Source organism: Grus americana, chromosome 2 (genome assembly GCF_028858705.1).
Source record: "Grus americana isolate bGruAme1 chromosome 2, bGruAme1.mat, whole genome shotgun sequence".
Taxonomy (NCBI): Eukaryota; Metazoa; Chordata; class Aves; order Gruiformes; family Gruidae; genus Grus; species Grus americana.
The window spans coordinates 76015633-76303990 of record NC_072853.1 but is presented as its reverse complement, the minus strand read 5'-3'; the positions used below and the strand labels follow the sequence as shown (position 1 = coordinate 76303990).

Below are 288358 nucleotides of genomic sequence, written 5' to 3'. Positions count from 1 at the left end.
AACAGAACTGGCTGGGACAACTTGGGTAATCAGGCCACTAAACCTCTAATTGCAGGTAGTCAAGGCAGGCAGAAACTCTGAATACTTGAGGACCCCTATCATCTAATTCAGTCTTAAGAAATTCTCCGACTTAGCGTACAATCCCTTTCATGAGTTTATCAAGCTGAATGATAATGCAATTTAAGTTACTTCTCTCCCCTCAATTCTTCCCAATTAGAAAACTGTATCAGAATTGCACTCCTCAGGTAGTCTGCAGCCATCTTCTAATTTCCAGCCAAAATATATTCACAACCAACCTTATTTCCTTCCTGCCACCATTTGTCTGTCTGGTCTATTTGCGACTCAGTCCTTATTTATGACTCACCAGTGTGAAAGATAAGATTTGTGGCTTAGCGAGTGGCCTAATTGCCCAAGCGATGATTATATTAGAAATGCTCAAAAGGAAACATGTGAGCACCCTTCTTGAAGTCCAATTAAGGAAATATGTTTACATCTAAACAACTCTAAATAAAAATTTTAAAATCAATTTGACCTGGAGTTTCCTCAATAAATATTTATGCTATGTTTGAAAATTACTGCAGCAATTTTCTCCCCGATCCTCTTGTTCAACATGTGTACGAGGAAGAAGGCAAGGCAGTGTCTATTACACCATTACGCTACCTTTCTCTGTTTCATTAGCCTCCAGTTGTGGGAGTGACCAGCTTTCATGATGTCCATGCTAGACTGTGGTTCAGATGAGCTTGGTGGAGCCGAGGGTATGTGGGCGACTTGGCAGAACAACTGGAACAAATGGCAGAAGTTATCTTTGCTTGCCCGTCCGAGGGAGTATGTTCTGGCTTTGGTTTGTCGGCTCTGCCCCATAAAGGTCTGGCTGGAATTTCAGCTGCTTCTGGATGTTGGAGTAACAGCAGTGGACAACAGCATTTTTTTCAAAATGTTCTTAGATCTCAGTCCTGCAACGCACTAATCATTCTGGGATTGAAGGCTTTGCAAGAGCAAAATGAAAAGGTCATGGCCTATCTGGAGAAGGACATTTTAGTAGCAGTTATGAATTTTATTATTCTTGCGGGACGAGCTAGAGGCTTTAGCGGCAGATGAGTTGTCTGTTGTCTTCAGCACCATAAAAAGTCAGAACAAATGGCCGGTTCTTGTCCCAGAGACGCTTACATTTGGTGGAGAAATAGATAACATTTTCTTGGAAGATGCTGTCTTGTTTTGTGGCAGTCTATCAAATCCCAGTTTCGGCTTTGCTATCCACCATGTAGTTGATAAATGTTATTTCGGGCTTGATCCTCAGCTGGCACTAATCAAACATCATGCTACATAAGTCAGGTGAGCTGTGCTGATTTACGCTTGCTGCATCACTTCAGTGAAGACAATGAAGTTACGCCAACTGACACCAGCACGGGATCTGGCCCTCAGACGCTGTCAATGCCATTTAGTGCCACTCTTCTGTTTCTGCTTCTTCCTTGGTGCAGAGAGATTATTCTGGCTGACTGCAACCAGGAGCCAAGCGCGACTCGGCTCTCCCTCCTGCATCCAGCCTCCTCCCCAGCTCATTAACTCCCGGAGGAGCGGGGGGTGTGGGAGGGGAGAAGATCTGGCCCTTTAGAGGTGGTTCCATTTATAAATATTGACTTTAATGTTAATTTCATGTAGTTGCTTGTAAAAGTCTTTTAGGCTGAAGCAGAAGGCACACTGCAGATGGCAAGGATATTTTTCACAGTTTTTATGGTGGATAACAATATACTTGACATTTTGCTCATTAAATGTGAGCCCTGGTATGTGAGTAAACATGCTAGGCATCTGCGCTCTAAAATTACCAGTGTGAAAAGCAACAACTCAAATGTTTCAGTCAATAAATGTACAGCACAGAAGCAACATTCAGCAACTTTCTGAATGCTGTGTGCAAGGCGCGGACTGAGTTTGCAGTATTACATGGAACACTCTAGAACCAACAAGGAAGAAATAACATATTGCTTTACAGTCCGTACTTTGCAGGGAGAGGATTACATCCAAAAATCTCTAAAGTCAACGTAAACACATGGGTAGACCATACCCATCAATTTGCGTTTCTAGAGAAAATAACATGTGCATAGTCAAGCTGCAAAACTACATGGGAAAGAAAGGAAGGTCTCCAGGATGAGCTGAAAAGGTGGAAGAGATGGTCTATGGAGGGAAAGGCAGTTTGCCATCGGGAAGAACAGTAGACCAGGACAAGAAGGGGCAGAAGGACAGGTATGTGGTGCAGTGTGAGCGGTTGTGATGATGAGCGAGCAACCAGCAGGAGATCAGAATGGATGGCACAGCGCTGGTTCTTTTCCTTTCTACCACAGGAAGTTTTCTGCTCCCCATCTTCAGGTTTTGACACATTCGCAAAGAAATTAAAAAGAGAAAAGGTGAAAACTCAGATGGAAAGAAAAGCTGGAAGGGTAAGATAGGATCTTAAGCTAGTATATGCTTTTTACTTCTCTTTTAAACAATCTGGAGAGATTACCTTGAGATTGCTGCAATTCTGAGCAGTAGTGAAATAAAACATAACTAGAAGGAAAAAAAAAAAAAAAGTTTAGCTTTGAATATCTTGTGATGTTCACAAATCCAAGCTCTTCCAGAAACCAATATCATGCAGGCAAAGACAGCAAGTTCAGATTTAAAAAAATAACGGATATCTAGATTGAAGTAAAAGGAAGACTTGTGTCTCATAGTTTTATTCATGGATTTACTATGTGTTTTGGCACATTTCTTCCTAAGAAGACAACCAATTTGTTATTTATTTCTGTATGATGGGAATGGGTGTGAAGAAAGTGAGACTCACCATATGAAACAGTGATTTATTTAAAAAACACCAAGAGAATTAAGATAATGCTAACTTCTTTCTTATCCTCCATCTCTCACAGCAGTATTGGCCTATACAACATCGTTTTTTATTTCCCAATACGCATAGATGTCCTCTCCTTTTTCTCACTCCTTCATTTTCCCTCATGTCTCCCAATTAAGCCTACCTTCATCCCAGTGTAAAATTCCCATTTTCTTTGACAGTTACTGTTCAAGTCATATACTTTTTCTCCCTCTCCCTCAAAATAAAACTCCTCAAAATATTTTATTACCTGCAGGGAATCTGCTCTTTCATATACCACATCATGATTTTAGAGGCACTTATAAAATGAAAAGATTGGAAAATCAAGCTGAAATTTGCACTTGACTATACTACTCTTGACCATAGTAGAGGGTTCTGCCAACTGACGTGGTGGATAAACTCCTGTTAATATAAATGGAAATGAGATCAGATCCATAATTAACCAAACTAAAAGAGATTGGAGAGATTTTACTCAAAAGAAGGTAAATATTCAAAATCTTTGCACCTTTAGAGCCATCTAGTCATTCAGTCTAAGGATCCTCATGCTCAAACCACATTCATGCTTTTTTCCCCCCTAAACTTACAGAGTGAGGAGAGCTTGAATGAAAACAAAACCAACCAACCAAATCCTGGATTTGTTACAGAGTAGTTTAAACAAGTGGCAGTCTCACACATCACAGTTGGCAAGATCCAAAGAATTACTGAAACCCCAGAATGGGGCAAGTTAATTTGCATAGTAAACTGCACATCAGGACATCTTCCTGATCTTTGAGAGTTTGTCCCTAAAACATCTTAATCTCTCTCTTCTTAATTACTTCTCTCTCAGAGGTAGGCCCCAACGCTTTTATAGACACTATCAAAGCTGACAGGGATAACTAGCACACTGTAGTTATGAAGTGTCCAGAAATTACTGTGACAGCTAAGTATATAACTTATACTGAAGAAATCAAATGTGTAGCCATATCAGTCTAACCAGATTATTTAATATCAGTTCTGATGGAGCAATGGTCACCATACCAGGTTAACCAGCTGTATATATGTCTACGTTGAGGTGTACAAAGTCCTAGAACCTGACATCACCTTAAACGGGGTGTGTGACAATCAGCTAGTAATAAACAGAAAAAAGGATGAAGGAAGCAAACATGTAGTTAAATTAAACAGACCTCAACACTGAACTGACACCAACTAAATAGATACATTAATTTAGTCACACGTTTTTCCTATGAATCTGTTGTTTCTATGTGCAGTGTTGTGAATTTGCGAGGCTGTACCTTGATAATGTCTGAAGATCCCATTGAAATCAATCATATAAAATCCATTGAAAGAAAACAGTTTTCCTTCCTTGTCCCCATTAGCTTCAGGAACCATCAGATAGGTCCCCCAAAAACTTGGAGCAACATCTCGTATGTCAGGTATCACACAACCTTTGCAACTTCAAACACGCTGAGTTGGCATTAATATGGCTCCTGGTTTGCATTATGTACCCAGAACCAGGGAGCCGGAGCAAGAGAATTTGAGGAGTGGAAGAAATACATCATTGGTCCCCTGTTTGTAAATATGCTACTTCTGCTGAGCAATCCCTGCACCTGGAGTAGCTCTGGAAGGCACGAGGTGTTACGGCCACTCGCTGAGGGAGTGTTTGATGTGAGGAAGGGTGGCAGGATCTAGAGTTTGCGTATGCTGTCCCATTTTCCTACAAATGCTCATAATCAGTTTGTTGTGATGAATGATCTGTTCCACTGTGAAAGGCTATCAGGCCATAAATCCTCATTCAGCAGGGAATTAATAAGTTCACATGTTCAATATTAATATATTCCTTAGCTGACACCAGGGCATTCAGAGCATGAGACGTTTATTCCAGACAGATAGCAGTGAGATATTTCCAATTATTCCTAACAAGTAGACTTGACATTATGACATAGATTCTATAATTTAGAACAAAGTGTGAGTAGTAAGCTGTGGCGTATGCTCTGCATTTGTTAAAAAGAAATCCTAGATACTTGTAAGGCAGAACTGCAGAGGTTTTGCTAACTATCAGAAAAACCAGACTCATTACTAGCGTGGCCTTTAAATGGTAAATATTACTCACATGCCTAAGATCCTGAGAAACCTGAACGGCACCATTTCAATATCGTGGTGCGGTGTGCTGTGACATAACAGCTAACCCAAATACAGCAACTCCTTTGCTGATAAAGCATTTCTAACCGAGAGCCCAGACTCTTGCTCAAGTTGCCACATTTAACATATCGCCAACTATCAGTCGATACGGGATTACCATTTACCAGCCTGCAACAAACCCGAGGTACTGCAGCAGCTTGAAATGCCTCCACAAGACAATGGGCACATGTTCTGGGTTGGGATTTCTGGGGTCTGTTGTAATAATGTTGGAAGAGAGATAATGTGCAATCAGAAGTAAACAGTGCGATCATTCAGGGATCAGCATCCATTCCTGAACATGGTGAGCGTGTGTCCTTCGTCCATACCAACACCACCCTTCTCAATTGCTAATGGGAAAATGTTGTCTTTGGAGTTTTGCCCCACAAAACACGTTAAGTGCTGGGGTTCAAAATGCCTTCTTTTTCTCACCTGTGATGCTTTTCCATGGCTGCAGTCAGGTGAGGAGTATCAGCACACCATGAGCCCAGAGGAAGTAAACAAGGAATGATTGACGTATCTCTCTAGGACTAGCGGCATATCCATCTTACCATTGAATTGTGTATGTATAAGGACTCTCTTGTACTATATATGCATCAATTAGATGCATTTTCATAGAGACGTACAGTCAGTATTTATCATGGACATTCATTTTCCTCTACCTGGAAGGAAAATGCTCTCAGAGTTTCTGGACAGAGTATTTGGAATTGCCAATTCCACGGCAGCATTTGATCTTGTTAGGAAGCTGGTCTATCCTGCTGTTTTCAGAGTCCCTGAAGAGAACAGTGCTGCAGGTCTGGTGGCACATAGCACCTGACCGACTGGGCCTTTGAACATAGCAGTGGTGGTACTGGATGAGACCAAGGCCCACCAGCCCTGTGTCCTACCTGTGAGGGTGGCCAGTACATAGATGCGTATGGGAGAGCATAGCAGCAGGGCAAACACAAAGCGGTATTTCCTTCAGTAGTTCCCTGTTCTCCAGGTTTTGTGCCTCAGGCATTCCCTGCATCAGAGTTATTTCCTTTCCATTTAATGTATTTGCCATCACTTTTTGAACCCATGCAATTTTTTTGGTGAAATGCTGTGATTATTCTGTTGCATAACGTAGTATCTCTGTCTATTTTAAACCTGTTGCCTGCTATTCTTTTTTGATATCCTTGGGTTATTATATCAGAAAAAGAATCGGGCACCATTCCCTTTTCACCTGTCCTCTGTCCCGTTAGTCATCTCTTTGAAAGAAAGTGGCCTTTGTGGGGTGAGTTCTGAGATGTTAGCTCTGCTGCATCCCTCTCGTTCAGGTCTTCCTGCACAGCTTGAAACATTTTGCACCGGGCTGCCCGTGGTGAGAGAAGTCTCTTATCTACCTCCACTTTTTCCTTACAGCTACTTCTTAATTTCACATGCTGGGAGAAGATAATCTTTCTAACCAGATGGAGCCAGAGCAGGTATCATGGGAAAAGAGAAGAGGACAGGAGGGAAGAAGAGAGCAAATTTCAGAAAGCATGCCAGAAATGGGAAAATCTTAGCACAGACTCCCTCTTAGCGACTTTCTGTATGGCGAAGGGAGGATGAAGGAAATGCAGCAGCTCCTTTACCCTAACCCAGACCCACAGCTGTGGAAGGAGGCACTGCAAATGCATCAGAGTTTATCAGCTCCTCACGCGGACTTTCTCTGCTGATGGGTAGGTACATAAAGAAGGAGTCTGGAATAGGAATCCAGGGAAAATGCCGTGAGATCTGTGCCCTGCAGGGAAACACAGGACATCCAGGGATGAAAACAGGGACAAGCGTATCCACATGGATTTTCCGTGAGGTCTGCGCTGTGCAAGGACCTATGAATTAAAGAAGGATGTGGGTCTGAATGAATTTGCTCTCTTTATGGAAGTTACCATCACGCAGAGCAGAAAGGAGCCTTTCACTGCAGGACCTGCTAGGTCTACACTAACCTGCTTCCATGCCAAAGCAAACATTATTCCCCCAGGCCCCTCCGCTGTACGTGAGGAGTACAGTTTCAAACCTCCCCTGCTCCAACCACTTTGGGCACCAAATGCGAGGCTGCAGGCCAGCTTCTCAGCTGGTTCAGGCTGGCTCCGCTCCTCCAAAAATCCGTGGAGCTCCACTGCCGCAATGTAATTGGGGTTTTGGCCCAATATCCAGCCTTCAGCTCTTTAAGAAGGCAAGTTGTGGATCTGTTTACCCGTTACAGACGTCCCTTTTTTTCCCCCTTCCGTTCTCCCCCCTTTCTCTCTCCCCGCTGCAGCCACGTCCCCCTTGTCCCCTCAGCTACCAGAGCTCACATAGAGACCGTTATTAGTTACACTTTACAGGGGGTGGAAAGCACTAAATCATGGGTTAGGAAAATAAAGCTCTCACCCTGCAGCAATCAGCGGCAAGCAATACTTCAACACCGACACACAGCATGTGCAACAGTGCATTTTAACTGGATTCCAGGGCACAGAAATATTTGCAGCTCTCGATCCTAAATTATACTCACATACAATATCTCGGATTTTCATATTATTCAAACATAAAACTGTCGCTATGTACATTTGGGGCTTAAATTATGTAGAGATGATATTGCATAGAATTTGTTTCGCATCTCTGTGGAAACCTGGCAGCCAACCCACTGCCGAAGTCCAAAGGGGCAGTGACAATTCAGGGAAAAGCTGAGAAACAATCCAAGAAAACAAGCTACATACGCTTCGTTATCTAATTGCTTTTTTAATATTGGAGGGAAAAAAATCATGGAAGGAAGCATGATTAAATAAAAACTGACCTTGAGTAATTTGAACGATAGACCAAGCAGCAGCATAGGATATTTTCACAGGAATTGACCTTCACCCTGATTAGGTTCCTGTTTGGGCTGGAGCTAACTCACGTACAGGATTGCATAAGCTACCTGTAAGTGGTAGTACTTCAGCCTGGGGGAAAACAACTGGTCGTCGCTCCTGTGCAGCTAGGGAGCAGGCAAAGTCAGGCAGGTGTGGTGGCCTGGGCTTTTGGTGAGCAGGGAAAGGGCTGCAGAAGCTTAGGACTGGACCGTGCCTTCTCCTCCCGTGCTAGCTGCAGAGGTGTGTGTGCACCTGGATGTGCAGTCGCAATGTCTCCTTAGCCCACTTGGGTTGGAAGGAGAGGTGCTGGGGTAGAAAGTAGGCGAGAGGTGATGGGGGCAGGCAGCCAGAAGAAAACATGAGCTCAAACACCTCTCCCTTGGCATAAAGGACAGCTAGGGAATGAATTGTGACCCCCAAATGTGACCCCACCTCACCTCCACGAGCAGAACAGCTACTCTCCCGCACATGGCAGAACCCGATCGGTGAAGATGTTCTCAAGCCATCCAGGGGACAAGCTTGCTGTCTGTGCCTGGGAGCTGTGTGCCACACCACGTGGCTTTCACTTCTGTATTTTATATCTGAGCTGGCATATCATGCCCAGTGTGAAATTTGGTGGGAAATGACTCTGCATGAAGGGTCTTGTGTTTTGCTTGTTGGGGTATGCGTGTGTCTTAAACTCCGGGAAGGGGAAAGAATTAAATCGTTCCTTAAAATTAAAAAAGAAACAGGAATTTCATTACGACTGGACTTTGATAAAGTAAGAAAAAAACAGATGAGACAAATAGTGTATAAACACCTCTCAACAACATTTCCTCCAGAGCAACAGAAAATTTTGTTAGCTGATGTTAATTTTCATGCTTCTGTGGGAGAAGTGAAAAAGGCATGCTGAAAGTGATATTTTTGAGACGCCACTAATAAAAACGCAGCATAAAAGTAGCACCTTAATTCTGTGTTCCTGCTGGAGAACACACTTTTTCAGCTCAGGTTTTTCCTGTCTCTGCACTTTGTGCACACAGCTAACACCAAATCCCCGCTCTGACTTTCTGAGGCTAGCATGGCTAGCCTTATCAAGACCATTTCCCAAACTACGCTTCATACAACCAAGTTGCGCTAGCAGAGATCCAGCTTCTTTTTCTTGCCCTCACTTTTGATTTTGTCTGGACCCTACCTCAGATAAGCAACTGTCTTGTTGGCATCCTCGTGAGTCATGAAGGGACAGGACACCCAACAAGCCAGATGCTGCAACCTGCCTGGAAGCTCTGTACCTGCAGGTTTGGGGCATCCTCTGACTGGGGTGCCCATTAACCTTTACTGGAAGAGGTTGTGTGAAATGGAAGCCCATCTTGGGCAACTCTTTTCCTATACCTCCTCCTATGCATTTGGGAAAAGCCATTTAAACAGAGGACTGCCTGCCAGCAATTGTCCATGTCTTATGTGGTGCTTATCTCAGTCAGTTCCTATTTTTGCACGTGTTGTGTCTGGAAAAGCATAGGCAGGAAAGCATGCCCTGGGCAGCTAGAGTAAAGCACAAGGAAGGTAGCTCGTGCTAATGGATGCCTCCAAAATGCAGGCAGAGTATTTTGAGCATGCCCCTACTGAGCCTGCTTCGTACGCTCTGTATAACTAGCTCTCTCCGAGGGCGACTGCAGGCGTTTCTCCTATTATCGGCCGCCCGTACTTCTGCGTTCAGCCGTAGCCTCCTCAGATGCCACCTTTCTGAAGAACTTCTCTTCCTCTTCCCACTGACTTCCCACCCTCCCAAGCATTCCTGCTTCACGCGTCCTTGCTCCCTACAATTTCTATTTTGAGGGTGGAAGGCTCCCTGCTCACCACCCCCCTCTCCCAACTTGAAGCTGGGGCTTTGAGGGGACAGGAGGGTACCTGAGCTTCCCTCCGTCTCTGCTGCACCCTTGCAGAACCAGCGCTGGGCACGGCAGACCCGCCTGCCCCCTGGAACTAACCCGCACCTTCTCCCTGGTGTAAAACCCTATTCTGATTGCAGAACAAGAGCGTTTCCACGTCTGCTGCTCTGCGCTTCCCTTGCTTCTCCCCAGAGCGAGTGTAGCTGTGGGGGAGGGAGGCTTAGAAAAAGCACTCCCTTCCGCACGGAGGATTTGCAGGCACTTCGTGCTTTTGTTATATAAAATTTTAAGAGTGGATTTGCAAATATTCGGCACTGATGTCACATCTACGAAGGTGGAAAGGCTCTGAAAGAAGAGCCCAGGGCCAAACATATATCAGGGTAAGAGAGGAAGGGGCAAGGAAAATGTGTAAATCTATTAAGCATCCTGTATTATCTTCCATTGATATTTGTATGTAGAGCACATATATTTGTGAAGTGTAAAGCCCCAGTAAAGGAATGGCCTCAGAAAGATGTCTCCAGATGCATATTTATTTTTTTTTAAAGACAGTACATAGCTATAAAACTCTCCAGCCAATTTTTTATTATTATTTTGTTAGCCTGCCTGTGCATTTCTTTGCAAAACGAGCTAATAAAGCTAAGAAAACTGATGACACTGGTGCTTGGATAGCTATCAGAGGAAAAGAATAAAGTATTAGTGTAGGGAGAGAACTGAAACATTTCCAGAACTCCATTAACAGAATGAGAAGTGGTTTCAGAGAAGATGAGCTTCTATATTAGGAAAGCTTTACTTATTTCCTCTGAGATTCTGCCAGTCCCATGGGAGAAAGAAAAGGCAGTGGTGGGGGTAGGAGAAGAAGAGCAGCAAAGAGGCAGGGACTGAGAGGATGATGTGGAGAAAAATACTTTGCCACTGTTTATGCAGGATAAAAAGGGGATCCTGTCTGAGCATGAGAAGAGCTTTCTTTAAGTAGCACCTGCCACACAGTTCTCCTGCGGCCTCCCAGGATTGGGACCAGATGGGAGACAATGTTTTTCGTCCCTCGAGTCAGCAGTGCAGCCTGAGCGCGGAGGGATTACACCACCCACCTACGCACACCCACACCGCGGTGCAAGCACGGCAGCGGGGATGTGAAGCTGCAAAGAAAGCACTCACGCACGCACACACCTCTCTGCAAGGGGGGGAGGAGGGGGGGCAGGATAGCAAAGCAGTAAGAAGTTAATGGAGAAGTGTCCTCTTAATGACTGAGCCGTAGCAGCAAGAACTGCTAGAAGCTAAAGTGACAGCAGCAATTAAAGACAAGAACAGCCAACATCTGTTGATAAGATGTGCTGTTGCAAGTGAGATGTGTTTACAATAGCTGGAAGAGATTAGAAGAAAATTTCTACTCCTCCCCACTTACTCACTACGTTTGACAGCTCTCTTGATATTTTAAGTTTCTGTGTCTTTACTCTTTAGTTAGTCAGTTCTCCTTGTTTGTGCAAGTCTTGTTCACGACAGTGTGTAAAAGAAAACAAAATTTAGAAAGACAGGCAAATATGATTGTAACCCCTTTCCCCAAAAAATTGGATGGGTTTGCAGGTGGTCATATTTCTAGTTCACTCTTGGAAGAAAAAAGGGAATTTAATTTCTAGTTGATGTCTTTTATGTGAGAAAGAGGACTTATGGCAAAGAAAAGCATCATACAAAAATGCTAGAACCATGGGGGGAGAGGTGGAAACTGTTTACTATAGTAACAGAGAGATCATAATTTGCTGTACAATCACAGCGTGACACCACAATTAAGACCTGTGCGACATTGGCCCCTGTGAGCTCTCTCCAGTCTCATTCACTGCTTTCCTCTGTCCTGGTTACCCATGCTGATCAATGTGTTCATCAGACATGGATTAATTTATGGCAGCCTGGTTTGCTGGGATTTTGTGCCTCATTTACACGGATGTAAGCCATCAGGCAAGCTACAATGGTAGCTTTGCAATCAAGACATCAGAGGCACAGGGCAGGGGCAGGAAAGAAGGGAGATGCAATCAAAATATGGTATGAAGTGTAGCAGCTCAGCATACAAAAAGACTCTCCTTATGCTGCAAAACAACACAGCTTCCTGCAAACCCAGAACAGAGAATCCCTCGGTGGTCACCACGAGGAGGGACTGGACATCCAGTGGGGAGCTCCTGCAGCAGTTGGAACAGCAGGACCCAAGGGCGAAACTGCTGTTGCCCGAGGTCCCAGGTTTCCAATTAAGCATTTTCCACCCAGTCCCTACAATACCTCAGCTGAATACTTGTGATGGTCCTGGGTTTGAGCTACCTGTTTCCACCTCCCAACAATAAGAGTATTAATTAATTAGCCCTCCCACCTGCCTAGGAGCAAGAACAAAGACAAACGAGGGACAGTGCTGTGGAGGAATGCAAATACAATAATAAAAGAATCAGCAGGAAGGCGGCATTTAATATGTGGATTTAAGTCTGTCCTTGTTAAAGACAATGAGAAGCGTACTGCTATAGATGTGTAGAGGAACCCATCAGAGTAAAGGCAGACCTACACATCAGACAGAGCTGTACAAGGGAAATTCTGACTGAGTTTTTGCTCAAATGGCTGCTTGAACACAGTGCACATTTTTCAGTCCTGCTTTGGTACAGATGGATTTGACATCTTCTGGAAAGAATCCATGTATCTTCCTCAATTATGCAACTCCTGGGTCACATGAAGCTCTGGTCTGATACGGTCTCCGTGTTGCTCATCACTATATATCTTCATAATTTCTGAAATTCTTTACAGATGTCAACAACTCTAATGTCTTCCAGCCGTCAGTGAGTTGCCCCAGAATGAGAGGCTTCATTCTCCACCCAAATCTGGAGCTGGACAGCATGGCTTTATACATGTGAGATGGAAGAGTCCCAGCTTTCCCAGGCTAGCTCACAGTTCAGTGGCAGACTACCCAAAAAAGCCAGGCAGAGGAAACGGAAAACAGTTTCTTCCTTGTGTGATGATTAGTTCTTAGACTCTGCATCCCGTACTACAGACTTTACATATTTGTATTGTGTTGTGGTTAAGTCCTCAAACAACCTTGGTAGTTAGTCATCTAGATTCTGTAGCAATTTTTAGGAACTTCCCACTAAAGGTCTTTAGGTGGAAGGGCATTCCCTCAAAAGCCTCTTCCATTTGTATGTATCTGCTGGAAAACTCTCCCTAACCTCCCTTATTAAATTTTATGTAAAAGAACAGGCTTTGTTCCTTCTTATCTTTATAGGAGTTAGAAGGGCAAGCAAACTGCAGCTCTTTTCGCACATTGGATAGGAGAGAGCAGGTCCACGATATTCTGGTTCCAAACAGACATAATCATAGAGGCTTTCTTTCAACAGCTATTTATTTTTATCCCCAACTCACAGTTAACTAAGAGGACTCCCTGTACAAAAAAGGTGGTCCAGCAGAGACAATAGCCATAGCTAGGAAGATGTCCTCCCTTATGTTACTAAAAGGCAGTTCAAAGCTATCCCAGCGGAAGAGAAAATCTCCAGAAAGGAGATTCAAGATCATACTAAAACTCTGAACATAAAACCTTACCAGTCCCCCTAGACAGCTAAAGGAAAGTCCTTTTTCTTTATTCCTCACAGCATACATTTATATCAGATAATATCTCTCCACTGGATCATATGATTTTGGCAGTAGGATAACCAACGGTAAATGCAAAGCACTAGAAGGAAAATTCAGGCAAAACCAAACAGGTGAGTTTCTCAGTTTTTCATTTACCATTACACAGCTGAACACCACATACGCTTAAAAGAAACTTCAGTATTCAGCTCAAATAGCAAGTCCCTGTGCTTCTTGTATCTTTGTGCTTTTTAAAGTTGCTCACCCTACTTTAATGAAAGTGCATAAGGAATTTTCCTCCACTTTCAGTGGAAGCAAGGCCAAACTCCCTGTAATTTACAGAAATGAATCTAGGCTCCCTCACGCTCAAGTACAATTTCTGAGCAGATAGCTGACCTCATTTCCCTAGGCAGTTTTCTGACAGATAGGGAGCAACGTACCCACACGTTCCTCAAGCTTCTTTTCATTAGCGTGCCTAGCAGTTTAATATTACATGGTGCAGCGAGTTCATTGGGAACCAAAGTGCAACCAACATGCTCTGTCCTATCACGTAAACCAGGTTATAATGAATCACACATTTACAACCTAGTAAACCCCTCACACTGTCTGTTTTATTTTAAAGCTTGGTTTTGAGGCATATATGCTTCGCATTGTCCTTTAGGAGGAGTAAAAATTGATTGCTATTTTTATTAGCCTTGCAGAGCTGCTCTGACACCAGGTACCTGGACAGGCATGGGCTGAGCAGCACTCAGCATGGCTGGGAGGCAGTGATACAAAAATAACTTCAAAGTCTATTTTCCTTCCAGCTTGGGGCCGTTCCACACAGGTCTTTGCAGTAATGCTGTGGTGACCTACACTGGCAATTATCAGCTCCAATGGATGGTGGATTTCAGGTTTGAGGATATTGTCAGGACACAGGCAAAATGTGGGGTGCCCCAAATATATGGTGCATGTAAAGTGAGCTAAAACATCACCATGCATAGTTACCTCTTTGCTGTCCAGCCTTCTTGTAAGAAATCAGTCAGGCCTACATTTTGATCAAGATGCAATACGTGCGTCTGTTGTGACGCGTGCAAAAGTGCATGTGAAGTTGCCTGAAAGAACTAACAAGACAAAATATCCCACTGATTTGCAATGGAAGTATTTTTACACTGCTTTCCACACAGATTGAATACATATGTGGGGGAGAAGAGGTGGAATGATGGAAAGACAAGCCAAAAGAAAAGTAGATCAGCTTGTGACCTGTGATCTGAAAGACTGAAACATTTTTATTTCAGGAACATAAAATGGTCACAAGTAGACTTCTTTGGTTACTCAAACCACAAGGCACTGTATTAAATATACTTAGAGCTTCTTCAGTATCATTTCTTAGCTGTTTTTCTTGAAGGTCGTTTTGAATTTCAGGAGACAAACCATTTTTCAAAATAGGGATGGTAAAATACTCAGGGAAAATGAGCGGTTTTGAAATAATTCACTTAAGAAGGAGCATTTAAATACGTTTTTCTTTCTGAATACGTTGCTTACAACAGGCATACAGCTCATGGAGGTGAGGTGATTTTGAGTACCAAATCATCTCCATTGAATTCAACTGAATTAGACATCCCGCTGGCTGGATTCCTGTGCTTAGACATTTACTGGGTTGGGCTGTTGCCTAGGGAATTGGCCTCATTAGCAAACTATATGATATATAACTGTGACTATGAAGTAATTTATACAAACCATGACTGGCTATTCTTCTACATCGCAGAACAAAAGAAATCCCACTTGTGCCAATTCTTATTTAACTTTGGTGTTAGAATATTGGATGGGCAACAAGGAAAGGATGTGTCACATCAGTTACAACCATACCAATGATAAGGAATTGTTAAATATTCCATATTTCACAGAGGAAAGCACTTCAGTCTGAAATAGGAGGATTATATGAGAGAATGTCTCAGATAGCACATACTTCATTTTATTCAGTGAAAGTGCCTCTAAGCAGATCAGGACATCTAAATAAAAACATTAGTTATGCCAACAGAAGTAAGATATGTGTGTGTATATATATGTGTGTGTATATATATATATGGTTTTATATACACACACACATATATATCAATCATATTTTTTTTAATTTAGCATTAATTTAAAATGCCTAGAGACATTCATTTTCATTTCTTTTGAAAAAACCAAAACAAAGCACAAACCTTCATCTGAGTCCAAGACTGGAAACTGTACAACAATCCAATTTCTATCCAAGTCAGAACCTGGATGGTGGTGTTTTTTGCAGAGCTTTTATACTTGCATATATGCAATGTTTTATATAAACACATATTTTTCAAAAGAATCTATTTAAACTAGGTTGAACTAAATCACTCATAAACCAAATGACATTTTTTAAAATCAATGTAAGAACAACTTTGTTGTGTAGGCAAGCCCTTAAGAAGTGTCAAATGTGGGAAGCAGAGCTTGTAGATGTATTTATCTGATAGTGTTAGCAGAGAGGTCTTCAACACTGCTAATAGTTTAGAGCAGTAATTTGTCAGCACATCTAACTTTTGGAAGGGGTAAGTCTCTACTCGAAGTTAGTGATCCTCTGACTTGCCACCTGTCGTGGTTTAACCCCAGCCAGCAACAAAAGCCCCACACAGCTGCTCACTCACTCACTCCCCCCCCAGCAGGATGGGGGGAAGAGAATTGGAAGGGTAAAAGTGAGAAAAATCGTGGGTTGAGATAAGAACAGTTTAATAATTGAAATAAAATAAAATTTAAAAAAATAATAAAATGTAATGAAAAGGAAAGTAACAAAGAGAGAGAAAGACAAGCGATGCAAATGAAACAATTGCTCACCTCCAACCGACTGATGCCCAGCCAGTGCCTGAGCCGCGGCACCCCCTGGCCAACTCCCCCCAGCTTTATATGCTGAGAATGACGTCATGGTATGGGATACCCCTTTGGTCAGGTGGGGTCAGCTGTCCCGGCTGTGTCCCCTCCCAACTCCTTGTGCACCCCCAGCCTCCTCGCTGGTGGGGTGGTGTGAGAAGCAGCAAAGGCCTGGGCTCTGTGTAAGCACCGCTCAACAACAACGAAACCATCCCTGTGTTATCAACACTGTTTTCAGCACAAATCCAAAAACCAGCCCCATCCCAGCTACTGTGAAGAAAATGAACTCTATGCTAGCCAAAACCAGCGCACCACCAGACAGAAAAATCAGGCTTTATCCATTTTTAAACTTAAGATTCCCTTAGCTTAATATGTAGGCATAGATAAATAAGCATAACTATCACATACTTACCTTACTACCTGGCCTTTATATCCACCAAAAATGTTTGTACCTGCTGCCTCAAAGAGCACAAGAGTGTCATATAAAACTACAATTACTGAGTGCCAGACCCATTGCCAGCTGCCATATAAGAAAGCTGGTTAATGAAAACAGTACTAATACATAAATATTATGTAAATGCATCTATAACACAAACATCACAATACTGACAGCAGGCCTGCAAATGAACATGGAGACATTTCTGTGTCAACATTATAAAATAAGATCCCTGAATGAAAGACCGCCACATATATATGCTTCATTTTGCCGGCTGTGCTACAGCATGTGCTTCTGGGGTCATACAGCTCAGGTACAATATTCTGGGACTTTTGGGAAGTGGCTCACGTGTAGCCTGGTATATGCACACTGCGTGGGCAGACATAACCGTTAGGGAAAGGTACACATGTATACAATCATGATTCTTCCCGTGGTCATTCAGTGCCAAGCTGTCAGAGGAGTTTTTGATGCAGCAGGTGCAGAGATAAAGGACTTTCTCTTGTCGGACGTCTGCTCAATGGGATTGCCAGTGGGTGGATTTCTCTCCTCCATGCACAATCATGTTGTGGCCAACCGAGGGATGGACTTCTCCCAGCATGTACTCTCTGCTGTGTCCAAAATCCTTCAGCTTTACTCTTTTTGATATTTAGCAAGACCTGCCTTCCTCTGGATGCCCACCATATGTGGCAGAAGTGCTTTTCTCCTCCCGGGATAGGAACTTACTGATTAGACTTTTCTTTCCCATATTGTTTCATCAGTCGTCTTCTGCTGGAGGAAAGCCAGGCACAATACCAAGGCCTTTGCTTTGGGGCGAAGAAATCTTCAGGGAGCAGCACTTGGAAAGCCTGCAGCAGGAGCAAACTGCAATGTGGATTTTGTGCCCGATTCATAATTCCGCCCATAAGATCCTGAGATAAACTAATCTTCCTAGAGAAAGATAGGCTGTCAGTGAGAATATTTGAATTCCATGTATTAAAAAAGGAGAAAGTCCATGACACGTGGACTAAACAGATTAAAGGTGTGGGAAGCTTTGCAGGGGAGATAAGCTGATGAGCAGTAGCTTTATAAAGTAAGAAGGAAGCTAGAAGCAGGAAAAGATCTAAATGGAGTGGCACTAATATAAATAAAGATTTGTTTTAAGGGTTGAATGGGCTGTGGAATCCTGACCTTAAAAATCACCTTATTTTGGGACTTAGGCTTTTGATTTTTATAATTCACATCATTAACATATATTGAACTAAAAAGCCTAAATTATACAGCTGTTTATAATTATAGGATTATACAAGTGAATTTGCATTATGATGTGAATAAAACTAATGTCGCTAATAACAATGTTAGCACTTCCATTATCTCATTTCATCTTGTTTAACATGAAGCAAGAAGGCTCTGAGCCTCCGGTTAGTTCCTCGTGCACTTTCTAACCACCTTCTAGATGCATCTTCTGCATATGGGAATTGATTGCCCTGCACTTCTCTGCTTCTTTCCATGTAACTGTCACCTGTAACAGGCCCGCTTGGAAGAAAAAGAACTAAAAAAACCCGAAACCCAGAAGCACAGTACTTGGACTGCCCTCTTGCTTTTTTTCCACCCTTCCAGTCAGGCATGATTTTAACAGGTTCTATCTTGAGAAGTACTAAATCCAGAAACCAGTATTTTATGCCATCTGGAAGCTTGATATCCTTGTTTTTCAAATGGCTTACAAAAATACATCTAATTCTAAATACTCACAAATTATGGGCTGCTAAAATCCAATTTGGAGCAGAATAAAAACTAATTGAACAAGGTAAATAGAAAAGCTAATCTATTGCAATGCACCGCGTGACTGGGGGAATCAACACAAAAGGGATGTCTGAGATCTGCTGATGGACTGGAAGAGAGAAGATGTTTTCCAGACAGAAACACAACATGAAAATGTAGAAATGCTTGTGTAGCACCTGGAAAGAGTAAGAAGAGCTGGGCAGGGTGTGAGACTCGGGGTGTTTTGCAGCAGCACTCGGGAGCAGGCACTAGTGTCGAGCAGAGTGGGGGAGCCAGCAAAGATGCTCAAGTGGGGAGATGGTGGCATTTTTATTGCAAAATGCTGGACAGATTTAAATAGGAGAAGAGGTGAGAGCCATGGAGACTGAAAAGAGAGGCTCGGTAATAGTATCAGAGGAAGAAAAGCAGACAGATGAAGCAGGCTTTTGGCCAACCTCCTCTCCACCCCACCCAGGAGAGCAGCAAGTGCAGGGGCTGCAAGGATGCCCTGCTGCTGCTCTGCAGCCAAAGGCAGGGACTCCTTTGCCTTGGCTGCTAGGAAAGACCCCGTACAAAAAACAGCTTGTCAGGCTTGGCACTGGGTTTAAACCTTCAGTGAATACTTATCTTTAGAGTGTGTGTATGTAAACGTGTGGATATATACACACACACACGCCTTTTATTCTCTTTCTTTTCAGAGTTGCAGTAAAAATAATCAACGGCATTGCCAGCTATCTCTGAGCTTACTGCCTTCTCAAAGATATGCACCGGTGGTTCCATGGCACATCCACAACAAGTACGGAGGGTGAAAGAAAAGAAAAAAAATATGCACAGTAGAAATAAATACAAATAAAATTCAAATAAAGGAAAGACCCATCTTCTCTACCCTGTAATTCTTGGGTATAATATAAATTCAAACTTCTGTTCCTGCATAAAAATATTTGCAATTCAACTTTTGAAAAAGAAATGAGAATGAGGACTAGTAATGGTTACATAATGAACAACAACAACAACGAAAAAATTCTGGCTGCAATTGTGAGGAGTCTTCAAAAACTTGGTGAGAGAAGGGAATTTCCCCCTGTCTTAGGGAGTCACTCTGGAAGCGTAGGAGATTTAGGTTGAGAACATCTCTTGGTATTGGAACCAATTACAACTTTCAGCTAACGTAATCCAAAGTGAAATGTATGCAGCCCTTTTGCAAAGTTTGAATCTGCTATACTAATTATTTCCAAAGAATGACATTAGACACATGCAGATTGAGGGAAAAGACCCTGACTTCTGTGAATGGGCTAATCCTGCTCCCTGCAAAGGAAAGGGATTTTTCCCGCTGTTTCATCTGGAAGGAGAAATATCCACCTTTACAGTTGCAGGAGACTTTCCAAACCTGACCAAATATTATTTTAAAAAATGAGTCATTGATCCGTAAATGCATCCCCAGATGTTCATATTGAATTTGCAGTATTCAGCATGCTGAGCTTAATTGTCCATTCAAATCACCCTAACTGAGGAGTGCTCTGCTTAAGGGAGTCACCATATGCCAATATAAAACCTGCGTTAAGTGACTGGAGAATCAAGCCTACGCTGTTTTACTTTACATCGCTGTGCATTGCTCTAATCTGAGGGAGAAATAATTGCAAACGTTTTAACTGTGAAAGAATAAGGAGTCATAAAACCTTCAATCATATTTTAATATGCAGTCACACTCTACTTTCATAAATAGGAATTGGAATAATTATAAAGACATCATTTTTAATTGTCACTCATCATTCAGTTGACTCCTTAAGTAGAACACACATTTAATTAATGCCTTTGATTTTAGCGTCAATTACCACATTAGATGTTCTCCCATATTCATTCCATCTGCTGCAAGTAAATACATTACCACTGCACAGTTATACACCCAGAGAGGAACCAGATCACAAATTTTCCTGCCTCCTCATGACCTATTGTACAGCAAGTGGAAAAATTTGCAAAACATAGGCACAAAAAATAAGTTTTGGCTTGAAATTAGAGATATTTTCTTATAAGCATAAGGAATTTGCTCAACTCACAGGTATTGGGTTAGCTAAGAATGATATGTTGTGCTTAACGAAGATGCAGAGCATGTTTAGGCTCCAAGATGCCAGTCTAAACATCTCTGGATTACCCAGCACACAGGGTATAGGACATCGTTTTGTTATTTCATCATTTCAAGTCCTTTTTCAGCTCTCTCATATTTTTGACAGACAGCTTGATTTGAAGACATCAGGTGATTTAGATTTGACCATTTTCTTCAGTGAATTGCACCAACGATGAATTACACTCACTCTTAAATAGTTAGACAGATCAGTATCCCTATGTCATTTGCTATAAGGCAAAGTCTTCCCAGTGATTCTCATTGCCCTTTTCTGACCTTTCCTAACTTTTCGGTGCCCTTTTCTAGTGTAAATCCTCAGACTTTCGGCCACAGTCTCTGTATTGCCTCGGGCAGCCACAGGAATGTCTCTTCCCTGCTCCAGCTCCGTGTCCCCCCCAGCTCGCTCATCCACCTAAAGGACTCTGTTAACAGCACTAGAGACGCGGTGGGGTTAGCCGTGTGCCACTACTCCCACTCTTTGTTCGGGTCACTGCGCTCCTGAATACTGCCTCCATGCGTCCTTTATTCTTGAGATATACGGGAGCAATGCCTTGGCAGCGGGAGCAGGCACTACCAGCCATCCTGCCTTAGCCGGTGAGGAGCCTGACGCAGGGTCAAGGCTAAGGCAGCCCCCAGTCTGTTACCCAGCACACATGCGCCGCGCATCAACACCACAGGCGATGGTCATTACGCTGCTACAGGGAAATGCTTACGGTAGCTCAAATGGGGAGAAAAAAATAAGGCAAAGGGAAGGAGAATACACAGGTGACTCCAATTTGGTCTGGTCCAAGAGAGAGGCAAAGGGAAGAGAGAAATATTCCAGGAGGAGGAGGATGGTCTGAACATGCTGATATGACTCAACAAAACTTGCTCTGCAAGGAGCGTTTCAACACGGGACACTGACCATTGACTCCTTGCACTGGGTCCCTGTTTCATGAAAAAAGATCAGTTTTACCAACTGGTGTCTCTGTGGCAGAGCTTGGAGGACTTTCACTTCCAATTCCTACTTTCTCACACCCCACCGAGAGCACCGCACTGGCCTCCCAGTATCACCAGCACAGACCAGGGAGTACCCAAGGTGTTCAGCTCCCAGAATCTGCTTGAAGCTAGCCTGCTGGACTGCTCGTAAGGGAGACTACAGCATTTTCTGGGCCATTTACTGGTGTCCTGAAGTTTTTCAAGTATCCATAGGCTTTAGGTGCAACAGTTGGTACATCCTGGGAACACTTCTGCAAGGAGCGGGTAATGATGGGCTTTACCCCAGTGATTACAGGGTGTAAGGAGGGAAAGGAATGTGAGCCCCAACGGCTCCCCCAAGGTGCCAGAGGCACACTGGCAATTACCTCCCTGAACACAACACCACATACTTGTAGTTAACTTCTCCTCTCAGATGCAGTTATTTCCTCTATCAAAGAGTTTGGAGGAGTGAAAATCCCACATGTACCCATGGTCATCTGCTCAAGTGGCATCCCCAAACTGATAATCTCTATTATGACTTCCCCAGCATCTGCCCATTGGGTGGAATGACCTGAAAATCAGGAAGAACAATGTGCCCCAGGATCCCAATCAGCGCTGGTGCTCCTAATTGCTGCCCTGCACAATGGGCTGCTGTGTTACCCCTGCTAGGGACTACCCTGGGAACACTGTTGTCTTCTGAGTTGTCATCTCGGTCTTTTAAAGACATCTTAAATAACTAAATAGTATGACTTAAGCATTTGCTCAATCACCTGGCAATTTCCTACATCAAGACAGACTATACATGTTGCAGATATAATGTCTAGCTCTTTAAAACAGGGCTGTAACTTACTTCATCAGCCATATAATTTTAAAATAATAGGACAGATCTGGACACTAATTTTAAAAATGGATGGCCAAAATGTTAAAAATAAATACCTATCAAGGTGATATTTTACAATAATGATGCACTTAGAAGTTTTTTATAGGGTTAAAAGAATATTACAGGCTTGGCATGATGGTCCTATAAATGAATGTGCTGTGTAGAATAAGTACTTTATGAGAGAATGTTGAAGATGGTCATGAACCATGGGTATAAGCAACAGACTTGACAAACTTCGTAATAATTGATTAAGTATTAATTGAACTAATGTAATAAACCGTTATAAATAAAAAGTTCAGCTTTATTTGAAAACACAATTTACTTTAGAAGAGTTTTATGAGCAACTGAATACCATGGACCACAATTTAAGATGAACAGGTGTGAAAATGAATGTCTCTTAAAGAATTCTGAAAGACCAGTCCTCCTGAATATTTAGTTTCACTATTTTATGTTGACTTGTTCAAGTACCAAAACCCACTCACCGAGGTTCAAGACACTGTCTCCCAAACTGCTGTATAGGCACAAATCTCAGATTTTGGAAGCAATCTGATAACATTTCACACCCAATCCAAGCAAGGCTTTTGACCTAACCCACCGTCGCTGTGTTTAGCGTTTTCTATTCAGTAACAGTGAAAAATATCCATTTCTTTCAGACTTTCCATATCGTTCATCAAAAATCTAAGCAACACCCCCAACCCTGAAACACAAAAATTTACAATAGAGCTCAACTGCAGAGGTGCCAGTTCTGGTCATCTGTCACTTAGCAGCTGAAATGATGTTTTGCTGTTCCTATGGAATCAGTTCTTTCGGTTACTGCAAGAACCAGGGTCTTATGTTCTTAGTGCATGTAAATGACAAACCGTTGTGGTTTAACCCAGCAGGCAGCTAAAACAACAACACAGCAACTCACTCATCCCCCCCACCCCCAGTGGCATGCCCCCAGCCAACTCTCCCCAGTTTATATACTGAGCATGACGTCATATGGTATGGAATATCCCTTTGGCCAGTTTGGGTCAGCTGTCCTGGCCGTGTCCCCTCCCAGCTTCTCGTGCACCCCCAGCCTCCTCATTTGCAGGGCAGTGTGAGAAGCTGAAAAGTCCCTGACTTGGTGTAAACATTGCCTAGCAACAACCAAAATATCATTGTCTTATCAAAATTATTCTCATACTAAAACCACAGCACTATACCTGCTACTGGGAAGAAAAATAACTGTATCCCAGCTGAAAGCAGGACACAAACATAAAGCTCTTGTGGGAGATGATAGGGGACAGAAGAGCATTAAGTAGGAAGCATCCACTGAGTATTATGCCAAGCTACTACCTGCTCTTGGAGAGATGAGAGAAGGAGCTGCTGCAGGAGGAGGAAAGCTGATCCTTAGGGCTAATGCTCCGTCTTAGTACTCAGTCACTGGCTGCACCCACCAGAAGTTCACTATTGGGACAGACTGGCATCTAATGTGTCTTCATTTAATTATTTCTAACTTGCTAAAAAGAGAGCAGGACCCCTAAACAGACGGTCTGAACTACAGGTACAGACAAAGGTGATGTTTCCCTGATGCACTCATGTGAGTTTGAGAGAGGACTTGTTCTGATGTTTGCTTTTTCTTTTCCCACATCCATCATTGCCTTTTCCTCCCAAACTGTGCCTGCATTGTGATCAAGCTCTGTGTTCTCATCTAACTCCTTCTTCTAGCAATTCCTGCAACGGGCAAGGCAGAAATAGCACAGGGACAAAAGACAGAGTCAGGAAGCAGGAGATGCTAACCAAAAGCCAGGAGTTGGGCATTTCTCCGCTGTTTCTGAGACTCATTATTCTTTCTGTCCACTACATTTATTGCCATGGTGTTCAGGAATTTCAGCCCTGGGTTCCAATAATGAGCTGTTTCTGTGAAGTGCTGTGTTAAGGCAGAACAAAGAGATGGTCCTTCCTTTAAGATCTTACCGTGGATGACAGCAGATGGTGATGAGCAGACAGAGGGGGAGTACAGGAAAACAACAAGACAACTGTGAAACTAATTAGGATTGTAAAACTCTGGACAAGTCTGGTCACAATAGAAATATTAGTGGGTTTGGAGGGTACATTATTTCAGCTTCAGAATCGATGAAGCAGCAATCCGAATAAATCTACAGGCAATGTTTTATATGACCTTGTTTTTGAAAAGGGAAAACCTAGTAGAAAATGCCTCAGATCAGTATGGATGCAAACAAAATAGGAAACCTCTGTATAAAATCAAAACTTGTCTTTCCCTTTTTTTGTTAGCCTTGCATTATTGCAAATGGGTCAAAATGCAACTCTTTTATTTTGTACTTAAGGACAGTTAACTATGCTTTTCATGTGTTCTACTGTCCTTCAAGGGCCGAATGAATGCTCTGATTTTTCTTTTTTTCTTTTGTGGTAACGTGGGTTTTTTTTTTTTTGTAGGGGCACTGCTCATATATGATACCAATTTTTGCCACTCCCAGGAGAATACATGCTTCTGAAAATCAGCAGTGTCCCTCTGTTAATGATGCTTAATTTTAAAAAAGAACTAGACACTGCTGTCTTTCAGTTTAGAAATTACAAACTCTGCTTCTTCTCCCTGCACTGTTTTCTTTCTCCCTGAGACATCCACATGCTGTTATCGTCTCCACATTAGTCACATCTCAGAGATGGCAGAATCAGCTGAGAATTTACAAATTGCCTTTATAACTTTGGCTGTTTGGGCTTCGGATTCCTCCCTGGTTCTCCTACGTTCCGTCTTCTGCTTGTGCCATCCATCACTCGTGCTCCTTGCTGTTATCTTTGACAGAGCGCTGTTCATTAGAAAAATATCCCTTCCTACGGCTTTCTCTGCATTCCTAACTTGCTTCCAGTTATTAGTCTATATAAAGTAATGTGGTGCTTCTCTCTGATTTATCTCAGTAGGCCTTGGAACCATGCTAATCGCCAAGTTATGACTGTCTGTGTATCAGGCGGAGGAATGTGTGGGTAGCATTCGTCTCTGTGAGGAGGGAGACCAAGAGCCAGCCATAAGGATATTATTAATGTTGTGTCTTAGGTTAAAATATTAGCATGTCTCTTTAGTGCACTGAAAAACGTGCCTGAAGATTTTACCTAATATTCTAGGCTTAAACAACAAAAAACACCCCACAACCCAAGCTCCAGCTTCATTCTACAGTCCTCGAGGCAGCCACTGACATGCCAAAACAGCCGTGAAATAAAAGTGTGTTTCTACTGTAAAATATTCACAGAGCATGCCATGACAAGTGTGTTTCCTTGCAGATGCTCCTTCCATTCAAAATGGTGTCCCAGCCATGGTGAGCAGAAGTCTGGGTAATACAGATATGAAAGCACAAGTGAAAACCTGCCCAGGGAAAGCCACCTTCTCCGCACCGGAGAGAGGGAAGGGGAACAAGAGGGAGGCAGGAACCTTCCTGCCTGTCTACCTGATGGCTTTCATCTTTGCAGCCCTTTGCAAAGCCAGTCAGCACTAGTTAACTAGTTTAGTTTAGTTTAGTTTGGTTTTTCTTTTAGTTCTGAGTACCAGGTAACTTTCTGTAGATGAAAAGAGCAATCGGGGAAAAAAAAAGTGGAACACCATTAAATGTGTGTTACAAGTTTTGCCAGTTATATCCATATATGCAGTAGTATACTACACGGAAAACAGCTTGTTATATGGATTTCAGTAAATGCTGAAAAATATCTACAACATCTATAAAGCATAAATATAAAAATATATATAACATATAGAACACACGTATACACATGTATGCATATGCAAACGTTTTTATTCATGTGTGTCTTTGTGTTTATGTGTATAAAATATTACAAACTGGATGGAGGGGATTTATCTCACCCAACTTTGGCCACCCAAAGGTTAGATGCCTAATGCAAAATGATTGTCTAAGTTGCCTCTGTAGTCAACAAGGACCTTAGGATGGTATGACCGGCCCTACAGCCCAGACAAGACTAGATTCCTTACCTTTAGGCAGCTCGGTTCATGTGAAATTAGTACGGTCTTATACATAAACCCAAAATGTATAAAATGGACTGTTACAGAGGAATTCATACATTAATATACCTTCTCATGTGGAGCCCAGAAATTTTTACAGAGGATCAGATCTTCTCAGATCAGCTGCACTGATCAATATTGCACTGGGCGCATCCTCGCCAAAATTAGTGAAGCTGTAAATGGAGTGAGATGCTGCCTGGCACTTGCAACGTTCACGCAGAGCAAGGCTCCATACTGAAGTTTTGTGTACATGCTGTAACCTACACGACATATATTGTGACCCCACCACCCTCCAGTTCTGTCAAATACCTTTGTGCACGAGCAGGTTACTAGCCAGCATGAGAAGGTCTGGCAGAATAGTCTTCAGATGTCACTGGTTTACAGCAAAGACAGAAGCAGCTTGCTGACATGAAGGCACACCTGAGAAGCCGTTTGTGTTATGGTCTGTCATTGCTGTAGACAGAGAAGATGCTCAGGGTAGTGAGCCAACGGCCTTCCATTGGACCTGAATATCATCTCTTTGGTGGGGTGAATCAGTCAGGTGCTCATGAATCCTCAAGTATACCACCTTCAGGTTCTTCAGAAGCCACCCTGCATTTCTTTCAAAACGGACTGAAGACAAATTAGACAGTGAAACTCTGCATGAGTGCCGTTCCTCAGGGGTCGGTACTGGGATCGGCACTGTTTAACATCTTTGTCGGCGACATGGACAGTGGGATCGAGTGCGCCCTCAGCAAGTTTGCTGACGACATCAAGCTGTGTGGTGTGGTCGACATGCTGGAGGGAAGGGATGCCATCCAGAGGGACCTTGACAGGCTGGAGAGGTGGGCCCATGCGAACCGCATGAAGTTCAACAAGGTCAAGTGCAAGGTCCTGCATGTGGGTCAGGGCTATCCCAAGCACAACTACAGGCTGGAAGAGGAATGGATTGAAAGCAGCCCTGAGGAGAAGGACTTGGGGGTATTGATTGATGAGAAGCTCAACATGAGCCGGCAGTGTGCGCTTGCAGCCCAGAAAGCCAACCGTGTCCTGGGCTGCATCAAAAGAGGCATGACCAGCAGGTCGAGGGAGGTGATCCTGCCCCTCTACTCTGCTCTTGTGAGACCCCACCTGGAGTACTGCGTCCAGCTCTGGGGGCCCCAGTACAGGAGAGACATGGAGCTGTTGGAGTGAGTCCAGAGGAGGGCCACGAAGCTGATGAGAGGGCTGGAGCACCTCTCCTATGAGGACAGGCTGAGAGAGTTGGGGTTGTTCAGCCTGGAGAAGAGAAGGCTCCAGGGAGATCTAATTGCAGCTTTCCAGTACCTGAAGGGGCCTACAGGAAAGCTGGAGAGGGACTGTTTATCAGGGAGTGTAGTGACAGGACAAGGGGTAATGGGTTTAAGCTGAGGGAGGGTCGATTTAGATTAGATGTTAGAAAGAAATTCTTTCCTGTGAGGGTGGTGAGACACTGGCACAGGTTGCCCAGAGAGGTTGTGGCTGCCCCCTCCCTGGAAGTGTTCAAGGCCAGGTTGGATGGGGCTTTGGGCAACGTGGTCTAGTGGAGGGTGTCCCTGCCCACAGCAGGGTGGTTTGAACTAGATGATCTTTGAGGTCCTTTCCAACCCAAACCATTCTGTGATTCTATGATTCTATGATACTGTTTGTCCTGCCATTTTCTCCAGTGCTCTCAGTTTTCTGATGAACAACTCAGTGTGAGCTAGCATTGCGTTGACCTGTTCAATATTTCTGAAAGTGTGCCTCCTGCTCTTGCCTTGGTTGGCTTCAGCAGGAGCAAAGTAGACATTTGATCATGAATGAGCACATATCAACAGCTTTTGTCCCATCTGCCTGTAGAAATGTATTATTTTGCAGGCAAAGAAGAGCTGCACAAATGTTCTTCACAACAGAACTTACAGGAAATTAATGGGAACATCAACTTGCATTATCTTTTAAATTACCTTTGGGCACACCAAGAAGGGTAGTAAATACAGCACCATGTGCAATTGCTTTCCTTTTACATGGATATTTTTCACATATATTTACAACAATCAGTTGCATATTTTCAGTAAATAGTATTGAGTATTGCTGTGGAACACTTCCCCAATATTTTTGGTAAATGATTTTCTGGCCTTGAAGGACCCAAACAGGGAATGTTTTTGAGCGATGACTAAAAGGAAGTACTGCGCTCCTAATTTTTTCTCCAAGGGAGGTGGATTTTCCCCTCCCTTTTTACAAGATGCTGTTTTTATGGGCAATTACTCGCCTTAGTGCTGCATATAACACTATTGTGTACAAAGCATTACTGTCTGACCTCCTCGTTAATTATGCTAAGCAGTACAGCTGCTTTCCACTAACCGATGAAATAAAACATAATAGCTTGCTTGCCCAAGGACATTGCCTCTCTGAGTCAAAAAAAGGCAGAAGCAACGTTTGACCTTTAATCTAGTCTAAAGTTTAGATACATGCCAGGGGTTGCTGGAGATAGGACTCGCACATGTGCTCCGACGCTGCTGACTCCAGTGTTGGCGTGGCTCGCCGCACAGCAGTAACTGGGGCTGGAGATCCAACCCTTCTCTCTCCTTCACCGAACCGTAAAGTAAGTGCATGTGATGTAAGGAAGCAAAAATATGGTTCGAGGGTTAATGACAGCTCCCGTTAGGGTTGATAAGCTGCGCCGTGCCTAACGCTGCTTCCCAGGCACTTGAGGAATGCACAGGGGGAGCATACATTTATAGGTGATACCCAAAGGAAGAGAGTTTCACCATAGCCGGAAAAAAGCATTTTTTGGAGAATGGCTATGTAAAGCTAAAAAAGGGACCTCCGTTGATGCCATCTGTGCTGCCCATTAATCAGACAACTATTCTCTTTTAATTAGGGACTAGCCCTGGTACTCCTCGTTATATCAGTAGCACCACAGACACGGATACAGAGAACTCTTTATGTTCTTAATTACTACTTCGGCCTCTACTACCCAATGATTTTAGAGGGAGTTAGTTTTCCACAGGGGTGTTAAGTGATTTCAAACCTTTGTGGCCCTTCTCCCTACTCTTCAGGTAGACTTCAGTAAAATAAAATACTTCTCCGTAGCAGTAAGCTCAGAACTGGACATTACAGCTACAAGGACACATTACGAATCAGTGCGAGGATCTGCTTTCTGTGTTTACATGTGAGGAACCGGTGACATGGAAGAACTGTGTTACCCTAATTCATAGCGACCGGAAACTGAGTGCCACAAGTTCTGCTTTTTGGTCTCTGAAAATATGCGGCTGAAGAACATGCCTACCTCTGGTGGGAAATGGGGATAAGTCTTTCTTTCCCTCATAATGAAAAAAAAAAAAAAAAACAAAAAAAAAAACACCAAAAAAAATAAAAAAAAAACAAAAAAAGAAAAAAAAACAAAAAAAAGAAAAAACAAAAAAAAGAAAAAAAAAAAAAAAAAAAAAAAAGAAAATAAATCCTTGTGGTCATCATGATTACCTGGGAGTATCCCATCACCTAGAAACCACTACTCTGTTATTTTGGGGCTTTACTTTGTCATTGTGTTGTCAGAGGTCTCCCAGCGGAGCGGGGGAAAGACCCTTCCTGGGTCCATTTTCCAGATGCCTCTCAGACGAAGAGGACGATGTTCCTTCTTGGCCCCCTGCCACTCCGTTAGCTGGGCTGCAGCAAGCCGTGTTTATAGTTCACATGACTGAAGATAATCCCAACAATACATGCAGTATGAGGAGAGTACAGCTGGACTGCTGGGAAAGTAAAACATCGGAGGATGAAAAAGCAGAGAAGGTGGGGGTTTGGGATCTCTGAGCTTTTTCCCCTTCAGCCAGGGTAATCAACACAGTCATAAATTAAAAATTTATTCCAAGACAACACGTAAATTGCTCAGAAGTCATCATCATCACAGGGCTCTTGTTCACAGAGTCCGCACATAGTTGGAGGGGAAAAAGCGAGTTTGCGAAGGGAATTGTTATTTTTATCAGTAGGTAGTCATTATTTGTGGTCTTTCCAGATAAGAAGGCAGAACATATTACAGTACTTATCACCGACATTATCTGCCATTAGACACAACTGAACTGGATTATTCTTTCTATTTTTTTATTTGTTTACATTTTTCAGGCACAGAGCAGTTACACAGAACTCAGCTCCATATTCTCTCTTTTTTTTCTTCGTAACTATGTATAAATAACTTACGAAGCAACAACTTTTTCAGAAATTAAAGAAGTTTGTTTCTGATGTGTGTGAGGCCTTCGTGGCATTAAATGTGACACTGATCTTGTGCGGAAAGAAAATCCTTTTATATTTGTCTATTCAAGTATAATACAACATTGATACATGCTCTTCATTAATCCAGAACTGAACTTTATGATCTGAAACACTGTAGTATCCATTAATACCGGGTTTTAATGACAGAATATAAATTCTGTAAGGTACGGAATGTACTTGATGGATTCTTGTTCTTTAAGGCCAAGTTCAATAAATAGTGTATGAATAACATATATTGGAAGAAAAGTTACTAAGATCATTGAAGCCAGCATTGCACAAATTTCTGTGACATTCTTTTTCTCTGGACTGCACACCAGTCATGAAATCTTCCCTACTTTTGCCTGTAAATGTCATTTGTTGCAAAAATTTTCTAGCTAGTTCGGGTGAGTAACATGTCTGCCCATAGTTTCTTTGCAAGTTCTTTGCTCTGATTATTTACTGGCTTTATCATGCTGGGTTATACTGCATAATTGTAGCACCTGGACTAGATGACTGGAAAAGTTTACTAGGATAACGTTCAAGAGCAATTAGCAAAAAAAAAAAAAAAAAAAAAAGGCAAAACCCCTCCAGCAAACCAATCACCTCTTACAATTTTAGATCAGATAAATTCAGATAAATATTTTAAAGGAACAAATACTATGACCATACAAGCAGCTCAGGTAGCAAAAGCTGCTACCCTACAAGCAGCTGCAAGGTTATTTATTCACAGATACATTTATAAATCTTCTCCTCATCATTCAGCCAGCTCCTGGGATAGTCCTAAACAGTGTTTCTCAGGCACCTATAATTGTAAAAATCTCTTGAACGTCTGTGCTGGAAATGACTGTGACAAGCCCCTGACCAGCTTCAAACACCAAGCATTGTTAACTTCCCCCCTCCCCAAACCTCTTCAAAACATGTCCTTCCTTAACAGTGGAACTCCCTCTTTCCCTTCAATTCCCACTCAATGTTTAGTCTGGGACTATACCCAGGCATAAACTCTAGCAAGGCAAGAAATAGAGACTAGACAGTTACATCGTTCTTCTCATATTCCTTCCCTTTAAGGACTGTTATGACGTATGGAAAACCTACTGCAGGCAGCTTTTGTCTTTTCAGAATTTGCTCACCACAATTTTTCTTTCCCCCCTCAAGGTCTGTATGGTAGATGCATAGTGACAGGAGCCTGACTTTATTACAGACTAATTCACCTGAAAAGTAGAGTTAATATTAAATAAAGACTTCTCTGAATTATTTCTAAAAGCAGTTCTTTTTTGTTGTTGTTCCTTTTTTTTGGTCTCTTTTTTTTCTTTTTCTAGGAAATAGCATATAGAAAGTATGTGAAGGTACTGTATAGGTAAGATGTTATTGCCAATTATTTGGGATAATTTGTCATTTATTACCTGGCTTACGAACTTACACATTTCAATTAAAGGGACCATTTCCCAGCTCAATTTTTCCCATATTCCAGGTGATTTGTACACCAGTGGAGTGAGCAGAGCACACGAAGGGCAACTTAACCTGGCCCAGGATATTTCTCCCTACTCCAGTCTGAAAGCTTTGCTTTCTGGAATTGTCTGAGAAACATGAAGAATCCCCAAAACTGAGTCTTCAGTGGTTTTCTGTCTTTTGTGTCTATGGCTTTAATTACTGATTTGGGTCCACAAAATTAGCATAAACCATTCATTTCCTTGGGTGTTTTAAATAAATTACTGTATAAAGGACTAAAACTGGGTGAAAAGGCAATGCCTGGCTTTTGAGCATAAAGCGGCTGTGCCTAGGCAAGAGCCCATGAGCTAGAAATGCACAGTTGTGACGGGGACCGAATTTGACCTTTTTTTCGTTCCAGGAAAATCTTATTCATCTGCAATACCAAAAATATTGCCCGTGCCTCTTTTGTTTCGGCAAGGCTGGGAAACAGAATTAAAGTAGCGGTAAGACAAAAACTATTCTTGCAGATTTCCCAGCTCAGCTAAACCTGGGACCGACTGGAAAGCCCCCAAGAAAGCCTGGAGCCTCCCAGCCCAATTTGGAGACTTCTGGAGCCTTATCCACAAGGAACAGGGATGTTGAGGGTCAGGCTCGGAAAGCGGCAGGAATAGCCTTTGGCGCGGTATTTCTGTACTGCCGCTTCCTGCCCGGGCTGAAGCGAGGAAGCGTAAAGCACGTGGCTTTTTTAAGCACGGTTCTCAGAGCCCCACTTTGGTGTACTCTGCCGCTAAAGGTCAGGAGCCAGGCAGCAGAGCTAATGAGATTTGCGTGGGATATAAGTCGCCAGTAGACGTGGCGTGCTGTCCCTTATACAGCATGCAGCGTTAAGTGGATAAAAGAGGGTGCCGGGGAGCGGGCGTCAGGGTGCCGGACCTATTTCTGCACCGCTTTTCTTGCGGCTGATGCAACAGGCTCCAGGGACCGTCTGTACCTTGGTTTCCTCTGCTACAGAAGCATGCTGCAAAAGCCTTTTGCAGTCCTAGGCAAATTCTTTGATATCTACTGCTAAAGAAGATACTTCAGAAGCAATAAGCATTATCATTTCTACAGCGCAGCACTGAAAGATGAAGGAGCACTCAATACTGTTACCTGTGCCAAAAGGATGCAGTGGAATCTAAATCACATCAGTCTGCAATTTTTGTATAAAATTCATGTTTTCATACTTTCTTTCTGTTTATTGACATCCATACTACACTGTAATAAGATTTACCCAGAGCATTACGATAATAAAACTATTAGAGTTCATTTCTATGGTGCTGCTGTTAATATTTAATGGACAACGAGACAGGTGTCCCATTTTGCGAGGCCATAATACGTTTCTTGACTGAATAAACTATGAATGCTAAAGGGCTGAATAGTTTTGCCCTTACATGGGAACGTGATTATTGCTAAGGGAAATAGGATGTCTATTGTATTCTCCAGTGTTGTCCCAGTTTAGGAAAGAATAAAATCTCCCAAGCCGCCTGCCAATCCAGCTTGCTGTGTTCAGCTCCCAGCTTCTGCGTCTCAGAAAGTATCCCATGAGACTTCAGCTGCTTAGCAGAGAAGGAAAGAGCGGCTACCAGATGTAGAGCAAGAATGAAATGGTGCTATTTACTCTTGTCCGCTTCAAAATTTATCTATCTTTCCTAAAACTACAGCAGGGAGAACAAAAGTCCCATGCTTTAGTTTTGTTCAGTTCGAAGGAGACTGCTGGACTGCAGGGTCAGAGCATCAGCTGCATCTGACACAAGTCAGTAGAGCTCCAGTGCTGGGACGTGACGGGTAAGAGTTTGCCTAATTGCATGGTAGACTCAGAGCCTCCTGAAATGAAGCCAAGATGAGCATCTGTGCTAGAAATTCAACCCCATGATCAGGGTCTTCTTTGTTCTGCCTCTTGCAGAGTGTGAGCTTTTATTTTAGGTTTCAACTAAAAGGCTTCTGCGCTTGTTCTAGGATGTCGCAGACGGTCTAAGAGGAAATGTATAATCTTTGGACATTTTGGAGTTGAACATCTATGACCTACAAATGCAAAGAAACTCAATGACCCGTGTTGTCCTGTGTACTCATATCTATATCTGTCAGAACTATAGAAAAGAAAGCCATAATAATTTGTGGTGAAATAATCCTATGTCACGTGTGAACACAAGACTCACAGTACGTCCTCCTGCTTTGTGCAATCTTATGTTTCAGCCTGGACACTATGTCATGCACGGGCAATGTTACCCTCTTGTTTCTGTGTCTCTGTTATCCTCAGGTGCTAAGGAGTTTCAGCGAATAAGTCCCTCATGGAGGAACCTCCTTACAAGCCCTGTTTGTGAAGTCAGTGGGAGCCTCAAGAAGCTGTGCATCCTCCAAGCAAACTCAGAGGTGCAAGAGGCCAGCCTTTTTTTTTTTTTTGTGGTCAGCCTTTCTCTCACCAAATTGGTTCCTATCTGCCCGTTACAATACTGGTCATGATGAGTCTCACCTGGTCCCATCTAAAACTGGGCCTGAAGAAAGAGACGAACTAGGTCTGATGGGGTCTGGAGAGGCAATGTGGCTGAGCACCAAACGGTCCTTTTATTAGGGGATAGTAAAACAGTAGCAGCTCTGCCACAATTTTCCTTCTCGGTGTAATTATCTTATTATTTTGAAGGATCTTTGTGGGTGGTCTCAGGAGGAAAGGAGGCAGCCAGGTCTCAGCACCTCCGTGGGTGGCTGTTGTGCACGCAAAGGGGTTGTCCGAATCTGGACGGCCAGAGCCCGTCTGGGGCTGCAGGGGAGAGGTGTCATGTACTGGCGGGGGTATGGCAAGGGTGGGAGACTGGCAGATAAGACAGAAAGTGAATTGAGTAAATGAAAACAGGGATGAAATCAGATCCTCTGCAGAGTGCCAGCATGGCTGGACCCTGGGGCTTTTGCTTTATGCCTTTCCCTGAATATTATTAAGAATCACAGTTCTACCATTCGCTTGAATGTATGCAGTGACTGTGTATAATTATTTCAGGTTTTCTAGTAGGCAAATTGAGGTGCAGAAAGGGTGAACTCAAAGTTATTGACAATACCAAACACAGGACAAGGTGCCATAGTCTTTGAGCAGCATTGAACTGAACAGTTCCTTTACAGCACACAGCGCTGACATAGTCAGGTAAACAGGCAGATGCTGCTGTTAATTTGAATCGCTCCATTTTTCCTCATCTACACTTGATTTCCAAATGTATAAATAACTCTGCACATCACATTTCAAGTGACACAGTCCTTTGGTACCTATAATACTAGGATGTGGGGCTTCCCACTTAAAAATATTTTAAAGTTTACTTTTACATTTGAAAGTCATGTTTTAAACAGACTATGGATTTAAGCATATGCAGTGAAATTGAATTCTTCTCTCAGGATCCTTGGTTATGCTTAATGGTTCTTACGCCATTTGGAAATGGAGATTGCGTTTACTTTTTCAGGAAGTTTTTACTGGCTGCCAGTTGTACAGTCTAGGTGTGCGTGTGTGGGAAAGAAGCAGCACTTTATGTGGTTAGACAACGGGAGAAGTCAGACACCAGGGCAGGTGTGGAAGGGGGCACATCATTGAACACGGCCTTTAGATTTCAGGCAGTTCATAAACTGACTAGTCATCCCGTCGATGATCTTGATCCAGCACACTTCGACCATGTCTTTTTTTCTGAGCAGCAAGTTACTGCCTGTGTCAGCAATTCACAACCTGCCCTGTCGTTTTCTTTACTTTATAGAGAGACAGAGTTTCCCGTGGTCTTGTCTGTGTAACTCATCCCCAGCTCTGAAAGGTGAACACTGAGCATAGAGGAACTATTACTTAATTTATTTCACGACTGGGAGGAGGGAAGCTGCTGTGTGATGTCTTCTCTTAAATTCCCTGACCTCATTTCTTTTCTGTTTCCTTTCCGAATAGAGTTATCTTCCACCCAAAATGAAAATTACAAAGACTAACCACAAACCTTCAGCTCCAAGAATCACAGTAGTAAAGATAGGAGAATGTACTCTGAGCAGCTTCAGTTTATAATTAAACCATTTGTCTTTTACAAAAGGTGTCTAGGCTATTCTTGTAGGATATATTATTTTCTTATAAGCTGTATTTTATGCAGATTTCCTTTCTGTTGGAGAACCAGGTATTCAAACACAGTCAATCCCAGCAAATCATCTTCTTTTACTATCATTTTTATCTGATGCATTTGGGACTATGGCAGACTGCAGTGTTCTTTCAGCTAGTGCTTAAGATCATCACTACATGCAAATGTTCCTCATAAGTAGCCGCAGGATCTGCCTCTGTGAGGTGCTGAGCAGCTTCAGCCCTTACCAGTATAAAATGGGAGTCTGGCAATCATCCCACCTCCTGGGATCCAACGACAGAAAGGACTGAATACTAGGCTGTGGGCATGAATTCTTTTTCCTGCAATTGCAATGTTCTTCAAGACACAAGGCAGTTCGTACGACATTCCTAGTTTGAAGTGTCCATTTGAAATCACTATTCACCACTTTTTCATTTTTCCTAAGTTCCAATGGCTCGGCAATCAAACTCACTAGACTGTCCACCACGTTAGAGGTGATGGGACACTCCAGCGGGCATTTTACATTACCTGGCACTTTGCCTTGCTGCAGCAGGGTGCCACTCTCACACTCTTCTCTCAGCTCTCATAAGGATTAAGACATTATCACACAAACCTTCTCAGCCAACCTGACCTCATGGGTCAGAGCCTCCAGGTGGTGTAATTCAGCGCGGCCCCATTGAAGCCACCCGGAGAAGACACAGGCAATGGTTTGGAGATAGCTCAGTGCATCAGTGCTTTCTGCTCTCCAAAACCATTTTATTCTGTCCACCTCAACTCTTGCTCTGTCTTAACTTGTATCTATTGTCTCCCTGGCTTCTCAACTCACAAGTTATGAAAAACATTTTGCCGTGTTCTCTTCCCTTCTATAGCCAGCATTTCCTAATCGTCCAAGTGCCTCGCATTCTCCACAGCTGGCCTCTAAGACAGTTGCAGCTCCGGGTGCAGGGCTGGGTATATCGGCTGTGGTCACGATTTATTTTTGGGATGCAGGAGTATGCCCACATCTCAGCAGCTGTGAATGCTGGCATGTGCTGGGGACAGGAAAGGTTTACATTGCCTGGATTCCAGGGGACTGATTTAGAGCGACTCGTTTTGAGGCAGTTGGCCAGATAAAACCCATGCCGACTCCCTCTGGAAAGCTACCATCTAAAACCAATATGGTCTCATCTTCAGCTTTCGGGCAGTGCCCTCAAGAAAACTAGCCTTTTCTTTGTGTCCTCTTTCTGTTGCACCCCCAGTCCCTGGTGGGCAGAGGACCAGGGGCACACCAGGGGTTGTGTGTTTATTGGTCTTTTCAAGGTGGAGGACTCCCCTAGTGATGCCATTGGTGTCAGGCCCCCTTCTCCTACCAGCACCGTGGGGAATCAGAGCCGTACAGCTCGGCAGCCTCGTGTGTTGATGGAGAGGTGATTTGTAGTTTGTTTTCCTTAGGGTCAGCATCTCCAGACCACAGTGAGACAGCAGATGATTAATTTCTGACACTTTTTGGAACAATGAACAGCCCGTAAAGCATTTTGCCCTAACCCAAACAAGATATGATGCAATGATTAGGGGAACAATTAAAACTCTGACGATTTTAGTTAATGACAGTAGTAATGACAGCAACAGCAGGAGAGTTTGCCCACTCTGAGCATGCATTTCTTAGTGACATAATACTTTACAAGCTTTAAAGCGCCCTTGTGGTTGTGATAAATGAAACAATTCAATAAATTAAACATTGTTCGGACAGAGACAGAGCTGGTGAGTGCCAGCTGATACTTGGTTCATGTAAGAATAAAGCAGCAGCGATCCCAAAGCTTTGCTTCATGCAAAGCTCTGCTTGTGATAAGCCTTGCTCACGGTGTAGCGTGAGGTACTGTAACCTGTTTAAGCTGCCTTGCAGGAATTCTCTCCGTCTCATCTGCCTCTGATTCGCCGCATGACAAATGCTATCTCCCCTGCACAGCTGGTAATAGAGACATGTCCCGAGATCACAGCTCATGAAAAATCTGGGTGGGACAGAATATATTTTAGAAATGCCTGATGCAAGTAAATTGCTGAAGCAACTCCTTTTTGCATAATGGTTTAATTAACGACCATCATGTTACTGTGTTTTATATGATTCACCATGCTTATTGGAAGATTCCTTCTCTGAGGCAGGGACCGTCCCTTCCCCTCACGGTTTACACAGGTTTTTCCTCACTGGTGTAAGGACCAGAGAAGATCCCTTGCCTCGCTCCTGAGCAGGCAAACTCCTGCACTCCAGCGTGCAAGAACCAGCCACGAGGTGAATTACAACCAAAATCACCTTTGTCCAGTTCTGGAGCCCATCAGCAAGAGACTGAGGGTGCCCGAAGACGTCAGATAGACAGAGTGGAAGGTAACCCCCATGTAGCACTGCTGTCCACCAGGGACATTTTGGGCAAAAGGCACACGGTCAGCTTGCTAGTATTGAGTGAAATTTCTGGAAACCAGTGGGATCCTTAACATTTTTAAAAGCTGTTTGCGTCTTGCGCTTTCAAGCTGTGAGGGACTTGGACCATGCCTCTATCTAGACTGTAAATAATTTGTGGTGAGAGCTGTTTTTATCACTGTGCTTCAACCAACACTCAGCATAGTGCTGGAACCAATTATATAAATAAATTATATAATATATCTTTGGGTAACTTAAATACCATGCTGAGCAGTTAGTAGTTGAAAGCTGAAAGATGCCAAAGCCAAATTTGAAAATAGAAGGAAATAAAACATTAGATAATTCAGTCATATTTATTATAGTTTTCATTTTCTGTAGCAGGCTGGTAATATAGAAAGATATTTGTATTAAAATATCATTGGTCTACGGAACAGATGTTTTTATATTACTCTATTGTGTTTAATAACATATTATATGACATGCTGTAGTCATAACACATTGTTTAAAAACTTCTGCAGATACAACATTTACTTTTGATTAAACAAGTGTGCTGGGAGTTCAGTGTATCCCAGTGTAATTAAATATTATTATTCTGCTATTTTGGAGCAGTTAATTGAATTGCACAACGGGCTACTTGAAGAAAATATGAAGAATATCTTCCCTTTTTTCTAAAACTTCAGGTAAATAAATTCACTCTTAAACAGTTTAGTGCTGAATATCCCATACTGCTGAAGTTCAAAACAAATCATATTTCCCTATTTAAGCATAGCTTCTTGATGGTAGCAAAGCGCTAGTTCTCAATATACAGATTACAAAGCGAGGACCGACATGAGCAAAGTCTCTGAACATGTGGCAGATATGTTGTGCTGGAGACCCCACTAGTATAAACAGATGTAAATCCATGGAGTTAGAGAAATGCAAGGTCAGTCTCTTGAATCCTTTTTTATTCAAGGATTCTCTCTTGAGCATAAAAGAGAGGTAAGGTGCTCTGTAATATAAGGCTGCATGTACAAAAAAAAAAAAAAAAAGAAAAAAGAAAAGAGGGTAACAGCGAGATCAGCTGGTTTCAAAGGAAATTATGCCAATAGGAGAGAGTGGGAGAAAAGCAAACATGAAATTATCATGGGTAAAGAAGGGAGGGCAATAGCTCCACAAAAGGTCATCAGTGGCTGGGAAAGGCATCGCTTCTGTCTTACCATCGATTTTCAAACACATTGATGAAGATGCCTCTGTACAGAAGAGATCACAGAAGTCAGGCTCTGCTACATTTTGGCAGGATAATGATTTTTGACGCACATTCTGTATACTTTGAATCTTGACATCCAGAAGGCGTTTGACTAAGTGGAATGGCAGGTAATCGCCAAGATTGTGCCTGGGGGAGATGAAGGAGAAATCGTGACCTCTGGGCAGAGCTCTGCTTTAAGGTTATTAGGAATTGGCACGTGAGCACAGCCCTCTGCATCGTGCCCGTGGTAAAAGGGAAGCTGCCTCTATTGAGGTTACCAGGTCAAGGTGTCATTGACGTGGATAACTTGATCATCAGCTTCTTAGCACAAAGTCTGAACTTTAATATGTATTACTTAGCTGCATATCATATAACCTCAGCGTATCTGTGTGGCACAGTGTCTTTATCTAAATGATTAACATTAGATCATGAGTGGTTGCTAAAAAAAGGTGCAGGAAAGATCAAAACAGTGCCCTAATTAAGCAGCATCCCCTCAAACAGATTTACAACTTCAAGGTGACTCCTCAGTCTGTGCTCCTCAGCCCAGCAGTGGGCTGGTTTGCCAAAGCTTAGAGGAGAGCAGTTGCAAGACAGTGATCTGCTACGGGCCCGATTCCTGGAAGAGGTTAAGGGAGGAAATTGTCACTTGCAAAAGCTGGCATGCAGAGAGCCTGACCCCAAAGTGTAACCGGGCTCTCCAGAGAAGGGGCTGCTTGAGTTATGCCTACCCAAAGCGTGAGTGGAATTCCAGGCGAAGGTCCCACAGCATATAAAGGGCAAGCGTCATGCTCAGCTGGCATGAAGGTATAGCCTGGAGACGGAAGTAAGGAGATCATCAGATCGTAATCGAGAAAGAAGTGAAGGGACCTGCCTACTTCTTGGAAAGGGTGCCCTTAGGGAGCTGGGAGACGTCTCAGGAGAGGCGAGATGGGTGACAGATGGGGTCAGGGAAATGTGAACTGCATCTGCAGCTCATTCGAGGAACATAAGGTCACGTTTATAGTATTTGCTGATGAATGGTGAGGTTTTACTGCACATCCCGGGCAGTCTACCTTGTGCTGTTAGAAATTGTAAAGCAATTCAATACGCGATAAGGGTGTAACCTGATACTCATCAGGTCTGAAATCTCCGTTTCTGCAAAGAGTCACACCCTTCTGCTGAGACAAACTGTTGAATAATAAAAGCCTTTGGACTTGGCATTCCACGAAACGTTACATCAAGGTTAAATGTCAGTTCTTCAGTCCAAACAGTTGGGGCTGGTTGAGGTGAGACAGTTGGTCACTGCAAGGGGGTAGGGCATGCCTCACAGAGCCAACTGTTTCTTCCCTATTTGTTGAACCAACTTCAAGGATTTTCAGGCAGACTGAAAGCTAAAAACTCCTACTTGGGTAGGAACTTCTTCTCTCCCCTGTTTTATTTACCTCACTCAAAAACCTTGAATTGCACTTTAAAATAGTTGACAACGTGTAACCTTAGGAAACCACATTCATAGTGTTCGAACATATTTTGGGGCTTTGCTAATATGATATTAAAGTGTATGAGACACACTGGCTACCATTTGGTCTGAAGGAAACAACAGATGCCAGGTAAAATAAGAATCCAGTGCTGCCAGTTGCAGGGCCTGGAGGAAATACCAGAGATGTCGATGGAGTAGAGGACGGTGATAATTCTAGGCTATGTCTACACAGCTTGTCAAGCACAAATGGGGAAAGTCTGGTGCACCCCCTGACCCCACGCTCTGCATTTGTGCCACCGACTCTACAATATTTCTCAGTCAGCCTGTTGGGATGAACATTGCATAAGAAACTCTGAGCTATAAATTGTGTTTGCTTCTAGGTGAAGCAACATCAGGAGCCACGTAAGGAGGATTGCTTAGGCATGATTTGCGGCCACCAGGACAAATGGGATAGATGGTAGTTGCCAAGGCAGTAAAACTTCATCTGTCCTGTCTGCATGATAGTCACAAAACATCTTCCTCATACCTTCCTTCACGCACCTGCCTGCACGTCCCTCCGTTCTCCCTTAGAGCCTTGTCTGAGCACAAATGTCAGAGGGTTGTTGGTGAATGTGGACTGCAGCGTGCACCTGGACCACTCTAGACAGACAGTATTAGACCCTTGGTATTCAGCGAACATCTCCAGAGGATTCTTTCTAGTGAGGCTTCGCACGGAGAAATTGAACGTCAGGTCAGATTTGTCCCCTGGTCCTGGTAGGAAGCAAGTTCCAGTGATGTCCTCCACCAGCAGGAGAGCACACACAAGCAAGCTATACATGTTTTCCCCCATTTCTAGGATTTCCTAGTGGATGGCACCTTATAGATAGTTGTCTGACTGCTGAGCTTTTACACCTCTGCTGCATTTTAGTTTTTGGCCTTTCCTCTTTACTTTTCCACTACTTATTTCTTGCAGAGAAGGGCTTTTACTCCTCCTTCCCCAGGGTTTTCTCACTGTCCCTTCTGTGAATTCTTAATTTCAAAGGTGTTCTTTGAACACCTTTTGTCCCCTCCTGTACCTAAGTGGAGTTTAAATGTCCTCAGATGAAGGTCCTTACTATTTCTCAAGAGGACAAGGAAAGACAAACTCCTGAAGTCTTAAATGCGAGATACATGCGAATACAAAAATTATGGGTGAACCATTTCAGATGCTGGAACAGGAAGGCTGTTCACAACTTCTGCTTTACGGAAAAAATAGCCAGAACCGGGGTAGCTATAGCAACCTGTGTATCACCACGTTTGAGGGAAGTCTAGTCCTCATAATGGATAATCTGATCAAGCAAACAAAGCAGATACCTAAGGAAATCTAATAAAGTTATTAAAATTAATTTAAGATTAATATAATGAAATAAAAATCCTTTGCACAGCATGCGACAATTTTAACTCTTCAGCCTCAGCAAACAGTCAGGCTTATCACATCACCAAACTGCGTCAGAAACAAACTGTTTCTTAGAAACCAACTTCAATTGTCAGTCTGATGCTTTATACATTCACGTACACACACGCACCCACATTCCATCGGCATATCATATCTGCTACCTACATGCGTGGTGCTCGTGCATGCGTACGTATTCTATAAGACCTTTTAAGTCACACGCCTCCTTACTCTCCATCATAATATCGGTGGTGAATAATATCCTCGCAGGCCATGCTGGTGCAGAATTCGTGTCCTTCCTCTGAAGAAGCAAAGAACCTTGGAGCCTTTGCTTGGCCTGCCAGCAGCACGGGGCTTCGGGTGCAGCCTGAATCCAGGGATGAAGAGGCAGTGCATGCTCAGGTTGGAGCTCCCTCTTTACAGTATCCATTGTTCTCCCATCAAACTCACAACGTCCCCTGCTCCCAGAGCCGGGGACATGCTTCCCAGCAAGCGGAGGATAAGTGGTTCCTTTTGTCTGAAAAGTAGTGAATGACTCCTAAAAGCACAAATTTACATTTTATGATTTTGGCCCTTTTTCTGCACTGTTTCTCATTCTTGGAACTCCTTCCCTCTTTTATGATCCAAGCAGACGCCCATTTTCATTTAAATCATTCCTTGAAACACACTTTCTCTGCGAAGCCTCCGGCTACAGATGACTGGATATGGCAGAAACAGTGTTTGAATTCAGAACAAGGGTTTTGTTTGAGCAAATTGTTTGGGGAATAGCCACTTTTTATACCACACCTGATATGCAACAGAGTATTAGCATGCAAACAAGGATTTATTATTCACTAGTCATTATTTCATTATTCTTCTGTTTAAAAGAGAGCCAGTCATCTAATCACAGCACCAGGGGAACAGAAACATATCACGTCATTTAGCGTATCAATTACAGGCCTTAAATGAGGATGAGCAAATAGTCATTGTGAGAGGTTTGCCAGTTTACCCATTCTCTACGGGGGAACGAGGTTCTTTCTGCAAACAAACAAACAAGCATTTTTGGGTAATCTGTTTGCAATTAATAGTTTTTTTCCAACAAAACTGTGTCATGGAGAAAAACTCATTTAAAAACAGTTAGGAAAAAAAGTATTTAATTGTATCATTTTAAACCATTCCTTTTATTTGATTTGTGGATGATGTTTTGTCTCTGTATGTTTTCTAAGTTAGTTTGCAACTCCATATGGAAAGGATTTCTTTTCACAGCAATTGTTGATGCTACAATATTCCTAATAACTTTCAGCCAATGGTGAAAAGTCAGATTTTCTTGAGCTGTGGTGAAAAGCAGTGGCAGAGGAGGGAAGAGGCTCCAGGAAGCATTTGAGACAGAACTTCCTCACCCTCTATGCACACCTTCTCCCGTGTGCCCATGCACATCCGCGCAGGCATGCACACATGCATGTGTAGGCACGCGTGCACATGTAGGCACGTGTGCACACCACTTGTCTGCATGCTTCACCAACACCACCAAAAGCTGAGGATCTCCGAAGAGGACGAGTGGGCCAGGGAAACGACTGGCACAAGCCTTTTTGGTCCTGCGTGGGTTTCCTTGTACAGAAAAGCAGCAGTGGATTTATGTGCTACACACAGCAGGCCAGATAATATTGACGTGGGAGGAATGCCCAGTTGTCTGTGTGGGCGCAGAGTCTCATCCCCGAGTACCATAAATTCCTCCTGTGATCCGCCGAAATTGTGTCAATTCAATCCAAGACATCATTAACCTCCATAATCGTCTTGTCCCTTTGGTCTCAAGGCTCTATTATTTTTCATCTACTTTCTCACTATCTGGAGGCCCAGAAAAAAGACTGGATCATGCTGACTTAACTGCTCTGTCAAGGACTCGGTGGATGGGAACAGCGTCCTTCCCTGAGAAGAGCCCAGCTGAATAAAGTCAGCAGAACCGTTTGACACCGAATAATCAGGTAAACACTGATAAATGCCCTGTGGTGAGACAGAAACATTATGTAAAACAAACCAAAGCCTCTTGCTAAACATTTGTGTTCACAGGTAAATACCACGTGGCCACATGGTGTCCATTCATGAGGTGGCACCGGGAGGTCGCCGTGCTAAGCGCGGCCACTCCCCTTTGCGTCCCCTTCCCACCGAGACCTCAGGAGCCAGCTGCTGACTTTGGCCAGGGCTGCGCTAGGAGAGTGCTGTACTGCATTAGCCTGAATTGCAAAAAGTCATTAAAAGATCGTGACTATCCCACCTTTCCACACAGTAAATACGCATCTGTGTGTGTGTGTTTGTGTATGAAAAATAGGGCAGGTATGAAAAATGCTATGCAAAAAACCTGAAAATCATGTCCTCAGTACAGAGTTAAGATGCAGGCTGCCTTTAGTGTAAGTACATCTTTTCTAGTTTCTTTGCTGTCTGAATCTAAACCCGCCAGGTTGTTCACTTTTTTGCCTCTGAGGAGATGAACGTGGCCACCAGTTTTGCTTGCGCAGCACAAGCGATGTATGTGCTCTATTGAGCATTCCCTTATTAGCACATCCTGCAAAATGATAACCAGTGGTGTAAAGTCCTTGCCTAACATTTATAAACACTTCCTCAGAAGAAACGCCAGGCACTCCAATGCATTTAATTTTAGGAAAGCAGCTGGTCCAAAACAGTGGAGACTGTATTATTAGTCTCTCGCTCTCTCTGGGGCAGGACTGATCATGCTTTCCCATGGAGAGAAGGGGCAGATGCAGTTTAGGAGCAGCTTTGGTGTCACGCAGAGGTCTGATTTTCACTGTACCAGCAATTTGGCTGCCCAGTGAAGGGGAGATGACCAAGTTTGGCTTCAGCCGGCTGTGGTTGCTCTGGCGGCAAGCTGAGCTTGAGGAAAGGCTTAGAGATCCTCAGGCGAGTAAGTGATGTGTTTCAGGGGCTGCTGGGGGAAAGACAGAAAAGTAATGCAATTGCCACTCCAACAGAACCTTTTCTTCAAAATAAGATGAAGGCAGTAATGAATTATTATAGAAAAATCCTGTTAATATGAAGGACTGCAGTCTATGTGTGCTGAAAGGCTAAAATACCCATAGAGATGCCCTGCCGAGCTGAGTGGCACCAGAATATTCACTGGTCCAGTCTGACCCATTATACAGACAGACCCAAGCTAGTGAAGCTCTGACCCAAGCACACATTCCTCATCCCAAGGGCAGCTGGGTGGTGCCACCTGAGCCCCCCCTTAATTACAGAGTATGGAGAGCATATGGAAAACCTCGGGATGGGGATACAGCACAAAACGTCTTTGTAGAGCGCCTGTGCCAGTAACATTGCCCTGCATCCTGCTAGGAAGCAAGCCAGGGAGCAATGCTTCAGCGAGAGGAGCTCTGAAAGCCTTGATTCAATTTGTACCCAGCTCAGCTCCACGACTGTCTCTTAGTTGCTTCAAATTACTTTCTTCTTGGCAGTCCAGAAATTAAATGTTAACTCAGAGAACTGTATTAATGTCTATTAGCAAGGAGCTGGAATCTAAATAGCTCAAACCTGAGCTTTCCGGTGGGTCGACTGAAGCAACATGCATTTATCCAATATATAAATCAGTTTGTCTGACAGCGCAGCCAAAAGTAAGTAAGTGCCACAAAAATACAATAGTCTAAGCAAAGTATTTATCTTGAAATTGTTTTATGACTTACTTAAAAAAGCCCAAAACAAATAAACAAACAAAATTATGACAGAAACTACAAGCTGACCTGGGAAGGCAAAAAATAGTAAAGTAATTAAAAAATTATTTATTATTTTAAGCTTTTTCCCCACATTACAGATTACAACAGCATACTGCAGGTTTTCAGCTGCTACTGCGTGTTTCTGTAAGGGAAACACCCTCTTAAATAGTTCTTATCTAAGAGAAGAAGCTGAATTTCTTCACTACAATACACCGTGCACAGAAAATGCCTGCTTGCCATCTAAACCCATTTCTCTTGTTGAGGCAGTGGCTAACACCACATGCTCAAGGGATAAAAAGGGCAAGAAGTGTTAAAACGAGCAATTACTAAGGAACCTGCCCCTAGCAAAAGTTGCCTTCTAATCACTGGGCAATTTATTGTTATTTAGGATCTATTTATGATGGTGATTTATATCCCTTGTAATTTATTATTCTACTCGGTGCAACACTTGGTGTTTGTATTATTCATGGCCTTTTTTAAATCTTATTTCTTTGCTGACCTCAATAATGGCAGCTGGGGCAGTAAGTTCCACAAGTTAATTATTGGTTGTGTATAAAACGCCTTCCTTAAAAGAACTGTATTTTACCTACATTTGCCTCCTAATTTGCTTGAGTGTCTCCCGTTCCTGCAATCTGAGTATGGCTACTTCCTCTATAAGGTTCACTGTTCTGCTTTAAATACATCTTCAAAAATCATTGCTCGTTTGTTTCCTGTGTCAGCTGCGAGCCTGTGCATCTCTTTGTGTGCAAACAGAGTCTTGGTGTGACCAGTTGTAACACAAATACTTTCCCCATCGGCCTTCCTCTGGCAGGTTTTTACCAAAGGTCATCAGGTTGCAGAATTGCTATGTCCTAGCAAGGTGAACCGCCAGGGTGTTGGTAAACAGCAACAAAAAAATCAGGAACTCTTCCTAAATTCTCTTCCTAATTAGGAAGTGAGCCCCTGAGCAGGGCTTTGGATCAGCCACACTTGCACCGTCTGCCAGAGCTGTCACGATAGGGAAATATATTGTCCCCGAACAGATCCTGCCTGACAGTATGGACTGAAAATAGTGCTTCGCTGGGGCCTGCCTCTCGCCCACGGCCCTCGCTGGAGCCTCTTCCCTCCCACCGCTTTCCCCCTGCTCTCCCACTGCCCCCTCGGGCTGGGGGGTCCCCTCTGCTTCCCCACAAGGCACAACTGCCAGGGACAGAGGGCTGGTGCCGCGCAGATCCAGCGCCAAAACTGCCCATCCCTCCCTGTCCCCTCCCTGCGTTTCCCCAGGGGAGGAAGGGGCCCTCGCTCAGGGCTGGGGCGCAACTGGTGACTTCCCAGTCCCCTCCCAGCCCAGCGTCACTCCGCTCTTCCTCAGCTCACATGGGGCTTTAATTTCTCACTTCACTGTCTTGAGGGGGTGGAAAACCTTCTGCCTACTTCATTTAGCCCCCGTGCCTGACCCCGAGGCCTCTCCCACACGGCTTGCCCAGCCCCTGCCCACACCTCCAACTTCCTTCTGATGCGGACATGCCTCATCCACCCCAGAGCATCTCCCCACTCTTCGTGGACTTTAAGAAGGGGCAGTAGAGCAGAGCTGGGATTAAAACCAAGCAGACATGAATGCCACAGAGCACTGTGTTTCTTGTGTGGTGACTTTTTCCATTGCTGCTTGCAAACTGGGTGATCCCACCATGAGGAGTAAGTTTGGGCAGATGCTCCGTGCAAGGGAACTCCGGCGCAACCACTATTCCTCATCCCTAAGCACAGGCTACACCAAGCACCGAGGCCCACCCAAATTGCTTTAGCAAAGGAGCGCTGCAAAGAGTTCAGACTTATGGTCATTTGGCTACTGAAGATGCGAGAAGTGCCAGTGAAAGATGATGGGGACAAGATTTCCCAACTCCCATTGTGCTCCCCATGCTTCTCTGTTGAAAGTCAGTAAAGAGAAAGGGGTCCCCATCCCCATCCCATCACACTGTGTGCCTTCCTGCAGTTACTACTGTCTCTGCTTCAGAAGCAGCTATTAAACAACCCCTGAGTATATATATGTGACGGTACACAGTAAATCAAATATCCATTTGGGCTAGACATGTCTGGTCTTCTAATTAGCTTGAAGTATTTGATGTTGGCAGCTCAGGATCTTATAACGAGCTTTGCATTGTGGGTTTGTTTTTTTCTTTTTTTCTTTTTCTGTTCTCAGCCCATCATTGCCTGGGTATGGTGATATCATTGGAAGCCCAACTTTCATCTTTTAACCGATTGTTCTGAGTCATCCTGATTGCACTGAAAGGACTCCAAAACTAGAAAAGAAACAGAGAACCTAAAATACATGTTTTTAAAATAGCAGAAGTTTAAATTAAGCTCATTAATTTAGGAGAGTAACCCAATGTACTTTTTAGTTACTTGGGCTGGTAAGATGAAACGTACCTCTCAATCTCATTTCAGAAGCTTAAGTATTTTCCTGATGTGATCGAATTATGCAAGAAATGCCAATATTCATCCAGAGTCACTGGAAACCCTGCTCCAGCAATCCTGGAGAAGTTGGAGCACGCTGGTGAGAGGTGACCCAGCTGGCAGGGCAGCCGCAGGCAGGACCAGTGATGTGGGTGGACTCGAGGACAGACCCCTGCCGCAGGCACCGAGGCTCGTACGGAGGGGGAGGACAGCGAGCTGAGGGCAACTGCGCAGGGGCATGGCACATGTGTTTGCATTTGTGTGTGGCAGGGGTTGTGGATTTGCAAGGGAGCTTGTCCCTGAGTGCTGGAGGTCATACAGGGGGAAGCATTTTTCCTTGAGTATTGGGGGAAGGAAAGTGGCAAAAGCCCACTTTGTTGCAGCTAAGTGCCACGGACTCCAGGAAAAAGCCAGGAGGTTTTACGGATGCGTGGGGCAGGGATCTCTGCCAGCTTGGCTGGCAAGAATGGACCAATGCAAGGCACAGGCTGCTGAGGTGGGAAAGGTAGGACGATGGAGGACATAGTCTGAAGGAGGTAGGACAATGAGTTAATATGCCCTAGACTAAACAGTGGCAGTGGTATAAGAAGTGATGTGGTATCTGGAGGGAGGATGGAGGGACAGGCGAAGAGGTCTGGTTATCCAGACCTTCCCTCATAGGGTCACATCTCCTAGGAAAAAATCTGTGCTGAAAATTGGTGACAAGTTGGGGAAAGCCCCTTCTGGACCCTGCAATCTCCGCAGAGCCATGGGACTGACAAGGCATCCCACAGGGCTGATCCAGGCCGGAAAGTGCACAGCAAGCCATGGCTGCACTGCCTTCGGCCAGCTTACAGCTTGCTGGAACAAACACCTGACAGTCATTTTGGGTGCACCTGAGCTACTGTGGAGGTGGGCACTAAGGCACCCGGAGTAGGGGAGCAGCCTGTGCTGATCAGTGGGGTAAACCAGATGACATCCTTCCAAGCACAGTAATTGCAGGACCCGGGGAGATGCTGGTTGGAGACCTGTGTCGTATCACACATCTGGGCACGCTGGGCCTCCCGCCGGCAGTACTGGCATCCAGGACATCACAGGCAGCAACCAGCTGAGGATGGCTTAGAAGATGTAAGGCCACAGAGGTTTTAATTGATGATTATGTCCAGAATGTTTTGGTTGATACCATGGCCTGGTATCACAGACATAGAGTGATCTGGTGGGGTAAAAGTGCTCATCCACTTCTGGCTCAGGATGTGCTTCCTCCCCAGACTTGACCAAGGTCCTTACGGGAACATATGTGCAACAGTCATTCACGTCTCTGCTTCTTCCTCAAACTCTCTTGAGAAATAACCCTGCTCTCTCTGCATTTCTGAACTACAGCTAGCCATATACCCAACAGCACATCACCGTAAGAGGAGCCAGCAAGGCGGCTACAAACACTGGGGCTTTGCAGGAGGCAGTGTCCTCATGCAGAGCTGCTTCATGGAGCGATGGGCTGCTGCACTGTGTGGACAAGTTGGGTGAGAGAGCAAGCTGTCAGGGCTTTGCTGGGGTGATGCAAGAGCTTGTGGAAAAACCCCACCATGCTCCAAGAAATCCCGCGCTATAACTAGCATGGCCATGGATGGGGCACACTGCAGATCTGTTAAAAAGCCTTTCAGATATGAGTTATAAAGTGTAAAGAAGGATAGTTAGAAAAAAGCCAGGAAATCTCTGGTACTACAGTTCTGCAGGGAAACAGCAAGTTTGGGGGTATCACAGTTCTCCTGATGCAATTCCACGTTCAGTGTTAGAAGGAAAGGACCCTAGCCATCACATCGCTCCCTCCACCTAGAAAGAGCTCATGCTTTAGCTTAGCCAGTATCATATGTATAATTGATGAAATATATTAGAGAGAGAAGTTGAGGCCGTTGCGTTCAGGCCAGGACAGGAAGGCTACAGGTGCTGACTCAGCAGGGGCTGCCTTTACTCTAGAAGAAGAGGATTTGTCCGCACCCAGCAATTAAGATGTCATCTCTTTTTGATACAGCAATCACCTCTGCAAACGCTCTACAGAGCAATTTTCCTCTACAAATGGACTTCAATCCTATTAATTCAACTGTGAGAAGTTTTTCCAATATGCAGTGCAAGACAGAGCCTGTATAGCATTGAGGGTGACAGCATCGAGCCTCTTCCCATCTAAGAAAATACCCAGAAATCTCAAAGAAATGCTGTACAATGTGAGCAAGACTGACCTTTCTCCAGACAGCAGCAACAAATTATCAAGCTGAAAAAAAAAAAGGAAAAGCAGTCCTTCTAAGAAGAAAAGTGAGCTCTGGAAACCAAGTAAATTAATGTCCTTTAATGTCTGCAGCCAAGCTTCATATCACTTGGAGCAGTAAGGAAAAAAAGAAAAGAAAAAAAATCAAACCACCTTTAATTCTTATGAGGAGGTCACAGAGTTTATCAGGTCCAAAGGCTTACAGCCTGGTGCGGGGGCTACAAAAATCAGCAGGGAACATTCCCTCAAAAAACGATACGTCTTTTACCCTTCTGTCAGGATTTTGCTTCTTTAATCAGATAAGACCACTTATTATATTCCGTATACTTAGAAAAGAAAGAAATGAGATTGTGCCTTTTGTTAACTCCTTTAAGGCCTTAAAGAGAACCATAACAAAAATCCAGTCTACCTGACTGATCACTTCTCTCATCTCATGAAAGATAGGAAATATGTTTATGTATTTTCTTTAAACTTTAGCTCAGAAATTCAGGTTTTCTCTCTCTTTCTTTTTTCTTCCAGCTCAGACTTTCAGGCTTGCTTCTTGCTGGCTTACTTGATGTGAACACTGAGGACTTGGGGAAAGCCAACCACCTGTGCCCTGTAGCAGGAGAACCTGTGGAGTACCACTACCAGTAGCAAAGTGATCATGCAGGTGAGCCCAAATGTGCCCAGCTCTTTGTTTATACACATTGAACTCCCAGCAGTTGAGAGAGAAGCTTGCTTAAAAAAAAAATGTGAGCTTGCCTCTTCAGCAAATGGTAGAGAGAGCTCCCAATCCACTTCATTAGTCGCCTCAGCAGGCATGAGCAAGGCTATCATAAAACTACCTTACAGGTTAAAAAAAAAATCAAGCAAACTTCTTAGGACTTCTTCATGCAGTTTTAGAACAATAACGGAGAAAAAAAAAAAACCCGTGTCTTGAGCAGAAGTTTCTATCACAGAGACATCAAAGCTCTTAAGCCTGGACTATTGTAACACCAAGATGATCCTAAAAAATTGCTCCCAAACAACCGCTTGTTAAGCAGGCAGGTACTTACCTGTAAGGCTGAGCAGACTACAGAGCCCATTTCTACCACAATAGCTACCAGCTATTCTGCTGCGCAAATACGCTCTTCAGCTACACGGCTGCAAGTGAGCTCAGATCTCGGCGTAAGGGAGAAAACACCCCTTCGGTGCTGCTGCAGCAGCTGCCTGCCGTAGGCATAAGGTCTGAACCTGCAGAGGAGAGGCAGGGCCGCACCTGGGAGCTCGCTGTGGTTGAAGATGAAGTCGACGAATGTCAATGTTTAGCCCTTTTTTTCGACTAGCAAGTGTTGCAGCATTTCTCCAACATTCCCAAAGGGTAGAAGAGATATAAACTGCCCATGAACACATGTTGAATTGGCTTAAACAAGGGAAGGAAGGGCTGAAACAGCCTTTCAGCTGCTATCGAGGCTCTAAACCTTAGTGCTAGAAAAGCGATGATCTGCAAATGGGATAACAGTAAGCGTGGCCTGCAGCAGCAGAGAAAGGACCCTTTCCAGCTCTACATCGCCATGTGAAATTTTGCTTTAGGAAGCTCACAAGCTATTGACAAACACATAGGCAAGACCTGGCAAAAGGACATGGCAGCTCATGAACCATCCATATACAGCTGGAGCAAAATGTGAGCTGCATCACTGACAAACTTTTGTCTAGGATCTGAGGGTGAGATTTACACTCTCAGGGGAGCTGCTTTGCGAGGCAAACCAGTCATGGTGGGGTTTTAATTAATCACCCCGTGGTGGGGTAGGAGAGAAGGGAAGCCCCTGTTGCCAAAAGCATTTGTGGCCGTTCCTTCACTAATCCCCAGCTACTAGGGACTTAGATGAGCACCTAGTGGTGCTTAGATGAGGCCAAGTATGAGTAGGTGCTTGCTGTGCCCTTCTGACTGTCTTCTGTCAGATGACCCCTTAGGACCATAATTACTCCAGAAACGAGCCCAGATCCCAGCTGGCTCTAGGACTGCCTGTGTAAAATGAGAGTAAAACCATCACCAGTGAATTCACTCACTGAGGGACAGCAAGAGCAGCACCAAGGCCACCCCAAAAGGTCCCACCACACTCCAGGAGGCACACTGCACGGAGCTGCTTTTGAAAGGCAGCTCCCCACCCTTGCTGTGTTAGTGGCTCCTCCTTCCCTCCTGAGCCTGAGAAAATGTTTGCCTGAGCATTAGAAAAATCCCTTTAGGAAGCCTGAGCCATCCAGGCAGCTGGAAAGACCTGCCGCCTCTGGGAGGAAGAAAACCAGGCTCATTCGATTGTTTTCCAGGAAGAGCCAGGGTTATCCTGGCAGCTGACCTGGTTGCTTGCCAGGAAGAGCCAGGGAAGCTGGGGAGGGAGTTTCTAAGGAAAACCTCAGTCTTCAGCTTAAAATGTGTGGTGCAAGACCCCGGGGATGAAGTTGGGCTGGGAGTCAAGATCTGAGGACAAGAAAATATTTATTGATGCTTCAGCAGTATTCACAGAGGAGAGAGGGGAGCCGCAGGCTCTCACTGGCGACAGGGGAGCCTGGAAGGGGTGAGGCACAGGGAAGCAACACATGCTGTTTTAGACATTGCTAATGCTTCTGCATGAGCCTGGGGGCTCTGGGGGCAGCAGGGTTTCAGCTGACATGGGGCTGGCTGCACCTTCTGGAGATTTTCAAATGAGGCTTTAATAGGTCTGTCTTTCTTATCAGCGCCTCTGAGAGCTCAGGATTCAGATAAGCACGGAAGAGGATGCATATTTAAATACATGTAGGGAGAACTCCTTTTTTTTTTCATCCACCACTTACAGATTTCCTTTTTAACCTCCTTCAGGAGTTATGACTCCTGCTTGTGTGTGTGCGTGAGTGTGTAACATCTTCCCCATTCCATCTGGGCTGTGATTAATTTAGATATAAGGCATTCAATATAACTCATTCTACGTATTGATTTCAATTTTTAGATACGTCATGTACAAAGGGTTGTTCAGGAACATGTCTGTCAGCCTATCGTCTTTCAGCAGCTTAGAGAAGAGAGAAGAAGCAGTAGGAAAGAATATATGGTGTTTTTAATAGTCATAATTCTTCACTTTGTCCTCTGTGGACATTTTTTTCTTAAGCCTGCTAGTTTATCTTGAACCCATGGACTCGAAAAAACATATCATTAAAGGATTTTTGTTTCTATTTTGCTTTCAGCAATAAAAAGATAATTGGAGGGGGAAACAACCTATTCCTCTCATGAATAATCTTCAGCGTGGGCCAGTGACTGCTCTGTGGTCAGCGGTCTGTTGACCACCGTGGTCTGGATGTGCTGGCTGTGAGGAGACATGAGATTCTGAAAAATCTCTGACCTCTTCCCCAGCGGTGACGCCATGAGCTCCATCCCAGCTGCCAAGGTCTGCTCTTGCCTCCAGCACCACAGCTGGAAATGGGGCTGCCTGAGACCAAGTATGAGCAGGTCCTTGCTGTGCACCAAGATGGTGCGAGCGAAGCACATCGTGCCACAGCTCAGCGCTGTGCCAGCAGGTGCCCAGAGTAGCTTGACGTGGTGGAAGGTACAAGAAACCTGCCCAAAAGACCACAACTAGCCCAAACTATTACTGAACGAACTTACTTGGGTTAAAGTTGTCTTCTGGTTGCAGTCGGTAGTCCTCCACCACAGCCTAGTTAGTTCTCAGACGTCTTCTATTTCTGATCTCCTCTCTGCTTCCTGAAAGTTCCTATAAAGGGCATCACAGATGAGGGACACCAGCTTTGGGCATCACAGAAGACTTAACCAGCTGGGCAAAATTTACTGTGCATATAACTAGGGGACAAGGTATGACACTTCTGCTAGTGTTACCCGTTCTATATGCTGTAATCATTCACTTCTGCAGCTATTCTGTACCTAAGCTGTCACTGCTGAGAGCGGTCCTGGTATTGCCCAGGTTATTGTGGTCCAAGATAATGTTTTTATCCATTTTTAATCTCATACAAGACCATGTGGGCTTTGGAAACCTTTTCTGTAAACTAGCTTTAGAGTTCAGATGTCTGGGCCTATCTGGATTTATAGGTGACCTTCTCTTTTTTTGGCTAAATGGTTATATAAAGATGACATGAGAATATATTGTACTTTGCCTGCCAAACTTTTTTCTCACTCTTTTTTGGAAGCTGCTTGTGATTGAGGTCCTGCTCCTGCTTGTGCTAAAGCTAATAAGAGTTGTAGCATTTACTTAGATACTCCTGTGCCCAATGCATTTATACGAGCACTTGCTGAGATCTTCTGGCAGGAAAGACAACGTACCACCTTTAATCAACAAAGTGCCTCACAAACATTACCCACAACACCTTTATGAATCAGCAACCCACCATAAATATCTGTAGTTTCACATCCAGGGGAGCTTGCATAGATGGGTTAAATTAATTGCTGCCTTATTATAATAGTGATCTGTTAGGAGGATCACTGCTGCTGCCCAAGACTTGGACCTCTGCAGTGCTTAACAAATAAAGAGCAGTTCAGATAGATACCTCCTCGTTCTCTGACAGGTTTCTTTTTTGTTTGAAGCAGATGGGACGGGGGAGGCCAGCAGAGGGGATATCCTGTACTAACAAAGGACTGGAGACGGGGGTATGCAAGAATGAAGTGACTTGCCCAGGGTCACAGAGGAAATCTGCGAGGAGGCAAACACATAACCCAGGCTTGCCGGGTCTCAGGACCATCCTCTGTTCCAAAGAGGGAATCGCTGCCGGAAACCGCTCAGAAACTGGGAGGTTTTAGCTCCTGGCCACATACTGAGATGATTGTGAAATTTTGTTTCCTCAGGGTGATCGCTCCAGTTTCCCAAAAACTGCATTTTGGAAGTTGGGCTGCTACCCTTTCAGCAAAACGCATCGAAACCCGGGAAAGGGCTGACAGGGGAGCTGAGGGCTCATTACTGCGGGACACTGTACCACAGGGGAGGTGCACCTCACCGTGGTCTGAAACCACTGATTTACAGCTCCCTCGCAAATCTCCGGCAAGTCTTTACCCTCTATGGGTAACCTATTTCCTCTTCAACGTGAACCAGTTACATTTGCTCTGCTGATAAAGTCTTTATCTTTCTTTCTTTCTTTCACCACATTGGCCACCCTGACCTTGCAAAAATGAGATGAAATACCACACAGGGACCTAATGATTTAAATATGAGACTGCACATTTCATCTTGAAATTCAGATGATCTTATTAAAGTGCGGAAGGAAAGCAGACAGAAGTAGAGCCTTTTGTGTTTGGTCAGGTACATGTATTATTTATGATGTAGAATGAATGACTGATTGCCTTGAATTTTGATATGCGAGGCAAATGAAGAAATGTTACCTCCTTATATGCAATGCTACAGGAAAGTGGTTTCTTCAAGCCTCTGATGTGGGAAAAGCTGGATTACGGCACATTTCATATGGTTAAACTGCAGCTGAAAGGTAAATAGCCAGAGCTGATTTAATAACAAGGACCTACAGTCACCTGTGGGGCAAATTGCATTATATTTAACAGTATAGTACCAGACCCATATTCGCCCAGTATTTGCTGATTGAAACTTCATGTTACAGCAACGTGGTTACTGGCAGAGCAGTGACCTTCACCCCTGCAACTGAGCTTCAAGGGCCACAGCGCTCTGCAGCTGAATAATGGACTCGTGTCTGCAGAAGACTTCAGTCATAAAAATCAAGCCACTGCTCTGACTTTGTGATTTTCTCATAATGGCCATAAGGACAGCAGGTGAATTAATCTCCTTTTCACACTGCCAAAACGACCTCTAAATTATTAAAGGCAAAGAGAGGAAAATTGTGAATTTGTATATGGTGGGAAAGGACTTGGGTCACCAACTTGCACACTCTATCAATAATACCATAAGTAATCATACTGCCAGCAGGTATTTAAAAATAATTTCCAACTCATTCTTCAAGTTACCTTTCTTAGCACATAAACGGAGAGGCTGAGTCCATTTTTTGGTGCAACTAGAGGCTGTGAGACAATGTCCTTCCCTTCCCTCCCCTCCCACGGGGCAGGAGCTCGACTGTTTTCCAACCAGTGCTATGCACAGTTCACTCATTTTCCTCTTACAGATACTGACCTGCTGAGTGTTGTCTGTCTTCCTTGTATGTTTATGTAGAGCATATAAAAAAGGACAGAGCACCCACACAGATAGACTCACACATATGTACTTCTAGTGACACGAGTTTAAATTTAACTAGGGTTTGCAAGGCATTTTAAGGTGAAAAGCTTCGCATAACTGCTGACTACCCTTAAAAGTCGTATTTCTCCTTTTTTCGCTTAGCATGTACTGTCTGTAAGCAATGACAACTGGATAGGCTATTCTCTCACAGGATAATGGCTTTCTGCTTCTACGTTGTGCTGAGATGAATTGGGAGATACCCGTGTGTGAGCAAGGGAAGGATGCTCATTGCCAAAGCAGAGAGACACTCAGTGATACCCTTCTGCTACCAAAGTTTTACTCTTCTTCTGTAAAATGAACTTGGGTGGACATTGTAAGAATAACTCTTCCTGTTGTAACATGTCACAAAAAACTGACTCTCATTTTATCTGTCTGCTGCCTCTGGATACCAGCAAAACCATTGCCAGTCAATGCCAGACACATGGACTATTTTACTGGCCAACAAAAGTAAATTAAAGCACCCCTTCTCCTCTGGATTTTGATAGCCTGATCCAGTGGAATAACTAATGCCTGAATAATCTCATTGACTTTCTGCAGCTTTTTGGCACTGTGAGGCACTGGTCACCAGGAGGGCTTTTCTACACAGAGGGTGTACCACTGCGAAGGCTTGGCCACACACAAAATTGTAACTGTACTGGTATAGTAAAAATGGTATCATTTCCCTAGGGTAGAAACAGCTATACCAGTATAAAGATGCTTATTTATGCTGAAATTTCTATTTCCATACAAGAAGACAAATAAGCTCTAGTGGTATAAAGCATCTTTGTGCCAGTACAACAGTGTCCCCCAACTAGTGGTTATATTGGTTTATCTATTTCAGTAAAAAATATCGCACCTCTAATGGAAATAGTCGCACCAGTACAAAACCTATGAGTGGACCAGGCCCAAGCAAAAACTTTAAAGACAGGCTCCTTTTTTTTCCCCTCAACACTGTAAAAAAATCTTAATAAGTAATCTGGCTGGATTTTTTTTTTTTTTTTTTGAGCACTGGCTTGGACTACCTTTCAGTGCTGACTGGCAAATGTGGGTCAAATATTCAGTAGTCCAACTGGCAGGGAGGCTTCCCGGCACGATGAGAGTGCTCGCAGGGAATATTGTACTGTAATCCTCCTTATTCTGGTTCTTTTCCTTTTTAAGCAGTGATTAATACCCTGTGTGGAGATACTAGGGTGGTCGGGGGCCGAGCGAGGAGCGGTGCTCAGCAGGGCTGGCCGAGCTCTGCCCTGACACAACGTCCCTTCTCCCAGACCCGCTGCCTTTGGGGCCGGTTTGAGTTTCCCTGCCTGGCCCCGCAGCACGGCTGGGGGGACGAGGCGGGAGAGGATGGAGCTGACAGTCGTACCCACACCCCGCGGACGGACAAAGGAGCTTCAGAAATCGGGCGGACCAAACCACACGGCAGAAGCTGTTCCCTTAAAACCAGAAAAAAATGCAACCCTCATCATGCTGAAGACTGGTCTCATGATTTTGCGGGTCTGACTCATGATTCTTCATCTCCGATAACTCTGCCTCACACACTTAAAAATAAAATCTCTCCTAGGCACAGGTCAGGCAGAGCTGGGATGTATTTCTTACAAAACCAGGTTTACGCTTTCCATTTGGCATTTCACTGGCAGACTCCTCTGCTGGACTGGTTTGCTGCTGTGGAGAATAACGTCAGCTGCTCTTGGGAGAAACCTCCACGGAAAATTAACCCATTTTTTTCTAATGTCACCTTGGATTATTGGTGGCAATTTACTGTCCTGGGCATATGAGGCAAATGTGCATTTTTCCCATTTTTGGTAACAGTGGAAAACTTTCTTCTGGTTAAAGGAAAAGGTACGTGAAGGGACCTGGTTGAAATTAGGTTTGGAATCTCATTCACATTGCACTCTCAGTAATGTAACATGACATCAGCATCCCGAGGAAAACAAGAAATCCTCACCTTTTGTTCCCAGTTTTGGGAACATGCAGCACGTTATTACCCGGGGTTGGGCTCTGTGTGGTCTGTCAGCGCCAGGAAAAACACTCTGGAAGTGAGGTACTGCATCTTGCTGGAGACCACACAAACCTAAGAACAGCGCTTCTGATTCAATGCAAGAAAAGAAAAGAAAGGAAAAGAAAGGAAAAGAAAGGAAAAGAAAGGAAAAGAAAGGAAAAGAAAGGAAAAGAAAGGAAAAGAAAAGAAAGGAAAAGAAAGGAAAAGAAAGGAAAAGAAAAGAAAAGAAAAGAAAAGAAAAGAAAAGAAAAGAAAAGAAAAGAAAAGAAAAGAAAAGAAAAGAAAAGAAAAGAAAAGAAAAGAAAAGAAAAGAAAAGAAAAGAAAAGAAAAGAAAAGAAAAGAAAAGAAAAGAAAAGAAAAGAAAAGAAAAGAAAAGAGAAGAGAAGAAAAGAGAAGAAAAGAGAAGAAAAGAGAAGAAAAGAGAAAAGAGAAGAAAAGAGAAGAGAAGAGAAAAGAGAAGAAAAGAGAAGAGAAGAGAAGAGAAGAGAAGAGAAGAGAAGAGAAGAGAAGAAAAGAAAAGAAAAGAAAAGAAAAGAAAAGAAAAGAAAAGAAAAGAAAAGAAAAGAAAAGAAAAGAAAAGAAAAGAAAAGAAAAGAAAAGAAAAGAAAAGAAAAGAAAAGAAAAGAAAAAAAAGAAAAAGAGGCGGGAGTACAGGCTGTCCCCAAGCCCTTTCTTTGCTTGTGCAATTACGGCACTCACCAAGTTTTGACTTGTTTTAGAATCAGGATTAAAATCCCCAGTCTTTCCCCTGTGAAAAGAAGGGCGAGTTGTGAGCCAGTGCTGGTGTAAGGCTTCTCCTTGAGAACAGGACTTCTCCTGTGCAGGGTCACTTGTCGGGAATTTTATTAGCCTGAAATAGTCTCCATCGCCTCCCAAGTGCAGTATGTAACACAAGATCTACTTTTTCGCAGATCGTGCCCAATGATTTAGAATGTGCAAATGATTTAAAACGATCCGTGCTCCACCCAGAGCTGCCTGCCTGGGCTGCTGTCCGGTGTTTATACAGGGGCTAATAGAAAGATCCTTGTTAAAGCGCTCGGGCGCTGTTGAAGCGGCAATATCGGGAACTTTTTCCTCTCAGGTCTTCCCTCGGGGATAGCGGGGAGCACGGCTACAGGTGGGCAGGAAGCCGTAACGGAGATACAGGCTATTTAACCATCAGGGAACTTCTGCCATGCAGAAAATCTGTTTTAAATTTAGCAGCTGGATTCCAACTCCCTCTTGTATTATGTGTTTGTTGGAGATGTGTCTAGTTACAGATACAAGTACCTGGGAATATTATCTAATATTTCATACTTCTATGCATTTGGGAGAACAAATAAATACGCAGGGTACATGAAGGTGTCTGGTATGAAAGCCAGCTGAACAGCTGCTTTCCCACCCTCTCTGAAGCTCGAACTATACCATGAGAGGTTGAGTTTGTTTCCCATTTGAGCCGTACTTAGTGTATTTAGTATTATAGGCCAGAGCTGCATGACTTGGAGAGCGGGGCCAGAGTACGACACAGGAGTCCCAAGCTCCAGTTTTGCCTCTGCCACTACGGCTTGGGTGACCTGAGGGAAGTCACCCGTCTGCTTTGCGCCCATCCTCTTCTTCTGACTTTTCTAGTTTGTAAAGGTCTTTGGGGCAGGGACAGCCACTCACGTTGTGTTTGCACGGTACCAAACACAGCAGGGCTCAGGAGCTCAATTAAAGCTTGTATTTACAAATATAAGTAAATAGTAATATAAATAGAAGACATTCTGCCTGCTCAGCATACTGCTGCTGCAAAGGATTAACCCATTCCAGAAGTCCAACGTCTTCTTGACCGCTTTGATGCCAGGACAAGATGAATAAAACATGCTCCTCATTACCTTTAAAATGCATTTGCATAAAATATATTGCTATATTTTACTACATTTTCCTGTTATGCAAGCCCACCTTTATGTGGTAAGATCTATTGCAAGCTAAGATTTATTGACTTATTTCAGCATGGAAATGACTATTAAGATTGACCTGTCAGCAGTTTTTAATTTAATTGCTCTTTGATCCTTCAGCCTTGAACATATTTGCATTTTCAACTAAGCATCTCTTGGCAACACTTGTAGAATAGGACAGAAGCAGTAGCTGAGATGCAGAGTCCTAAGGAAACCCGTGAGTTTCTCCTTTTCTGGACGTGTCCTGGTGTTGAATTACCGCAGCTTTTCAATCTCACTTTATCCTTACGAGTGTGCTTTTGGGTGACAATAATATTGCTCTTTGTTTTCATTCCCTAATCTTTTAATCCCCACTCTGAGCACAGAAGAGGTCGAATCTCAAAGGAACAATTTCCAACCTGAAACCAAAACAAGATTTGGATATATCTGTCTATACTCCGTGCTCCCTGCCCACGTAAGTGCACAGGCTTCAGCCACAGGGTAGGGGGATGAAACCTGCGGCCGCTCTGCACGGAAATGGCGTCTTGGCTTGCTCCGTAATATAAAGCAAAGGTCTATGAGGATGGATGATTTCCATAGCGTTTACATGGAAAAACATTACACAGCATCCTTCTCTGTGGAGAAAACCAGCACCAATTGATATACGCAACCTAGTGCAAAACTATTTGGAAAATAGGTAGGATGATCAGGACTATAAATGAGAATGAGGAAGGGGAACTGCCCTCTCCCGGAATGAAAGACCTGCTCTGATTCCCAGTTTGAATCTGGAAAATTCTGTCTAATGACAGATGCATAGAATAAAACTAGCAAGCTTTAACTTGTATAATTGGGCTTAGAAGAACGCTTTGTATGAATGCTGGCCCCAACAGCCATAAAGCAGTAATTTTACATTACACAGAACTGTTGCTAAATTATTCATCAACACATAAAAATATAACTCTTTGCACTTCCGCAGCACTGGATATCTGCAAATCGCCTCTGACCATTCCTTCCATGAAGTTTGCAACGTGAGCGGTGAGGCTAAGGAATGAGGGGACACACACCGTGCAGGCAGCCAAACTGCGGCTCTGTGCTCAGTGTTGGCTGGTTTGGGAAGGTGCCGGGTGCACCCACCACCAAGGCTGACCTAAGGACCGAGGGCTAGATTTTGTCAGCAAATGGTCTACAGTGGGGATAGTTGAGTCTGGTCTTGAGCATGGTAACCGACCATGTAGTTGTATTCAGAGATACTTGCAGTCTTGGGATCTCTTTGGCCCTCTTTGGAGGGCCATGAAGTATCAGAGGACTGGAGCACCTCTCCTATGAGGACAGGCTGAGAGAGTTGGCGTTGTTCAGCCTGGAGAAAAGGCGGCTCCGGGGAGATCTAATTGCAGCTTACCAGTACCTGAAGGGGCCTACAGGAAAGCTGGTGAGGGACTGTTTATCAGGGAGTGTAGTGACAGGACAAGGGGTAATGGCTTTAAGCTGAGGGAGGGTTGATTTAGATTAGGTGTTAGAAAGAAATTTTTTCCTGTGAGAGTGGTGAGGCACTGGAACAGGTTGCCCAGAGAAGCTGTGGCTGCCCCATCCCTGGAAGTGTTTAAGACCAGGTTGGATGGGGCTTTGGGCAATGTGGTCTAGTGGAGGGTGTCCCTGCCCATGGCAGGGGGGTTGGAACTAGATGGTCTTTGAGGTCCCTTCCAACCCAAACCATTCTGTGATTCTATGATTCTATGACTTCCAAGATCAGACGTGTCAGTGGTTTCAGTGGACTTACTGCTTACCAAGGTGCCTCCTGTATGCCGTTTGCAGTTACACATTGCTTTGGAAGGGAGGGCTGCAGCTCTGTGGGTTACATGGGCCTCACTCCGAGGTTTTGTCAGAGGGCAGACACATCCATTCCCCTCGCCCTTTACCATTACCTCTGGTTTAAGAATGAAACTGCGCGGCCTACCGGCTCCCAGGATCTGGGTGCTGTAGTTGCGCAAAGGCTGAATCGTGAATCACTCTCCACCTCGACCGCCATTCACCTGAAGAGCCTTTGCTCATCACCATAGTGGAAGCACTCGGTTTGCCATCTCAAGGACTGGCTAAATCAAACCACATTTGGGTTTGTTGCAAGGCAAAAAAAAAAAAAAAAAAAAAAAAAAAAAAGAGGCGCAACCACTCAGTGGTACCACCCAAACCAGAACGCTCAAGTTGTGACCCACTTCCCCGTGCCAAGCACTACAAGGGACAGATCCCAGCGCTTCTGACAGAAACTCCTCTGTTGAATGCATGAAACCAGACAAAGGAAACCCATGCAGATTTGCACTGTGTTTGCTTTGTTCCTACTGCAGTAAACACAGGTTCCGATGTAGAAGACAATGATGTTCCACAGTCTTGTTCTTTCAATACGGTTTCCTTTTGCAACTTCTGAATTGCAGACTGGACAGTGGTCTTTGTGTATGAATAATGTGCTCTTTCAGTCTGATGTTCAACAGCAACAACACGATGCTTTGTTCAGGGGGAAACCTTTAGGGCTTAGAGCACAATAAAGACCTCAGAAAAGAGACATGGCATGTATATGTTTTTATCTGTCTATAGACAAAAAAGTAAAGAAAAAAAAAAGCAACAGGAAAAGAAATTGGCTGGAGACAGCATTATCTGGAGCTGGATGTGACAGTGGTTCCAGCAGTGACTGCGTATAGCCGTTGTGACGGCGTCAAAACTAGTCCCTTTCTGAAAGTTCCTATTTTACAGGACAAAACTCCCTACTGTGAAAAATGGTAAAGGATCCCATGGTAAAGATGCTTTTTTAACTATTCCTGACTTCCTGAAATGGTGACGGAGACTCTGTGCGTGTGTGTGTGTGTGTGTGCGTGTGCATGTGTGTGCCTGTGTGTGTGTGCGCGTACGCACACGCATGCTCCCATCCATGTGGAGAGAGTGATGGGGGGGAACAGACAATGGAAGTGAGCTTGTTCTTAAACTCCTTAAATGTGAAAAACATACAATATTCCTGTTAAGTAGTTCTAATTTATCTCTCTTTTTAAAGAGTCTTCAATATTGCAACAAATCAGAAAACTGTTTAAACAAGAACAAAAAAAAGTCCTCAACGTGGTAGACAACACAGGAAAGTGTGACTTTTCCATCTAGTACAGCATCATGTAGGCTGTTAGTACTTCACCAGATTATATTTCTTTAGCAAATACTTACCAATATTTAGCAACAATAACTAAAAACTTTTTGCTCTTAGAAAGGTTCATCTATCTTAGCATACTTTGATGAACAGCCCTGGGAATTCAACTACATGGAAACTTTCTCCAGCCAAACAAAGACCTCAGCAAAACTCAGCAAACTCCACACCCTACTCAGCAAGAAAGAAAAGCAGACTGGAACAATGTTGTACCAAATCCTGGCGAACATTACTGAAAACCCAAGAATTTGTTTCATTTTGTCTTTATAAAAGGAACTCTGCCATTGCAAAGGTCATTTTCTGCGAGTGGGGAAATGCAACCATTATGGCAGCTATAGCTATAGCAGGGGTATAGCATATTTTATTGTGTGTGCTCAACAGCAACACATGGACTAAGAATAGGAATAGTCTCATAAATCATAACAGAAGTCTCAGAGGCAAAGCACGTTGGTACACGATGCACATGTAACTCAACAGATGATTAGAGATGAGTGAGAAAGTACACAAAAAATACTCTAAATATGTAAAAGTTGCTAATTAGCTGCTGTAGAAGATACAACTATTTTTCATATTGTACCAACAAAGAACTGATTTATGAACATTTCATTCAGACAAACTGAATCAAATCAGGATTTGTGCACATTTTTGCATTCAAATTAAACCACGTGCTTAAAGCTAAGCAGTACCGAACAACAGGACTGCTTCGTTCTTTTCTAGAGAGGTTAGAGGGAAACATTGCAAACTATTTCAGGGTGGCATTTTCCATTGTTTCATAAATGCATCTCTCGTTCTCTTCCTTTTTCCTACACACTAATGAAGTGCCAAGTTTTGGCTGTGGTAAATGTAGCATAAATTGTGCAAACCACTTGTATGAGCTGGGGAAGTTGAATCCTGCCATGTTTGAAACTCTGTAGACTGATGTGCATGTCAAAAGGTCTTTTGGTCCAATACTTTGCACGACCAGCGTTAGCAGGCTGGCTGTACAAGAAAAAAGAATCTATAATGAAGTCCTGTAAGTCAAATAGCTCATGCAGACAGCCAATATTATTTAAAATTAAATATCTAATCAGAGCGATTTAAAGCTGGCTTTATGGTTGAGTAATACTCTGAGCTCAGTTTAAAAAAAAAAAAGTTAATAAAAGCATGTAAAAAAGGAGAGGGGAGACCTACAAATTTCCCTAAGCCCTGAACATTGATTTATACCTCTACAAGGAACAAAGATACCAAATCCAAATTCTGCATTCAGTTTCCCTGGTGACACCATTTTTCACCTCATTTCAATATCTTACTCAAAAGGACAATCTAAAGGATCAGATGAACCGGGCATGTATCAGACTCCTTCCTCTGGTTGAACTGAGGTGAGTGTGTGGGGAGACTCTAGGCTGAGAGATACGCTGGGGAGAAGGGGAGCTCACTGACCTTCTTTCAGTCCTTCAAAACAGAAACCAGCCTGCAGATTGTCCACCTACAAGTGCCATCAAAGGATGTCAAGAACTAACCTAAGTGGCATGTATACCTCTAGACATAGACTAGCAAACAGTGTGGACTGATAAGAACACGGGGTGCTGAGGACACGCTGTCTTTACCAGACACATTTCAGGGTTTTTGTTCTAACTTTGGACGAGCCCCAGGCTGGTTCCATGGACTGAATGTCATTTTGTGCTGGAGCGCGTCTCCTGAATTCATTTCATCGAGTAGGAACCCAGCTTCTGAGCCCTGAAGCATGGTGGAAGAGGGGGTGGTGCAGTGAAGAGCTTCAAAAGTGCTTGCCTGATATGCACTAAAGCACTGACATATGTTTACTTCCTAAATGAACACTAATAAAAGCATTAATAGAAAGTTATGATATGGAAGGGTCATACCTATAAGACTTCATTATAAATGGGTTTACAGTAAAATTACCATTCACTTAGGGTTAAATAATGCTGCTACCAGGAATTCAACAGCACCTGGATGAGAATGTAAGAGCATATGCACCTCCCATCAACAAGAGAAGGGAACGAACACCCAGTCTAGCTTCCTACTGTAGACAGCTGAACTCCCCCTCCATTTTTACCTTGAGCTGTGACTGAGCTAGCAGGATTTTTCGTAATTTTTTTGCTGTCACAGTGAAGGTGACATCTCATCTTACAGCTGTTTTTACAGTTTTTTACCCATGGGAATTCGATACTCAGAAGTTTATCCATGAATAACTCTTTTATAAACTTTAGTTCTATGCAGTGCCAGCACCCAGAACCAGAACCTTCCATTGCAAAGCCTGGAGGATCTTATTATCTCAAAATCCAGCTTTGGATCCCTTACATTGAAAAGTATGAACCCATACAACTTATTACACTAAAGGGGCATTAGTAAGGAGGGGCTGCAGACCCAGGGCTTTCAGGCAATACGAAGAAGAAGAAGAAGAAGAAAGAAGAAGAAGAAGAAGAAAGAAGAAGAAGAAAGAAGAAGAAGAAGAAAGAAGAAGAAGAAGAAAGAAGAAGAAGAAGAAAGAAGAAGAAGAAAGAAGAAGAAAAAAGAAGAAGAAGAAGGAAGAAGAAGAAAGAAGAAGGAAGAAGAAAGAAGAAGAAAGAAGAAGAAAGAAGAAGAAAGAAGAAGAAAGAAGAAGAAAGAAGAAGGAGACCTGCATGCACTGGATTCTGTCTTACAGCCCCTAACCAAGGAGGCTGCAATCGCCTCCTTTAGTGGGACTATCCACAACATTCAAGTTTCTGAGTGACTGAATCCTTTCCCGCAATAGCATTTTTAACATGTTAATATTTCTGATCTAAAGCATAGGGAGAAGACTTTTAAGGCAAAAGAAGGCTAACCAGTCAACAAAGGCGATCTTATTTATCCTAGGGTGTGACAGAGCACCTTCATTCTGAATATATTAGCTTCCCTAATGAGGAAATGGATCATTATCAGTACGGCATTATTATCGAAACTCTGACATCTTGATTCTAGTTAGTGATTTCTACTGTGTTCCCAGATTATTAGTTGTGAGTCCTTGCCTGCCTTGAGACATTTTATATTAGACCTGAAGTATCAAACATAGCATACTGGTTTGCTTAAAGTCCATCTCTAGTTCTAATTTCCTTCTGTAAAAGGAAAACATTTGGCAAAGAGAGTCTTTCAAGCCATGTCAGGTTTTGATTTTGTTTTTATTTGTGGCACTAACAGACATAAATATTTTACAATATATATAATATATAGTCACATTAAATGCAGATGGCTAAATATTCTCATGCTTTCAACATTACATAGCTATACATTTTAAATTTCAGCTCCAAAAAAAGGAATCTGCCACCACTCTGATCTGTGATTATAAAAATGTGAATGTACAAACTTCCTCTTCTTCAGTTTCATTGCAATATAGGAAATGTGAAAAAGCAGTTTCATTTGTCCTTTTTAAGTTAATCAATTTAATGAAATATTGTCAAAATATGTACAACAACAACTACCAAAGTAGTTAACATGTGAAAAAGATGCTGCTATAAATACTCATGAGACGACATACAACAGCCATACGAATTGGAAACAAAGGGCCAACGTATGCATGACCTGGACAAGAGATGAGAGAAGTCCCGGTTGCTGATACAAACCAGCTTCACTTCATTTTGCAGTGCAGGAATGAATTCTAAATCCCGGACCTCTATGCAGTACTCTGAATCTTATTTATAACCTTCACAGTCCGTTGCAAACAGAGATCCTTTAAGGTGTCTCAGTATTTTTCAAGTGCCATGAACGTTACTAGGGTTCAGTATATCTCTGCGTATTAGCATTCTATACGTCATATCCCATAAGTAACTTTTCAATAGACACTGTCTCACATTCATTATTGATTGCCTGCTTTCTCAGAGCTCCACCAGAGATACAAAGTTAATCTAATTATAAAAACCAATGACTCCAGCATATGGCAATTTATGTCCTTCATAATGTACCATAACTTTTTTCTTGTAATTGTTTTTTTATAGACCTTTATTCTGGTTTGCACCCTAATCACTTTCAGCCCTCTTTCAAATCAAATAAGAATCAAGTAAATAGTTTGAAATAGTTACATATTTTTAACAACTTGAAATGAGTATTACTTTTCAGATAGCTAGCAAAGTCTTTTGATTTTGCCCATAAACACAATTAAGTATTAACACAGGACTGCACAGTGTTTATATTCTTATTAACCTGCCAACAAGAGTAGTTTATTGGCAACCTTAAATATTCAGAGGCAAAACACAATTCCTTGGCACAGAAGCTTTACAGCACAGCAACATATTTTCCCCTCAGAACCATTATGCAGGAACACACAGAAAATTAACTACAACTTATTTTGGCTTGTAGACAAGAGAATAAACTAAACTTCTTGATGTTTTTTGCCACTTCGGACCTTGAATGATGATTATGGGTGCATACAGGGTTAGATTTTCCAATTACCTGTTCTTTATATGTGATTCAAACGAGCAGGGGGACCTATAACAAAGAAAAGCACACGATCATTCAAGATATTTTTAAACCTCCAACTGTTGACATTGTTAACCAAACATTCTCCTGTGGGGCTGTTTTAAGCTTGGTCTCTTCATCAGCTCCTTGAGACTACTTAAAGCTTATCTGCTTTTTTCTAGCTGTATCAGTTTGTCTAATGAAAGGTGCTATCCTTCCCTAAAAACCCCACTCCTTATACATCCTTAGGTATTATGGTTGCAATTACATGATTACTGGAACGTAGGTGATGTATTTTTCTGTAAAGTTCCTTCATTTTGTGGAATTAACAGAAACCCAGTCTGCAAGTACACAATATCTGACAGTCAAAATCTGTTCAGTATTGGTTAGCTGTCACTGGTCATAAAAATCAATTGATGAGTACTTTGCTTCTTGATTGAATGAAGGAAACTCCCAAAGGCTTTGATTCAGGAAAATACTTAAATAAATGCTTATCTTCCTTACTACTCCTTAGGTTATCTAAGCATATGCTTAATTTTAAATACATATGCTAGGCTGCTCTTCCAAAATCAAAGTTAATGAGCTTTGATTCTATCAGAGAGATATTCGTTAAGGTCACCACAGAAGCTAAACAGCAATAACGTATTTGATCAAGTCTAAACCTTCCATTTGGCCTTAGTATCCATGACAGAAGCTTTATTCTTGGGGAAAAAGTAGGTCACAGTACAAATTATTAGCAAGGTGAAGAGTTCAAAATAAATTTTATCTTTCAATTCAAATAGAGTAACAGCATGCAAATGACTGCCTCTCACTGCGCATGGGAACTAGAATCACTTTATAAGCTCATTTGACTACCAGTATATCAAGATCAGCCAACCTTTTAGTGGGGCCTCCTGCCCCATTTCCAGCCTACCAATGTCAACATCAACTGCAGCTTTGAGTCTGTAATCTCTGTCATTGCACCCACAGACATTGATGATAAGAAACAGTATTTCTTCATTCACAACTATATATCTATGATTATGTGAGAAGAATAGTCCACTGCTTGACATAAAGGTATGGAACTAGGCCATGCTTCCTAGAAGACACTCAACGCACCATAATTCAGAAAAATGCATCACTTGTTGGCAACCAACTTCAAATTATGCCAGCGTATACCAGGGACTCATTGTAATGGGTGCAGTAATTACCCTACCTGGCTCCTGTGATTGCCAAGAGAATGATACACTGCACGTATCAAGAGTTCATGTGACTAAACGCCAGTGTCGAACACTGGCATGAATGCTTGTGGATACTGTGATGGAGCCAAATTAATTTTTAAAATCACAGCAAGTAAACAGAAAAGGCTGCTTTAGATACAGCTCCAATCTTTACTGGAAAACACGTGAAATCTGTAGAATCTCTCTTGCACGTACCATTAAAGTGGTCTAAAGAAATCATTTTACCATGAGCAAAAGACTGTTCTTCAGATGGACAACTTGCCTTCCCCACCTTGTGCTGGCACGTTGCCCTGCAATGCTTCTACCAAATCCCTGGGTACAACTCTACCTAAGATGAGTAGATGGCATATAAGCAAAGGCAACTTTTATAGCTTCTCTTTGTTGGGTAAGATTTTCAATCCTGCACGGGCTTGCGCAGCAACTATACCTACAGCTAGACATCTAATGGGTTATTTGCATGTGTAGTTATGGTTTTTTCCACAGATAATCATGGTAAATCCCAAGGCAAGTTACACAGACACAAAAATACACATGAAGTGATACACAGAATTTCAGAAATCTAGCTAGGTTATTTTGCATTTTCTGAGATAGAAATAAAAAGTTTAAAAACTAAACATAAAGATCTTACGGATGTGAAATTGTGACAAAAGTTGCTTGATACAATTTAAGGAAAACACCAGTTCACTTTTAACACCAGAAGCTCAAATGGTACAGCTCTATGACCTGAGTTTTGCTCACCAGAATTAGCCAAAATTTGGTCTCAGATCAGCTGTTTATTTCCTAGATCAGATTCTCCTTTGTACTGGAGGCACACCACATGGCTGGGAAGCAGGCTCCTCGCTGGTGAGACACGTTAATTTCTCAAGTCAATTAACCACCGCCAAAGGCACTAGGTCAGGCATCCTGGTTGGTGGCTTTACTTGATGCCATCTCCCTGACTTGCTGTTATACTCCAGAAGTGCTAAACATCTGCCAGGTTCCTGGACAGACCATTTTGAAAAGAGAAGAAAAAGGTTACTTCCTGCACGTTGTCAGGTCTTTTCCAGTTTGGTAAGTTCATCCCTTTCCAGTAACACGTCTGCGTCTCCATTCCCTTTGGGTAGGATCTGTAGCCTAACCACTTTCTGGCAGGTCTCTGAACTGCACTGCACTGGGGATGAACCATTTTACTGAGCAGTCCCAACTGGGCTTGGCACCCACAAGAATTTTCCTTCGGGATTCTGTGGACAGCAACGGCGTGCAATAGAACAGAAGCTGTTTCTTCAAAACAAAGTATGATTTATTTGCCAAAGCAGGCACAGTACTCCAAGAAATGGATTAAAGAACAGCCAGGAGACCTATGCACATACTGTCTTACCTATACTTGGCATTTCCCTCAAGTACCTATTTTTGCTCTCGTTTGTTTTGGCTGACCCAATTACAGCCTGTGTGGTGCAGACCCTGACTCTCAGCAAGGCAAGGTCAGCCTGCAGCAGTTTCTCTCCTCCCTTCCTGCACAGTGGATCTTTTAACCTTAAAGTTCATGACTTTAGGAAACAGCTGTGTAATCAGGGGTGGAGTGGAGGAGTTGCCTTTTCACAGATATTAATAGAGCTCAAATGTTTGTTGGGATGTTCCTTATCTAGGCAATTGGTTGCTTTTTACGTTTGGTTCTCCTGACAGCCCCGTCTGATCTACTTCCATTGCAAATAACCCCTCATAAATAAGCAGAGTCATACATAACTAAGCAATGCAGATTCTTCCCAGTTCCCCACAATATTAGCTAAATAAATGACTTCACCATCAGAAGCCCCTGTCCCAGAAAACTTCGAGAAGACAACAGAAGAGAAACACACGCAATTACTGAACTACCTACTCTGCTGCCTAGTTGCTGCAACCAAAATCTTCTAGAAAGCAAAGCCAAAAATGGCTCTGTGCTCACATCTCCAATCACGACATCATAGGTCTTTGACAGAGGAGGCAAAACAAAGAAAAAAAGTTTGCTTCAGCCTGGGCACAAAACCCCCTGCCAGCCACTGTCTACAAAAACCTCAGTGTTTCTTGGAGACACGTTCTTCAGCTGTGAAGGAAGAAAACCCTGATACGCAGCTATCATGTATTTTCCTCTACGGAATCAACTTGTGCTGTCACAAGTTGTCTAGCTGCAGGGAAGGATCAGAATTCGACTCTCATTTAATGCAACAAGCTAGAAGATATATTAATACACACTGGTTAGAAAGTCTTTGAGAAATCTGACAACATTTTTACTTTTATCAGTTATCAAGGGCATGAGATCTCAGATGTCAAAGAGATACGATGTCTTTGGCGTATACAAGACTTAGCTTGCATATCCAATATCTGAAAGGACAGCATAGTAATAAGAAAATCATACTCTGTCTTGGACAAAACACCGCTCTCTTTTATCTTCAGAAAAGACCTATATAATAAGAGATGTACTCTTCTGTCATTTCAATGTCAAAACTACCAAAAATTACTCTGTCTTGAAAATGAAAGAAGACAGGCACAGTATTTAGCAGAATACATCAGTATATCCAGCCTGCACTGGCTATCCAACTGTTTTGAAATAAATCCCCGAGGATATGATACAGACGTGTTTTAATGAGTAGAGCTATGGATCCCCTCAGAGACTTCTGCAAGAGTAATATTGTTGGAAGAACAAGGAATTTGGAAAGATCTAGAAAAGAACTGCATGAAGTGTTCTTGAATGTTCATATCCCCTCTTTTCTGTAAAGTGGTGAAGTAGGGAAATAAAGGCTTTATCTGGAGTATTATGTCTTCATAATCTGTAGTCTTAGAATCATAGAATATCTCAAGTTGGAAGGAACTCATAAGGATCAACAAGTCCAACTCCCTCCTTATCGCAGGACTACCTAAAAGGAAACCATATGACTAAGCATTGTCCAGATACTCCTTGAATTCTGACAGGCTTGGTGCCACGACCAGTCCCCTGGGGAGCCTGTTCCAGTGACCGACCACCCTCTCAGTGAAGAACCTTTTCCTAATGTCCAGGTAGAACTTCCCCTGATGCAGCTTCATTCCATTTCCTTGCATCCTGTTGCTGTCACCAGAGAGAGGAGATCTGCATCCCCCCCCCCACGGCCCCCCCCCCCCCCCCCCCAGGAAGGTGTAGACTGTGATCACGTCACTCCTCAGCCTTCTCTAAGCTGAACAAACCAAGTGACCTCAGCCACTCCTCATAATAGTATGCATAATATAGATGTAACTTTTCACATGCAAAATAACTGCACATCCAGATTTCTGTTTGCAAGCTGATATAAAGTTCCCTGAAACACTGATCTGTTTGTGCCATTTGTATGATTCTGTGGAATTTCTGGTTTATCACACTACTTTTTTATGTTAAAATTTGATCATGTTTTTTGAATTATTTTAAAGAGGACATGTAAGCAAGGTTAAAGCCTATTTACACATTTATGGTTGGCATCAGCTAAATCATGTGTTGGGAAAACTACATCTGCTTTTGTACATTCCCTAAAGTCCTTGGATCAAAGTCTATTCTTGGTTACTGCAGTGTAATATTGGGATGACTCCACTAACGCAAATTGATCTGCTTCTCTTTACCAAGAAATGCAGTGTAACTCGAGGTTAGGAAGAACAAATTTTGATCAAAGAAATAAGTGAACTTCCTCTGAAGATCACATCTGGGCAATTGAGCATTTAGCCATCTGGGAGTTGACTGACCCATAGCTAACCACAGAAGTGAAATAATAAAGTTCAGACAGACATTAAAATGACCCCACAGTTTTACTGACAGGTCTCAGCACGTGTGATCAAGGTGTAAGTGTTTGGAATCAAGGTCTAGGACACAGTACTGAAAGTAGGAGAGAATACTTATGTCTAAATCTGCTTCAGGGTCTCATATCTGATCTTTCTCAGGTTCACCTTGTCTAAAGGACATCCAATATTATCTTAGATTCACAAGAATGAAAAGGGCATGAAAATGCTTTCTGAAAGGATATTCAAGATCCTGACATTCTCTTTAAAAAAAAATAAAAAAGTATTGACTATTCATATGGTTGCACACATGCACAGGCATGTTTTATGCTTAATAGTATGTTTTAATAGCTGTTCAAAAGGTTTGAAATACACTCTTGATCTTTGATTCAGTTAGAGAAAACAGTGCATATACCTCCTTCTGATGGAAGAAAGAAATATGGGGCTAGAATAGCTTATAAATGGCTCTCAAAGCACAGCAAGCCTAGGTCGTTTCATCCACAATAAAATATAAAAGTACATTTACCTTTTTTAACTTTGCTGCTCCAGCACCAGAGCGAATGGCCTCCATTAGGGCTTGCCTTGCCTCCCCAGGGTTACCTGTAGCTGTGGCAGAGGATTTAGGAGCTGCTGCTGCTGACAGCTGAGTGGGAGGTGGTGGTGGTGGCTGGGCGGGGGCAGGTGGGATACAAAGCTGCTCTTCCTGAGGGTCTGCTGCCTTCTGCAAGGACAGTTCTGCATTCCTAAAACTCTGCAGCTCTTTGGAGGCCAACGAGGAGATCTGCTCAAGATGCAGTTGAAAGGAGGTAATTAATATCAAGCATGATTAAACTGTAATTATTTGACATTTGATGCACTTTCAGTACCCCGATTCCACTTTGCTTGAATGATGTAAGACATGTAGAACTTTTGTTTGCTCATGGGGTTGAACATCTGTTACTACTCACTCACATCACTCAGCTGGGCTGATTACCAGCATCAAGGATTTGGCATTGACTCTGTCTCAGAAACTCAATCTTTACTTACTGTGAGCTCCAGCATCCTGTAACTCTTCTTGGCATGTAAGGTAAAAGAGACAGAGTTGGACTTGGTACTCATTTGGAAACAACCACGAGGGTTTTGGAATCAGGAAGATATATTAAGGCTGCAGTAGCCACCCAGGAATCTCATTACTTTTTGCAGTCTGGGCTGCACAGAAATAATCTCAGATGACAGGGAGGCTCTTCTAGATCTGAGCTCTCAGACATGGCTTCATTGAAAAAAATGCCGTTAAACCTAAAGTTTCCAGCCACACTAAAAAAAATAATAAAACAGGACCAGAGAGAACTACGTGAAAGCACTGAGAACAAAATCAATTGACTGCTCTTCCAAGCATGTTTCTGTGGAATTTCTGAAACTAAAATTTCTGCATGAATTACCAGCTTGGAAACTCATCGTACTTTAAATGAATGCAGGGAGAGGAGGCGATCTTTCAGACTAAGCCAGCTTTTCCGTCAACTGTCTCAACAAATATTTTTGCCGTTAACAACATTACTAGGAATAAGCATGATAAACTGTTAGTAATTGCAATGATTTGGCGATTATTAGGAAATTCAGTATCATGTGCCAAATGGGAGGTCTTCAAGCAGATGCATTAGCATTCCTTTTTCAGAGAAACTGAGGCACAAAACTTATCTAGTGAAAAATGAAAGGATTCATTTCCCATCAAATAGTCCACATTCAGAGAGCTCTTATATTCTATTCCTTCACTATACACACACACAATATATGGAAACAATGTAATGTCAGATAAAATATGAACATTTGAGATAACATGAAAGGGACAGCCTTTTCATCATAGCACATCTGTATCTCGCCCTGTACACATACAAACAAGGTGCTTTAACAAGCATAGGTGACATGGTGTGAAAAAGAAGCGTACGGTTTCTAAGCAACTTCCTTTAAAATGATGGCAAAAGCTTCTCTGCTGGAGGAAAGTATTCCAAAAAGTCTCCGTGATAATACACCACCACTTCATTGTCAGAGTCTCTTTTACACAAATTTACATTTATTCCCAATGAATGCAGAATGTAGTTAAGTATGTGTGAAGATGGCTGCTGCCTAGCATGTCCTGCTCTCAGGCTCAGAGGAAGCTGTACCCTACCTGCAGCAAGGGCAGTAAGATATTTGAGGGATGAAGTAATTGCCTAACACAGGCAAGAGATTCTTTCTATCTAATACCAGCTATCTGGATATGTGCTAATGGCCTGAGTCATTGCACGAGGGAAATGGGAACCTCCTTGCCAAATACACATCCTTGGCTGGATTAGTGAACTGAGTGAAAATTAAGGCTAGAACAATGCAGGTTTTGGCTATTAGTAATAAGAGATGTTTTAATGATTAGATAAATCTTTCAGACAGAATGAATCATCCTGCAGTGGTGAAAGCTGATGTTCCATCAACATCAATTACTTGTGTACAACATGCTCGTGTTAACAGATAAACAGCATGCATGAAGAAGCCCTAGTGTGTTTTCAGGTAACTGGGATTGGATATATATGGTAGGTAATGCAAATATATCAATCTAACTGCATACTCCTAAAGTACAAAACCCCCCACCTAAATGTGAAAATGATGAACATCTGATGTCTTCTATGTATAGTCCTTGTAATTCGTTTGGATTTCTATGTGCTTTTTTCTCAGCTAAAAGCACACTGTTTGAAAGAGTGTTAAGTTTTACAGCAGAGGATAGGATCGGACCCGCTATGCTATCTGCATAAGTCAGATCTGGTCTTGTGTCATATTACATCCCCATCAACTTTTCTCTTTGCGGCACAACGTTTAGTTTGTGGCATATCTGGGTTTATTCAGAACACCCAGCAAGAACAGACAGCACTTAAAAGATCACTTACCATCTTGATTTCTTACCTTTCTCAGCTTTGAGGTGCCACTGTGGCCTCTAATTGCTGCTAGTAGGGCTGAGCGCTCATTCTCTGGCTCAGCATATGATGGTTTCCTGTGACTGCCGTTTAGTGCACTGTCTGAAACCTAGAATATGAAAAGAATAAACCTTACATTGTTATTAGATATTTACTTAGAGATAGTTTGGAAACACTACTAAAAATATTTTTGGCACCTGTACCAGAATGCAAGCTATGGAGACTAATCAGTCTGTCTTCTTTTGGGCTTGCTTTTACAGCCCTTACTCACACTGAATGGTGAGGATATGTGTAGGTAGTAATGCTGTACTTACAGATACAGTCTCATATCCCCTGAGCATGAAGTCAGTGGCAAACTAGTATCACCTAGTAATACAAAATGCAGTTTTCTTTCATTGCAGGTATTTACAAGTTTTCTCCATGCTGTGCGTTCCTGTTTTTACATAACGCACTGGAATGTATGTTCGGCTCCTAGGCTAACCTCAATTACCGCTCCTTTATGCTGTATCTCTGCACCCTCTGCGTCTTCTAGCTAGTGCAGCAGCAACAGTGTTGCATAATGTACAGGATGTGCAGAATAAGCAGTGCCTTGGTCTGTATTTTGCCATTATAAATTTTTCAAATGCCTTGTGTACTCCAGCTGACCAGAAACTGTACGAGTTATAAAACCTCTGGTGCCTGACAGGGTGAGTACAGGGCTCTGCAGTCTGAACAGGCTAAAAAAAGTCTCCACTTTACCTTTCTGAGTTTCTCCTTTCCCCCTCCTGTTTGAATGGCTTCCATTAGGGCACTATGCAGTGATGTGTCCTTTGGAATTGGTTTTTGGACAACAGGTTTGAACTTCTTCTTTGGTCCAAAGATATTGGTCTGCATATTAACATCCAGTTCACTGATAGCATTAATATCCAAATCATCAGGTTTCTCCTCCTGTTCTGACTCTGCGTTTGCTGCTGCACCATTTAGCTCGGATGAAGCTTTAAGTGAACTACCTTGTACACCATTAGCAGGCGGCCACTTAGTGATTCGCAAAGATGAGCTGAAAGAGGACGGGACCCCTTGGAGATCAGGAGACTTGGGAGATGAGGCTGAATTAGTGTAGGTCAAAGTCTCACATTTCTGGTCCAACAAAAGACACGTCTTTTTCTCTGCTATAGTTTGTTTGCTGCTTAAACCATAATCATCTTCTGCACTGTTGTTATCCTTTGAAGAGGATTTAATAAGTGGGACACTGGTATTCTTTTTATAGAAATTCAGAGGAGTTGCTTGATTTGGTGCCCTGATGTTAACTACTTTGTTTTCCATGCCAGAATTATCACCAGGTGTAAACCTGTGGGATGCTTTTTGACTGCAAGTAAAAATACTTGAAAGTGTTTCTTTTGTTTCTGCTGATTCTGTTTCCACAGGGCTATATTTGGCAATAATACATCTTTTTGGTGAAACTCCTGCTTCAGTTTTAACCTCTCCTGCCCCTTGCTTATTTTCATCTTTCTCATGACATTCCATAGAGTCAGACTTCAAGGTAGTTACGCTGATGTGTCTTGCAATGGCAGAGGCAACATACTGGCTTGAAGTCCTCCTATGTGGCTTTACAAATGGGAGCTCCAGCTTGTCCTTATTACTGGTTGGGGCCACTAATTGTGTTACCTGAGACTGTGTAACTGGAAGAGGTGGTTTGGTCCTTTCATTCTCAGACTGTCTTTCAGCTACCTGGGTAGTAACAGTTTGTGGTGCTACAGGTTTTGGAGCTGCAAGACTGACGGGTTTGTGTTCATGTTTTATAGTAAAGGGCTTAGAGTTTGTGGTGACTGCTGACTTTTTAGGAGGATGCTCAGCAGAGTCATCACTTTGCTTTTCTATAGAACTTGACCTCCAGAATGCCTTCACTTTCCCAAGATGAATTTCCTCACTTTCATCAGTGGAGGTGCCTGGTATGTGCTTACTGACACCGGTGTTTGGGCCTACAAGGTTGCCCAGTTCATCTATCTTAATGGCACCAGTGGCGAGTGAAACTCCTCTATCGAAATGTTTTACTTCAGGTTTGGGAGGGACAACTTTAAAGGTTGTCAAACCCATTTTAGGTTCATAGTTTGTTCCTGAATTCTGGGCACGATGACACCATGTGGGTGTTGATGAGACTTCTTCTACTTCAATTTTTTTTCCTGGTGGCCATTTGATTTCTAATTCTGACTTACTTTTTTTCAGAGATCTTTCCCTGTTACTACATTCATTAAATGGATTTATCTTCTCTTTTGCTGTACTGATTTCAGCTGTGGCCTTGGAGTGAGATGGAGTCAGCTTAGATTTACAGTCCTCAGACTTCATGCCATGTTTGGGGAGGGGTTCTAGTCTTAAGTTCTTTTCACTTCTTTTTTCGAAGGAGGATGTGAGAGATTCAAACATATCTCTCCTCTGTTCCACAGGCAGGTGACTGAATTCATTTTCAGATGGTTGCTGATGTATTAGGTCCTTGGATATGCATATAGCTCCACCATCTGTGTGCCCCTTATCAAAGGAACCTGCATTGTTATTTTTATTTGTAAAGTTTCCTGTATTAACAGAGTCAGCCGAGATATTTTGTGAAACCCTTGTCTCTGCCTCTTGATTTCCAGCTGAGTTAGAGGTGCTAACTTCTGGAGCATCATCTATGACTGTTACTGGAACAGAAATGGTAACATCTTGGGCAGCCTCAACTTTTCTTGTATGTGGGCTCAATACTTCATTGCACTCGGAGTCAGAGTTACTTATACCATCCGCTGCTGCAAAATACACATACAACATTACATATAGGCAGTGTTTAAGCAATATGACTTTAAATTACCCAAACGGCCAGTACAAGCTTAAGCGGATCAGATATTTCAGTTACACTAAAACTAACAGGAATATATTTATGCCTGTACTACAAAAAAGGAGAGATCTGGGTCCTTTTTATTGTCTGGTTGCTGATTAGGATCAGCCAAATATTCCTGCAGTCCTCCCGCTTCAGCCAGTGGGAAACATACAAATGCAGCTGAAAGCAGAATTTAATCTATTGTTCATACCTTATCTTTGACTAACTTCTCTCAGTGATAAACATTTCACCACATGACTCCAAAGGAGAAACATTTCTGAGAAACAGCGAGCAACTCCAAATTATGTTTCCCAGACCTGGTTAGTAATAACAGCCCAGCTGAAGGATTTCCTTGAGCAAGCAAACAAAGAAACAGTACTTGTATTTTTCCTCCATTCTTCTCACCCTTCATTACCAGTGATTCCAGAAGTCTCATTGTGCAAGAAGCTTAACTCTCCTCTCAAATTTGCTGGTGTAAATCAAGGGTTACAACACAGAAGCTAAGAAATTGCAGTGTTAGAGAACTCCCAGAAATTAAATTAGAATCAAATCCTCTGCAGCAGTACTGAAATAAAGACGGGAAGTTTTAAAAAAGTATTCAACATCATTTGGTGACTAACCATTAATAGGGAAATATTTTTATTCACATTAGGAAAAAGAGGAGCACAATATGACATTTTATCTCTTCCCACTGTTTCTGTTCATGGTTTTAATTTTTTAACTTTAAAACATGTCTGCTAATTCAGAGGAGGCATTGGGTACAAAAATGTCCCCCCCCTTCTCCACTTCATTATGATAAAATAGAAAACAGAGGCATTGTTCATTAAACACAGAGCTAAATTCACAACTGATTTAGCTTCACTAAAGTCAATGAAATTATACCAAATTTGGCCCAGAAAATGTGTCCATAAACTGCTGTTCATCTCTTCTTGGTAGCAGACACTGAAATACAATGACAATCTAATAAGCAGCTTGAAAAATATTCAGCCTATAAAGAGTGGCCGCCCCAGAAGCAAAGGGAGAGGAGCCACTTTGGGTGGATCACATTCTGCCTCCGACCTGTCGGTTGTTCCCAGTGATCTTAGTGAGAAATGCGCAGATGTCCCAGAGTACGGTTTGACTCTGTACCTCCTGGCTATGCCTCTCTCTTTTGTACTTCAGAGGTAACACGCTTCCCTACCTTCTAAATCTTCATCCAGGCCAGCCAAAGTCTGCTGGAGTTGGGCAGCAATGAGTATATCCTCATTCTCATGCTTAGCCGAAGCCATTTCTTCACCTCTCCTGCTAAATGAAAGAGGAGAAAAAGGTTGGGTCTCCCCCTTTTTTCGCTTCGCATTGTTGCTCTGAAACACACTGTCATTTCAGCCCCTCTGGTTCCACTGGGGTTCTGAAACTCATTCCCCAAAGTATGAAAAATACACAGCCTTTGAGACACACACCACCACGCTGATGGAAGGGTCTCTGTGGCGCCTGAGCGTACTCAGTGTGCTGGCGATCAAAAGATTAGGATTAATAAAGCCTGTTGCAAAGAAACGGTCTGGCTTCACTGTGAAGTACGCATTTCAGCTGGGCTGCAGAAAAGCAGCGTTTGCCAAGGCAAAGGTTTTGCATATCCATAAATTTTAAAGCTGACCACTAGCCATCCTGTGCACACGCTGTGCCAATGTATCTGCACCTTAATTAAGTAAAAATTGCATGGCAATGAAAAATAAAACCAGCTAAGTACTGTTAGACAATCACTCTGCATCCTGAGGGGAGGCAGGGGAGGAGGAAAGAGGAACTAATCCCCTGAGAGCTGTTTCTAATGAAACATATAAAGGGGCTTGATTTTGCCAGAAAATAACTCCATGGTTTTTGATGAAGTTGTACAAGGATCTAAAACAAGTCTGAAATCAGAATGAGTGCCAAGTGTTGTCTTGGCTTACTGAAAGAAAAAAAAGAAAAAGAAGATGAAACTAAGAAAAATCCTAACAAAAAATAACTAAAATAAAAAAAATACGCATGGCAACCTGTTACACAACAGACCTTCTGTTTCTTAGGAAGAAAAAATCTTGACCAGCAGAGCTTTTCTACCTAAATGATTGAAACTAGGATTTCACATTGGCAATTCATTTTTTCCAGCTACCTGTTCCTCTTCTGAAATTAAGACATTGTCGTCTGTGACACTGTATCTAAGTTTTGCCCTTGTGATTAGCCCATTGAAAAAATAATTTTCCATTCTAGCCACACCTAAACTAACTCTGGTCAGGTGAAGCAGATTTGCCCTTTTCAAGATCAAACCCTTAATATCACAGATACAGTAACAGATGACATTTTTTGGTAGTCAAACACTACCTGAAAAATGCCATTTTTCTGCTGCCCTTTGAGATAATAATCTGAATAAAAAATCAGGGGTGTTTCCTGACATTGATTTATATGACATCTAACAGTGTAGCTTCCTTTTTCACTATTTTATTTTTCCCTTCCTCATAATAGGAGCAACTGAAAGCAGATGTTGAAGCATCATGTATTTTATTTTACTTTATTTTAAATTTTTTTTTTCATTCACCTTTCCTTTCTTTATGTCTTTTGTAGCAGTCCCGGAACCCAATTCTTCTACTTGCACCTAAACTGCCTTGCACTTATAAAGTTGAGTTCATGTATGTGGGATCAATAAAACCAGCATAACACATCTGCAAGGAAGCCTTCCAAAACTCTTTTCAGACACACATCCTTTTCCTAAACAGGGACGAATTCAAGGTGGCAAAGCTACATATGTGCCTAAGTGGTTTCCAAAACTGGAATCTAAGACAGAAATATGTATTGGTTGTTTACATACAGAGGAAGAGACACACTGCTCTGTGACTGGAACACAATTTCTTCCAACATTTGCCATTGACCCGAGCTTTGACAGGCCCTGAACATCCCCAGAAGCCCACGTGAACTGATGATGCTCAGGTCCAGCACCCACACTACAAGAGTCATGGTAAACTGAGTTTTCCCCCTGCTGGATTCAGAGAAAGGCGGCACAAATCAGTCAATGTCTCCAGCAGAGGCAACTGATGCTGTAAGACTGCAATCCTACTGTACCCTGAAGAACACCACACACACACACACACACACACACAAGAATGCGTGAGACCACTCATCTGAGCAATCTGACAAAAAGATTTAAGCTCACTGCAGCATTCAGATTGGGATAGAAGTCTGGCAAAGAAAAAGCTCAGCTTGAAGGTGGCAAAAAGAATGAACCAGTTGAATTTCATACTGTTTTTGCAGTGCAAAGTTTAAAAAAATTAATAAAAAATACTTGCTGTCCTCTGAGTGCATTTTAAACCAATGTATTTGCAAACTCAGAGAGAGCATTTTTGTTGGGAGAATCATTCAAACTGCACCAGCTAAGCAACAGGTCTGTCCAGCGTGGAAGGCAAATATTGCTTTCTTCTTTACAAAGCTGGTCTTGCAGGATTGTTGTCCACAGCTGAAGAAAATTACTAACACCCATTGAAATTCTTTTTCTAAGGTACTGTGAAGAAGTTGTTTCCAAAACCTTGGAAGAAGGATGTCAGAGAATAAGACCTAATTTCACAAAGGCTATGTCAGCTCACCAGCTTCTTGGTACCTGACCGTATCCTTCTGTCTACTGCCCAACTGTTCTGCAATACAGCCAAAAAGTGTATTACTAAGGTTGTCCACGCTGGGCTTTCTCCAGGAAATAACGAAAACTATTGGCTTGAGAATTTTATGGGTAATTTATCTAGAAAAATGTATTTGGGACTGGAATTCCTGAGCTCCAAACATGCAGTGTGGGTCCACTGCACTGACCAGCTCTTTTCTCATGTCAATCAATGGGAATCATTCAGTGACTCTTACAGCAAAATTATCTTCTCCTTGATGGATATAACGGTCAGAAGAGGTCTCTTTCATTATCCTCTGTGCACTTACGCAGTGACTACACATAATTTGCCTCTCAATCTCTGCTTCAATCTCCTTATCTAGACAACTGGGATAATAATACCCAATTCACAGATTTTTCTTCTGAAGGAAAGAGAACAATGCAGTGAAAATGAAAGGATTCTTACTGGCTTTTACAGAGGGAGCTTTGGAAAAAGCAGATCTTTTATTTTGCATTTCCAAATTCCTAAAAGAGCGATTGCTCTTCTCCAAACTCACCTACAAAGCAAGCCAGAAGGTACAGATTAATCACAGGGCTCTTAAAATTCTTAGCATTGGGAATTTAAAATGCGATACATGTTTTGTGAGGCAAAACTACTGGTAGTTTCCAGTAGCTCACATGACTTATAAATATGCCTAGGAAGACTCTTTCTCACAACAGTATTTGGAAAGGAAAACAAAAGGGCCTCTAATTTTTTTTTTTTCCATAGCCTTCTTCCCTTCTAACCCTATACACTTTTCTTTAGTTGACAGTTGTTTTGGCCAGAATCCAAGAAAAATATGACTTATTCTGATACAATGTTTTACATTCTGGATAAACATTACCAGTGGTATTTTCTCACATACACTTTTTTTTTTTTGACTTAGGGAAGAACTTGATAACCTTTACGCTGCCTTTCTGGTAAAACGTGAGGCGCTAAAAATACAGCACTGGTGAGCTTTTAGCCCTAGCTCAAAACGGTAAATGGTGCCTGGAAGCCTGCGCACTTACTACTTATGTAGATGAGCAGAGATTTGTGCAAGAGCACAGAATGGAGCAAAGTGACTACTAAACTACAGCCTTCAGTGCTCCACTGAGCGCGGGCTACAATGCATAATTACTCCTCGGCAGTCATTTGCACAGTTAGAGACAAAATGAAACTTACAGCAGCATTTCATCAAATTAGTGCCATGGGAGACAGACATTTAGGAGAAAGTTTTCATTCTAAGAAAGAGAGAAAATTCTCTGATAAGCCTAGCTACAAATGCTGCATTAAAAAGAAACCCAAAGCAGTGGTAAGTCAATGGATTTGCAATGACACAAGCTGCCATTTTGTTATAGTTAAAGCAGCTTTACCTGGAGGTCTGCAAATGATAAAACTGACTCAAGTGTCTTTGAGCACTTCCCAGAAGTTCTGGTGAGCCTCATGTACGGTATCAGAGGCAGAGCCCACAAGTCCCACTGTAACTGTTTAAATACAACACAGACCTATGTAAACTGCAGAGAAGGGACCGAGGAAGGGGTTCAGTTGTCTAAACTTGGGTACTTGGTGCAATTTGAAATACTGTAGGATATCCAAGACATCTGTCTGGGGCTGGTAGACATAATATGGAAGATAGGGAGACCCATGTCCTGCTGGAGCGGCACCAGGCAAGAAGAAACAGCAGTAGACATCTCTCAGGTTAATTGAATGTGACCTGAAAGTCTCACTCATTTTGCACCACATTTGCTCTATCAAAAGACTTGAGAATAAGGCTCCTGTGAATTTGGTACTAGCTGGGCAGGGCAGACAGAGCCATTGCAAATAACAGAGTCAAATCCAGACAGGCACACCATGCAGCAGCACACGTAGGGACACAGTGACTGCTCCGAGGCAGTTCAATACACACCGGGAGCATTCAGCTCCTCATGTGCCCCGGGCAGCTAACAGGGACTGACCGACATGGAAAGCTGATAGAGCTACTCCAGACCGAGCTCTGGAGCATGTGGGCTCCTCTCCCAGCTCTGATGATAGTCTTCTCAGCCTGATGCTGGGGAATCACATTAACCTGTCTGTATGTACCCAAATCTGTCCTCTTCACAGTGAATCCACAATATTCTCCTCTTACACAAATGCTGGAAAGAGAAATGCTTCTTCTTTGGGTATATATCGAGGTGGTGTTAAAGAAGAGACTGATGCTGAACGATTTTAATTTGTAGAAAGTATGGCTGAAGCTTTTTCAATACAACTTTCTATACAACCAGGCCAGAAAGATGGCATTAAGTAAACTCAAGGTGTTTATATATTTGTTTTTGTGAGTGATGCAGCAAAGTACTCTTCAAAAGTGGAGGTAACTATTTTCCAGATTAACCAATAGTTTACAAAATCTCAGGGACCACTTTTCCATTCTTTGCATTTTTTAGGCTAGATGACTTTTTTCTGTTTCCTTCCAAGGAAGGAATGTAACAGCAGCAGCAGAGCAGCTAGTGTATGTGGTGGACTTTCTGGTCACCTAAGTTACGACCTGACCAGCAATATTTTCCATTTCTGCTGCCTTCTATGAACTTGAGCATGAAGTTTTAATGTTCAAATGACCAAAGCCTGTGAAAATGAAAAATTTGTAGACTGAACAACCAACTTAGGACTGGTTAGACAGCAAATCTATCACTTGTCTTTGATGCAAGATTTCTGAAAGTGGCAGGCAACAAGGAAAAGGAAAAAGCACACGGTCATATTCTGTTGAATGCCATCTAACCTTGCTTTTTATGTTCTTCAATGAGCGATAAAAAAAAAGCTGCACATACTTTTTGAGAGCAAGGTACAGGTATCATTTCCATTCCAAGTTTTTTAGTTTGTGTTCTGTTTCTAGTTCTGTGGGACTGCATCAAATGTACAAAGGTTTTTAGACTGTGTTTATATCTGTGCTGAATAAAAATAATCAGAGATTGAATTAAACTATTTTCCTATCCTAGAACACACAGATCCAGTAGTGCCTTCAAGTGCAACACCACCCAATTAAAAATAAGAACTTGCAAATATAGATGAGGAGGAAAATGAAGTAATTTTTCAGCTGCTGGGTTTATGGTCCTTTTACAGTCCACCTCCACGCTTACTGGTCAAAAATCTAAACAGAAAGTAAATGAAAATGCTTTTGCTTAGTATCATTTTGTGTTCTAATGCTAGAAATCTCTAAGCTTGTTACATACCAGGGTGATTTAAGCTTCCAGACTCCTCCGACATATGTCAGTTCCAGTGTCCTGCTGCATAAGCAGCAGCTTGTAGTTGCTCTACAGTTGCTCTTCCTCTCCCGGAAGCCAGCACTATACCTTTAGAAACAACCCAAGCTGCTTCCTAACACATAAAATATTCTACAGCTCCAAAGTATACAGAATTTTTCCAGTGGATGAGTTTAACAGACAGGCTAATCTGGATTCTTGCTCTATAACAACTGTGATTATCTATTACTTAACCATAGTATCATTAGTATCTTCCCTCCATGAAGATCTGCCAGCAAAAAAGTGCATGAGAGTATCCCAATTTAAAGAGTTTTCTGGAACAAGGGGAAAGGGAAAGCCAGAGATAAGGAAGGAAATTAGTAAAACTATGTAATAAGCAGAGGCTTGCAAATCTGTCAGACATCTGGGTCTTAATTAAGTAATTTTTCACCCCTGAAGTTCTCCTTGTCGCTTTAACCCTTTATCTACCTTCCTCCCCCTTAAAACTACATTTCTGTTTTCAAAAAAGTAAAACATGTGCCTACTCAGCCAAAATAAAACCTATCCTATAGAGAAATAACAGAATAGAACTTTCCCATAGTTCTCAGAGATAGTAACAAGTGACATCTAATTATATAGAATGTGTTTGTGCAAAAGAGGTATATATAATATATACATACGCTGCTATTTTTCATTATAGTTTTTCTCTTTCCTTCCTTCCTGCCTTCTGCCACTCACTATTATATTTTTTCTTCCTCCGACCAGCTTCATCGCTGAATTCTCTTCAGCTACTGACTTCTCTTTCCCTCCTGTCCTTCCCAAGCGGAACACAAAACCTTGTAACATTTGAATTTGAATGAGCTGAAAATTAAGCAGAACAAGTTCACCCACCCCTATCCTTTCAAGCTTTTGTTTTAAACTAACTCATCAAAACCCTAACAGTTTTGTAGCAAACAGGGAGTATTTCTCAGGTCGGTAACGAAAAAGAGTCTTCTCCTCCCAGTACCTTCAACTACCCCAACCAGAGCCAAAGGTAACAAATTCTCCCAAGAGAAAGGGAGGAAATGGGATTATCCCTGTCCAGATCCACAGCATGAACTGATCTCAGGAGGGTTCCCCCACCCCCACCCTAAGCCCTCCACTAGCTGTACGTGAAAAAATATTCCTCTCTCATGGCTACTGAAACAGAAACTCAAGGGAGGGGAAAATCCCCTTCAGACCTTTGGAAGGTATTTTATCTTTTTGTCCCAGACAAGTCTGTATTTATTTAGCTTTATAACTGCCAAGTTCCCTTTACATTTTAAAATACTTTTACTTTTTAAAATATTTGACTACATTTAAAACATTTTCAAAATAAAATTAAAAAAAAGTTTTGTATTTTAAAGTGTTTTTCCTGCTCTGAGACAGGATGGTGGAACCACTCACCCTTAAGACCCATTTTAAAACCCTGATTTCAATTGCTTATAAATTTGAGAAATTATATATCTTTGCTAGGTGGCAGTCCAAATGCAACAATTTATATCATGCCCATGATCATTCTGTTATTTTATTTTAGCCAAAATGGTTAAATGTCTTCCAAGAACAGAGTTTGGAGGAAAAGCAGAGCTGCATTCTGATACATGAAATGTTATTTAATGCTCAGTCCTCTGAAAAAAAGAGGTCCTGTGTGGTCTAACTGGTCACTAGTCTGCCTTGACTCTCTGCGCGTCAGCTCTCCTTCTCTAAAACAGGATAATGCCTCTTTTTCATCTCACGTGAGTCCTGTGCAGAGAAATGAATTAAAGTCTGCATAGCACATGGACACTAGTGTGATGAGTAAGATAAAAAGAGCAAAAGGAAATTAAATAGCCCTGTCTTCAGAAGAGAATTTGAACTGAGAGTGAACAGTGGTATACCTGCTTTATTAATTGAGCTCTGAAACTTAGAAAGAAAATAAAATAAAATAGAGTACGATCACTTTAACTAGAGATTTTATCACACTGCACAGAAGGGGGGGGGAATTAAGGTTAAAGGGGGGAATCTAAGGTTACACAGCCAGCCTTAATATTAATGTTACCTAACTTTGAGCACGTGACCTAGCATCCCTAATAATATTATTTTAACATAATTTTTAATGTGTAATTATTTATAAAGCTCCAGACAGTAGGTGTGCATGATGCTTTTTAGGCATATAAAATTGTCTGATCCCTGCCCCTAGGAGCTTACGTGATGACACCACACAAGGGATGGGAAAGGAGGGGGTATGGGAGGACACAGTTGCAACACTGTGAGATCATGAGATGTACTTACTGCTACATAAGCAACATTTCAGCTTCTCTGTGGTTTTCTTGTTACTCATTTAACACTATATATTAAAATTTGGTGAACAGATACATAACACAAAGAAATCAACCGTAAGGAAGGATATGAAGAAAGAGAACTATGCAGTACGGTGTTCAGAGTCAGCAGTTAATATTAAAACATTCACAGCCAAACGTTGCATGTAGTCAATTATTTATATGGGGTTAGGCCTTGGCACCTCCAGCTGAGGTCTGGATTCTGCTCCACCAGGCACTGTACAAATATATCATGAGATATGATAGCTGCGTTACGGTTTTTACCGTAAAAACCAGTCAGTGGCTGATGGGGATATCAGAGGCAGAGAGACAAAGATGGTCTAACAGGCTAGAGGCAAACCCAAGGGTAGAACTAGAGCGTTTTGACATTTGATTTGATATTCTACACACCAATTAATATGTGTATTTGGATTAAGATTGCCTGAACAAGAATCCCAAACCAAAACAAAAAAAAGCAAAACAGAACAAAACAAAAGACTGCACTTGCAAGTAGCTCCCATGTGCTGGAAAACAAAACCATGGAGGAAAGACTCCAGCTTGGAAACCCTGGAATCCAGGGACCTTCTTCTGTTTCTGTGCTCTGGGAACTGAACGAGATTTGAGCTCTGCTGTGGTTGTCATTTCTGTGTGTGCAGAGCCCGTGGTACGTGCCATTTCTGCTCCGACCATACTATTATGCTGCTACGTGCAGACAAACCTATTGCACCCTTAAATGCTCACAACTTTCCTTGACTTCAACAGCAGACCCTGCTGGGATATTCTAATGCTATCAGGCATTTCGGCTACACAGAGACCATCCAGTAAACAATTCCAGAAACTCTAAGAAAAATGAATTTTAAAATAAACATACAATTAACCAAAGTAAGCAACATGGCAAAATACTCTTGACCTCTTGGAGCACAGGCTAAGCCTCTGGACCAAACCTAGGTAAGAACTGTGGACTTGATTCCGCTCTTCACTGCAGTTCTTCATTGTGCATGTGCAAAATAATACCACTTGGACTTTCTTTAATTCTTCACACTCCAAATGTAACTTGCTTTCACTTTAAGGGTACTTTTCACAGCTCACAGAGCACAGAATGATTTTAGTATACAACATTATAAATTCTTAGGAATTAGTTATTTCACTGGGTGAAAAGCCCAAGTTTTAGGCAGCTTTACAATTTAAAATGACAAGCTAAATATTTCCATCATTCTTATTAATCATTTTTTCCCAAAGCCTTAGTCAAATTACTCACTAAATAAAATTTCTGGCTTCAGTGGAGCTCAGACTCAAGGAAGACTCCGATTCAGTGCTGCTAACCACTGCTGCTTTACAGTAGCAACAAGGAATTTCTTTGTTCTTTTCTTCCTTTTAGAATTGAGTTAGGTCTTGGTACACAAACATTTTCCTTTAAGTTTTGTAGCTTATGAAACATATTTAAAACTCTGTATAGCTTGGTATCAATTATTCATACGAACTCCACTTTCACTTGTCTGGGAATTTAGGAAGCTGGTTTGGTCCTGAAAGTAGCCCGTCCATCACAAGAACTACATACAATCTCAGAGCTCCCAACAGGTTTTGTTATGGCAGCTGCTCTGACAGTGGAAGCTGAAACTGCTGTTCTCCAAATTTGGCTGTATTCAAAATTGTAGTCACAACTGATTTACAACCCACTAAAACAAGAATTTCATACAAATAGGTTTGAAAAAACTCCTTATTTTTTTCCCTCCCTCTACACTTAGGAAGTGGCTTTTGAAAACTTAGCAAGTTGACCTCAAAAGGATGTAGATGAGCACAATTTTCAAAGCTGGTTTGTTTACAAACATAGGTTAGGAGTGGAATTGGATTTACCTTCAAATGTAACTGGCACATTCGGAGCATAAAAGTTTAAAAGTTATTACTATCAGCATCGCTGCTGTGGCAATCTAAGTGGTTGCTGCCAGAAGATTAAAATAAATCACAAACGCTAAGTTTCTGCTATACCCTAAAGTCAATCTGAAGCAATTTTTCTGTCCCAGAGCCTGAAAAATAAATAGAATTTATGGAAAAATAACTGCACTCCCCAAATAACAATAACTGTCTCCTATTTCAGTCTAACCCACTCTTTTTAAATTATGGGCATATTATATAAATACAGAATATTTAGCATGATAAAATCACAGAAAAGATTAGGTTGGAAGCCTAGCCCAACCTCCTGCTCCAAGCAGGGCTAGTTTCAAAGCCAGACCAGGCTGCCCAAGGCTTTGCATGGCTGAGTTCTGAGAACCTCCAGTCATGGAGATTCCTCGACCTCTCTGGGCCACCTCTTCTGCTGCTTAACCACCGCCATTTTGAGGAATTTCCTCCTTATATTCAATGTTTATTTTCTTTACAGCAGCTGGTGATGGTTGCCTTTTGTCCTTTCACTGAGAAGCCTCACAGTCCTCCTTTTGTTTAGGGAAAGACCGCAATCAGGTCCCTCTTTACCCTCAGGGCTTTTGCAAGGTGAACAACCCAGTTGCTTCCTCTCCCCCTCACACCTCCTGTGCTCCAGAGCCCCAGCCCTCTCCATGGTTCTCCTCAGGACCCTCTCCAGTTTGCCAATCTCTCTCTCAAATCGGGGACCCAAGACTGGACACGGTCCTACAACGCTGGCCTCACAGCGGCTGTGCAGGGTGAATAATCACCCCCCTGAGTGCGATGGGCAGTACACCACACTATCCTTCCAGCTTCCACTCTTTTGGCTCAGCAAGACCCCTGAGCAGCAGTCCTGCCGGCCACCTTACGAAATGTCCCGTTGTCTCTTCTATGTGCACTCTTTCCAACTATTAAAAATTTTGTGTGTTCATGCGGCAAAAGTAAATCTCAATGCAATGTACAGAATATATATCTTTGGCTGAAGTGAAAGATAGAGAGAATACTGACTTCCAAGAGGTAGTGTGTCACTTAATGACCTGTGGTCGATCTTTTACTTGACTAAAAAATACACCCAGAAAAAAGTCCAAAATAGTTTTCGCTGATTAGGATTGTTCTTACAGGGCTTTGCTTTGATGTCTTTGCTCAGTACTATGGTAACTTCTTTCCCCCTGCTCAATGTGCATGTGTGTTTTCCTAACCAGTTTAGATCCTGCACTTTGAGGAAAGTTGGGATTGCTTAGTTAACTTACAAGGCCCAAGCTAAGTCTACTGAAATTAATGGGTTGCTTTTTTGGATCAGATCTGGAATGTTAACTGCAGTTACTCTACTAGCCTATCTAATCCTCCAAATAGAGACTGCATCAGGAGCTAAGAAACTGTAAAAGGACAAATAATGAGAAAAATGTATTGTTGAGCAAGTATCTAAGTGAGGCTTGGTCTCATCTCCATTGATGTTGATAGATAAAGAAAAGCCCTGAGATCATTCTAATAGGTTAAATACTGACTTTGGCCTAATTTATCCCTAATTTATCGCCCACTGCATGATCCAAGATGAAGTTTTCCCTCAGAAATGTGTGGAAGGAAATAACTAGGTCATGATACATGCTCTTATGAAGGGGCTACAGATTAGCAGCTGAATGGAGAGAGACCAGAAAGCACAGACTTTGTGTCAACTGAGAATTCAGAGGAATTTTTGGCCCCTGTCCCATGACTCTGCAGCATCACACAGAGCGGATCCCTGTCAGTATTACCAGGCCACCCTCCTTGCTGGAGGCACAACTTCCTATTTGGCCAGTTTATATTTGCAAAGTCCTATAAATTTTGGGTTCCCTTTGCAGCCCTGCCACCAACTATGTGAGTTTTGGCAAACAAACAGTGTCAGAGTCACTTGTGTTTGAAGGCAGTTTCTAGATAAATTCCAGGTTCTCGTATTTTCTTGCAAAAACTGCAGAAAAATGTTTGTTTATGCAAAAAAAAAAAAAGAAAAAAAAAAGGAAATGTGCTGAAAAAAACCCCCAACGTATAACACCAATGGAGGTTAGCATTGGGTGAACATATATATGCATGCACACATCCACAAACCAATCCCCAAATTTCACTGAATACAATCCTTTTCCACCTGGCTTTCAGTGGCTTGGATTTTTCCATTTTATGAATTTCCCATTTTATGACCATTTTTCTAGATCAATATATAGTAACATTTTAAGCACTTCATATGCTATCAGAACTACAAAACGAACCAAACTATAACAAAATTATTTCAGACTTCTTGGAGAAATCAACTCTGGAGGGCAGCGGTCTTTTGCAAGAAATGTAACTACAAGTTCAAACAGAAAAGTGACCTTTGCCTGTTGCTACAAGTATGTCACTGGAGGGAATTTGGCAGTAAGGTTTTCACTGGGAGGAGTCACTTGGCATTGGTACTGGTTTATGAAAGAGCAGAAGAAAGTAGAAGTTGGTTTTCTCAAATGACTCCCTACAAGGGGAACATGCAACATATTTTCCAAGAGCTGGCTGCAAATAAATTTTTACCTCTGTGGAGCACTGTCAGATCCCACACTATTGCAGCAGGCATTCTTTACAGGGCACATCTCCGTGCCACACATCGCATCTGCCTCGGCTGAGTCCATGCAGCCATTGACCAGCTTGATGTCTCTCAACTTCATACTGTCATTTTGTGAATCCAAAGATACAATGTCAGATGGGGAGCTTACAACACCCGAGTCTTCCGTGGTGTCCTCAGATGCAAAACAGCTGCTTTCTGATGCTGTTTCTTCCACTTCTGATAGCTCCAGAACCATGTCATCCACTACATAAACATTATTATGTGCAGGCAGCAGGCTCTCTAAATGAAATATAGCAAGGAAAGTTAGCTGAAAGTCATTAGCACATAAATCAAACACAGAGCGATATTCCTTTGTAATTGGGAAAAAACACATGAAATACATTAGAAATAGTAGGATGGAGCTCAGTATTTGTATATAGGATAAAGATGATTTGAAAAGTGACAAAAATTGTATCCTTCTTTTCTTTTAGAAAGGTGGTTTGCTATGCCTGTTCTGTGAGTTTGGGTTTTATAACTTTTAGAGCAAATCAGTTTCCTTACTGCTATGAAGAAACAACAGTTTCTTAGGGGATTAGACCAAAGTTTAAATGATGTGGTGTACGAAATCACTCCTGTTATTGCTTCTGACAACATAATCTCATTATTCCTCTTCCATGCTGCCAAACAGATCATGACATTTCCAATAAGAAGTCTATATGCAGGTAAAAATGGGCAGCATTTCCCAGTAAGGACACTGAATTGGTAAACTAGATCTACTGCTGGCCTACTGGGTGTCACTTTATTTTACCACCCTTCAATTTCCTATGTGTTAAGTAGGAGAACGACAATCGTCTCTTTCTCAAAGCACAAAAAAATCTACTAAGTGTATAGAAAAGTAGACACTAATATGCTTAAAGCAGAACCTTTTCCAACATTTAGTGGTTTATAAAGGAGATCAAGGGATATGCCCTTTGCATGTTTAACTCTACTAAAAGTTACAAATTTTGAGAGAAGACTAGATACAGTACGATTTTTCATACTCTGTTTTAGTTTGGTTCCTATGAACTACTTGAGTTTTCATTTGTTTTGTGTTTGTGCGGGTTTTTTTGTGAAAAATACAATTTTGTTATTTTCCTTAAGAAATGTACAACTCTAGACTCCATCCTGCAATTATGCCATTAAAGGGGAACTCCCAACAAGGTCAATAATTTCAATGACTGAAATTATTGAGTGACTAAAGACAGAATCAAGCCCAAACACACTTCTTTTGATCAAAAGAAATCAATAAAGACTAATCTAAATGTTTAATTTGGAATTATAAGTGTGCTCCATTCTCTTCTTCAACCTCAGTAAGCAACAGGAAGATTAAACAACAGTTTATGGTTTGATCCTGCAGACAGTTGTGGTGGATGTTAATTATATGAGAAGTCTCAGGTCTACAAGCGTGACTAAGATTAAACGTACACTTCACTGTTTTTTAGGGTGCGAATCTACAACTTTTTGAAGCATACATGAAGCTACAACTCAATAAAAATGATCAATGGAAAGAAATATTTCTGTATTATGTTGTATACACAAAAGTACTTTCTTTAAGTCAGAGAACTGAAAACAACTTTGTCAAAAAATGTCATAGAAATAATTTTGTAAGGGTGTAGCTTAGCAGTGAAGCTTTGAGTAAAACTAAAATAAAAATCAAACCAACATTCTCCTTGACTGAGGTTACAAGATGCCATTAAGTACTGAAATTGATTTCTGACAGCAGAAGCAATAAAATTCAGAGGGCTACAAATCATGATTAAAGTTGTAAGTGCTGTCAAGCATCGATATTAATGATGGAAGATGATCCAAAGACTCTATTGTGACTTTGGAAGTAATGTTACTTGATTTCTTTGACCTTATTTTCTATAACACTAGCTCTAGGTTCGAGATTTAATCCAAGAGATCGTTCCACCTAAAAATGACAATTACAGGAACTAAGTATGTGTCACAAAATGGATTAGAGTATGCTCATGACAGAACTACAACTAGGAAAACACCAACATCAAGGAGAAATACGAATAATTTGACATTAAATACCAAATAATAAAACCCCACGAAAATAGGCAGCAAATGAACAGGTGAGAGTATATGGCCTGCTTGGCTTTCAAACAAACAAAACCCCCAGTAACAACCCACCACCAAAGCATTAGTAAAAGCTACAATATGTTAAAAGCAGAACAAAGTAGGATAGCAAAGAAAGCAATTTAAAAAGTGGAAGTTGAAGAATGGAAGCACACGGGAAGATTTTGAAGCAATGCACAATGCAGTATACCTTGATGCAAAGAGACCTCTATATAACACAGGCCACATCTGCTGTCACCAGGATGTCATAAATGACCTCCACCCTACAGCTGGCTCAGCAATTTATAACAAAGTACCTACTTCCAGCTCCTGACAGGAGGATGGTAGGCTTTTCCTCCCTAGCTGTCTCTCTCATTTCCTCATCCTCTTCTCGCCTGCCTGCAACTATTTCCTGCAACTTTCTGCTCAGAGATTTAGATCCTTTTGGTCACACAGCCCTACTTGTCTACTGTAGTAACAACACTCAAGTCCCTCCTTGATGTGATTCAGCAAGCTGCTCTATGGCAGGATCTCCATCCCCCAGCCCATTCTTTCCACATATTGACAAAACAAAACCCAATTCTCTTATTAACAGGGTCCACGTGCAAATCGATCCCTATCTGTCACGTCTGGATCATCAGCTGAATCATCCAGCCCAGTGTAAGAACCTCCTCGTTCAACAGCAGTTTTATCCGGAAGCACACAACTAGAGAAAGGCATCTTTCTATTCAGCGATTAAATTCCCTGTGCTCAAGCAAAATCAAAACGTCCCCCTCTCTTCAACCCTATCAGTTTGTGAAAGCGCTTCCCTAATCTTTTAGCTGCACCAAGACCACCCATTTTTTTAAAAGCAGTTAACACATGGCACTGAACAGAGTTGCTGGCTGAGGCAAACTGTTTTGATTGCCACTACTACTCGTCTGAACACGAAAGCACACACGTAAAACACTACTGCTATGTTTCTGTGTCATGTTAACAACCTTGTTTCAGCTAAGAGTGACACTAAAACACCCCTGTTTTAAAGTTGAGCCATCCTTGGATGAATTAAGTAAGAATCTATTCTTCCTTTTACATGCTTGATTAAGTCTCCACTGGTGCAAGCTGAAGATGGATGGGCATTACTGGGTAATGATACATGACATGAGAAAAGCCTACCTCAACTTAACTGACTAGTCTTGACTCCAGGAGTCAGAAAATACCTTTTCAAACTTTCTAATTCTACACAAAGAACTGGGTAACGCACAGTAGTAGACGTGATCCTGCCTTGTGATTTTTCCATATTTTACCGCAGAGGGAATGCCCATGCAGAAAACCACCACACACTAAGCACAGCTACTGAAGTTATTTGTTGGTCAAATAAAGAAAAATCTGAACATTTGTTTCTCTCTTCCCTGTCATGACACTAAGAAGATTTCAATATGGGCTCTGACATTCAAGACCTCATGTAGACACATCCAGGTTAAGCCAGAATATTCAGCAACTACTTCAGGATGATCAGAGGGCTGGAGCACCTCTCCTATGAAGACAGGCTGGGAGAGTTGGGGTTGTTCAGCCTGGAGAAGAGAAGGCTCCAGGGAAACCTTCCAGCAGCCTTCCAGTACCTAAAGGGGACCTGCAAGAAATCTGGAAAGGGCATGCCGTTTACAAGGGCATGGAGTGACAGGACAAGGGGTAATGGCCATAAGCTGAAGGAGGGTATGTTTAGATTACATATTAGGAAGAAATTCTTCACAATGAGGGTGGTGAGGCACTGGAACAGGTTGCCCAGAGAAGTTGTGGCTGCCCCCTCCCTGGAAGTGTTCAAGGCCAGGTCGGATGGGGCTTTGGGCAACGTGGTCTAGTGGAGGGTGTTACTGCCCATGGCAGGGGGGTTGGAACTAGATGAACTTTAAGGTCCCTTCCAACCCAAACCATTCTGTGATTCTATGACTGGACACACAAATAACAATTGCCACAGATAATGCATTACTGAAACACTGCTGTACCTCAGAAGACTGTGTTTTCAAGTATGTATCAATGCCAAGATCTTTTTTTCAGTAACACATGACCCAGTTCACTGGCTTCAGGGGGGGTGTGATATTGAAAGGGGTGTAGAACTTGGCCCACAGTCTCCGAGTCATACTGAAATCTCCGTGGAGCATCTCACCCACAAGTGAAACTGGAGTGTCCCTCAACACCCTGCATTGCTGCTTACCTACATCCTGCTCCAGGCTGCAGACTGTGCAAAGCCCAAGGGAGTGCCATACCAGGGATCTCCCCTGCTCAGGAGCAGCAGTGCTGTTGCTGCACAATTAGGTCAACCACAAGTTACAAAGGCTTTCTTGGGAGGGGGGGACTGGGACCGTCTGTTTGCAAGAATGTTGCCCGTGATTATCAAGAGGGAAAGAGGAGAGTAGCTCATCAGTGAAGAATGTGAGCTTCTTGTTTAACACAAAAGAGATCTTGTCGCTTTAATCTCAATAGGCTGTAAGTAATTAGGGAAACACTGAACTTTGAGTTTAGAGGAGTCATATCTGCACTTCTGCAGTTTGATATCGCATATATGTACACATTACTCATACAGAATGCCAATGATAGGGAGACAGATAATCCTCACCTGGTTTAAACGCTAATCAGCACTTTCAGAAATGAAGATCTACCATTCTATGATTCTGTGACTACCATGGGTAAAATATTCACTTTGAGTACTCCTATGAAAATAACCACCACCGACTTCAAATGAGATCAGAATCAGACCTAAGCACTCAAAGGACGCATATGCTACCCAGCCTTACAGAATCGGTCACCAAAGCCCAAGCCATCACTCCCTCTGAGTCCAATGGGCTGAGTCCAATGGGCACAGGGCATATGTAAATCTTGTCAGACTGTAACTGTTCGCTAAGTGCTGTGACCTTCTGCTTTTACAGCACTGCTGGTTGTTTACTGTCACATTCAATAATGACAGAAACAGTATATCCAAAAGCATTTTTAAAGAGGTAACAGTTGATTTAACCCTTACATGGTGAATAATTTGAATTTCATAATGGTTTTAGAGATGCAGCGTTCCTCTAATTCCTCTGAGCTCTTGCTAAGAGGCTGGCAATTATTTTTCAATTTCTTTCATCACTTGTTCCACTGCCAAAAAAACTTTCTTTTCATGGACTAAAATTGCTTTGCTGTAGTTCAAATGGTCTATTACAATGAAGTTGTAAAAAATATTACAAACTTCATGATATAGAGAATATTAATTTTTATAATGATCCCCAAATTACAAAATAATTATTTCAGTGACAGTACTTAAAACCCCTAGCAAGAGAAAGAAACACTGCTCTAATTATTTGCACTGGCAGTAAAAAGTTAGACCATCACAAAAGACCAGTATTTAAAAAATGTACATATTTTCATACACTTGGAAGAAGGCTGGTGGAAGAAATGGGAAAAGAAAACATTTATTATGGCAATGATTAACAGAGATGATGAAAATGGACAACACAGGATTAGCCTAAGAGTCTTCACACAGGTGCAATGTGTTCTGGTTACGTTTTACTAATTTTACTCATTGATCAAAAACTGGTACATAGAGGGAGGTGTTAAAAAACATCCAGTGAGCAGTTAAAGCACAAGACAGAATGAGTGGACTTCTCTCTATTTATCACAATTAAGACTGTTTTAATCCAATATACTTCTTAGCATATTTAAGCCTAAATGTATTTTTTTAAAATTAAAAGAAATAAAGAGAAAATAAATGACCACTGTTATACGTTAACAATAGCATGGGGGGAGCGGGGGAATGGATTGAGGTCCGAGGCACTCCTCTCCCAACTCCTGTAACTGCCATGCAGAAATGGAAGGTGAGGCCAGGAAATGCTGAGGTGAGGAACCATGCTCTGCACTCCAGCTCTCCTCCAAAATGAGAACATAGAGCAGCTTAGTATCAGCTCAACTCATTTAGGTCATAGAATCACAGAACAATTTAATTTGGAAAGAACCTCTGGAGGTCACCTAGTTCAACGTCTTCAAAGTAAAGCTAACTTCCAGCTTAGACAAAGTTGCTCAGGACCTTGAGCAGCTGAGTTTTGAAAATCTCCAAGCAAGGAGACTCCCCAGCCTCCCCAGGAAATCACGAATCATTCATTCCCTGGACAATGTTTAATGCTTCTCCCCATAAAGAACATCTTTCTATGCCAAATTGAAATTTTTCTAGCTGCAACTTGTCACTGTTGCAGTCTTATTGTTTCACAGTGAATCTCAGAGAAGAGTCTGGCTCACTCTCTCTTTTCCTTCAGATGCAAGACAGCATTCAGCTTCTCCTTACCCTTCCCTTTACCTGCAGGCTGAAGAAGCCCTGTTGCCTCAGCACCTTGATGTACATCTTTGAGGCCTTCTGCCAGACTCTGCTGCCTCTGCTCTGGTTTGTCAGCATCTTGTTCCACAGAACTCACAACTGAACCCACTTTTGGACAATGGGGACAGATGTGGCTTCATGGCAGCCAAGTAAAGGGGAGTAATCATTTCCCTTGATCTGCCAGTGCAACCTAGTCTGTGGTTAGTGCTTCATCATCATAAGAGCATGTTGCTGACTCACGCCGTCCTGCATGTGACTCCCAGTTCTCACATAATGAGATATTTTCAGTCTCCTTCCTAGTCTTATGCCCCACACTCATGTTTTCCAACAGGTTCTTTAATTGCAGTCGTTCTTACAAATGACTGCACAAAACCTGCAAACAGAAGTAAATCCACTCCTTTACACAGTAGCCGATAACAAAAGTTAAAAGACTCACAAAGGACGTGTCTCACCAGACATACCATCAGAAAGGTATATATGGAGTATTACTAGATACACCCTGTGAATCTTCAGCATTTCCACAGTAGATCTCAAGCTAACTACAGTTAACTTAGGTACCTAGATCTACTCTCCTATGGTTGAAAAATAAATGCAATGTGGACTGATTTAACCTGCTTTACCAATTTGAGGTAGTTAAGTACCTCCTTTGAGGTTAAACCTGTCTGCTGTTAGTTGATATTGGAACACAAAGGTATTGTAACTTTTACAAACACTTTTTTGGCAATGGTGTTCCCTACACCAAAGGCAATACAAGATAGGATCAAGCCAGGGAATGGGAACTGTAGAGTATTCCAGTCTCTCCACTGTTTTTTCCATGTACAAGCGACTGTGAAGTTCTGTGCACTAATGCTTCATTTTCCTTTCAAACCTACACTGAAAATTATTGTGAAGTCTCTCTCTCAAAACAACACCAGGTAGGACTGTCTGCTGGCTCCTCAGAGACTCAGGGGAAACTGTCACTTCAAGTAAATGTCTGCTACCCTCATCTTTATTTTTACGACCTGCCAAACAAGCAAACAAAGAAAAATTTCTGAACTAATGCAATACAGATTTTCAGATGGGAAAATTAACATATTGGACTTTATTATCCCTATTTCTTTCCTGCAATCCTTTCTTCAATGACTGAAAAAGCCTCTCTGATGTCTGCAAAGCCCATTTAAACTAGAATGCTGCTGCTATTGCTAAACTGCTTTTCATCCTCTCCTTTTTGGCACTCTCTTGAATCTACTAGCTCCTTGCTTTTATAAAAGCCTCGTTTGGATGCTCTGACAACACTATACCATAGTCAGTAGCCAGCCTTTCTTATTCAAAGGGATCAGATGTCGCAAAGGCGACATGAAGAGCAAAATGCTCTTTGACAGGTAAAGGATCATGTGTCAAAGTAAATCTTTTCCTGATTAACTGGAAAACATTGCCAATTGGCTTGGAGAAGGATAGAGTTTAAAAAATGAGTCAGTAGTGTGTGTTGTTCATTTCCTCTTATACACAATAAAGTATGATGGGAAGACTTTCACACAGTTCCTGGTGTTCACTATTTGAGGTTAACGGCAAGCTAGAACGACTCACAAGGTACTTTCCCAGCTCTAGTTGGTCATTTACTTAGGTATGAGGAGAGAGGCAGCGTGCCTAATCCATGCAGTTCAAAAAGACTACAGACAAGCAGACAATGCAGGTTAGAGAAGCAGGAAAACATGGAAATATATTTAAGAGCATATAATAGATAGCTTCAGACTTGCACGTCATAAATCACCATGTGTAACACTGGTAACATGCCGTGGTCGATAACGGGGCTCTTTGGAGGCCTTTGCGGGAAAGGAAAATCTAGATCTAAACCCAGAGATATATAATATAATGAGCCTGGTGAAGAAATAAACCACTCTCCACATTTTGCTGGGAATTATTAGTCTTAACTGATAGATTTTGGCAATCCACATCCTTTACAGAGGCGGTCAGCTTCCATTCAAGCACACTGCAGAATCTAAACAAATGGACTGTGAAGGTGATTTTCATGAGCCACCTTAGAGAACACACTCTACAAAATTGCTTGAAAAGTGTATGCGGTGTAACGATTAAAACCAGAAATGATTAGTGCACCTATGCAATAAAACAATGTTTTATTAGGTGATTTTTAAGACCACAGAAAAAAGGCTCAACTTTTCTTTTTAAACTTCACCATCTTTCCCCCTCGTGCACTCTGTTCTATCAATTCATTCTCTTCCTTAGTTTTTATGTTAACAATTCCATAAAATCTCTACTAGTTTCATATTTCTAGCATAACGCGGAGGAAAAAAACATAAAACACTTTTGCATTGTAATTATACTTTTCTTCCCCAGAGACTAGCTGCCAGCAAACTCGGCAAAGAAGAGACAGAAACCCCCAACCCTAAGCCAAACACACATACACATATGTACACACACACTTGTGGGATTCAAGAGCTCTTTCCGTAGTACAGAGACACCATTCCACTCACAGTTGTGTATTTATTTCTGATTAAAAGTGATTTAAAAGTTAGGAAGTGTGGAAGAGAATCAGGTCAATCCGTAATAAGCTATCTATTACTGAAACCATTAGGTATTACACAATAAAAAATTTTTGAACAGTTGCTTTCTATTTATGGGGACAAAGTATACTTGCCTGGGGCATATAAGCACTTCTATTGAGAATAGCTGCAGAAATGAGAAAAAATACTTTTAGTACCTTCCTAACAATGCAGACTTACTAGGCAGTAATGACAACAAATACTGGTTTTGCTTAACACCAAACGCTAAGAGTGAACTCCAGGCTGGAGTGGTGGTTAATAAAATGGGATTTCATCACTCTCGCAGATTTTTTTCTTATCCATCCTCACAGCACCTCAGTCCATTCAGATTTGTGATGTTGCTTTTCAGTTCCTCCATCAGTGCATCCATCATTTTCCCTTACATCACCTTCTATCTTTGTATAGGATAGTATGTATAGTATCATCTGAAGTCAGACAGAGCCCTGAGAAAATGAGATGTTTCATGCACAAACCACCTGTCTAACTTACAATTAGGATGGTACAAAATAACTCCATTTAATTGGCCAAAATATGCTTCAGCCAAACCACCAATAATGTAAATACCTTCACTGAAGATTTTCAGCAGCTAGCTCCAAGTATAGTTATGAAAACATTTTCATACACGTCTCTGCTATAAAGACACAAAGCTCTACTCTGATCTCTTTTGAAGTACGTTAACTGACTCCTCTTGGACCTCCTGATCAATGGAATACCTGCTTCACTGTCCAAAGTTCAAATAACAACAGGCTTTTCAATATACTTTGGCTGGTGGCTTACTTTGGCAATTATATTTCTAGAAATATTTTAACCTAGAAAAGCATGCTTATCTTCTGAGTTTAGTTATTACCTATTTTACTGCACATTCACACTTGATTACTCTGCTATCAAATTTCCCATGGCAGTTAAGATGTCCAATGATGTCAATAGAAGTATCTACCTCGAGAGACACTGCTTGGAGTACCTGAACACTTCTCATCACCAAAACATTTTGCCTTCTGAAACTGCTCAGTGAAGAAAGAATTATTCTTGCAGCAAACAAAACTGAGGACCAGAGCATGCCACGTATCTCCCTGAAGATCTTGTGCGATACCCTCCACAGCAGCATTGTACCTTTTTCAAAGGACATTTCCCAGGCACTCTGAAAACCAGAATCCTGTGCTGGGATGAGGGCAAATCGAGGGCAGTGAGGCCAGGACAGTGCACGCCAAGCACACTCACCACCTAAAACACTGCCAGGCACCCTGGGGCTATGCTCACAGCAAAGAGCCACAGACACGCTGCAGAAGCCCATAAAGGCAATTGGTTGTATGGAAGGATGGCAAGAGACAAGACTTCTTTTCCAGTAACACAGCCAGCCAAGAAATCACTGCATGGGGCAAGAATCAAATGCAGGGTATCATGAACTCCTCTTCAGGCTCTAGCCATGAGGTTCTCTTTCTCAGCAGTGCACACTGAAGCTCTCCATGGGAGCCTAGTAAGGAGGGGAATATTGGACAGGTGGAGAACAAAGTGCTCACAGAAGAGCTCTGCTGTCATGCCACCACTCCTCTTTGACAGCAGATGGACTACATCAGATTATTTCAGACACAAGCAGAGATGGGAATACTTAAGTCAGAGCTGAATTTGGCCCGCTCTTTCATAGTCCTCTTGTGAAGTCAATTATCTCATCAATCGTGCTTTGCCCTGGGGCTCTCCTTCCCTATTAACTTGAAATACCAGGAGGAAGAAATGCAAACATGCAAGAGTGGTAACTGGATGTTATGCTCTGTACTGATCTGAGGATAGTAAAATGTTAATGGCAGTGTCATCTCTGGTGCTACGGTGAACAGTAGCCTGATGCAAGAAATGGGTCATCATCTGAACACCCACTTGGAATAAATTTTCCCCATTCATATTTTGCGCTGTTAGTATCAGATCCTGCTTCCACTTCAGCAGTTGAGTTTTGCCACTGACTTCAACGGGAGCAGGATCAGACCGTTCACTGATTAAAATGCAAAGCTGCAGGTATCTCCTACATGGGATGAATCCCCACAGGGAAAATTTGTCTGCATTTTTATTCATGTGAAACATTTTAAGGCTTTAATTTACACAGTTCATTCAATAATAACGTGCATGCTGTATAATGGGGTACCTGATTAAGCATGCTTAAGTGCTTTGCTGGAGCAGGGCCATTTCTAGAATTTGAAGGTTCACTGTGATCATATCCTCAAAACAGACAAGCTAGTTCAGGGAATTTTTCACCTGAGTTAATGGGCTTAATTAGGATCAAGATAAAAGGTCATTTTTCCTACGGGAAATTTGGAAATGTCTTTAAGTTTCTTTCTTTTTAGCCTCAGTTCCTACAGAAATTAGGTTGAGAAGGTCACACTGTTGTAGGTTTATAAGTCTGTCTATGAAACCCTCCAGTAACTTTTAAACCGGCTGCCAACTTCTCCTGAATTAGTCAGGAAGGATCACTAAAGTTCAGTTCCAGAAGTTTCACAGAGAGGTAGAAGGACAGAGCAAGGAGATTTTCTTCATATATGTGCTGACACAGAAGCTCATTCTCTACTATCTCCCAGGGATACCTGAGAGAAGGATGCTATGAACAATAGCAAAAGTTCAACCTAGAGTGTGCTGTGTTTTAGATACCAGAGAAACGAGTCATTAATGCAGGAGTCCAAAAGAAATGTTTAAGGAATTATTTGTTGGGTTCTGAGGGAGGAGAAGAAACAAAGAAGAAAAAACAAAAAAGAGAAAAAAAAAATTCCCAAATCCTAACATCTGTTTTGGTTTTGAAAAGCAAGGTGAAGCTTCTGGGATTTTCTGCTCCATCTACTCCACCTATTTTTTACCCTTTTTATCCATTATTATCTCTTTATCTCTTTATTATCCCCCTTTTCCCCCCTTCTTATCCCTAATTAAAAAAGAATGTAAAAAACCCCCCCAAACAACAAAGCTCCTCTTTTAAACTCCGAAGAACCAGTTAATTTTTTTCCTAAAAATACCACACAAGGATTGTGTTTGGAAAAATTTTTAGCAGGTGTGACTGGCCACTGTTCCACTGGGTACAGTACAGCCTGTACAGTAATGCTCAAACATTATCTTCATTCTCCCGATTGCTCATAATTTCAGCATGAGATTACAAAACTCTCCTCTCACCTTAGAGTGGCCCCTACCAGACCAGAACAGAATCAGGCTGGTGGTGTGTTATTACTCTTCACATCACAGCATGTAAGTTTAAAGACTTCTGTTTCCATTGCTTTCAGTCTGCTAATTTTCTCAGAGGCACTAATTTAACCCCGTGGAAAAACCGCAAGGAGTTTCCCTGTGCAAGGATTTTTTGTGTAAAAAAATGCAATCGATACATTGCCAAAGCCTTGCATTATGAACAGTGGCATACATTTAATGTACCTTGAAAGTGATGAAAAGCCTTTTTAGTACAGTCTGTGTCCTTTGTAAGAGCAAACTGAAGACAAGTGATTTTATTTGAGGAACATCTGAATCCCATTGATTAGCTTGATGAATACAGAACAGGAAAGCTGCCAGGTACAGAGGAAGCTGGGCATGTCCACAAGGGAGTGGAGCAAACAAGCAAATTATAGTATATGCATGCTTTTTTTTTTTTTTTTTTTACCACCAAATGTTTTCACTTGGAAAACTTGGACACTCAGACCTCTAAGTTTCTTTAACTGACTGGTCAGTTAATCAGCATATTGTTCTCATATTATGAAGGCAAGTAGAGAAGAGTTTTAAAAGTAAAAAAAAATATTTTAAATTTATAAATAATCAATGAAATGTTCATATATATTGTGCTTAATTGAAATAAGATTTCCTAAAAAAAACCCCAAACCCCCCCTCCCCTTCCTCTTTTTAGGGAGAAAGCAGGATAAGTTTTACCTGGTAAAAAAGAATTGTGTCACTCCTGAGCATTTATTCAACATGTCTGAGAGGCTAGTAAAACCCAAAAAGGGTTTCAGAATAAAACCAAAATACCAATGCATTCTTGCAACAGTCCCCAAAGTAGTTTCTACTTCCAGCAACAGCAGGCAGTGATACAGGCTGGCCCTTCTACAGCCCTCAACAGGCCACTGACAAGCTTTCTGTATAGCAAGTCAAGTAGGAGAATCTGTTTAGCTTTCAAAATGCTCTGTCTCTTACAGGTAAAAGTCAAGTAAAGAAACTTCTTACCTTGAACTTAAACCAGCAGATTACATTTTCTTACAGTCTTTATAATTCCTATAAAATTCTTCGTAATTCTTATAGCTTAAGCATTATAAGAGTTCTTAAATTCTAACATTCAAGTCTTTACTGTCACACCTATAGACACACCTTATAAATAGAGCTAGTTGCATGTTTTCACTTAGTTAAGAAAAAAATGTTAAAAATATTTCCCCATTAATTTTCATGTTTTTACAAACTGAAACAATATTTTCCCCTTTAGTTTTTAACTTCTTGTCAAGTGAAAAAAATGAGGGAGGAAAGAAACAATCACGGGAGAGAAAACAAGAAAAATGCTAACCTACATGCTTTAAAAATCAGGTATCAACAATAATTTTCATTAGATGCTTGAAGTGAAAAAAATAGTTGTCTTGTTTGTTTGCTCTAACAAGTAAGTAGATACCCCCGTATGAGTCCTTCACTGTTTATGAGATGTTACCATACATTTAGCAACTTCACTTTCACCTTTTAATCACAATAATATTAAAACAAACAAACAAAAACCAAAAACCAAAAAAGAATTTGTCAGTCACAGTCCTCCTTTCTCATTCTTTCCTCAGTCTTCTTTTGTTTTAGGTCTTTGTCCTCCATTACACCCCACCTTTGCTTATGGTACAGTAGGTTGGAAAGTAATTTCTTTTATCCATGCCAGGAACCAATTATGGAATCCACAAAAGAAGCTGACAAAAGAGACTCTGTCTCTGCTCTCCAGCCTTTTGCTCCCTTAGGCCCTAAAACCCAGAAGTGAATGTGCATAGCCAGAATTCTCAATTTCTTAGAAGAAAGGAGGCAGGCATTTTAGTCAGTGTTTATCGACTTAGAAGTGGTAATAGGAAAAGCTGAGTCTCAGCATCTCTAAGGATGGACAAGCACTTTGGTTTGGGTATTATCACCTACCTGGAACAGAGAATACAAACATTTTCAACAGTTTGCTTTCTGTAGTTCCCTGTGCATTGCCTGCATTTGAATCAGTAGGATCTTGCACTATAGATTTCAATGCCATTTTAAATACCAACCTTCCAGTTTGATTTGGCCCATACATAATGTGTAAATCAAGCATAACTTCAAATTCATACCCAGGATTAAAGTTTTCTCACACACACACACCACATGCATGTATTTGGCTGGACAGAGATGTTTAGTCCAGCTTGTTACTGATAAAGCGTAAGGCGCTCTACTTTTATGGGTGTGACGATTTTTTCATATTCCCCTGTTCGAGTGCAACATAATACATTTAAGATACCACTCAGTTATTAAAGGTAGGGCTCACAGAGTTAAACTGCCCTTTTTGACTAAGGAAGAGTAAAATAGGGAATTTGGTTTCACTTAGAACAAACATTCACAGTTTTTCCACAGACCACTTGGAGTGCAGAGCTAGGCTGCAAGGGAATTAGAAGAGAAATATGTCTCTACATTCAGTCAGGATGGAAAATGTGAAGCTAAGGTTTATTCCTCACCCTATGAAATAGGTAAATAACGGATTAAAAACCTAAATATCAGGAAATGAGATAAAAAGACTATTTGATTCACTGGAGTCCAGTCCCATACTTTCACAGGTATTACTTCAATACCGTGGCAGGCAGCAGAGTGAATATGTAAGGGAATACAAAATACCCCCATTCCAACTGGTGTTACCTTTGCCCAGGACTCAGTCTCCTTCTTCAGAACTTTCTCAAGGAGTGAGAAAATGAAGCAGATCTGGTGACCCAAATTTACAATATTCTTATTAGAACTGAACAGGAAAAAAAATATCTTCCATGTTCAATGAACATTCAAGGGATATAAAGGACTCAGTAGTTAATACCTATTCAGTACATTATCAACTTCTAAAGTAGTTCATTCTTGCTACTGGGTTTCATCCTTTCAACAGTCATTTATCACCTGAAGTTAAAGCATCACAGAAGAATATGCAATAAACAAGGAATAAAGCAGCTGACTTGCACAGAAAAATACAAGATCACCTTCGCCCTTCTCCATCTCAGCAAAAATCAGCAGAGTTTATTACATGTAAGCTCTTCTGGATAAACAAAGAATTAATTATGTCACTTCTTGTTCTGTCAACTTCTTAGGAATTTTAATAGCAGACTTCTCTAGCCGTACAGGTGCTACACAGAAGCCTACCTGCATACTATATATGAGATATCTGAATAAGAAGTGTGTAAACACTGACAGTAAGTTTGTCTCACTGTCCTTGAGGGGGGAGTTCATAGTTTTGCAATGACATTAGAATACAACATGGCTGTAATTTTGGAGGGATGGAATAAGTTACATTCTGTCTTCTAAAATAACATGTATTTTAGTATGGAAAGTTAAATGGTGCCTACTGCATGTACTAAATATATATTGAGAGTCATGGTAGTGACTGGAAGCCAAGTTCGGAAGACAGAACTGCTGTCTTATGTACACACAGACATGACCCAACTCTCACAACGAGGGATGGAACAATAAAGAGGGCTTAAAGTGGCTGTACACATAAATGATGAGTGTATGAGAATCATGACCACAGAGTTTACTTTACAAATGCAGAATACAGGGACAGATGATGGGCACATGGCAGATTGCATGGCCATATGTTTAATAAATAAATGCATCACAGGCCTTCGCAATTCATCATACAATTTGGACTGGATGATTTCTCTACCAATCACTCTCCCTTGGCACTTATTTGAGCACTCTAGATGCCATGGACAGCATTAAATAGTTCCAGTTAAAAACAAACAAAAAGAGAAATATTTCTTTTTTCCATTCATACATTTAGAATATTCTCTCTGTATTTTACCTTTCCAGAATAAGTTTCAGTTCTGGACCAGTACCACATTTTCTAAAGATAAAAATGGAATGAGTTCAAAGTTTAGTATTCTACAGCCCTGTCACTGGAAAAGAAAAAATTCCAGCTGCTCAGTGAGAAAGACAACATTAATTTCAGTCCTCAAAGATTTCAATCCTAAGGAAGAAAAAAGAAAGCATTACATGCAGAAAAGACATTTAAGGACATTTGGAGAGTGTCTGAATCCTAGATTTTAGTCTCTGAATTACTGCATTGCTGCTAACGAAGTCATTTGTCTGTGAAAGAGGATGGATAGTAAAACAATCTGCTCATGCTTTTAAAATGCTAAAACTCAAGCTGATAAACCTTTCTAGCAAAACACATCTTTCTATATTGGCACTAAACCTGACCTACTCTTATGCACTTGTTCTTAAGCACATACACCAGTTATATGCACTAATTACCACACCTTGAACACAGCTGCCATAAATATACAGGCAATATCTATGCAATATAATAGCCAACCCAACATGCCACCACCCTTTGCAAGAATGCATATAGTAAAAATTTGAGCTTACGTCAGGAAGATGCCATCACAGTGGCATCACCTGCAAATATGATTTTATCTTCATGTTCCTATTTGTGATGAAACTGATTAAAAAAATCTAGAAAAAATATTTATTTTTCTTTTTAGTTGCTGAACAAAATAACTCCGTAAACTAGGTTTAATTTTAGGGCATTCTTAAAGAACTGAAAAATCTTTGTATAAATGTGTTATCTATTAGTTTAGAATTCCCCTTTAGCATTACTCTTACTTGCTACCTGCTGAAGATCTGTGACAACATTGGCTCCCTCTGGTGGTCAACGTAAAAAAAGTTTTACATGGCCATTCAGTAAAATCTCTGCACCAGGAAGCTTAAGCTGTTTCTAATTCACTGGATTACACAGGGGTTGAGCACATTCATCTTGTATCAGAAGGGGTTTAATCATAAATTATACATCTGTCCTTATTTCCTAAGACCACTGAATATCACTGACATTGGAGTTGTAATACTGGAATTTATTTTGATTTATAAACTATCTGTGCATTTACTTGTCCTCCTGAAAGGGCTCAATAATATTTTCCAAATTTTTTTTTAATTTTATTTGTTATTCACCTATATCTTACCACGAAGGACAGTATTTTGAGCAATGTTGTTTAGTAGTGCAGAATATATTAAATGTGTTTCTTAGTAACTCTGGTAAGAACATTTTTGTGAAAAACTGTAGTATAATAGTCAATTTATTATCAACTTCTCCATGTCATTCTCATGACACTTCTAATGTCTCCATGGTTAAAATAAAAGGAGTAAAACCAAGCCAATGTTCTTTCATATCACTGCTAACCTAAGACTCCATCAAACTGACCTAAACTGACATTTCTTCCTCTCATGGAAAATGACAGAAAAACTCTCATTCTCTTCCAGTGGTTGAATCGAGGCGACGTTAGAAATCCTGGGTGGAAGCCTGGAACAAGCAGGGATTCCCCAACTGCACCTTGGTGCTGAGCTTGTGCCCATGAACGAAACTTCTTGTGAGTTCACGTTCCCATAATCACAATTTGCTGAAACACTTCAGCCCCTTGCACGCACACTATTAATGAATTAACAGTTGTGAAACAGAGTATCTATGCAATTCCACTGAATAGATTCGGATTTAATGAGTGTCACTGGAAGTTGTTCCCACACTGTGCATAGTAATAGGAGGTTTTAAACATGCTAACATTATAGTATAATTTCATATAATTAAGATGATTTCTTGTAAAGAATGCAGCATTTTTTCTTCCTATTTTTAAGTTCTGTTTAATACTATCTGTGTACCTGGCACTTATGAAATTGTAAGAAACAAAGGATATGAGCTAGCATAAGCAAGAATTTTTTTTTTTTTAAATTCGGAAAGGCAGAGCTGGCTAGCTGAAATCGGTTATTAAAATATTTTACGGAGGAATTTCACAGAAAATATTAATTCCCAAAAACATATTTTTAGAGGCAAATTTTGCATTTTAATAAAAAAAAAGTAAATTAAGGATGAGTAATGAAATTTTTGAGTTTTCACTTAGAGCTTTTGGAAGTTTGAGCAGATTACCTGAAAAGAGACAGCTTTTAACAGCAAACTTGTCAGTTATGTGGAGAGGGGTCATAGCTGTATTCCTTCAAAGCAAGGAAACTTTTTCATTGAAAATGTAATTTTATTGAAAACTTGAGCCTCCTTTAAATTAATCTGATGTCAATGTAAAGAACTGCTTTTACAATATGCTGCACTTCTACATAGTACTCAATAAAAAAAACTTTGTTTCACCACTTCATTATTCCATTTTTATACTAGTCTGAACTCCATGGGGCATGTAACTCTGTGGAGTTACAAATAGGATGTAAATAGAGTAATGAGAATGGGTAAATTAGGTTCTTAATCGTCACATTGTGAACACCTACTAGTTTTTCTTTAAAAGAAGACTTACAATTAAACCATTGTCTTGTCTTAAGAAGCTATTACAAAGTACCTGGCAGAGCAGAGAGTTCAATTCTACTGCACTTTTATTAGAAGACCCTTAGGGTATTAAGTATACTTTCTGAAGCATCACTTAATAACTACATGTCATATTTGTATTAAAAACCATCAAACCCCTTTCTAGTTATGTTTCACATTATCTGTAGGAATGCTTTTCATTCTTATTCTCCATTTTGCCTACCTGGAAAGGATTCAAGATGAACATGATTATTTGCTTGAGGGTAAAACAATAATTTTTCATCATTTAAAGTAGAGTTATGTATTGCAACTCATTTAAATAACATAAATGTCTTAAATCACAGTACATGTGAGGTCAGAATAGTTCTGGGTGTGTGCACCATTGCAACTCATAAAACCTATGTTTATAGTTCAGAATGATTAAAAATACATGCCTTATGGGCCATTCACATGAAGAACTTCAGCACAAAGTTTTTGGTAAGTACAATCCTATAGCTGGTATTTTAATTGTAACTCACTGACTATTCCTAGTACAACTGTAAAAAAGAGACTTGTGGAACAAGATTTATCTTGAGCAAAGAATGTTTGCAGCTTTTGTTAGAGAAATAGAACACACACCTTGATTTCCACAGGATGTCTCCAGCATCAAGATAAAATTACTCATACTAAGCATCAGGATGAAAGCAGAAGCAAAGCCTATGAATCAGTGCATTTGGTACTGGTTCTTAGTATTCCTTTTAGGCCCCTTATAGATCCAACAGATCTGTTTCTTTTTTTTCTCGGCAGCTTGATTGATAGCCAAGATATAGAAAGAATCTTGCAGTTCAACTTGACTGGGCCATGCCCAGTTCTAGTTTTATTCCAAAGGAACAAAACATACGCAATGAAGGAAAAATAGAATATATTAGAGAATGTAAAATGTTATACCTAGGTTAACAGAAAAAAAAATGAAAAATAATTTTAGGAATTTTTCATTGAATCTTTAGACAGTATTGAAAGTAAGACACCCTGTCCCCAAGACACTCTCTTTGAAACACCAAATCAAATTAAACCATGGCTCAAAATAAAGAGAATCTTTTGAAAAAGAACAGACAAATGTACGGATAATCTTTCTGAGGCTGATATATAGATTTAAATAACACAGCATTCAGTTCTGGAGCGTACATCTCACAAATGAGTATGAACCACAGCCAAAAATAACCAATAGTAATTAAAAGAGAATGTGCGAGTTCAAAAAGAAAGGAAGCCAAAATCTCAGTCAGAAAAAAAGGTTCTTTTCCAGCAGGGGAAGAAGGAAGGCAACAGAAGATTCAGGGTAGCAGAGGCAACAGGAGGTTCAGAGGTATGAAGGTCATAGGAAGAGGCAAGGTCTGTCAGACGCGCTTGGTATATGAAGGGAATGATGCACAACAGTAAACTGTTGGGGGAAAAGAGTAAAAAGATAAAATTATAAATATTGTGTAGGTCAGACAACAGAGTGGCTAGCATGCTCAGTAACGTTAAAGAATGAGACGCCCAAAGGAGGTGTAGGTGTGTGGGCACATGTATTAAAATTCAGAATCCCACAGATGCTCTAACTCCCTCGGTTCACGTATAAACTCAGTCAATCCCAACAGCACAACACCTACTGATATCCAGCATGTCTACGGATTCTGCTTTACGTGGCCTGAATTTTAATTCTCCAGAAGGTACAAGACAGATGATGTTGGAAATTAAACTTCATTCTTTAGCCTCAGATCAGGCTGGATGAGTAAGAGGACTGATGGTGGTATAAGCCTCCTAAGTCACACTTGCAAATTTTCTTGCTTTAAAGACCATCTTAAGAAAGAAAAGGCTGGGTCACTTGACAGGTGCCTTCCGAGGCAGAGCACTGTGACAGGCCACCAAATTCCCTACTCAGCAGCCTGGAGTTCTCAACTATTTTAGAACAAGATGTAAGCAAATGTAGTTTCCTCTCTGTGAGTTCCTCTACCTATTTTTGCTTCAAGTTAACAAAGTCTAACTCTTAGAGACTATCCCTAATGGCTGCAAAAGGCTAGATGTATACCTAAGGTGACTGAAGAAATACAACCAAATTGCTTGTGAATCTGTCACAACTTTTGTCAAGTGGCTTGTATTACCTGTTAATACATCAATGATATAATGAAAAACATTAAAAATTAGATATGAGGACAAGGCTCGTTTCTGTTCTCCTTGTTTGTTAAAATTAACCTGGTATTATCCATCAACTAGTACTATACATGTCACCTACATAATAACCGGGAAATGCTTACATCTACTCCTTCATCCTTTTCAAACTTTCTAGTTAAGCGATGATTGATTATTTTGATCTATAGTCAAGAACAAAGACATGTTCAAATCATGATTTCACTTCTTTAAAGACAGAACACTTTCCAAAATTCAAAAATCAATCAGTTGTCAATCCCTTACCCAGTGCAAACCCCAAGTTCACTAATACTTTATTCAGTGTCAGAGTGAAGAATTGAATTTCAAGATCTCACTCTACAAGACGGTGGATTGTTTATTCCTTTTCAAACAGCTTTTAATTTCTTACTGCATTTCTTAATGATAGTTCAAACAAGTCAAATAAAGGGCTGATCATGGAGGTTCACATTATTCTAATGAGCTAGCTGAAAACATTTCAAGGCAAATTGTTTTAGTTGCTTGTCTAGGTGCAGCAGTCTTTCAATACGTGCATTCTCTACCTGAGGTAAGTAGAACAGAGCTTACTATCGACACATTTATTGGGAACTTCACAAGCTATGTGACATAACCAAACACCATGCAACAGAGGTGACAATCTCCACTTCTGCATTTCCAAAGCGCAGTCAATCTTAGAATCACAGGCCATGAACAATCTGATTAGTAAAATAAGGAAGGAGAAAGGATCCCATAAACATATCATTTTAGATATGCACACAACATGCAGCTAAGGGTCTACCAGATCAAAAGAGGAAAGGTCATGTAATGAGAACAAAAAGATTAAAGAGCAAAAACTGCGAGCAACAATTGTATTCTTGTTTGTGGAAGAGATTCTTACCATTAGAGTCAGAAAAACCCAAGTATCGTACTAAAGGCCCTATTCATGAATGACTTACACTCCACATAAGTTTGGAAAACTCAGTGAAGAGCAATTACCACCATCCTCTATGAAACAAAAATTCCTCAACATGGGTTTCCCAGAGCACAGTGGGACAGCTGTGTGTTTGCTGGGAAGGAATAAGGAGTGAGGCTTGGTGCCCCACAGACAGTGGCAGATCATAAGGAATAAGAATTTACACTCCACACGATCACAGAATTCTAATTTTTGAATGGGAATCTCATCTTGTGAAAGACAAACTGCTGCTGACAGTCACCTACTCAGTAAAGGAAGACCACAATCCTCATCAGAGAAAGCTGTTTTGAGAGTGATTTCAGAACAAATATGCCTTTCATCAATAGCTGGCATCTCCTTCCCACCTTGTTCTATGAGAAAACCCATTTACTGAGATTAGAGTTAGGAAGACTGAAAATTTTGTTCTTCTTTGAATCTACCACCAAAGTCCTATTTGCACTGCTTGAGGCATTCTCAGGCAATAAAATCATCATTGCAAAACTCTGTTCTTATACTGCTCAATCGCTACAGTATCTAAGCACCTTTCAGAATGGCATTAGGCAATATAATTAGCATCTGTCATACATGCTGCTTTCTCTCACGGGTACATCTATACCCACTTCTCTTGTGCAAATCTATACACATATCTCTATCTAGGTAGAACACAGCATAATGATAAAGCTAAACTTGTCCCTCTCCAACACTGATGCTTTAAGTCTAAAATAAGTACCAAGCACTATTCTTTTGCTCTCAGTAAACTGAGGATAGTAAAAGCGTATGTTATGTTTGCATGTACAAGCTTAATCAAATCTTTTTGGCTGAGATATTGTGTTTGTTTAAGAGCAAATGATCAGGCTGATAAAATCAGAGCTGCATTGATTAAAGGGTATTTGATCACCAAGGTAGATCAGGAAAGCGTTGCGAAATAATAGTGGTAGAAACTCAAATGAAGCAGAAATAATAATGCAAAGAAGGCCACAACGGATTTTTAATAAAGAAAATGTTGTAGGCAAGCTGATGGTATCTAGTTAAAAAAAAAAATTAAGTATGATATGATTTCTGTGCATAAGCTGGTAAAAATGAATTAGGGTTAATCCTCAATAAGATTCAGGTTTTCTGTTAGTATGCATCTCCTTAATTTCCTTCTTTCCCCCCCAATGAAACTTGTCAATCTGTATTTATTTCCTCAGCACAGATTTGAAAAATAATGCTTTAGATTTAGCTGGTATCCAACAGCAAACACATCAACATTAATGTATCAGAGTAACTGCTACATGCAGAATAATTTTGGTAAAGAAAATGTCCTGGAAAAACATCCTTTGTCAAATTAGCAGCTAATGGAGACATTTCTCTATCCCATGGTTAGAAGACACCCTCCTAACCTTCAAAGGAAGTGTGTCCATGAGATGCTGTAACGTGCAGAGCTTCACTGCCTTTACAGGATCTACATGGGTGTGCAGGGTAAGCCCACAGGGAACATAATACATGATCAAAGACTTGGATTGTGTACAAAGATTTAAAGACAGTCAATGGATAAGCACGAAAAAGTAGCATGAAAACATGCTTTTCATGAATACACAAGGATGTGGAAAATATCGTACTACTTTGTCTGATAACTGTTATGCCCCAAGGGGAAGAGGACACAAAGGACTATCCAGAGATGGCAAGGAACATGTATCCATTAGGAAAAGAAGGCCTTTAATAATATACAGCTCCTGTAAATGGTTTAATTTTCCTAAGGAAGACACCCTGAAGTTTTCAACCTAGACTGGCAGACCTATTGACTCTCAAAGGAACTCATCTCTGGAGAGACAGAAAAAAATGTTAGTACAGAAAAACAAACATGAAGAATTAATACAAGACAACAGATTTTTGCTTCCAGCTGCACCAAGTCACAAGGTTTGATGGTTGTTTTTAAATGCTTCCACACAATGGCCAGGTATCATCCGCAAAACTGTCTCCAAACAAGTGTTTTGTTTACTTTATATTAATTAGTTACACTGCATTGGGCATTTAAAAAGACAACAGGCTGGAAAAAAGGGAAAAAACAGACATGTATGTCTAGAGAGCAGAGAGGAAAGTCTGGAAAAGCTACCCCTGAGAGTAACCATCAAAAGAGTGGAAATACAAATAAATACATATATTTTCAAACATACGTTTAGGTACCAGCTCTGTTGGTGCTGTAACATCTGCTTCTCTGTAACAGACTGTTGGATCCACAATGTCTCTGTCAGGAGGAGGATAAGGTGGGGGTGGGGGGATCACTAACTGGGGTGGACCACGAGTGGTGCCTCTAGGAGGCTTTTGTGGTACCTGCCGTCCATCACCTACAGGGGGATTAATTGACTAGTTACTTCATTGCAAGATAATGATCGCTCTGTTTATTGTTATTTTTTAAACATACACTGATTTTCTCTTACCCACATCCGAAGTCTCTCTGGATCTAATTCTTCTTTCATTTAACCCCAAATAATTAAGCGAGAAGGAAAAACTAGGTCCTTCTTAAACCAACAGCAATGGAACCAGAATTAGTCCCAGCACATATATGTGCTGCACAACTAATAGTTAAAATCACAAGTTTTGGCAGACATAAGGAAGGAAAAAAAAAAGTTTAATTAAAAAAAAATATTAAAAAAGCTGTGTAAGGATATGTGAAAAATGTGGTGGTTTTGTATCTTCTTAAGTGCCAAACTGCCTGAATTTGTTGACCTCTAGGATACTTTACGTGACTATTCTCCTGACTCTTTGAGAGAAAGAGGAAAATGCCTCAGGTCAGTATTTTGAAGTAGGTATCTTGACAGATTTTTGTCTTCTTTTTCTGAGTAGATTTTTTATTATTTTGACATTGTGGAGAAGCAGATGATTAAGTCATTTCTTGCAAAACAGCGTTTCAAGCTATTGAAGGAAATGCTCCTAACTTTGGCTGGCGGCGTATTTCAATACTATGTGCAATAACTAAGTAAATACATGCACCTTTGCACTCTACTCCATTAACCATTTACATTGCTAAAAAGCTGCTGCCAGTCTGTAGTGTACAGATCTAGAGCCACTGCAATTTGGAAAGTCCTTTGAGGCTGAAAGTGCACTGAGGGACCATGACTACCTGCTCGTTCTGCTCTCGTACCCTGCCTTAAGCATCTGCTGTGGTCATCGCTGAAGATGGATGCTGGCAGAGACAGACCTCTAGTCTGATCCATTCTGATCATTCCTATACTCTTGGGCTCATGGTCTGCTGCTGCTGAGAAGGAAAGTAGCACCGAGAGGGAGGAAAAAAGATTAAACCATTATGATTTTCTACTTAGGAGCCACTAGCTTGCAGAGATTCAAGACACAATTTAATGCTGGCAAACGTGCAGATCCTTTTTTACTGCTTTAAGAAAACTGGGCACAATGCTTTGGGGTCAGAATAAGTGATTCAGTATTGAATACTGAAGTGAATTTACCAGTTTGATAATAGTTTTGATGGGATCTTTTGCTCTGATTCACGTGGCTAACTTGGGAGATACATAGGTAGCTTTAATCCTTTTTCCATCATACGACTGTCTATTTCTTGCAGCACGTTTTCCCCTCACTACAGTCTTGCTTTTTTCACAGCTTTTCTCTCTTGCTTTCAGAGCCATCTGTGCTTTCTCATCGTTTTCTTGCAAGGGCCCCGAAGAGAGGCTGTTTTACCAACCTTCCCTTGCTGTAACAATTTTTTTCTTGTTAATGAATGCATTCATTCAAGAAAGCAGCAGAAAATGAAAAGCACTGCAGATAGGGCTACTGTGGTATAAGTTCTTTGTCGGTGTAAATTAATAAGGCACCATTAAAGTAAACGATACTACAGAATCCTACATCAGCAGAGTCTGGCCACCAAGCACTTATGTACACAGTACTGAATGGACTAGAAGTGGCTCTGCTCTGCTTTATTTCATCTGTAACATTCCGAGCACTGCTACAAAATAAAACGAACATTTATAAAAAGTTAAAGCACCAAATGTCATTAATAAGCAACCACCAGCAGGGCAAGGCATGGGGAGTGACAGATTGTGACACCTGTAATGGTTAAAGTAAGCCACTTTGCTGAAAACTCCTGTGTTATATGGCACAGTGATAACATTCCCCTTTAGAGGGTTTAAATAAGAGATGTCAGTGGAGTTGAACATGTCACAAGATAATGGACTCCTGCTGCTACATAAATGCTGAGGCATTAAATGTGAAGCATTTACTGAAAATAAATGTTGGAACAAAGCCAAGAGGTTTCTTTCTAAACTGTGAGGCATTTGTAATGTAAGCAATTATGTATGACAGGATGTCATATCTGTATGTCTTAGGCATTTTATGAAACATGAGGTCAAAGGCACGAACTGAAGTGCACTGAGTGCATTATGGCACTTGAAGAATGCTTCTCTTAATGTACTGAAAAATGAGTTCCAATATGTGGGGTTATTATCTCATATCTTTACCCATCATAAAATCACTTTGTTGGCTAAAAGCATAATCTTTGGGTCCTCACTCGGGCAAAGCTCCCACCGATCTGAGTAAGTTGGTAGTCAGATAACGACAAAGGTCTGGGAGAACGTTTTTCAGTCTTCCTGTATGAGAGTAAATGTGGTGTCACACACAGCTGAAGGCTAGAGTTTCTTTTGTTGTCTCCAGCTATGTACAGCATTCCTTTGAGAGCATCAGCTATTCTCTTATACTGATTAGCTAAAGACTCAGCAGAGACTGATTTATAATAAAACTGAGGACTAAATTCAAAAGAAAAACTTCACTGAATATGGTCAGTTGATGCTAAACTGTTGGAGGACTACAGGAAAAGAAAATGTCTTCAGCTTTAGGAACATGAGGAGATACCGAACCAGCTTGACTGTACTGCAGTTCTAGCAGAACCTCATGGCTTCAGATGCATTCAGTATTGCCTGGCCTATCCCCAGGTACTACCACTTCCATTTACTATTTCTGTATTTCCATTTACTAGCAAAACCACTATGACCTTAAAGGCACAGAATAGGCCCGGGGCTGGTGCTTTTGGATATCTAGCTTGTACCAAACATTCAAATCACCTGATGAGTATTATCTAACTTTCACTACCCTATGGTACTCTGAATGGTGCCATTAAAAAAAAGAGGTAATGTGCAAACACTTGTTTCCAGACTTTCATTCTGCGGAGAAGTGTAGTTTTTATCCCCAGTTACGAAATTTTCCAAACTCACAGCATAACACAATTAAGGAAACTTCGAACGGTAAGCATTGAAAGCACATGCACAGGATTACACAGGAGAAAAGAATGCCTCTCACCCATTGTGCTCTTCCTCTTGTCTTCCCTCTCCTCTGTCCTGTTTGGCATGGCAGGAGTGGGTGGAGCAGATGCAGCTGGTGGAAGAGGGGCACGCCTCTTCTTTTTCTGTAGATCATTTAGGGATGCTCCTTGTGAAATCTAGTAAAGTTGAAAAATGGGCACAGTAAAGGATATGTTTTGTCGATGTTGTAAACTGTCAGTAACAACAACAACAACAAAGTGATTGTCATATGACCTAATTTCTCAGCACAGTATATTTATAATTAGCAATTATAGTGATAACAGGAGATTGAAAAGACAGATCAGAAGAGGTATAGTAATACTGCACTCAGAGAAGAAAAGGGACAAGAACTGCAGATGAATGTCACAGCAGAAATACCAGTCTGGTAGATAGTTGATGTTTTTGGTAAGAGGGAACTAGAGAGCTCAACACTCAGCAACGCACAGTATGACACAACATGTATTGTTAAGCTTGAGCCATAGCGTGATCTTGTTTTTCCATTGGTTTCTTCAGACCTTAAATTATGGTTAAATACTCCAATCAGTATGCCTAGGGAATAAACTCTCTCTCATTTATTTGACTTTCCTCTCAAATTCTTGTTTTAAGGACTTCTGAGAGAAGAATCAGAATTGAAAGTTTGCTTGCATGATGATATGAGATCATACTGTACTCTATTTATGTCTACTGGACTTCACAGACATACTTTTGAAGATCTGTCACACCTCGGCTTCCAATAATTGCAACATGCTGGTTGGCAAGCCAAGACTTCATGACTGTTTACGCTGATTTTAAAAATATGAAAAATTTTATTGCAAGTGACTTGGGTTTCACTGGGTTGCATAATATTTTCTGTAGCTTGTTAGAACTTAGCTCTATTTCCTTTTTCCGGAAAAAACCCACCACAAAACAAGAAAAAATCCAACCAAAAACATGTAGGAAAATCTGTTGAATTTTTATATTTGAAATGTCCTGACAACACCAGACAGAACGAGGCTTAGCTGAGGCAGAGGGTAACAGGAGCTGCCCACACGTGGCATGCTGTTGGCATTCCTCAGTCTTCACATGCATCACTTCACTGCTCTGTCCTGATACTCCCCATAGCTGAAGATATCTAATATACAGAACTGCCTCGTGGTTTTCTAATACTTCAAAGGCCTAAACAATAAAAACAACAATCTTTCCTTTAATCCAGAGGATTAATGAACTCTTAAAATACATTTGTTGTGGGAGATTTCATTAAACAAATAGTAGCTTCACATTGCTCATAGCTATTATCAGAGTTCAGAGGAAGGCACTCATTTATATGCATCCTTTTCAACGCTGAGTGAAAACTCTGAGAATAAATGAATTTTACAAAGAGTAGGACATGAGTACAGCCTCCATCACTTAGCCTTCCTTTTTAAAAGCACTCAGGAGGGTCTCAGGTTATAAAACACACATATTCAGTTCCACCTTTCAGAAGAATGCTTTAACCACTGTGCCACATGATATTTGGACATTCCACACCTATTCTTGGTGAACGTGCATCCTGCATATGGAGAAACTTGAAAGTAACTGCACTGGACATAGAGAATGTTAACGAGGATGAGCTGCAGCTTTGTGGCAAACAGTTTCTATAAGGTGAAGGAGATGGAGGGTGGGAAATAAAGGTGTCCTGGTCTTGCTTCCTACTATCATGGATTATTTCTGCATTTTACATTATATGTCCACTGGATACAGCGTATGACTAAAGCCAGTGAGGCCAATCAAGATAAAACTAGGCATAGTAAAAGGGCAAGAACGTTCATAGTAACTAGTGATTTTGCAGGCTTCAATTTTGGTTACCAAACTTCATGGAATTTGAAAAATTAGACTTATACCCAGAAAACAGCATTAGGCTAAACGTTCAGGAATGGATACAGTAAAATTTTAGAGCTCCTTTGAAAACCTTTTCCCATAGTTTTGGTGTTACTTGATAATTAAGATGGAGCACCTCTCCTGGTGAAGAAACTGCCTGCCAGCGGTTAGGAACTGACTGCAATTGCCTGAAGTTGAATCCCTTTCTCCTGCCCCCCAGTTCTTATAGGACCAGAATGCCCAAGATTGAGTTGAACATGGGAAACTCCGTTCAGTGAAACAGACTCACCAGACTTTGGTTCACAGAGGAGGAATGGCATGGAGGACAGCTACCTAATGCTACATTCTTCTCCATGTCTTTTTGGGGCAACTGGCAAATAGGCACTTAGAAAAAAAAAATCACATTCTTCCGCATTGCATTTTAAATCCTTAAAGACATGTGAGCATTTAATACTGTATCTTGATTCTTCAGGATACTACCTTACAAAAAAGAGAAAATTATAAAAGTGAGAACTTGGATTAATCTGACTACGAAGTCTCCAAAATTCAGTAGCTATGGAGAACTTGAATCATCTGGGAGACACACAGCATCTGAACCTCTCCAACACTTCACAAGCACAAGCCACAACTTTTGCGATTACTTAATGGCATTTTGCAGTTTTCACATTCACTCCTGTCTCTCTAGACGGAAAGGTCATTTTACTGGAGGACAAAAAATGGATGGACTGGTGATTTAAAAGAAGTCTAGGAAATAATGGAATCAATCATAGAATGGTTTGGGTTGGAAGGGACCTTAAAGATCATCTAGTTTCAACCCCCCTGCTGCGGGCAGGGACACCCTCCACTAGACCACATTGCCCAAAGCCCCATCCAGTCTGGCCTTGAACACTGCCAGGGATGACGCATCCACAATCTCGCTGGGCAACCTGTTCCAGTGCCTCACCACCCTCATTGTGAAGAATTTCTTCCTAATATCTAATCTAAACATACCCTCCTTCAGCTTAAAGCCATTACCCCTTGTCCTGTCACTCCATGCCCTTGTAAACGGCATGCCCTTTCCAGATTTCTTGCAGGTCCCCTTTAGGTACTGGAAGGCTGCTGAAAGGTTTCCCTGGAGCCTTCTCTTCTCCAGGCTGAACAACCCCAACTCTCTCAGCCTGTCTTCATAGGAGAGGTGCTCCAGCCCTCTCATCATCCTCGTAGCCCTCCTCTGGACTCGCTCCAACAGCTCCATGTCCTTCTACTGAGGACCCCAGAGCTGGAAGCAGTACTCCAGGTGGGGTCTCATGAGAACGGAGAAGAGGGGCAGAATCAGCTCTCTTGACCTGTGGTCAAGTTCCTTTTGATGCAGCCCAGGATAGGGTTGGCTTTCTGGGCTGCAAGCGCTCATTGCCGGGTCATGCTGAGCATCTCATCCACCAATACCCCCAAGTCCTTCTCCTCAGGGCTGCTCTCAATCCACTCTCAGCCCAGCCTATAGTTGTGCTTGGGATTGCCCCAACCCATGTGCATCTTGAAAAGAAAAGAGATCACTAATCACTCTTCCCAAGTATCAGATGAGAGAAGGATGTTAGTCTGGTATAGTCCAATTCCTCAGAGATACATTGCTACTTCACTAAGAAGAAAGGATCCTTGTTAGAAGCCAGCTTATCTTTTTCAGCTATATGCATTCTTATTTAGTTGAATCTTCTGAGGAACATTAGATAGATGTATGGATGAACACGCTGCTACAGCTAAAGAAAAGGCTAGAAAATAGCTAGTGCACAACTGCAATAATGCAAGTTTTGTCAAACACACACACAAAAATGCTTTTATTATACTGTCAGCTAAGTGCCGTATACTTCACAAACACCATAAAGAAGATTAAAAGCTTGTTTAAAGCCAGCCACACTGCAATGTATATAAGAAGTGTCTAGTTCAAGAACAGGTCATAAAAACTGTTAAAAGCAGTTCTTTAATGCCAACCTCAGTAAACCTATGAGGCTAAACATAAACGGAAAAAACACAAAGAACATTCTGTTTCTTTCTTGCAATTGTATATACCAAAACAATAGAACTTGAAAATAATTTGTTATGGCTGGCTGCTTCTTTTATAAAGAAATCAAGCCTTAACAACACTATCTGAAGTAATTTCCCATCCAAACTTTGTTACAGAACTCCCTCTCTGAGTGTAAAAGAACATTTCCTAGTCTTAGCACTTGTGGTTCACCTATGTAGCATTTTTAACTAGATGAAATTATTAGGTCAGCTTCTGGAATGCAATGAATACATAATTTTTAAAAATGTTAGTAAGTATTCTCTGACTATAATTAATACCATCAACTGACCTAGAGATGAATAAAGTGGGCCAAAAGGACCTAAGTCTGGCTAACAGTGTCACTTTTGTTCCCATATTGATGAGACCACGTATGATGAGAAAAAAGAATTTTCCATGAAATTCATGTCACGGCTCACATGGTATTTGAAAAATACTTCCAATATTTCAGACAAAGTATCTGAGGAATGTGCTGAATGTGTTTTCCTTCTGTGAAAGCTCAACATTTTTATTAAAATTTGAGAGCTTTAGATAAGATTTTAGAATATATTTAGAGCATAACAACAACGTCATGGGGAAGTTATGTGCCAAAATTGTGTGGAAAAGAATCCTACAAGGCTAACACTTGAAAATCTTGACCAGTGCCATTTGACAGTCACCTTACTTGCAAAAGGTCTGTGGATACTGTAAGAGTAGATGTGTAAACTGAGTTTGAGTTTCCTTATCCGTAAGAGTACAGTATTTTCTTCGGGTTAGGTTGCACTGAATATGAATTAATGAAAAATATTAATGGAGGCCCATGGAAACAAAAGCCACCACCACCAAAAATTCATCAAGCATTCAAAGACAAGGAGATTCTCAGATAAATTTCCAATGTAAGCTCCACTCCTTTGCCTTGCCTGCCTCTACTTACACGTCAGACACTGGTTTTGTATTTATCAACTCTTCACTATTAATCTTTCTAACAGAAATGTTTATTTATTTAAGTACTTGCTAAGTTACCTGGCAAATGCCATCTTTCTTTTATTCACAGACCAAACTAGGCCAAAATTTACTGCAGGTTTACTGCTCCTGAAACTGAGGCTCCTTCTGTAAGCCAGAAACGGTATCATTAACTTGTGCTCCTCTGTCCCTCCAGTATCCACCAATGCGTGCAACCCACTTGATGACACTGACTACGTATCTCAGTTGTCTGAATCAGTACTTTGACCAAGAAGGAAATCTCACTCTACTGTCTGTAAAAACAGATTAAAGACTCTACAACAGCATACTCGGAGAGCCACACATACCCATGTCTGTTGTGTTAAGGACAGCCCACTCACTCTTGCCGCAGATGGTAGAGAAAGGGACTGGGCTTAACGCAACCTTGGAAAGTGCACATAGGGCATCCTTGTTAAATAACAAAGTACTATAATGTTGCAATTATAGCATTTATATCTTGACTAGTAAAGAACCTAGCAACTACCAAAGTGTTTCAAAATCATGATACGGCCAGGTAAAAATCCTTAAGCTGGATTTTGTGGGCTTGAGGGAAAAATATCATGTAACTTCTAAACTGGATGCTGAAGGCATGTGGGAACTACTGCCTTTCAAGCAATGCTTTTTGCCCATTTAGTGAATAGCTGAGGGAGGCTTGATACTCTTCAAGGACTACTGTGTTGGGACACAGAGACCAGAAGAATGAGCCATGCTTTCTTCCTTCTCCCAAGATTGATGTCTGGGGAGAAAAGTGGACATACGAGAGACATGTACTTTCTGCAGGACTGAGAAAGAACTTGGAAAAAAGCTGAGTCATCTCGGCTCAGAAGCACAACTAAGAACACAAGTAGGGAAGAACAACTTAAAAATTGCCATGGAAAGACTTTCTTGGACTTGCACAGTAAAAGCAAACAACAACTTCTTGAGTTACCTGGAACAAGTTTTCCCTGAACAACTGCAGGTATCTGTGTTGTAGCTGGCATCCACACCTACTGCAGAAAGCCTGGACACTTGGTAGACAGATCTAAACAGTTCCAAGTGTGCCTTAACAGAAAACCCCTCAGTGGATCTAGTCAATATGTGATTGAGATGTTAAAAAAAAACAAGTGCATAGTTTGTGTTTCAAAATCCAAAACACTCTTCCCAATATTTTCATAAACATTACAAGAAACATTTGTCTTACGGCAACGGATTTTTCCTTTTACTCTCACTGCTACCTATCATTTTGCCACAGAAAAGGAAAAATGTAAACTTGAAAACCTAACAATTTGCCAGGTTTGCTATTTAAGAAAATCCTCCTTAAAGCAATTTTCTTCCTGCTCAAATATCATAGCTACAGGTAATACACATATTCTATCAGCAACACAATTATGTCTGGAATGAGGATTGTTTTATAGAATGCTTATATTGTTGCGACTTCTGTCTAATTTGTACACAAAATGTCTTGTTTGGGGAAACAATGAGTGATTGCAGAAATTATTTTTAGAAGTAAGTAAAAAGGATTGGAAAAAGAACACATGGATTCAATCACTGGCATGCCCTGACTACAAACTGGTTTCCATCATCCAACACTGACTAGACATACACTCTGATTTAAGCAAACCAGATTCTGATACACCTGCTGGTGATGATATCGTGTGGGGTCAGAATGCCTATTGAATTACAAGAGTGTTTAAATATGATCCACAGAAAAATTCTGAGCTAACTTGTAACTGAACAAACAACAGTATCACCCCAAACTATGTGTGGGACCACTCCAAACCTCTTCCCTTCACAAAGAATTTTAAGAAATCTTGAAATAATTGAGTCATTTTACAAGAAGCTCTAGAAGTAAAAATAAAACCCACATGTTTTATTGACCAGTTTTAAACTCTTGATAGAACCATAACTGCACTGATGGTTCTATAGCATTGTATCAATGACAAGTGGTAGGCTGGTATGTAAGTTAGATTTATGGTTTGAGTTTTTAAAAATATTTTGCTATGATTTTGTACATAATTTAAAGCAGTTGAGAAGAAAATATTTTGATCCAAGAGGAGCCATTCTAGGAAAATCAGAGAGATAAATCTTTCAGCTGCAGAATGGAGACATAAATCTGTCCACTAAACTTGATGATATAAAAGCTATTCTATCCAGCTGATTCTGCATTTTCACAGGGCAACAGATGCTTCAACATGCCTAGCACTAGAAACCACAAGAAGTCCCAACTGAACATTAATGTGTCTCAAACAACATTTACTTGTACGTCTAATATTCCCTGGATGGGTCATACATTATTAGGCTTTTCACTGGCATACATTGACAAAGGAAAATTCAGGGAGCTCTCAAAGAAACTGCGCATATGAGCAATTCGTGAAGCTGATCACTGTAAGTTACATTATATTAAATTCTCTATTCAGCACTGAACTTCTCTATCTTGTTTCCTTATTGGGTAGTACCCCATTTCATTTGATTAAAACCAGAATGTTTGATCTACGTTACAAACGGCATTCAAAGACAGCAGTCTCATGTTTCCCAATAACATGTCCTTATGTCACAGAATGCACTTGTATGAGTATTTTAAAATGCTTACCAGGATCCCATGCAATGCAACAACATATTGGAAAAACAACATACACAAAGATACTAAAACACCTGGCACACGGAAATAGTTTTAAAGAGGGCATTATTTGAAAAACTTGTCATTTTGACACAATGCATAGAAATAACTACACTTTAGAAATCTGCAAGCAATTTCTCTGGATTGGTCATTTTAGTTATGTACATCTTGATTTTTCAGTGTTGGATCTCACAAACCTGACAATAAAATGAAAAATAATAAACTGAAAGGGAAACTTTTAAATAGGCCATACGAATAAGCATGCTGTGATAGTAAGACTGACGTTTGGACTGACTAGACCCAATAGCTCACGTTACTCTGGACACACCACTCTCACATGGAACAAGTTTAGATGGGGAGATTCCCAAGCTACTGCCAACATAAGTTCAAGTCCACAACGTGACACCAATTAACTCTTCAAGCAGGACAACCATGTTTGTGTCGTGACACAACGCTGTTCTGTATCAGGGTGTTTCCTCCAGACTTTGAAGCTCTGCACCAAGCTTCCTTGTATTGTGTTTGGCCCATGTGATGGTTGCACCCCAGCTATACTCATGGCCTCAGCTTCTGAGCTGCTTTGCTGCCGGAAGCATTCAGGTGCTGTATTATGTGGGAAGTCTGGCTTGTAACTAGAGTGCAAAGTGCACTGCTCTTCTGAAAATATCCTTATCATAAATATTTTAATCAGATGCTACTAAAATATTGTTTCATTTTGCCCAGTTTTATGCTGCTTAATTTCAAATTATTTTTTTCTCATTATATAATTCTGGTATTAAATGGGATTTTGTAATGAAATTTCGCATTCATTATCAAAAATCAAGCTGTGACTGCAAAAACATCTGTCCTAACAACAGACAAAAAGCTTAGCATTACTGGATTTTACAGAAATTGCTATGCTCCTGTACTATTTTATTCATAAAATGAAGACGACGAAAGCCAAGGATGTCCTTGAATACTCAGCTGACTGGCAACAGAAAGCTAAATCAGTTGACACAAGAAAGCCACTACAAGGTGAAGGGGCAAGCTCATTTTTCCATCTGTTTTTATTGAACACACCCTTTGTGAAATGTCATGGTCAAGGGCAGTTAAAAATTAATGTCATTCTAATCTTCTTTAAACACTTTAACTTGTTCAGTTAAATGTGTCAGACAGGAAACTATCCATAAACAAATTTGAGATGTTAAATTACTAAGATAGCTGTGATTTCCTTCTTTTGCAAAATCTCATTACTAACTGCAATATTATTTCCACTCAAGGAAGTCACTCTACAACACCAAATATTTTCACATGCATTGAAACATGTAGACTACACAAGTCTGCGGATGTTTGCTTTGGCAGAGAATTGAACTTCCTCTGTTTCTCTGAATACAATGTAATCCTCCTCATTTAAGTCTTCATTTAGAGGGGAAACAACAACAAAAGACCCTCAAACACTTAAAAATCACATTTTAAAACCACCGCAAACTGATTTGCTACTAAGATTCATTTCTCCTCCAGAGAAGTTAAGCAAAAAAGGTGAAAAATACCTCAAAATTTTCATATTTGTGCTTTTTAGTTAGAGCAATACAATTAATAGAACAAATGAACATTAATAAGAGTTTAAAATACATAGTAGGACTGCAGCTCAATACATCTGACAACTTTGTCAGTGAGTTTGACACTATCAAAGTCATCTCCTTTGGGAAAGGCACTGGCATAAGGATTTTATACATCAACTCTTCTTCCTCAGTCCCACATCCAGGATTACGGGCTGGCTGATTGGTTGGTCTGCTTGTCTGTTCTTAAAAATCTGAGAGAAGTTATGAGCCAACTGAAGATCTGCAAAATTTATTTTGTATCTCTGTTCAATTTTCTGTCAGAAGGATGGGCTATAGACTAAAATCTGTTAGGGCTAGAAAGTGGAAGGCAATCACACAAACATTTGACCAGGAACAAGGAGAACCATACCCTTTCTACTAAGGCACTAAGCAACATATCTCCCTGGAGCTTAAGTTTTCCCTTACACTTACCATTTTCTTCTGTAGAGATAGCCAAGTTGAATTTCTAATGCTTAGTGCTAAGTCCTAGGCAATCACCTCAGAAGTCTTCTCAATTTAGAGAAAAACATACCTGACTTATTTTCAGTGTTCACCCCCCTCACATCAGCCCTCTCCAACTGCAGGCACACAGAATGCCTGGGAAACTTGGTTTGGGCAATAAATCAAGTGATAGTTTTGTGCCATCCCTTCCTTCCCACTGTCCCCCACAAATATCCACTCGGTCTAGTTCCTTCCAGCACTTACGAAAAGCAGCTGGAAGCCCCCACTTCTACAATCTTCAAAAACCAAGAAAAGTGGGGAATAGCAAAGTGGAACCACAGCGTCACTCAGGTGTATTACTAGGGACTGTAGCGTAACGTGGCTCTACATCAAGATACTCCCCACAAGTATAAGACTCTTATCATCCAAAATTACAAATAGACTCTGCTGCAAAGATTTGTTAGAGAAACTCACCACAGCCCTTTGCTTGCTATCCATGCCTGGAAGTGTCAGCAACATAGAGCTGAGCAGGACTCAGGGGTTGTCTGTTGAACTGTGATACTCTGATTAAGGTGAGCACCCTGCAAACAAAATGAGGTGCCTATTTCTCCCAGTGACCTGCACCATCCATCCTCTAAAGAGGTGAAAAACTGAAGTGGTATGCAGTCAGAGGAACTGGATTTGCATTCCCCTCTCCCCACTTCTATTACTTTTGGGATATGACTGTGAATTAACTCAAATGAAACATAGCTTTAAGTAGCAGAGACTAGATTATACTCATTTGTGATGTATTTTCTTGCCTTCTTATTTGGCTAAACAATGCCCAGAATTCAATGCCATTAAGCCATTAAATTAAACCTGATTTACACAGCATGTATTGACTTAGTTAATTTTTCTATTAAATAAATTTTTACCTTCTTAATTTGGGATCTAAGAAAGGTGGACTTACAAGGAAAATCTGAAAAGTGACACAAATCCAGTTTCTAAATTAAGCACAGCATTAGGGTAATTTTTCATTGCTTACTGAATGCCAGTTCTTCAGAAGCCTTGCTGCTTAAAATGATCTTTGTCCATTAACTTCCCCTAAATACCTTGCCCAACAAAGCCTAGTAATTACTTGACACATACTTTCTCTTTAATGAGAGTTAAAGCTTACGATGACATCAGCCTGTCCTATTTGTCTGTGACTTGCAAGACAGATGAAGTTTACTTACTAAATGTTGCAACCCTGCCAAAATTCAGGGCTGCATAGAACAGTATGTTCGGGCCCTGATGTCTTGCCAGTTTTCAATGAAGTGCTTGACAGAGACCACATGTGGAGGTCAAGTGATACTATCATGATCTCACCAGATGGTAAGTTGTGGTATTATTCCCAAGGCAGGTAGTATAGTCTGTTCAGAAACAGTTGGCAGGTGATCCATGAACTCACAGCCAGAAGCAACTGGATTATTGCAAAAGATCAAGGATGTTACTGATGTTGGCAAAAAGACTATTCCAGGAATTTTTCTAGCACATAATTCAAGGACTCAGTTCTCAAGATGTATGTTTTCTTGCAAAAAAATAAAAGGATCGATTTTATTAAACGCTATGTTAAATTAGAAGCCCTCCTGTCAAAGAAATCTTGTATTCTTGCATGATTATTATGTGATGTATGTTAAATGGTAAAATAAAGACACTGCAAGCTCACCTTGCTTGGGTTTTTCTAACATATTAAGGATCACCAGGTCACTCTGGCTTTGATGTCAATTCAGAGATTGTATCTACACAAGTTAGAGGACAGGACTGGACTACTTTGCAGAGAGCAACAGGAAAGCAGACCATGGAGGAATCTTACAAAATTTTGTAGGTGACATTCTCCCACTCCTCCACAGTAACAGCCAGTCCAAGTCAAAGTGTGAAACACCCAGCACTTCACAGTCCAGCCTTCAGTTAAAGCAGGTAAACAATCTAAATCACTACTGAAGTGACATTGCTACTATTTCCCGGACAAAGTTGCAAAAAATAACTACTGCTAAAAATGCAATAAAGCCACACAGTGGACTCCTCTTACACAGCAACATTTTTCCTCAAGGTAAAGAAGAAATATTCTCCTTTCAGAAAAAGACATAATTTTAAAGCAGACTTTTAAATTTCAAGTTCCTCTGGTGCAAAACCTATTAGTTGACCGTGAACTTTATCTGAGTAAAGACATTCGCAAAAGGCCAGAGTAAAGGCAGTCTTACTTCCTCTTGCACTTCCAAGAGGCTAACATCAAAACCTCCACTGAAATTCTACACTAACATCTTTGTTCATACTGCCCAAACCAAAGAAAAAAATATAATCAACCGCACTTAATCACTTCATGACTAAGAAAGCTAAGATTCCTTTTAATTAATTCATCATACTGGAACACCTTGCTCTATTTAAAATTATGGGACAAAAGAGTTGGAAAATAAGTATATTAATTACAAATTAAAAAAAAAAAAAGAGGGGACAAACTCCTGGGAAATAAGTTGGTTGCCTAAAAAGAAGTTGCCTAAAGTTATTAAAATGATTTCTGAAATTGTGTTTTTAAAATGGGACACATGCTGCTAGTAAATAAATGTGCAGCAACACAAAGTTGAGCATTAGGAGCTTTAAAGAGGGTGGGTGGCAATTTGGACTGAAACTATGGAATTTCTTCAGATGTACAGAGAAGAAAATTCTGTAACATTAAAATCTAACACAGCCTTAACTGATACTCTTTGAAGATACTGAGAAAGTAGCTACTATAGTACATGTATCATCTAGTTGTAGCCCTTGATAACTATTTTAAAAGAATTAATGTGTTTAATTGTGTGCATATACCAGAATTAATTTTTAGAGCTGTTTTTCTCATAAAAAGAGGTACAAATTAATCCCTTTCACTACCAGCTTTTTTTGAGCCTTCCTGAATTTGATGCTTGGTATGACAGCAAGATAAGCCTTCAACCATCATTGCACTTTTCTCTCTTTTAATTTGGGCCTGAATCATTTATCCAAACGAGAGTGTACTTGCCTAACTAAATTAAGCATCCATACTGCACAGCAAACATTATCTGATGTTCTGTCGGCTGGTTTAATGTTTGCCATCTGAGCATTGTTTTGTCAGACACGAAAAGAACAAGTCTGGATGCTTCTCATTCAGCTAACTGAATGTCACGTTTAAAGCTTTTTAGGGAAAAATGAACAAATCATCTTCGAATTGGAAATTAATTGTCCTGTGTTCTAATTTCTTAGTCATTTACTGCAGTGTAGGGCATTTTAAGGACCACAGACCTCTTTTACTACTCACTCTTGTTTCTGTTAATTGGTTCCGGTACATCTTGATAATGGACTCTGCAATAGAATAGCACTAGCCAGGTTCAGCTCCAGTGGAAATATTAAATAGATAAAATTTTTAAAGTTTAAGACCAGTTACAGACAGTTGTTTCTATAAAACTTAATGTACATTATCACAGAATTTCATGTCTGTGAAGGGCAACAGTTTGTACATGGCTTTTTCAACACAAGGCAATTAACTGAAAGTCACTGAGAAAAGCTCCACCCCATACAGTCTTTTGAAAGAAATATTGCCCAATCCTTTGGGCAAAACTAGATAGATCCAGGAAAGCAGCATGCCTTAAGAGATCAATTTGACTTGCTGTCTCCTGAAAGGTAGAAATATCATCATTTGCTAACCAAAACAACAGTCCCATCACTGTACAAGACAGAAGTGTCCCAACAGTTCCTTCCTCAGAGGACCTGCAATCTGGAGAGTATTTGCCATGAACCTGGATCTGATTCCATCCTGGATCTGGATTCCATTTCAAATGGAATGGGATCAAGTCTTTCATGCTGCTTTTTATTTTCTCAGTGAAAGGCACATGTCCAGTGGAGTGCACTGGACATCACCCATATAGCTCCCAGCTACCTGTAATTTGAGCTGCATACCTGCATCTCAGTATTTTGAGATGCAGCCCAGGGGCGCTGCAAATATGACCCTCGGAGTCCTGTAGGGCTCTTTGATACCGCAGTTATGGTACTGAGTTGTAACACATACACCAGGCAAGTTACTTCAGGGTTCATGCTGGAAAACTCTTATTGCTTATATGATTTACTGGCAAAACCTAAGGCCGCATTCTGCAAGTGCAAAGTTTTGCACTTATGAGCACAAAACAAAGAGTGATGACCGGGAACAGCAATCCAAGACAGCTGTTTCTGTTTTTAACGAGAGAGCTATGCCCTGATTATCAAATTACCAGTGATAAGAAGACATAGTGAAGTCACTAAGAATGCTGCCAGTGACTTTCCTGGAGTGGTATCAGATCGTATAAGACAAATATTTAGGTACGAATCTCTTCAGTATTCTCCAAAAATAGCTATACTGTGTTAGATGAAGGGTTCTGCTCAAGCTTCTGTATCAGACTGTGGCAAGCACCTAGAGGAGAGTAGAAGAAAAGGGAAGGTATGTTCAATACTACCTTCTCCCAAACACTTTCGCAGCCACCAACCTTCATGTCAGGGACTTCCTGGCGTGGTTTATATTTAAAAATTTGCAACGGATTTGTTGTCCTTGTAGCATTTGTTCAGTCTCCTTTTGAGCCCATGTAAACTTTTAGTGCCCACATCAACCCTTGGCAAGAAGTTCCACAGATCTACTGCTTGAATGAAGAACCACGCTCTTTGGTTTTGTGTGGTTTGCCTGTTTCCTACTAGCTTCAAATGCTCTTGTAATGGCTGGTTCAACAGTCAAATCCCTATCTATAGTCTTCATGCCACTTTTTCAAGATGAAGAATCATGGTTTACTTAAGCTGTACAGTTGTCCCTGTATTAAGCTACTCCACACTTCTGACCACCCTTGATGCCCTTCCATGAGTCTCTTCCCATTCTGTAATACCTTTCTGAAACAAGGGGAACACTACTGTAATATTTAAGATGGCATAATAAAGCTCAAAGTACAGTGGTGTAATAAAGTTCTCTTTTTACCCTCTTTTCCTCTCCTAAATTGCTCTGCATCTGATTTGCTTTTTTGATTGCTTTTGAGCTTTGAGCTGACTCTTTTCAAAGAAGCATGTCTTATGATCCTAAGATCTTCCTAACCGGTTACTGCCAGCTGAGAGACTAGTATTTTACAAGGTATTAGGGAAAATTAAGAGTGTTCTTTTCTCATGTGTATCACTTCACACTTATCTACACAGAATTTTACTTGCTTTCACCTGCAAGTGCTGCCAGCACTCAATCTCATAAGGTCTTTTAACAGTTGTTCTTCATACTAAGCCTTTGTCCTTACTATCCGGATAACTCAAATGCCAGCAACAAACTTTGTCACTTTACTGATATTTTCCAGGCCACTTCTTAATATGATGAACGTGGGTCCTCAAACACTCCAAAGCTGTTGCAACATTCCACCACTAGATGACTGGATCATTCACTCCTAACCCGTGATTCCTCTTTACTGCCAGTCATTTAAGAGTAAGATGACCTTCCTCCTTATGGAATAGAGACTTGGTTTCCTTAAGAAGTCCCTGGTGAGGGACCTCGCTGGAAGCTTCGTGGAAACCCAGACAGACTGTATCAACCAGATCACACATATCCATCTGTTTGCTGAATGTGTCAAGAGCACTCTAGGAGAGTTGTAAAGCAGGGTGTCTGCTTTACTAAAACTATATTTACCCTATTCGTTATCTTCACAGAGATGGCAACTAATTTAATTCTCTATTTCTAGTAATTTTTCCAGTACATGAGACAAATTAGGAGGCTTATAGTTTTCTTGATTTCCCTCATACTTTCCAAACACCAAGTCTACTTCCACCTTTTTTCTCTGAATTTCTTTATGAAAATCCAAAGTGTGGTATCGGTAGCATTCAGCAACAGTATTCAGTAATATTTTCTCTATTTCTTTGCTCCACACAGTAGAAAGAGACTTAATACAGATACGAATATTTTATACAATCGTCTCCATTTCAGATAGCACTGCAGTCTCTGGTGCATCGTCTTGAAAATACTTTGCACAGCTACTGCTCTGACAAAGGAACTAGAGCGCACTCCTTTGACAAAGGAACTAAAGTGCATCCCTTATCTATGTTATTGGACAAGCTCGATGTTCATTATCTGCCTATGTGGGCAACCTTGACCTACGAAAAATGTAAAGCAAAGTTGAACTGTTTTACCATTCTAGGAGAATAGTAGGCAATTCTCTGGCCAAAGAGTAAGGCAGTGTTTATGTCACTGTGGCAAAATAAATTATTTTTATACATCTATATGAGCAAAGAAAAAAGATCCCATCTTATCCATAAACTCTCAACATCTATAGAAATGCATGAATGAAGTAAATAAGCTCCTAAATAAAATTTCTGACAGAATGACTGGAATATAAGCCCCAAAGAAAGATGGATACTAAAAGCCTAATGGAAAGTTTCATAATTACTATGCAGTATTTACAGCCTAGTACATCCAAAATAAGCAATTGCTACATGAATTTGATGCGAAATGCAGAGAAATAGGTACAATCTCCATTTTTGATGGGTTTATCTATTAATAATATATCTATTTGTATTAACACACAGAGATAGACTCAGCTACTCTTTGACCTTATCAAAATACTGGCTCACGCCAATTGTGTAAGAAGTCCTCAGCCTCTTGATCTGGCATCATAGTGTAGTACAGTGTGCACTCCAGCACCTAATATCCAAACTCTAATACAAAAACTAGGAAGAGAGCATGACTTAACAAGTTTTTTTAACAGCTCTACTACCCTGCTATCATCTCAAGAACTCTGGAAATTAGCATTAGGTTCATTCTTAAACCATGAAAAGACATCTCATATATTCTTCACTACCTGCTGACTTCTTAAAAAAAAAAAAAAGCTTATTAAATAAGTATAATTTTATGCTTATTTTATGTAAGCATATAATTCCTGGTTTATGCTTACACACCTTGGGCACCTGAACAGTATTTTGGAGAAAGAGCATTTTTAATAAAGATTCCACATTCCTGTCCTCATCACAAAAACGCTGTTGAGAAATATCACACATTGCCTGAGAGTTCTAACAAGTCTGCCACCAAAACTGAAGAAGATCATAACTAACACTCATCATATCCTCAGTTAACAAACAAAAACAAAGGAACTTTTTAAAAGTCCACCATTCACATTTCAGGCCGCCTTCTTACGCAAAAAGAAAACCAAACCAGAACAAACTAAAAAGGTGTACAAACCCAGTCATTAAATTGCTTTTAATCAACATTTTTAAAAACTTAAAAAATCAGTCAAGTGTTCTCCCTCCTCCTTTGGAACAAATCTTGCTTTCATATCATCAGGCAACTTATAAAAACCTGAAAAGTGACTTAGAAGATACAATATTTTGTAGATGTAAAAGACACATTTTGAAAACCAGCTTTTTTCTACAGCAGAAACTGATTCATTGCATCCTTCCTTGGAACGTGAAAAAAGTATCTGTTATTCTCAAAGGGGACTTCTGGATGCTCCACAGAAAAAAAACCCACAAAAACAAAGCAAAACAAAAATACATTCACAGAACACTTAAGGGAGAAAGGAAATGTGTCATAAGAGAAAGGTTGAGAAGACCTCACCCAGAAGACCTCTGAGTCAAAAGAAACCTCCCTTCCTCTCTGAAAGATGATAAAAAAAACATGCACTCGTATCTTGTTGACTTCTAGTAGACATTTCTGGCTTAGGTGTAACCTATGAAAGGGAGATAACTAATCTGAGTCCATCCACCCATTTGCGGAATTCTGGGCTCCTTATTAAAACAGAATACAACTGTCAGATGGTATCCACTGTGAACTGCCCATTACCTTTCACCTTACACAGAAGTACAGAAAAAAAATATAAGGTAAAAAGGAAGAAAATACCTACAGCACAAGGCTATTCTGCTGCAGTACGAAACACAACCTCTCCCCCAAGTACAACTATAATAATTCATACAAAAGTAGGATCATCCAACTAGGTAAATCTAAAGCAATTTGAAACTATTTCTCTCGGGACACAGGACTGATCAGAGTGGAGTTTTCACGATAATGAGTAACAGCAGATACACAAAGGAAGAGCTAGAAGACAGTAAGCTGGTAAGAGTATTGTGCTTATAGAGGTGATCACAGTGGATGTTAATAAAGTATGTTTTAGACACCTGCCTATGATAAATCTCAGTTCTGTAGGTAACTGTGGTAGATGTTCTCATCCAGTTGTGATTCTTCTGTCCCTCAGCTTCCCTACAATTGCAGTGCCTGCTGGTATCATGCCTCTCCCATAAAATGATACTTCTGATAGTCCAAGAAAATTTGTTAGGAAAAAAGGCTGTCATCTGCGTAAACACAGGTTCTTCCTAAGCACTCACCTGCTTCTCAGAAGGAAAGCCAACTGCAGGAGTATTATTATTTCAAATACCAGGTTCTTAGACATACCCAGGAACAAAGCAGATTCAAGAAACTTTTAACTCACAGGGCACACAGAGCTCTACTGATGGCATCTTTACTGACAGAGCTGTGCATATGAGGAATGTACCTTACTCTACACTGCTCTACAGGATCTGTACCCATTCCTTTAGAGTTTAATTTGAAGCCACAGGGAAAGATGTCATTTTGAAAACTTGAGGAGAACAGCAGTAACAGTATGATTTCATACCAATCAAGATTACCCTTGCAGTCAGCTAACCACAAATCTGTGGCTTTAGATTCCGAGGAAGTAAGGTGGAAGAGTGGTAATCACTTTGTACAAACATGCAAAAGGGTATCTCTGGAAAAAACACTCGCTATGCTGGGGGAATATCAGTGGAAGTATCACAGAATCATAGAATGGTTTGGGCTGGAATGGAACGTAAAGACCATCTAGTTCCAACCCCCCTGCCAGGGGCAGGAACACCCCCCACTAGACCAGGTTGCCCAAAGCCCCATCCAACCTGGCCTTGAACACTTCCAGGGAGGGGGCAGCCACAGCTTCTCTGGGCAACCTGTTCCAGTGTCTCACCACCCTCACAGGAAAGAATTTCTTTCTAACATCTAATCTAAATCGACCCTCCTTCAGCTTAAAGCCATTACCCCTTGTCCTGTCACTACAGTCCCTGATAACCAGTCCCTCTCCCGCTTTCCTGTAGGCCCCCTTCAGATACTGGAAAGCCGCAATTAGATCTCCCTGGAGCCTTCTCTTCTCCAGGCTGAACAACCCCAGCTCTCTCAGCGTGTCCTCACAGGAGAGGTGCTCCGGCCCTCTCACCGTCCTCATGGCCCTCCTCTGGACTTGCTCCAACAGCTCCATGTTCTTCTTGTACTGGGAACCCCGGAGTTGGATGCAGTACTCCAGATGGGGTCTCACGAGAGTGGAGAAGAGGGGGAAATCACCTCCCTCAGCCTGCTGGTCATGCTTCTTTTGATGCAGCCCAGGATATGGTTTGCTTTCTGGGCTGCAAACGCACATTTCTGGGTCATGTTGAGCTTGAAAAAATGCTTGCTTTGCTCAGATTTTTATATTAACAATCTCAATTTAAACTCCTTTTGCAACAGAAGGTGGCATAGTAAAGAATAATATGATATTAAAATCATAGTGGCCAGATATTGAGTTGCTGAGCAACCAGACATAGCTTCTGACATCTTAAAAGTTCAGAAAACGTCAAGCTACAAACTCAGCTTCCTAATTATCGACAGCTTAGCTAACCATTTCTAAAAATCTTGGCCACTGTTTTAAAATACATGTTACTTCTAAGGAAGATAATGAGTCACAATTCCAAGTAGATTCCAAGTGCATGCCTGTACCATACACACATACACATGGGAAATGTGAGAACTGCAAATTCAGGGACTGGTTCTGGAAATTTGGGCGAGTATATGATTTACTAACACTTTGAACAAATCTAATACATTAATTATGATTTCAATATAATTTTATTCATTCTTCATTTCCTTCACTGCTTGTCCTTTGTTTTTACTACTTGAACATTATTCTGTGGTTCTTCCTGGTAGAATGAATTCCAGGTATGTTTACAGTATACACTGTGCTCATTTGCAATGACATTTCACTGGAGTATTTCCTCCTTTTGGCATACTCTTAATATGCTTAATCAACCTGAGGGGACCTAAACTTTCAATCGCTAGTGTATTGTATTTATATTTGTTTATATATAAAAAGACAGTGAATAGGACTGTAACACAAATTGTGCTATGAAAGGCATCACTACCAAAGGCATGAAAATGCTATTAAATGGCTAGGATGCCTAACCCAGTGTCCTGCCAGCTCTGCAGCACTCCTATCAATGATTGCCAGCAGAATCATAACTCTTTCAAATGCAGTATGAACTGGAACAGGGAAACATACGTCACAGGAAGCTGCTATCTCCAACAGGAGTACAGAAACACTTGAAAAGGAAAAAAAAAAGAAAGAAGACAAAACCCCACATGTGCAGTCAGTATTAGAAATCATCGACTAAGATGGCAAAAGTAGTATTTCCTCTGCATTTCCATACTTTTTCTTTCCTTCCATTTAAGAAGATGTACAGCAAATACTGAAAATATCTTCTGTATATAAACCAGAAATTTGGCAAATTTTTAGTGTGAGTACCTTATTTTCTCCAGTCGGGGCAATCCCAAGCACAACTGCAGGCTGGAAGAGGAATGGATTGAAAGCAGCCCTGAGGAGAAGGACTTGAGGTTGATGAAAAACTCAACGTGTCCCAGCAATGTGCACTTGCAGCCCAGAAAGCCAACTGCAGCCTGGGCTGTATCAAAAGAAGCATGACCAGCAGGTTGAGGGAGGTGATCCTGCCCCTCTACTCCACTCTCGTGAGACCCCATCTGGAGTACTGCATCCAGCTCTGGGGGCTCTAGCACAAGACAGACATGGAGCTGTTGGAGCAAGTCCAGAGGAGGGCCATGAGGACGGTGAGAGGGCTGGAGCACCTCTCCTGTGAGGACAGGCTGAGAGAGTTGGCGTTGTTCAGCCTGGAGAAGAGAAGGCTCCAGGGAGACCTTCCAGCAGCCTTCCAGTACCTGAAGGGGCCTACAGGAAAGGTGGTGAGGGACTGTTTACAAGGGCATGGAGTGACAGGACAAGGGGTAATGGGTTTAAGCTGAAGGAGGGTTGATTTAGATTAGATGTTAGAAAGAAATTCTTTCCTGTGAGGGTGGTGAGACACTGGAACAGGTTGCCCAGAGAAGCTGTGGATGCCCCCTCCCTGGAAGTGTTTAAGACCAGGTTGGATGGGGCTTTGGGCAACCTGGTCTAGTGGGGGGTGTCCCTGCCCATGGCAGGGGGGTTGGAACTAGATGATGTTTGAGGTCCCTTCCAACCCAAACCATGCTTTGATTCTATGAAAGTCTCATTTATATTTGTTCATGTTAAAATGATTCTCTTAGAGCTGAAATTCTCATTTAGGCATAAAATTGGTCAAAAATAAACTGAAGGGAGGGAGAAAGAAACCTGACAGCAATGATCTGAGTAAGCCTGTGACTCTTTGGCTTCAATATTCCTTTTTATTCATGTAAGTCTTTTCAATGAATAAGTTATTCTGGGTGAGAAAACATCAGTCTTGATAAAACACTGGGGGCAAGCAGTCTACTCTAAAGATAGGGCCTCTACTAAGAATGGGGAGTCAGCAACTGTCCTCAGCAACCCAAATTTATGATCTAAATGGAGAGGAGAGGAATGTAAGAAGCAATGCAAATCCCACAGTATGTTACATATGTTACTTTGTCTGAAGTAACCTCCAGGAAACTATATAAACATGGAAATAAACCTGAAAATTGTGCTGGTTTATAATGAAACCTCCCGAAAGTATGAGGTCAGTTCCTCACCTGCACTAAAAGCAATGATACAACTTTTCTTTAAACCCACTGTCTTGCCATATGACAACTAAGATTCAAATCTATGAAACAATGTTAGAATATTCTACCTGTTTTATCGCCCTATTCTTCTATTAGTACAGGAATTTGACTGGCTAGTAACAAATCCCAGATGCCTTCTTTTACATCTACATATTACATTAAAGTGCTTCTGTTCTGAAAATTGTAGCAGCCAAAATATCACACAGCTCCTTTATCAGAGACTACAAGTTGCATTTCTGGACTTGACATCAGAGCTATTATACAGATGAAGGCACTGAAGAGCCCTCTTCTAATTCTGATGTTGTCTCCAAAAGGCCTCATGATTTTATTCTGAATAAACTACACCATTTCATAGAAAAAACTCTTACAGAATGTCCCTGAGGCCTTCTTTACCATCCTCCCCTCACTCCAATTTCTGTATTTCCCCAGACATGCTAAAAAGAAAAAAAAAAGTAATTATTCCCATAGACCAATTTGCCAGTGCACAATACTCTTGACCTCCAAAAGAATCAAATACTCAGTTCTACAGTTCTTCCAAGAAATGACCCAAACACACTTCTTTTGCTTTTGAAGAGAAGTCACTGAATAAGCCTCTGAGGAGTTGTGTTTGATTTTGTCAGACTTCACGTGTGGCTTTCCTCTGTGTGCTCTGTCTACAAAGGCGTACTCATATGGGTTTTCTCATATATATTTTGTCTATATGGTGCATGCTTTTTGGGGTGGGGACTCAGATTATATTATGCCTACTGTAAGGTGGGCCCAAATTCTGCTAGCACGTAATCTAAACTGCTGTGACAGAGAACAGAGATTGTTTGCAAATGGGGTTCAGTTTTTGCTCACCCCCTACACTGTTCTGCTCTACTCTCTGGATGGTGTGTGCTCTGTGTTGCAACTTAAGAAAGGAGAGGACCTCCTTGCTTCTAAAGCATCCAACCTTCTGCACTTTATATTGGAAATGTTACCATACCCTGGTCTTTTGAAGAATTTTTTTTTTTTCAAGTGACTTCTCATTATTCTAAATAGCATCACTTGGGATATGTGTAAAAAAACAGGGGGGAAGTCTCCCCAGAAGAAATCTGTAGACTCCTTTCTTTGACTTTGCATTCCTTTGCAAACTACTTAGTGCATGTTCAGCACGCTCTGAAACGTTGCTCAATTGTGCTCTGGACAGAAAGGAGTATTTTCTAGAGGAGATTTAAAACAGTTAAAGAGGGAGCATTACCTTTAAATAGACATGAAAAACTAATGATGCCACACTAAAAAGTAATTAAAGTTACTGCAGGGGCCTTACCCTCAAGGAGGTAAATTACTGTACGCCCCACAGAAACAAAAGCTGCAATATGGTAAAATTACATTGCACTAATCCACCTATCCAGAAAAGTGAGTGGAGGAAATCTGAATCTAAAGCATAAATTAAAACACCTCAGTCTTCATACACATGAAAATTTCTGATTGCAAATACTAGGTAGGGAGATGAGATATATATTCCTAAATAATCATCTGTGCTGTAGCCCTGGAGCTTAACAATGGGTTAAAAATAACAGGCTTATTGGGTTGGAAAGTCAAACTACAGGTATTCATAACAGCTAAAGTATTCCGTTTTCTACACAACTTTATGGAACCAGATAGATAGTTAAAAAAGAAAAAAAAAACCTCCTGAAAGTTCAGAATACCACCTTTTTCATTTTCTATTAATGTGCTAGCTTCACTGGAAATAAACATGTTCCCCTTTTGCAGGATCTTCCTGTTAGTAACAGTTGCACATAAATAAAGTTTTCTAAACAAACATCTTATCTTTTTATGGAAGGAAGTCCATTAAAAAGGAATTGACGTCCTTCCCTGACAAAAAAGATCAGTGCTAATTCTTTCCCATAAACTAAAGAAATAAACTTACACCCTGAGATTTTTTACTCTATTTTCACAGCAAACTGGATAGTCTGCGCATAGATAAAATAGAACTGTTTGGGTTTTCTTACAAACAATATCCCTGTTACTACCTTGCCACATAATACTAAATAATTAATCTCTTCCCTTGGTTTTTGATTGCTTCATGGAACTTGGGCTTCATTTCAACTGTATTCCATACATTCTTGTTCAAACTACAGGGCAGCCTGTGAACAACTTTCAGCCTGGGAGCTTCATAAGTATGCCATAACTGTTTAATATTTTGATCTGTGCAACCATTTTCAGAAAGACGTCCTTTACCCAACAAATGCAGCCAAAGAGACTCTAGCAGCTATGCTCACAATCTACTGTGCTCTTCATTGGGTTTGTCAGCTACACAAGACACTTCTATCACCCAAAATTAACTTTGTTATGGAAAATCCTCTGACGCAACCTTCATCTGTCTCCCTTCTTCAGAATAGCTTTTCCTTTAGAATAAGAGAGTTTGAAGTTGACACTGTACTGTATGCTATGTGCGATAAATAAAATAAATACTTTTCTCCCAATGGCTTCAGAAAGCCAGCACTTTAATCTATTTGCAACAATGCTGAAAATAGAAATGTTAACATGTTTAAAGAGAGTTTAGATTTTCAGTGGTTTTGTGCAACACAATTTAAAATCTCCATGCCACACTGCACAGAGATAAGCCTAAGAGAATGGCAGAATAATTTAGTCTGTGATTATCATACTTGTATAAACTTGAGAGTTATAATGCCATGGTATTTTTGTATGAAAAGATCTGTTTATCTTAAACGCATTAAATGTTTAACTCTGGGTGACACAAGAAACCTCATCAAAATATTTGCAGTAGGAATTTCAAAAGGAAATTTTAAAAAATAAAGTACACCAAATGTGGCAAGAAAACGTTTCTCTTCAGCTGTGTCTATAAATGACTGCTATTTCAAAGGCATCTATTCCAATTTTGAAAGATGAAGCACCGCTATGTTCCAGTAATCACACTTTTAGATATTCTAAGATTCCACAATCCTTTACCAAAAGTGTGCATCAACTTTGCTTACACAATGCTTCACTGGAGAAGGCACTTAACGTATGTCTTAAGGCAGATAAGTAAAAAAATGACAGTGAGACTGAGCACTAGACGACTCCTCCACTATACTGAACTCAAAGGTTCCTTCCTGACTCCATTTTGCACTAATGCAGTTTGCTTTCCAAAGATCAGTCTGCTGTAGAGGTGACAAGCCCTAAGCAGATAGTAGCCCACATTACACAACCTTGAAGGTATTGGTTCCTTGCGTTCTTATTTGGCTTCCATATATAGCTTTACACACTGACTTTTACAGTTTATATTTAGAATGTAATACTTGTTGTTGATGGTGGAACCAGAAGTCTCAATGTGCTTGCACAGGTTTAGTAACATACATACCTGAATGTCACTATAAAAACAAGAACAATTTCCTTTTCCCTTAACTCTATTCTTTTCAAAGGGTTAGGTCCTCAGAAAGGTTTCCCCCATTTCTGTTTAATTCTCAGTAACTGTATTGCGGAACACTGACCTTTTTTAAAAGCAAAAACAGAGCACTGCTTTAAAAGGTCACATGGTACAACTCAGAAAGCAGAGCAGAACTTCTGGTATCCCAGGGCAGCACTGAAAACAGGCGACAGCCTGACAAATATCAGGGCAAAACAGCACATTGATGATTTTCATCAGTCACTGGAACTGTCACCCATTTTCTAGAACTGCCCTGGTCAATACGGATACCTAGTCACCCTACACAATTTCCAGCTTTTCTACCTTACTTTTTCTTCGCCATCCTTCTTTTAGCATAATGCCTCACAAAACTTTTCTAATGTGGAAAGATTCTTGACATGGGAGAAAGCTTGGGCAGTCTCAAGAAAGCTCAGTGAATATGTATAAAACTCCAAGACCTCATAATTTTATTTTGTTAAGCTCTAGAGTTTTGGTGAGCCGTAGTTAATGGCTATCCAAAATATCTGTGAACGACTTCAGCTCTGATGAATGAACTGGTGGTAGCCAGCACATCAAGGAAAGAAGCCCATCCTGCGGTGTCACTGTTACCTGTGCTCCTGTCTTTTCTTGTCCACTCATTGTCAAGTTCTGTAACGCAGGTGTCACAACTGGTGGAGGAGGTGCTCTGCGCTTTTTCACTTCTGGGTTTGCTGTCATTCCTGAGATGTTACCAAGGGACAGTGATGGGCCCAGGCTACTGGAACGAGAATTCACCGAAGGAGAATTTGGTGCTGTGGAAAAACCCTGTAAATGGAGTAACATCTTGGATTAACATCACCTTTTAAAAAACAATGGGAAAAAAAGAAGAAAAACAAGACACATCTGGTTACCGTTTAAACAATGATATGAATAATCATGTATGTTCCTCTGCCAAACTTGCTGAATTGCAAACTGTAACTTTTGGAAACTTCTAAAGGTCAACTGGAACAAAGCTTGCAGGCAATATTAGTAAGTCAGGAGGCACAATGAGGACCTACTGCAGTTTAACAGTAGTATTGATGGGAACACTACTGCTGCTTGCTATTTAAAATATAAGCTTCATCAAGACACATAATTACTGTTATCCAAATGCATTTGCAGTTGTATTTAAGTTACAAGTAATACACACTTCTGAAAGCAAGATTTACTCTTAAATGAGAACACTGTATTAATCACATGCTGTCTGTGTCCCTAGGCTTGTCTATTTTATTATCAATCTGCCTGATTTACCTGAGCCTTCTCTGCAGACTGACGTAAGAGAAACTCTGCTACCATCAAACTATTTCCAATTTACCTGCACAATGAAGTATAATCATTTACAATCTATTGAAAACAGCCATTTAACCTGGTCAAAAGAAGTTCTGCTGACAGGTGCCACTCTAGATTTTAACAGGCCCAGGTGACAGGAGAAGCAGAAACAATAATCATTTAATTTTAAAAATTACTTTAGTTCTCATTGAAAACTTAATAAAATCAATGGAAAAAGTTTCACTGATTTCAGATCAAGGCCTTAATATATTTTTATATTAATAAACAAACAGAAATATATGCAGTCATATAGTAGTAAATCTACAAATAGGAAAGACTAGGAAACATGATTGCTTGAAAATGTGCATTTTTATTTTAGTTTTGACACTTAAATTAAACATCATTAATTTTTTGATTCTGCTAATAAAGATCTTGCAAAAACTTTTCCCTCAAAACCTGTGAGTCACATTTTGCTATTATTAAATAAGAGAAGCTTCCATATTGAATTGAAAATTTTACTTTTTAATTAAGTTATGAGACAGTCACTTCTTCTCAGAAATGGCTTCTGTGAAATCATCACCAATACCATGAGCTGGAGCAGGATTCCTATTCTGGAAGCACAGGCTGATGACCACATTTGATAATTTTGTTCTTATCACAACGGAACATACTACCGCACTTGCAAAACTCACCCATTCAGGACGTAAAGCTCTCAGGCGGAATTTTGCCCAAGACCACAGAATACATATTGGCAGGAAGCTAAAGGCCACCACAAATCCCATCACTTTCCAAATAAAAGAGGTAGTTCTTTGAACCTAAGTTCTCCAATCTGGAAAGTGCTGGAAAATGCTTTGCCTCAATTGTACGGCTGCCTCATCGTTGTGGTGGATACCTGGATTTCTGGATTTCTGCAGGAGTGCAACTTGCAGTGAATTTGACTCGTGACACAGCATGATAATTCCTTTCCACAAGTGCCAAGAGCGATCTTAGGTAAAAATTAAAAACATGGGGCAGAAAGCTCAAAAAGACAATTAATTTAATTTTCGGACTGTTGAGGCAGCACTGATGAAGCCTAAAGAGCTAAAAACCATAGCAATACAAAAAGATGCATGTAATACAGGTTACTGACTGCCTGGTAAAGGTCAATGTTCTATAGATTCTTGTGAAAGCAACTGAAAATGCTATATGCAGATACCAAACTGATTTGTGTCTTGTCCCTCACTTACTATGCACGTGGTAGCTATCGCTGACTTAAACCTATCAGCTAGATGCTTTTGTCATCTCTTAGGTTGCACGCTGCACAGCAGACTTCATCTTGGAATAGTGTATTTAGCACAAACAGGGCATGGTACTGGTTTTCTCTGGTTAACTAGATTTTTACTGAAGGATTAAAGCAGTATTTGCTACATCTTTTTCTTCACCAGTTTCTCTGAACTGAATAGCGTCACCTTAATAGCAAATGAAGAGAAAAAGCTCGAAATGGAAGGTAGGGTTTAAAAGATTAGGTCTAATCTTATAAAGAAATATACTCTTTTCTTGACCCTATATCTTGGGCAGTGGAAAAAATAATGATCTCATCCGTAACCTCCAAGTTCTGTGTCATTCTCCGTACATATTGTACCTGGTTCTATCAAATAAAGATTGTTTACTCCAAAAGAAATGACAGGGTTCACAGGGTGAAATATAAAGTAGTCTCTTTTCACACACTTATAAAATGACTGAATAAAGTAATTTTAAAGGGTATTCTACAGGTATGCTTTTGTGACTTTTAATTCTTTAATTTTCCTTGCTGGATAAAAAAAGTTGAGAAATTTTGTTAAGAGATTTAAAGATGTATACAAATAATAAAAACTCCTAAGACTTCCCTCCCAGCATTATAAATACAGAGTACTGGTAAGAATATAGGATATATCCAGTTTTAAAATAATATCCTATTCAATTCTACCTCAAGAGCTATTAGAATCCTCTTCCAGGCAACAGATCACTGTGAAGGAATACAGCGATGAACAACTAAACATTTTAAAGCTGGATTTTTTAAAAGCTTGGATTTCCTAACAGAAGATACAGGAAAAAATTAATGTAATACATGACACTATAAATAGTTTATAATAAAAAGAATTTACTGAAAGAAATAATAAAAATCTTGGAAATTCATCTGTTTCCTTTTCCAAGTCCAACCTTTATATCAAGCCCATTATTTACTGAGTGAGCATTTCAAGAACGCTCATGTTAAGACTCTTCCCCTAAAATAAAAACTCGCTACAGCTTCCAGAGGAATGGAATGAGAACAACTTCAAAGTAGTTTTGAAAGCGCCATCATTCAGCAATGAGAGCTTCGTCTAACTGGAACCAGACCTTCAAGCTCTCTCATGTATGTAGTCCTTTCATTAGCCTTCAGAGAAAAAACCCAACATGTTGGACAGAAACCACTGACAGAAGTGTTTTTGGCATGACACGTCTTTTGCTGTAAACCTAATCTAGAGAGATAATGCCTTACTCAGCTTTTATATTTTATGTTGTGTTAGATGCAGCGCAGCTTCTCCCCAAATCACTGGATTTTTGAGGTTTGGTTTTTCAGGCAGGTTAGAAAGGCAACTATTAAGAGCGTACAACATTAATTGAGCAAATTTTTTCATTTGTTCTCAATGGATTGATTTCAGTGGAATTACTCAAATTACAGCCGTGTAAGGTGAGAGGAAAGCCAAGTTCAAGTATTACAGCCAATGTAGCTGGCTAAAAAAGTCAGACCTTATCCTCTGATTCATTTGACAAACAGTTTAGCATGAATGTTCTGCTCAGAATCAAAATCAGTTCCTACAATCTGTGTGTTTTGTAACTGCATTGCAAAAAAAAAAAAAAAAGAAAAATCATGTCAGAAAAAGAAAATCATGGCAATGAATTATATGAAGAGCTTTTAAAAATGTCTCCCAACTTGTAAAATCATAGTCTTTGGTAGATCACTAGTGTTAGAGTATTTTGCTAGCAGTTCAAACAATTAAGTAGTGCAAACTAGCAAGAAGAAAGAAATTGTTTCCTCTTTTTTTTTTTCCCTGAAGTCAGCCAAAGCAAACCCATCATGAACACAGATACACCAGCACAGGTGAGCAGTCAAGAGACTCCAGTTGAGCAAGGGTCTTGAACATACACTGAATCACAATCATGGACTAAAGTCCATTTCAATTCCATGAAGTAAATGCTGCAAGGAGGCAAGAAACAGCTGCCGTACCTACGTATGGTGCCATCAGGTTTCACGGATCCATTGCTTCATGTTATACTTGCCAGCTAGTTTTTTCCTTCATTAAACTTCTGAAATCTGAGGAACTTTCTTTTTTTCTAATGTACAAGATGCTTTCTTTGGGGCTAAGCAGCTTAAGTTTAGGGTTTTTTCCTACTGTTTCTTCTAGCTGAAATTTAGCTTTCAAAGACTATTTGGAAGGGCAAAGAACGGCTGTTAAAAACACAGAAGTATGAAGGCTCAGAGTAACGTGGTGACTCGGGCATACCAGTCCCATGTTGAAAAGACACTCAGAAGTCAACTTTCTACAAGACTACCAAAGTCCATAGCCTGCTGAACTCAACACAAGCTAGATCAAGAGCCTAAAGCAGAGGCCAGTCTGTGTTCCAAGGTCATCAACCTAGAATGCAACTATAAAACTTCTTTTCCAAACTACTCCCTTTTCAAAGATGAACAGAAGCTCTGATGTCTTACAGATACTTCCGAAAATTTTAACATTAATAAAATAATGTAAGATTAATCTATTAAAAATGTAATTGTACTGCTGTGAGAATTCCATTTTACAAAAATAGATATGTATAAAAATGGAAGTAAGCTTATGTTTGTTTTCAAAAGATATCCCTCATATATAACTCTCTTACCCAAAGCCCTGTTATTAGCATTTCCTTGATTTTCTGATGACACTAAGTGGCATTTAAAGGTCAACAAGGAAGAGACTGCAGCTTGCCTGTGAGAGTGATTTGACTTCCTGTTCCCTGTCCACACCGGTCAATAAAAATTTTTCAAAATGTCAAGTTCTTTTCTTGGGAGGTTGCTACAGCCAGGCCTTTCCTCCGCAGCTCTTTGCCAAAACTCACATATTTGAGCTCCCAGTCTTGTTATGCAATTTCCTTCTGAGAAATTTTTAAATCAAAGGTAATCAATTGAGCTGTTTTTAAGCACTCAAAGTACCATATGTATCAGCAAAAAGGGGTTTTATTTTTTCCAAAATAGAGACAAAAAATACAAATAAAAATATCTTAAAGGAAATAATTTTTTTTGCAAGTGTACCATGGGTAAATACAAAAAGGTAAGATTTAGAGCAGGCAGACAAATCCATCTACCCACAGCAAGAATATTTATGCCTGCTGCACATTTAAACCCCATTAACTCAAACTTACTGATTTGCTGAATGACACCACAACTGACTACAATTGGCCATTTAAAACACCAGACAGGCTATGTCAGACCTACTGCACAAATTAAAGTCGGAGGCTGCTTTCCTTAACATGATACTGAAATTCCTTATACTGGCACTAAATTTGACAACACTGAAACTGAATTAATCCAAGCTCCTGCTTCAAAACCAAAGCATAATGCTGCGGTCATGAGATTGCTTAGAGACATAGTTTTAAAAAAAAGAAAATTGTGACTACTCAGATTTTCCTTTTTAAACAGCCACACTGAATACAGTTTGTTTTTTGTACTCCCTGAAGCACTTGTGATTATGGTACTTGCATACAGTCTGCAGTCAGAAAAGGAAAAAAGTGAACCTTTTTCTGCTCTGAAGTAAAAAAAGTAAAGGCATTTTTATGCAATTTACTTTATGTTGCTTTACTATCTCATTGCATTTTGCTATTGGTAGGAAATAATCTGGTCACCCTTCACAATATTAAAGAGAAGCAACTATTTCATTTCCACAACAGTAATTCATACAGGCAGTACTACGTTGATTTTATATGTCTGGCGAGTAGGCTTTCAAGGTTTTACTGTAAAAGTTTTGAGTGATACTTTGAAGTCTGTACAACTACAACGCTATCTTATGTTTGTGTAAGTCTATTTTAGTATCTAGCTAGCAATTCCAGATCTTGTGGTCAGGGCCCATTTGGTGGACAACAGAACTTATACAGCCAGAATTAGAAATGCCCGAGAATGTTCTCTCTCCTGTGCCCCTGCCAGTTCTCCCTCACCGTGGCCATCCACATTCCTCTCATTTTAGCACAGAGTATGTTGATCAGAAATCTTAGCAGTGTCAGGTGCAAGGAGGTCACCTCCTTTACAAAGTCATCTACTTTATCTCCCAGCACCGAAGTAGCATGACCAATCTTGTCCCTGCAGAGGTTACTAAAACCTTCCTATGACATAGGCCCACACCATCTGCAATTATGCTGTTTTAATGCTTAACTATCCTTATCATTAGAATTTTTTTCCTTGTACCTTAACCATAATTTCCCTTCCTAGAAGTTTATCTGATTACTTCTTGTCCTCACTTAGGTAAGGTCATGCGATGTAAAGTATCTCTGTCTCCACAGCTAGGAGTGCAACCTTGGTCTCCAGCTCCAACTGAATTATGTTCACTTTGCACCTCCTGTGGTGTCCAACCTCTTTCCCAGTAAAAAAGCTGAACAATCACCCAAGGGGGGGAACTAGAAATGTGGAAGCCTCCAGGAGAAAAGCTTTCCAAAACAGACCGAGGGGCTTAGATTCACTGTTTGTGAATTTCTAAGTAGGGAACAAGCATGGGTATTAACTCAAGCCCTGTGCACTACACTGAGGACAAAGAGGGTGCCCAACCAGAGAGAGCTTCCAAGAATCTTCTGTAGTTTTTGTTATACTTCTTGTGTGCGACACAATATTCAAAACTCATTTTCCATTTGAAAAACTAATGGATGCTGAATGAATATGGCAAAAATAGCAAATAAGTTGATTACTTTTTTTATGAACAGTCAAATATTTTACTTTGATGTTTAGGAATATAATTTTTTTACTCAAATCATTAGTAGGTTAGAAAACATGGATTGGGAGTATCTCCATTCCAGCTAAACATGAACATGTCTGTAAATTCTTGCAAATACAAAGAATCAGATGCAGTAAAACCAAGCCTAACTGCTAATATCAATGTCGCCTACTACTACCACCTCCCTCAGTGTTCAGCCAGTCTGAGATCACAAATTTAATCTGAGTTCTCCAAAAGTGAATAAACTACCATAGCACATATAAAGCAGTGGAATATAGATCTATGAATTCAACAACATATATATATATATTATTCAAGCAACTCAGAGATTGTCAAATCATTCATACTTTTTCAAGATTTTATGATAGAGGTGATTTCTGAATGGTTTGAGAATAAAAGCTTTGGAATCACCTCTGGTGATTTAAAATTCAGTGTATTTCCTCTAAATAATTTCTCCTGTTTCCATGTTTCACTCTTCAGATTTTTCCCAAGTCACATTACTCTTCATGCTTAACAAAAACCTTTGCCTATTACTGCGACCCAAAATCACTCATGTCAATCTGAGGAAGTGTTCCTAGTAGAATAAAGAAGATAGTCATAGTATCAAGGGAAATGCATGCAATGATTTTTTTTGCATCACAGCAACACATGCAGAAAAGGGAAGACAAGCTAATTTGACTGACATCTGTGAAGTGACAGTGTGTTTCAAATAAATTCATAGTTTTTTAAAAAGGTAGCATCCCAACAGAATTAGCGGAAATAACCTCTCTTGACAGGCGAGGGTAGACACTGCTTTTTCTGAATGGTAGGACAAAGGAAAAGAAGGCAGAGCCATGTCTGAACAACTTAGAAAGTGGGAGCAGGCAGCATGCTGCCTGGTGCTAATGAGAAGACTGAAGTGTATAAATCAGTGTTTTGAAGGCACACATAAATCATTTGTGTCCTCTCCTATCAATCTGGACACTGAAGTCACTGCAGTAACCAACATGCACATATCCTGTGGACCTTGTGAATCAGAGCTGAGGAACTTGTTAAAAAGAAGAGAAATACATCTTCTTTGATTCAGAGCTCTTAGCACTGACAAGTCAGCCTCAACTCAATGCCGTGAAAATACACTTGCTGCAAATCCTTCTCATGCATAATTTCTTTAATTTCTGTCACTGTGTGTCCTATGAAGGATGAAAAAAAATGTTTTCCTGAAATCTGAAACTATTTAGCCACAAATGAAAGACACTTAGGTTGCTAAATGTTCTTTTGTAAATAAATGTGATCAGCAAAGCAAGTAGGTGTATGTTCAAAAAAGCAAACTTCAGCTCACAACCACAAAAGCCAATATATTTTCCACTTAATATTCCAGATATTATTCCACTTAATATTCTGCTTTTCACCAGATTCTCAGTTTCTAGAAATAGAGCTAAAAAGCTATGAAACATAAAATTATTAGAAGATATTTCAACATTGGTATAAATCCAATGACATCCATGAAATAGCCACAAGTTTCAGCATGCATGCATTACAGGTATCTTCATAACTGGATATACTAAAATCACCATGTTTTTTTAAAAAAAAACACACATGCATGTTCAATCCCTTAAAATGACACATTAAGGTGACAGACACATCACAGACAAGTCACAGACATATATTATATGCACAAGTTTCCAGAACATGCCAACTTCCTTCATGCCCTTGCACTATGCACCTGATACCATCAGGCTAAAAGACAGCACACAAAGCATGTGCTTTTTTTAATTTCTGGATGACAGATGCCTTTTGTATACCCCTAAAATGTAAACCGTCTTGCTTTTGTTTTGAATATGTAAACCCTAGTGAGACAAAACCATCATTAACACAGCACAGAAAACATTTCTGCATCGGACATTTTCCATGCTACTTAGTAGTTTAATGGAAACATTACAGTCCGTCGCTCCGGTGGGAAGTAGGACTGCAGGCTGCAGACATAATCTAAAGTGACTTCCAAAGTCAAGCTGAATCGCGGGTGACAGTCTGGGATGCCAGCAGAGGCTTAGGATAGCGTTTGTTTGCATTTCATACAAGTGTAGACTTTCAGAAGTGTGTGGACAACTTTGTGTCTCATTTACTAGAATGCTATCTTTAGTTTCTTCTTCCTTCTTCTTTTTTTTTTTTTTAATATTGTTTTTGGAAAATACCAGAATCAATTAATATATGAAATGCACCCTCTCAGGGCTGATTTATATCTTTCTGGTTAGACTTATCTTCCACGAGTCCAACTCTTTTTGCACAGTGCACTGTCAAAATGTGTCAATCTATTAAAAAAAGACCATATTTTGAAAAGAGGTTTTCATAACTGTCACCAATACAGATATGTAAAGGCAATATAGGGAGAAAGATTAAATTCAAAACAGTCCCAAAAGGGCATGACTAACAAAAATAGGCAGTCAGCAAATTCATCTACTCACATCACTTATAATTTTTTGGATGGCTGCGTGCATATATGCAAAGTAAGTGGATCATTACCTGAAAGTACAATAGATAGATGACAAAGAAAATTTTTTCTCATATACTATGCCAGACCAAAAAAACCAGAAGAGCTAACCTATAAAGAAAATGAAAAGATTATTTATTTGAGATGAAATGTCTCATCAAATGGGGACAGAGAATAGGCTTATAACAAGAGATGTGTAGAGAGTTCAGTGAATTATAACAGGAAATGGGAAAAACCATGGAAAAGACTACAAGTCTCTTTTGGATATTTGTCCAAGTGGTACAAAAGCAGACAAGAAAGAAGTAGGAAAGAACACAGGAAGAAGTGAGGATAGGAGCAAAAACACAGTCATTATGGTGAAATATGAAGTGAGTATGTTCACCAGACATGACTAGAGAGGAAGTCCTTGCAGAAATTCAAAGTTAACAATTTGGAAAAGGAGAGGAGCAAAGCAAAAAGCAGAAGACTTCAGTGAATGTGATGATAGACTACTGGCTCATATCCTGGGGAAGGAACAACGAACTGAGGAGACTGTGCAGGACAGAAACCACATTCTGCAAGAAAACTAAATGATTGCTCATGTTAGCCCAGAAAGATGGCGAGTTACTGCTCACTTGTTGCCATGAAGACAGTGAGGTCAAGGCACATGAACAGAACTCAAACTGGTAGAGATTCAGTACTGAAAGGAAAGGGGATTAATACATAGACTTGTGAATGTGTAATAAATATTTCTATGGTAGGGATTTAATGCATACGAAGATATGGAATGAGGCAGAATGGAAGAAAATAACCAAACATCTTAAAATCTACCAAGAGAGGTCTAAAAGCCAATGACAGACCCTAATGGAAAAATACATTTTAAAGAAACCTGAAGAAAAAAGAATTACAGGGGAAAATTCATGCAGACTCCAAAATTCAATTCAATCCCAGCATAGAAATAAGACAGAAAAATATCAGAAGGAAAACATGGAATGAACATTTGAAAAGAGGCCATTTACACTTGGCCTTCGAAGGCCATTAGAAGATCTAGTGAGAGCAATCTTGGAAGAGAATGGAAAAAGGCAAAAAAAGTCTGGTTTCTCCTTTCTCTTACAGTTTTGCACTATTTGAAAATAGATTAGCTCAATAAAATAGTGTTGAACAACCAAGGGGAAAATCAAAATCTGTCTTTATTAATGGTCTGGCAACAGGCTTCAGGAAATGGGGAGTTCAAAAGGTGAAAGACCAACAATAGCAAAAAAGACATTTTTTCGTCATTTCCAATGGTGTTAAGCATTCATCAATCATAAATAACCACAAAAAGGATCAGAGATCTTGAGCTAAATGAATTCATCACTGCAGTAAAAGCTCATTATCTCTTACTTAAGCTTACTAAATGTTTTAAATCAGCCAATGTGTTTGGTTCATAGAAGACAGGAGTTGGTGTATTTGTGAAATACATGTCCTTCTGAAATTCAAAATATTTTGAAAAACTACTGAGAGGAACTTCTGCTGCAATAAATTCTTTTAACTTATAGGAACTATCAAACCACTAGAGTTGATCATCTTCAATATATTTTATTGCAGATATGCCAATTTATACTGGAGGAGGAGATGGAAACTTCCCATAAAACGTACAATTTTAAAAATATCTGCTCTAATGTCTGCACAGCCAATTTTTATGGGGACCAGAATTATGAACGGAATAGTTCCTGGCATGAGTTTTTTGGGTGTGTATTTGTTTAGTTTTGAAGAAATATTTTCTGTCTTTTACTGAAAGGCTTTTTATTCCAGTTAAATTAAAAAGTGTTTTTCCCTATTTTAATGAAAGTGTTGTCCTTACGCAAGTTTTCCAGAGAAAAGAAACATTAATGATCAATTCACATTATCTTTCAATGTCTGCTGAAATGCTGACACATAACTTTTGGCCTCTGAAAATCTCTACTTATTATAGCTGTTGTTGAATGGAGAAAACTCGTACTGAAATTCAAAGGCAAATTTTCACCGAGATCTGCAGAACTTCTGTAAAGTCAAAGGAGTTGCTCTGATTTACTGAAGCTCGGGGAACTGACTTCTAGCTCCAGTCCCTATAATCCAATTCCCACGCATATACTTCGTTAATTTAGAATGAAGTTGTGCAACTACTTTTCCCTTTGAAGTCTATGGTAACTGTAGGTGTTTAGCTACAGGGAGACAAATAAAATCATTCAACTGTCAAAGCAAATTTTCAAAAAGGAAGCTTTACACTTTTTAATGATAAAACTCCGCCAAAATATTACTGAAAAACAATGCAACCTCTGAAGATTTTAAAACTTAAATTAGAAGAACAAATCAACTTTTGAACTCTGAAATTAGTGCAAATCTTAACACAAATCCTAATTACAGAGTCACTAAGAGGATTCTAGCAATGTGAATCAGAAGTCAACAGCCAGGAATTTTACTGTGTCAATTAGCTCTTTCAGATGTCTGGATGTGCATGTGTGTATGTACATAACCTGTGTGTGTACATACATGTATCTACATACAAACACAGTATATGCACACAGAATTTATTACTTCAATTAGCTCTTTCAGACGTCTGTATGCACGTTTGTGCAAGTATGTACACATACTCACACACACTGAGTGCAACAGGCTGAATCTGAAACCCTAAGGGGTGGCTTAAGCAAGCTCCTAAACTGTATCTGCAGCTTCCACGCTAAGAATTTCTGGCAGCAAGTAACAGCACTGAAGCAGACCAGTCCTTTAAGGAGATATGACAGCTTGCTGCAGAAGACAAAAACAAAAGACAAACCCACACAAATCATGCTCATAGCTTGATGCTCAGGTATCGATGTCAACAAACCATTTTGAATTGTAACAGCTGAATATTAAGTCCCAGATCAACATCAATGGTCAGGAGTACAGGGGTGAAGAGAAGGTTTAGAGCCAACGCTCTTCTGTTGGACAATGGACAGAGCACATCCAGGCGTGATACACATCCATCTTTTGTTTGATAATGCTTACAGATCAATACCTACAAAAATTAAGCTTGTCCCATTAAAGGAACTGAACAATTTGGATAGAAAATACATATACTTATACTCCAAAGAAGTCACAAGCAAATTCATTTCAGGATCTGAATCTTGCAAAAGCATGAAATCCAGATCTAAGCTTCCTCTCCATCCGGGAGGATCCTCCAAAGGCTATCCTCTTTAGAGAATAATCAATATCATGCAAGTTCAGTAACTGGGAACAGAAGAACAGGTTAAGAATAAAGAAGCAGACCCTCCTTTTGAATCTTCTTAGAATTATATTACAACATTACTTCAAACATCCTTGGCCTTTTATTTTTTTCCTACTGTGAGCACTCATTATTATCCTTTTAACTCTGACTTTGTATAGGCCAGCCCACCTTCTAAATAAAAGTGAAGTGAGAATATAGGATTCTGCAAAATGACTGGAAGTACAGCTGTGCTGGAGCCCAAGCTACTTCAGCCTTTTACCACTTTATTTTTTTATATATATATATAAAAATATATGTAATTTCATATTTTTATCTTCCTTTGCAGTACACTATAGCCAATTACATTTCTCCAAGTCTAAAAATTCAGTACTATATCCTTAGGATACCAGAGCTTCACTTGTGATTGTTTGTTATTCCTAATAAATTAATTTTCCCACTGTGTATAGCCTTGTTTCCTTTGTGAATTTAGTATGAAATACTAAGAAATCACAGCTCTCCGATCTATTTATTCCTGCTGACTGGAGTATTCCAATGCATTGGAGTGCACTCCCCACTGAAGAGCTGTGGCAGAAACTTCAAGCTCAGTTCCAAATTTAACTGACACTGAAGTTACAAACTGTGGAAATAGATAGAACATATACCTACACTTGGGCTTTAACTGGCAGAATTACATCTTAAACAGGGCAATCAGTGCTGAGAATTCTGCTTACTTCTCTGGCTACGCACTGCTTCAGATAACAAAGAAAAACTTGCCTTTGCAACAAATTATTGGTTGGTGAAAACCACTCCCTTCCTTTGCCACTATTTGCAATTCATCTTCTACAAGACTGAACACGTTTACTTTGGGGTTTTCTCCTTCCCCAGTGAGAAAATGCTCTATAAATTAAACAACTTCAAGGAGTATATCTGTCAGCTGTCCATCGAAAAGGAACAAAGGTCTTATGTTTTCAAACATGACAGTGAAAGTATCACAAGAACTTTGTCCATGCAAAAGAAAACCTGAAGTAGGACAAGAAAGAATGATTTTTAAATGGCCTAGTGTAGATAATGGCTAACAACTCATAAAGGACATGGTCCAAAGCCAGTTGAAGCCAGCAGGAATTTTTCCACTGGCTCTAGTGAGTTCTACATCAAGTCTCCAATGGTCGCTCTAACTACGATGCCAAAAGACAGTAATGTTCTAAACTATGCTGCCGCTGTAATTTCTCCAGGAAATCTTTTTCTTCAGTATACTTTCAAACTCAATGAAAATCGTAACAACAACAGCACAGAAAGCATAGCTCTGATTTTTTAAACATAAAATTTGGCTCCAGATACCCATACTTTAGTCTCTACTGCTAAAGAAATGAAGAAAGTAAAGCACCTCCAACAAAACACATGTGAATCGGATCACAACCAATAGGCAAGGAGTTTGTTTTAAAAGTGTGATCAAAACACAAGTTAAAAACCAAAATACAAAAAACTCAATGCATGATCAGATATCCTGATGTGTAGCCTAGTTGTGTAACTATTTGGTGAGGTTTTAAAAAACCAAAACGTAACCCCCCTAGATGATGTTAAACATCATATCGACACATGTCTACAAAGCTAAGAGACCCTACACTACTTTCACCCTTGGCATGATGCTTTCTTTTGATATAATATTCAACCACAGGAAATTAAAAGTAGAACAATATATTAAGACAGTTCACAATCCAAAGCAAAAACATTAAGTCTCAAAGCGCTGCCTTTCCATAGATAGAGGATAAAGCGTTTTTTTCTTAATTCATACATGTTGCATAGAATATTTTCTCCCAAAATCCCCTTTTTAATTTTTGTTGGTGGTGGTGGGAGGAAGGTGTCACAACTTTGGAAAGGCAAGTTCCTTTTAATTAAATATTAGTTAAAGACTTTAACTGACTTGTACAATTGCCAGTATTTTTAGTTGATATTGTCTTTCTGACCTGTAACCCTTAAACTAGAACAAGGACCTTGTTTAACGTCTGTTAAATTTAGACAGCACCACTATCCACTATTACCCCCCTCCCACTGCTGCTGCACTAATCTCCCATGCCAGCTGCTCAAATGTTTACATTTGAAGGGCTTTCTCTGTTTGTGCAGAAATGGTCTCTGCACAGTATCTCTCATCTGTACATTTGCCAGAATCAAGGCAAGAAAAGCCTCACTGCTGGAATTCTCGATTAATAAATAGTCTTAAATGTTTCTTCTTCCCTTCCCCCTTCTGTCAAATCCATTGCCATTAGGTTTTTACAAGGCAAACCTCTACCGTGCACTTTATTGGCCTGACTCTTGTCCTATGCAAACAACTCTAAATCAGAACAAACTCCATTTAGAGTCAATGAAATCACACCATCTCCGTGCTGAAGCTGGGAGAGATCAAAATCAAGATGTGTACCTGAGCATTTGCTGGGATGAAAAGAATAAAATGTTATAATCACAGGAGAGGGTTGTGGGGGAACCAAACACCAACACTCATAAATCTACCTGTTATCTCTCCATCTCACTATGTCAGTATCCTTCAGAGACTGCCTACACAGGTCATGTCCTAGACATTGGTTGCACCTGGCTCTCACGAGGTCGCCGAGGTACTGAACCAGCAAAACACTTAAACAAGTGCTTGGTATGACACTGAAAAAGTCAGTGGGTCCAATTCCTATGCCTACAGCTGCTCACCCATTTAAGAACTCTGTGGTCTTACTATTTGCCTTGATCTGCTTTCTCTTCTGGCCTTCCAGCTGACCATTTATAAAACCAGAAATAATTTCCTTAGATCCCTCAAGTATTTTGAGATTTGCTTAAAAGTGTAAATTATATAAAAAAATAATTCAAGAAATTACTACTTCATGCTCTTGTAAAAGTCTTTAAAAAGACTGACTGCTATTTGTCACACTATTTCCCCTCTTCAGCTTGTGTCCCAAAACGCTGCTGAGAATTGAAATGAAATATTAAACACTGGAGAGTAAGAGAAAAAGCAACGTCTGAAATTATTTGTAATCATTTCTGCTAAGCTGAAAGGGGAAGACCAGTATTGCAGCTGCATGTAAAGACCAATAAAACCTAATTTAGCTGTTGTTTATTAAAAAAGAAGAAAGAATGTGAAACAGCTCCAAAGACTACAGGCATTAGAAGGTCTCTTTTTGTAGTGACAAACGATTCAGCAGCACACATAGTACTTAGTGCTATCTAGTCTTTGCTTCATACACACAACGCCTCTTTGAGTTCAAGGGAGACCTGTGAGGTCCGCTAAGCCTCACGTAGGTTTGACTTTGCATGAGAGAACTAAGCCATAAAGTTCACTTAGGAAAACTTCCCCATCAAAGTAAAACGCATTGTGTCCTGTCAGCAAATGTTGTTTTGCAAATCCTCCCTCACCTGCCATAAGATGTTATTGAGACATATGGTTTCACACGCTACCAAGCAGCTCAGTTTTGCCAACGAACAATAATGCACAGAACAAATACGTGTGGAAATCATGAGATCATCTAATTAAAAGAAATGTTATTGTTTGCCACTACTTTTAATGAAATCGAGTCTTCACCATCCACAGAAGAGGCTGGAAAAGAACCAAATCCTATTAGCGCTCATGCCTCAGAAATTGTTTGCAAAAGAAAAGAAATTATACCTTAACTGGTGTTGAAAATCTTCACAGTATCTAAAATCTACATATGCTAATAGGATATTTTAGACTAATATAATAAAACTATGGTTACATGTGATTCAGATTATGCCACTACAAAAACAGGTGTTACTGTCTGAAAAAATATTTCCATTGTATATTAGAAATATGGAGTTGATGACAAACAATTAGCCATTTCTGATTTCATCTAGTAAAGGGCATTGGCATAAATACACAGTAATCCTTTCATTACAGTAGTTATATTTGGAAAGCTTTGCAAAGAGATATTTTGGATATCCATCATTAAATCAAACAGAAATGTACTTTGCAGTGGAATTAATAATTCCCTGACTCACTCCCAGACTATCCCAAACTTAAACACAAAAAGCATTTTATGTACACAGAAATATGTGAAAGACTTTTTAAGGAACTACAACTCTGCTTATCCAATTGGAAAAAAGCCTGATCCTGGGATAAACTTTATTTTAAAGGTTGTATTTTCCACACCACTGCATGCTTGCCAGTTACACTGAGAACAATATGCTGAATAAATTATGACTGAATATGAATTACAAGGCTATTATACACTATTAAGGGGCTCTGGTAATATTAAATACTAAGGAAGCAAAGCCTGAGTGGTTGAGATGTCACTAGAAAAAATCTCAAATGGAATTTAAGTTTGTCTTTGGGTTTTTTTTAATGTCCTTTTATTAATGCAAATTAAAAGCCATTGGTCTTATTAGCTGCTGCTTTATTCTATTTTTTCCAGTGAGTTAACTTCAGAACTTTTCAGTGAAATCAGTAACAAAAGATGAATCAGACATAAAAGGATTTGGGTGGTTAAGGGTGTGTCACCAGGTCTTAATTAAACATCCGAGGGAGATATCTGAGCCAACTTACTCCAGACCGACTGGGTACATCCACAGTATAGAGAACGATGCCATGCAGCCCAGATCTGCAAGCTGAATTGCCTCATGCTAGCCTAACTTACCGTGCTCTTCTTAGCTTGGGTTCCTAACTCACACCCTTTGTGCTTTCCCTTCAATAAGCCTGACACATACCCTTCGGATGTGCTTACTCCCATTTTGGTGCCTGAACTGTTTCTGGGTGTGCTGAGCATGAAAACTGCTGAGAAACTATGCTTCTAACCTCCTGCCTAAACTCCATGAGGATCCATAAAACTGGCAAATCTCTCCATCTTCATCAGCCAAGGGGCTTGATCCAATAGGTGCACTTCAAGCACAACAAAGAAACCTGGCTCCACAAAAAACGTAACTGCAGCTATGGTATTTCTCTCCTGTCTTGTCCTTCCCTCTGCCCCAAGTTCAATTATTCAGTAAGAATATGGTAAATCCAGGTTCAAAACCTTCTTCTAGTTGAGAAAAAACAAACTTCCCCCTCTCATGTGCAGAGTCAGATTATTCTCTGTTCAAGGACATGAATATGAATTTAGCTAGAAAGAGACTGAGATTAGGGCACTCACGTGGGCAGGGAGCAACAGCCATTTGGTTCCTCCAGTTCTAGCTTCAGTGACTGCTTATTTGCTGGATCTAACATCTGCTTAGCATAAAACATAGAAAAACATCTCTGGCGCTGGCACTGGAACCCAGAGCTGCCACCCCACTTAAGTTATTTTGTTACTGGTCTGAATAGTTAAGCTTGCTCTTGCTCTCTCTTTCTGAGTCACTGCGTATTTGGGTGTTTTTACACAAGGGCGCTTCCCACATCAAGAATACCTCACAGCTTTGTTCCAGGCATTCTCCAGCCCAGCAAGTATTTTGGTTTTCTTTGCAAAGGATGAAATAATTCTCTTAATAGTGGTCCTGAGAGAGATAGAAGATTGGCTGGTATCTCTAAAGGCAGAGAAGGGAACTGAACTTAGCGCGCTCACATTTTGGCTAACAGTGGTAGGCGGCAAGCTTTTAGAGGAAAAGCTTTAAATAGCTAAATCTAGCAGCCGACTCAAGGTTTCAGTCCTGAGTGAGGCACATCGCAGATACAGAAGGTGGGCAGAGTTTAACGTGCATCTCCTGCTGTGCAGATTTCAGTGGCTTCAAAACTTGGGAAGTCTGACTCTGGGATGCTTAGATCCAGCGTCCAACAGAATCCCGCGCTGCCGGGTATTTAAAACATGCACTGCCAGGCATAGTTGTGCCCAGTTCCTTTCATAGATATGGCCCTACTCAAGTCCTTTTGATTTGACTTCATCCATTTCTCTCTGCTCATCTCAGAACATTTCTTGAGAATATTTCCTTCAAAACACCCTGCAAAAAACACTGCAGGTACTGAAGTTTCCAAGTTGTCTTTTTAAAAGCAACAACCTGAATGCAATGTGTTGTGAAGATTTTACTAAGAACCATACAGTTTTGTATAAAAATGCAGGTTCTGGCAACCAATAACTATGTGATAATGCTTTGTTTTTAATAAAAGCTTCATGGTCACAAAAAAATGCTTAGAAACGTGACCTCTACAAACCTAGCGCTCAGAAGCCAAATGGAGGGAAGGGAAGTCCACCCTACATTATTTGTTTTCAAATCTCATGATCTTCAGCCACTTTTGTGTGGTGAGGGCAAGAGCTGACAAGTGATTTTTGAATGCATGGAGTTGGCAATCCTGTGGTAGTACAAGCTAAGCAGCACAGACAGAACAGGGGTCAGCCGACATGTCTCTTCACCAGATACTGTTTTTAATAGCTTGTAACTTTACCATGCTTTAACCATAGATGCTGAGGCTTTCCATTCCAGGTGTCTGCCTCAGGCTATTTTTTTTTTTTTTTTGAGCCAGAGTAGTTCAGCTGGTTCTGAGATTTTTTTTTTTTTTTTTTTTACACTAACTCCAAGGACCTCTTCTTTGAAGAGGTCTAGTAACACCACACTTTGGAGCAAGAACTTGAAGTCTGGTGGCAGGCAGACACTGTTTCAAGCTCTTGCCTTCTCTTATCACAGAGTGTAAGAAAATTCTAAAGATATTATATTATGTAGAAGTATCTATGATTCACGTGAACAAAGATAATATCCTGTAAGTGCACACCACAAAAGGAGGTGGGTACAGCTGCATCTCTTCAGCAGCCACAATCTGGCTGAAAGGCACCTCCACGGTCCACCTGATCTATCCCTTCGCTCCAAGACAGAATGAAGTATGTGAGGCTCATCCTCTAGACATTTTTGGAGGTTTTACAGATTAGCTGATGATAAAGATTTCAGAGCCTCTTTAATAACCTGCCCCTTGCGAAAATTCCATGTAGTCAGTTTTTTTTCCCGCTGATATCTAAGTTAAATTTTCATTGCTATATATAAAGCACATTACTTCTTGTCCTGCCCTCAACAGACAAGGAGAAAGAAAGTTGATCGCTGTCATCTTTGCTACCTATTTGAATTCTCTGAATGCCAGTCACAAGCCAGTTGGCTCTGGCAAATCCTTCTTCTTACCAAGGAAAGATAACAATAAAATGATTTTTTTTTTGCAGAGAGTATCACAGGATATAAAAATAAAATTAACTCTACTGTAATGGTAAACCTTAACCTGAGATATCCAGTATTTAATAAATCTATTTTTTGTCTGATCATGTAAACAATTGCACAAATTTAAAGATTTATAACTATACTGTATCTTCTCTAGTGTCATCCTCTGGCATCTAACTATGGCTTACAGGCACTCTGTAACAGAAGATTGGTTGGGACAGACCAGTCTGCTGTAGTATTTAGACAACTCTCCATACGCAGTTTGTTGAGTCTGACGTTCTGCAAACAAGATCATACTAAGTATAATTGTTCCAAGGCAAGATCACAACCTATTCCTTTGACAGTGTACACATATAGCTCTAACTGTATAAAATGCAACAGAACTATCCCAGGATTTCACCCTGCTAGTACAAATAAACAGACGTAACCAACATCATCCTAAGCATTGCCAGGAGGCCAAGAAGCAAGAACATGAGAACAGGAATTTAAAGTCAATGTGTTTGTCAGACACAAGGAAATAATAAAAGTAGATAGTTGTTAACTTCCATTTAGATTGCATGGGCAGTATTCTCATTCCTACTGCCTTAAACAGTGCCTGGCCACGTGAGGTGAAATCCTTGACAGTAGATGGTATTAACTGATCACCTGGGACCACGGTTGAAGAGAAATCACATTTCCAATTACTTTTGCATAACTGTACTTGATCCTTCTTCCAACCACTTCTGAAGTGGGAAAGCCTATCATGAATGATATAACTCCTGCCATCAATGAGGGCATAAAAGTTATAGTACATTAAGAACAAACAAGGCCCTAAAAAGTAAATAATGGATTTTTTTTAAAAGCCTGTATAGGGAAAATAGCTGTTCCCATCATTTAAGAAGTGACTGCCAAGGTTACTAATGCACTAGAAGTCCTGATGACTTTTTTTTTTTTTTTTTTTCCAAACATTAGCACAGTATTTTTCTTCTGGAACAATGTCTTGCAATTATATAGGTACTGTGAAATGAAAAAAACCCAACCCACATATCCTAAATGTAAGTAATAACTGTTTGGAATTTAAAACAACATTGTTTTTCCTGGATACTTTTCTTCATGAACATGTATATATAATAGGCATGACAGACTGATTAAGCAGGGAACTACTGGACTATCTGCTTCATTTAGGTTCACTAGTTCTGAATAACACCTATATTCAGACATACACCAAAGACTAGGTTTTTTAACAACGGTCCTGATGAAAATCCTCCAACATTGCTCTACTGAAGCCCTGTTTGAACTAGAGAAACCTTGTGTGATAAGACTTTGTGCTGAAGTTTAAAATCCTCTGATAAGTGTCCCTGGCTGTACTTCTAAATATTTTTTTCCCAAGCTGTTTTATTACATAAACAAATTCCACATCAGAGATACACGTCGTTCAGCACTTGGGATGTGTTTTTTTGCTTTTGATTTATGAAAACACGAAGGCCCCAAAAATAAAAACAGCTAATTTTAGTACTGCATTCCAAATATCGGGTTTCATTTTGATCAACTGTTTATTTGAGGACAGTGACACCAAGCGGCAGAGATGACTTAAACTCCCTTTTTTCCCCCCAGCTGTTCTAAATTCCAGCTCTGACTGTCTGTCTTTGGCATACAAAAAGCAGAATACAGTTAACTGTGCTGCAATTTCCAATCGTTTTGTTTGTATTTTATTTTATTTTATGTGTATTTCAATAGCATTTGATTTGTGAAAAGTGAACCCAGATATAAAGTTCATCTGCTTGGCAAAAAACTGGAACAGGTTAAGGGAAACGCTTTCTGCTTCATCTACAATACATCATTAGATTTCAGATCCTTTACTGATGTGTGGTATAATGAACTGCTGCACTCTGAGGATTGTCATGGAGAATTCTTTTCTTGTATTTTTGCACTCTCTAAGGTGTTAATTAACTCTTCTTTTTTCGCCTTTATTTTTGCTGATACTGTGAACAAATGTTCTTTCACCTCAAGCATAAGTGTTGACTTTCCCATCTTGACTTTGAAAATCCGCTTCCTCATCAACAATCCAAAGTATTTTTAGGAGCATTAATAATTGTCATAACAATTACATAAATATGGCACTGAGAATGGTTTGGTGCTTAAAAAGTGAATATAACTTGTGCTTGAATAAATACGAAGGATCTCTTATTTCTTGCACCTTTATTCCATTCCTTCATATTGCCCATTTTAAAAAAAAAAAAACCAATCAATACCCAGAATAGATTCATTACTTTTTCTACAATTCATTGCACGTGGCCACCACATAATGGGGAGAAAAGGATTTAAAGTAAACATACCAAAGTTCATGCCCTTACTTCAGTATTACTTCATGAGTTGCCTATTTCCTTACAGGCAAGAAAAATTCTCTTGATGTAGCCAGCGCATCTCCTGGCACTATGCTGAAGGCAATGGCAAATTATTTTCCTTTCAGAAATAAATCTGAAACTCTGGCTTTGATGCCCACACAGCAATACAAACTACTTTCAAGATGACCCAAAACAGTAACAGAAAGTAGACTTGAGGAAATTGCAAAACAGGAAGCCTCTACTGGACGACATTTTGCCAAAAGTCCTATCTCAGCTCAATGAAACTTCTATATAATGATCTCTAAATGTGTATTTCACATATATTACTATATAAGATAACACTTATTTTGAATAAGGATACTCAATTCCACTGGAGAGGATATCTCTGAGCAAGTGGAATAAAGAATTAGTCACAATGATCGACGGTCTCAAAGACTAGCCCATAAGGAACTCTTAAGCTGAATTTTAAAAATTATAAAGTGCTTTCACTGGTGTTTCCACTTGAATTTTATCATAAGCTAATATATCTACATCAACTATCTATGCCAGGTTTATAGTATTTTAGAATTTTTCACCTAAGACGTCACAATTGTTGACCTTGTTCTTGAAGCCCATCTAACCTGTTCAAAGGATGGACCTTCTGTGCTGCGGAGTGGATCTGTTAGACTTATTTTATACATCTTCTGCAAGCTTTAACAGAATAGTACTGAATTAAATGAAATTATGTCAATACATTCATTTAAGTATTTAATTATGGCTTAGCAGGATCGGTGCTCATACAAATACAGGTGTCAAGTCAGAAGTGAAAGATGTAAACACTGAACAATGGCTACATTGTTCTTTAAGATTAATTGCTCTTAAGAGGAAAGGAAAAAAAATGAATCCCTGGCATGTTCATGTAACTGAATACAAATAAAACATTTTTTACCTCAAGATCCTTTTGCTCCCTATCACCTGTGCCTTTAGAAGACAAAGTTACATGTCCAAGATAGTTTTGAAAACTTTTTTTCATCAATGTCAAAGGAAAAAGAAGATCTTAACTTATGATTCGCCCTGTAATATTCCCTACAAAAATAAATTAAGAGATGTCTCTCTTCTGAGAAAAGCACCACACACTAGTGTAAAAGACAGTTCAGAGTATCTGAAGTACCTTCATAGCCTCACTTGGAATCCCTCTTCTTCCTCCTTCTCCTTTCCTAGTACTTGAGTATCAAGATATTGAGATTAATGTATAATGGCAGTGAATACAAACCACAAGAATTTATCTTGGCAGAGCTTGTGATGGTTTTTCTACACTTTTACCTAGTATATTTCCGTTAGTCACATCACCCTCTTCTAGAACCTAATATTAATAGAGCTCTGTCACTAAAACATTCACCTTTACAGTGTTACCCAAATTTTTAGTGTCATAAGCAGCCTTCCTGTTTCAGTACTATTTCATTATGAAGTTTTCACAGATTTGCAGAGTTAGATATTTTTTAACCTCACAGCCAATCACTTCTCCATCTATTTCTCCCTTCTGACTTCTTTTGTATTATCCTTTTCATCTGGGATTTGTTCTCTCACTCCTCCATTTTTTCCCACAATTTTCTGGCGCCCTCCTCTGTGGCTAGGGAGCTGTACATTTTGTGGATCAGCACTCCTTTTCCAAATACCTGTTTGTGAAAGGAGGATTCAGAGCTGAACCTCACCTGTCATGTCATCAACAGAGTCTTCTCCAAGTTTTGAAAATATGATAACAAAAAGCCAAGTAATTAAAAAAAGCAACAAAAAGACACTTCATTTATTATGATTACTAATCCAGCAGAACAGTCTTACAAAAATATTTAGGATTCACACTTCCTAATTAGATACCTATAGCCTCATAATTTAGTACTCTGTCAGGCACTTAAAAACCTTTCTAAATGAGGTTCACAGAATTTTAGTACCCCAAAATCTACTGAAGTACTTAAAAATCCTCTCTGTTATTTCCAGTATTTAAAACAAAAGTACTCTCCACCCACAAGCTACTTAAGAAACAAATGGAATGCTGTCATGCTGCAGAAGACATGTAAAGGGATAAAAATGACAGGTGTGGTTTCATAACAATAAAGCCCCCTCTAAATGTCACTGATATGGCAAACATACTCTTGCATCACGTTGTACTGTCAGCGTCTTGCAGTCACAACACCTATGTGCTTGGTTAAAACACTTTTTGCTCACAAATGCTTAGAATCTAACTTTGAAAGAAACGTTATTTACAGTGAAGCTAGCGAGTTTTTTTTTGACAACAGTGCATTGCATTTTAACTTCATCAAGATACACAAACTGTGCGCTCACATAACTAAGCCTGCTAAGTAAGCTACTTCTACTTGACTAAGCATCAGGAATAGCAGTGGTTTCTGGTTATTCAAGGATTTAATAGGAATGCAATAGCATCTACAAGCTACGTTAGTACTTACATCCAAGCTTCCTTCACTTGTAGATGCAGAACTAAAAACATCCTCCTCACCACAATCTCTGTTCATCCTCAAGTGTTCTTCTGTCTGCAACACAAACAAGCATCCTACACAGCAGCAGCAAAGGAAACAAAACAGCAAAAACATGCCAGAGGAAAGCATCAAACCTCATCACAGTACCAAGACAAACTGTCTCAGTAGTGCTGGACCTGATTGCTGAGAAACTCTGAAGCAGTCTGCAAAATTTCTCTCATGTAGGCAAGGCCCTAAGAAATCCATTAGCAGAAAGATTTAAGAACAAGACTATAAGGCAAGAGAACAATTCTTGGGCAAGGAGGAAAACTGGTGGTAAGCAAATCCCGTAGCACCAGGGACCAGATTGCAAGTCTCTGCTATGCCACAGACACAGGGGAACAAGCAGAGAACTTCTTCCCTGCCATTTGTCAATGACGAGACTGTTTCTGTGTGCTAGCATATACCCTCCTTAAGCCTGGATATTATGACTGTCTGCATGGGACCTCTGCTCTACTGGATTGCTTAGCAGTGCCAATTTGATCTGGATTTAATCCCAGGCACATGACTACATTTCACATCAAAAAGATATGGAGTTCATGCCACCTTTATGGTTTTTTATGCCAGCTGCAGGAGAACAGAGAGTAACTGATCCAGCATAAAATTAGAATGGAGAGAACAAGATGATACCTGATCTGGCATTAAGCCTGCCTGTACAAAGTTAACCAAAGAAATACTTTCAACAAATTTGTATTAACCATGAGAATAGGACCCTGCTTTCATTCTGCGTCATAGTGTTTTTAATGTAGCAGAAAGTTGTGCGTTTTTTTCAAAAAGTTAGATCTAGTGTGTTGTCATACCATGATTATTGCTTTCAGTGAGCTAGCTGAGAAAGAAAGCATGTGTGTGGGCATGGAAATCTGAGCGTAGGCCTGTAGCACGCAGTGACACCTGATCCAGGACAGTTCGCAACACAGGCTAATGCTCTTCTTCCCTTGCAAAAGAAATTGCCTTCCCCTTATGAATGCCTGCAACTCTGAAGCTCTGTTGCTGCAAGACTGCATAATTCTTGCTGTCAACTAGTTCTAAAATACAGGCTATACATACACACACACAGAGAATCACTACAAATCATAACACAAACAAAGAAAAAAATGTAACAAATAAGCAGAACCAACTTAAGTCTTGAGGAGAAGTAAAAATGTAAGAATAACCATAAAGAGCAGACTTTAGGAACTCCGGGCCTTTGATTCCAGTGCCCTGAAATCACAAGGCATCCCATCACATAATCCCTTCATAAACCTACCAAATCCTTTCTTAAAAGAATGTAAATAATTTGCCTTCAATCTGCTAACTAAGTCTGTTCAGCAGTTTCACTGCTGCTTTGGCTAGAAATCTTCCACAATACCAACCCAGATGTATTACGGCCAGTTAACATCTGCTTGCTCCTGTGTGCTGTGCTATTCTTCAGTTTTCAGTAATTCTTCTGTCTATTTGAGTTCAAATTCCTAGAGGTTTGTATTGAAAAGGCAACAATGACTTCCTTGCTGGACTAAACAAAGTGGTGGTTTTAGTTTCTTTTCCTACAGAGTATTTGCCATTTGAAAGTGAAAGTCCAATAAAGAAATGACCAAGAAAAGTCAATTAACTTGTCAGAACTAGAAGCAAGAAAGACACATAACTTTACTTCAAATTTAGAAGCTATTTCTCGTATTTGTTTGTACAGTTCCTACTTTTTCCCAGGTCAAATACTACTTGTAAGTCATTCACTGATCCTCAATATCCTTAGTATCTATTAAAATTTGTATTTTAAAACCCCTCCTACTTCTCTGATTAACAAGCATGAGGAAGAGAATAGAAAAAAAAGAGAGGAGTTTGCAATCTTGGGACAGTCATTCCAAACTCAGCTGTGTGAAACCCACTGCAGTAACCACAGAATTGGGATGCTTCATAGCAACTTTTTCTAAGGTTGCAAGTGTAAATATTTTACCAGTTAAATCTGAGCTGCTTCAGGAATTAGAACTCCAGGAGCACACACGTCATACCAAAGTTTAGGATAATGGAATCAAAGAACAAAGTACAATGCAGAAACTGCATGCTGTAATATATTTGGTTCTTCCAGAGGAACTATAGCCCCGCAGCGTGCTCTAGAGGCTCAAGCTGAGCTCCCTTGTTTACTTGATTCTTCCAGGCAGATACAGTATTATTGCTCCTGTTATGCTGTTGTTCTCTTCTAAATAGGAAATATTTTATTATACAGGATAAACACTCTGAAAGTGATTGACTTCCTCTCATAAAATAGTTTCCATGTGTCCTCTGTAAGATGTTAAGAATAGCTCAGCATCCATGACACATCAGACTTTTCAACACAGTAATTCCCAGTGTCCATAAAGGAAGCTATTGCCCAGCAAAAGCACTCCAAATCTGATCATAATCAAAAGGGAAAAGAACTAATAAAAATTTTGGAAAGCTTTCACAGTTTTAAAAACATGACTGAGAAGACTGGAGGGTAAGTGCAACACCAGTCCAATAACAAGCATATGTTTCTTAGTACCAGTTAATCAGACGCAGTTTATCATTTCACTGCAAAAGCCTTGGAGGGCTTTTTAAACTAGACATAAGAAAATTCCATTTTTCTCTGACATCATAGAATATTAAATACTTTACAATCAAAATCAGTTAACACTGATAATTGTAGCGAAGGATGGAAAACGTATCAAGTTGAAAGCCCAGTATTTTTAATATGTTCTTGAGTTAGAAAGTTTCTCTGTATTTAATTTCTGTGATGAATGAAAAATTTTTCATAAAGGCATCTCAACAGAAGAAAATTATTTTATAGAAAATTTCTTTTTTAAATTCTCCAACTCAAGATTAAAAACACCTAACATGCACCTCAGCAGATACTGATCCTTCAGTTTATTACTGGAAGTTATTTCTTCTACACTTGATTCATTGGTTTTACAGACATGAAGATGGCAATAGCATGACTGCACAGAGCTTCCTGAAGATATAAATGCTTTAAAACAGATTATCACCCATGCACAGAAGAGTTAATAAGACACTTCTACCTGGTATGTTAATGTGTTCTATATTACATCAATTCTTTCATAAACACATTTTGTAAACTGAGCACTACTAATAAGTGGACATAAATTGCTTGAAACTACTGCCCTTTGTTAACACCTACTGAACCCCCAGCATTTAAAAAAAAATAAATTTAAATGGTCACCATGCCTGACTCCTTCAATAAGCAGCTGATATTTCCATCAGGCTGCACTGATTAAACATAGTTTATGCATCTACTAACAGATTACTCCTTTTAGGAAGGAAGGAAGGACGGAAGGAAGGACGGAAGGAAGGACGGAAGGAAGGGGAAAAAATGAAAGAAGGAAAGAAAAGGAAAGAGAGAAAGAAGGAACAAACAAAAAAACCCCAAACGCCACCTCCCATAGACATAATACATCTGGAAAGAAAACAATTCTTTTAGTGAGGTAGTACCCTGCTGAACACTTACCTTGCTGCTTCTTCTATCAGCTTTAAACAATCCCAGAAGTCTTGTCTTTTCTTTTTCTATTGCATCATTGCTTACTGAAGCCTTTCGGTGTGGTTCTGAAACAATTATAATGGAATATTTTTTACATTTCTGAAATAAAGATTCCAAAGATCAGTATTTTAAAACATGCTGAATTAATGCTGTATTTTTACGGGCTAGAGATGTTACGAACTGAATTATCTAACTAACTGTCAGATCCTGTACCTTCTTTTTCATCACGCTTTTATTTGTTCTGAGTTTGTTCCAAAATCTAATGAAGGCAAACGGAATAATTTAATAAACTTCAGGAAGTTTTAAATCACAAATTAGTAATCCCTATTAAAAGGTAAAACATGAGCAAGTTGCTTAGTTTTTAGAAATGCTTGTTAGGTGTCTCTCTTAAAACTGCAATATCTAAAAAAAAACCAAACCCAAACCCCAAAACTTTCAAAAAGATGATGGTGAATATGTTTAACAATCCACAGGCTTGACTTCACACAGTGAAGTTAACGGAAAGACTCTCAATGTGGATTTGGATAAAGCTCCATGAAGAGGAAGGAGACATTTCCCTTGGACAAAGGGCTTTCCTTCAAACTTAAACCAGCTGGTTGTGCTCATCTTTTCTCACCTTGGTGCTTTTACTTCAGGTGGGAAGAGAGGCAAGTTTATATGCATTTGAGGCTGTAAGAGCTCAAACATGCATGTCCTCCTTGAACCAGCTAAGGAACTGTACGTATTCTCAGATCGTTTACTCTCCCTTCAATTTCCCCCACGCTAGCCAAGCTGGATGAGCAACATGATAAGGTCATGCATTACAGGGAACAACCATTGGTTTGACGCTTAATACACAGACTGTAAAGCTCTCCCACTTTTTTTAAATGGACACTGAATAACGCTATAAAGATTCCTCCCTAGTTCCAAGCACGTCAGAGTATCCCACTAGCACACAGAAAGTTCAATGTACAGAGAAAAATTGCTTTCTCTCATAAATATTTGTTTTATTTGCTTAATAACAATTAAGAAGCAAATGTAAAATGACTTGTTTGTTGACACAAAATAAAGGTTTACTTCACAAAAAACCCCTCATCCCAGAACTCCTGTAAACTGATTTGCATTTCACACAAAGCACATCATTTTCACACAGATCACTTTGCATATCAACCATGTCAAGTGTTAGAAGGTGTTAAGCACATACAGAAGTTCAAAGCACAGTAGAAAGAGTAAAGATGATGAACCCAGAGGAAAACAGGGAGAAACTATCCTTAAGAAAGGCTGCAACTCCACTGCAAAAAAATCCAGTATTAAATTAATACCTTCCTCAAATACTAAACACTGCCCATGCTCATTCACCAGAAACTTCTGTTTTGCTGCTCAGGGCTGGGCTGCAACTAGATGTGGATCAATTCCCTTACCCACATAGTCTTCAACTATGAACAATAATGATGATAGGCTAGCATAAGCTATGTCAGTAACAGCTCATCATCATCATTACCATTAAACACTGTATAATCCAAATAAACTGGGATTTTAAACACAGCATATCATCTCAAAACAACAAGGAATCTTTATAAATCTGTATCTATTTTTCTTAAATAAATACAGTAGATATTTTTTCTATATTATGAGGAAGGTCCAATAAGTAATGACAGAAGATTAGGGGGAAAAGTACTGGCATTAGTGAAGCCAAGAGGCAATAGGCAATGAGCTAAGATTCACTTGACAGCTGTCATGTACTGGAAGTGGACTTCCCTCCTTCCTGAAAATTTAAAGTTATCCACAGTTTGTTTTGGTTATGTTGTGTTTACCAGTCATGCAAAGAAGTAAAGCCAGTTAGAAATCAACCATACCTTTCTTGAGGATAATTAATTTAAGCAATGTATTATAACAGACTCAGTTGGGGGAAAGGATATACTAAACACACACATTTTCTGTTTAACTAGAAACAGAAACACCAATGTAATCTAATCAAACCCCACCTACCATAGCAATTCAGAAGTCAGCATTTATTCAGTTATCCAACATGCACGTATAGGTTTGATATTAAAATACTTTGTTGCATATAAATTGAAATTAGTAGAAGGTCTCTCAGATTTCAAAAATTCTCTCTTTGCTAATAAATACATTTTGAACTCAAGACCTCTGAAATGTTAGTATTTCTGAAATTCAACTATATCATGCTTTAGGTAACCTGAAAAGGCTCGGAATCTGTACAGATACATGCCATACCACAGAACAGCTAAATGACAGTATTTGTTAATTGCTGGCATTTTAATGGAATTACTGAAGCAGTATACACAGAAGTGTGTTTGTTCTGACCAAAAGCACAGCCATGTAAACAACACCTCGCAGAAGACAACACAGATCGACAATAGTTTGTTTCTCTACAGCATTTTACATGACATTCTTAAAGATTCATCTACCAAACCCACATTAAACATCGTGTGAAGGGAAAGCCAGTTTTCCCTCAGCAGCATTGTACAGTACCTCTATAGTTCAGAGAAGGTTCAGACTGAGTTTTTGATGGAGGAACTGGAAAAGGCACACAATGAAAGGATAAGAGAAGACATATTAAAGTTTCAATATTGTCTTGTAAGCCACAATATTCATTAATTACTCCTAGTATTTGTTTTCCTAAGCATTACAGAAAAAAAATGCTGACCAACAAGAGACATGCAGAGCTGCAAGTAGAGGCAGTGTAGCTGCATTTGTATTAATTCCAGATTCATTTGTGAAGCTGCTTCAACAGCTAAATCAAATTATGCAAGCAGGTGGCAGCAGAGCTTGTCTTTTAATAATCCTTCAGCACTTAGTATTTCTGTTTCAGGGAAGGAATGACAAGCACAAAGTTTTTCTAGAACCTGCTCTTACCAGCACAGCCTATGCTTTCAGTACCTCTGATGCCTTACTTGTTAGTGGGAATGTGTTTTAAAAATCAGTCTGTTCTGATAACTAAAGAGATTGCACATCCACTCAATGCACAATTCATAGACCAACTGCTACTGAAACCAATGGGATTATTCCTCTTGGAGATGGAACATGGGAGGAAGGAATTTGCTGGAACAAAGGAAACCTTTTGTAAATTTTATTTGTATTTACCAGTCTTCTCATCAGACACCAAGGTGCGGAGTAAGAAAGAGGAAGGCAGAAAAGGCTGAAATACAATCAGGATCAGGGGGATTTTATCATAATGAAAGGTTAAAAAAGAATAAAATATAAAAAAAATATGATGCAGAGAGTAGCACGCTATGAAATGTTCTATCATTTGCTGCTATAAACCCAGCTCTGAAGTAAAATCTTGGTTTTGACTATACAGTCTACAACTGGATTCAAGGACCACTACTGCACCACTACATACAGCATCACTTTCATTTTAAAGGAAAAGAGTTTAAGGAAGGCTTAGGTTAATTACTCTATAAGTTGTCCCTGAAGTATGCTGAATGAATCCTGTTGAATACTCTGCATGTTCAATGTATTGCTCCAAAATGGTTAGCTTAATTTCAGTAAACATGTCTTAAAAAACCAAATAAGCATGCAATTGAGTTATGACATGTTGTTCATCACTTTTTTGAGTAACCTAACACTTCAAAGGAAAAGGAGACATTTAGTTTACTTAAAAGTCTAAACTCACTGAAATTTGACTCACACAGAGGTAGAACTGTCACTTACCAAAGGAGTTTGAAAGAAGAGACACAACGTCAACATAAATAAATAACTGTATAAATAAAAAATAAGCCTGCTGCTCAGCATCTACAAGACTGACGTTATCTAAACAATAAATAAGGACATTTACTGTGCTGGAAGTGATATCGATTGAGACAAACTGCAGGAGACAATTTTAATGAATATCACTTTCTGACCTCAAAGGAAGTAGTGTTTGTTAATGTGTATTTTTAAAGCAGGCATATTTTAAAGCACATTGCATAATTACACCATTTGAATACACTATCAGGCCAATAAAATTCAAGCCCAAGCAGCTGCCACTACAATATTGTCTACAAGAACAGAAAGTGAGGGTGAATAAACAAGAGAACAAAATTTTAAATGCAAATACCTCTTAGCTCCTCTTCATTAAACTGTCAATAACTTTGCTCTTTGGAGGAATCGCATCTGAATCCACCCACAGTCTGTTTTTCGTAAGCACTGGTCTGTTGCCTTTGCCTCTCAGCTTTCGCAGCTGCCATGATTACGGCATGTCCCTTCTTTCTTTCTCTCCAACCCACAGCATAGGTAGGTGACAGGCTCTGCCTGGATGCGGCCCCTGTGTTACGCACACCTGTACCGAAGGCAGCTCCAGGAGGTAGCAGAGCTCCTCCTTTTGCCCTGCCCCAGGCCAACCTGCGCCCTGCCAGGGGCCAGCCCAGCCTGGCACGGGGCCCAAGAGCAGCGAGGGATGGCCAGGCACGCTGCTGGCCTGGCTGCCGCTCTGGGCATGGCTCAGTGAACAAACCTGCACTGCCCTCCGGACTGAGGTGTCATGCTGCTGTTTCAGCCGAGCCCCAAAGGAACGAGAACACAAATGCTTTTAAGTTGCCCATAATATTGCTGGCACATCATCTAACCCTACAGCCATCGCTTTCAGTCTCAGCTCACCTCTTTTTCTGTCCCAGGCATACAGCTCCTTTATTCCCAGCTCCTCCAAGGACTTGGTAAGCTCCAGCTCCTCCCCAGTGATGCCATCTCGCAGAAGAACAATGTGCTCTTGACTGACTTCACACTTCTCGCAAATAGCTGGGATGATGTTGTGGAGAGGCACCTCCGGACTAACTCGAACCACAGCCTTCTGTGTCTTCAGGTAGTTCACTACCAACCTCACAGATTTCTGCAGAAACAAACCGAAACTCTCAGCCCTCTCTCCATGATGGCTATGCTGTCTCACAATGAGAAGGGCGTTGGAGACTTCCATATTGCCTTGCCTCTTCCTGGCCAAACACGCACATGCATACTATTGCAAAAAATACTATTTAAAAAAAATAAATCTCAGAACTCCCCTGTCACTAAGGCGATATTCACAAGAAAAGGCAAATAAGGAAAAGGAATCAGAGACAGTCACAATTTGTGAATGTTTACAAGTACCACTCTGAAAAGTGTGACTGTAATTAGCTATACTGATTCAGAATAATAAAAAATTCAGCAAACATATTTGGAAAATAGCTACTTCTGAATCTTCACAATACTGTGAAATACATTTAGTAACAATCAGTCTTCTCCCATACCTTCAATAAATACTGCAAACAAAATACCACCAAAACCTTAACTACCTCCACACAATCCCAGATCCCTCTTTTCAGCCACTACTGCAAATTTCAGTCACCTCAGTCTTTAATCAAGGGTTTTTATAGGAACAGATTTCCATCTATCCAACCACATGCAACGTAACATTTTGTCTAAATGCTGGAATCCAGATTGGCACCTGCCAGTCTGCGTGCAAATCAGTTAAGCTAGTAAAGCAGGCTATAGTCAATCATCTCAAGCATCTCCCATCTGGTTTGAAGATGCAAAGACTGGAAGAACTGCTTGAAATCACAGGAGTGAAATGATGTTTCATGGCACCATTTTAGCCCTGCAGAATACCAACCTCAGGGACCCTTGGTAGAGGTCGCTTTGTCTTTTCTTCGGGAACCTTCTCTTTCAGAAGTACCATCTGTACGTCCAGTGCTCCTATCAAAGTGTTTGGCTTGTAACTCAGAGGTTGTTGAGTTCCTGAAGACTTCAGTTCAAGACTATGTTGGGATGGATTTAAGCGATACTGGCTGCATAAATCAACCAATAGATCCATCACAGCTTTACTGCAGGGAAGAAGACATTCACCATTAGCATGAGAAAAAACAGCTGCTAAAAATTTACCTCAGTTTTAATATGGGAGAAAAAAAGACAATACAAGCTGGGGTTGTGTCACTAGTTAACCATCTTTCGGAGGGAACAGTGCTAATGCTTTGAAATGCAAAACAGATCAGAAAAAATGTTAGGAATTAAATATATTCGCACTTCAGTGTGTGTTTATGAGCTGGCAATTAACTATTCACTACGAGGCAGACAACGGTACCAATAATAGCACTAACAAACATAAGCCAAGAGTAGACAAAGTGCATCTTATCTGCTAAATCCATACATTAAATTCTCCAATTCAAACCCTGTTCTTTAACATGAAGACAAGATATAAATAAGGGATGCACTCATGGTACAGTAAACTCTACCTAGATTTGAACCATCACATAACGCAACTCAAAATGCAGCATTTAAATCTGGAACAAAAGGTAGACAGGATTTTTTTTTTCCACCTTACAACTTTTGAGTTTTTTCCTCCTTCCTCCCAATTCATTTGACACCAGCAATATTTCCAAGCACAAGAGATCCCTTTTGTATTTATTTTGGTGAGGAAATTAACCCAGTATAAAAACATCTGGTTTCAAGTATTTGCATTATCCAGAACTCTTATTGCAAGTGTGATTTTTAAACCACGAGGTTAAAAAAGTCAGTCACTACCCCTCTCTTATACCATGCCTCTGTATGGAGATACTGTTTTGTGTCAATAACTCAACATTCACTGAAGTTTGATGCTCCCTGACACAGCAGATATGAACTATCTTCCTCCACACCCCAGAAATTCTCCTCTACCAAGGTACTGAAGGGTTCTTTTTCTCAACCTTCCTCCCTAAAACTCCATCCAAGATCAGAGAAAACAGGTTTATTAAAATTGGTTATGTTTCTGAAAAGTTTTGGTTTCATAAACCAGTATCTGTCATCAACAAAATAACAGAAGGTGAAAAAAAATTATCAGCCATACCTGCAGCCTGTCATATACATGGGATATTTTCCCTCTAGCGGAAGTGAAAATAAGTGCATAGACAGTGTATTTGTCAAAGGAATTGGCATCTCTTCTAATGTGTAAACTGGAAAAACTGCATACAGATTCAAAATGCAAACAAATTCAAAGAAAATAAAATCTTTCACGGGTTATTAGCTACCATCATTACATATGTAGTTTGAACTGCCCTTCAATTGCAAGCTGTCAGCATCTGGGAAACTACTCTGTGGGGGCTGCCCGTCTTCTTTCTATGTACATGTTATTGGCCAACAACTGCTCAAGAACTTAGTGAAGAACCCTAGAGAGCTAATGGCAGAGAAAGACAATGAGAATGGAAAACAGGAATGATCCCTTATTAACAGGTGAAAGACTAAAACATACGGAGGTGACAGCTCTTCCCGCACAAGAGATGAGAAAAGACCTTCTTTAAAATAACCTATTTCAAGTTTGACTGAGTTACGCAGTGTGAGCTGAAAAAGTGGCAAGCATGGAAAATTCGAAATAGGTGATCGCATTGAAAGGAGAAGACACAGTGAGAAGATGATGACTGAAGATCAAACAAAGAAAACAGATGTAATTAATATGTATAGGAGGCTTCAGAAAAATAGAGCACTGTGATAATGCATAACATAGAGAGCATCTAAATAGAAACATGTAGTATCTAAATCGAAACTGTATCAGGTCATTTTATGACGACTTATTCTGGCACTGTCCCCAAGTTGCAAACATCTGTATTTCACAACCATGTTTAATTCATACCTAACTTGCCAGAAACCCCCAGAAATATTCACACCTACTAAGTCCAAACTATAACAGAACCCCACCTATTCTGATATTTTCATGAATATTCATTATGCTGTGCAGTAGTGAGCATTTTAAAAAGTGTCAGTCCACCTGATACAGATCTCAGCTTGTCTGTTATTCTTATATCAGACTTCAATTTCACCAACTTGAAAAATTTTCATTCTAAACCATAATACAGTTCAGCTTGATTTTAAATGCAAGTTTTATTTCAAGTAACTCCACGTATGTGTCACACACAGAAGAGAGCCACTAAACACAGCAAGAGAATGGTACTGAGCCATCTACTAATCTTGACCAACTTTTCTTTCTAACCTTGGGCTGAATATGGCTCTTGGAAGATGCAAAGACTCAGTCCTTCCTTTGCTTTCACTTCCTTCCAGACTGTCCTGGTTTTGGCTGGGATAGAGTTAATTTTCTTCATAGTAGCTGGTGTAGTGCTGTGTTTTGGATTTAGTATTACAATAATGGTGATAACACGCTAATGTTTTAGTTGTTGCTAAGCAGTGTTTACAATTAAGTCAAAGACTTTTCAGCTTCCCAGACCCTGCCAGTGAGAAGGCATGAGCCTTCTGCAGGAGCATAAGAAGCTGGGAAGGGGCACAGCCAGGACAGCTGACCCAAACTGGCCAAAGGAATATTCCATACCATATGACATCATGCTCAGTATATAAGCTGGGGGGAGGAATTGATCAGGGAGGGCTGCAGCTCTGGAACGACCTGGGCATTGGTCAGCGGGTGGTGAGCAACTGTGCTGTGCATCACTTGTTTTGTATACTCTTTTATCATTATTATTATTATCATCATCAACAACATAATCCTTTTCCTTTTCTGTCTTACTAAACTGTTTTATCTCAACCCAAGAATCTTACTTTTTTTCGATTCTCTCCCCCATCCCACTGGACTGGGGGAGTGAGTGAACAAATGGCTCTGTGGTTGTTCTAGCTGCCTGCTGGGTTAAACCACAACACAGACCTATCTGCACTTTATTTTAACCTGCTTTTGAGACCTGGTAGCATACTCTGTTTTGAAATTCAGGCAGGTCTGATCATAAAGGACTAAATCTAAAGCTGAAATGAACAAGTTAAATGTCTCATGCCTTTCCAACTATTCAGCTAAGAAACACATTACTTCCTTATTTCAATAAGATGTTGCTGAAGTTTGGGGGGAGAGAATAAACACTATGTGACAGACACCAGACATTAATGACTGATAAACAAATACTAGAGCACAGAAATAAAACTGGAGGATGAACCCAATTTAAGATTCAGACAAGATGGTCCAGACAACTATTCTTAGCAAAGGAGAGTACTTTGGCTCTGTCCTGATATTCTATTACTAAACTGTTTGACATTTAACATCAATTCTGGACAGTAAAAAATAACTATTTTGTCAGCAATATTTATCAGGCTGAAGTCCTGATCAAGTTTGAGCATGTCAGACCACTTGTGCCCTGTTGTTCACCAGCAAAATGTAGCAAAGATGTCTATAGTTTAAGAGGCAGAAAACAACTGAGTTGTTTTTGGTGTGGCTTGGCCTAATCTCCTTGGGATCACACAGAGTAATCCATTATAAAATACATCCTTGTACATCTAGGAAATAAATGTGTAGGATAAAATTATACTCTATCAAATGACATTGACTTTCCTATTCCCTTCTACTTTCATGCTACAAATGCCCATTAAAAAAAAAAATCTCAAACTGGAGGGAAGAATCTTCTTTATTTAGGTCAATGATAAACACACGATAGGAATCTAAAGTGACAATTGACTGGAAAAGAAAAACAGTAGTGTAGAGGGGTGACGTGAAGTCTCTGATGCTTTCACTATCTGCATTTAAAAACCAAAAATAGTGTTAGTCATTATTATTTTCTCATGCTCCAAAGCACAGCAGGCACTTCATGAAAAGATCTAGTTTTCCTACACAACCAGAAATGTATACACTAAATAGCAAACCGCATCAAAAGAAGTACAGGAAGCATGATAAACAAATATTCATAAATACTTTCTTATTTTGCGCATGTACATTTGACTGTTATTTTCCATAATTGAGCAAATTCACAGAAGGAACATCAAGATGATACACAAGAAGAGGCAGAAGACTGGGTTTGTTGACCATTAAGATGAGAAGGGTGAAGGGAGACCTTGTTGCTGTCCATAAGTACCAACCAGTAGGGTTACTGAGCCAGACTCTTGGCAGTGAACAGCAAGAGGACAAGAGGCAAGTGTCAACATAGGAAACTCCATTTAGGCACAAGGGAACATTTTTTCACCACGAGGATGGTTAAGCCCTGGTACAGGGGTACAGAGAGGTTTGGAAACCCCCTCCCTGGAGGCATTCAAACTTGTCTGGAGACAGCCCTGAGCAACCTGCTCTTGTGAGACGTGCACTGAGCAAGGAGTTATAGCAGGCAAGTTCCAGTGGCCCCTTCCAACATAAATTATTCTAGGCTTTAGAAAAAAAAAAATCTTACTACACTGAACTACTGTAGTTTTGACCTGACCCCTATTTAGTATTCAGTTAAGCTCATTTTTAACTCTTTTGCTGTGCGTGCCCTGTTCATCATCTTCTAATATCACCTCTCTCATCTTTTACCAACCTGGGCAGATTTCACACCTTCAGTCTTGCTTGAGACACCGTTCTGTATGTTGAGCTATAAGCCCACAATCAATATCGCTTAGGTCTCTTTCACTGAGAATTATGTGAGAATATTCTTTCTGTGATGACATTAGCTTTATGCTCCATAAAACACATACTCTGCACTCCTCCAGTATTTGCAGAATGGGACCACAACTTCAGCTAGTTTATTATTTTTTCTAGTATCCTGCTCTCTGTGCATCACATGTATGAGAGAATTTGTGTAACATGTAAGATAATGGCAGGAGCAATGACTGTCCAGTCTACTCTTCTGCATATCGGTCATCCATGTGCTGACAACTCCAAACCAAACATCTTTTAGCTTCAAACATTCCCATTTTTCTGCAACATATTTCAAATACTACAGACTTCTCAAGCTGCTGACACTCAGCGTCTGTATCTGTGTTAATCAGGAAGTCCTCCTCAGGGTCACTCAGTGTGAATGGAGACAGACGCGTGATCCCTTTACTTATAGGTTACCCATTGAAAGTATTACCTGTGAGAATTGTAAACAGAAAAAGTTTCTGGTAACTCTTGTGAGCTTTTCCACTTATTTTCTTTCTAAATGTCTAACCACTGCCTCTCTCAGACCTGCTAACAATTTGTGTGGATCTGCTACAGATATATATGCATAAAATGTGTAAGTGGCGAACGCTATGCCTATCCTTTCAGCACATCAATTAGTGCTCACACAACAGTACCAGCACAAATATAGAGTAGTTGTGGGGGTATTTTATAATCCTTTTCAAGGGGGAGAAGGCTAACAGTTTTTCATGAATACTTTTACATGTTTTACAGTAGAGTTCACAGTGACCAAATATTTCAAAAAAGAAAACTGTTTTTAATACTATTCTATTGCTGCACAAAATCCTTAAGGACTCAACTTTGTCCTAAAATCTGCACTAGATATTTCCAAAATCTAGAATAAATTGTGTGTTACAAGATGGCAATAAACTCTTAAAGAGAGACTGTCAGCTTAGGTTAACTTTATAAATAAAATAAAAATTTCAGATTCTAATAAAACATCTTTAAATATCACACACTTTCTTTTTTTCTTGAACTATCTTTCAAGAAAATTTAATAATAATTTTCTGCCCCCTTGCTGATATTTATAGGAATTTTCTATAGAGAGAACAGAGTAAACTTAACAACATGCTGCTTTGCTTACACACAATGAACAAATTGAAAGAGATAATTTTGACTTTTAACTTGGTTAATTTATAATAATCTTAAGTGATACTAATTAACTACAGTAGTTATATTTTCAAACATCCTCTAGTGTACTTCATTGCTCTGTGAACTGCTTTCCTGAAATTACGGAAACATTTTTCGTTATAATGATGCCCAGAGCAAGGTTTTGCAAATTTTTCTGCAACAGAAAAACTATTTCCCCAGGGTACCCAAAAGCAGATTTTGCAGAATGCAGTTTTAATGATGGCAATGAAAATACTGAAGATTTATAGCAGTATAAACAACAGCAGAATTTGTCTGAAATGTCCTTCCATGATATCACAATTGATAAAAAGAGTGAACAGAGAAAAGAATTTATTACCTGCAGTGGCTCCCATACTTGCTTCAAACTAAACACTTTTTTTTTTTCAGTCCAATATCTTCATCATTAAATGTTTATGTCTGAGTATCATTATACTTTGTCCAGTTCGCAATGTCAAAACAATGCAAAAAGATGAAAACACCTGTGCTTTCACACAAACCTGGAGACTTAAAGCAGTCCATCCCCTAAAAATTTCAGATGCTCCTGACTTTTTTTTTTCTGTACTCCACATCCCTAAAAACACAACCAGTGCTAATGTAGAGAAAATTTCATCTTCCAGTGGTTAGAAAGAACAGCGCCACATGCAAGGTTCGTTCACAGACTGATGCCACTGTAATACAGGGCTCATTACAGGATATCCTTTTCTTATTTCAGAACTTGTTAGGATGATTTACTCCCCTCCTCAGATTCCATAATCTTCCACTTCCCACAGCTGGTGATCAGTGCCTGACATTTGTCACTATGTCTCCACTCCAAGCGCTCAAGACAGCGCTGAGGGAGAACACCTACTACCTACATTAGGCACTGGAGATACTCAGATTAGCAGATTAGCACAAGTAGGAAATAAATTGCTGCCTAAATCAAGGTCCTAGACCTGTCATGCAGCCAATGGAGAGAAGTGGGCACCTTCACAGAACAATGAAGAGAACATTTTGGTTGCTTAGAGTGCATCATGTAGAAGATATAAATAGCCCCACATAAAAGTCTAAGGTTTAATTTTTGACGTTTCTTTCAGGTTTTAGTCCACAAACTAAAGACTCTAACAAGATACCCAGTCTCTCTGTATATGATAGCAATGGTAGTGATAATAAACACCTATGCAAGACACAGAATGTTTATTGTACAGGGATTTTCCATTTGTTCCCTGCTCCTGTAGCTTGCATGTTCTTCAAAAGCTCACATTAAAACACCACTGTTGTAGTGCTCTTGGACTGGGTTTTTTGGAGGGTTTTTTTTTTTGAGGGAAAAGAAAATATATTATGATCATATGGCAATTATGTATCTCTCTATACAAAATGCTGCATGAAGATTAGCCTCTTGTTAGCTCCCAGGTGGCTTATATTTGCCAGTGAAATACCAACTTGCTTTGGCATCTAACGGCCAGTGAGGTTCATGTCCTGTTCTACTTCCCAGGCCTCCTCTCTTCTTTCTCTCATTAAGTCCAAATGTCCCCATAAAAACTTGATCACTAAATGTGAGAGCTCTGATAAGCACTGATTTCCTTTAAAACTTTCAACATCACTCTGGCTTTGGGGCTGACCCACACAAGTTGTTCTAGTCTCCTGAGAGTGGCTAGGTGAACACTAACTTCTACAAGAAAAGTAGGGGGAATTGTCACAGAATCACACAGCAGTAGGGGTTGGAAGATCATCTAGTCCAACCCCCCTGCTAAAGCAGGATCACCTAGAGCAGTTGCACAGGATCGCATCCAGGCAGGTTCTGAATTATCTCCAGAGAAGGAGACTCCACAACCTCGCTGGGCAGCCTGTTCCAGTGCTCGGTCACCCTCAGAGGAAAGAAGTTTTTTCTCATGCTCCAACAGAACTTCCTGTGTTCCAGTTTGTGCCCGTTGCCCCTTGTCCTGTCACTCTGGGCACCATTGAGAAGAGTCTGGCCCCATTCTCTTGACACCTGCCCTTTAGATACTTATAAGCATTGATGAGATCCCCTCTCAGGCTTCTCTTCTCCAGGCAAAACAGACCCAGCTCTCTCAGCCTTTCCTCATACGAGAGATGCTCCAGTCCTCTAATCATCTTTGTAGCCCTCCACTGGGCTCTCTCCAGTAGTTCCCTGTCTTTCTTGAACTGGGGAGCCCAGAACTGGACACAGAACTCCAGATGTGGCCTCACCAGGGCAGAGTAGAGGGGGAGGATAACTTCCCTCGACCTGCTGGCCACACTCTTCTTAATGCGTCCCAGGATACCATTGGCCTTCTTGGCCACAAGGGCACACTGCTGGCTCATGGAGAGCTTGTTGTCCGTGAGGACTCCCAGGTCTGTCTCTGTAGAGACACTACACGCTGTTGTACACATCCTCCTCAGCCATCAAAATACACTAATAGACAAACAGTCAAAATAGACTAATATATCAGACCAAGAAGAGTAGTTTTACAGGAATGCAGACTAACTACTGCAAACCCCAAATGTAAAATAAGCACAGGCCTTGATTTATCAACAGGTATCTACATCTCCTCCTAATCTGGTGTCATCACTTTCTACAGTTTCTTGACCACTGCTGTCCACACTATTGTTTGCTACAGTTTCATCACAGCATGGAATATATTTTTAAAACTCTTCCAAATTCTGTCTTAAAGTAGTAAATTTCCCTCTTTCAAAACAGTTCTCACACAGAGGATGAGGAAAAGGAAAAGCTCTCACGGTGAAGAACATTATTTCAACACTGCCTTTCCAATCAAATTTGCCTTTGATTGTACCCAGTGACAAGAATTTCTCTCTTCCCATGGAAAAAAACCAATACACTTTTATATAGAAAAGGCTTCCTAAATACCAGCAGATGCTTTGCTGTCTACACAATCATAATGTATTTGTGAAGGCAGGATCTCTGAATGTGATGAATCATTCATCTTCTGAGCTTCCTTCTCAGCATGACTCCAGACAGACATACTGTCAGGATGTTTTGTTTGCCAGTAGCACCTACTTCCACTGCACCAAACCCCCTCTGTATTATGAGATGTGACAGAACCTAAGACTAGCCCAGTGGCACTACATGGAAAAGATGGATTCATACACCTGCAGAAGGTGATCCATGGGGAAAACAGTGACACAACAGCTGCTAAATCCTTCCTGCCCCAGCAGAGAGGGTCCTTTATACATGGCGCTCAGAACTCTCTGGTACAACAGCTGACTAAAATGCAGAGAGAAGCATGGCAGAGAAAGCATGTCAACTCAGAAATGGAGACATTGATATCAGCAAGTTACTACTGGGAATGGAAGGCTCCAGAAAGTGGGAGGTAATCAAAGCCTTACCTTCCTTGTACTGTGCTCTTCTGCTCTACCCCACTGGGTAAAATGACTGTGAAGTCCACCGATCTGTTTATCATGTTCTCCTTCATGCTCACAAGGTTCTGATCAGAAATTACAGCTGTCTCTGCAGGTGACTTGTGCTCACTGTGAGTTCTGCTTGCTGCAGAAGCTTGATTTGGTGGAGGAGGAGCACGAGCTTTCATTCTTCTCCTTGAGAAACAGAGGCAAGAAGAAAATTAATAATTTCTCACAAGCAAAGTATAAACATATTAATAAGAAAATATATTCTTTCAGCCATAACCTCAGATTGTTTTAAAAAGTTCCTCTAAAGCAAGCAATTTTTCATCATGAAACTTTTCAATGGAGTTGCATTTTATTTTTACCTCCTCTCTAAAAATACACTAATTTTTTCATGATGCACTCACTCCTACTGTTTGCCCTCCATGCCCCAGGGGATGAATCAGTTTCATAATTAGGATATGAAATAATCATTATTCTGTCAAATATGAAACATGGTCCTTTGAAGAGAGAAACAGAAATACGGGGTCCAGTCCAGACCTGATTCAAGAAAGAGTTGTATTTATGTAAATGAATGCCTCCTCCAAGTCAGAATGGCAGGAGCGGAGGCAGGGTGAGGTTTCATTCAGCTATATTTGGGTTCCATGGTATTACTCTACTTGAAATATTGCCTCTTCCTCTGCTCTGAGTAAGTAGTATTAAATTTGGCTCACCATACTTCATAGGGAAGCACCATGAAAAGGTCAGTCATGAGTGATACCACTTCTTGCCATGCAACACTAAGAGACTCTAGCTCTTTGAAAGCACCCTGAAAAGAACTCATTCTTCAGTAGCAGGCTATGTGCCTAGGTGACATACAGAAAAGCTGCATCAACTTGCACCAAACAAGCAGAGTACTTTATAGAGATATAAACCCATCACAAACTCAACGTTTACTTCACGGGCAAGCTGCCTGACAGATAAGGAACATATGTGCACTGTTAAAATTCTGAATAGCTGGCCTCATACCAAGCACATGTCTAAGAGGATTAATTCTGATGATTAATATCCCAGTGACCTCTTCCGACTAGATTTTTGCCTAGTTTAAGTAAGATTTTAGCGTAACAGATGGAAAAAGCAGTAAAATATTTAGTGAGAAATTATTACCCAGGCTTACTGCCTGCATTTTTTAATCTGCCTGGTTTTAGGGTGCAGGAAGAGAAGAGATTATGATTCTGCACATCATTTCCACCCTGTGAACAACATAAGCAGAGGTCTAGAAAAGAAGAGTACAGAAAAAGCACTCTAACCCTTAAAAGCTGCAAAGCTTATTGGTTGAATCAGCCAAGGAAGGGCAATACTGTGTTTAGGGGGGGGGGGAAAAATTAAAAACTGAACAGGATTAATACCAAAACAAACTCCTTTAGTTAGAGAAAACGTGTGTTTTCACAGACAAAAAGACTAAACATACACTTTGGATTACCAATGTAAACTCCTGGCAGAGAGAAAAGTGAGAGCTACATCACATCACAAAAAAAAAAAAAAAAAAAAGTTCAGAAACAATTCAAATCCTCTACACTTTTTAATCAGTATTTGCATTTGACCAACAATTTCTATGACATGTCTCAACTTGCAAAAAATCACTACACTGCCCTGAAAATGCACATTTCAGTGAGACCTCAGCAGGACACTGTAAAACTAGCGCTGATGCAGATACTTCCTTTCATTTCCTGTGCACCTAATAAATAGCATTCCCTACAAATATGCAGGGAGAGCTACTGCCATATTTACTAGCATACGGCAATTTCTCTTCCATGGAAAATTTTCCCTGAACATTCACTTTTTACCCTATGAGTCATGCAGTCATCAGTCACTAACTTGCAGCTCCTACCCTCCTCCTCATGCAGGTGATGATAAAAAGTTCAAGGCTTTATTGTTTGTCGAACTGCTTTGCGTTTCTATATGTCCGTGAACCAAACTCTTATTTACTTGTCTATGAAAGAAAAGAAAAAAAAAGAAATTTGGATTCATCTTCTGCGCAGACCCCTTTACGTTTGGCTACAGTAGTTATTTGTAAGCAGGTGGTGAGAGACATGGGACTTCTACATTAATCCAGATCATACCAACGTAGCTTTACAATCACGTGGTACAACATTTAAGGACTTCAGATCAATTTACAAATTTTCTAATTCTTGCCCTCCATAATATCAACTGCACCAATATATGTAGCTACAGAAATTCACATCAACTTGTCTTCCAATACAAAGTACCAAAGAAGGTCGGAGGAAAAGAAGCAGGCAACTGTCCTGAACCTGGCAGAACTACTTTTTTTAAATTATGATTTACCTGGCCTTGTAGATTCCAGATCTCACAGTGAACAGAGACAGAGGAAATAAAACAATGGTAATAAAATAAACATGAAACTGAAACCAGCTGAAACTGAAGAGACTTGAAACTTCAGGGAAGAGGTGAAGAAGAACAGAGTTCTGAAGCTGATGAAGGAGCTAGAAGTAAATTGGGAGCATGCTACACGGGTGTTTGTTCCCTAGCAATAACATAAAGCTGCATCTGGTTTTCTGGAGGAACAGACAAACAACATCAGACACATTAATACCAATTTATAGCTCTGAGATGGGAGTGCGATTTTTATTTGGCCACTTTTTAAGTACTCTTCACAGCCAGTTCTGCAGTTACAGACCTTCTACAACACTGCTTGGGGCTGGGTGCAGGGCTGTGTGTCAGGAAATCAGGCATCATACCACCAAAAGCATCAGCTATACATTGACTAGCGATGTTCACTTCACCTCCATAAAATACGTAACAATGTGTATTCTTTTTGGAATTACATGGTCAGGGCCTTTTAGATACTACAATTCTCCTTTTCTTTTGTGCAGACAGGACAGTGCAGGTCTGTTTCCTTCAGAGATATCAGAGAAAGGAACAGGAAAAACATTCCCACTACAGTCTCTCTAACCTAGCAACAGTTCAGGTGACCTCATACGAACTTTTCCACAATAGGGACTGCACATTCTCTTGAAACACTGCAACTGCTTCAAATGCCTGGTTTTCAACATTTTCCAAATGACAGATTTCAAACTACTTCAGTGGAAGCAGATCCCTTTAAAGTTCACATTTGTAGAGCAATACATGGCACAGATTTGCATTGCCTAGCCAACTTTCTGAAACATCTCAGTAGTAGAAAGTAGCTCCATGAACTGCAGATTAAAATGCACAGCTGTAGCTCTACCTTGGATCTGCATGAGCAGCTGCCTTCTGACAGGCTCCAGCAATTGCAGTCAGAAGGTGCTGAGAAACCTGTTAATACTATTGAATGCGAGTCAGAAAAAGAATTCAGCTTTCTCTGCCAGCGCTATGATGGTTATAAAGGACAGTACAAAAGCACTCCATAATAAAAACCTTTTTGTTCCCCCACTAAAACAATGCATAGAGAAAGCGTGTGATTTAAAAGCCTGTTTTAAGCATGGGTACTTTCTACGCTATAAACACATCATCCTATAAAAACCTTGCATACCATTCTTCCGTATAAGCTAAATTCAAACTAAATTTAGCTCAACAGCATTTTTTTCCCGCAAACATCTTTCACTGTGCTCAGTACTGAGATACTTGTTAAGCCCCCCCACCTGCGATTAGCCTGCGGATGAAGTTACGAGTGGGAACACTTCAAACCTATGATTCATTCATAGTTAAATGAATGCTTCGATCCAGTCCTTGATAAGGAGACAGAGTAAAAACAAGCAGCTGATTCTAATACACAAACGTACTGTGCCTTTTGCCGAGGCTTGAAATAGTTCATCTCACTTTACTGTAAGCTGAAAAAATGCATATAGCCATGAAATAATTAGGCAGAGTAAATAAATAACTTACTAGCACTGTTCTCAGCAACAGCATCAGGCTTCCCAAAATGGAAAAGGAAAAACAATGAGCAAACTGTCCAACAAGACCAGTGTTTCTGTAGCACAGCACGTAGAACAATGCAACAGATATGAAGAAAAGTTTCACCAGATTAAGAACTTCAAGACAAGGTAACACGAGCCCTTTGGACCTACACTTTATTAATATGTAACTACCAAGCAATAGGATGCGACCTGGACTTTACAATCCCATGCTGAAGAAACATGATCTTTGTTTCAAACAGAAGTGGTACTGGCACTTCTACCCTCATGGCAATGCTATGCACAGATTGCCTTTCTTCAGATAAGGTCTAACACAAAAAAACAATAAAAAAAAAAAAAGGAAGTGATCCTACACATTTCCACCATGCCCCAAAAAATCTGGAACCCTCTCTGCTCTCTAAGGCAAAGGCAACTTCACAGGTACTGGGTAGACTTCATCCCATGGATACCAGCAGGAGTTTGGCAAGAGCTCCATATACACCAGTTTGTAGAATCTCATCCTTTCTATGCCAATTCTCTCTCTAACCATTCATTAAAAAAAAAAAACAAAAACCCAAACAGAAAATCCCCAAAAAAACCCCTCACAACCAAACCAACCAAACCAAAACAAAAAGTCCAACCCAAAACAAAACAAAAACCCTCCAGCCCTCAACATAGCATAATTATGGCCAACAGTCATTTTTGATATAGTGAACAACTAGCACAGGACCTCCAACCCAGTCAAGCCAATTTGCTGTCTTGTCAATGTACAAGGCTGGAACAGTTGCAGAGGGTTTCTCTGTGACATTCACGTGCACCCCATCTCATAATTAGGAGGAATAAACCAACACGAGAATGCTCAGCAATGAGCACAGTATGCAAACGCAGCGTCCCTCCAGTGGAAAACAGGAGACAATAAAGTAAACTTTCTTGACTTTTAGGTGATTGCATTCCTACAGTCTTTTGAGGGGAAATGTATGCACATTGCTGTTTGAAGAAAAAAAAAGCAGATGAGTACTTTCTCTCTCTTTCTGGCAACTTGCACAGCAAAGCTAGAAACCCAGCCCTGAGGCACACCTCGTACTCCAAACTATCAAGACACAGACAACGTGGTAGAAGTTGCTTCTGCCAGTGATCTAGCACGCAAAGCAGATACCCTTCAGAGAACATTTCTCTTTTGCTCTTCATTGCTCATGGCAAAGCAAAAAATCCCAAACAGATCACAGGCTGGAAAAAACCCCTCACTGTAACAGAATTAATAGCATGCCAAGTTTCCTCTTCAAAAGTAAAATCCTTTCAGCTTCTAGACACAGCAGCTCAGAAAAATTATAACACAACACAAATGTAAAGGAAATACAAACAGATTAGGACCAACATAAAGTCACCCCAAGAATTCTGAAAATGGAAAACAGAAGTTAAACAAATCCCACAGAGGTGGAGAACAGAAACCAGGAGAGCATAATAACGTCCGTAAGTACTAAAGAGGCAGGAGTTCCTTCAGACAGCTTTACATTTTAAACTAAAGCTCCATTCCACCTTTGCCATTTATAACACTTAAATAACCAATTAAACCGAGCTTTTGGGTTGCTCTTTATTTGGATGGAGGGGGTGGAGAATAAGAAAAAACAAATCAAAGAACATTCTAAGCTTTACTTAGTCTATCACAAGCAAAATATACTGATTCATTATAAGTATATGCAACACAGGTAACTGCACATTTAAATGTCTCATAAATAGTAAGTTACAGGTCTAAAATATATTAGTCTTATAGTAACTTATTTCTAGCATTTTTCAACATTTCCTAATATTTATAATATTACAAAAATACTACACTTGCTCAACAGCCAAAATCTTCAGCAGACACTCAGATCTAAGGAACTGGATTACTTCCATGTCGATATGGCTCAGGGAACAATTAGAGTTGCCTACATGATGTTATTTTCATATTTTTAAGATTTTTTTTTTAAACAGTCTTTACTCTGAATTCCCTATTATGGTATATAATTATTTCCTCTTTTTAAACATTTATTTGAATTTCATATTACTTTTAAAAGATCATTCCATTTCTAAGGCAGTATCACACTGACAGATATGATGAAAATGATTCCTTTGTGGGTGTGATAAAGCCACCCAAAATAGCCAAGAAAAAATAATTTGTTTTTGGCAAAGAAATGAAAGTTATTTAATTATATTTTTGATCTTCCATTTGATTCTACTGATGAGAAACCCTACAGCTTTACACATTGTAAAAATAAAGTTTTGATGCCAGAAGAAAGAAAAAAAAAGACCAGAAGCAAACTGAATTTGTAGAAGAGGAAGTGAAGCAGGGATGGAAGTACATGACCATGCTTGCTCAAGGGTGAAATTAAAGAAAAATAAACAAAAGTCAAGGTGAGATGATACAGTCTAATGGAAGTAGTTCCTGATGTTGTATCTCTAATTTCAAACCTTTCACAAACTGAACCAATCAATGATTATAAAGCATTGTGCTGCAGTTTCCCAGTCTCAAATATACAAGTGACTAAACTAATTGCTATAAAATTTGCTGCCAGGGATATCTCTCCAGATTTGATCCATTTCATGAGAGGCTGAGGTGCATCCCAACAGATGGCAGAAACCAGACCGCTCTGCTGCCTGTGAAGCATTGCACAGCTGCCAAACAAGAGAAAACCAGCTCCCGTCTGGCCAGGACTCAGACTCCTGCACTGACACTACGTAGCTGAATTATCAAGAGCTCATCCTCTGGCACGAATGACAAATGATTTGTTAGCTTAAGACTCATATCCTCATATATGTTTTTTTTTTTATGTCGCCCACACTTTCAATTAAGCGTAGTCACCACACTTTCAATCTTCCAATAAAAGCCTAACCCTCCTTCCAGTCACTGAGGCATTCCCTCAAGATCCATTACAAAGTAGTTCACATATCAGTTTCATGATACAGTCATTTTTTAGGGCCAGAATAAGCCATAAGCACACTAACCTGCTTTCCTGTAGCGCCCAGGCCATGCAATTCACCCCACTGCTACTTCAGAGAGCCCTCATTTAGAATGAAAGCAAGGACGGAGCTGTACGTGGGGTGGGCTTTAACTGATCAACAAATAACAATACAGCCTACAAGTGCTTTTATACCTATTAACCACAGCCACACTAGCGAGCCTAACAAATCTACCTGTATCTGTTCCCAAAACAACATAAAACACAAGCCCTCAAGAAAATCTTTGAAAAAGCAGCCAAATCCCAAGATTTGGGTAGATGCCTGCTGCAGTTAATGAAAATACTACCTGAATAAGCACTGCAAGGTCTGGCCTAATAGCTGTATCACAGGACTTACGAGATACCACCCACACGTTCAGTGTGTGGCAAAGACCACACTACGAGCTGGTGCCATCATGCGCAACTCCATCGAGCTGCACATCAATAAAGAGGAATGAAATGGGAGAACAGCTAACATGATGTAATTATTTGCCTCATCTGCTAAAACACATGGTAAAGAAAAACCGAAGTCTTTTGTTGTTAAAGGCAAGAAAGCATAGATAAGTTACTTTATTTTGGAATGTTAAATTCCTGTAATCTAAACTGTGGTACTATTGCATCTCTTGAGTTAGAGATTCACCAATGGTTTTAACTCTTTAGCTTGGGAGATGTGATCAAAACAAAACTCCACTAACAATTCATACTGGAGGTTGGGTTAACAAGCCTCACCTTCAAAAAAATTTGGTCTAGAAAAGCAAAAGCAGAAAAATAGCACACTAAGAAGGGATGGTGAAACCTTGCTCTTTTCACAATGACATCTGCCAGAGGAGAATACTCAGATGAACCAAAATGCTGGCAAAGGCAATACACATTTAAACTCTAGGATGCAAATGTTTAGCCACCAGCATCTGAACTACCTGCCAGTTTTACACTGACCAAAATCAAAAGACTGCCAAGCAATAGCTGTTAAAGTGACTTGCAGAAGAACCAGCAATGAATTAGTGCAAAGCATTCGGTAACCAGCCATGCAATCCTGTTCCCACCAGTGTTTTTGACTTCTTCTTCCATTATCCATACTCACATTGTTTTTTCCCCACTTATGAAGTAGTGAGCTATTGATCTCATTCCATGCCAAGCAAACATAGTAGTAGTAGTAATAAACAACACTAAGGGAAACATCATGTTGCTCATGCTCATCTGAAATGTTACCCAGTTCTTTCACCTGTGACTAAATCTGGCTGCTTTCCATGGTATGTTTAAATAGGAAAACAGAATGACGCTATTTTCATGTTTCACGTGTTTAAGCACAATGGCACTGGTTAGCAAAAGAAACAAAAAAGGGTCAATGCTAACATCCCAAATGTACTTAGAGAGACACCCTGGCAAATCCTGTGGCTGAACTGCAAAAACCACAAGGTTAAAATATCATTAACTGGTGAGACAACTAGTGAGATTTCTCAGCATTATTCATGAAGTTATAGTCACGTTCATGTTAGCTAAATGGATTCTTACTAACTCTGCTCACCTGTGGGAAAACACTGACATGAAAACAAAGCCAAGACTATTTCTAAGCAGGCTGGAATCACTGCTGGCATTGTGCCTCTGCTGTAGGCAAACATGCACCCTCTAAAAGCACTCGCTCTATTACCCATCAGCTGTGTGTTTGTGAGGATGCTACAGCTCTCAACTCACTGTCTGTGCCTAGTGCCACAACTCCATGCTGAGCTCTCTAGTAACACTCAGGTCTGGAAAGATAACTTATTATTTGGAATAGGTTTTATTAACACCCAATAATTACATTAGTCTTCATGTTGTTTACTAACAGCAAACCATGAAAGCAACGAGAAGATAATTTGTTTCTAGAGGGGTCAGTGACTAAAGATAGGATTATGCAAGCCAGAGGCTAGCTCAGAAATACTCGCACTGTATGGTACGTCCCCTGAAGTTACAGCTGCTGTACAGATTTCAGTATAGTTGTCCTTTCTTAATCTCTTATCAACAATCACTTTCAATAAGGCCATATAAATAAACAAATATAAAAGTTTATTGCCTAGTAACACTGATTTATAAACTCTCCTGTGGTGACTTGCACTGTCAATTACAATGCAACTTCAAGGTGCATTTGCACTTATTACTGAGCAAATGTATCCCAGGCTGTGCTCTATTTTTGTGCCCAGCGAATTTTTAACCTCATAACCACCTACCGAGAATCACTCTCTAGAGGCTTGAAGACTCTGTAGATTAAGGCTCTATTGCAGTAAAGTGCTTTCTTTACTGTCTGTTTACAAGGGACATAAAGATGGAATAGTTTTGAAAGAATTAGAGAAAAACAACATATATAGCTAGTGAAGTTCTGATGTGATTTACTATGCTGGCTAATTCCTAGTTTTATAATATGCTTACAAGCTAGTGGGCACTTCAGTGGAAAACTGCTGACAATACTATAGAATAATATTCCTGCCGATACCGATCGGCAGGAATCATCATTTCTCATTTAATGAAAATGCTCTAGGAGTATGCTACCGAAGTTCATTTCATCCATTCATCCTTATACAAACAGATCCCACAAAAACAGGCAGGCAATGGTAGCTGAGAGAGAACTTGCAGAATTAAACCTATGTTATTCCACCTACCTCCTTGACAAAGATTTTAATGCATGTATACAAATGGTGGCAAGAACAGTTACTTCAGAAAACCCACACATCCTAATGTACCAAAGAAGAGGGCACAAACAAAAAGTTAAAGTATGTGGACCAGAGTGAAGAAGCATCTTGGCTCAGTTCCAGAGCACCCGAGATACAAAAGGGTTTCCCAAAACATTAGAAATACATATTTCTACACAGAAAATAAATTAATCAATATCAACTAAGTATATGTCTTTACAGGCTGCAGGTCAGAAGGTGTCTGTGCTTTTTCTGAAACCTAGAGTTAATCTCTTAACCTAGATGGTTCCAGGCAGGAGAGGCACAAAGCACAGCACACAGGCCTACTGAAGCCATTCATTTTCCAGCAGCACTGAGCTCTCTTAAAAGGGGGAAGGCCTCTGTGCCTCCTCTCAGGTTTACTTGCCCTTGGAGCGGCACTTATGATCTTGTCATGGCTGACCTTACATCAAATTTCTTGGGGCAGGAAGGGGAAGGCTGCATCCAAGTCCAATGGCCAGTGTTCCTATGCATTCAGAAGTCCAGAGCTGCTGACACACCAGAGGATAAACAAGGAGACACAGTTTATTTACTTTGGATTACCCTACGTAGAACACCAAAGACATAAATCTACCTCTTTTTTTCACTTACAAACAAAGCCAGCACCAGAACTGCAGGGCTGACAAGCTTCTTTTTAGAGCTAGAAAAAATCCCCTAAAAGATCTAACAATGTATTTTTGTGAGATACAGTTTACATTCACTTGCTGAGAAACAGAATCAGAGATGCCAGGACATTCCTTACTTTCTTAATCATAATCTTAATTAGCATTTATAATTGTCTTAATTCATACTCCATCACACAGTAAGAAATCACATACAACTGTATATTAAAAAAGGTTAATGAAGCAAATACGCAGTGTTAATGAGATAAAGAAATATCCAACTTCTACACAACAGTCTCAACTGTTGTCAGACCCCATATTTTTGGGATGCCACAGGTGCTTTTATCAGGAAATCCCACTTTCTATGTAATGTCCTGGTGCTGATTTGCTTAATAAAATTTCTTATGAGAACCACATATATCTTGTTTTCTCTTTTAAGATATTCTGTTCTTTCTAAATGACACAGGAATCAAGTACTACTTAGTTTAAATTGCAATTCAAGTATTTTGATTTATTAAAAGAAAATTATAAACTTAATTGTAAAGTAATAAACCCTACTCCAACTCTACACTGGAGTTGAGACCTACATTAATATAAAAACATAAAAGTCTGATGAAAAAGAAAGCAAATGTTAACACAGAAAAATACACTTACACCACCAAACAGCTTAGTAGGACTCTGAAGTTTGATCTTGATTTACCAAGTAAGAACAGAAACACTTTAATGATTTTTAAATGTCAGCAAACCCCATTTGTTTAGCTAGTTTCCATTTAAAATTCTGTTTAATGTATCCTGTAGGCACATGTGGTACTTAACACATTTTAAATCTCACAAAACAAAAAAGGATGTGTTATCAACTGAGCACTTAACAACCTCATGCAGTGCAAACTAGAGCACATTATGAAGAAAACCTTGATAAATCAGGCATGTCAACACACCCAGACAGTATCAAATGAGAGAGGAAGCAGCCAAACACCCACCCTCTTTATCACACACATTCAAATCAGGGAGGATTATTCTGGGCATTTTACTGATGTGTGGCACTGTCTCAGGACACAGGAGACAGACAACAGTCTGGGCCATTAGGGGCTTTACAGAGTAAAACCAAGACCGTGCATCTTCCCCATCAGCAGACTGGAAGCCATGGGAATGGTGTTACATCTTATAAATGAGAAAACATTACCGAGAGAGTGAAGGTATCTACCACTTAGGAGCTTTAAATACTACTCGGAGATAACCCAATGCAAACATGCTTGGGGCTGCTCTGTAAGTACTGATGGGGCATCACAGTAGTGACAGCAAGATTGTGTAGACATGCCCGAGCTAGCTGCAAACTCAGCAGAGCCTACAAAACCCACACAAGAAGCAGGGCATGTTAGGCTACCTTATAATGTGAACCACCATAGTTACACTAGAAATGGCAAGAGGTGCACATACCTCAAATGCAAGCACTAAAAACCATGAAAATTTAAAGATGGTCTTTTAACCAAGAGAATTGATTTCCATCTCCTTGTCAAAAAAAAAAAAAAAAAGAAACAGCAATATTAATGACACCTGATTTTCTACAGTTTCCTTGTCTTGTCAGGACTGATTTTGCTATCAAAAAAGGTGATAAGTCCTACTGAAGCTTTTCTCAATTCTGGAGCACTTAATGACTGTCTTCAATTCTGGACCTTATCCTGCAGCTGTCCTCTGAGTGGGGTGGTTACGATGCCTCTCCTCTCTACTCACCACCAACTTGCCAGAGACTTATAAAAAGCTATTGCATTAGGCTTATCTTTCCCTCTGCCAATTAAATTGAAATCAAACCAATGGCTGAAAAAACAAATAAATTAATTTCAAAAAAATACAGGCAAAGAACATCATCAAATAAACTTCATCTTACAGGAAAATCACACTGAAATCTGGCATTGCATGGCTACACAAGCTGTTGGCAGACTATGCTGAAACAAGGGTGTCCGTCCCATCTGAAAGCTGCCACCTGGGAACAGTGAATGAAAACAGAAGAGTTCGGAAGGGATTAACTAGAGAGTTTCCTCCTCACAACCGATAAAAACCAAAACAAAGAAATCCCGGACCTGGCAAACTCAATGGGAGCTTTGCCACTGACCTTGCAGAAAGCCAAGTCTTCAGCCTGGCAGAACGTCAGCAGAGCTCAGTTTCATCTCTGTGTTGACAGCCCTGCTTGCTGCCTCCCCCAGCCTGAACACAACTTTCAAGCACCAGCACAAAGCCAAGCACTGGCAGCGTGGCACCTAGAGAAGCTTAGGGATGCTGAGAGCAACTGTATGGTACTGTCCCTGGAAATCCAACCAGCTGCCTTTTACATCTGCAAAGGGACAATTCTCTTATGTCCTTACAACATCTTATCAAAAACTGAATGTATCAAATATAATTACTGTATGAAAAAAAAAAAGAATAAAAACCCAAGGAAAAACAGAGATTAAAAAAATCAGTAAGAACAGAAAGCAAGCCTGTATTCATGCATTACCACCCTGACTTCATATCATTTCCGATTCTAAAATCGGTCAGAGGTCAAGGAAATCTGAGGACGCAAGATAAAGCTGGAGCTGCCACACCACAACCTCTTTGGTCACCTCGTCTGAAATAGGAAGGTCAGTGGCATAGTGATAATTGGTGAAATTACCAGCATACAGAGAGCACTCCCTGAGCCAGGGCCTAACAGTTGCTCACTTGACACATGCTGGCACCATTCTTCCCAAAGAGAGATGAGGACACTCAACCACTAGATGTTTATCGGACTTTCCTGGCCAGGAAAATCCTGGATGCAGCTTACAGGGCAAGGTTCCTCCAAACACTTCTCTTCTGCTGAGCCCAACGCTAACTGCACCCAAACCAAACAGCAAGGCAAGAAAAACACAGAGTGAAATCTACCAAAACAAAAGTGAAAGGGACTTGCTTTCCTAGCTGAGTCAGGGGTTTTTCACACTGAATACAGAAGCACAGATTGTGAAAAGGGAGCTGAAAGATTTAAAGACAGCATTTCAAGTTTCTGAAAGTCATAGATGGTCCCTCAACAAATAATAGAGTTCCAGTACTTCTGACAGATCCTCCAGAAAAAATGACGCCTTTTAATTTGGAACTAAACCAAAAAAAAATGCATATTTTTCCCCACTTCCTGAAGCAAAAGTAATAACCTCCAGTATAAGATTTTGTTTATAATGTTGTTTGAGTGCCACACTTGAAATATAGGCCATAGCAAAGGTGTGCATAAAAGCATTTTTGCTTCTTGCACCCTCTTTTATAGTACAAATTGCAGCAAAAAAATTACTGGTTTATATAAATAAAACAGAATCACAGAATGGTAGGGGTTGGAAGGGACCTCTGGAGATCACCTAGTCCAACCCCCCTGCTAAAGCAGGATCACCTAGAGCAGTTGCACAGGATCGCATCCAGGCCGGTTCTGAATTATCTCCAGAGAAGGAGACTCCACAACCTCGCTGGGCAGCCTGTTCCAGTGCTCGGTCACCCTCAGAGGAAAGAAGTTTTTTCTCATGCTCCAACAGAACTTCCTGTGTTCCAGTTTGTGCCCGTTGCCCCTTGTCCTGTCACTCTGGGCACCATTGAGAAGAGTCTGGCCCCATTCTCTTGACACCTGCCCTTTAGATACTTATAAGCATTGATGAGATCCCCTCTCAGGCTTCTCTTCTCCAGGCTCAACAGACCCAGCTCTCTCAGCCTTTCCTCATAAGAGAGATGCTCCAGTCCCCTAATCATCTTTGTAGCCCTCCACTGGACCCTCTCCAGTAGTTCCCTGTCTTTCTTGAACTGAACACAGCCCAGAACTGAACACAGAACTCCAGATGTGGCCTCACCAGGGCAGAGTAGAGGGGGAGGATAACCTCCCTCGACCTGCTGGCCACGCTCTTCTTAATGCGTCCCAGGATACCATTGGCCTTCTTGGCCATGTGGGCACACTGCTGGCTCATGGAGAGCTTATTGTCCACAAGGACTCCCAGGTCCTTCTCTGCAGTGCTGCTTCCCAGCAGGTCAACCTCTAACCTGTACTGGTGCCTGTGGTTAATCCTCTCTAGGTGCAGGACCCTAGACTTGCCCATATTGAATTTCATTTGGTTCCTCTTTGCCCAGCTCTCTAGCCTGTCCAGATCTCACTGAATGGCAGCACAGCCTTCCAGTGTGTCAGCCACTCCTCCCAGTTTTGTATCATCAGCAAATTCGCTGAGGGTACAACTCTGTCCCCTCGTCCAGGACATTGATGAATATGTTGATTAAGACCAAACCAAGCACTGACCCTTGGGGCACACCACTAGATTGTAGGCCTCCAACTAGACTCTGTGCCACTTATCACAACCCTCTGAGCTCTGCCATTCAGCCAGTTCTCAACCCACCTCACTGTCCACTCATCCAACCCACACTTCCTAAGCATACTTTTTTCCCCACTATATTCTACCTTCAAAAGGTAGACTTCTCAAGAGGTCAGGTTAGTTAATCACCATGTCATTACAAGAGCTCTGTTTCAAGATTCTGGCATCCCTGTTTATCTTACTACAACAGACCATGTAAAATCTTACACTCAGTGGGTTAGCACAGGCTCATGACATATCCCAAAACAGTACTGCTGTGTGGGTCATACATTGACAGAACTAAACAAAAGCAGTGGTAGCTTTCATTACTCAAATGTAAACTTTGTTTTCCCTTTCTTACTAGCACTGAAAAAGAAAACTTGCTCCTCTGCAGGCTACCCGGTTAACTCGGGTGTGCCAGAGTACACACGCCTAATCGCACGCATGTCTGCCTACAACGAATCATTAACCCAGCCCTGGAGCAGGAAGGTAGGCAGCAACCAGCCTTAGCCCCATGGACCATTGATCAGCCTGAGCTGCTGAACGAATGCTGAACCCAATGGCAAAGCAGGGACTAAAAAAAACCAGACTGGGGTGGAGGAGTTGGGAGGAATTTTGACTAGCACTGGCACTAGGCTGCAAGGCTTCTTCCCACAGGCCACCACCCACCGCTGAACCTTGTGTCCCAAGTCTAATTCTAGCCCTGAAGAAATGACAGTGATGCCATTCGAGTTACTCCCGCGAGGTCTCCCAGCCTGTGCCCTTCAGGAGGAGCGCTGCTGAATGAGCATGGGATACTCACATTGGTGTGGGAAAGGCGTGATGTTGTGTCGCACTCTCAGGGAAACAAAAGCATCCCACACCAGTGGCTGATGTACACTGTAATTGAGAAAAGCACAGGCATGCTTCTCACCTTCAGAGGACATACAGCATGTAAATAATGCTTTTCCCTTACCCAAATGATACCATGCATATATATTTGATGTAGTAAGAATGCTACCACGCTATATGCCATTGTTTCTGCTTCTGAGTCAGGAGTAATATATGAGAACTGGATTAAATACTACATAAATTGCATTTGTTATTTACATTCGGCTACTTCTGTGCAGCATTGCTTTATCTTCTATGCAACTTCTGATACAATACTCCTCTACAGTACTTTGAATAAAGAAATTATTGGAGACATCTACTGACACAGGCACGAGCAAAGCGACCTGATCACTCCTTGTTGCTCTATGGAAGGATGTCACCGAATGCTGCTGGCAAAGCAAGGATGCTTCCATCCCAGACTACAGCCGCCCCAGGCCTCCTGGCAGGCTAAATTCAATCTCACAGCATCAGGGAACAGGATCAGCCAGCAAAGGATGAATGTGTTCAGGAAACTGCTAGACCAAACCTTTTTTCTCCCGCCCTGATCGAGTAGGCTATTATATACCAAAAATAACCATGCAATAACAGAAGACATGAGATCCGTAACCATCTGTGTGCCATCACTGCCCACGTTCAGAGCTAGGGAAAGAGACACTGGAGGCATTCACGTACCATGGAGTCATTTGTTGACTATACTGATGATATCAAATCCTCTCACAAGAGGATGCGCTGGTTTTGACAGAGCAGTTGGTCTGCTAGGTCCATAAGCACCATAAGAGAGTACAGCGAAACTTTTGCCTGGCCCGTGAGTGTCAAAAACTGTGTTCCTTGCTATCAAACATCATGTATTCATGGCGTTTTTAAAGAAGCAGCAAATAAATGCCTGGGAGCAGATGCCTCCTAACATAAAGTCCACCCCAAGTGAATTAAACATATAGACGCCTGTTCGCACACACACATGGAGATTAGCCAAAATACTATTTGCAAGCAGTTCCATTTCTCTGTCAATATCCAAAGACTTCTTAAGGCATCAACCTTATTCCAATATCCTGACCACACTACTGTTAAAAGCAAGCTATGCTTTATCACAGATGTCCTTGACCACAGGACTGGGTCCAGAGAGATGGAGTAGGAAGAGAAGAGTGAGAATTTCATTTTACCACTGCTTCCTCTCTCAAAGTAAATAATGAATTAAAAGTTTAATCTTTTGCTGAATACCTGGCATGTTGATAGTCTTGCCAAATGACAACTAAATTAAACATACATGAATGGTGTCACATAACAAGTCTAACCACTTATTTTTAAACTTGGAAGAGTCTGAACAATTGAAAATATCTGGGCTGGGCTTACAAAGTAATTCCACACACCCTTTTCACGCACTCAGTCTGCATAGCTGGTAGCAGTAGATGGCACTGAAAGGAGAGAAGAAATCTCTAACAGAAAGACAAAAAAGGAAAAACTTCCTATACTCAGGATATTAATGAGAAAATAGTATGTAGCATACTATTGTTTTTAATTTCTGCTGCGGAAAATGATGGGACAGGCTTGGAATGGGAAAAAAAATCTGTGTATGATATATGATATTAATATTAAAGAATCAGTGCTAGCATGAAAAAACACTTCATAAAAATAAAATAGCCTAACCTTAACCACACTTATCAGTCCCTTCCTTGAATCAGCAAACTTACACCCACAAGGAAGTGGTGTCAAGTAGACAAGCAGTATGCTTTTGCATTTTAATTATGCATACACATACAAAAAGAGAATTTCTGTCAATCCTTAAACATCTTCACTGTTGAAAGAAGAAACAAGTAATGTTAACAGAAATCTTGTTCTAGCTTCATTTGGTGTTATTTAACAAGTAACTTCTACAGCTAATTAATTCAACCACTTTGCAGTTTCTACTTTAGCCAGTCTGAAGAAAAGCCACAGATATACGTAGCCCAAACATGGCTACGTATTTCCAAGTATCTTCCTAGATATTTTCTTGATATAAATTAGGGGGGCAGAGCAGACAAATATCTAAAGGACACGTATACAGGCCTGCACACCTAACTAGAAAGACCAATCTCCTCCTGTGCCAGACTGACAGCAGCCAGCTGGGTTCATGCCAGTCCTGCAGGAAGGGCGCAGGCAGCGCAGGGGCTGGGCGCAGCCATTTCTTCCCTCTGCCCCTTCCTCCTCACTTGTCTTCCTCCTCACCCATCTCCTCCGCGGGCTGCAGTCCCTTCAGGGCACTACCAGCGCAGTCATGGTGCCTCCTGTGGTGCTGGCCCCGCTGCTCCCTCGTCTCAGCTTTTTCTGCCCTTTCTTACCCAGGCTTTCCCTGAGGCACCTGCCCATGGCTGAGGGGCTCAGCTGTGCCCTGTGGTGGGGCCCTTGGAGCTGGCTGGAACCGGCTGTGTCCGGCACCGGGCAGCCCTGGCGCCTCTCACAGGGGTCGCCCCTGCAGGCCCACCCCAACACCTTGCCAGTTATGCACAGTACAGTTAATAATTAGCACCACTGGCTAAAATGAATAAGCAGAGAAGAAGCTTCACTTTCCATTTGGCTTCTCCAGTCAAGGAAAGTTGCCTGGGAATCTGCAGCTGAGGCTTAAGTAGAGGCTGTGGGATAGCAAGGTCCCACCAGTTTCTCCACTGCAGGCAGGTCCCTCCATAACCCAGGCAGATCCCTCCACCTCTTCCAGATCATTCAGTTTCTCCTCTGGCAACACTCATAGCACAGCAAAGTGCTCAGACACTGTGGAAGTGGAGGAGAGCTAACAGAGATGAAGAGAGACACAAGGTTTTGTGGTGATGTGCCCAGTGATCTACCAACCGGCCCATCTGCAGCACCCGGGCTTCCTGAGACCCACCAGTGGTTCACGTGCCAGGCGGTGTGCAAGAAGCCTTGTGCAAGACAATACAGCCTCTGGCTATAGAAGAACACAAACCAACAGGGGCAGCTGAAGCCAGCGTCAGCAGATCCCACTAAAACCCAGGTTCACGCTGAGCCCAAGAAGGCTACGCAGTAAAAACAATGCAAAACTCTTAGGGCCAGTTCATCTCTCCCCCTGAGACACCCAGTTCACCTTCACTCCATGTCCATCGTGGTACGTGCTTTATGAAATTCCACAAGAAAACTATGAAGGCCAATGAGAAGCGCAGAGATGTCAGAATTCCTCATTCTAAGGCCACCACTGTGGGATCACGCACTGCCTCAGGATTTTGGCAAGAAGACTTCAGTCTTACTTGTGCCCTGCAGCTTTGGCTGGCGGTACACCTACAGAGGCACTATCGACACAGTATCTCCAATTATTTCAAAAAAATGAAGTTACATTTTATTTTTGCCCTTGTTTTGTCCCCCACTCATTCAAATCTAGCATGCTAGTGATACAGAAATGTGTTACTCCTAAGTGATCAGTTATGAACACTTTTAGACAAACTTTTACCAAACTTTGAAAGGCTACCGTTCAAACAAGCTAGACCCCTTCTTTAATTAAAATGAACTTACAAAACTTTTGTGAATACAGAGATAAACCACCGAAGCATCCAGTAAAATCAAATATATAAAGATGTAAGTGTATAAACAGCAGTTTCTTAAAGCCAAGTCAGGGAACTCTACTTCCATGCCAAGTGCTGAAGCAAGGCAACTGTAGCTTCCTCTTAGAGTAACACAGCACAGGGATGCAGCAACACATCTGGACAGTGGCAGACAGGCTCTGTATGCTCTCCAAACTACGAACCCCCATCCCTGCATTTTTAATTACCTTGTTACTGAATATGTGCCAGCAAACCAAGGATTGCAAGCATTAAAATACTAACTTCTCACAGGGGTTAAGTCGGCAGCATTGGTCTTAAAAACAAAAAGCCAAATTCTGATATTCCTACTAAACTCAGGATCTTCAAAAATATGACACTGTTTAAAAAACAAACAAACAAACAAACAACTAATGACATAGAGGTGCCTGTTGCTGTTAGTAAGGCACCTGTACTCCTGCAGATGTCCTTCTGCTCACACCCTGGCAGCCTGTTCCTTAGTCCAAAGAGAGCTACAGTGGCTCGAACACAGCTTTCTGAGGTGGAGAGAGCTTCCTCATCGTTTGCTGTGGCCACCTGTTGGTAAAATGAGTGTGTAAAACCTCATCAAGGAGTATGTAGCTATTTAAATGATTCACATTTATGGCATTGCTTCTGTTTTCAGAGCTTTAAAGCCTGTTAACGTTTCTCTTGGGAGGGAAGGAAGGGGAGGAGGGGAAGATGTTTATTCATATTGATACTGAACACTTGTCTCTGGATGCTGGTTAGGTACTTTTAAGGACCGGACTGTTCGGTCAGGTGTTTGACCGCAGTCTGAGGCAAGCGCAGACATAGGACCGGCCACCGCACCGCCCGGGGGAGCTCTGCCACCGGCGGGAGCAGGAGCAGCAAGGCCCGCCTCCCTCCCCCGCACTGATTAAACGCAGGCTTCAGCAGGCTGGCAGCAGCTGCTCCTACCCCGCGCTGTGCCAGCCCTTCGGAGGGGACGCTCCAACTCCTGTTCTTTTAAACACTATTTTTAGGTACTGTGTTCTTATTGTTCACGATGAAAAACAAAGACAAGAGCCAGAAGAGAAATCCCCTTTCCTTTGGCAAAACTGTGCTAATTACACCATCATTAGAGAAGAACTTACCCGAATCACAGGAGGCCATCGGGCATCTCGGCTAACTACATTGGCTGGGGGCGGGGGGGAGCAACAACAGTCTGGCTGATTTTGTAACAATCCTTACAGAAAGAAAATTGATAAATGTTTAATTCCCTTGGTATGTGAATGAGCATAGTCCATCACATTAATGGACTAGCCCTAACTTAACCAATGAAATAATCTACTCCTGCAATCTCTTTAACATACACATTCTGTTACCAAACTTTATTTCTGAGAAAAATGTCTGTGCGTCAAACTAACAGTCAAATTGAGAGCTTTCATTTTTTTCATATTAAAAAAAAAAAATCATGAGAAATTGATTAAAGGAAACTACGCACAAGGCATGGACATTTTAAACTGCTTCCAGTGGTCATTACACCAACAGAACTAAAAATGTATATAATTAAAAAATGTAAGTGAATATGTATGAAACATAGAATTTTATGATTACTTAGAGAATGGAAAACCAGCTGTTTATTTCTTATGATCATTTCCTGATTGTACACCAAACCCAAGACAGAATAACAGCAACGTTAGCCTTCTAAAATCTAGTAGCCTGGGACAGAATAGTAGTACACAAATCTCGTCTTTGGGATGGAAGGCATCAGGAGAAAAAGAAAGAATATGAAAACTGTATTTGTACAAACTGGAAAAAGAGGAAAAAATAACTTGCAGGAACAAAGACAATAAAAATTAAAGAAAGACACAGACAGAAAGAGAAGGACGAGACAGACATATGGCCTGCCACATCAATCCTCTCTTGTCAACTGCTGGTAAGGTACACTTAAAAGGAACAGTGGAGTGCTACAAAGCTAAAAAACTGATAAAAGGATGAAAAAGCCTAAATCCAGCTGGGAAACAAGGAAGAGGAAATACATCCCTTTTTCTGAAAACGTTAATTATTTTACATTATATATTACTACTGAACCACTGACTGTCATCACACTTCTATTAATTACCTGTGTCCTACTAAGGAGTAACATTTTACCTTTTTAGCAAAATCTATAGCCACTAATAACAGGTAGGCAAGCTATCCCTTTTTCCAAGGTGGAAATTGAGAAAAAGAGTGAGGAGCAAGGTGCCCCCTCCCTGCAAAAAACAACAGCAGGGCTGCGGGAAGAATTTGATGCATGAACTACCAGGTTTTGCTGCTTTCCCCACAGAAGGGGATTAAGAGTTGGGTTTTTCTGAACCTAACCTCCTGCAAGTATTTTCATTAGCTAATAGTAAGAAACCTGTCATTCTGCAACTTGGCCCTCAGTTCAAAACAACTCACTTTTATATTTTAATTATTTTTTAAGAATGGAAGCAACACTATACAGACTTAACCGAAGGCCGTTTAAAGTGCCATGCTTTCCAGCTGAAAAGAGTCTACAGAGAAACCTAGTACTGCCAGACACCCAGTGTATCTGTTCTTTTTTTCAGTAATCTGCTGAAAGCTAATCTTCAGTATCACAAGCAAGCCATTGTGTGCAAAAAAAACCCCCACTGTCCCTACTCCTGTTGCATATACAGTAACTATTCTACAGTACCCCATTTGGAGCGAGAAAGAAAAGCGGAAGCAGGTTTTTTTACAGTCAATATAATGGGATTATGCATCATGGGCCACATCCATTTCATGTTGTTGAGAATAAGAAATTGATGAACTAAAAAAAGACTCTTTAAGCATATTTGACTTCCTGACTGTTTATTAGTATTTGTGTGGAAAGTGCTCACAGAAAAAATGTTTAATATTGCATCAGTCATACTCATTCTACAGTTAGATCCAGATCCTGAAGCTGTGGTTGGGTGTTTTTCCTCACATCAACTTACACACCTCTGGTTTAATTCTCGACTAGATATCCTGAACTCATTTTCTGTTCTGTTCTAGATAGTGGGACATCCTGGCAGCACCAGTGGTTGAACTGAAGTCAATCAGCATCATAATTCATGATTTCTCATCATCTCCCCATCTGATGCCAACTACTATCACAGAAAACTAACAGAATACTCAAGTTTGAACCTGAGCTTCAAAGGAGAGGAAAAAAACATGCACATTAATACTTTCTGCACTTAGGGATACCCTAAACCAAACTGCTCTTTCCCACTCTACTGTTAGATCTTGCATGTAATAAAACTAAAAATTCCACTAGCAGAGGAGCTGAAAGATAGACTAATAGAAAAGATCTGACATCTGTGAAGGTTAGAAATAATGTTCTCACCAGCTGCAGCAGCAGTGCAGATCAGTTTTTGATACACTCAAATGCAAAATTAATTTAGTCTGAGTCAGATCCACAGCTTGAAATCCGAAGAACCCTGTTGGCATGTTGCAGTATTAGTTCAAAAAGGCAGCAATTTTTTTTAATAGTAACAGTCAAACTTCTTTTAGCTATTGGATTGCAAATTCACCAAGAAAGCACATAACAGGTGAAGAACATGCAAGTCCCCCAAGAACAACATATGCTAATAGGAGGATTCCCAGATCACAATGAGGTAATGGATAAGCTATTACTGAGAGCCAAAAAGGAATCCCATTTAAGTGGTTTTAATATATTTTGTATCATTACCGTAAATTTATTCTAGAAAAGCCACTGCTATTCTGCCAAAGACAGAGCAACCTTGGTCCTATTAGTCTGATTTAATTCCCGGAAGTGAGCTCCACATTCCGTCTCATTACTAGCCTGGTCTCAGACTAAATACAGAACACTACCGCCTCAAAAATGCTCCTGAAGTTTGTGTCTCTAAATAAAGTTTATAGTCCCCAGCTGTCATAATTTCCAAGATACTGTACTACTTCTGTACTTTATGCCAAAAATTTGACATTAAGACAATGTCATACATTATTAAACAGCTGTCGCACAAGACAAAACACATGTATTTTGTTTTCTCAAACTGAAAAAAAATGCCTGAAAAAGGTAATGAAATGGTATTTGTTTATACTGTCTCGTAAGAAGATTCAACATCAAAAACTAAAATCCCTAACTTTTCACAGCAGTGTCACCAAGAGACACCAGACAAAAATTGTCCCCTCTGTTTTGTGGTAGCGGACGGTATCCTGTGCTAACTGTCTGTGTGCTTTTACCTCTTGTCAAATCAAGACTGGCAAATGTCACCTTCTGTAAAGTCTCTGCTTTCAACTACCCTTTCCAGTCAAATGCAAATCCTGCGTACTTTGAGGATCTAAGATGTACAAAGCGCATGAGTTATTATTAGAAGCAGCAGCTTGCTTTTGAACACCTCCCTCCCTTTGTGCCCTCACCACTGTATTTAGCATAAACCTACAAGTTAACATCTGTACCTGCCGGCCTGACTGCTAGGGGGACTCGCACAATCAGCAGTATTAATCTGAAAGCTGAAAATCACAACTGAATTGTGGGTGAAAATGTAGAAGGACAGACTTCCTTCTCTTATTGTCTTGGGCATATTGCTGTACGCGTTTCTTCAAATATAGAAGCCAAACAGTTATGCCACCTTTCTTTTCTAAAATGACCCATATGAGGTCATACATTTACACCACTCTCTCTGTAATGGTATTTTTATTTCCAGGTAGATACAGTACACCATGTGATCTACCTGGGGAGAGTTTTGCCTGAAATCACTCCAAACAGCAGTTTAATTCGAACTGCTGAAGTATCACACGTCCTTCATTCATCCTCCCAGGGCAATGAAAGAGAAAACATTTTCTTGGCGGAACCAGAGCCCCAGGTTGCTTTTCTTGATCTTGGATTTATATTCGTAGCTGATCATCAATGAATCTTTGGTAGCTAAATCACAACAGCTCCTCTGTCTGCAGTCAGCAAGGATATGAAAGGGAAATGATCCCCCCATCAAAAAAAAAAAAAAAAAGGGAAAAAAAAAAAGAAAACAGGAATCCTCTCGCAGAGCCAAACCTCAGTTTACACAGCATGAAGCAATCTCTCCACAAGCTGGCTTCTCTTCTGGGCAGGTTTCATGAGATCGCGGTGCCACAGAAATGCACAGGATCTGCCTTGTTTATGCCCTGTTCCTTTCGAAGCCTGTTCACACCCTCCCCTCTGAAGTGGGTTTATACGTGGCAACACCTGTGTTATCTTAGAAACACTTTGGCCAAGAATAATCCTGCGCACAGGAGCAGACTCTTCTTACGCCTGCCCGCTGAGCACAGAGGGGCACGTAACCTGGCCAAGTGGTCTGGAGTCAGCATCCATGGGTTCTCCTGTACAGCAAGGGAGTCAGAGCAGTAACTTGGCAGGGTCTGACACGTCACAAACTCAGCTCAGCAAAAAAGAGGGATGGAGGCTTGAGAGGTGGGTGTAGCCAGCAGGAGAAACGCGATGGACAAGTCGGACTTGGAAGGGTATGAAATGTGTTGGGGCGAGCAGGGGAGGAGGAGAAATGCTACATCGTACTGGATCTATATTAAAACATGAAGTGAAACGGGTATACCACTGAAACGCCTCCAAGGAGGGAACATCTGCAGAGGCTCCCATACCAACCGGAGGCTTACAATACCTTTTAATGAGCATTTCTTAATCCCCTTCCTCCTCACCAAGGCCCATCAGGCCTCGAAACCTGAACAGAACTCAAACAACTGAGAGGTGGCATAAAAACCTCCAGTTTTTTACTTTAGTCTTCAACACCTCCATTCACACGAGTTAAAAAATCATGAGGATTTTGTCTGAATGCTTAAACTGTATTTCCCAACAGCTGATCTGTTAGAAAAATCCACTGTGATTTCCAACAGCAAAAAACGTCACCTTTGCTCATCTGTTACAGATGCCTACTGCGTGGTCAGGGTCTAGGACAATACTGTAATGAAAGGAATAAATAAACCAAAAGACATGCAGTGTAGTAGACTGTCCTTCTTTTCCGATGGCAGTGACGGACTGGAATGGATTTTGCTCGTTCTTGTTGTCTTTTAATTTAGCCTTGCAGTCCTAGAACTGTGTAACAAAACTGCATCATCTGCACCTCATCCACAACCAGCAAGACACAAAGCAGGCGCAGGAACGGGTTCTCTGTGCAGGACCTGGTTTCACACAGTTAGGGCATCTGCTGTTGTGCCTGTTTGCAGAATTTACCTGTCCTAGGGACATGAACCAACTCCATTTCTGAGTCTAGCCCTTGTGTAGCAATTCTAACTTGCAAAGAAGTTTTACAAACATATGTTAGGCTGCACGCTAAGGGAAAATATTTTCCATTGCAAACTCAATGCAAAGGGTTTGCTGAAAAAAGTGATTGGTATATACAACACCTAGATGCACAAATAAAGCTTTCCAAGGGGCTGCTCTAACTTGTACCTGAGGTATTTTAGCTTCTGCAGCAGCTCAGGAACTAGAATAGGGATAAAGGAGGCATCAGACCACACATTCACTATGATTCCTCTGCTGCTTCTCTCCCAGAAGATGCAGTGCTGAAGCAGCCCTCAGGTTGTTACATGAAAATCCACAGAGAGACTTTACTTCAATCAGCCACTTCCAAGGAGGAGTCTGTTTTAACCACAATTTCAAAGGATATAAAATTTGACAGAATATGGATGCATACACCTGGGTAAACAGTTTAAACCCAAGTGCTGTTTAAGCTCATGCCTACGTGATCTTAACAGGTCTGTTCTGCAGACTCCTTAACTGACCTCACTGCCTCTCGTACACAACCAAAGCTCAGGGTTGAAGACCAGTGCCTCAAACTGAAGACCCAAACCTTCCAGATTAGCTCCCACAATCCCCAAAGATATGTTTAATTATGATAAATTATAAACATTTTCTCTGCATTAATAGTGCTTTTTAATGACTATATAATTTATATTAAAATGCTGTATTAAAGATTCACATCACTTAAAAAACAGTGACTACTGTCTCTCAAATCACCAATCTAGACTGAAATACTCCTGATTTAAACCAATATACATGAGGAGATGGTGAAGCCTGTGGTTTATTTCTTCCCTATGCATGCAATGGACAGCACTCAACCTCAAAATTACATGGCGGGATGTGGGGCTTTATCACCCATGATGTTAGTATCACACATCATACATGAAATTAGGAATCACTAGAAGATGATGCACACTGGTACAAACAACATGAAGTTAATTTGGCCAAGTAGGAGTTCTCTGATCCTGAATATCTAGTCCTGTTTATAAAGAAAACATAATTTTTCAAGAAGCATTAAGGTACACTGGAGATGTGCTGACTTCAGGAAAAGTGCACAGAACCAAATGAAATGCTGTAACATAAACAGTCTCATGTGCAAAGACCATGCAGTACATTCTCATATTTAGACCTCATATTAAATACTGGAAATGAAAAAAAAAAAAACCAAACCCCAGACACTATCCAAAAGCTTCAAAACTAACATGCCGGGTATAAGACAGCAGATACTCACTGCTGCACTGATTTGTATTTTAATAACTACAGGATTTTATAGACAGTCATGCAAAGGCAGATTTTTGGTTTGGCTTGAAACATAGAAGTGTATAGGTAAGAAAACTGCGTGGAACTGTCATTTAGAAAAATACTGCAAGACAAAAAGTATACAGAGCAAACCGCTTAACCTGTATAACTGTACACAGAAACAGCCCTACTGCCCTCTGACTGTTAGTGTCACCCTGAAGAATCTTCACTGCTAGTGACAGAGGCTCACGGTAAACTGGTGTATGGGGGAGACACTAATTTCTTTTTTAAAAGTATTACATTAAAAAAACCAAACCAAACCAAAAAACAAATACCAAACACCAAACTTGTAACTGCTCTTGGCCTGGTGATCACAAACACTGCCTAACTCTCTCCCTTCTCCTTCCCACCTGCTACACAGCAGACAGCAGTCTCATCCAGCACATCAGCTATGCAGGAGAACATGTTGAATCCCCACTAGAATGGGGTGTACTGTCTGGATGGTTTACACCAAGCTACTCTGATTTTCCATTAACACTGAATTATAGTCATGTGTACAAAGATGGAAAAGCAATTCCTCACTGAAAGGCAACTGAAGAATCACACTCCTTAATTTCCCTATAAAAAAGCTACTAGAGAGTGACTTTTTTTCTTCCTCTCCCAAAATAAAACCACCCCCATGCATGTACATGGAACTGATTAACACTATATGGTCTTCACATATATGGAGTAATCTACCATGTTAATTAAAACTTGATAATGTTATATGTGTATACACATACACACACAAAAACCAAGCAATATCTCTGCCTTTTTTTTGACCCGTTACATGAACTCAACATTTTTCCATACTTAGGCTTATATAAATAGCCACTGCACAATCTGAAAGTGGTTATGCTTTTTTACCTTGGTCTTCTGTACTCCCACAGAAACCCAACTTCAACTTGTTCCCTCTCACATAGATGCTTAATTCTGCAGGGAAAAGGAGGGAAGATATAGTCTAGTTGCCAGGTTGTTTAGCAGAAAACAGATCTCAAAGGTAAACAGTTGTTTGAAAGTTTCTTCTTCGTCCACTCCAGAACAGCAAAGTCTTGAGCTGGAGATCCAGCTTGTGTATCCCTCTCTGAAATAGCTGAGAGGCTTGCCTCTGAGGGAGGCTTCTCTCAGAATCATCTTTACAACCTGCAGAGCCTTTCCCGACATCTTAACGAAAACCTCGCTGCCAGCCCCAAAGCCTTAACTTTTTCCTGACCTTCAGTCAGCTCCTGGCACTGGAGTGGAAATACCAGAGGAGGGCAGATGAACAGGATACAGCACCTTGATACATTAAATCACTGCTATGTGAGTGTGCAGACACAAGTTTGGAGAAGGTTCATTTGGAGTTTTTGGGTCTGTTTGTTTGTTTTGTTTTTAAATCACAGCCACTGTCTCAGAACACCACAAACTCACTTTGTTGAGTATAATCCTGCCAATGACAAGGCTGTCATTGGTGTAGTCATGCTGGTCAGCTGGAAGGCTTTTTTCCCCCTCAACAAGAAAGCTTTTTACCCTGATTAACAAAGAAATCAGAAAAGCTTTTGGTGCATACTAGGGCCAAGGTATGCAGGTACCATTTTTCTGTGTGTATCGTTTTTGTACCTGCCTATATTATAAAGGTGAATCACTGTCACCACACTGATAAGCTAAAAAAAAAAAAACAACAAAAAAAGACATCGCCTTTAACGTGAGGAAAGGGTGACTTGTAGATGCACGCACTTACATAATCATTGGCATAAGGAATAAGGAAATGTATGATGTTTCAATGTAAAGTAAAGCCAGATATTCCTCATCATAGCTGAGTCTATAGTATTGCGGTGGGCACAGGTGTGCTGTAGTTGGGAGGCATGAAAGAGCACACTGCGATGAGCTACACTAAACATATGGATAGATTTCACCCACGTTATTACCAAGAGACTTACATAAATTAAAGTTTTGTCTCCCAAATAAATAGCACTTTTCTGACAGCTGGCTTATTTTTTTTCACCGCTGATGTTTATTTATTCGGATTCTCCTGCTTGGCTACCATGTAACATACATCACTTATTAGTCATCATTATTCAGTCACGATTTAGGTTCTCATCCAGTCATGATCTGATCTATTTCTGACTGCAGTCAATGGTCAATACGTATTAATGTTAAAGGTGGAAACAGAACGTAACCCTAGGATTATTAATGATGCCCTTATAATGTTATTTGCTTTTCCACAGGTCTTTTAGTGGGTTTTACTTAACTCTGTAACTAAAAGACTGCCAGAAATCTCCTTGCACTTGCAGTCATTTACCAATTTCATGCCTTAACAAGAAATACCACACAATAATAATTTATAGATGCAGCCTGTACTTTCAATGAAAACAAGTTGCCAATCATTCCACAAATGCAAATCCTTGCTGCTCCATGCCTTCCTTTGAGTCACGAGTAAAGAGCAACTAGATGCTAGAAACTCTGAATAACCCACACACCCACGCTCCATGCGTCTAAAGAAGATCATTTCCCAGCAGACATTTGTGGACTCGTTTCTAACGATCCAGCTGCTAATTTAGCATCTGCTCTTGTTCTCAGGTTACCAGCAGGTCCCTCCCTACCCCACAACCCCGCTCTGAATGGGTCGTACTCACGCACGGCTTTGCTTCTTTAAAATACACTGGTATATTTAGCAACAGTAAGCGACTTTACACGATAAGGAGGAGGCATGGTTCAGATTAAGTAGGTAAATAAAACTCAGCCAAATTAATCAAAAGCAGGCTTCACGAAACAAAAGTCTTTTTGATTTGGTCATTTCAGGAGAGATTTGAAAAAGGAAAAAAAAAGTTTTGTACATTAAAACTTAATCTAGAAAAAATATATCATTTTTCGCCTCCCCTTTCTCTAAAAGGAAACTTGCTGCAGTTTATTTAAACTAGAATTTCTTAACTATGAAACCAAAACATGCAAGATATGCCATGTATTTTTGCTGTATAAAGTGAAAAAAATCTTGTATTTTCACAAGGGTATTTTTTTAAAAACTGGATTCAGACATTAACACATTGCTTTCAGCTTTGCTGGAAAATGAAACTGCCACCAGTAAAGTTCGGAACTTTCACTCAAGACTAAGTTTAGTAGATGAAAAGACCTCTGCTCTTTGTGTATTACATTTAATTTCAGTACTAAAACGGAACTTCATGACTTATATAACGGTATCATAAGTTACTCAACATTCACTTGTTTTGATTATTAAGAAGTTTTGAGATGGGGTGAAAATAGTAATGTCCTGAAGTACTAAACCAATGTAACTCCATCTACTGAATATGTACATACAAATTGAGCCACTTTGTGACAAAAAATAATTTAATGCAATGAGGTATTAAATGTTATTGAAAAGGAAAACATTTTTCACTGTAAAAACTCCTGCATTATCACCCAGTTCTCTCATTTAAGTGTTCATTGAAATATTGTTCTATTAGAATGCATTTCTTTATGCAAACTGTAATAAAGACAGCGCATTATGAATTACAGACTGATTTAAGCACAGAGACATACTCAGACATAATAAATGAATTTATGCCAATATTTAGATCTGTAACCAGAGGTCATATGGCTTGTTATCAATTTTATGTAATTACAAAGGTGTGTATCATAATACACTCATATTGTCTAAGCTTGAAAAGAGCTCGAATCAGACTAAGCGAGAAAAAAAAATAATTCTATTCTTATCTAAATCGTACCTATAAGCCTAAATCTAAGGTTTTTAAGTGTTTCTTCTAACACGTTGGTTGTAAAATTTACATCTAATAATATAAAACTTAATGATTATTACTGTACCAACACAAGTTAACTTGTTATTTCATGAACATATTTTTTCCCCTCTTTTTTCTGCACCACAGGAACCCCCGGTGAGAGAAGACAGCAGAGAGAACTGAAAGGTGTCACAGAAAAAAAAGACAAGCAGCTTGAGGAACGCGATTTACATAGCTGTGCACTTCTAAAGCTTTCCTTTATAATAGTCCCAGCTGTGTCTTTACATGCACTCCGTGGGTCTGCTGAGTTTGGGACTTTCTGGGCCAGTGTCAGCAGTAAGGACACCATCTGAGGCATCAAAGCAGTGTTGAAGCCTACCTGGGGAGTCACAGCTCTGCCAAGAACTACGGGCGCGTGGACGAGACCTGGAAGGACCAAAGAGCACGAGACCGAGCAAAGCCTGGCCGTCAGAGGGCAAGCCACAGCAGAGGAGCTCCTTCCAATGCTTTTATAACGCAGCCCCCCGAGCAGCGATAACTTTACTCCAGATACAAATTCAAGTACACGAGTCTCCTCTTCCGTCATGCCACAAAATTAGAAACTTGCAAGAGAGAATTAAAAAAAAGTCTAGGAGGAATAAACTTCACTATCAAGGGACAGCTTCATTTTTTCCAAGTGTTTTCTCCAAGTGAGCTCTATTTACTCTAAGCTGCCAGGGAAGTACATGTACTTTCAGACAATTCTAATAAAACCATGAAGACCCGAACTCCACCACTCGTGAAATCTGTGGGCACCATTGCCAAACCACAGAAAGGCTCTGACTGTGTCTTGTAAGCACGAGCAATATAAGCCAATACAGAATTTCAGGCAATTCTGAGTCTGCATCAGATGTCACCACGGCTGCACCCTACTGTGCAGCGATAAAAATGGATATCCCTCGGTCCTCATCCTCCACATGCGTTTTGAGGAACACAAGCCACCTACCAAATTTTGTTTCAACTCACACTATCAACCCCCTAAATAAGGGGGGTTTCATTACGGAACACTTATGTTCCCCCGTGTACAGCAAATTATATAATCTATAAGAGTGCATGGTTTGTCAGATCATTATCCTCATAAATCCATCCATGACTTCAACCTTTGCTCGATCTAAACAGACTGCAGAACAACTCTGGAAGGAATGGCACAGCTGTACGACACAGTGGACGTGCTGGTTCCAAAAGCAACGTCCCATACGGTAGCATTTATTTTCAATATTGCTCAACACACGTTGCCCAAAGCACAGCTTTTAATCCTCCATCTGCAACTTTGTGTGAAATACGAACACATTAATTCAGAGATAGGCTGCAATTTTCAAAGAGTCCTACAACAGTCACACATTTGCTTTTAAATGCCAAGAGAGCCGACCAAACCAGTAGGATCAAAAAAAAAATCTATTTAACTCTACGAGCAGCAAAACGGATGAGTGCCACACGCTCATTCCCTCTTGTGCTGGTACAAGGGCTTGAGACCACCTGTATGCAAGGACTAGAGCTGTGCATGATGCATCTTACTCAGCCTCCCTCGTGCAGCTCCCAAGAGGTTGCACACATACTACTCACCATCATCACACAAAGCAGCCTCCAAAACAGCTCCTGCGTGGACCTTTCTATGCCTATATAATTTAAATCTGAAGAACTGAGATATTTTCTGTGATAAGCACTATGGAACAAATCTCAGGCACTTCAGAAGGCAAAAAGAACATGAAGTCTCCAATTCACTCAGTTTCCTGAATTTTATAAGAACGTTCATCTGGCTGCTGGAAGATAATACAATACTATTTTTTACTCTCTTAACTGCATCACTATAGTACAATTGAATAACACTGAACTTACTGTTTTTCTTTCTATACATGGTGATGGTATCCTCAGTAAAAGGAAAAAGCAGCACAGAAAATTGAGAAAAGTTTCTCTAGGGAGTTTTAAGGTTTTAACCTTAAATAACGCTTGGTGAAAGCAATTTAATGCAGGAAAACCCCTGTTGCTGATTTGGGTTTTGTCTTCAAATAAACAATGCTTATGAAAGATTTATAAATATTTGAATACTGTTGCACAGGTATAGCCAGGTACTAAACAGGGCATGAGGGGTTTCTTTGCAATCCGAGCTTCCACATTATGTTTTCCCAAGTAACTCTGCCTACCCCTTCCTGGCCAAGCCGGGAAGGAAAAGTCAGTCTCCATGCTAGGGACATGTTCGTTACCATCAGCTCAGGAAAAAAAGAGACAGCATAGGCTAGATTATTTCTCCAAGATTAATCAAAAGGCTGGAGTACAAGAGATAACCTATAAAAGAGAAGAAAGAAAACGTATTTCCCCTTTTCAACTATTTGGGTCATTCACTCGAAGGGTTGATCTGTACCAGAGGCTGACGTGCACGTCCTCGCTAATGATGGCAGAGTAGAGCTCTGTCCCCAGTCATTGTACCTGGCCTCCTATTCAAATTTGGCACCTAAGCTTTGCACACAGAGACTACTTATGGGAAGACAGCTTAATATTTTATATACAGCACAGAGTTGTTTGTCCTGTAACAATACAGGTAAGAGGGAATTTACATTAAAAAATAATGACTGAAAACTGTTCATACATACACTGTTTTTTTTAAAAGGTTAATTGCCCCTCCAAAAAAAAAAAAAATCAGCATTTTTCATTTTTTTCCAGGTAGATTTAAGCTAAACTGTAAAATATGAAGTAGTTTAAGACCTCTTCTCCCCCATCACTTCAATACTAAACTGAATTAAAAAATCTGAAATTATTCTCAGGTAGCAAATTAGTATATAAATAATTGGCAATGCACCGCAAGCAATATTTCTTTCCAAGTAACTCCTTATGAAAATGAAGCAGCATGGGGAATTTAAGGTGCTTTTTATGGCAAGCAACCCACGGTATCTGTATAAACAGGTTTTATACTTCAGGCAGTTTTATATTTGTAAAATACTTTCCAGTAGACCTGGATCTCATTTTTAATAGGAGAAAGTATGGTATTTAACCACTTGAATGCAAAGAGATTTCATTCCAAAATAACTATGGCTAATTTGAGAATACACAATAATAAACAATTAACAATTATATAGATGAGCTGTATTTTTAAATATGGCTGGTATAATAGCATGACAAGTGGGCTTTTCAGAAAAATATTAGCACTAGCTGGTCTTGCAAAAAGAACAAGTGAGAACAGAAATAAGTGACCTCCTTATCCTTAACCAGTATGAAAAATATATTGTTAGTGTCCAGGAGGTCTTTAGCTGTAAAATACCAGTGGAAAGATGGCACTTTGAAGTTTACCATCATATAAACAAAAACAAGCAGGTCCAAAGAGGAGAGAATACAGGGGAATATAGGCACTGAACTCACCTATCTTTACCTAAACACACAAACCCACCTCCCCTTTTATAATAAGATACCCATAAAATATAAACCAGAACCCCAGTGAAGGACAAGAGCAGTGTGCACCCACAACTATTTCACCGATCTGTCCAAGTGAAGCTCGTGCCGGTCCCTCTCCCACGTGTTCACTGCAGGAGCAGACCCAGAGATTTCAGCTGAGCTGCTTGGGATTTGCACACCTCAGCCCAGCAAGTGGAGCAGAGCAAAACCAAATTCCATGGGCCCTTTGGCTCTAAAGCTGAATATTAAGTCAATGGGAGCGTAGCCATGCCCGCTCTCCTCCATGCTATACGGCTCTCAAATTCAAGCTGCTTCAGAGCAGCCGACCAAAGCCCCATTTCCAATATTGCATTAAACAATTAACCACTGCTTTTGCTGCTCTTCATTCTCTGGCAAGTGCAAGCAGACTCTCCCTCTCTGTCACAACAGAGGCCAATAAACCATGGGAACAGACAGACTCTTGAGTCTGCCTGGCCCCTACCAGTCATTTTGTACAATACTACACTAACAGGCCTTAAAAAAAAAAAAAAAAAAGGATGCTTCCAAGAAAAAACTAAATCCCTGGTTTGCCTTATATGAGTCTGGAGGAAAATTCACCTTAACAAAAATGGAAAGACACAACGCTTCTGAGCCAGAAGAGGGAAGACCCTGTATTTTGATCCTGGCATCAAGTGTTAAAACCCACTGAGACACTCTTTACTAACTGCAAAACAGAACTACTAAAAGCTTGCATCCACTGATATTAAACTACTTCCAGAATTCACAATTTGTCTTCTTCAGAAAAAAAGAGTTCTTCACCAAAAGTATAAACAATGTTCTTTAGAAGAGTAACGTTTCCTGATCCTTGTGAGGTTGAAAACTGGGTAAATACTAGTTGCAGAATAACTAAATACTCTTTCAGGAAGGTATTCTCTTGTTTCTTACAAATCCATGCAAGATTTGGAAGGGGAATTTAATTAACTGTATTTGCTTAGAAGTTAGGGAAAAAAAGCAACTTTATTTTCATCATGAAATGGTTTAATCATCAACATATAGTTCTAGGATTGTGCATAGGTAGTCTCTAGATAGTTTTAAGAAGTTGGTACAATATACAAGACTTGAAATGAAGGGACAAAATAAACCAATTAAATTTATTACTTAAAACTGCAGCAAATTTTTTTTATTCTCCTCCTAAATACACAGTGATTTGGAAAATCCACAAATATCTGAATTTAAGATAAAATACTGTTCTGTAATTACCCACGTAAAAGATGAGGCATAGCTGTTGTCTTTTTTCCTTTCTTTTTTATTTTGAAGTTTGAACCCCGGACTCTCTATCCATCACCCATGGATACATTTGCATTTGTCTCACAATGGAAAAGCTGGGTTTGATAAGAAAGTAATTCTGCATTAACACATTATATTCAGGAATAACAGACTTGATCTGAAGCTAGCAATCCCCAACTTACTAATGAAAGCACGGAAGTAAATATATCTACTGGTTTATAAAAGCCCTTATGGAGTTTGTGGATGCGGTCCTGGCACACCGGTTTCTCCCCAGCATCCCCGTGCCAGGCTGAACTCAGGCAAGTCCCCTACAACACACAGCCCAGCCCTGGAGGATCCGCAGCTTTCCTGGGTACAGGAAGGTTTCGGGACACACTGGGGATAGAAACTGGTCTCAGTTTGTCGCGCTCTGGACAAGGCACTACCCAGGGAATGAAGACACACAATAGACCTTAAGGAGCCATAAAGCAAGACAGTAAAAAGACTGCACATCTCAAAAAGCACAAGTTTATGTACATCTGATGTTGTAACATTATTTTTTAGCATGCGATGCTGCTCTGCATTGCCATGAGATGACCAAGTGACTCTTCAGTTCAGCACAGGCAGAGAAACAGAGGTAATTAAAAGCAAACAAAATAAATAACTGTGTTAATTACAACACTGGCACTTTAGCAACATGATCTGACCTATTTGTAGCTGTATTTAATGAATTGGTAGAGTCAGTCTTAGGAGCACCTGAAGGTGTCACAGTACCAAGATTTTAATCACGGCAGAAGCCAAAGGCTGGTCTCCTTCCCAAGGAGAGAGCCCTGTCCTAGCAGGGGCTGAGCAGAGCATTCGTCACAGCAACTGCAAGCAACACCAGGAGCCCCCTTAGAGCAGAGAAAGCTGTGCTGACACTGAAACATGAGCTGTACCCCCAGGGAACCTGGGAGTAATTTATTTGGTATCCACAAAAGTTTAGGCTTGGTACCAAGTACCATGAGAAGTTACTCAAAAAAAAAAAAAACCAACACCCCAAACAGAAAAAAAAAAAGCAGGAATCTGGACTCACACCAAGATATTCCCTCATCAACACCCAGAACCATTGCTGTGCTGTTCAAAAATAAAGCACTGCCACAGAAGGATCAGAGAAAAGCACAGAAAACAGTTTTTTCTTCCAATTTGGCTCAAACTATTTATTAATTTTGGAGACTCCCCTCAGTGGCACTCTCAGACAAAAAAAAGAAAGGAAAATACACGTCCCGTGCACAATAAGATCAGACATGCCGTCCTTGACGTATTTACCTAGGCAGTTATTTTTGCTGCATATGCAAGATACTCATCTCAAACAAAAAAAGAAAAATGCAGAAAGAAAAGCCATCTAAGCACAGAATTAAGAAACAAAATGAAATAATATGGTTTATTATAAAATAACTTGGAGTTTTTATTATATTTCTGGAACCTGCTAAAGCAGGAAGAAAATAATGTTTGTTATACTTCAAAATAACTCTACACAACAGAAATAAAAGAAAGATTAGTATTTGAAATGGTCTTGAACAGAATTCACTACTTTTTTTTCTCTTACACTAGAAAGCTGCTGCCATAGCTCTCATCAGCCCTCTGGGGCGAGCACAGGAGAATGCCCGCTGTGGGATGTGTAGAGCGGGAAGGAAGAGATGAGCTTTTAAAACAAAAGTCATCTAGATAATCTAAAACAGAGCTCTTTGCAGCTTTCCTCTGTGTCCCTGGAGAAGTCGGCTCTGACTGAGCTGATTCTGCATCTGGTGGATCTCACGTACACCGCAACATGAGGACCTTCGTGCAGCCTCAGAGGACAAACTCCTCCTCACGTCACCATCACACCATCTCCTGACACCACAGAACGCAAGTACCAAGGATAAATCCAGCAGTCTCACCCAAAAACACCTAACTGCCTTTTCAGAGAAAAGGGGACCAGCAGACTAGCAGGGACAATCATCAGACCTGGGAGATGGCGGCAACTGGTCATCAATGGTGCATTCGTACTCAGGCCCTTGAATTTTGTTGTTCTCTAGTCTAACTAAACCATCAAAAATTATTAACAAAAAAGCAGTAATATAAAGAGGTTTTATATCATCTTACTAGGAATGGTAGCACAAATGTTTATTAAAACAATGCTTGAAAATTCAGAAAGCATCTCATCAACCATCAATGTTACCTGTTTTAAATCCCTATGTATTTGTGTGGTCTTCAAGAAAGAAGAAAAAAAAGTCATTAACACTCGATTACCAAAAAAGTAACTGAGCTCTACCCTTCTGGCTCAACTTCACAATAAAACATCAATAACAGTTGATCGGATCAGTATGCATTAATGTAAATAAAACCCAACACAACGGTGAAGGAAAACAGGTATGGCAAACAGAGAATTGTACTGATTGTTAGTCACGCTGAAAACATAAAGTAACACTTCTCTGATTAAGTACTTCAGGATTGGTACTTGCTGTTGAACCTTACAATAGGGCTATATTTAGAACACTGATAACATAAAATGTAATTTTCTTCCTCAAGTCCCACGTCAGTGGTATGACTTTGCATCTGTTTATTTTACTGAGTAAAGGAAGTTTTCACTCTTAGCACCACAAAACCAGCATGGCTCAGAAAGACTATATTTTCTTCCAGCCTGTGGGTCATTGCTAGAGCTTGCTAGGGAAACATCGATTGCAACATGACAGCTTCAGGAACAGCAAGGCTTGCGTTTATTTGGCTTCTTGCTCAAAGTAAAAAGGAGGACTCCAGGCTGCCTGGTGGTCCTGGCAACTCGGTGTAGTAAAAGCTACCGCAGGTTTAATCCTCAGGCCTTCCTGTGCCAAGCAGGTCCTTGAATGTGGGTTTTCTGTAAGCAAGTTCCCTAATTACCTGGCTGCTGAGGGACTCTCCACCAGACCATCCCAAGCCATTCCTCTTTGCATACGCCACAGTAACATGGAGAGAGAGGCAGAGCAACTCACAGACCAACTTTGTAACTTATACGCAGGTCAATCTCCTTTAATAAAAATAAGACACTGGAGAATGCAGAACTGAACCTGAAAATGCCATCTGTCTGCTGCACCTCTGCAAGTACCTGGGGCCCACCTTACACCAAGTTCTCATTTGCACCTTTCCTACCTGCTTTAATGATGGTCACTGCCTTAAAAAAAAAAAAATAGTATATCGGTGTTGTATCAGTTTTTGACTACCAGAGAAAGCTTTATAACTCACATTTCATCACAGGAACTGTCAGAGGAGACTGCCAACTCTCTTCCATACAACACATCACAAGGAACACAGAAAGCACAGTTTAGCATGCAAATATCAGGTTGAATTTACAGGGTCAGCAGTAAGAAGTAATTTTTTTTATACTGTAGACACTCTCAGTCTGGAAGCTATAGTGAGAACAAAGGAACATAAACAGAAAAATCATTCTTGATCCATTTTTCCCCCCCCACTTCTCTGATTATGACAACGGCTCTGCACAAATGCATAGCCTCTTAGGCAGCTTATTAGCTGGGGGAATAATGAAACAGAAAAGACAATGTTTTGGGTGCAAGGGGACTAAAGCGGGTATGAGACGTTGTGTGTCAGCGCCATCACAGCACGGCCCTGCCACGCAATCTTTGTGAGTCACTCCTTGGCATGGGTGAGGTCCCTGGCTCATCGCTGACACTCTCATGCTGAAACTATGACAACAATATACTATTCCCAGCATCACTTATTTAATGATAAGTAGCCTGGCTCACAGGGCAACTAACAGCTCTGGAAACACTCTATACATTAAAAGGATTAATATGTTAATAAGGGTTGTAATTTCCATTAGCTGGAAATGCAGCTACTTTTAAAAAGATCCTTAAATCACAAATTTAGCTGGAAACATGGATTTTAAGTCTTTTCTCATTCCCAACTTCTACTGCAGGAGGCTGGCTTAACCCGCTATAGAGAAATAAATTTCTAAAGACCCCCCAATCTCTTAGAAGCAGCATTACAGTGTGAAAGCTGTCAGTTTTCATGGAAATCACAATGCTGGAGCAACACAAAAAGCTGCAGTATACAGAACACAGTCGTTGCCAGAAAATGAAGTGTTTGCTGATGCTAACAGAGTAGCTGAAGGCCAGACACAGGGGAATACTTGTTAAGGCACTGAATTGTGATTCAGCAGCAGTGAGGTACTTCCCTAACTCTGCCACAGGCCTCCTGGCTGCTTTCGGAGCAGGTCATGTAAATGTATTCACACTTTTGCCTGTATAAATAAAACTGAGTCTCCTATGTGTATTTCTTTAACCCAAAAGAATACTGCTAGAAAGCCTTCATAAATGCTTATAAAATAATTCAAGTCTGTGACAACAGGAGTCTTAACAACTATATACAACACCATAGAGGTTTAAGAATACATACACGTATACAAGAAAACTCTCATTCCTTTGAAGGCAAAAAAAAATTCCCTTCATTCTGGCCATAATCATAGTTGTACTGTGATCTGAATTACTCAGCAAAAAGTAATACACCACTTCTCTAGCAAGATTAGCTATGCACAAAGCAGCCGTGTATTTACTGAACTGACTTCAAAGTAAATAATTAAGAAGTTGCTTTCCTTAATGGTCAGCATCATCTAAAACTGCACCCATATGAGTGCTCTAAATTGTAGTTAACCCCCTCCACTTTCTCCAACTTTATCTAGTGCAGCATCCTGGAAAATCACTGTAATTGATGCAGCTTGCCCAGATGGGGTGGTAAGTAAAAATCTGTCCCATCAAAATATAGTGCTACCTCCTGCTGAGCAGCGAAGTGCTTTCATAAAGACAAGCAATTTTACTAAGATGTAAACTTACAGGAGCAAAACCTGTAGAAAAATGAAGCTGGAATTACAAGGGAGGGTCATAAAGAAGAAATGAGTCAGGCGACAGTAGGAAAGAGAAGGCTCAATTTCACCTAACAGAGGCAGAAGCAGCATAAAAGAGCAAGATGAAAAAATACAAAAAACAAATCCTGAATATTCTAGACAGCCCAAAAATGGAAGAGACTTTATTTCATCCTTCTACTGTCGTACAAGACTAACAGATTTCTGAAAGAAAGAGAAAAGGAAAAAAAAAGGGAGAAAGTAAGGCAGAAGTGGGAAATTGGAATTTAGAAAGTACAGCTGTCAGGACTGGATTGCATTGTGTTTATCTCACCATTTAGCTTATTCTTACAATTAGCTTGCTTATCTTCAGCAATCCTGAGATATTAGTCATGACTGAAACCATACATGCCTTCCAGTGTATCAGGTCGACAGTTATATTCATAGAGAGGTACAAAACACTGTAAAAATTGCCTTGTTTCATTTTATGCAATAGCAAGCACAATTCTTCTGTCACTGTCACCCGAGTTTTATTTAATGTGACCTATCTTCACTGACACAAAAAGAAATACTTTGGACCCAAACTACTTGTGAGAGGACAGGGCTAATGCTGTCTGCAGTGCTAGTAAAACATATCACAGAGAAATTCCTTGTGAGCATACAAGAAGCGCCGTCTGAATTCTGCAGGAGCGGTGCAATACAAACGGGGCCACAGCGTGAAGGATAATGCCGAAAGCACAAGTGTCAGTCTTGCAACTCATTGAGGCAGCAACCTTCAAAGCAGGTACCACACTGCTACTCCACATTGCTAACTGCAGTCATCGCCCTTTGCCATCCAGCACTCTGCACATTACACTGAAATCTCATATAAATACAAAGCAGGGGAAACATACACAAATTGCCCAGTTTTCCAATTTTGATCCTATGACTAATTACATGGTTACTTCTGTATACCCTAAATCTTGTAACATCTGAAGGTGAGAGAGTATGGTGTAAGCAGTGCTATGCAGATGTTCACATAGATGCTCTCCTGATAACGGTTCCCTCCAGGCTTTTTGACACAAGGTTTACAAATAATACACCAAACATAAGTATAATAAAAAAATATTTTTTTTAAAGCTGGATGTGCAGTTTCACAAACTAATCCACCTAACTATGTGGAATAGGCATAAAATAATAGAAAAAGGTTTCAACAAGTTGAGATGCGTGACTTGCATGCAGAAAAGCAAACTCCCAGGTACAGAGCAAGTGTTACTGATGTTTTGCAGCCTTTATCTGACTTCCAGGGTGACTTCAATCCTGCAGATAAGTTCCTCCAAAGTAGGTGTGCTAGTGTATCCCTAGATTTGTTAGTAATGTAAGGCTCTGTGAGATAGGGAAGGAAGGTGAAGCACAGAAAATAAAGGTCCTATTTAAAGAAAGCGCTCATACATCTTGTTTAACATAGAGGCTTTTCCCACATTTACCAAAAACTCCAGAGGAAGCTTTTCTGTGCTCAGGCGTAAAGGCACGGAGAAGGACCCATGAACCACTGGTTTCGGTGGGAAATGGCAATGCTTTTAGTGACAGCGGAAGATGCTCTGCACTTTGTGAGGCTCCTAATAGAGCAGAACACAACTGATCCTGTAAGTCCTCATTTTAGGCTTGAGCCCATTAAGCCACTTAAGACCAATGTATGTCAATCGTCATATTATGGTCAAAAAGGCACCAATCAGATGTTTGAGACACCCAGACAGAGGCCTAGCTCTGCTCTCCCTAATGAAGTAAGGGTAGATGCAGACACCAAGGCAGTAAGTTTTAAACAAGTGTATTTCTCTCTCCTAGCACCCATTGCATGATCACAGAAGAATAAATCCTAATTTCTGCTGCTATTGATTGTATTAAATTCACCTTCACAAGCTAAAATAAATGTTAATTAAAGCATCATGGACTTGGTAAAGCTTTACAAAACTCATGCCTAGCAAGTAGTAATAATAAAATTCTCAGTGCTGAAGTCTACTTGAAGCTGAGAAATGGGAAATACCCTGCAACACCAATACAAACTGCATTTTTCCTTTGCCATTTAAAAAACCACCACCAAACATAACAGTATCCTACTTTTAAATGTGCAATTCTTAAGCAGCCGTGCCATGAAAACACACGTAAGCAATTTATCTGTGTAAAGCACACAGCAGAGCTGCTCTACCTTGTACCAAATGATACATTGAATTTGTTCACTGTTAAACAAGGGAAACTCGTAACGTCGCCATTAATGATTTACAATAGAGACAAAACAGCTTTGCCTAAATTTTATTTGAAATTGTGAAGTTGCAGTCATTTTAACCTCTTGCTTTCATAACTGCAAGCTAACCCAATCAATAAGCTGGAAATGCATACAGCATTTCTCCTCCCGTGAAAGGAAGTTATTTCTGCCACAGTGGCCTTACAAGCCGGCGTTCCCTGGGCATGCTCCACAGATGCAGTTCATGTCTGGATTCATATGAGAAACAACAAGGACAGATGAAGATGCCCTCTCTTCCTGGCCCGAGCTGATTTCCTCATTGAACGAGTAAAACCTGATTAGGGACCAAACATCCACCGGCTGCCAGTATGGATGTTACCAACTCAGGGAATTACATACTCTTCAGTGAAACCAACCCACTGCTGACAGCACGGGCACATCCAGGCTGGGAACCTCTGACTTGCAAGAAAAGGCAACAAGCAGGATTTCAAGGCTGAAATCAGCTCAGATAAAACAGACAGGCAGTCCCCGTCGGTGCAGACGACAGCGTTGCCATCGGCTTCCGCAGGAGTGGATTAGCACCCACACACTCTGTTGTACAATATTGCAAGCACGTCTTCACCTTATGACTGGTTTCACCTCCTTGAGCCATGTCAGGAGCAATCCAACTGAAGTTAATGCAGTTACTGTAATTTCTGATCGTATACGTGATAATCTGAGTCTGGCCACGGACAGGTTTACACAGATGAAGCTGGCTACATAGGATTCAGCAAGTTTGTGCAGAAAAGCCCTCAGACTCCAGTGCTCATCTCTGAGATGCACTAATGACATACTTTCTCATTTCAAATTCAAAATCTTTAATGAATCTTTCGATACCTAGCAATCAAGACAAATTTTTAATCAGCACTGCATCTGAGAAATGCTGGCTACTCTTCAAAGCACACACGTAAATTGGCATCCTAGATCTCCTTTTCATCAGGATTTTAGAAAGCGGCTATGCTGTTACATCAGTTAAACACAGAGAGAGGAGGTACATGATATCTACTGCTTTTCACAGAAGGTTAGCCTAAAAGGTCACAATCAAACAGGGTCATTTTTAACAGGAATTAAGCATTTTCTTTACAAAAAGAGCAGCAAGCTAAACCATGCTCTGCAAATCAAAGGAACATTGCACACATACAGTTTCATTACTGCAGCACTAGTAACGGCATCTTTTCTTCACTCATCGCTCCCTGTTCTACTTTCTGAGTTAGGCACTACCAAACTTCCCATTAAATCCAGAAACTCAGGAAATTAAACCTAACAAAACTACTGCAGCCCACTAGCATGTACTTTAAAGCTGTCTTGTATTTATCTGAAAATTAATTTATGACATAAACATTAGAACTAAAAATAAAAAAGCTGCTGAAGCAACCACAGTCTTTTTCAGTGCGTGCAGACAGTGTGAAGTAGAGCAGTAAATTGCAGCAAGCAGACTGCACAGTTCTTAAAACTTGCCCAGCTTCTGCTCTGACAAAAGAGATCACTTAGGACTTCATCTTGCTGCTGCTCTTGTTGTTTAATTAACAGACTAATAAATTCACTGCTGGCATATTCTGTATTTGTTTCCTCTCTTTAAAAACCCCCAATCCACCTGTGGTTTACAGAAGGGCTGACTGCTATTTAGCATTAGTACTGCGAGAGCGCTGCCTGTCACCAAAGAGCAGGAGGCACGGGGAGCAGCCACCGGCAGCCGCAGGCAGCTGCCCAGAGCCCGGCCGGGGCCGCGGTCACCCACCAACCTCAGACCACTTTTGGCATTTTTAATTCGAGGTTGGCAGCGTTTTTCCTTCCTCTGCCGCGGCTGTGCGGTAGGGCTGAGGGACCCACGGCTGGGACGGCTGAATAAACCTTTCAAAGGCTTTTGGCAGCAGCGTATTGGCACACACACGGGCGGGCAAGCAGGCGGGAACCGACGCCAGCGGCCGCGGGCTTCCCCCGACCCGTCCGCCGGCCGGATCCGCCCCGAGACCCGCAGCGCCCGGGCTCCCCCCACCGCTGCCCCGGCTCCCTCCTCGCCCAGGGCCGCGGCGGGACGCAGCCCGGGACGGGAGCCGCAAGCGCCGGCTGCCTGCCGCCCCACAGGGCCGGAGCGCCCTGGCCAGCCCAAACGACCCTCGGCAAGAAATACATCCCAAAACCAAACCCCGCTCCCCAACCTCTCCGGTCCTGCAGGCGGAGGAGCAGCGACGGCAGCAGAGTTGGGGCGCCCCTTCCAAAGGGGAAAGGCGAAGCAGACACCTTTTCCCGCTCATGACCTTTCCCCACCCCAGCTCACCATGCCGTCCCCTGCCCCCGCCGCCCCGCTCCTCGGCCGTGCCCCCTCTCCTCTGCCCGCCGCCACCCCGGCGCGCCCGGGGCGGGCTGCCGACACCTGTGCGCCGGCTCCGACCTCGGCGGCTCGCCGCCCCGAGACAGAGAAGAAGGGAGGGAAGGCACTGAGGCCCGCCGGCCAGCGCGGCTACTGCCGCTGCCCGGAGCCGCTCCTGCCCGCGGAGAAAGAGCGGCGGCCAGTCCGTCCCGTGTCGCGGCGGGCGGCTTACCCGCTGGGAGGCTTGCTGGCCCCGGGGCGCACCAGGGTCTCCATGACCGGGCCTCCCTCACCGCTTCTCAAGGGACGAGCTGGTCCGGACGCAGTCCCGCAGCGGCGAAAGGCGGCGGGGATCGGGAGGGAGGGAAGAGAGGAGAGGCGTGAGAGCCGGCCTGGCCCCCTCCCTCACCCCCACCTCCCCCGCCCGGCCCCGCTCCCCGCCCCGCCGCCGGGCGGCACTGCCCCGGGGTGCCGCCGCAAGCCAGCCCAGCCGTGGGCTGCGGGCGGGGATGCCGTGCCGAGGCGGCACGCGGCGGCCCCTCACTGCCCCTCGCCCGCCTTACCGGGCCGGCAGGGAAGCAACGCCGCGCCGCGGGCACTGACAGCTGGCTGCGCACGCCGAGGAAGGGGCTGCCCGGCCGGGTCCCTCACCAGGCACAGCACGGCACGGGTCAGGCGGCGGGGCGGGCTGCGCTCCCGGCGCGGCCCCCTGGGGCGAGCGGCTCGGGTCGGCTCGACTGGCGGCTGCCCGCTGAGCGGCCCGGGGAGCCCGGGAGTGCGGGCGGGCGGGGCCGGGGGCGCTGCAAGCCCGTTTCCATGTGACCGACCGGGACAAATGCAAACACGGCGGCTGCCCCCGCGGGCGCTGCCGGGGCGGCCGCCCACGCCGCGGCGGGCGAGAGGAAGGGATGGGGAAATCCGCGGGAGGGAGAAGCGACAGACCCTAGCGCCGGCACCAGCTTAGAAAACCCTCCTACACCTCCTTTGCCATAAACTTGGCAAAGAAAACCTTGCCAGGCGGCTGTTCGCCGAGGTCGAGCCCCGCGGGGAACGAAGGCTTTTCGTGAGCCTCACGCGCTGCCCAGCACCTAACGTTGCGGCGTAAGGCTTGCTTCTTGTTACCTTTATTCTTACAGATTTCTTTATTTTTCCGGAGGCTGTGCAAACAACTCTTAAAATTAGTAGCGGTTTCGGTCAAGAGAGGGGCTGTAGAGCCGCGATGGGGCAGGCAGAGCAAGGCAGGCTTCTCCCGGGGCGTTTCAACCCATCGGTCTGAGCCCAGCATCAGGGAAGGCAGCGTGGGGCCCGCTGCACCCTCAGCCCTGCACCCCGGGCACGGCTCGCACCCCGAGCGGTGCAAAGGGCCCGCCGGCACGGCCTTCGCGGCAATGCAGGTGGCATGTTAAAATCTGAGTGTGCTGTTTCAGAAATAGTCCCCTTGCGCCGTTTCCCCCAGGAGAACAACTGTTAGGCTTGCGTGTGAAAGGAGAACCAAGCCAGAGGCGGGGGAGTCTGGCTTATGTTACTGCAGCATGTGCCTGCTCTGGGATGTGCCCAGCGTTGGGCGCCCTGGCCTCTCTCGGGCGGTTCAGGGGTTTCTCTGCTCCCTCCAACTCTCTCTGTTTGCTTCACCTAAATTTCCTGGCCAAGGTGGGAGAGTGGCAGAGGTTACAGACTGATCAACACAGGGACCAGGAGGCAGGAGCGAGCGGGCTGAGTAAAGTGATGGTGAGAAACTCAGGCGGGGGGCTGCGAGCAAAAGGGGAGATGTTGCCAGCCTTGCCTATTCACCTGGCTGCCTTGGCGACAGTCCCACAGATTCTGATTAATGGTGACCCCTTTTGCCAAACCCTCCCCTCCCGTCAGGTTTGAGCTCATTTCGCTGCATATTCTGCCCATTGGAAAGTGTCTTGCCCAGCTCAGTGACCGGAGTAAATGCAATCAGCCTCTCCGGCCCTGAAAGTGAGGGTTTCTTGCTTAGCAAGCAAGACTTGGCAAATCTGGGTCAGAAGCTGCGTGCGAGTGATGGCATTGCTATCTGCAAGAAACTCCCATCCCAGGCAGATTGTAAATATTTGGAAATATTCAGACATTGGATTAATTTGCCAGTAATGGAAAGGAAAAGGACACATTCATCTTTTCTGTACTACGTGAATGGAAGATTACCATCAACACCCACCTTTGTCCTGTACCAAGGCTTTTGCATTATGATCAAAATACCTGTTTCTATGCATTTACCCCAATGTATAGCAGAACACTTATTGTAGTATAGTCATCCTTACTTTTGTCTTTTCTCACTTTGACAGCCTGAGTTCTCCCCTTAATTCCCATCTCCTCAGCAGTGAGTCAAGAATGTTGCTTTCCATTCCTCCATCCCTGACATACAGACAGCCTGAGGGCAAAAGAGGCAGCTGGCTGTCCTAGCCCTCAGTAGAGAAACAGAAATACGGATTTGCAGAGGCAAAAGATTGATCTCTGATTTCCCTGTTACCATGGGTAGAAGTTGACTGAGTCACCACAGTTCAGTAATTACCCTGGTCATCTGAGCCGCATGCCACGGTAATGAGCCACATGCATGTTCCTGATTTGTGTCCTTATGAAAATAAATAGGCTAGCTGACATGCTTTATTTTGCAAGTAGATTGGTTCAGAGACTGCATGCTGTCAGTTACCATAGCTCCAGGAATGAATGGTCATCTATTAAATCACAACCACTTGATTTCATAGCTGTGTTCATCATCTATTCCATCATTTTTCATCTCGCTTTCTTGTTCCTAAATCTAAACAAACTCTTCCCTATCCTTGAATAGATGCTAAAGCTGCATGGGCACAAAACCTCTACAAAACCCCCCAAATCTTCCCGTGTCCACATCATTAGCAAACTACACCACTCTGGTTATTTTAAGAACCTGAACAAACTTCCCTTGCCTCAGCTCCGGCTTCTACTCTACTGTGATACACCAAAGTGGAGGTGTAAAGCATGAAACAACAAACCAGTATTTGATTATTATGTTCGCTTTGTTTTATGTAGCGCAGCAAAAGGCTATTAATCACCAAAATCCTCATCTTAATACACCTCTGGAGCGCTAGGAGCAACAGCACTGACTGCCCACAGCCCCAGTTTTTCAGTCCCATTTTGCTGATGGAAAAGCCGAGTGAAATGCGAGGAGCACACTCTGCGATACAACATGGGAATCTGCCTTTCTCCAGGCTCCTTGGCACTGGGCCCGGCTCTCAAAAAAAAGGGCAAAGGGGGCATTTCTAGTGTGCATTGTAATCCCCACAATCAGGGTGCTATGCTCATTTTTTAGGCAAAGGGCATTAGTTCGGAGAGGGGCTGCATGAGCATTTGCCAATCTCATAAAAATGTCCATGAGACTGAGCACATTCAGTCCCCCCTAGGACTAGCTTTTTAACCCTTTCTTGTCTCTGTAGCTTCATCTCCATTTAGATGTCCTCCTCAATATATTTTCTAGTATTAAGTCATTTAGATGACAAAATCCTTGCTGTAAAATAGTTTAGGCCTTTAAAAAAAAAAATAATCACCAGTGCAATTTCACATTTCCGCTCTTATACAGTTGTCAAAACATTATTCCTATTTTTCCTCACCTTCGCTGCTAGTAATATTACTGAATCAAACCTTTAAGGTTACATTCCTCTACTGCTAAAACTGGCCTGCAGTGTTTCAGGAATTTGAGTTTGTAGTATAAACTTAACTGAACGCGTAAGGAATCTAGTAGGACAAGCCTAATGCCAAAGAATTTGTTTCTGGTGTGTCAAAAAGAGGTTAAAATTAGCTCAGCATTAGCTAACATGCACCACTTAACCAAGCCTTTTCTCTAGTCTAGCACATTTCTCTTCCTACAATTTAGGTGTTTGAGGGCCGTCCTAGAAATGGAAAACATGTTTGAGCTTAAAAACCAAGGCAAAAATACAACAACCCTGACTTTATAGCAGGAAAAGATTGTGAATAGAAGTTAGTTAATGTGGTTAGGTTTAGTTAATAGCAAACACGCATTTTTAACCACATAAATCCTTTTCCCATTCTAAGCAATCTAGAAATTGCAATTTAAGCATTAGTCCCTGTAAGAGAGCTGATTTACTGTAAAATTGCAAAATTCCTGGCTATGTAATTATAGCAATTGGAGCTATGTAGCCCCAAGCTCATAAAATTATTTTCTTTTGCTATCCACAGAAAAAAAGAAGAAGAAAAAGAAGGGAAATGAGATTTTCAGGGCTTGCTAGACCATCTTCTTGAGTCACAGACCCACCCTTCTTCACAAAGTTGATTTGGGGTTTAGCCCTCCAGGTCCTATTGTTTTTATTAGGAACCTGAAATAACTGTGAGCAATGATAACAATTTTAGAGGAATATGTCAAAATAATGAATAAAAACAATGAGTAGTTTTGAACAAATAGCAAGTCACTGCTGGTCCATACAAGACTAAAACAACGTTATCAAATGTTCTTTTATCTCCTAAAACTTACTGAAGTCGCTGAAGCTTTTGGAGGGTATTTGACCTTTAGACACCTAGAAAAAGGAATTGGCAGTGTGATGGAGAAAGCTAGAGACTCTTTCCCAGCCTCTGCATGGAAAAGGCTGTTGAGGAAAGCCCCGCTTAACTGTCCACTCCTGCCTTCAAACCTCGGTGTGGTCTGGAAAGTGGGGTGCTGGGGAGAGGGAGGGCAGTGCGGCACACAAGCAGGTGCGTGATGCAGCACCGGCCCAACGCTGGCGCTCGGGAGCCGCAGGGCAGATCGAGCACTGTTATGCTGGGCAAAAATATTCTGGAAAGGGAGGGTCCTGTTGCCTTAGAGAGTATTTCGGAGCACGCATGCAGGGTGAAGAACGTGATGTACGTGAACAGAGATGGGGAAATGGTTTAAAACCACAATGTGAATAGAATAAGAGGAATTTCTGTGAATGACGTAACCATCAGGAAATTAAAATCGGGTTATTTTAAATGTGGCTAAAAGTGGACATGGCAGACATCAGCATAACGCAGACTGAAGCTGGTATGTCTCTATAATATGCTGACAGTTTTGAATCTAAGAACTGTAGACCTTTGGGGATTTTTTTTTTTAAGCTGAGTATTGATTATGTGCTTATTCTTCCATTCTTCCTCTTTTTTTCCCCAACAGTTTAATAGTCTGTTGCTTTACCCTAACATTGCGTTCTATATATTTTGGATAAATAGCCTTCTATTTCCTCTCTTTTCTACCATTCCTCTTATGTGAACTTTTATTCAGGATTTGAAACCCCAAGCCTAGTCTAGAATTAAACTGACATTCATGAAAAGATATTTAGCTGGACAAACGACTGGCCTCACCCGCTGGGTCAGAGCTCATGTTCTTGGGCTCAGCTGTGGTGAGAACCTTCCTAGGCAAGATGCTAATGTAAGATGCTTCCCAAAATCAGTTGCATGACTCAGTATGCATCTGAGAATAGTGTCAGAGAAGATAATAATATGATCCAGGGAAAATATAAGTCTTTAAGACTACATCATATTATATGACTGAAAAAAAGCATCTGGGCAGCCTTGACCAGGTTACAAACCAAATTTGAATGAAAACATTAGCTAATTTATGTAAATGTATCTTCATTGTACTGAACTGGGCAGTCCCGCTCAGTGTGCTGGTCAGGGTGACCCAGCTGCAGCCATTCCTCATTTTGAGGTTTCTGCTCTTTTCCGCACCAAGGAGAGCCTGAGGTTGTCAAAACAGCACTTCAGAGAAGCGACTCACTGCCTCCCAAGTGCTGCTGCCACTAAAAGCCCCTTCATCCTTACTGCTTTCTGTAATTAAGACATGTTGTTCCAGGCTTAAAATTACCCTCTATCTCAGTGTTTTCATGGCAGAAAAGTAGAGCGCTTGGATTGCTCAGCCCAGCAGAACTAGCAGAAAGGGAAACTTAATGAGCCTTCTGCATAACTAACTTTCCATGGATCTGAAAACAGTTCATTTAAACGTGGCGTGAAGTCATAGCAGAGCACTTTACTTTGGCATGATGCTTTTCCAGTCATTCGGGTACAGGCAGGCCAGGCTTTTGTAAAGCTGGGCAGGACTGACAAGGAGGCAGCAGAAGGGACGCTCCATGCATGCTGTAGTGCAGCGATGAAGCAGACAGAAAGCTTGCTCTCTCTCTCTCTCTCTCTAAGCTATGGACATGGCACGTTCCCAGTTCTCCTTACGCAGCACACTGCGTACACAGCACCACGTGGCTGCAGCGTTGCAGCCAGCCTGTGCCTCTCCCATGCATTGTACCCAGATCTCCTCCCAGCACGCACGGTTGGTGCTGCGAGCAATGGCAGCGAGGAGTGCCTGCCGCGTTTGAAACACTGGCTTTCATGTGGGGCTTCAGCTAATAACTGCTGAAGTCACTCCTGAGGTAAGTTAGTCCCTGCAGTGACCAAATGCCCTTAGAAAACAATTATCAAGTGGGCTGTGTCTGTACTGAATACTCAGTACCAGGGTTTCTATTTCAAGAAGGCTATTTCTATTTTCATGTATATAATATAGCCAAGCTATAATCGGAAGAATTATATCCACTCACAGTCCTCTCTATAAATATTTAACACTGTCTGAGATAAGTTTTTTTAACATCGTCCACAACTGTATTTTAGCTCACAGACTCGGTTAAAATTTCTACCACTTTTAAACAGATTTTTTAAAATAGATTTTTTCAGTAGTCTTTCACTGAAATTTAGAAAGTTCCCATGGTTAGGAGGGAGGGTTTCATTTTCAAGTTTCGAGATGGATAAATAACAACAGAAATTTTGTAGAATTTCATAGTCACTTATGTAATTCTCACTTCACACTTGCATCATCTGATGCACCTTTCATTTAAAGCAGTTATCCTGATTGATAGTGACATAAATAAAAACAGAACTCATTTCTGTATTTAAATCAAAATTAATATGCTATAAAGACAAATACATATGCACTTATGCAAAAATTAAAAATAGCAGGCTTGGTGCTGCTCCTTTTTCTATTGAGTTACTTCATTCGTGGTTGCCTTAGTTGAACAACACCTTAAGGTGCACGGTTGTACGTGCATGTGAAAGCTCACCAATATTACTCTTAACTTATATTCTTTGATTCTTTGGAAAAAATAAGACTCTTTGACATATCATCTCTAGAATTCTTCATAAACTGACCAGGGACTTGAATCACTGTGTGCTGTTAAATTAATACCTGCACTCCCAAAGACCTACCTTTTTATTCATTCCCACTCCAAATGTAGACCTCATGAACCTGCTGAAATCACTGAATTATATTAATATGAGACTCATACCCCTGAAGGATAGAACATCAATGGATGCTATTGTCAGGAAAGCATCTGAAGAAGGCAGATGAAGTCTGAAGACTGACGTACATAAAGTCTTATATATAATTCAGACCCAGGTTACAAATATGAGGAGGTGAATAATGAAATAACTTACCATGAGGAATTATCTCTGGACATATTTGGATTGACATAATGCACAATAATTTTTTTCTAGCCACCACCATGTCATGACATGATCACTGATGTGGAGGGTGGCTTCCCCACCACCTACCCTTCTGAGGCCAGCAAAGATTTCTTACCTCTCCCTTCATACATTTCAGAAGCTTTACACCTTGATATCAATAAGTGACAAGACAGGAATTCTCTCTTTTCAGTAACATACCTTGAGACCTTTCCTGCTGCTTATCTCCTTTTCCAGAAAATATGAGTTAGTTGGGTACAGCAAAGAAAGAGGAATGGAGGTCTTCCAAAGATATCCTGTGGTACTAATCCAGAAGAACTTGGGCTGAGACGAAGTACATGGTTGGTTCACCACAGTGTCATTGGGCAGACGCAGTCAGGCAGAGACAAGACGGAGTAATGCTTCTCTCTTTAGAAAGGGTTGCCGTCACTTTCCTCACCCTGCTCCTGTAAGCAACACATAATTAGAAACAAGAAAAACTCTCCTTGAATTAAAAAGGAAGGGATCGGATACACTGGCCAGCAAAGAGGGGTGGAGGAAGTATGGATTATCTGGAGAACATCACTGGACTGATCCAAAGCCTACTGAAAGTAATGAGAGGTTTTCTACTGGCTCCAACTGGTTTTTCTAAGTCTTTCACATCACTTGCAAACATGGGCAATAATGACTGGGCATTTTACACAACTCTTCTGCTCTCATTTCCTCCCTTCTTCCTCTTGAACATGAGGTTAATGACATCTTCTCCTATCTCTAGCCACTTGTACTGGTGCTGCATTGAGCCTTCACAGGAACCTGCTGTTTGCTGGCCCCTAAAGGACAACATGAAGGAAAAAGTCTCTCACATGCTTTAAATGCCCTGTACCTGACCTGAGGTGGTTGACGAACCTTTGGAACCTTTTCATTTCTCTGTCTTCTCCTGGCTTGCGAGCTCTCCTCACCCTGCAATCTCAGTCTAGGGGAGTGGTATGAATTATGACATAATTAAAGTGAAATAACACTCCCTTTCTTCAGGTGAGTCATCTGCAGGTATCCAGAAAATGTACAGTGCAGAAATTGCCTCTGGTTCAGGGCATTAAGAATACGAAGTAGCTCCTTAGAATTCCTCTGGAAAGATAAATATGGAGCACCTCTGACTTATAAATAAAGAAAACTAATTTCCTTCCGTTGACAGTAGCAGACTAGAACAACCAGATTACAAAGCTTCCTGTGAATTTGCTACACAGCGTGGTGTGCTGCTGCCTTGCTTCAGGGACAGCCCAGAAAGCAAACTGTGATGCAAGGGGCCGCGCTTGGTTCTTCTTCTGCCCTCGTGGCAAGATCTGTCCCCACAGCAGCTGGTGCCCAGCCCGTTGGCACAACCCCGTTCTCCAGCAGAGTGGGCAGCGGGCCAGGGCCCCACCTTTTCCCCAGCCTTGTCCTCTCTCGACACAGAAGGATGACAAGGGAGGAAAACAATAGTCTCGCAGAGAGCCATCTTTTGGCATGGCGCAAGTGTCACAGAAAGGCCACAAAGGTTCTAGAGTATTGACCACAATCTCTTCTGTAAATAGGCACTGTGTCTGTAGAGATTTAAAGGAATACATTGGTTTGTTTAATTTTTATACTTACTCGTAACCTGATGAAATATTCAAGAAACTCACAAATTTGCCTACTTTTTTTAAAATTTATTTTAATGGAAGATGAGAAGTGAAAGTCCAAATCCTCCTAAAATGCATTAGATTAATGCCTGCGATAACTACGGAGATGCTTTCACAGCGCCGGTTGGTGTTTTAAATCTAAATGTCACAAAAGCCACGTTGACTTCAGTGAGGACTACTGAACCGAAAACGCACGTGGACATCTTTGCAGACTTTCACTCAAAACATATTTTGAAAGCTGTCTGCAGCTTTCTTGCAGCTCCCAAGGGGAAATGAAAGGCCAGAGAATGACATTTCGATCGTTCACGTGTACTTTGCACGTGATGTGCCACAGCACCCCGATGGGTGTGAAGGAAGGGCCTGCTGGAGCACACCCTGTAGGTGTGCATAAGAGTAACCGGCCGCGGGGCTTGCAGCAGCCTCTGCGGCCTAAGTCATTGCTTCTGTGGAGGTTTCTCAGGGTGCTCGGTGCGAGCAGCCCTCTGCTTGTCCTCGTTCTTGCAGACGCAGAAGATAACCTCGGGCCCTGCCCTGATGCGGGAGCATGGTGGGCTCCCAACTACTGACCTCTGTGCGTGCCGCAAACTGGAGGTTTTCATGCCCTCCCCCACCGCAGCCTCGGCTCGTGGCTACCGAAACCCTTCTCTGTATGTCAGGTTGCCCAATCCCAGCTGAACCGCTGCCAAGCTCACGGCGTGCCTTAAACAACAGGTAGGCCTGCACCCCAGTGCAGGTATAGCCTTCCCCCTTCTGTGAGATTTTAATGTCACAGCATAGGAGAAAACTTGTGTAACTTGAGGTGTGGCATTTTTAACCCCTTGGAAAAGGAACGACATTCGCCAAGAGTGTCACTGCAAATTTAGTTTACTTCCACAATAGCTTGCTCCTGTGTTTTCAGTTTTAAGGTGGTTCCTTAGAAACGATAAAACACAGTTCATTTATACCTTACAACTGCACTTCCAAACTGTCGTCTAATACAGATCTTGCAAATTACATTTGCTATCATACTGCTGTATGAATGCCTCATTCCTTCCGAATGAATAAAGACTAAGCATGGCTAAACCTGAAATTTTCAGATGGATGTCCATAGACTGTGGAATACATATATTTATGCATACATATATAATTGTGTGATTCTAGAGTTTTGTTTTCTCTGGGCTGGTTTTTTTTGCATCCTGACTTACTTGGAAGCTCCAGATGCCTGTGGCTTCTCCTGAGACCCCACCTGCAGTACTGCATCCAGCTCTGGGGGCTCTAGCACAAGACAGACATGGAGCTGTTGGGGTGAGTCCAGAGGAGGGCCATGAAGATGATCAGGGGGCTGGAGCATCTCTGCTATGAGGACAGGCTGAGAGAGTTGGGATTGTTCAACCTGGAGAAGAGAAGGCTCCAGGGAGACCTTCCAGCAGCCTTCCAGTACCTGAAGGGGCCTACAGGAAAGTGGGAGAGGGACTGTTTACAAGGGCATGGAGCGATAGGACAAGGGGTAATGGCTGTAAGCTGAAGGAGGGGAGATTTAGATTAGATATTAGAAAGAAATTCTTCACTGTGAGGGTGGTGAGGCACTGGAACAGGTTGCCCAGAGAGGTTGTGGAGGCCCCCTCCCTGGAAGTGTTCAAGGCCAGGCTGGATGGGGCTTTGGGCAACGTGGTCTAGTGGAGGGTGTCCCTGCCCATGGCAGGGGGGTTGGAACTAGATGGTCTTTGAGGTCCCTTCCAACCCAAATTGCTCTGTGATTCTTGAGTGCCCAAATGAGGATTTGGGTATCTGTGTTAGTGCATGCAAGTCAGACTATCAGATTCATTGTTGGCATCTTTGGGCATTTGAGGTCAACTCATAACTGAACCCCAGAATTCAAATGCCATATTCCTAAATGGAGGCTTTTCAAGGGAAGAATAGAGTCCAACAGTGGAACCAACAAAACAGATAGGAACTCCTCCCTTGTTTAAATTTTGTCATGGAAGCTGAAATCAGTGGTTCTGCAGTAGGCAGTTCAGCAACATTATGATCAAAAAACAGGCTGTGGAAAACTCAGAAAAGGAAATTTTGATGAACATGATTTCTTCAACAGTCTTGTGACAATGTGTAACAAGAAAACATCCAATAAAAGTCTTAATAACATTTCAATTATTGGATTAAGGCTTGGAAAGGACTAATGATTGAGAAAGGGAAGAGAGGAATTAGCAGGGAAACAAAACAAAACCAAAACAAAAATTCCCCAAGGTCTTATTGCAGAATTAGGCTTTAATACGTTCGTATCCAGCACCTCTCCGCTGGGAGACCTCTGTCACTGCTCTCTGGGAACACGGGGCTGATCATCCCCATAAGCAGCTCTGAGAGGAGGGGTGAACTCTCTTCCCAAGGTGGGGAAACAAGTAGACTGTCACTGCCTCCTGGAAAAGAGAACAGGTTGGTTTTATTTTATTAATGATATCTGTGTTTGTAATCCCCAGCTATGCTCTAAGCAAAGCCAAACAGCTTTTACTTTTTACTTCAAATGGGAATGAAATGCGTGGGCATGAAGAGGACGCTCCAGGGAGGCGGGCGATGAAAGATCCTGCTAACACCATCATAAAAGCAAAGCTGCAGCATGTAGCTGAAAGGATGCCTTGGGTAGATTCGTTATCAGAGCTTCCAGTTTTGATGAGAGAAAGGTGCAAAAATAAGCAAAAGGATTTTGAATTCCTGAGCTCGTGGGTGCTTTGATGAGCTGAAGTGGCCAGGCTGAGCCCACCAGCAGTCAGAGGTTTCACCTGTCATGTCAGTGGGACAAGGATTTCAGCTGCTTGTGAAGGACTTGTATTTTTGTCTCTTGTACACCTAGGCACTCTATGTTTAAAAAAAAAAAAAAAGATAAACACCTAGACAGAAGAAGGATCCTTAATTCAGTCCCTTTGCATCCTGAACCTGATGGCTGGACCCAAACCAAACCCCACCAGAGAAGGGTTCTTTTGCCATCCAGTGGGGCAAGGGGGAGGCAAACAGAAAACCCCAACAGACATACCCTAAATATATTTTTGTACATTGTGTTACTAGGCTTGAGAGGCATTGCTGAGAAATGGACTTTACAAACTAGGGAAAAGTTTGCAGCTATAACAATAATATTTATAGTTTTGTAATTTATTTGTAGCTTTGTGAAATGTATCTGGGTAAATGGCTATCCCAGCCTAAGGCAATAACTAATGTCCAGCAGCGGGTGCAAGGTTAGGAGTTATGCTTAGCTAGCTTGGGGCAGGGAGTCACAAGATTTTGTGCTGCAGACTGTAGAAGCATAGGAGGCAGAACAAACCCCACAATTTCCCTGCCTCCTGGAAGGTCTGTGTCCAGTTCCCCATTCAGTTTGGTTCAGCTGCTGGCTGTGGATAGTTCTCAACATTAAAGCACTGCAGGAGAAGTCCTGAAGCCTGTTCACCAAGCTGTGGGATTCGCGCATGTGGCTGTGCCGGGTCGGGAGCAGCCGGCTGAGAGCGGAGGGGCTCTTTGCAGAACTGCCAGGGCCTGCGGAGAGGGAGCAGCTGGAGGCACAGCTGCCGGGAGCCAAGCAGCTAGCAGAGCATCGCTTTACACGGCAGTTTATCACCCAGCAGAAATGAGCTTTCACTTACTGCAGATGATGGGAAAAGGTCTAGCCTAGAAATTACTTCCTTAGAGGAAAAGACTATGAACTGTTATAGTTAAAGAATAACTATAATAGTCAGGCAGTCAGTTGCCATCACTCTATTTATCTACCTGGTCAGATTTTTGTACTTAGAAAAACAACAAAAAAAACTCTGTTAACTGTTTGATTCATGTTTGCCAATAGGAAAAATTAGCTAGTTCAGTACAGTTTTCCCAGTTGTCCAGGTGTGGCCTCGAGTCACCGCTTTTGGAGCAACTCCCTTTGATTTGAACCCAGACCTTGTTGCTGGCAGTCACGTCCTGGCAGGAGGGATACCTCTGAACAACAGGAGCAGTGTTTCAATTAAATGACTGCACTCTTCTTTTTTCCAGAGGATCCCTGCTACCACTGGTATGTAGGATGGAGGATGTGTAGTCTGTGGATATACTAAGGCAGTGTAGTCTATCTCATTAGTTAGAAAAGGAAGTGAACAAGGAGAGTCTAGGAAGAAGAAAGGGCAATGTATTAAAATAACTGAATACCATCCCAGACTCCAGCAGACTCCTTGGCTCGAGCAATTATGAATAATGCTGGGTACATGGGATGAAACTTAATTTAGACTGCAGTTTCGTAGTCACTTCAAGCTAATCTAAGTTGGCACTGTTTATGAAGGAAGCTGTCTCGCCTGCCTGTCTGTCCCCAGCAAAGCTATTCCCTCTTTTTCCCCCCTTTTTTTGCTCCCCCTTTACACACAGAGCAGCTTTATTTGTCTCTGCCTGGCATGCAGTGGGGCCGGCAATTCGGTCAGAGGGACAACCCCGCTGCTCCCAAGCACGCTTACAGCCTCCCCATGCCACCTTCCAGGTTGCAGCCATCCTGATAACGACAGAGGAAAACACCATCAGCAACAGAGAAGGGTTTTGCTTCACCCAGATAAGTTTCCTGGTTTGGGTTGAGGTGGGGTTGGAGCGTGGTGCAGTGACATCTTCAAGCAGTGATGATGACAGTACAGCAACATACCCCAAGTGCTGTGAAACAGGGGAGCATTTAAGACACTTGGACTTGAAACGCCGTGGAGTCAGTGCTAGTTCCAGCATTTGCTGGCGTAATGCTGTTTTATATTATTGCTGCGTAACATATTAACTTCTAGAGGTCACAGCCCATCAGCCGGGATCCACTGGTGACTTGTCGAAATACAGGCGAGCAAAATGCTAGCTATTGTAGCCATGGAGGAAAAAAAGAAGCGCTTTTTTCATACCTACATTTTTAAATTGTTTGGCCTGTTAAGATACTGACACCCTTCCACCCCATGTTGATCTTTGGACCATGTAATGGGACATTGTCCTCAATTAATGTTTTGGAGTTGTTAATCCTATGTCAGGGAGCCCAAGCTGAAATCGGCAAACACAGGCAAAGTACGTGCCCATGTGCATATACCTAATTCTATTTTTTCTGAGGTTTATATGTATTTTCATGAGTGCAACCTCAATCTCACAGCTGAACATCTGTGCTTGTTTTAAGGTAATTGTACAAGACAAAATATGACTAAAATATGACTAAAATGCAGCAGCCTTATTTAGGATACTTAAAGACAAATTACAAATAAAGGGATGGTGAAGAAAAAGTCCTCTGGGATAATTTCTGAAGTCACATGCTCAGTCAAGGAAGCTGGCTTTCTCCTGCATTGGAAGAGTTGAACAACTGTAAGTATAACTCAGGTGTACATTTTTACTGAGAACTGCTCTTCACTGCCAGAGAGATGCAAAGGGTTCCCATATAAACAAGCACTGTTTACAGATATATTCTCAGTAGTGGCACTCTATTGTTAAACATTAATTCTTAGGAATGTGCATGTTGTGCAACCTTTTTACGTGTTATTTGGATCTCTTAGCAATTTGTAAGGACGCCTTTGGTACATTAGGATCAAAGCACAGGTTTTGGAGAAAGTTTCCTATACAAAATATAGGAATACACACATTAAAGAGTAAACCATTTTTTTTTTATTTTTTAAATTTTGTTAGTAAAAATGAAGTTTATGTTACAACCATTAAATTATTAGAAGGAGAGCAAAAAAGACCTTGACAATTGGTCCCATCTGGTATATTTGCATTCTGCCAGTGGAGAACAGACACACAAGTGGTAAAAGCAAGTTGGCAAAAAAGGCTAGGGAAATAAAGATTTGGGATCATTTCTGGGGAGACAAAACAAGCAAGTGTACTGTTTTTAATGCAAGGTTCCTGCTGAAAGCGTCATAGGCGAGAGGTCCCTGCTCCACCTGTTGGTGGAGAGGAAAAAGGGAAGTTCTCCATAGAGAACTAGAGAGAAAGAGCACCCATGTCTGCTGGTGTCTCCCGGGGAGCGTGCAACAATCATTACGTATGAGCTGAGGTTTTTTTGTCTCTTTGGAGAAGAGGAAGTGAGTCAGAAACTCCCAGAGAGGCACAAGGACGAAAAAGAGGAGTTACCTTCTTGCCAGCAAACAACCCTGCCTGCCCTGCAGTTACAACTTGAGAGGGATGCTCGGACAAGCACACCTCCCTGTCCAAACCACGCACAGAGTTTGGGTGGGGGTTTTTGGGATGGAGGTGATTTTGTGGTTTGGTCCAGGTCTGTTACTTTGGAGTGCTTTGGCCATGGGCTGTGAAGCGAGCCCACCAGACTGACAGCAGGGTATCACATCCTCTAGCAACTGTGACGTCTTACTGTACGTTGGTTTACAGTGTGTTCTGCTTTTTGTTTAACCCCAGGTTGGTAGAGACTAAGAAATACTTAGAATTTGCAGAGTCTTTGGCCGTATCAGTGTTATCCCAGGTTGATCTGCTCAGTATCTAGAGGCTTCCAGGAAAAGAAGCCAGTAGAGTTGTCTGTCAGGAAGTATTACATCTGGTATCGTTACTTCTTGGCAAAAGGTTTAGTTTGGTGATTTGCTGGGATAGTGGGGATACACTTAGTTCTTGTCTGTGGGAAATCAGTGACCGTGAGAAAAAACACACACACAGCGCATAAATGGCAATATGTGTTAAAAGACTTGTGTAAGGAGATGCAGACTGACCCTAGCAGGCAGAGGTATCTAGAATGTGCACCTAGAGCAAGTATCTCATTCAGTGAAGCAAAATGCACACAGCAGAAAGTTCAATGCGGTGTCCCGGTGTCAGAGCTGGACTCTATAACCTCAGAGTATGCCTGAACAACGGTGCCATTTCAGTATCTCTCTGAGCGCCTGATTCTCATTTGGGACATTTTTCAAAAGTGCCTGTAGTAGGGAGAAATTGCCCACCTACATCTGAAGTCATGAAAAATTCCTCTGGGAGTCGCGGTGACTCAGGAACAGCCGAGCTCTGCCAAACTGGAACAAGTTCAGAGGCAGCACTGCCTGTGATCAATTCATTACATAAACCTCAGATAAGGGAGTGGCAAGAAACTCTCTTGCCACCAACCATGAAAAACAGTTAAGGGGAAACAAAGCAGCCACTGCATGGGCTTTTAACAATCTACTCAATCTCGGTAGCGTAAGGGCCCCAAAGGGCCTGGTGGTAAATACAGAAGAAATCAAAATCAGAGATTAAGCTGCTGTGTTGAGCCATAATGTCATTTCTTCCAATATCTCCAGGCACAAAGAGCAGCTGCAGTTAAGTAGATAGCCTTAGGAAATAACTTCTTAGTACAAGAAAAGAGGAGAAAAGTAATTTTCTTTCCTCACATTCTTTTTGCAGGATGTGTTGCTCAAGTTACAAAACTTCTACGAAATATAAGAATAAAAGACAACCCTGTTAAGCAAGGACCAATAGGAGTTAAAAAAAACATAACCGGATCCCAAGCAAGGTCCCACATAGGTTTCCATGAACTAATGAGTTTCTTTCGGCATCAAACCACTGGTCACACACGGAGGGTCCTGCTGCCTCAGGGCTGGTAAAGTCTCTGAGAGCAGGTCTTAGTAGAAACTAAATGCAAAACAAAATTTGAAGCTATGTTTCATACTAAATCTACATAATTCAGTATTTAGTCTCATGTATATGGCGGTGTAAATGGCCAGGACCTGTGCAACAGTTATTCTACATGCTGTGCAAGAAAAAACTGTCAAAATCGGGGCGGGGGGAGAAGAAAACAGCTTATGGTCACACTTTAAGCACAGCTCTTGCAACACTTCAGCATGTCATGGAGAGTGCCTGGTTGGAGGAATTAGCCAGAAGCATTATTTGTTAAAATGAGTTCACATTCGGGAAAACTCTATACTACATACATACCAAAAGGATCCTAATTTTTTTTTACAACAGCCAGGAACATGAGAAATGATGAAAAATGAGAAAACATAAAAAAATGTAACACCTGTCCTGCTGAATATGGGGGGGGCGGGGTAACAAAATCACAAAAGTGCCTAAGCAGATGCCTTCATAAAACACTTACTTATGCTTCTGTTTTTGAAATACCAGAGTCTGAAACTTCCTGAGGATTTAGTGGGAACTTCTGGGATGCATCCAGAATTAAGCTAGAGTTGTAAAGCTCATGAAAGGCAATTTGAGAACATCCCCAAAGTCTTAAACCTTCCAAGGAGAAACTTTAGGCTCTTTTAGAAATTAATAGGAGAAGAGGTCAGACAGGAGCCATTTCTCCCTGTGAGATTGTTCTGGGCATGAAAAATGACAATATCAAGTACGTTTCTCTCCTTTTTCTCTCGAGGCTGTGTTGCACAGAGCAATACACCCAGCTCTGGGCAGGAGAGCTTTCTAGGAAGGCTGTGCCCAACAGCTTCCCAAGGGGCCAGGGCGGCACCACGTGAAATCCGGGGCTATCCTGTTTAGCGACTCAGTAAAAGGAGAATGGAAGCTTTTATAACTATTTGAGTAAAACTTAAACTTTATGGGTACCTCTTCTCTGGTATGAAAATGCCTTTTATTACTTGAATTCAAGTCTTTTTCTCACGTGTCTCACGAGATGCACTTTTTGCTAAGCTACGTAAGAAGCCCCACCCTAAGCCAGACCCACTTGCACAGTGGAACTGGATGTTCATTCAGTGGCTGCACCAAGATAAATTTATTGATCTCACTACCCTAGCTCATCCCGAGGGAAAAGAAATTTTGTGTGCAAACAGAACCTAAAGAAGATCTTCCAAAAAAGGTTGGCTGAGAAATCTGAACAACCAATGAAACATTTATTCGTGGACAAAATGTATTACATGCATGAGAAATGAACCCCAAACTAGTTCCCATATTATCATGGTACTTTTCCTTCATGTATGACATGTCTTTGCAATTCTTTATCACATTAGGGGTCAAACGTGGCACTTAAAAATTGTAAAACATACGAAAGCTTCCTCAAAAGTACCTCAATTAGGTACAAAATACCTTAAAAAACAAATTCCTTAACTACGGTTCCTCTCTGCGGTTTAAGTTAGAATAGAAGACTATAAGACTCTCACATGCCGTAGAAATAATTAATCTGGCCATGTCTTTATTCTGTCTTTGCACTTCCCTCCCAGCCAGGTTCAGGCCAGGACAACAGACAGGGCTTAGCCCGATGCACAGGAATTCTTTAGCTAAGTGCCCTAAGTCAGAGCTGAAACAAAAAAATAATAAACCGAACAGAAACCCAACAACTCAAAGACCCAAGCAAACAAAACCCCTTAAAACATACTTTTTTTTTAAAAAAGGAAAAAAAAACCCAACCCAAACCCCATAACTTTGTAAGAACAGCCAGATTAGCTCAGACTAAAAATCCACCTAGCCCACTGTCCTCCCTCCGAAAGAGGCCACCGACAGTAGGAATCTGGGGAAGAGAGTAAGATGAGGACAAAAGTAAAATGTTAGTTTCAGGTGCCTTAATCAGTGTTCAGCTAGATGTTTCATTTCTTTTTAATTGAAGTCTACATTCTTTACAGTTGCATGTTTTTTCTTAAAGTGAAGGAATAAGGAGAGAGGAGGAAGTTTAGCAACACCATAATTAACTACTTAGGGTAAATCCTCCCATCAGATTCATGAGGCAGATTTCAGATAAGCAGCTCAAATGAAGGATTATCTTGCTAGCAATGCGGAAATGTTGATCAGCTTGATATTTCCATTCTGCAGACAGGAGTTCACGCTGGCTGCTCACTATTTTCTGCAAGGAGGTAAATCTCCACAAAGGTAGCAGGTCTGATCCAGAAGGGATTTTGTTTTTAAAACCCCTGCACATGACCATCTTGTACTTGTCTGTTTTCAGGCACAAATGAGATCTGAATATAAATGATGCTCAGCTACCCCATTTGAGAAGGCTTACTAGGCAGATGGATGCCCTGATGGTATGATGGATGGGATGGAGCACATTGCATATGTGCTAATATGGTGTCTTAACACAAACATTAGCTCTTGAAAGCATCACAGAGTACTCAAGCATTCTGGAAATATTAAGTTCAATTAAAAAAAAAATCTCCTATGACTGATAACACTCTCAGCATATGTTTCATGGCATTTAAAGACAAATGGAACCCATCTAGCCAGTAAATTTAAATTTCGAGGAAAAAAGTCCTGTCCATCATCAGGAATACACTGAAAAAAAGTATACAAAGTTTAAAGTGGAGCCTTCTCATATGCATAACAGTTTTACATACACCAGTCTTGCCTGGTGTCTGGGCAACCAATGCGACTGAACAAGGGAGATACTTCCATTCCCAGTGGAAAGGAGGGGTAGCGTTTTGTGGCATCTTATGCCTATCTCTTAGCCCACCTGCTTTTTACCATGCCCTTTTCAGTCCTTTTGCCCCATTCAGAAGTGTCAGGGATGGCTTGAACAAAATCCTGATTTCAACTTCAGTATCTAAAAACAGGTCGCCGGATGGAGCTCAAGGGTCTCTATCTCTTCATTCTCTACACAGCACAAAACCACATACAAACACTTTAGTTACTTATGTTGTTAACAATAAAGAGAGGATCCAGAAGCATCTGGGGAAAAAAAAAAAAAGATAATACAAAGGAGTTGTTATTACTGCACTCACAGAAGTAGTACCACTCTCTTCAGATTTTGTTACTTGAATATGGACTGCATATTTGACCAGAGCAGATACAAGATGTTCTGTATCTCCAGGGAATATTTTTCCATTTCCATCGTTTGACTTATGCAAACGGGTTACATGTTTTGCCTGTAGGTAAAATAAAACATTGTCCATCATGAGAAAAGAAAAGGTGCTGTAGTCATGCCACACAATTTCCCCATGTCTTAGGTGTCCATAATTAGCAATGGTTTCTAACTGGTGTCAGATTTCTTCAGAGGCAGCTGTTAATTTAAAGCATGGTTTGTTAGCTGCATTTCTCTATATTTTGTAATAAGTAGAGTGAATCAGTTGCAACATAAAGTCTGTTTGAAACTTGGAACCTAGCCTGCTCCCATCCTTAGTCAGATAAAATCCCCCCCCAAACAAAAATAATTTTTGCTGAGTGCATGCCTAAGCAGATAAGCCTCACAGTAAAATTTCCAACGAGTACTGAGGATAAAAATATTTGAGGTATCAAATTCCCACCAACTGAAAAAAAAAAAACCCTTTCTCTCCAAGAGCATTGAGATAAGATCGTGTGCAGACATCACATCACACTCGGCTCATGTCTGCATGTTTACCTCTGAAGTGCTCATATCATTTCTGAAGATATTCATCCCTGGGCTTCCAGGCATATTAGCTGAGTCTGAGAGTCACGCTGTCTTGGCGATTGCCGTTTCTCCCTCAATTTTCCCTATGCAGGCAAGCACTTAAGGTACCATGACTGATCTGAAGAACATCAGTAGGGCACTTCACTAGTAAGTGGGGAGGATGCCCAGACTGCCTGGACAAAATCACTTTGAGCCCTGCAAAGCAAACCTAGCACTATCATCTCCACACAGGCAGCTGCTGCCTGTCAGGGAAAACCAGCTCTATGTATTTGCAGAGAACGAGACAGATTTTTTTTTTTTCTTTTTAGCTTTGCTAGCTCTGTTTTCAGAGCTGATAGAGGGTAGCCCCATTTCAAATACATCTGAACACACTTTTGTGTAGCAATAAGGAGACCCATACTGGGGAAAACATCAAACTACATAAAAAATAAATCCAGTAGCTCTCTGGAACGTGCACACAGAAACAATGATCGCTTGTATGCTTCCAGGCATGTGATCCCTTGCTGGTCATGGGAGCCAAATGAACAGGTAAACTGCTGATCAACCCTCAGACAGCAGAGTCACTAGGTAGGATCATTTGCATTATCACTTTTAACTTCTTTATCAGCAATTAATCCATGCACCTTGTTGGTAACATGCACACTCATGGTTCCTCAACTTTCTTTACTGGATAATAAGAAAACTAGCAGTATCTCAAACATACTTCTGTCTTTCTTCTTACAGTCTTTCCAGCATGCATATGTAGTTGCTGACAACTGGGAACAGCTGTGCACAAAAGCCTGTGTGCATAAATCCTAAAGGCACCCTCTGGACTACCCAAGTGATGATGCCATCAAGAATGGCCCTGCCTGCAGTAGTGGACCTCAGTCCCCATGACACAAAAGACAATAGCCAAAAAGGACTTTTGGTAAGTATCCAATGGCAAAATGAAGCACGGTGTATCACTTTCAGATGAGAGTTATTCCTTAAAGAAAATGCTTTGCTCACAGGAATAATTCTCATTTAAGGTTCACTACAGCTATAAAACACTATGTACTATACTCACTGCTACTCTTTCAGGCAGCCTACAAGGCACAGCCTTCTAGCAGGAACAGCATTATATATAATCCCATTTTACCCCTGTTCCTCCTACAGACAGCTCTTAAGCTGTAAGAAAAAAAAATGTGTAAGGTGAACATTCTGAACAGTTTTAAACACTGTAGTCTGTAACTCATTTAAAATTCACTAGACTATATAAGATGCTTGCAAAAAGTCTTTCTTTTCACAGTTACTGCATAAGAGAGAGAAGGGAGAAGCAGAGGAAAGCAATGCCCTCAGTGATCTTGCCCTGTAACGGCGCTTGTGACTTGACAGTGACTGCAGAGCTGATACTCCGTTGCGTCCGTCTTTGCAGTAAATCTAGTCCAGGGTGTTCTTGCAAAATAAGTTGTACTTCCTGCAGGAAGTGGAAAATACCCGTAAAGTACAAGTGCTCTGAAAGTAAGTCTTGTTTGCTATAGGGTAGCTGCTGGTTATCTCGGTTATTGAATATCAGAAGGAGCTCTCAAAGACCCGAGTACTTCTTCCATGCTAATTAATAATTTCAACTCTTACTGAAGTTAGTGGTATTATGGGATTGTTACCTTTAGGCACTTAACTTAGGTAACTAAATTCATCCTCTCTTACTTTAGACATTGCCTCCAGGAGATGGAATTGAGTTCAGAGCACTCCAGTTTCTTCATTTGTAGAGAAAGATGAATCCCTCCTTCTTTCTCCATTAAGTATAAAAGGAGATATAATTCTGATAGCTGAGAAAGTATATGTTAGGCAGGGTGGAAACCTACATCAGCATCTCTTTGTAGATGATAAATAAAATTTAGTCTAGATAATACTGATGTACAGCAGAAAGAAGTTCTTGGCAAGTCACTTGCCTAAAAATCAGCAAAATCTTCTCTAATGTCCTTGGAATTTCAGTCATAACAAATGGCAAGGAAGATAGTCCAAATAAGGTGCAAAATGAACGAAGTCCAAAAGATTTTATTAAGGCATAAGAGAGGAAGGAAAGTTCATTTAAGTCTACAATTTGAATGTTGTAGTCCTTTACCTCAGCTTCTCATCTTTCAACTCATTCCATTCCTTGCTGTTATATTGTGCTTTTCCTTGGCAAAAAAAGTCTTTGTCAGCTTAACTGATTTCAGAAATAAATCACATTTATAAACATGAAAATTATATTTTAAGAGACTTGAAAAGAATTGAAGACATTTATTAACCAAATCTGCTGTTTACCAAACACCAGTTCTCTGATGAATTCAACAAGTGCTAATTCAAGGATGTCTATCATAAGAGACAGTATGAAAAATGAATACCATAACATAAATTTGTACCTCTCCACAAAGTAATTACGTTACTGCTGGATCATAGAATTATAGAATCATAGAATGGCCTAAGTTGGATGGGGCCTTAAAGACCATCTAGTTTCAACCCCCCTGCCATGGGCAGGGACACCCTCCACTAGACCAGGTTGCCCAAAGCCCCATCCAACCTGGCCTTGAACACTTCCAGGGATGGGGCAGCCACAGCTTCTCTGGGCAACCTGTTCCAGTGCCTTACTGGAGGATTTGGGTTTTGACGTTCTTTTTGACTTTTTTTTTTTTCAGTGTTTCATGGTAGGTTTTGTTCATATACTTCATTCTATAGTCAAGATATTTTAATTTTAGTTTTCCATTAAAACCAGCACCTTTCCACAAAATTTCTTTCCCAGTTAACATTTTCCAGCAGCAGCTAATTTCCAAACATCTCAAGGATAGCTGTTGTGGATAATAGTGCTCTTCTCTCTAATACAGTTAACAGATTCTACAGCTAATGAAATTTATGTAATAGATGAAGTCAGCATGGTACGTCTTGCTTAAGTTATTTTCCACTAAACATTGTGTGAACAAAAATATTTGAACTCAAACCCAGGGTAGAATTTACTAATAGCTCTATGATATCCAGATTTTCCTGAAACTTCACAATCTTTCCCTTGCTTCCTCAGCATTCTTAGAGCATACTACTCTTCCTATTAGCATTTTCAATTCAACATTATTATAAGAGATTCCTTTGTAGAATTCCCATAAATGTTAGAGACACTTCTTATATTATCTGTGCAGACTTTATATATTATTACTGTCAAGTGACAAGGAGTTTACAGACACCCTAGGAAGTTCCTCCTCATTCATATCCCTTTTGTTGATATTTCAGGCTTCATATGTATCTTTAGTTGCTAAATTAGTCCAGTGGATTTTTTTATTTTTTGTTTTTTGAAAACAAAGACCCTGTTTCTGTCAGCCCTAGCTGTATGGAGCAAGATCTCAATGATTAAGAATGTTAGTGGGCCAGATGCCAGTATCTTTTTACCCACATTTGATATGAAAAAGATGGGGTTGCGCATTCAAAGTATCACCCTATTTGATGAATAACCACAGTGTCTTCAAGGACCTCTCTGAGCAGGCTTTTATTCAGACTAGATGCAGTTCATGTCTTTAATATTTTTTTTTCCTTCAGGAAAATACTTAAACCACTGAGTGCTGTTAATCATCTGTATGAACAGAAAGCAGGTCCTAGCCAAAACCCAGCAAACCCAAGTTTCCTATCTTCACAGTCAGTATAAAAAACTGATACTGATTGCTGTCGAATGCAAAAAAAAAAAAAAAAAAAAAGCTTGGATTCAAGTATCTATTATAGCTAAGGTATTTAAAATTCTGATATAGGATGTAATGATGAAGCTCTCCATCAGCCACAATGCAGAGATGTCACTGTCCAGTGCATTCAGGTTCATATTTGAAGATGTCAAGTTCATCACTATCTCTGATACAATTTACTTACTTGCTTACTGTAGTCTGTGGGAGCTTTGGTACTCCCTTTAGTTTCATACCAAAGAATGAAGCCAAAGAAATGCACTGTATAGAGTAAGTTACACTGCCTGTTTACTAATTACGGCATGAACACATGCTCTCTCCCCTTCTCACAGCAAGAGAACAACTCACAAGCAACGTGCAGGAAAGAATTGTTGTTCCCACTTCCATAGCAAAAACAGCGAGGAAGGCTTCATCTGGATCATTGCTTTTTTTCCACCAGTGTGGCTCTTAAAAGCAAGTCACACAAGTTCATTCCCCATTACTGTCAGTAAAGCACACTTGCATCAGGCGTTCATACAAGTAATCTCAGATGTTATGTTGTATCAGACTTTGCAAAAGTAGATGTGTATGAAATAATTTCTCTTCAGTTTTACAAGAACAGCAATAAATTAGATTTCCAAAAGATAGGTTCTTTACATTGACTGCACTCTTTCCTCCCTCTCTTTGATAACTATGCAAAAAGTATACAAAGCAGGACAAGCCATCCTCTTATGTGGCAGGATTTCAGTTTCTAATACTGTAATAGTATTTGCAAGTCAAAGCCTTTCAGAACAGGCTGCAGCAGCTTGAGAATTCAAAGAGAAAAGGTCTGGTACCACCATATGTGAAAGTGAGATCACTTCTCCAAGCTCAGGAGGGACGCATCCCAACAAAAAGGAAGTCAAGCAAGCACACCAGGAGGCCTGCATGGATGAACAAGGAGCTCCTGGATAAACTCAAACACAAAAGGGAAGCTGACAGAGGCTGGAAGCAAAGGCAGGTAGCCTGGGAGGAATACAGAGAAATTGTCTGAGCAGCCAGGGATCAGGTTAGGAAAGCTAAAGCTCTGATAGAATTAAATCTGGCCAGCGATGTCAAGGGCAACAAGAAAAGCTTCTGTAAGTATGTCTATGATAAATGGAAGACTAGGGAAAACATGGGGCCTCTCTGGAAGGAAACAGGAAACCTGGTTATCCAGGATATGGAGAAGGCTGAGGTACTTAATGATTTTTTTGCCTTAATCTTCACTGGCAAGGGCTCTAGCCACACCACCCAAGTCACTGAAGGCAAAGGCAGGGACTGGGAGAATGCAGAACTGCCCACTGTAGGAGAAGATCAGGTTCAAGACCATCTAAGGAACCTGAAGGTGCACAACTCCATGGGCCTACAAGAAAGCTGGAGAGGGATTGTTTACAAGGGCATGTTGTGATAGGAAAAGGAGGGTAGATTTAGATTAGATATAAGGAAGAAAAGTCTTCACTATGAGGGTGGTGAGGCACTGGAACAGGTTGCCCAGTTGGATGGGGCTTTGGGCATCCTGGTCTAGTGGAGGGTGTCCCTGCCCATGGCAGGGGGGTTGGAGCTAGATGGTCTTTGAGGTCCCTTCCAACCCAGGCCATTCTATGAAAAACAAAGAGCAGCACTTACAAGGCAGTCTCTAAAGTTAAGTTTATGGAGATAAACATACTTACCAGCACAATAAACTTAACAATGTCTTTAGAGAGTCTGGTATAATAATCATAAGTAAAAATGACATTTGATGAGAACTATTTTAATAGAATAAGTAAGGAGAGTGGCTGGAAAAAACATTTTCTATTTTAAAAGGAAGTGATTGAGTTGCTTGTGTGAAACAGGGAAAGCATGCTATAAAAAACTCAAATTATACTAATCCAAGGTCAGCTCTGCAACAGTATAAGATTCGGTTTAGATATCATATTGCCATAAATTTCTGTTTATTTTGCACACAGGTTGGCACTGTTAAATCTTTTCTTCATGCTTCTGTAACATGTTTTGATTTAGGTAGGGTGTATGCCTAGAAATCATTTCATGTCAGTTCATGACATCAGGATATCTGGTGTCTGAAATACACACTGTATGCACAAACAAATGTTTTGCAATCATCCAGACAAATATTTAATAGGTTTGTTCCTGCTGATAGAGAAATCACAGCTTCGCATCCAAGCTTAGTGGCAGGACAGAAGTGTGGGACCAAGCAGGCAGGGTTGTACATTATCAGCTATGCAGGCCATGGTTATATATAAATATTCTCCCTGACCTTTCAGTAGCCAAATCATTAGCTGAATACTTGTGTTCCTGTGCTGCTTCCATTCAGCATCCAAGATTGATCAATTAGATGACATTAGATGGGGACTGTAGCACGTGGAGCTGTACTTCTACTGACAGGAGGAGAGGGAACATGCAGTTGAGTGTCAAAAGGCCAGATGGAAAAGAGAAACTTCCTTATTGCCCTCAGTAGCTGCTGCACTGGATTGTCAAATGCAGCAAGACCATGATTTACCTGATTTAGGACATTCATTTTTGCACCCATAAAAGAAAAAGAGCTTGCTACTGTTAACAGCTGAAATACTAATCTGGAAAACATCTTGCTCTTCTTTTAATTCACTTTGAGTCAGTCCCTGAGCGGCATGTCGGGACAAAGAAGGGGAAAATGAATGTAGCGCACAGCTGCGTACGTACCTCACAGGCTGCCAGCCAGCTCACAAAAAGCCTTTTGTCTACATGGGCTGTTTGAAGACGACAAATGCTGGTGGCCCAAAAGAATGCTACAGCGATGTCACTTGCAGCCCTGAATCAGGTTCTGATTGTTAACACCAAATCAGATTGAGGTTGTACCAGGCATCGGGTTCTTGTGCCAGGTCCTCAGTTGCACAGCAGCTTTACCAGCATTAGCAAAGTGTTACGGACCTTCCCCAGCTGAAGATGTGGGTTTTATTTAACTATATGGAATGTGTGCATAATATTAGATTGTGAGCAAGATGCCACGGCCATTAAAAAGCTGTCTGGTGCGTCGAATGCCTAAGGGCATGTGGATGACTCACTGAAACTTTGTTAAAACACAAGACATCTGCTTAAATATGTTTCCTGTCAGTCTTTTTGTATGGCTGGAAATAATAGGCTGGAGATTCTCTCCTACACCAGCCCTGGCACCGAAGGACTGGAAAACTGCTGTAACCCACGCTCCGGGATTCCCCTTTGAATGATGGGAGCTGCCGCTTGGCTCCGGGCAGTAAAAGGACCTTCTCTCGCTCCCTTCCTCCCTCCCAGAGCCCTGAAGGAGAGGGCAGAGCTGAGGGAGCGCGGCCGGGAGCAGCTCTGAGGCACCCTGTGGTTCATTCCCGCAGTGCTCCAGCCATGCTGAGGTGCACACGGACTCCCCAGGGGCTATAAACTGCCGCAAAGCCATTTTTATTGCCTCCCCCTGCCTCCCAGGAGCTCAGTTCTCATCCTGTGTCATCACATCTACCCTCGTGAGATCACAGTTTTATGCACAGCGATAGGAGCAATGATTCCAATGGAAACGTGATGTCACACTAAAATTATGAAGGAGATAATCACCTATTAAGGACACCTAATTTCCTCCAACAAGGAGACTGTAAACTGGAGTAAGAAACACTTTCCCCCCAAAAATAACGGTTTACCAAAGCTTTTGATAAGATTTGGTTCTGAAGATGCAGCTCTCATGACACAACCTGATTTCAAAGCAAGCGTTAGCATTTGAGATGCATAGATATGCACCACTGCAGAAACGTGATGAATAACGAAGCAAAGTCATCAGCTTGCCTGTAACAGCTCTACCTTAAAAACATGTCATCTGATTTTTCCCCCGTTCCTGTTGAAGGGTCAGACCGAATTGCGTTGCTTTGAGAAGACAGCATTTCAGCTACAAGTGAACGCTCGTAACTATTTCACATTAAAAATAAACTTTAAAGCGAAGCACCAGATGCTGCCATGGAACATTCCTTGGAGCTTTCATGCAATGCTTGCATCTGTTCAGCTGGAAGAGTGACTGTTTCAAACAATCTAATGGCTTTTAAGTGGTGAGAAAAAATTGCAAAAAGACAAAATACTGTAGAAAGCACTGGAAAAAAAGAAGTTAACAAGAAAGTCTGTATTGGAATGATGGCACTCAGATAAAGTTTTGGATTGAAACTTGGATCACAAACAGAAACAGTTTAAACTGCCAGAGATGCATCAATTACTTCTTAGTAAAGCAACAAGAAGGGAAGTACTTTTCACATGCATAAAAATGGAAAATTTTAGAGGCAAAGATTCATCTCATCTTATGATAACTTATTTCTTCCTGCAAGCTTTGAAAACATTACAATTTTGCTGCAATGTTAGCCTTATGGAAGCTATAAGTAGATGTTGATATCTAGCGAGACACTAGGGAATGAGAAATTTGGTTTTATTTAAGTGCTTTCTTTAGTTGTTCTAGTCCTTCCTACTGATTTATAGACAAAAGGCATGCCAGCAGGACCTCTGTTCCTATTTTTTAATCTTCAACTCACTGGCTTGTCATCTTAAAAAGCACATGCAGTCTTCAGAAGTTAATATGTCTAGAGTGAGTATAGCACTTCTCACCAGTAAATCTTCATAGGCTTTACAAGTCATCTCAATTAACACTTCACCCAAGTTTTAGAACACAATTATGGAATAATACAGGCATTGAGAACTACGCCCACTTTACAGAAGATGACAGTGAGCCAACAAAAATAGATTATGGACTCCAGGCCACAAGAAATACCAGTAAAAATGGGATCGAGCAACATGAATTGTTAGGTCTTTTTGGTTTTCAGACCAACACTGCATTTAGTTGCTATGTAACAGTTAAGCATTCAAAATCCCCAGATGTTCAACTATTCAGTCACGTATAAGATATGTGGAACATCTACTGCATTTGCCTGTCATGACTTTCTCCATAAGACAAAGGACATCCCTATATTGTGCATTGTCATCTCAGGTCTTAGTGGCTCCAGTGGGTGACAAAGACACGTTCTACCCCCAAAGGAAGCTCTTTGCACCGTATACAACAATCAAAACGGTCACACTTGCCAACAGAACAGCCCTAGCACACAACTGTGAAGGACGCAATTAGTGTATTTCCCCAACAGAAGTAGCAGAATAACAGAAAATTTTGCAATAATAAGAGCTTAGCACCAGGAGTAGAATATCTTATTTCCTGCAACTGAACTAGAACCGCAAAAGTAGCAAATGAACTTCTAGCAAGATGGAGATGGTAAGAAAGCCCAAACATGCTGCTGCTCTGCCCTTTCCATAATCAATCCTGCAACTTTACTTGCACTTCTCTTATGCGTTGGCCAGACACAGTTTGCACTGAACTGATTTTGACTACCTACAACATCCATACTTAACTACCTCTGAAAAGCAGTCCCCAGTTTGGATTTTCTGAGCCAGCAGCTCTCAATTAAGGCAATTGATTATAAATAGGGCTTAATTTAGTCTAGCATCTAAACCACTGGGAGGTTTGTAAGCTTGCCAAGTATTGATCCTAAAGACTTGTGCCTGGCAAAATCCGATTCAGTGTTCTTCCCTCAACATTAACACGTGAAAACAAACAATTAAGAATTTACTTCTTTGTATTGCTTTAATTGTTCTGATGACTAACACTGCTAGCAGAGGAGAAATCAGGTTCTCAAGCCAGTAGGAAAAGAGGTTCAGGGGTTTTTTGGGGGGTGGGTGGTGTGGGTTGGGTGGGTTGTTTTTGTTTTGTTTCTTTTTAACAGGGTACACATCTCTCTTCAATTGTGAAGAAAACATTACCTAGTGAAGGTGATGGCTTTTACAAAGCTTGTTACCATATAGGATACTATTAGCTACTTTACAAGCAAGGAGTAAAAATGCTAAAAGCATTTGACGTCGTTTCCTCTGCCTCCACCAAATAAAAAGAGCTACATCTTATCAAACATTTCACCATTGCTATTTCACCCTTAAAAATAAAAGCTCTTCACCTCAGCTGCAAATAAGAAACATCTAAGAGAGACTAAACCACCTCTGGGTCACAGGAAACTTTTTTTGGGTGCATTCGTAACCAGGCACAAGCACAAAGAAAATAACCACTCTCGTCTCTTCAATACGCTCTTATGTAATTTGGCCCAGGGCATCAGTAAATCAGCTGGTGAGCAGTGCCGGAACAAGACACTGAAACCGTAGCTTCAAGTCTTTATATAACATCTTCCAGCCTTCTCTTTATAATTTAATACCTAGTCACAACAAGAGATAAATCTTTAATGGTGCTATACAATTTGGGTAGGGTAGAGGAGGAGTTTATTTCATCGGAAGACTGTCATGCCTGGAGGTTAAGGACAGCTTTTCATATGGAGTTTTTATTGCCGACTATTCTGTTATTCATTGGCAGAAATTATTAAATTAGTGTTCTATTAACCCAACACATACTTTGAGAAAACCTCACTGTAGTAGGTACTCAGACTTCTGACGAACTCTCTCTTCAGGGTTGGATTCATCACAAAAGTTAAACTAAAAGTAAATAGAGGGTCAAATGCAGGTTTCTGAGCTCTTTGTCTCAAGGTGACCGATGAATCAGGAATGAAAAGATAACACTCGTGTTTCTCAAACCAGCTGTGGGGTACTTCAACAGTGCTTCTTTTCCCTTATTTTACCAACTTTTTTTTTTTCTTTTGAAGCAAATTTCTTGCCACTAGTAATTGGCAAGAAATTTTGGCCAACAATAGGAAATGTTTTATTCTTTGCTCTTTCATGCACATTAGAATTTATTTTTGTGAGAAAAGGAGACAATTCAGTGTGTTCCATTGTTATAATTTTCACCCTAAACCTTTTTTATAGCTGTGCTAAAATAAGATCACCTTTGAGATTAGGTACTGCCTAGAAGCAGGCTGTTTATGGGAAGATTTCTTCAGACTTTGTGTGCAGAGTCCACCCATTAGGCGACTGCAGCATTTGATTTCAATAGATGCTTTCATGCACTGGCAGGAGCTCCATGTACTAGAAGACTATTTCATCTCAAGGTAGGGATGAATTCATGTGCTGTGCTGAAGTGTCTGGTTCAGTCAGAAAGTTCTAATTTTTCTGACTCTATTGAAGTAACAGCAGAAGTCTTTTTTTTAAAAGTTTGCAGAGATATAAATGTACGTATTCCTATTTTTCCAATAGGACAGCTCTTCTGAAAGATGTTCTTTCATTTCTCCTAGATCCATCAGTGTGGGTTACAAAGAGACAATGTAGTTTGGAACAGAAATAGTCTCTCTGCTTGTAATCTATTAAGTGCTCTTAAAAAGACACCCCGAGTAAGAACAGTTCATCCTTTTGCCAAGAAGTGTTCTCCACCTGAGAAGTGGCAGAAGTTTAAGTAATTTGTTACCGTACTCTGCCTTTGTATTCATTCCAAGTTAGAATACCTGACAGAAGCTACATCAAGATTGCTAATGCACAACTCATTCTTTCCATCACGCTTTTATCACCAGACTTAAATACTAATCAACTAACAGGAACCAGCTAGGTTCAGATAAGAATAGACCAATTTCGAGATGGAAATATCATTTGGAGGTTTGTTGGTTTGGTTTTTTTTTTTTTTTTTTTTTTTTTTCCCATTCAGCACCATTGTACTAATGTACAATACAAATTGTTTTCACTGTGTAAACATCAGGAGACATTTAGTGAATACAGAGCTGGAGCATGTATTTTTTTTTTCTGAATGCATACCTGATTCAGTGCTAGTCAGGTAGGTACTAAAATATGGTGCTTAGTGAGAGAGAACTCTTCCACCTTTTTGGAAAAAGCTGGGAGCTACTCCAAAATTGAGGCTGGAGGTGGATCACAGTTTGTCATTAGATCTCAGTCCTCAAGGCTCTGGGCTTTTCTCAAAGGTGTTTTTATCATGATGTTCACAACTGCTTTTTTTACTTTGTTTATTCACTGGACAATGACTTACTGTCTAGATTTAAGAGCAATTGACAATTCCGGGGGATTTCTTGTTGAAAGAAAGGGCATCTCTACATTTAACCTGCCCAACTGGTTTAAACTCTGTTTGGCTCTTGCCACAAAGAGTCTTTGTTTCCCACAGATATTTTTTTCCCCATTTTACTTCTTGCAGTTTGCAATTACTTCTTTTGCTGCATGTAAATAATTTAATTACTAAGAAATGTAAATTGGTACAATTTCACATAGATCAAAATTTGTGACACTCCTTCCCCCACTCATCATGTTTACAAATTCTGATTTAAAAAAAAAAAAAAAAGACTTTTTGCTGAGTCCCTCTTCTTTCCAAGAGCTGAAAAGCCATCACTGCTTTTTTGCAGTCTAGTCCAGAGATAATGAGCTTCAACTACTAAGATTAAGGATTTTAAAAAATAAAGGTCAGGCTTTTATTGGATATAGACAGATACATGTTCAATATCCTCTTTTATAGGAAGTATTCCTCAATACAAGAGAATCCCATCAAAAGCCACCCCATTGCCAGCCCTGAGGGAGTTCTCCAGGGGGTTGCCCCTATGGGGTACGTATCAGAACACATGCGGCTTTGGTGTACTGGCAGCATCAGCGCAGGGTGGCACGGCATCTGTCATCCCGGATGCAGTGGGCATCCCGCTATTCATCAGCGGGAGGGGGAGAGGCAAAAAAGACGGGAACTACCCTTCAGTTGCCCTGGGATACCTGAGAAACTTTGAACAGCTTGCAAACTTCTCAAATACCGTTTTTGCTGAGAATGTTGGAAAACATAATGGAACCATCGAGAGAAATATCTGTAGGAGGTCAGAGGAAAGTCATTAAAATAACACCTTTAGTCAAGGAAGAAAATCAAACTTGGGGGCTGGTATTCTTGCAGACAGCAAAAAACGAAAAAAAAAGTATCAGTAAATTATGGTTCTTATAAAAGGTTCAAAGACGAAGAGGAATTAAACTACACTTTTGATTTTAAATAAAATAACGCAGAATAATTTCCTTCTCAGACTATGGCCTATAGTTTTACCTGTTACTTTTTAAAAGGCCTTATGACTAGATTAAGCAAAACCAAACCCAACCAAGCTGTTTTCATTAAGAAAAAGTTTTGTTAGATTCTTTCTGGAGAATTGAAGGAGGCTCCTCACTTACAGACTTATAGAAAAGGCAAAGAATTATGAAAGCCTGTAAGAAGCATAGAAAGTCAAGAATTATTTTTAGAGATCTAAGGTTATTTTCTGACAATTTTTATTGAAAATAATTCAACCAGATGATCTTCAGGTAAAGAATAAGATTATTTTCTTAAAAAATTCTTTGAAGAGAATACATCCTTTCAGCAAATTTGGAATTTAATTAATTTTTTAAGGAAAAAAAAAAAGATGTAAGAGGTCTAAAAGCAGTGTTAAAAGCAGAAAATTAGCCGAAATCTGGACTGCAAAACCACCTTTAATTTTTTATTGTTTTTTGTGCCAAGACTGCTCCCATGCTGGGAATGTGAATAGAATACACTGTTCATTTGGACTCTTTTTACTAAAAAGCCCCACTTGAATTAAAACATAATTGAGTATTTCTCCAATTAGACATTTCTGTCAGTAGTTTCATCAGTTGCTACTGGGACTCCAAGTGGTTCTAAAGTGTAAATAGGCAGTCTGTGAAAAAACAAACTTTTCAGGAGTACTGTTAATTGAGAAAGAGATGAATCTCTTCCCAAAAATCTGTACTGCCCTGTAGTTTTTGGAATGGAGACTCAGAGGGGGAAAGCCATCCGAACCCCAGCTCCCTGGACAGGCTATGCAAGTGTTGCCCTCTCATGGCTCTTGTTGCTCTGATGGCTATGAATCATTAAAACTATATGAAAACCACTACTGACATCTAAGAACAGGTCTTTTGCTTCAATAGAAGTAGCTTTGCTCACATGGGGAAAATGGCATTTCAAACGGCGTTTCAAGATGTCCGTTTATTCAACAGCTGTTTTCAGAACTATGTGGATTTAAATAAGTATATGAAACAAAAACAATAATATAATCTTATGAATTTCTTCTTAGCAGATTTTTTTGCATGTTAAATATTTTTAAACAAAAATTATGTATATAATTATGCAGAAGATATTTCAGGAGCCATATTTAAAATATAAGTTATTTTTTAAATGCATACAAGCATACGTTAATTTTCCTATTCAGATGATTAACCAACTTTTTTTTTTTTTACTTTAAATGCTGCATTTCTGAAATCAAGTCTTGCTTTCTGTGAACTTTTTCACTGCTTAAAACTGAAACTGAAAAGCTCCCAAGTAGATTCCTGCAAGTAATACTGCTTGCTTGGGTGTTTGTTGAAAGGAAACACAAACAGGACTCAAGTCCAAACAAAACATATGTAAATATAAGTATTTGTGGAAAGATGTGTTTGTCAGATTATGTTTCCCACTCTCAATGAAAGTTCAAGTCACATCATAAGGTTTTAGGAAGAAGCATTTCTGCACCAACACATCCAAATTCAGGTGTCCAAAGGCAGCCTCTTCCTCATGTCTGGATACTCGGAACAGTTTCTCTGTCTTCAAATGTTAAACTGCATCAAGTAGGGGCCACCCCTTCCCACTCAAGGAAAGAAAAAACCTGCCAAAAAAGCCCCAACCCCCCCAAAGCAGAGAGCTTTTCTTGACCCTTGGAGTGAAGGGCCACTGGGGATAGGCAAGACGGGGGAGAGGCAAGGGCTGGAGGAGTCACCAGTTCCCCTGGCTGGCTGCAATGCACGGGCTTGCTCAGGCCACTGAGCAGCAGCAGCCACAGAGGACTTCACAGCAATTTTGAGACCCTGTCTCCCAAATGTGAAGCATGCTGGGCAATGTAGCTTTTTGCTTTAACTGGAACTCTACTAATTTAGCTGATAGCATAAATCTTGGAGAGCTGTCAAAGGTAGTCTGCATTTTCTATCCAGGAGGCACTTTTATTATTGTTAGTGCCTCACTTACATGCATTACCATATTTTTTCTGAAGATTTCTTGCTAAGAAAAACCAAACAAATATAAAGTGAGATGATAGTATAATTAACACAGAATTATACTGTCTCCCCATTTCCCTGCCCCTATTTGTATGACTACTTGTTTGTATAAAAGCACAGAATAGACTAGATGTAAAAAAAAAAATCAAGCCACACTGAAATATTTGAGTTCGTAAAATACATATTCCTAATGTATTGTATCACTTGTTATGTCTCTTCAGAAGCGCTGATTGGCATCCATAGGAACACACTGCAATGTTCTCACGTCCTGAAGACAAGGCATGACACCACCCTATGGGTACACAAGTAACACTGAAGATAGGTTATTCAGTGGTATCCTGCATAAACAAACAAGCCTGTTTCGGCCCAACTAATTCACCACCCACATAACTCTGAGCAATAAGTAAAACAGATTTTTTTTGTTTCATTTGGGTGATATTTCAGTCTTATGTCTATACAATTTCATGCATGTCTTGTTCTTATTTTTGCTTTTTATTCTGATGTAGATCACATCTTTCCTACTGCTGTGTAAACAACCACCTCTCCAGGTTATTCCAAACCCTCCTCACCCATTATGTTCAGACATTTCAAAAACAACTAGTGATTTGGTAAATTTCCATATTTACTTAAATCTCGAGATACAGACAATTTAACATTCCTAGGGTTTTGGGTTTTTTTTTGCCATAGTACAGTTTTCCTAAGGCTCTCTCAAACTGGGATCAAAATCAAGTTACCTCAAATAGAAAGCTATCCTTTAAAATCATGACTGCTTTTTCAGTTTCAGCTGTTCGCTTCTCCTTCCTAGAAGTCACCTTCACGCAACTTTCATAACTCTATGACTCGTACAATCTAAAAGGCAGATTTTGTTGTTTTCCTTTTAAAGTTGTAATGAAATAAGATATTCCCTTGTTATTTCAATGGGTACTTACCTTAAGGCTCTAGACATAGTTGTTCTAAATAACAAGACTTATTGAGATGACAGTCTGTGTTTATGATTTGACAGTTGAGTTATTTAAGCATTGTCAGAGTAGAAGGTTAAATAATGGGGACAAAACAAGGAACAAAGTTAAAGGTGAAAATCCCTTTAGGCTGAAAACTGGGAGTTTTCCCAGTTTGTTAACCCTCAGTCTCATTGCTGAATGGTTACGGAGCTGTCAGTGCAAAGCTTTTTGATACCAACACATACCTGTATGAGCTGTCACAGTTGTGCTATTATATTTATTGACAAGCATGGTCCATCCACTTTTTCATTGCTGCTCCTTGCAGACAAATACCAGGCTGCCAGCACCACTGCTGGCACTCTGCAGGAGCCGGCAGGGAAGGCAGGGAGTGATGGAGCAGGCAGGGACCCAGGGGGGAATCTCTGGTGTACTCAGCTCCTGACTGATAAAATCTAGACTCCAATCTTATCATAGCACTGAGGTTATCCTCAAACATATATTAAGGTTATGAGACTAGAGTGATACCCCAAAGCAGCTTTTCTTTCTTTCTAAAGGATATTTGCCTTCATGTCTATTACGGGTCATTTTCGGTCTTTAATACCTTTTTTCACAACTTGCTTCATAGAACTGTTTTGGTTGGAAGGGACCTTAAGGATCATCTAGTTCCAACCTCCCCTGCCATGGGCAGGGACACCATCCACTAGACCACGTTGCCCAAAGCCCCATCCAACCTGGCCTTGAACACTTCCAGGGATGGGGCAGCCACAACCTCTCTGGGCAACTTGTTCCGGTGCCTCAACACCCTCATCGTAAAAAATTTCTTCCTTATACCTAATCTAAATCTACCCTCCTTGTCCTATCACTGCATGCCCTTTTAAATAGTCCCTCTCCCGCTTTCCTGTAGGCCCCCTTTAGGTACTGGAAGGCTGCTGGAAGGTCTCCCTGGAGCCTTCTCTTCTCCAGGCTGAACAAGCCCAACTCTCCCAGCCTGTGCTCATAGCAGAGATGCTCCAGCCCTCTGATCATCTTCGTGGCCCTCCTCTGGACTCTCTCCAACAGCTCCATGTCCTTCTTGTATTGAAGACCCCAGAGCTGGATGCAGTGCTCCAGGTGGGGTCTTACAAGAGCAGAGTAGAGGGGGAGAATAACTTCCCTTGACCTGATGGTCACACTTCTTTTGATGCAACCCGGGATACTGTTGGCTTTCTGGGCTGCAAGAGCACATTGCCAGGTCACGTTGAGCTTCTCATCCACCAACACCCCCAAGTCCTCGTCCTCAGGACTGCTCTCAATCCGTTCTCCACCCAGCCTGTAGTTGTGCTTGGGATTGCCCCAACCCACGTGCAGGCCCTTGCAACTGGTCTTGTTGAACTTCATGAGGTTCACATGGGCCCACCTCTCAAGCCTGCCAAGGTCCCTCTGGATGGCATCCCTTCCCTCCAGAGCGTCAGCCACACCATGCAGCTTGGTGCCATCAGCAAACTTGCTGAGGGTGTGCTTATTCCCATTGTCCGTGTTGCCAACTGTGTTAAACAGTGTCGGTCCCCATACCAACCCCCGAGGAATGCCACTCATCAGTGATCGCCACTTGGACATCGAGCTGTTAATCACAACTCTGAGTGCGACCATCCAGTCAATTCCTTTTCTACCAAGTGGTCCATCCTTCAAATCCTCCAATTGTCTCTCCAATTTAGAGACTAGGATGTGCTCTCCTGCTGACCTGTGATCCTTCTTCTGGCTCTGGGCATCTCTTGCTGGTGCTGGCATCAAACTGGTAGGAGTGGGATGGATTGAGGTTCCCCTCCCTCATCAACTTTAATTTAAAGCCTTCTGAATCTCTTCCCCATTTCCCTGAATTACTTCTGAATCTCTTCCCTGTTTCCTTTTACACTTTGCAGCCAACATGAAGTGGTAGACAAATTGACATAAGCTTTTGTTGTCTCTGCTTGTAACTCCAGACATCTGAAGACTAACTGGCAGACAGCATGCTGGGCAAGGATATTGAAAAGAAATCTCTGGTCTCTTCTGAAGCTGCAAGATAAGGGAAGTCTTACTTTCCAAGGAAAAAGTATATAGCACAAATGCTCAATAGGTAACGGACTTTTTTTAAACATTTGTTGAGCAAGATCAATAGAGAACATGCTCAAGACTTTCACGTGTATTTTATCCTTTTTTTTCTGTATCTGTTGGCAGGAGAGGAACAATGAAGAACCTGGTATTTTCTTCCTCTTTCTTCCCCAGGGACACTCTGACTGTACATTGGACAACATCACCTGACCAGGACCTGTCCTTTGAGCCAAGATTGATTAAACACCGTTAAGTTAATGAAATGACATACGTCAGCAAGGACATAAAGCAGCATTTGTCCCCCACACAATGCCTTGCCCCAAGGCTTATAGGTGTACAACAAAAGCAAGTTACAGCACACAGTAACTTATGACTGCTAAAAAAGTTTGTTGATAAACACCTGCTCAATATATTATCTACCTGGACAGCACTCTTGTAAGCTGGCAATATGTTTTTCTAGGCTAAGGAAGAAATCTTTGCTTGCTTTTCCATAGCATATTTAAGTTAAAAAAAAAATAATCATCTAGAAAACTCTAAAAACTAGTAATTCAAAACTAGGTTCATTTGACAGCCTGAAAGGCTGGCTACATAATAGAGTTGTTTCACAGAAAAGCAGTAATCAAAACCACAGAGACAGTCCCAGGATGCCTTTTATACCATGTCTTCTATACACTTCTGTGTATAGAAGTGGTGAAATAACAGTTTCATTCTGAACTAGCACAGGTAGTTGGGTACTTGAAACCACAGAACTGTTCTCCCAGCGTAGGACAGCTAGAAGAGCAGATCTAGTTGGCCAAGATGAAACACCAGGCTGTTGCCAGGCCTCGAGCTAACTTGTTTACCGTGCTGTGTACACGGTACAGACTTATGATGCCAGATGTGCCCCAACATTGCTAGCCTGAGAAGCTTAAAAAAAAAATCATAAGCCATTCCACCCCAAAACTCACAAAGACTATTTTGACTTTCCATAAGACTCAGTGTAAAGTTTTTGTCTCTATTTCCCCAGGACTTTAATACTCAACTCTTAGTCCTCCTGCAAAGACACTCTTCGAACAACCTGTCATGGTTATCAAAAATACTCCCTACCAAGAGACCCCCAAAACAATGAAAAACAAATAATATTTTTTTAATCAATATGAACCAATGAGATTAAAGTTGAAGAGTGGCACAAATGATGCCTCTCACTGTGTTGTGATCATCCTTACTATTATTTTTAAGTGCTAACAAAAAGTCCGTGGTTCACTGTTACCCTCCATGACTGTTTGCTATTTGGACACTCCAGAAAATGCACAGAATGTCTTTTGGTCTCACAGCTCCTTGTATTCTTGTTCTGTATTCGCAGGGCTCATTAGAAGAAAGTGAAACCATGAACCTTGTTAGAGATTCAGTTTTCAGAAAGTCTTGAGGCTCCAGCACATTACCATTTCATTCAGGTGTGGATGACAATAGCATCTAGACTTGCTGAATAATGAACTTCCAGACAGATTCAGTTCAGCTAAACCCATCACAGTTAGACTTCTGGCAGTTCTATGAGAGCTGAGCTATATAAATATATATTTATATGTAAAAGTATTTTTAAAAATACATATACACACATGCACACATAGATTTTTTCTTAAAAACGGTCTAACCTCATCAATAAACACTATTTCACTGTTTTTCAAATGTGGGCAGCTTCTTCAATGCAGGTATGCTGCCTGTAATATACAACTTCACAAGGTAAAGGAAAATATTATGGTATAAAAACATTACCTATTCCAAAAATGTCCTTTTAATTACAATTCATTATTGAATTCTAGCTCTAGGCTTAATACGAAGCGGCTGCATTACTAGCTAATGGAGTATTATAGTACTCTACTTGCTAATTTAGTACTCTGAATCTCACCATAACCATTTACTTTGGCCCTGAAAATTGGAATTTGGGTAAGAATGCATAGACCTACGTAACCTCATACACCATTTTCAGAAAATGCTGTTTAAAAAGTTCAGAGCAGCTGTTAGTGGATGCAGTTGGCAAGTGTCCTGACTCTGGGATGGTGAAAAGCCTTCTCCTAAAGTTCTTCTAGAATGATCAAAATGCATTTTATTTTGATTTCAGGACAGTTTGTTCACCAGGAGGCCATATGGGCAGAAAATTAGAGTGCTGTCATTACAGGGTTACCCCAAGGACCACTTCCAGAAATAATACATCAAAATGTTTTCAGAGGATAGGACAGATTTATTATTTTGGTCCAAGCCTGCGACTCCACAGCAATACAGATAGATAGGTGAAGTTAGTATTTATGAGGAACTTTTTTGCACCAAGATGCAAAGTTTCACCTTCAAATATCACTTGCTATTACCTGAAATAAAAATTGGCCTTGAAGACCCACAGAGCACAGATGGCTTATGCCAATTCAAACATTAGCTTAGTTCTAAATTTAAATCTCAGACTTCTAGTTACCTGCGCATCATTTACCTAGACACACATACAATCTCTTCTAGAAAGGTTGAGTATGGCAGTCAAGCCCAAAGATGGCAGAAAGGCTGGAATCAAGCAGTGGTGACTGACCCCCAGCATTATGTTTTCCTTTCAGTGAAAAGAGAAGCAGCCATTACTAACACGTTTAAGTGGCACGGGTGCCATTCCAGTCAGGAAACCAAAAAAGCGATCTCATTCTGATAAATGAGGTGAAGCTCAGAACTTCAAAGACCCAGGGCTTTTCTGTGAGGGTCTGGAGTAGCGCCGGAGGGGAGACATTGTGCTCTGAGCACATTTGCAAGGAAGTGGGAGAATGTGTTCGGTCTCACTGAACAATTTTCCCTCCATTACTTGGTATTACATCAAAAAAGGAAACCGAAATGAACATGTTGGTGCTTTGTTTATATGTCAAAGTGAAATAGATGTTAAAAAGAATTTTCCTCCCTCATAGTTCTCCTATCAATCATTTATCTCATGGCTTTTCTCACATATTCCCAAGTTGAGCTCATCCTTTTTTGCAAGGGCTTCCAACAAAGCCTGGATCTGGTTGATCTCTTGGGTGAGGTTCAGCATGAGAAAAATCATAGGAAGAATTCAGCCTTTAACCTTTGGCTCCCAGACCACTATGAAGAACAAAGACATCTTTTCAAAGGACAACAGAGTGATCAACACTGCACCATCATGTTTTGGATTTCTGGAGGAGATGAATTTACAAGTTTCATTTTATGAAAGAAGCTCATTTTCACAGCTTTTTGCTTGCTGTTATGTGCCATCAGGAATGAATGTGTGTGTAAACTGCAGAACAGCAGATTTTTGATCCTTTTCTTTCAGAGAAATCCCGCAGAACTGAAGCGGCCAAAGCAAGTCCTTCCCCAGTACACAGTCTCCTGCTGAGACATTCCCACACTGTCGCCTCTTCAGTTTTTGTCACCTTTTACCTAGGGGTCAGCTTGGACCAAAGCCTATCACACTGGAAAGGCCAGAACACACGTGGGTAGAAGAACACAGTCTAATTTGACCTAGCCCCTTCCCACTAGGCAATCTTACCCTGAAGAAAAAATATTTTAAAAGTTTTGACAAATGAACTAGCTATTTCAGAAGTGCAGCAGATGTCTCAGATACTGAAGTCTTTGTTCTGAAGTAAATTGCTCTGACAAAGTGATTCTTTCACTTTGCTATTTTCGGTCTACTGATGGAAGATTGCCATATGATCAACCTGCGGTACCTTTCCCTTTTGTTTGCATAGCACCAAGCCAATAGAGGTGGCAGCACGGTGAATTTTGGCCAGTAACCTCCTCTTGAGAGGTGCTAATTAGGACATGGATCCTAAGGCTTTCCGATTATGCAATATGGTGATGCTCCAGAACCTCCCAGCTCTGCCATTCCTGTAACCATTGCAATCAAAAAAACCCAACAAAAAAACAAAACACAGCCTCAACCCAAAACCCCCAAGAAAGTAGCAGTTTTTATTAAAAAAGAAATAATAAAGCACCTTTCACTGATGTGTCAAAGCATATTCTGTAAAAGAAATTAATGAAGTTTGGTCAAACCAAGCCTTATCTCATAGATAATGAATACCTAGAGCGACAAACCTGAAGAACAGAAAAACATTAACTGCATTTTTTTTTTCCTGGAGAACGGTAAAACTTGTTATATCACACTTTTGATTAAGTTAAAAGAAATTAAAGCACCTACATAGTGGAACAAAAATATTCGTCTGCCTCATACACATAGGAACACTGCCTGACTTTGGCGAGTACAACTGCAAAATGAATTGCTAGCAGACCGGGTGACATTTTTCAAGGCACAGCTAGTTTCACTCATTGTAGTTGTGACAAGCTACCGGACCCTTCCCACACCAACCCACAGCCAGGGTTAGTGACACTTACCTGTCCCGATTTTGAGAGGCCCACAAAAAGAAGAGATGGTAAAAGAGACAGCAGGGACAGTCAGGCTACACTGTTTTAAGATTATCACCGGTCACTTCCACTGACAGTAGAGAACATGCTAGTTGCACTAATGGCATTAAAAAGAGATTAAAAATAATTAAGGACTTGCGGCATGTTGCGCCAGGAGAGGTCGGTAAGGTAACAGGCTGTCAAAGTACGCAAGAAATAAAGGTAATTTTTGAAACTGTCACTACCCTGAATTCCTGACACAGACACCAGTAAATACTTCCCAAATTCATTGTTTGTCCAGGTAACAGAGCAGAAGAAAATGGATAAGGGCTGTTTAATTTTATCCTAAATTGGATATTTGGGAAGTCCTAATACAGAAACTGAAGAATATCAAAATACATCGAAGCTCATGGAAGAAAGTTAGTGCCTGAGCTTATTGTGCTCACAAGATCTGATCAATCTATTCCCCCGTGCCCCCCTCCCCCCCCCAGGGTGAGATAGTATCACTTTATTGGCAGGGAAAATTTTTTGTAAGGATTTGTAATTCTGACCATGGTTATCACACAATTTCTTAGTAGGCTCTAATCCAAAGCCAAGCCATCCCAAAAATACCTCTCAGGGCAAATGTAAAAATAAGTTTGGCATTTATCTACGTCAATTGTAGCAGGATTTAAACCCATTCCTTCTGCACCTCTGCGAGTACCCTAATGACCAGAAGTATTAGCTATTTTTGGGTAAGAGAAATGAAGCTGAAGAGCAGAAGTGGGAATGCTATTGGAGCAAAAAGACTGACCTGACCTACATTGTAGTAGCTCGTGTTTTAAAGCATTGGATGCCACCGTTTCAGTCATGATGTTTTAGCAACTATGATATGGTTTTGTTATGAATTTCACAGATCAGTGACAACTATAACATTATAGAGGGTACTGAGGAAAGTAATTTTCCCAATTTTTATTTTCTCAGTAAAAAAAGGACTGATTTGAACTTATATTCCCACGAAATAAACCTGGGTTGAACAAGATCTGAGGGCTAGGACTTCAAATCCCCTGTTTAAGGGAAAATTTTCAGTAGACAAAAAACAGGATTATGCAAAGGGTAATGAAAAAATCACTGATAAAATGTCATTGACAAGATCACTAAGTGTTTGAGGCAAAATTTACATAACAAAGAATAAGTGTCAAACCCCCTAATCCTAGGCAAAGACTTTCTGCCAACGGTTTCAACTGTACAAATCTGAGATTTGCCTCAATAGTAATTTCTTAACCACAGTTTATTTCTCTGTTGCCAAATGCGAATACCATCCCAAGCTGTGGAGGTAGTGCACACATACCCCTCCATCCCAAGTCCAAGCCTGAGTGAAAGTTTATTTAGCTACTTCATGTGTGCACTCCTGAGGAAAAAAAAAAAAGTCCGAGAAGACAGATACCGAACCTCAGCTAATCTGACTTCCTAGCACAGGATACTCAAAAGCAAGTACCAAAACCCTGTGCGCCATGAGCAACTCCTACTTCTTTTCTCCTTTTTGATTAAGTTTTGCCCAGGTGTTCAGAGCCTAAGCCACTAGATCATTTATAGGTGATAATCTCTCCTCAGAATTCACTTTGCAAGAGCAAAAGAAATTGACTCGGTTTTCTGAAATGGTTCTTCAGAGATAAATCTTAACCAAGCACCTGAATCCTTTTCCCTTCCAAGCCATGAGGATGCAGGAGGATATGGTATGCTGATCCTGTCAAAGCTATTCTTGGCACCAAAAAATGCATTCACTTTATCTGCAACTTCTCCATGGTTTGGCTTACTTCTTTGCATCAGATCAGGTTTAAATTAGAGCTTTTTGCAGGCCAGCTTCTAAATGAAAACTACCATAAGAAAAGCTGACATGCTATCTTAAGACAAACAGTTAGTGTTAAATAGCACTGGAAACAAATATTTGTGGCTGTGACGTCTGTTCTGATTCAAGGTCATCACCTGACCACCTTACATGTCACAGACCTAATGGAAACAGGATACAGCAATTGCTGTAAAGCAGCAACTTCAGACTCGGGGTGAAGGGGAGAAAGGATATAAACATCTTCTGGCATTTATTATTCTTTACTGTGGAAAGGAAGAGGCCAGACATCGCACAACGTGTGTGTGTACACAACAGCCACGCACAATGTTAGCCCCCGGGTGGGGGGGAGCATCTATGCCCTATTAGAAAAGGATCTCTGTTTGTTTTGTATTACAACTAATTAACTGTAAAGTACTTGTCAGCAGAGGAACAATTTTTTCCTCATGTCAGACATTCCTGTCAGAGAGACCAGGCAGAAGTAGCTGGTGATCAGGGACACAAGCTGCTCGTCAGCATAGCGCGGGCTCTGGGCAGAACCCAAGAAGAGATGGGTTGATACATCAGCATGGTTGTGCCTTACCAGTGAAACAATCCCGCACAAAATTCACTGGATAAGTGCCCATTTCATTTATAAACCAAAAGGAAACATGTCTATTCTGGCTATACTGGAAGCAGTATTTTCCAAAGCATGGCTCTCCAGCCAACTTGAGTCTTTAGAAAAACCACATATAAAAAGTTACAGAACAATCCAGTATTTTCTAACACCCCAAAGCCATGGTGCACCCCAGAGCGGTTCAGCGCAAGGCAGGTAACCAAGCTCTGGCTCAGTACAGAGCTTTGGGGATCCCACCGCACCAGTCAGCGCAGAGTCACCAAATCCTTCGACTAGTGATAAAGCACAGTGGCTTAGGGAGAATGTACCCAGCAAGCCCACATATCCAACCTCGCCTCTCCCCAGTAACGTGTTCATCTGTGAGCTCATCACTGATAGTTTTCTAGCTCAGAAGGCTTCACAACAACTCTTTATATTTCCCTGAAAAGCTTTACAGATTTCAAAGAAACGGGACACAGATTCTCCACTCTGTTTAGGGGAACTGGAGGACAGAAGAGGTATCCCCTCAAGTGATCATCTGGCATGCCTGTCCCTTCTCTTACTTAGGATAATCACAACACAAGAAATAAAATCCTTGCAAGACTTCCTGATGGGTCCTGTGATAATGACATACTCCTGTTTCTCAGATGGTGACAAAAGCTCTGAGATAACTGGGTGCCGAAGCCTTACCATTCCCAAATCAGACACCCCCCTAAGATCTGAGGAGTTAAGCTGAAAATGAAACAAGCACCTCAGCTGTGGTGACCTAAGTGCCAACACTTCTAGCCTTGCAGTATGACAATCAAAGTATAACTCACTGCAGCTAAGTGTCAAATTTTACTAGAGGCCAAGTTCATCCCGGACGTAGGCAGCTGCATTAGTGTGCTGTAGGTGGCCCAACAGGAGCCATCCTATGCTGCCCAGCCGTACCAACTTGTTCAGAGCTGGCTTGGGTATCTTCTAACACGGTGCGGCACAGGCCATCTTCATACTGCTGCCAGTGTCTGCTCGAAAAGAAAATACTTGTTTTAAATGGCAACAGAAAAGGAATAAAATATTATTGACTTTTAGGTGTTTTTCTAGCTGCATATTTATTTTGCTTCACAGCATCGTACCTCACGGTCTCGTGTTTTTCAGATGGAACAGCTTTTGCTGTGAAGTGCCAATAGGTGTTCATAGCAATCAGGTAACAACATTTACAGGTATAGACCATCACGATAAGCATGAGCCACTGCTTTGCCTACCCATTGCATGTTCCTAGAAAACTCAGGCATGTGCAAAAGTTATTCAAAAAGACTGTGAAAGAAAGTGTGAACTTATTTAATTCAAAATGTCAATCCATTTATGTTTCAATGACTTGAAGAAAGATGACTTAAAAGGAACCATGCATGTCTTTAAAAAAAAAAAAAAAAAAGAGGCAAAAGCCAGAAGATGCCACAGGCAAATATTTAAGCAAAGCTCAGCAAGAAAAGAGCTCATAAAAGTCACACACAGCATCTCCAGTCCCATTCCAGGCAGAGGTATCTCGCAGTCGTTTCCCAGAGCCCTGTATGTCACTTGCCGGGGTTAGCCGGCCCATCCGGCAGCTGCTCGGGAAGTCCCGCACCAGCGGAGCAGCAAAGCGCGTTGGCCGTACGCGGGGAGCACAATTCCGCGGGAAATCCTGGATGTGCAGCACCCTCTAGCGACAGTCACCTGTGCCCACGCTTGGCTTCGGCAGCTCTTGGGGCTGCCGCGGGGGCGAAGCCAGGAAAAACTTGGCAAACCACGACTGGGAAGCGCCAGTGGAACAAGAGACCAGGGACAGGCGTCAACTCACAGTTGGGAAAGAGTGAAGAAATCCAGCTCATCTGCCTACCCACCCAGGGGCTTTCTAGAAAGTTTACTGGAAAACCCCCAAAATTGGCATTCGGTGCACCCTGCTCGGACTTTCTCCCCTTTTGCTGCAGAATTAGGTTTAAGAAATCCTTGAAAATAAAGTTCTTGCTAATCAGAACACCTGGCTTCTGGGAAGTCAGAGCTTTTTCATCTAAACTCAGCTTTTCAAAGTTTCACCATATTCAATCAAATCACTATGAAAATATTACCATTATGCTTAAAATTTAAACTATCACTTATATTTATTTGTTCCTCCAGAAGAAGTTTTCATAGAAATCATTGCGTCTTCATTTCCACAGTATCGACAAAAAGGTGTCCCCTGGGAAAGCTCAGTGCCAGCAATACAGACAGCAAAGGTTCCTAACTCATGTATTCCAAGACTGATACGCTGAGAGCAAAAGCAACTTAAATTCACTCCAATTTAACGTGGAAAAACTTAAATGTAAAAGATTAATGCTAGATTGAAAAGAGTTGAGAGCCAAACAGGTCTCCTGAGGCTGTAAGCAGATACCTTGGCGTTATTCTAGCGCTGTCTGGTCACGCACACACACAATTTGCCAGGTAGCCTTACCCAAATCGCGCGGCATCTCGACAGGACTGTGCAGGGCTGCACACAAGAACGGACACACACCTTCAATTAGTTAATAAAACCAGGCTACCTCCACAAGTAACTTCTTTTAATGACAAATACTTGAACGCATTTCAGTCTGAACAGGTAAGCGAAAAGCTTCCCACGAGGATGGTGCTTCCCTGACTACGTACTGCTGACTGCCTCTCTTGTGGAAGATGTTCACAGGGCTATGGCAGTCACCGTGGCCTCTGCTCGTTTGTGCCATCCAGTCGTTACACCCTTCAATTAGGGCCTAATAGGTCACTATATCATTTACCAGCAAGGAACAAGATAATCCCATTAAATTCCATATATCGATCGTATTCCTATAGGGCAAGGTATCCCAAAAAGGTTAAAGTAAAGTAAGAAAAGTGGTTTTCAACTGAGGTGCCCCAGAGCTGGGTACGGAATTTAGGTCTGCTGACTTGTTCACTGTGCTGCACCGCTTCGAAGAAAACTTCAGTGAGATTTTACAGTACGCAATATTACGTGATGCACACTCATGTGAACACAGAGGATGTTTAAACGTCGAGAGACTTTTCAGAAACAGTTAAATAAAGCACAGAGGACTGTGCTTTCATAACCTGCTTTCTCAAAAGTTTTGTTATTTTATTTTTACTGTTAATGATAGTGAGAAAACTTAGTCTATCTTATCATCACCTTGAATTTCTTGCAGGGATACCTTTGCCACCGCAGTTTCACCCTGTTTTAATCATGTTATTGAAAAGATAGCTTTAAGAATATTCTTCAATAAATTTTGATGCTTCTCTTGCAAATAAACATACATCCTTCTGTCCTTAAGCGGCTTTTTTTTTTTTTTTTTAAATTGTCTTTTTTTGGCAGCTGTAAATTTTTGAAACAAAGCTAAAGTACAAAGATGCACCTGGATGTAGCAATTTAAATCAGTTGATCATTGTAGAAACACCGTAAACACCTCAAAATTACGACAAATGACAATATATATACATGCTGTTACGCAAATCTCATGATCCTTTCCATTGCATTTTGAAGCTACTGTTAGCTTATGTGCCCAAAAACTATGGAAGCAAAGATTATTATTTTCATTCCTCAGATATGAACTATGGATCTGGTTTTCTATCAGTTTTGCTGAAACAGATGCATTCATACATTACCATAAATCAATGAACTGTTCTTGAGAGCTCAGGAACACTTTAGCATTTGATTTATAGTTTGGACTGCCCTTCTTCTTGTGTTTCCCACAGCACATCATTTGTGTCCATGCTCTCTCCGGTAGGATCTAAGTCTTCCCAGCTTTAGTGTGCTGCTTTGACTTTCTGACCTTCAATTTTAGATGCAAAGTCACAGGCAAGACCTCAGCTACGCTCACTCCAAAGCTTGTAAGGATTACCTTCAGTCAATGCTGGAGAGCTCTGCAGGAGTGATCAAAGTTTAATCTATTTCTAATTAAAAGCTGATCTGCTTGACCCCATGCTCTAAAAATATCAAGCCGTTTATATAAACTGTTTTTTCTCTCTTTTTTTTTTTTTTTAAATCCCCATGATTTTATAACACAGCCAATAAAAGAATAGAAGGCATCAGAGACTTTTTTTTCTTAAACTGATTCGGGTAAGTATGTTTCAGAATAATTAACAAAAGAAATTTTGAGAGAAACTAGAAGTGCTAGAAGTGAAAAGAATGAAGAGATAAATTAGTAAATGAACTCATATTATATATACATGGCCATTTTTCACTAAAAAAAGAGCAAAGAATTACAAAACAGCAACAGATATTACGAACTACCGCTGCTTGTGTGGTGTACTTAATCTGAGAGATTTTAGGGTTGGATTAAGCAAAAGCAGGCAAGAGGAACACCACACACAGAAGAAATCACGCAGGTAAATACATTGCTGTTAAGTTGTATTTTGTAGCATTTTCTAGCTAACGTTAGGTAACAACCATCTGAAATTCAGGCCCATAATAGAACAAGGATTCAGCACTTTGTGAAAGCTAGTTTCTTTGAACTACCCCTCTCCCTTATTTTTTTCCCCCATTAGATTTTTTTTTTCCATTCCTCCTTCCTATTCAGATGGAACAAGCAGGTCTTCTAGTTTATTTTCTATCTTTTCCAACCAAAAGAAGGTTAAAAAAGAGAAAGGAGAAATCAGCTTATTTTTAAATAATATTTTGTTTCACAGAAAAGATCAAGATTTTTTTACCTCTCAGCAATAGCCCTTTCAATCAGTTCATACTGACTGTGATGTAGATCAGCTAATTTAAAAAACAAACAAACAAACAAAACCCCCAAAACCCCAAACAAAACAAACAAAAAAAGCAGTTTCTCCAAAATTTCCCATTTCTGGGAACTTGCTCAGACTTCCTCAGGTATGCTGCAATTTATGAATTTTCCAGATTTGGGGGGTGGGGGGGGCTTTCACTATGTTCTGTAATATATAAACCACAGAAAACCATATACTGAAATTAAAAGGCCTCATTATCAGGTGCCGAGCAACCCATATTACTGCGTATTTTCCTTTTGTTTTTAATCTACTTACAGTTGCATGGTCTTTTCCCAAACTCTGCATTCAGCATCAGAGGCTCTGCGATAATGAAGCTCCTCTTGACCCACCTTCAGCGCAGCGCGGAAGACAACGGAAACGCGCCCGAGAGGCTTGCCGTAGCGAGGACTAGGGCTTCCCTCTGAAAGCTCTTTATAAGCTGCAGGGCTCCATTCGGTAACCTCTTATTTGGCAGACACTGGATACAAATATAGCCTTGAACTAAGTTAATAAGGACGTGCACAATACGTGCTAACGTTTAGCAGCACCGCTTGGGACACCCAGGTGGTACAAGGACATGACTTAAATGTAGGAATTCCTGCTTAGACTTGAAGGTGGGACAACAGAATTTTGGCTTTGGCCAAGACAATGGTACCATTCACCTGGAGGAACTGGAAGAGATTTCATGGTTCATATCTTATTTCCTTTACCCAAACCTTTTATTTTTCCCTCAGAGCAGATTCTTTCTATTAAGAGTTTGAAGAGATAGCCGTGGGTGTCCTGAACATCCAGTGAAACTTTCTCTCCTCAGATGTAGCACTTGCTTGCACTTTGCCACGTCTGCGTGTTTTCAGGTTACGCTGCTCTAGTGCGCTGTATTTGAGGCTATGACGTATTATGACAATGAAAACACAATTTAAATGCATGAGCTATTGACTCATTTGTTAAACAACCTACCGACAAACAAACTTGCATCGATGCTTCATAATTTATATTTGTGAATTCGACTTGTGGATGCTGCTCAGAAAGAGCTTAGGATGGTGGGCACCTCAGCCAAAGCCAATTACCCTCATTAATAACGTTCACCTTAGGTGTGTGTTTAAGCAAAGATCTATTGCCCCTTGCTCCAGCCAGCTGAGAATATCCACAGATTCGAAGCAATACCACTTTAACTGCCAAAAAAATTCCTTTCCTCGTGTTGTAGATGTGTCATTCAGAAAACCATATATTCCTCTCCAGCTTTCCCATTTTGCAGCAAGCAAAAATCTTGGTGTTTGAGGAAGAAAAATGAGCTTATATATAAATATCTGCCCTATCACCAAACACTGAATTGTTAATATAATGTAAATAAAAAGCTGTCTGACAGATATTTTTATTTACATTTTTAAGGTTTTGTTTGTTGTTGTTTTTTTTTTTTAAAACCCTGTGTTGCTACAAGAGACTGTTTAGGTAAGAGTTGGTGTGTGTATGCATACAAATCCCCAAACTTCTCAGGTCTTTGCTGCCCAGAGGAATGTAGTTTTTGTCTGAAAAAGTGATGTTTTACATTAACAATGGAAAAGAGGTAAAGTCAAAAAGAAGAGACGGTGAATTACCCGACGGTTACTGGTTTTGCCTCTTTCCAGAACATGCGCCGGTATTCTGTTTTGATCCATTTTCGTGCAGAAATAAATAGGCTAAGCATTGAACGTACTAGTCGTCCTCTTACGGAAGTAAAGTCTGTATGAATAATGTACGCTAACTTGAAAACAGTATTGGCACTGCTAGTGATCATCCTAATGTTACGGATGTTTGTCATACATACGTTAAAATGATATAGCAATCTTTCTCAAATATTCACATCTGAAGCAAGGAGAGGCTATGCTGCAGAAAATATGGAGAATATTTAATTAATCATGAAGCCTCAGATAAATAGTCTTGAGCTGCATCTTTAGCTAGTTGAGTCTTTTCAGAGACAGCATTGCCTGTCGTAAATTCAGGAGAAAAGCAATGTCATTAAATTGGTTAAATGCAGCCTGGAGTTAAGGAGGAGAAACTCCAACGATTAGAGCTGGTGTTACGCCTTACTAATTCCAGGGCTTGGTGTCTATTTGCTGTCTTTGTCACGGAAGCAGTTCAAGTCATTTCCAGTAGCCAGCTGTGCAGATTGGGATCAGATGTTTGCCGGGCTATGTTTTGTTAAAATAAACAGATGCATCTTCATTTTTAGCCTACGTTCGTGCCTGAATGTTATAGAAAAATGTGTACCAACGGTACTGACTTCCGAATTATTAGTGTCCGCTACACTGATATTTCCATGGTTTCATCCCTGGAGAACATACATTCTCTCCATTTGAAAACAAAAAGTTGTTCGTTGCAGAAGTAGGAAAAGCAAGTCACTTGGGAAACTCTTGAAATATCATGAATTGTCCGGTAGGAACAAGTTTGAGAATGAAAAATGCTATGGAAACTGTCTTTCCTAAAACAGCTGCACACATACAAAAATGTTTTGAACTCCCCAAAAGAGACACAATTAGGAACTTTGGGTTCGGGAGATTTTCACGTATCTCTAAATGAAGACTTGGCTCTTGGGGTACATACTCATGGAGTAACTGGACTGTGAACAGACATTTGAGGGATGGAGGGATGGGTTCCAGGTATTTGGCAGTTGCTGTGGATCATACATGTATAGATATTGGGAAGAGCCCCAAACTCTTGCTGTTAGATAATTGAAGTCACCCAGAAACTGGTTGTGTTAGTCATAAGTGAGATGATTGGGGCAGGGGGAGGTTAGAAATGGGAGACCGGATTAATCAAATGTGTCTATGAAGGCTTTCTCTGAGCTGGTTGTTCACGAAGATGTAGGTGGAGAGGAGGGAACCGATGCTTTTCTTGCAAGGTCACAAGAAGTTCTGTCTTACTGCTGGGGTGGGAGAGCACTCCTGTACATGGGAAAGAGCTTTCACTTCTGCCAAGCCAAACCGATTTTCTCTAGAAGAAGTGTTCACACTACAATCCCCACCTTTGTAGAACTAATACGGGTGAAAATGTAGCTACAGTTACTGAAACACTTACTTCCCCTTTTGCTTAATGCTCTGTTTGCTCTTCACTCGTAGCTCTGCTTTATGGAATGCCATACGGCTTATAACTCCAAATATACTGTCGCTACAGGTAATGACAACAGCAGCGACCTCTGGCATAAAAACAAGTGTCTATTAAAAAGAGGAAAAACTTCAGCGGGAATAACTGCCCACTTGGAAGAACTTACCATTGGATAAAAGACACTATAATAAGTCTCATACCAGCAGGTTTGGCATTGTTTTCGGAATATAAGGAACAGCTGGCACCTCAGTATAAAACAAGCCGTATCAGCATCTGTTGTCCAAAGCAAATACTCCACTGCATTTTTTAAAGAAGAAAAATAAGGAGTCAGATGTCCTGGGAAAAACCTCAACAATGTCTGTTTTTATTTTCAGGCCTCCAGCTTGGGAGTTATTATGAATTTCTAAGTAGATGCAACTACTCCCTCCCATTGCTATGAGAGTGCCACCAGAATCACTGGTGGGCTCGGCCTTGGCCAGCGGTGGGTCTGTCTTGGAGCCGGCTGGCATTGGCTCTGTCGGACATGGGAGAAGCTTCTGGCGTCTTCTCACAGAAGCCACCCCCGCAGCCCCCCCCAGCTACCAAAACCTTGCCACACAAACCCAATTCCTCTGCCATTGAGCTACGAGAAGAAGAGGGAAGGGGAAAGAAGAGGGCAATCGGCAAATCGTTTCTCTAGCCTGAGACAACCCTGATCGTGGAGCTGTTATCTAAGAAGCCCCTAAGCAAGCCAAGCCCTGTTCCCACTGCAATTTTTCTGTTCAGCGCTGTCCTGTGGTTTTCATCCGTCTCTCTGTAAATATGCATAGGAGTTTTTAATATGTTTTAAAAATTCCTTTGGTGATGAGTTTGTAAAGATACATACTGATTGAACCATGAGCTGTGTTGTGGTAAGAACAGCTTTCCAGCCTATTTTGAGCCCAGTGTTGGATGGCTGGCTCTTACTGTCACAATACCTCGGATGTTTAATTGGCCCTTGAATAGTGGGAGAAAAAAAAGGTACAGCTATTGTGACATTGCCACAGGTTTGAAGAAGCCGAAGGGAAGCTGAGAGTTCCCCGCTGCGACCCATGGGGTGAAATGCTTTCCCTGCCTCTAAAAGGAAATCAGTTTGCCCGAGCCAGCAGCAGCTATCGGGTGGTGGGAGCCAGCAGGGATTCACCGAGGGCGACTCGTGCCAGCCCTGACCTCAGAGCTTGCTTGGCTGGCCCCGTGGGACAAGGGTAGAGCAGTGAATGTCGTTCACCCTGTCTTTAGCAGTGTCCCACAGTATCGTAGCAGCACAGGGGTGACGGATGGGCAGGGGAAGGAGACAATGTAGGAGGACCACTGCTTTGTGATCAGAACAAAGCCCACCCATGGGCAGTAGCTGGTGGTGATGTGCCTTGGGGCAGTGGTGGGCTGGTCACCCATGCTGGTGATTGTCTAAAGGGCCTGGGCGGTGGTGGGACAGAGGCCACCTTCCACAAGGTCACAGGTGGCTCCAATTTGGGTAAAGCAGGACGGCTGACATTCAAAGAACCACAGAGGCACAGGGGCTGGGAACAACCTCTGGAGATCTCCAGTCCAAGCTCCTGCTCAGAGCAGCCCCAGTCAGGTCAGGTTGCTCAGGGCCTTCTTCAGTCATGTTTGGATACCCTCAAGGACAGAGACTCTACAGCCTCTCTCAGCACCTGTTCCATGTCTAAGCACCCTCATGGTGACAATCTAACTGGGATTTCTCCATCTGCCAAGCATGGGCCTGGTGCCACTCGTCCTTCCGCCACAGAGCACTTCTGAGAAGGGTCAGGATTCATTTTCTCTACACCCTCCCAGTAGGCAGCCGTAGTTACCTATCAGGTCCACCCCTGAGCCTTCTCTTCTTGATGCTGACCAAAGAATCATAGACTCATAGACTCAGAATGGTTTGGGTTGGAAGGGACCTTTAAAGATCATCTAGTCCAACCCTCCTGCTGTGAGCAGGGACATCTATCACTAGACTGGGTTGCTCAAAGCCCCATCCAACCTGGCCTTGAACACTTCCAGGGATGGAGCATCCACAGCCCCTCTGGGCAACCTGTTCGAGTGCCTCACCTCGCCTGCCCTTGTGTGCTGTGTGCCCCAGCCCCTCACCATCTCAAAGGCCCTGGGCTAAGCCCCCCCCGCCCCCCCGACTCATCAGTGTCCTTCCTGGGCTAGGGAGACCAGGAGGGGACAGAGGTGTCCAGATGCACTTGCCAGAGTACCAAATAAGAGAGGAGGAGAGCATTTGTACTGGGTTTTTTTTCATGTTTTATTGTATTTAACATTGTTTATTGCCTAATTTTGAAAAGAATGACGCATTTCGAAGGGACCTTAATGATGAAGGCCAGTGCTTCTTCCTGGCAGAACTGCAGTCTTCTGCTTCTCCAAAGCAACAACCAGCTCTCTAACTCCTTTGCTTCATCTGTGGCTATTTTTTGTGCACCACTGTAGAGGGTCTCGCTGCATCTTCAGCCAACCATTGGGCAGCCTTCTCATCCACAGACTGAAGAAACCCCACCTCCAGGCCCCAGGGACCTCGGTGGCCTTCTAAGGGACAACTCCTGTCACCTGGTGCAGCAGCCTGGTGGCAGCCAGGTCATCTCATCCCCTTTTCTTGGGGCTCAAAGCAGAGAGATGGCACCCCTGTAGGAGGGGTGGGGGTGAGAGGGGAATGGGAAAGAAGGGCTCATACCACCCAGGGCAATCAACAGAATAATTGCTCATTGCCAAGAGACGTACAGGTGAGCCTCCAGGATGGCTGGGCACGGAGGCTGGGCCTTCCAGCTAATGCCAGAGGCGGAGGCTGGGCCAATGGTAGGGCACTGGTTGGGTGCTCCTGCAACGCCGCTGCCATGGCGTCACAGAGGGAAGCCCTGGCACGGTGTAGTGGTGCCAGGTGAGCCATACTGGAGGTGGATCCACTTCCATCGGTTCTTCCTGACTTTCAGGTGGATACACCTCCATGGGCTCCACACCATCAGTCACATGAGCAATGGCAATCACTACCATGCGGCTGATGATGTCCCCCCTCTGACGCCACCTTCTTTTCCTCCGCAGCTCCTGCAGCCACATCTCTGCTGCCCCACGCAAAGGTGGGCAGCCACCCACCTTGCTGCTCTGGGACCTCTTACTACCAAGCATCCTTGGAATCCGAGGGCCTCGAAGCTCAGTGAATTGTGAGCCGGCTGCCAGGGTCCCTGTATTTATAGGACCTGGAACAGAAGGCAGTGGGGTGGCTCATGACATCAGGAGACCACTGTGGTCACAGATGTTTGTGGCCAAATATGGCTCTTTGGGGAGATGAGGGTTCTGTGGCCTGAAAGATGCCCAAATGTGGGAGGAGGGTTGGGGAGGGGGGTGCTGAAGGCCCCTTTCCTGGGGATCCTTCCCCTGTGCCATTCTGCTGCCCCTTGGGCACAGGGACTGCCCTCCACCTCCCCTCATGTGCCCTGGGCTCCAGCCCCCTCCTCATCCCACGCTGGGGTCCTCTGGACAGGAGGGTTGGGGGTCCTCAGTGACCCCCCACCGACCTGGCTCCCTGCAAGTGGCACAGCTCCCCATGCTCGGCAGTGGCTGCGAGGAGGCAAAGCATCCAGATGTCCCACCGGTGGGAAAGGGAGGCCCAGCCGGCCCGCGCAAGGCCTGCCAGCACTCCATGAAAGAATTGCTGATTGCCAAGTGTCGCATGGGCCCTTCTGCCCCATCCCCTGGCCCTGCCCCTGGAACGTGGAGGGGTGCCATCTCTTCTGCATGGACCCCTGAGAGAGAGGAAGGAGAGGGCATGGTGTCCTTTGGGCTGCGGTGCTGCTGCAATGCAAGGAGCCTGTCAGAGGTCACCGAGGGAGGTCCTTGGGGCCAGGAAGTGGTGGGGTTTCTCTTCAGTCTGAGGTTCACCCTTGCTCTATTCTCTAGTTCTAAGGATAAACCTTCTGTTTTTTTCTTTTTTTTTTCTTTTCTTCTGATAAGAAAGGGGAGACATGTCCTGGGAAAGACCTTAATAGTGTACGCATTCTTAACACCTTGGCTTGGGAGTTGTTATGAATTTCTAAGTAGATGCAACTACTCCCATCTCCGTGGGCGTACAGACTATGGGTCATAATTGCTGTTCACAAAATTTCCTCAGAAACAGGCATGCATTGACGTTTTCAGGAACAGCATGGTGCATGCCTGTCTTGCACTTGCATCTTCTTCTGCAGTGGGCAGTTCACAAAAATCTGAGAGAACGTTGAGATGTGTAATGGACACGGACTTCCTTATCATTTTCCTGAGCTCAGTTAAAACTTACATTAGATCGTATAGCCTATATGCT

At 41.1% G+C, this 288358-nt stretch overlaps 1 protein-coding gene and 1 long non-coding RNA gene across 14 annotated transcripts; one reads left to right on the top strand and one right to left on the bottom strand.

The window, feature by feature from the left end:
- Window positions 1-67224: 67224 nt before the first annotated feature.
- COBL (cordon-bleu WH2 repeat protein) lies at window positions 67225-232285 on the bottom strand. 13 transcript variants are annotated; one of them, XM_054816778.1, is made up of 18 exons: window positions 232113-232246; window positions 231782-231860; window positions 214613-214678; window positions 187333-187539; window positions 178126-178336; window positions 177141-177369; window positions 175035-175079; window positions 172533-172627; window positions 169010-169093; window positions 144867-145061; window positions 119608-119746; window positions 116481-116651; window positions 92782-93094; window positions 80387-80490; window positions 77118-79135; window positions 76369-76488; window positions 73988-74242; window positions 67225-68539 (listed from the first exon to the last, which is right to left on the bottom strand). In XM_054816778.1, exons 2-18 carry the CDS (start codon window positions 231823-231825, stop codon window positions 68522-68524), a joined length of 4314 nt encoding a protein of 1437 aa, XP_054672753.1. In that variant the 5' UTR covers window positions 231826-231860; window positions 232113-232246; the 3' UTR covers window positions 67225-68521. The 13 variants fall into 13 exon arrangements, with proteins under 13 accessions (XP_054672753.1, XP_054672755.1, XP_054672754.1 ...); XM_054816780.1 differs by having other exon boundaries at window positions 77118-79132; XM_054816779.1 differs by having other exon boundaries at window positions 80387-80487.
- Window positions 232286-245869: 13584 nt separating this feature from the next.
- On the top strand, window positions 245870-269463 carry LOC129203234 (uncharacterized). Its single transcript, XR_008575953.1, has 3 exons — window positions 245870-245954; window positions 252589-252772; window positions 269353-269463. It is a non-coding gene; the product is annotated as an uncharacterized LOC129203234 (long non-coding RNA).
- The last annotated feature ends 18895 nt before the right edge of the window (window positions 269464-288358 follow it).

Bases quoted from the DNA above. Each gene is read 5' to 3' on its own strand.
- COBL (XM_054816778.1), bottom strand. From the start codon at position 231,825: ATGGAGACCCTGGTGCGCCCCGGGGCCAGCAAGCCTCCCAGCGG. The intron at 178,337-187,332 runs GTAAGGCTTTGA...TCTTCCCTGCAG, and splicing joins AAGAGCACAGTACAAGGAAG to TAAAGCTGTGATGGATCTAT. The intron at 74,243-76,368 runs GTAAGAAATCAA...CATCTTGAGCAG, and splicing joins GCACCTCAAAGCTGAGAAAG to ATCTCCTCGTTGGCCTCCAA.